At 43.5% G+C, this 279071-nt stretch overlaps 17 protein-coding genes and 1 long non-coding RNA gene across 39 annotated transcripts in view; 8 read left to right on the plus strand and 10 right to left on the minus strand.

Moving 5' to 3' along the window:
* Positions 1 to 417: 417 nt before the first annotated feature.
* Positions 418 to 5915, minus strand: HPD (4-hydroxyphenylpyruvate dioxygenase). Its single transcript, XM_085075508.1, has 14 exons — positions 5790 to 5915; positions 5544 to 5570; positions 4747 to 4809; positions 3906 to 4010; positions 3730 to 3772; positions 3556 to 3638; positions 3340 to 3429; positions 3140 to 3243; positions 2900 to 2977; positions 2575 to 2737; positions 2170 to 2241; positions 1387 to 1509; positions 1135 to 1251; positions 418 to 1037 (listed from the first exon to the last, which is right to left on the minus strand). The coding sequence occupies exons 1-14, from the start codon at positions 5790 to 5792 to the stop codon at positions 927 to 929; spliced, it is 1182 nt and encodes a 393-aa protein (XP_084931634.1). The 5' UTR covers positions 5793 to 5915; the 3' UTR covers positions 418 to 926.
* A 1024-nt stretch (positions 5916 to 6939) lies between these two features.
* Positions 6940 to 10682, plus strand: PSMD9 (proteasome 26S subunit, non-ATPase 9). Its single transcript, XM_085075512.1, has 6 exons — positions 6940 to 7102; positions 7177 to 7279; positions 8060 to 8253; positions 8716 to 8817; positions 9338 to 9426; positions 9733 to 10682. Exons 1-6 carry the CDS (start codon positions 6989 to 6991, stop codon positions 9758 to 9760), a joined length of 630 nt encoding a protein of 209 aa, XP_084931638.1. The 5' UTR covers positions 6940 to 6988; the 3' UTR covers positions 9761 to 10682.
* On the minus strand, positions 8814 to 29746 carry LOC146430157 (uncharacterized). Its single transcript, XR_014855276.1, has 3 exons — positions 29491 to 29746; positions 9112 to 9688; positions 8814 to 9080 (listed from the first exon to the last, which is right to left on the minus strand). It is a non-coding gene; the product is annotated as an uncharacterized LOC146430157 (long non-coding RNA).
* CFAP251 (cilia and flagella associated protein 251) lies at positions 11071 to 28499 on the plus strand. 2 transcript variants are annotated; one of them, XM_085075507.1, is made up of 23 exons: positions 11071 to 11159; positions 11728 to 11878; positions 12054 to 12129; positions 12283 to 12389; positions 12533 to 12673; positions 12838 to 12947; positions 13408 to 13516; positions 13947 to 14027; positions 14377 to 14454; positions 14933 to 14977; positions 15177 to 15394; positions 15910 to 16083; positions 17984 to 18231; positions 18326 to 18474; positions 19290 to 19466; positions 19733 to 19917; positions 20423 to 20537; positions 20719 to 20882; positions 23137 to 23227; positions 23430 to 23573; positions 25506 to 25734; positions 26890 to 26991; positions 27868 to 28499. In XM_085075507.1, exons 2-23 carry the CDS (start codon positions 11828 to 11830, stop codon positions 28017 to 28019), a joined length of 2946 nt encoding a protein of 981 aa, XP_084931633.1. In that variant the 5' UTR covers positions 11071 to 11159; positions 11728 to 11827; the 3' UTR covers positions 28020 to 28499. The 2 variants fall into 2 exon arrangements, with proteins under 2 accessions (XP_084931633.1, XP_084931632.1); XM_085075506.1 differs by having other exon boundaries at positions 11121 to 11159; positions 11655 to 11878.
* Positions 29747 to 29824: 78 nt separating the features above from the next.
* Positions 29825 to 48674, plus strand: BCL7A (BAF chromatin remodeling complex subunit BCL7A). 2 transcript variants are annotated; one of them, XM_085075514.1, is made up of 7 exons: positions 29826 to 30061; positions 34174 to 34282; positions 37849 to 37930; positions 40349 to 40445; positions 41476 to 41643; positions 44111 to 44232; positions 45063 to 48674. In XM_085075514.1, the coding sequence occupies exons 2-7, from the start codon at positions 34248 to 34250 to the stop codon at positions 45132 to 45134; spliced, it is 576 nt and encodes a 191-aa protein (XP_084931640.1). In that variant the 5' UTR covers positions 29826 to 30061; positions 34174 to 34247; the 3' UTR covers positions 45135 to 48674. The 2 variants fall into 2 exon arrangements, with proteins under 2 accessions (XP_084931639.1, XP_084931640.1); XM_085075513.1 differs by lacking the exon at positions 34174 to 34282 and having other exon boundaries at positions 29825 to 30061.
* A 3284-nt stretch (positions 48675 to 51958) lies between these two features.
* Positions 51959 to 94679, plus strand: MLXIP (MLX interacting protein). 4 transcript variants are annotated; one of them, XM_085075515.1, is made up of 17 exons: positions 51959 to 52362; positions 74417 to 74523; positions 74815 to 74900; positions 76145 to 76234; positions 76503 to 76544; positions 77357 to 77528; positions 78449 to 78538; positions 79133 to 79224; positions 79323 to 79986; positions 82764 to 82885; positions 83624 to 83810; positions 84580 to 84704; positions 87233 to 87331; positions 87796 to 87923; positions 88211 to 88334; positions 88957 to 89086; positions 89391 to 94679. In XM_085075515.1, exons 1-17 carry the CDS (start codon positions 51992 to 51994, stop codon positions 89510 to 89512), a joined length of 2751 nt encoding a protein of 916 aa, XP_084931641.1. In that variant the 5' UTR covers positions 51959 to 51991; the 3' UTR covers positions 89513 to 94679. The 4 variants fall into 4 exon arrangements, with proteins under 4 accessions (XP_084931641.1, XP_084931643.1, XP_084931642.1 ...); XM_085075518.1 differs by lacking the exon at positions 51959 to 52362 and adding an exon at positions 57737 to 58234; XM_085075517.1 differs by lacking the exons at positions 83624 to 83810; positions 84580 to 84704.
* Positions 94680 to 94997: 318 nt separating this feature from the next.
* Positions 94998 to 107874, plus strand: LRRC43 (leucine rich repeat containing 43). 2 transcript variants are annotated; one of them, XM_085075520.1, is made up of 14 exons: positions 94998 to 95074; positions 95161 to 95257; positions 98544 to 101071; positions 101387 to 101641; positions 101905 to 102015; positions 102148 to 102287; positions 102876 to 103114; positions 103345 to 103523; positions 103869 to 103992; positions 104178 to 104317; positions 104441 to 104530; positions 104782 to 104976; positions 105485 to 105536; positions 107652 to 107874. In XM_085075520.1, the coding sequence occupies exons 3-14, from the start codon at positions 100997 to 100999 to the stop codon at positions 107822 to 107824; spliced, it is 1773 nt and encodes a 590-aa protein (XP_084931646.1). In that variant the 5' UTR covers positions 94998 to 95074; positions 95161 to 95257; positions 98544 to 100996; the 3' UTR covers positions 107825 to 107874. The 2 variants fall into 2 exon arrangements, with proteins under 2 accessions (XP_084931646.1, XP_084931645.1); XM_085075519.1 differs by lacking the exons at positions 94998 to 95074; positions 95161 to 95257; positions 98544 to 101071 and adding an exon at positions 101091 to 101312.
* A 121-nt stretch (positions 107875 to 107995) lies between these two features.
* Positions 107996 to 109910, plus strand: B3GNT4 (UDP-GlcNAc:betaGal beta-1,3-N-acetylglucosaminyltransferase 4). Its single transcript, XM_085075521.1, has one exon. It carries the CDS (start codon positions 108344 to 108346, stop codon positions 109460 to 109462), a length of 1119 nt encoding a protein of 372 aa, XP_084931647.1. The 5' UTR covers positions 107996 to 108343; the 3' UTR covers positions 109463 to 109910.
* A 2733-nt stretch (positions 109911 to 112643) lies between these two features.
* DIABLO (diablo IAP-binding mitochondrial protein) lies at positions 112644 to 116513 on the minus strand. 2 transcript variants are annotated; one of them, XM_085075526.1, is made up of 6 exons: positions 116378 to 116513; positions 115655 to 115763; positions 115333 to 115461; positions 114365 to 114475; positions 114153 to 114249; positions 112644 to 113271 (listed from the first exon to the last, which is right to left on the minus strand). In XM_085075526.1, exons 1-6 carry the CDS (start codon positions 116422 to 116424, stop codon positions 113060 to 113062), a joined length of 705 nt encoding a protein of 234 aa, XP_084931652.1. In that variant the 5' UTR covers positions 116425 to 116513; the 3' UTR covers positions 112644 to 113059. The 2 variants fall into 2 exon arrangements, with proteins under 2 accessions (XP_084931652.1, XP_084931651.1); XM_085075525.1 differs by having other exon boundaries at positions 115333 to 115464.
* A 1254-nt stretch (positions 116514 to 117767) lies between these two features.
* On the minus strand, positions 117768 to 118099 carry LOC146430164 (uncharacterized). The gene has a single exon (XM_085075527.1). It carries the CDS (start codon positions 118097 to 118099, stop codon positions 117965 to 117967), a length of 135 nt encoding a protein of 44 aa, XP_084931653.1. The 3' UTR covers positions 117768 to 117964.
* Positions 118100 to 121168: 3069 nt separating this feature from the next.
* On the minus strand, positions 121169 to 127984 carry VPS33A (VPS33A core subunit of CORVET and HOPS complexes). The gene is made up of 13 exons (XM_085075524.1): positions 127851 to 127984; positions 127705 to 127770; positions 127498 to 127625; positions 126847 to 127036; positions 126303 to 126419; positions 126045 to 126219; positions 125375 to 125568; positions 124386 to 124512; positions 124151 to 124218; positions 123615 to 123752; positions 123347 to 123484; positions 123038 to 123206; positions 121169 to 122591 (listed from the first exon to the last, which is right to left on the minus strand). The coding sequence occupies exons 1-13, from the start codon at positions 127950 to 127952 to the stop codon at positions 122398 to 122400; spliced, it is 1806 nt and encodes a 601-aa protein (XP_084931650.1). The 5' UTR covers positions 127953 to 127984; the 3' UTR covers positions 121169 to 122397.
* Positions 127985 to 128520: 536 nt separating this feature from the next.
* CLIP1 (CAP-Gly domain containing linker protein 1) lies at positions 128521 to 190292 on the minus strand. 10 transcript variants are annotated; one of them, XM_085075523.1, is made up of 27 exons: positions 190144 to 190292; positions 179018 to 179213; positions 177967 to 178535; positions 165731 to 165855; positions 164498 to 164714; positions 161352 to 161549; positions 160913 to 161016; positions 160331 to 160391; positions 159255 to 159287; positions 155765 to 155869; positions 153475 to 154419; positions 152248 to 152364; positions 151259 to 151316; positions 150956 to 151039; positions 150171 to 150327; positions 149386 to 149551; positions 149083 to 149298; positions 145817 to 148051; positions 144513 to 144647; positions 143347 to 143453; positions 140482 to 140602; positions 136504 to 136556; positions 131724 to 131841; positions 131310 to 131460; positions 131135 to 131181; positions 130112 to 130236; positions 128521 to 129481 (listed from the first exon to the last, which is right to left on the minus strand). In XM_085075523.1, exons 2-27 carry the CDS (start codon positions 179109 to 179111, stop codon positions 129259 to 129261), a joined length of 6564 nt encoding a protein of 2187 aa, XP_084931649.1. In that variant the 5' UTR covers positions 179112 to 179213; positions 190144 to 190292; the 3' UTR covers positions 128521 to 129258. The 10 variants fall into 10 exon arrangements, 2 of the variants coding, with proteins under 2 accessions (XP_084931649.1, XP_084931648.1); XR_014855278.1 differs by lacking the exon at positions 128521 to 129481 and adding an exon at positions 134382 to 134402 and having other exon boundaries at positions 130359 to 131181; XR_014855279.1 differs by lacking the exons at positions 128521 to 129481; positions 190144 to 190292 and adding exons at positions 134382 to 134402; positions 189641 to 189874 and having other exon boundaries at positions 130359 to 131181.
* A 5687-nt stretch (positions 190293 to 195979) lies between these two features.
* Positions 195980 to 206812, minus strand: ZCCHC8 (zinc finger CCHC-type containing 8). Of its 3 annotated transcripts, none has more exons than XM_085075531.1 (14): positions 206614 to 206812; positions 205800 to 205840; positions 205077 to 205151; positions 204465 to 204570; positions 203722 to 203799; positions 203307 to 203410; positions 201986 to 202051; positions 200976 to 201036; positions 200720 to 200862; positions 199858 to 200000; positions 199046 to 199161; positions 198603 to 198686; positions 198027 to 198141; positions 195980 to 197489 (listed from the first exon to the last, which is right to left on the minus strand). In XM_085075531.1, exons 1-14 carry the CDS (start codon positions 206776 to 206778, stop codon positions 196687 to 196689), a joined length of 2100 nt encoding a protein of 699 aa, XP_084931657.1. In that variant the 5' UTR covers positions 206779 to 206812; the 3' UTR covers positions 195980 to 196686. The 3 variants fall into 3 exon arrangements, with proteins under 3 accessions (XP_084931657.1, XP_084931656.1, XP_084931655.1); XM_085075530.1 differs by having other exon boundaries at positions 200976 to 201039; XM_085075529.1 differs by lacking the exons at positions 205800 to 205840; positions 206614 to 206812 and adding an exon at positions 206176 to 206594.
* Positions 206813 to 207277: 465 nt separating this feature from the next.
* Positions 207278 to 220573, minus strand: RSRC2 (arginine and serine rich coiled-coil 2). Of its 3 annotated transcripts, none has more exons than XM_085075532.1 (10): positions 220436 to 220573; positions 218069 to 218225; positions 217481 to 217524; positions 214659 to 214849; positions 214066 to 214209; positions 210548 to 210670; positions 210373 to 210452; positions 209577 to 209809; positions 208239 to 208328; positions 207278 to 207930 (listed from the first exon to the last, which is right to left on the minus strand). In XM_085075532.1, exons 1-10 carry the CDS (start codon positions 220439 to 220441, stop codon positions 207751 to 207753), a joined length of 1248 nt encoding a protein of 415 aa, XP_084931658.1. In that variant the 5' UTR covers positions 220442 to 220573; the 3' UTR covers positions 207278 to 207750. The 3 variants fall into 3 exon arrangements, with proteins under 3 accessions (XP_084931658.1, XP_084931659.1, XP_084931660.1); XM_085075533.1 differs by having other exon boundaries at positions 214659 to 214871; XM_085075534.1 differs by lacking the exon at positions 220436 to 220573 and adding an exon at positions 216492 to 216569 and having other exon boundaries at positions 214659 to 214871; positions 218069 to 218167.
* Positions 220574 to 220743: 170 nt separating this feature from the next.
* On the plus strand, positions 220744 to 249467 carry KNTC1 (kinetochore associated 1). Its single transcript, XM_085075528.1, has 64 exons — positions 220744 to 220797; positions 221338 to 221469; positions 221552 to 221672; positions 222053 to 222168; positions 222485 to 222557; positions 223099 to 223176; positions 223308 to 223342; positions 223569 to 223679; positions 224128 to 224221; positions 224385 to 224437; positions 224686 to 224798; positions 225413 to 225467; positions 225811 to 225909; positions 226246 to 226289; positions 226392 to 226457; positions 226549 to 226624; positions 226776 to 226901; positions 226995 to 227084; positions 227645 to 227710; positions 228008 to 228069; positions 228479 to 228590; positions 229294 to 229437; positions 229663 to 229719; positions 229802 to 229903; positions 230140 to 230256; positions 230672 to 230815; positions 231074 to 231172; positions 231494 to 231597; positions 231715 to 231820; positions 232137 to 232271; positions 232696 to 232815; positions 233131 to 233200; positions 233278 to 233345; positions 233718 to 234010; positions 234214 to 234386; positions 234577 to 234674; positions 235491 to 235632; positions 236084 to 236140; positions 236689 to 236852; positions 237309 to 237416; positions 237817 to 237945; positions 238566 to 238682; positions 239056 to 239165; positions 239375 to 239585; positions 240214 to 240303; positions 240503 to 240674; positions 241069 to 241127; positions 241269 to 241485; positions 242084 to 242157; positions 242630 to 242840; positions 242948 to 243057; positions 243432 to 243481; positions 243844 to 243922; positions 244475 to 244593; positions 244729 to 244864; positions 245103 to 245198; positions 245866 to 245922; positions 246272 to 246326; positions 246406 to 246469; positions 247015 to 247144; positions 247828 to 247917; positions 248055 to 248200; positions 248512 to 248602; positions 248846 to 249467. The coding sequence occupies exons 2-64, from the start codon at positions 221344 to 221346 to the stop codon at positions 248891 to 248893; spliced, it is 6678 nt and encodes a 2225-aa protein (XP_084931654.1). The 5' UTR covers positions 220744 to 220797; positions 221338 to 221343; the 3' UTR covers positions 248894 to 249467.
* Positions 249468 to 250411: 944 nt separating this feature from the next.
* VPS29 (VPS29 retromer complex component) lies at positions 250412 to 253745 on the minus strand. The gene is made up of 4 exons (XM_085075535.1): positions 253437 to 253745; positions 251479 to 251670; positions 251069 to 251304; positions 250412 to 250773 (listed from the first exon to the last, which is right to left on the minus strand). Exons 1-4 carry the CDS (start codon positions 253479 to 253481, stop codon positions 250656 to 250658), a joined length of 591 nt encoding a protein of 196 aa, XP_084931661.1. The 5' UTR covers positions 253482 to 253745; the 3' UTR covers positions 250412 to 250655.
* Positions 253746 to 254680: 935 nt separating this feature from the next.
* Positions 254681 to 262070, plus strand: RAD9B (RAD9 checkpoint clamp component B). Of its 2 annotated transcripts, XM_085075536.1 has the most exons (11): positions 254681 to 254758; positions 255433 to 255503; positions 256322 to 256471; positions 256669 to 256783; positions 257415 to 257514; positions 257615 to 257721; positions 259588 to 259694; positions 260169 to 260233; positions 260769 to 260891; positions 261182 to 261434; positions 261559 to 262070. In XM_085075536.1, the coding sequence occupies exons 1-11, from the start codon at positions 254725 to 254727 to the stop codon at positions 261688 to 261690; spliced, it is 1257 nt and encodes a 418-aa protein (XP_084931662.1). In that variant the 5' UTR covers positions 254681 to 254724; the 3' UTR covers positions 261691 to 262070. The 2 variants fall into 2 exon arrangements, with proteins under 2 accessions (XP_084931662.1, XP_084931663.1); XM_085075537.1 differs by lacking the exon at positions 254681 to 254758 and having other exon boundaries at positions 255431 to 255501.
* Positions 262071 to 262389: 319 nt separating this feature from the next.
* PPTC7 (protein phosphatase targeting COQ7) overlaps positions 262390 to 279071 on the minus strand; it is a 21459-nt gene continuing 4777 nt past the window's right edge. Inside the window, exons 2-6 of the mRNA XM_085075539.1 lie at positions 273938 to 274117; positions 271029 to 271227; positions 268798 to 268921; positions 267018 to 267147; positions 262390 to 265742 (exon numbers count right to left, since the gene is read on the minus strand). Coding sequence (XP_084931665.1) covers positions 265684 to 265742; positions 267018 to 267147; positions 268798 to 268921; positions 271029 to 271227; positions 273938 to 274117 — 692 coding nt within the window. The 3' untranslated portion in view covers positions 262390 to 265683. The remainder of the gene's footprint in view (positions 265743 to 267017; positions 267148 to 268797; positions 268922 to 271028; positions 271228 to 273937; positions 274118 to 279071) is intronic.

Here is a 279071-nt window from a genome sequence, read left to right on the forward strand (position 1 = left end):
ATGGAACACAGGGGCTTTGGAGGGTGCCTGTGCAACACTGGGGAGAACCCAGGATGTCCTTCAGCAGCTGTGGGCTGAGGGTTGTGGATGGGGAAGTGCTGGACCTGCAGCCCCAGGGAACACAGGGACTCCCCAGGTACTCGAGCTGTGTCAGAAAAGGGATTTATTGTGTTGGGGAGGAATTCCCTGTGCAAAGGACAGTGACAACACCAGAGCAACACCCAGAGGGGACTTTGCACATGCAGCCAGGAAGGATCTGAGCCAAGGAATTACTGCCAATGCCAGCAATTACTTCTTGAAAAATGGGAGAAAGCCCAACCCATCATTAATTCAGGAATTTACAGGTACTGTAAATAGCACGGTGTTGCCTTGGAAAGGCTGAAATACGTAAATACTATTAATTCTCATTCCAGAGTGTTGGAGCTACCCTAAAACCGTGTTTATTCTCGGCAAATTCAAATTCAAGATTGAGTCTAAAAGCAATTAAACCAAAATCTTATGAAAGGAGATGCGCAGAGAGGCAAACGCCTCCATGCTTTCCCAGTTTCCCATGTAGCTAAATTTAAAACTTTGGATAGACTAAATTTGAGCACTCCCAGTTGTTTCTTCTGTCTTCCTCTGTAGCTGCGTGTCTTTGGCACATGCCTTAAATCTGCCCTTTGTTAAGAATTCTGTGGTTTGGATCAGATTAAGCTGCTTTTTGAGAGTGTTTTTTTATTTCCCACGCCCCACCTCCCAGGAAGTCACCAAAGGGCAGCCTGAGCTGGGCTGGGAGAGGTGTTGGGTCCTTTGACATGTCCAACTTGGCAGTGGCTTCCCTGGGTTTGTGGCACTCAGGTCTGGGCTATTTACCAAAACACGGGGTGTTTCCCAGTTCGTTTGGGAATCAGCTCCTTAGGGGCAAGGGTGGCACTTCCTGCCATCCTCTACATGTGCTTGGTCTCCCCATTGGGCTCCAGGATAGTCAGGTTTCCTCTGGCATCCTGATCCATTTCTATGGCTTCAAACAGAGACTTGAAGTTCCCAGCACCAAAGCCCTGTGGAGATGGCAACATTACAGACCAGGGGCTGGGGACAGGGTGGGGTGGCCCTGAGGGCTCACAGCCAGGATCAGCAGGAGATCCCCAAACCAACCTGGTGGTTGTGCCTCTGGATGACCTCCAGAAAGACCGTGGGTCTGTCTTGAACTGGTTTGGTGAAGATCTGGAGCAAGTAACCTTTTTCATCAAAATCCACCAGGATTTTCAGTTCCTGGAGAAAAGAAAGGGGTGACAGCTTGAAGACCCACAGAGGAGCAAGTGGGGCTCTCTGTGTCACTCACATCCCTGCAAAGCACTTTGGGAAGCTGGTCCAGCCCTGGGCAGAGCATTTCCTCCTCTGACTCACCGCCAGCTTGTCGATGTTCTCCTTCACTTTGATTTTGGCCGTTTTGAGCCTCTCCCGCAGCACCTGGTAGTAGCTGGAGGGCACATCCATGAACTGCATGCCTCGCTGCTTCAGGTTGGTGATCTGCAAGGCAGGGAGACCAAGCATGGCTCAGTTTGGGAGTGGTTTGTGGCAGGAGCATGTCCTGGGATGGGCAGTGTTGGGACACAGATGCTTTCCCATGGCATTGGCCAACCTCAGGCATGGGAGTCTGGCTCATCATGGCACTTTGGCACCAGGAGTGGCCTCCAAAATGGCCTCCCCAGGCACTGCAGAGAGCTGTGCAAGGACGCTTCATCCTGCTCTGACATAGATACCTCTGGAGGCCCCTTGGTCCAGAGAGGAGCCCAAACCTGGCTGCTCAGCAGCAGCTGGGCTCAACCCAGACCTGCCCCTGCCCTGGATGACTGTGGCTGTCAGGGCTCAGCCCACCAGGCCACCCCCCCAAGGACAGAGGTGCCACCAAGGGCCCTGCAAGACCCCAGCTGCTTTGGGCTGGAGGGACAGGCAGCTCACAGGTGCAGGCAGGTCCCTTTGCAGTGACTCCCTGGGCAGTTAATCCTGGTTGTAAAACAACCACGGCACAAAGCCCATTTGTTTTTTGTCCTTGTATCCTGACAGGGGTCATGGTCCGCTGTGCCCAGAGCTGGGGCAGGATGGGCTGGGGCAGGGGTTTCCTGGGCCAGGGGGCTCCCAGGGCAGGGGGTTCCTGAGCCAGAGGGTTCTCAGGGCTGCTGCACTCACCGCTGAGATGATGTCAGAGGTGTTCAATGCAATGTGCTGCACTCCAGCCCCTCCGTAGTAGTCGACATATTCCTACAGGGAAAAATGTCACCATGGTAGTGACAGTGTAGCTAACACGTGTAAAGGGATACGTGTGGATTTAAAAACATGAGGGCAAAATCAGCTCAGGGGCACCATGGAATGACAAAGAGACACTGTTGATGAGATTGGAGTAAACTGGCTCTGCCCAGCAGCTCCCCCAGAGTTTGGCAGACCCAAGCAGAGCCAGGATTGCTTTCTAGCAGCCGCTTTAGCACAGCAGGTCTGCTCTGGCTCCACATCACTGACCCTTGGTCACTTTTCCTTCACCAAGGCACCCCTGGAGGTGGAAGCAGACAGATATCTCCACCACCAGTGTCCACTCACCTGAATCTGGGACTTCTTCTTGCCAGGTGCTGGCTCGTTGATGGGCATCTTAATGGTCTCCTCGTAGTTGGTGACCACGATGGAGCGCAGGGCGCTGAACTCGGTGTGCAGCTGCTTGTCATCCACTGACCAGAAGCGATGGAAGAGCAGGTTCTTCTGGTACCTGCCCAGGCCAAAAGGGCACAATCAACCCCTTGCTCCATCCCCACAGTAATGAAGCCCTGCTCAGGCTTCATTAGCCCTAGTCACCCCCACTGGAAGTGGTGAGACCAGAAGAGCTGTGCTGCTGCTCCATCCCACCTCCCACCAGCTCTCTCACTCTTACCAGTCAGCCACTGGGACCATCTGGAGGTCAGGCTGATTCCCCACAACATGGTCAACAAAGCTGAGCTTGGTGCTTGGTCTGTGGGAGGAAGCCAAGGGGGTGTCTCAGCCAGGCTCAGGGGCACCCCACAGCTTGGGGGGCTCCAGGGCAAGGCAGTGGGGAGCTGTCCAGCTCCTCAGTGGGATATCCCACCAGGACACGTGGCAAAGAGCCAGGCAGGACCCTCTGGGAAGTACTCACAGCTTGGGCAGCAGGGGGTCCCTGAAGAGGGGCGGTTGGTACCCAGGGAGGAACAGGCCCTTGTAGTTGAGCTTTTCTATCAAGGTGTGGGTTGTGTCACCATACTGCAAGGGGAAAAGTGGTTATGTGATGACCTCATATTTTTGGGGACCTCCCAGGTGCAGCCAGCTCCACGGACCCCACCCTGCCCTGCCACTCACCGTCTGGATCACTGCAAACTTCACCTTCCCAAATTTGTCCTGCTCCACCCATGGCTCCTTCACCACCACTGCTCCACGCTCCTTGGCTTTCTGGGCAGGAGAGAGACCAGATCCTGCCACAGCTCCCGTGGGCTGGGGGGAGACAACCCCAGGCCCTGCCTGCCTCCCCTCACTGTTCTGAGGGGCTCTGTGGGAGGGGGTGGAGTGGCTACCTACCTGCACAATGAAGTCACAGTCCTCCACTTCGAAGGCGATGTCTTTTACCCCATCACCGTGCTTCACCAGGTGCTCCCCCATCTCTGCCCAGAGCAGGAACAACCACAGGCATCAGCAGAGCTGCTTTGCCCTGCTGTGGCCATTTCCCAATCCATCCCCCTCAATGCCACCTACCCTCATTCCCTGGGTTGAGAGCGGACGAGAAAACAAAGATGATCTGGCAAGGAAGAGGAGGAGAGGTGAAGATGGAGCCACAGGTTTTTGTGGTGGGTTTGGCAGCACCCACACATCTGACACCACCTCATCTTCCCCTGCCCTGGCAGTGGCACCTCTACCAGGGGCCACCTTACCTTGTCCTGCTTGACGACATGTGACACCACCTCCCTGCTGCCAGTCTCCAGGCCCCTGTACGCCAGCTCCTCAAACCCCAGCTTGTTGCAGTAGTAGGATGCAGCCTGTGGGCAGGAAAGAGTCCCTCTGGCTGAAGCTGTGATGCTGGTGGCCCACAGCCTGTGGAGAACAGCCACCTTGGCAGGTGCAAGTCACACTTGTCCTGTGTTTGTGTCTCTGTGTGTGTGTGTCTGTTTGTGTGTGTTTGGGCACAGACACTCTGCCTTCTCCAGCAGGCAAGAGGGAACAAGCAGAGGCAAGAAAGGGCTCAGATTGTGGAAGAAGCCCAAATTCAGTGGGAAGTGCTGCCTCTGGAACTTTCTGCAAGGGCCACCATGGAGCAGGAAACATTTCTGCCTGCCTCCTGTTCTGCAAGGTTGGGTGAAAAGCAGCTCGGGTGTGAAGCAGAAGGGTTTTTAACTCGCCCAGGACAAGGGATGGAGAGTAGCTGCCATGAGCCCATGCAGCTCTGCGGGCTGGTGGCCACGGCTGAGCCCGGCCACGTGTGCTGGCTCACATGTCCTGCACACGCCCCCAGCAGCCGCCCCTTGCCTTGCGCAAGGGTCACCAAGGCCATCGGCGCCAGGCCAGGGCTTTGGGACACCGCCACACCCCCGGCCCGAGGGGCTGCTGGGACGAGCCACCACCCCCCCGGCAGCCAATGCCCGCAGCGCCCAGCTTGTCCCGGTGTGGGAGGGATCCCCTGGCACTGCTGTCCTCTGGCACTGCTGTCCCCTGGCACGGCTGTCCCCTGGCATGGCTGTCCCCTGGCACACGTGCCTGGCGGCCGCAGCCTCTCACCTGCTTAGCATTGCCGACCCAGAAGGTGATGGAGTGGAAATGGATGAAGCGGCCTCGTTGGGGCTAAAAGGATGAGAAAATAGGGCTGAAAGCTGCTGCTGCTGCCTTTCCTGCGGCACTGCTCGGCTCCAGAGCAGGGGGAAGCAGCAGCCGTGACCCTGAAAATGCATCTCCTGCAAGTTCATCTGAATTAACTGGTGGAACAGCCCCCAAATGGCGATTTTCCAAAGTGCTTTACAGTCAAGTCCACAGGATCCTGCACTGCAGGTTGGAAGGCACAAAGCCCTGGCTTATGGTCACAGTTCACCCAGTGCTCGCCACAAGTGCTTGTCCCAGAGAGCTGCCCATCCACAAACCTTGCTGTGTTAAAGATTAATTCTCCCACATAAGCTCTTACACAACCACCAGGGCCAGGACAGATCCACCTTTGCTCTGTTCCCCACCACTGCCCAGCCTGGCGCAGGGCATCCAGCACTGGAAACTTTAAAGGTGAAAAAGGTGGCAAAAAGTGCAGCTTTTGGAAACAAATGTTGCATGGAATGAGGATTCTCCTTAAGGATTGGTTTGACTGAGAAATACCCATCATCTCCTGTTTGTCACTCTCCTCCCAAACCAGAAGAAACAAAAAAATTCTGATTATTAATACTAATTTACAACAAAGAGCTTGCGTGGCCCAGCCAGAGCAGTTTTACTTCTGATTTCACCAGCTAATCGAGGAATGGACATAATCTGCACTGACATGGCTGATGTTTCACACCAGAGAGAGGGGCAGGACAGGGACACCACTCGGCTCTTACCTTTTCTCCTTTGTCTGTGTAAGACGTCTGAAAGAGAATGAGAAAAGAGAGACATTAGCGGGACAGGCAGGTAGGGCAGTCCCCAGGGAGCTGCATCCAAAGGTCAGGCAGCGAGGAAGAGCTCTGCTGTGCCACTTCCAGCACAGTCACTGGAAAATCTGAATCAAGCAGAGCTTAAATCTCCCAAGGAGTCCCGTGCCGTGGAGCCCCGAATATTTAAATTACTTCCCATCTGCTGCCCCTCACCATTTTTGTGATCCAGCGATGTGACAAGAGGAAAGAGCGTGAGAACGGGAGGGTTTTTAATATAACGGCGGGACGGGGAGGCTCCTCCTCGGCCCCACCTTCTCCCACCACCAACCCAGGGATGTGTTTGGTTTGGGTGGGAGCAGCCCAAAGCGGGGGCGGTGGGTGGCTGTCACCGGGGCGTGTCAGGGGGTGCTTTGCAGCCCTGGCTGTGGCCCTGCAGGGTCAAACGCGGAGGGTGGTGAGGTGAGTGTGCAGGGGGTGAGTGCAGCACGTGAGGCTCTGCGGAGGGTTGGGACCGTGCTGACCCCACAGCCAAACCTCTGCCCCGCGCGTGGCAGGGTCACAGAGGGTGATGCAACCAGGGCAGCACATCCCCCGGCCCGCCCGCCGCCCCTGGGGACATTCACCCCTCGGTGGGAACGTGTCATCCTGGCCAGCGCTGAGCCGGGACAGCCTGCAGAGCTGGTGAGCCCAGCGCTGCAGGGACCCCCAAACGTGAGAGCAGCAAGAGAAAGGGGCAGCAGGTGGCCCTGCCAGGGGAGACACCAGTGCACAAACTCCAGCTGACTGGGAATGGTGGGAAGTCAGAGCCACCAGCAGGACCAGGGAGGATGAGCTCAGGGGGCTTGAATGGGTGCCAGTGGCACGGAGAACAGGGGTGGGGCTCTAGTGGTGGTGCTGTCCCCTGCTGCCACATACCCTGGGGGACATGAATTCCACGCATCACCCAGTAAGTGTGCTGGGGCACGGACTGGAGAGGGGCCAGCAGCAGGGACAGAACGTCATACCACCACAGCTGCGTCACCTAGTGATGGTGACACTGCTGTGCTAACACATGTCACCATCAGGGCTGTGTAGCCCAGTGATGGCGACACCGCTGTGCCACCGCATGTCACCACCAAAGCTGTTTCACTCACTGACGGTGACACTGTTGTGCCACCACATGTCACCATCACAGCCACCCCGTGGCACCACCACAGCAGTGTGACCCAGTGACACTGCTGCCACAGTAGCGTGCCGCAGTGGCACTGACGCCGCTGTTCCGCCCCGTTATCGCCACCGCCGTGTCACCCCGGTGTCACCCTCGGCAAGGTCCATCAAGCCCCCTGTTGTGACCACGCCCATTCCCACACTCCTGGGCGTGGTCACCGCTGGCCCCGCCCCGCGCCCTTCCCGGCTCCCGTCCGGCCGCGGCCATGGCGGAGCCCGGCGGGAGCAGCTCGGTCACCGTCAGCGATGTCCAGCAGCTGGTGCGGCGCAAGGATGAGATCGAGGCGCAGATCAAGGCCTGCTACGAGCTGCTGGAGGGGGTCAGTGCCCGGGCAGGGCCGGGGAGCGCCGTGCGGGCCTGGCCTCCTCCCAACCGCTGTCTCTTCTTTCACAGCAAAAGGGCGTCGGGATGCACGAGCCGCTGGTGGACGCCGAGGGTTTTCCCCGCTCAGACATCGACCTGTACCAAGTGCGCACCGCCCGGCACAACATCATCTGTGAGCGGGGAGCGGGAAGCGGGCGGGGGGCCTTTCCCGGGGCCGGGCCGGGCCCGCATTCCCCGGGATGAGCCAGCGAAACCGGGGCGTGCGGGAAACCCGGCCTGTGCTCGGGGTGGGTGGCTGCCGGCCTCTGCCCGGGGACAGACACCGCGGAACAGCGGTGACACCGCTTGGTTCTCTCAAATCCCTATCTCGTTCTTTGTAATTCCTCAAAACCGGAGCCCAGGGCTGTGCTGAGCTTGTTACCTAGTGGTTCCGCTCAGTGCTCGGAGCTGCCGCCTGGGCTGAGTCAGTAAAATGTTTTTGTCCACATGTTGCTGCTGTGGAGCCATTTGGGATCTGTGAAATACAACAAAGCTCTTCTGTGGTGTTTGTAGAATAAAATTTGGGTAGGAAACAGCTTGGCATTTGTTTCATCCCAGGCTTTCCCAGAGCACTGACTGTCAGGATGGGTTTTTTTCTTCATGCAGAACAGTAGGTGTCTTGATGGGAAGAAGACTTGAGCTGCTCACTGAGTTCTAGGGGATCATGGGCCTCCCAGCCCTGCTGCCTTTGCATGTTTACCAAAATTCGTAGGGTGGTTTTCTCTGTGTCTGACTTTTACTGATAAGCATCTGCCGGGCTGGCACCAGGCCCCAGCACATAGACCAGCAGAAGTTCTTGCTGAGATCAGAGACAGCCAGGGCACTGCTCTGCACTGCTCCAGAGGGGAGCAGGTGCTGAGAGCACTTTGGGGGAGCCCTCTCCAGCTCTCTGTGCTCATATTGTCACCCACAGGTTTGCAGAATGATCACAAGGCCCTGATGAAGGAGGTGGAGGAAGCTCTGCACAAGCTGCACGCCCGGGAGAAGGAGAAACACGCCAAGGATGAGGCAGAGGCCTTGGCCGAGGCCATGAGCCAGAACCAGAGCCTGCCCCAGCCCTTTGCCAAAGTGAATGCTGTGACCCCAGGCTCTCCTGCCAGTGTTTCGGTACGTTGGGGACAGCTCATGGGGAAGGCTTTGTCTGGAGCCAGACAGCTCTTGGCTTCCTCTGTCTCTTGTTAATGAGTGGGAATAAGCTGTGGGGTTTATTAGGGTGTCAGCTCCTCTCTTTTGTCACGCTGGGATGTCCTGTGAATGGGCTGGTCATTGTGCAGGGATGAGATGGGTGTTCTCTGAGCTGTATTGTGGCACCACACAGCTCCCACACCTCACTGACCATTCCAGCCTCAGTATTTCTTTTCCCATTAAACAGAACAGAGGAATGAGCACTTACCTCTCCCTATGGACATGGAGAGGCTGTAGTGATGTTCACTTCCCTAGGTGTGAGAAGTGTCAGAACAAATCTCTTTCCATGTGGCGGGGTGAAGGGTGATGCTCCTGTGTTATTACCTGTGATATTACCTGTCTTTGGAGAACGCAGATGCTCATCTCTCTTCTACCCCCATCCAGGGACTTCAAGTTGATGATGAGATTGTGGAATTTGGATCTGTCAATGTAAACAACTTCCAGAACCTGCAGAACATCGCCACGGTGGTGCAGCACAGCGAGGGGGTGAGCTCTCTTCTGCTGTGACTGCATTCTCTTGCCTGTCTCTGTTAGCCACAGCTTTTTCTATGGAACTTGGGTGTCTGGAATCATCATTTCCATGTCAGAAACAGCATCAAATTCAGTCTGTGCTGTTGGAGCCCTTTTCTCTCACAGCATCAAGCTATTTGTTCATGAATGGAAGAGCTGAGAGGTGTGTGCTCTTTGCTGTGAGCATCATGTTGGTTGTTCTCCCTGGGGACTCCCTGCAGCAGCACTGCTGTGCCATCCTTGTGGACTGGCCAGAGAAGCTGCCACAACCATTAAGTGCTTTGTGGTGGAAGTGAGGGATATCCTGGAGATGACTTCACACAAAACACTCTCTTCTTTCAGTTATAGCCACAGGAGTGGGAATGGACACTGCAGAACAGCTCCTTGGGCTTAATGTTCTTCTGGTGCTTCAGCAAAAGGAGGAAGAAGAGAGTTTACTTGGTGATGGAAAATATGAAATATTTTGGTTTATTTTTTATTTTTTCCTCTCTTTCAGAGACCCCTGAGTGTGACTGTGATCCGTGGTGGCAGAAGGGTGCACGTGGGACTGACTCCAAAGCGCTGGGCTGGGAAAGGCCTCCTGGGGTGAGCTGCTGTTTCACTTGCTGGAAGGGAAGAAGCTTTTACCAGCTCAGGGCATGTTTCCTGGGCAGGCCCAACCCTGGGCTGTGTCACTGTCCACTGTGACAGACCTCACTGGTGGCCACCAGGGAGCTGGAGGCTGTTGGTTTTGCACAGGGATACAGGGAGTTGAGTTCCATGAAATGTGAGCACAGGGACAGGCAGGTTTGTCTGGTGGAGGAGGGTTGTGGTGGGTCTGATCCATCCCATGTCAGATCTTCTGGACCTGTTTGAGAAAGGAAATTTAATATTCTACCTTTTTTTTTTCAGCTGCAATATAATTCCCTTACAAAGATGACCATGGCTTGGAGAACAATAAAGCTGAAGCTTGTGCCTGCTTTCTGGACTCTGATCTGGTTTGAAAACTTCCCTACATGTTGTTGCTGTGACCTCTGGTGCCTGAATGGTTCTGGCAGAGCAGGGCCTGCCTGCAGTTCAGAATTGCACTGGTTGTCAGGAGAATGTGCAGAGCTGCAAGATGTGGCTTCTCATCTCTTCCACCTTGTATCAGTTTAGAATAAGGCTCTAGAAAGACCCAAACCTCACTTGAAACAGGCTCCAAAGAGCTTGAAATGCTCTTATTTGGTGATAACAGAACATTCCTTTTTTCTCCCCATTAAAACTCCTCACTAAACATCATGTAATATATGCTAAAAAGTCCTAGAGCACTTTTTGATGCCTTTCATAGTAGATGACAGGCAAGAGGTATGCAAGTTTGATACTTCCATCTTCCCCACATTGCCACAACTTTTAAAGTCACTGAACATACTGAAAGAATTTTTGGAATGCCCAGATATTTTAAGACAATGAGGTAAGGAGTAGGGGTTATCATTCTACTTCGGATAATTTCTAGTAGTTCATGTAGTCATGATAAAAGCACTCCTAATCTGGCTTCTCTCTCTTTTTTCTTTTAATTTTTAAAAAATTTGTTTATTTGTGGGAGTTGGTTTTGGGGTGTTTTCCTGGTTCCAGCCAGGACAGGGTTTACCTTTTTCTGCCTCCCAGTCTTCTCTCCATCCTGCTGCAGGAGCAGTGGGGGGAGTGAGTGAGTGGCATGTGGTCTGGGGTGTTTTCAGTGGGAACAGTAAATTGGGGAATACCATTCCTAAACCACATAAACTGTTTGAGGGGATTCTGGGGATGACTGGTTTGTGTGAAGCTGATTTCTAGTTGAACTTCAAAATATTCTCCCAAAACAATAAAACCAAGTATTGCCTCTCTCTGTTCTCATAGAAGTCATTATTTGGGGCAGCCTCTCTGGGTCGGGGAGATAATGGGAGCTGATAACAAACCTTTCTGCTCCCAGCAGGGCGTGAGGCTCTTTCTGGGCAGAAGGAAAAGCAAATCGAGTTTAGAAATTATTAGTATTTGAGCTCAACCGCAAGGCTGAGGTCAACAGCTGGGAGCGCATGGAGCTGATTATCCGCAGGGGTAAAGTAAGAGCTTGGGAGTGGATCCGCTGTGCAAGTAAGAGCTTGGGATTCCTGGGAGTGGATCCGCTGTGCAAGTGCCATCCTGGCAGAGAGCTGGGGACCGTGGGGACGGCGCTGCCTCTCACCGGCAGCCGATGGGGATGAAGAGGGTTCCCTGCTCTCTCCCGGCGTTTCCCGGTGCAGTCGGTGGCGCAGCCGGTGTTGCCGGTGCGGCCGTTGCCTGGGAACGGCGGTCGCACAAGAGACGCGGGGGTCACTGTGTCGGTGAGCGGGGGGACCCCGGGAGAGTCTCCGGGGGGTTGTCTCGGCACAGTAGGAGGCACCGAAGCCTGGAGGGGGCTTGGGAACGGCTCGGTGTGAGCCCGGTGAGACCCGTGCGACCGCGGCCGTTCCCGAGCTCCCGTCTCGCCTGCCGGGGCCCAGGGAGGGTGTTTCCCAGGGCCTCTTTCCCCTTCCGTTAAAGTTTTCTGTGCACAAGGTGTTGGCTCAAATCCAGGCCCGTGAAGCCGGAGATGAACCAGCTGCCGCCCGGGAGCAGCTCTGTGCTTACAGGGACTGGGACAAAACCCCATCCAAAGGGAAATTTCCATGTCCGGCGCGGTGTGCGGCAGACAAGGGAGGGAGCCGGCGCTCGGCTGGAATAACCGCAGCTGTACTGGGTTTGCTTCTGCTCAGTGTGGGAGTGTCACTGGAGCCGAGAAGGGGCTCTGGGACACAGTTCCCAGCTTCACAGGTGCCCTTTCCTCCTGCTGTGCCCAGTTCCAGGTCGTTGTGCAGCCAGAGCTGGGAGGGTGTGTGTGGGGAAGTATTTCAGAGCCTCTCCACACCCCAGCTCCCTGGAAGGAGGGTGAAGGTGGATGGATGGTCCATGAGAAGTTACACAGGAGTGACTCACTGAGGGAAGAGCAGGACTAAGGAGAGAGCCCAAGGAGATGTCCCAGGACAGTCAGCCGGCTCAGGAGATGGATGTGCAGCCTGAGGAGGTGAGGGCTGTGCCATGGGAAGTCCTGCCTCAGACAGGGTCTGGGGCAGATCCTGATGGAAACAGAGCCCCTGGGATGTGAGACGTGCTGGGGTTCATTCCCAGTAGCCACAGGGCAGTCCCATCCAGACCAGACCAGGAACCAGCATCTACCATAACCTCTCTCCCTTTTCAAGGATCTCCTTGCTGCTGCCAGGAAGAAGGAAGGAGCATCAGAGGAGGGACCATTGTGTCCACCATCATCTCCTTTAGGTATGAGATCCCAGACACCCTGCCCAGCACCTGGGCTGGGAGCCAGGTCACCCTGGGGAAGGCACTGCTGGGACATTATGCCTGGAGGGCTCTGGGCCCCCTGAACCACCCCCAGCACTGAGTCCAAGGGAGCCATTTCCAGCCCTCTCTCAGGCTACAGGGAGAAGCACACACTGCATAAAGGCTTTGCCAGCTTGGTGTGGGCAGCCACACCAGGGATGCTGTTCCAGAAGAAGAGGGAGAGCAGCCTTCACCCCCTTGTGAGTACCAGTGAGCACAGTGCCACTGGGATGTGCCACATGGCACCTGGCACACCTGCCCTGCTCTTTTCCATCACACCACAGACCTTGTGTGGCTTTTTTGTCCTGGCTGCTGAGAGCCAGGAGCTGCCTCTTCCCTGCAGAACTTGTCCTGGGTGTTTGGCTACAACAGCAGCCTGGCTGTGCACAGCCTGATAGACGGGGAGGACCGGGTGCTCCTGTACGTCTCCTCCCACACAGTGGTCATCCACGATATCCTGAGGAGCAAGCAGTACCACCTGCAGGTCTGGCACACAGCTGAGCTTCTCCTGAACCCCCTCCCTCCATCTTTTTCTGGTGCCATGTGCTCAGGGGGCACCTACAACCAGGAGCAGCCCATACCAAATGTATGGACAGAACAGCCCCAGGTTTGCAGCCTCCAAGGCACTTTGCTGCTTCCCTCCCCCAGGGCCACACGAATGTCATCTCTTGCCTGTGTGTGAGTGAAGACAAACGCTGGGTTGCGACTGCTGACCAAGGGCCAGATGCTCTCATCATTGTGTGGGACTCCTACTCCGGGTAAGCTCCCAGGAGCCTCCTCTTTGGAAACCCCCTATGTGCAGTAAATCACTCAGGACTGGCTCCAGCCTCAGCTGAGAGTGAAATGGGAGAACACAGGGACAGGTTAAAAAGCAGCAAAGGAACTAAAACCAAACTGAGACCTTCATTGTATCACCCACACCCATGAGACACTGAGATGAGGCTGAGCTCCCCCAGACTAAATACATCACATCTCCATGCTGTAGGATCTTCTTAAAAGATCCCTGGTGATATGTTTCCCAGCACCATTTACTTGGAAGGAAGGGATGGAGGGGACACTGAGGATCAGCCTGCAGCAGCAATGGTGTTCGCAGCCTCCCTCCCTCCATCCCTCCTTCCACACAGAACAAGGTGGGTGGGTTGTGACACAGATTTTGCCAAATGGCTGCCTTGAACCCCCTGTGCTGCCAGGAGCACCCACGAGGTCTCTGCTCCATAGGGTTCCTGTGCGCACCATCTTCGAGAGTCATCCGGAGGACGGGGTCTGTGTCATTGACATTTCCCAGGATGCGAAGTATTTGGTGACCATTAGTGCTGGCACAGTGCAGGTGAAGAGAATATCTCCTCTTTCATAGCTTTCCAGGATAGAGACCTGGAAGTTATTTGCAGTGTAGCACAGGAGAGGTGGGAATTCAGATGGGGAGAGCAGGAGAGAGGGGGAGCAGGTTTGGAGAGTGATGGCTGGTTTTTGCTGAGCCATTAGAAGACAGACTTTGGTTTCATAAAAGTGAATGCTGCAGAGTTGAGAAAATGCATCTTCATTTGGGATAAAATCTTCTGACTTCATCACTTTCATCAAAGCAATTTCTAGCATTATTTCCTGAAATCAAGCTTTCTGCTGCTAGGCCATGCTGGGTTTTACTGTGCTCCAGTCTTTTAGGCCACACCATCCCCTGCAGTGGGTGGGGAATGGGTTTCACCTGGCCCCCAACCTCCCAGAAAGCCACAGGTGTTTCTTGGATTTTTCTTCTCTTCCAGAAAGTTTGTGTTTGGAGGTGGACTTGGCCCACAGAGAAACCACTGTGCAGCACAGAGCTGAGGCCTGAGTTTGGGTATCAGGTGAATGACCATGGCTGAGGGGGCAGACTGGGCTGGACTGGGCAGCTCCATCCCCACCTGCTCCCCCCTGGTACCCCCATGCCCCCATCCAGCACGGGGCTGCTGGTAGATGCCAGCTGGGGAGGGAAGGTAGGATCACACCCCATCTCTGGGGCATCCTGATGTAGCAGAGCATCCCAGAGGGTTATCCCTGTTCCTCTGATGCCTGACAGACAAGGGGTGTCCTCTCTTTTCAGTTCAGTGCAGCTGGTGAGGTGGTTTTGGATAAAAGCAGTTGTTTTGCATGGAAGAATAAGCAGAAAGCATTGCTCAGCTTGGCACTAATGCGACTCTCACCTTTGAATTTCAGGATTATGTAATTTTTAACCCTCAGAATCCCCATGAGTTTGTCAGCAACAGCAAAACCCAGGTGATATTTTACCTGTGGGTAAGTAGGGACATGGGAACTTGTGTTTCTGGTGCCAGAAAGGAGGTGGCGGGGGCTCTGGGGCTAGGTGTCTGTCCACAATTGGGGTCACAGTTTGCTTTGCAGATCTGTCCCTGCCCTCGTCCCCATCACCCTTCCCTGCTCCCTGCCCTTGCTGGATCCCAAAATGGCCTGGCCAGAGTTTCGCCCTCCCTCCACTCCCACTGGTCAATCCCAGCTGAGGCAGAGATGTTCTTCACCTCTCCCACTCCTGCTTTCCCATGGACCTTGTGTAATTCAGCAGCTTTTGGAAGAGAAGCAGGTGGAAGGAGGGGATGTTTTGTGCCCTCTGGAAGATCTTGCAGCCTTTCTGCCCCAGGAGCCCTGCTTTGTCACCACAGTGTGGGGGCAGTGCCCAGATGGTAGGGAGGGGACAAGCTGGCGCTGCAGAGCTCTGTTCCAAAATCATTGTCCTGGATGTTTTCTCTGCTTTCCCCAGGATGATTCTGGCTTGCAGTACGGAACACCATTCCTGAGCAACCAGGTGAGCACAGGGGGGCACAGCATGTCACCCTCTTTGGCTTTCCTCCTCTCTCTCCAAGCTTCTTCTCCTGGGGCTCTTGTCTCTTGTCCTGCCATGGGGCAGGGAGGGAATGTCATGAGGATCAAGCAGAAACCTTTCTGCTTGAGGAGGGTAGAGCCAGCTCTGGGATGAAAACACAGGCTGGCTGCTGTCTCCACAGACCTTCAAGTGCCTGGTGGGACAGTTCAGCCAGTCGGTTTTCCATTTTAACAACACCCAAGCTCTGACGGCCACCTCGGCCGGGAAGCTGGTGCTGTGGGACATGGACAATCCCCGCACTCTCCCTGAGGAACTGCCGGCCAAACCTCACGGAATAACAGTCTCCAAAGTGGTGTCAATGCAGGAGGAGAGTCTTACCGTGCTCCAGGTGGTGGAGAGGTAACAGGGCAGCCCTTTCAGTAGCTGTAGATATAGTCCTCGTGTACCTCATCGGTAGGAGTGGCAGAGATAATGTTGGAGTTTTAAGTCACTTGGCAGCATGAAAGGACCAGGGAAACTCATGCAGGAAAGAGGTGCTGCTTTATGAGTAATTTTCCTGCAATGGATTTTGCTGGGGGCGGAAATAAGGTTGGAAAGTCGTGGTGATGCGATGCCAGTTCTGCTGGGGTAGCTCAGACAGTGGCTCAGCCTCCTGGTCGCTACCGGCAGAGGGAGCAGACAGCCACCAAACGCCGCGACAGCCTTGGGGACACGGTAGGGACACGGCAGGGTCATAGCAGAGCCGCTGGTTTCTGTAGAGCCCTGGCTTTCTCCTGCACATCTGTGCAGGGCTCTGCTCATGTGCTTGTGCAGACAAATGGGGAGGAGATTTGCTTCTGCCCAAGCATACTCTCCGAGAAATATTTGGGAGTTGTCAGTCAGTGTGGTGGTTAATAACTTCCCCTTCCTTGCAGCTGTGTAGTCACAGGTGATGTGAAAGGGCAGGTTAAATTCTACGACGGGCAGCTGCGGATCCTCGCCATCTACAGCCACGAGAAAGTGGGTCCCATCCAGTCCATCTCCTTCTCCACAACCCTTCGTGATCCTCCCAATGACTCCCCAGAGAGCAGCCAGCCCTTCCTCACCAGGTGAGTGTCTCTTTACAAACACAGCTCTTTTCCTGTGTTTATCTTGCAGCTGAAAGCTGGGAAGATGGTCCATGAAAGCTTTGGAGGTGGTGAGAGCTGCTCCATGAGCTTCTGCCTGGTCTGGAGCAGGTTTCAACCCTGTGCCCAGGCTTCTGGGCAGGACAGGGAGGGACTGTGGGTGGGCTTCAGCACATCCCAAATTCTGAGCTCAAGGTGATGTCTAGGTGCAGACACAGCGTTAGTGCAGGCACAGTGATGATCAGCTTCTCTGTCACGTACCCAGTGCACCAGGCAGTGCTAATGCTGAGCCTCCAGCTCTCACTGGGCCCCTTAATCCCCTCCTTAAACCCCTCCCAGGCATGGCTATATCCAGTTGGATTTTATCATGGCTTGGCAAGCTAATCAGGGCCATGGCACCAGCGCAGGGTTGTACCACACCGACTGGTCACCAGCCCCTCTCTGTGGTATAGCCTGCCTGAGGATTTATGGGGAGTCTGCAGGCCAGATGAAGCTGTTGTGTGGCTCCATCCAGCCTGCAAACCATATGTCTGTCACTCCTGCTCAGGCTTTCCTGGCAACGTCTGTGCTTAGCCACACGTGTTTTCCAAAGAACCATGTGGGACAGATTCTTCTCCAGCCTGGAGCAGTGCCCAGGGGGGTGGTTTGGTTTCCCTGTTGGTCTCTGTTGTCTCATCCTTCTTCCTTGGTTACTGCTGCAGCTCCTGCCACTTGCAGCTGTTCTGGGCAGCACAAAAGGCAGAAAACCAAAGGGAATACCTGAACTCCCAGAGACTGGTGGGATTAGGAATGGCTGAAGAGCCCAGCTAAGGCATGCAAGAGGTGCAGAGTCCATCAGTGCCTGGGCCACATGTGCATAAACTGATGGCTGTGATGGAACAGCTGGCAAAGAGGCTGTGCTTCCCTGCTCAGGCAGCCATGTCTGTCTGTGCAGCTCCTAGACTCAGCCTGGAGAAGGCTCCAAGGAGACCTTATGGCACCTTCCAGTGCCTCAAGGGCTCTGAAACAGCTGGAGAGGGACTTTGGACAAGGGTATGGAGTGACAGGACAATAGAATGGCTTAAAATTGACAGAGGGCAGGGTTAGATGTGATATAGGAAGAAATTCCTCACTGTGAGGGTGGTGACATCCTGGCACAGGTTGCACAGAAAAGCTCTGGATGCCCCATCCCTGCAATTGCTCAAGACCAGGTTGGACAGGGCTTGGAGTAACTTGGTCTAGTGGAAAGTGTTGAAACAAAATGATCTTTAAGGTCCCTTCCTACCCAAACCAGTCTGGGATTTCTGTGTTATCCTCTGTTGCCCTTCTTACAAAATCCAGACTCTCAGTCCTCAGGCAGACTGAAAGTATACATGTTTGTGCTGTAATGTGAATAATTATCCAGCTGTCTGCTTCACACATAACCAGTCACATGGTAAGACCTCTGCGCTGTGCTGGTCAGCGTGGCCGAGTGAGCAGACAGGGGCTGAAACTGCCCTCTGCCCTTGGCCATGGCAGCATGGTCAACGTGGAGCCACTGACAGTGGTGGCATGGAGACAAGTGAAAAGACCATTCAGAGTATCTTCAATTGCTCATTTGTCCATCTCACGCACCAGTGACTTGCAAATGGCAGGAGCTCCCCAGATGTCATTCATCTTCTGGCTTGCCCAGCCAAGTAGAAAATGGAACTGGCTCCAATGTCTTCCCAGGGCCATTTCCCAGGTCATGAATACAAAGTGCCACTTGCCTTCCAGGTCAAGGAGTGTTTGCATATTGCATATCATGAAATATAAAAGATTGTCCAACTAACCTGCCAAAAGGAGACTGATGGGTACTATGGTTTGGAGGGACATGAGCCAGTTAGTCAGATTCATCAAATTCTGTTTCTCTCACACTAAACAGGAACTTCATCCTTTCAACCTCTGATGCAAACATGTTCCATGTTGCAACTGACAACACAATCTTAGAAAGAATCACAAAAGAGGCAAAGAAAGCTGTGCCTGCCATCGCCTGTCACCCAAAGGAGCCATATGTGGCTGCAGGGAGTCACTGTGGGCTGCTGAAGGTGTGGGACTACAAGGAGACCAAGTACCTCGTTAGCAGGATATTCACTGAGGCCGGCATCCAGTGCTTATCCTATGATCCTGAAGGTATCCCAGCCCTATGACTTCCCCATGTGCCAAGCACTGGCCTTCCTGGGAAGCGTGATGGTGTTGTGAGAGTTTTTTCTGGTCTGCTCTCCAGGTTATTCTCTGGCTGCTGGTTTTACTGATGGAAGCGTTTACATCCTTGATGCAATTTCCCTTCAGTCCATCTGTGACAAATTCCAGTTCTCGCAAGGTCCCGTGACTCACATCAGCTTCTCTCACGATTCCAAGTACCTCGCAACTGCTGTAAGCTTGTTTTTTCCGCTTGGTGATTTACGTGCGCTGCTCGTGGTGCAGCTTTTGGAGGGACTGGGAATTGCTGGCTATGTTGGGAGGCACAGAGTGAGCAGAGCAGAGGGCTGTCCCTCCCCTGGGGCTTGGTGACTCTGAAATGCAGAGTGAGCAGGGCAAAGGGCTGTTCCTCCCCTGGGGCTTCCTGACTCCGAAATGCTTTTCCTGGCTTGAAGAGTCATTCTGTAAAAACGTCACCAGTCACAGCGGCTCCACAGACCCGCTGCTGGCAGAGTCCCGTCCCTAACTTTAGTGACAAGTCTTAGCTCTGCATCCATCTGTAGAAGAGGCTGGAGCAGGGATTTCCTCCTGGCTGGTGCTCTGTGAGAGGGCTGCTCCCTCAATCCCAGGTCTCGATATAGAAGTGTTGAGGCAGCGTTGGAGCAGTTTGGCTCAGAGGTTGTAGCAACTGGTGATGATCTGTACAAGGAAAAAGATTTCCCTTTCCTGCACGTGTGCCAGGAAGCATCTTCCTTATGATTTCTGGGAAATCACAGAACTTGGTTTACTGCCTTTTTCTACATGAGCATGGCAGGGAATGGCTCAGATGCTCCAGCCAGCTTGAGGATTTCTGTGGTGCTGCTCTTGAGAGCAGCTGCCCAAATCTGTCACGCCCAGTGCTTTATCCTGGCTGTGACTAAACATCCTGGTGGGTCTCCAGAACTGTAAGGGCCAGGCTGAGCCTTGAGGGGACACACCAAGTAACCCACTGCCAGCCAGGGAATATGTGTGGGGACTGTGGCTCATTGACCTTTGTGCTGTTACTCCAGGATGAAAAATATTCAGTGACTGTTTACAAGAGTAGAGTTCTGCAGAATGGGAGCAGAAGCTGGGAACACCTGGCAGGGCTGGAGTCCCACTACAAACCCATCCGGAGCATCCTCTTTGGGGTCCAGTCAGACAGCAACGAGCCCAGGCTCCTGAGCCTCGGGGAGGACCGGCAGCTGGTGGGTTGATGCAAAAGTTTAAAGGACAGTGAAGATTTGTGGTTAAATGGGTGGGGCTGGGCAAGGGCATCAAAGGATATTTGGTTCCATGGCTCCCAACCCTCTCCCCACCAGCTCCATTGCTGGGGGTTGTTTCTCAGCCTGGTCTCAGGGCTGAGGCTCTCCTATTGTGGCTTCTCCAGGGGATGCAAATCCAGTGAATCCACAAGGTCCAGGGTGCTGGCAGACCTCAAGGGAGTTGCTGTGTTTCCTTGTATTCCCTCCAGGTTGAATATGACCTGAAGAGCAGCATCAAGGACCACTTGGTGGTCACACAGAGGAACAGGCTAGAGCAGGATGCAGTACCCCTGTGCTTGTCCTGGCACCCACAGCTCAGCACCGAGTCCTTCTTCCTCACTGCCAACAACTGCTACAAAATGAAGCTGTACAACACAACAACCAAAGTGTGCAGGTAGAGGATTGATTCAAGCCTGCCATTGCCTGGCAGCCTCCTCCTAACTCTGTGTTCTCCCTGGTCTAATGATCTCCATACTCCCACCTATGAGCATGTGATTGTTCATCTGTGATGCAGATCTTGGGATGGCTCTAGAGCCCTCAGGCCACTCCATCCTCATGCCCACTCTGCTGTTCACTAATGTGTCATTTAGTAAGGTTGTGGTTGCAGGTGGATCTTGCTCTGCTCAGCATGTTGGACTTGAGATGCAGCAGTCAGACATCAGATAAAAACACCAGAGTTCACATGAGCAAAGCATAATAATCCCTGAGCACTAAACTAATTTCTGAGCCCCAGTGTAGTCCCTTTTAGCCAGAGACCCTGTCCTCTCCTGTTCTCTCAGCCAATAGCACAAAGCCTCTGTACACCTCCCATATCTACCCATCCTTCCACACAACAGCTGTTCAGAAGGGAAAAATGTTTTGTGTGACCTAGAGTGGATAAACTTGTTGTTTGCCTTTAGAAAAACTCTTTGGGGACCAACCTATGGGTCCCCCTTGCAGAAGATACAAGTCCTCCCTAGGACAAGCTCTGCAGACCCCCAGCAATACTACCTGGTGTTCATTACAAAGGACAAGGTATGGAGCCCCAGCTGTACAAGAGCCCCCACTTGCAGAGCTGGTGGTCCCTTGGGAATTTCCTTGGAGATTAAACCATGTGTAGGCTGGTCCTGCCTGAGAGCTGAGTGAGCTGGGGAAGAGGATGTGGCACTGCCCCAGTGAGACCCCCAGCCTTCCCAGGCTCCATTTTCCCTTACAGGTGGGCTTGCAGAGTCTGCCTGTCGACGGCAACCCCCACAAGTCCTCAGCCTTCATTTGCCACCCGGATGGTGTCTCTGAGTTTGCCATCTCCCATGACGGGCGTTACATCTTTACAGCCGGGGGGGTTGACCGCACTTTTATGCAATGGAAGATCAACCTAATGTGAGTTATGGCAGGAAGGGGAAAGGAATCTTGTTACCACTTTCCACAGCTCCTTGGTCAACCCATTGGGCCCCAAGCCCAATGTGGGGTGGCAGCTGAAACAGGAGGGACACATTTTTGGGGAGGTTTTATTCCCATCTCTGTGATGTGGGAGGGATTAAGCCAGCAAACCTCACAGGGTGCCTATAAAATACTCAAATATGTACGGTGGAAATGGTGTCCCAATGGTAAGAAGGTGGGCAGAGGATTTTGTAGTCCTTGTGAGGGTCTGGCCAGTGTGACAAGAGATTGTCAGGGTTAGGCAGGGACCAGAGGAGCAGCACTGGCTGCAGGAGCACACGGGGCAGCTGCTGATACAAAAGTGTCTGCTTTCCAAATGGGATAGGAATTTGCTGGGAAATCCCCCCTGCATTGAAGACTGGATTTAGGACAAGCCACCTTAATCCTATAAAGCTTTGCTTACATGAATAAATGGGCTGCAATAAATGGGGTGGCTGGAAGAGTGGAGGCTACTTTAACAAACGAGGATCTCCAGGCTCTGGCCCAGAGCATCAGTGATGAATCCTGTCAGGTTCCTTACAGTTCCTCTGCAGGTTTTCCTCTGCCAGCTCCCTTGGCCATTGGTGCCAGACGTGCTCCCACATGGCAGGAGGGTAACACAGCAAGGGCAGGATAGATATTTTGGGGTTTTTGCACATCTATGACCAAAGCTCCTTGTTGGAATACATGTGTGGGGCAGAGGCTCTTCCCTCACAGCTGCAGGTGCCCAGTAGACACATTTATACATAGAAAGTGAGCAAGGCAGCTGTAAATGGCATGAAAACTGCCAGGCCAGCACGGAATCACTTCACACTCCAGGGGCTGGGAAGGGAGCTCAGTCCATGACAGTTAGGATAGTGTGGCATGGTCTCCCTCTGTCTGTGCTGTTTTGTTTGTTAAATCCTGAACAACACCCTCTTAGCACAGAGCACACATCCTGGTTTCTGGGAAATAACTCCATGGGAGCTGGCTTTTAGCCCTTGCTCCTATGTTTGCCTTTTGGTGTACACCTATGAAACACCACTGCCCCTTTCCTTCCTAGGACCAAGGCTTTGTGGTTAAGACATGTGCTGGTCCTGCATGGAACACTTTCTTCCAGGCACCATTCACTCTGAGGAAAGCCCAAGAGGTGCCAAGCCAGCTCACCTTCATGTGCCAGAACAAAGGAAACCTGGGTGGAAAAGCAATGGGTTTATTTATTTTCTTTTCCACTTTGTGTGGCTTAAACAGTCGGGGGTCAGGATAAGCGACATTTTAAGGAAGGCAATAGAATATAAATGATCCTTCTTTATAATGGTTGGCCAGAGTCCAGGCAACATTGAATTTCTATGTAATTTGTTTTTGGAGCGAAGTTCTTGATGAGCTAATTATCATTTTATTGCTGCTTCTGGCATCTTGTGCATCTCCACTGTGTTTAATACCCAAATAACTTAATTATGAAAAAAGCATGAAGCTTGCAAAAAAACCCCAGTGGAAGCAGCTCTACAGAGGTGTGTGTGAAAGCTGCAGCCTTGCTGCCAGGCGTGGGGTATTATGTGGCAGTGCTATGCCATGATTGCACTTCCAGGCTTGGTTTCTTTTTACATCTGCACAAGCCAAAGGGATTCTTTTGGCTCCAACTGCCTATGAAATTGAAACAAAGAGGTGGCTACTCAGGCGCTTTCAGTTTAATGCAAACTGCACCTGCGACTCCATCACCCGCCACGGTGGAGGAAGTCGGGTAATGGATTGCGCTGAGTTATTGGGGAAAAATGTGTTAGATCAAGGAACAGGGAGCTTAGGTTTGTGTGGTTTATTGCAAACACCAAGCCCCAGCTTTCTCTGCATGTTCAAAATGCTGATCTAGCTAATTCATCTCCCTCAATGTCTCTATAAGGAAGCAGAAAAGCCAAATGCCAGACACCAAGTTCAAGTCCATGGAAAAGCTCCTGGCTCCCAGCCCTGTACTCATTCCACTAAACAAGAGGACCATTCAGTAATAATTAATTCCCACACTGTGCTATTGTATGTAAAACCTGGGTATGAAATATGCTGTAGAAGTGCAGCTGAAGATAAAATAGCACAGGGTTCAAGGCAGTGCTTTTCTTTCTTGAATTCTGAGACCCAGGGATTTTATTTATTGAAAGTGTCTGTGAACAACGACTAGAAAGGGAGCCATGAAAGCTCTCCTCACATGAACCCTTCCTGTGCCTTCTTTTCTCTCCACTTCTGCCAGTGCCTTGGATGCTGCTGTTTTCCTGGGTGGGGAGGACTTGATCCCATTCTACAGTCTCCTGGATGGCGGCACAGAAGGCGAATTCTTCAGGGTAATTATGCTCACCGTGAATGCTGTCTGGCCACATCTGGTTGGAGTTTAATTTATACAAGCCTGACATTTCTTTATGTTTTGTCCAGCTCGCCTTTAACAGCAATCTCATTGACATGCCTGTTAGTAAACCCTAAAAGAAGCCTTATCTTCTGCGCCTGTTGGTAACTGAAATTTGCAGTGTTTGTTTGAATCCCTGGCAGGAACTGGAGAACTATTTTTACTATGTACAGCTGCACAGCCAAGGTTTCGATACACTGGAGAACAAACAGGTGTCAACACATATTCCCTTGGAGGAAATTCCTTCTGTGATGAGAGCAATAGGATTTTATCCATCAGAGGAAGAGGTTGGTCAGCTGTTTTTATTGTTGTTATTAAAAGAAGAAATAGCAAGAATGATTGCACTTCCCAAGTGTTCCAAGGACCAGATTCTGACCGTTGCTGTGCTGCGTGGCTCTGGGATATATTTCTTGGCTTTCAACGTATTTTATCTGGTCTGCATCAATATAGTAGTGGTCAGAATTTGGCAGCAAATTCCTCAAAAAGTTTCCTTGCTAGCAAGTTGGGCAACTGCAGGGGAAGGCTGAGCAAACCTGGAACCCGACAGCTCAGAGCTGTTCAGCAAGGCAACTTCAGGGTCAAAATTTTACAGCAGAGGGAACTGATTTAATAAGAGTGCTGCTTCTTGCCCTTTGTGTGGCTGTTTCTCCAAGGCAGCTTGCACTGTATACAAACCTCATTTGTAATGTGTAACCTGGCATGACTGAATCTGAAGCAAGGAGATTTGAATAACAGCCTCTATGCACCAGCTCTAGCCTGACACTGCACGAGGGGTTCTCCCAAGGGAAGCTGTGCATCACTGTACTCCCTCAGTCTTTCCGTGGGGGAGGTTCTGTTCATCTCTGCCGTGGCACAGGAACCCCACCAACTCCGCAAACTGAGCTGGGGCTGCTTTGCCCTGGTGTCAAGTTGAGGTGCTACCTCTTCATACTGTGTTAGATTTTTCCTTGGGTTATTACATCTTTGCCTCTTGGGGACACAGAGAACATATTCCCTTGGGAAATGTCTCTGGAAGAATAACTGATAATGCCCCACACTTCCCCAAATTAAAATATAAAAAGCATTTCAGGCATGGAAACGGAGGTGCTGAGCTGTTGTGAAACCAGGCAACCTATAATCAGTAGGACAGTAATGAATCCAGAAAGAAGGTTCATCTCTCTCTAGAGTGTTTTAATAAAAGAAAGGCAGGAGGGAGAAAAGACAGCTTGGGCTGACTAGCAAGGCTTTTGGGAATTGGTCTTTTTCTTTTGTAGTTCAGTGGGGTTGATATAAAACCTAATCCTGGATCAGCCAGAGCCGAGTGAAAAGGACTTTTCCTGCTTGGTGTGACATTCATCACAGAAAAAATATAAGGCTGAGATTTCCCTCTTCCCTGGGCTTCATTCAGTGGAAAAACTTGTGACACAAGGACAAAGGCCCAAAGCTGAATGCAAAGTCCTCCCCAGGGAGATCTTGCATCATCTTCCCTTCCTGGGGAGCAGCAGGCTTGGTACGTGTTGGCACGGGGAATTCTCCCAGTGTCTCTCTGCTGCCCGTGTATCTCCGAAGGGGCTGCGAGTACAATGAAGGCATGGAGCAGATGCTGCCTTTTGGACACACATCTGCACAGCTGCCAACTGGGCTGACTCACAGCACCAGACTTCAGGACAGCCACTGGTATCCAGCACAGCCAGTGCTTGACTGTCCAAAAGGAGAGTGAGGGATCCAGCAGTGCAGGCTGTCAGCCCCACAGAATGCATTTTGGATTTGGCTTGTGCAGAGGCAGACCCCAGACACGGGTCAGAGCAGGGGCAGATAAAATTTCTTATGCCAGCCAGGGTGTACAGCCTGGTTCTGTCTGGACCGTCATGTGTGTGCTCCCAGAGCAAGGATGGTGTGTTTACTGGTTTGTGGTTTGCCTGCCCACTGCCCCAGAGCAGACACAGCTGTGCCAAAGGTGCCGGTAACAGCTGCAGGTCACTGAGTGCCTGTCACGAGAGAGGAAATCCAAAATGACTGTGCAACCCCCGAATTTACTAATTATTGTCATGTCAGCAGGTGTGTGACTGTTGGCCATGCCCACCCTCTGCTGCTGAGTGCAGCTTCCTTCTGGGATGTGGTCATGGCACCTGTGGTACCAACACATCCGTGGTTAGGGGAGGCTGGCATTCATGGGATCAGAAACTGGCCCAATGCTCTTCAAAATAAAACGTAACCATCTGCCTTGTCTTAATCTTTAGATTGAAGAAATGATAAATGAAGTAAAATTCAGCAAGTATGCAGATACTGGAGAACTTGTGACAGAAATCAGTTTAGGGGATTTTATCAAACTTTATATAAATCATCGACCTGCACTTGGCTTGTCAATGCAAACCATACAACGAGCATTTCAGGTTCTTGGTTATGATAATGAGGAGGGAGACAAAGTTATTGACAGAGGAGACTTCCTGTCACTGCTTCAGTGCAAAGGTGAGCTATTTTGTTTCTAATATCAGCTTTACGCTAGCTAGTTCTGCCTGCAATTTCAGAACTTTTTCACTGCAGAAAAATTATTCTGGAATGATAGCCTGGTAACCACGGTAGGCATGAAGAGCCACCCGCCTTAAGATTTTAAATTGAATAATCATATGTCTTGTCCCAACTGTGCTTCTTTTACTGCTTTGGAAATCTCTGCTGCCCTGAGGTATCTTGGCTGTTAAATGATAAGTATGGATCTTGGCAAAATGTATCCTTATCCCAGGGTGCCCTTATGTGGACAGGCTCTGGAAAAGTAAAAGGGAGTCAAGAAAGGAGGGGGATGAAATTGATCAGTCCTGGGCTGAATCTGTGTAAAGGACTGAAAGAATGGGATGGTTTAGTTGAGCTGAATCAGGGAGAACACCATAAATGTGTGTGTTAATATGCTTGTGGCCAGAGCCATAGAGTGTTAATAACAAACTTCTGTTGTCTTACTTCTGGTGTAAAAGTGCAGCTGAGCATTAAAACAGGTAAAAGGAAATGCTGGTTTACTCAATGCATCACCTGGCAAGACTCCTTGCCACAATGATCCTTGGAAACCAAGGATTCAACCAGTGTGAGAAAGGTTAGCTATTTATACGGATGGTGTGAACATCCATAAATAGGTACATCAGATAGAACAGTTTCATAACAGATCTATAACCTCATGCTCCAGGGCATGAGCCAACCACTAACTGGGAACAAGTGCTATGTCCATGTTATTTCAAGATACTAAATCAAGACTTTTCTCCACCTTCCTCCTTCTCCTCTGTGTGAAAATGGCTACCTGGGCATGGTGTGTACCAGGAATTCTCCAGTGGGAATAGAAGCTCAAGCCCCTGCAACTGCAATGTAGCTTAAAGAGCTGTTTGCATCAGAATCTCTCCCTTTGAATGACATTTTTTCCCAAAATGCTATAGGGAAGAACAATTTTCCTTAGCATCAACATTTTCCTGTGTTGGCATCACATGTTTTGATTGGCAATGTGTGTATCTCTGTCTCAGAGAAGCTGGATCCTTTTTTGAACTGTCCTCTTTAGTTCATGCACTGTTTTAATTTTATTTGCTTTTAAATTTTTGTGCTCTTGACCCCATAACCCACAGGCTGGTGTTGCTCTGTTGTGTACAGGGGAGAAGATGACAGAGGACGAGCTGGCCAAGTGTCTGACCACCCTGCTGGGCACAAGACCCAGGGAAGGAGAATCTGAACCAGACACCTGGGATCCTACAGGTACAGGATAAGCATTCCACACAGCACAGAAGCAGGACTGTTTAAATTCCCAAATGGAATAATTAAAATTTCAAACCCATTTACCCTGTTAGGCTAGGAGCTGTCAAAACTGCTCAGATGGGATTGCAAAAATAGTCACAGAGCTACAGACTGTCCTTCATCCACGCAGCAATTGCAAGGGTGTAGCTAAAAATAAATGGACAATGAACTATAACTGGGACCTGACAAGATTCCATTGCTGTTTATCTGCTGGCTGGAACTGAAATTAGAAACACACAGGGAAATCCCAGTGCTAGTTTTACCCAGGCCGCAGTGCCCATTGTAACAGAGCTGTTGGTAACGACCGCATTTGTCTGCAATTTATGTCCCAGTCTGCACCAGTCTGGAACAGCAAATTATAGCATTGATTTCAGCCAAGTGGCTGTATTTAATTGCCCATTGTAATTGGAACTGCATTTTTGTACAATTCACATCCCAGTCCCCACCAGTTTGGAACAGCATCTGTTTAGGGTCACTGGCAATGGGCTGTATGCAGTGAAGGTGCTGCTCCCGAAGGGAACTGCCTGGTGCTGCAAAGCAACTTGGAAATCTCTGGATCCCTCAGGATCCTAAATCACATCAAATTGACCAAGAGTAAAAGTTGTCCCATGACTCCTCTGAGGCAGGGACCTGCTGCGAGGTGAGACACACAGATTTAACAGGTTTAATCCCTGATATAAACAAATAAAGTATCAAGCTAGTAAACAATCCCTTTGTCATGATCCCTTCGTACATCTTTAAAAACATTCCATTCACTTATTGCTGCTTATAAATTTTACTGGAAAGCCATTTTTACATTGCTTCTGTGTATTTTGTGTTGTTATTACTGCTCTCCAGGTGCAGCAGCTTTGATTGAAGAAAAAATTCCAGCAGAAATCACAGCAGAGATATTTGTTGCAAACATTCTTGGCTTACCTATTGCTGAACCAGAAAAAAAAGAACAGAAGGAAAGAGAAGAATCTTTGATCTACAAAGGCTTGGAATCATAGCTACCACAAGATTTTCTGTTTGTTCCTACCTTCCAGGATCCTCTCCTCAAATATCTTCAAAATTTATGGCTTGTGTTTATTACAAAGTAAAGGTCACATAGTTGTATTTCAGTCAAACTCTAGAACAAGTCCCCAGTTTGGCACATGCCACAGACCTGTAATTTCACACCTATGTAGGGAAACACTGTCTGGAAAGAATGAAGCAGGGGGTCACACCATCCTTGGCTGGAACCTTCCTAGATAGAAGTCATTTCAGGTGGGTTTATGCCAGATGCAGTCTATTTTCATTATGTTCAGACGCTATTCATTTGTGAAACCTGGCAGCTAAAAGAGCAATGTAAGAGTATCGTATTGATTAAATACACTGATAAATGCTTTGACAAGTTAGAATGGATTTGTAATTATAAATCAAATGGCCCTCGGTAAAGAAAGAAATGCTGTGGTATACATTAAAACCACGTTTCTCTTTTGGCCTTTAAACTGACTTTTTCTTTCTGAAAGTAGTAATTCCAATTAGCAGTGTAATACCAATGGGACGGCATCGCACTGTGTGTGTATAAACAGCATAATGAGACTGATACAAGTTGCTGTAGAAAGATCAGTGAAGTGCTGTTGAACAGCTTCCTTCTTTACATCATCCTCGGCATCAATTTGAATAATAATGTAGGCCCTTAAGAAGTGTTCCTTTCAGAAGCAATGTTTTTTAAACAGAGATCGCTGCTGTGTACTCAGAGCATCTGTGATTGTACAATTAGCACGAGCAGCAAGGTGTGCATTAGGGAGAAGTTAATGAAGGAGTCCAGCAGTACCACACCAGAGCTCGCAGGTCTGTGACAGATTTCCTGCAGAGCATCACCTCCCATGTAACTCATTTAAACTTTATGTTCGTGTACTTTCATAGATCTCTGTCAGAGCTGAGCCTCCACTGCTCAAAAGCAGCCCGGTTCCATGGATATTACTGGAATTATTTAAAACAGCTGAGAAACTTTATAACCACTGGAAAAAAAGTCAAAATCTGCTAATTATGGATTTATGCTTCCTGTTAACCAGGGGACTACATCACCCATCCCCGTGTTCAAGGTTTGTCACAGTTCAAGGGTGGGATGGGTGTCTGTCACTGCCCTGCACAAAAATAGGTATTATCTCTCTGTAAAGTGCTTTGAGGGTTTTAAAACTCCTGGATTTTAGGACTGGATTGTGCTTTGTGGTAAAATGTAATCGTGCCCTTGATGCTGCTACGCTGCGTTGGTTTATCACAGAATCACGAGAATCAGTTTGGTTGGAAAAGATCCCTCAGACCATCGAGTCCAACCCTTGGCCAGTCACCAGCTTGTCACCTCAACCATGGCACCAAGTGCCACATCCAGCCTTTCCCTAAACACCTCCAGGCTCCGTGATTACACCACCTCCCTGGGCAGCTCTAATCACCCTTTAGGAGCTTTTTAAACTTTTTAACTGTGGGGTAACTTACGGCCTGAGCACGGCGGAGGTGGGAAAAGAACGTTGACTTGAGGACTTATGCTCGCTCCAGCGAACACGGTGGGGGAAAAACAGCGCCGGGAATCCTGCAAGCCCTCAGGACTCTCCCCCGCGCGGGCTCCTTCCCGCCCGCCTCCTCCTCCGCCGGGGGCGGCTCGCTGTCCCCGCGGTGTCCCCGCGGTGTCCCCTCAGCCGCACGGAGCTCCGCTCCCCCGCGCACCCCCTCACGCCCCGGCCCCGCTTCCCGCCACCCGCCGTCCCCTCACGGCGGCCGCCCCTCCCCTCCCCGCGCGTGCGCGGAGCGCGGCCCCGCCGGGCGGGCGGGCGGAGCCGAGCGGAGCCGCCGAGCGCAGCCGCGCCGAGCCCCGCGCAGCCCCGGCATTGTGCGGGCGGCCGCCCCGACACACGGACCGAGCCGCCGGCCGCGCCGAGCGCCGCGTTCCCCCGCCGAGCCCGCCGCCCCCCAGCAGCATGTCGGGCCGGTCGGTGCGGGCCGAGACCCGGAGCCGGGCGAAGGATGATATCAAGCGGGTGATGGCGGCCATCGAGAAAGTGCGCAAATGGTGAGCGGGCCGCGCCGCGCCGGGACCCCGCGCCCGCGTCCCCCCGCGCCCCCCGCGCCCCGCGCCGGCCCCGAGCGGGTTCGGGGCTCGCCGGCGGCCGCGGGGGGCGGGGAGCCGGCGGCACCCAGCAGCCATTTCGCTCCGGCGAGTCACATGAAGGCGGCGGCGGCGTGTGAGGGCGAGAGGCGGCTCCATTGTGCGGCCGAGCCCCCTCCCCGCCGCCCCCCGCCGCTCCCCGCGCACCCCGGCCCGCCGCTCCTCGCCGTGTGTCCGGGGCAGGGCGCCTCGGGCATGGGCGGGCGCTGGGTCGGCCCGGGTGCTTCTCCCGCCGCCAGCCCTACAAAGGGCCCGAGGAGCGGAGCGGGCCCGGGGTGCCTCCGCCGCCCGCTCTTCTGGGTGGAAATAGCGCTCGGAGAAGTGTTCTGCAAAAAAAAAAGAAAACACGTTAAATGTATCCCTGTGAAGCTCTCGAGAGTTTTTTCTTTTTATTATTTTTGGTCGTTGCCTGTTTGTGTATGTATTTTACCTCTCCCAAGTTGCCGGGGTTTGCGCGTAAAAGCGCAGCAAAGCCGAGCGCGATCGTCTCCCACCGCCGCTCCGGGAAAGAGCGCGAAACTGCCCCTGGAACCTCTTTAAATCACAAAATCTAAGGTTATATCCCGTGTTGAAAGAGTCCCTTTCGTTAGGCCTTCAACGCGTTTTGGCATTTTCCCGCTTTTGTCCTTTTTTTTCTGCTTTTGTTAAGAAAACCCGCACGAGGTGTTTAAACAATACAGCAAAGCGTTCGCCGCCGTGCTCTGCATGGTCGGTCCGGGGATTTGGGATGGGATAAAGAGCAGTGTGACTCAGGAGTGAATCTTCCTTCCAGCAAGTTGGCTGACTGTTCAGCAGTCTCTGTGCATGTATCTGAAAATACTTTCTTTAAACATTTGGAATCCACGGGGAAATCCTTTGGGTTATTGTTATTGTTCATCACTCAGCTGTTTTGAACCTTGCGAAATCAAGGGGACACTTCTATTGCCCTCCTCACCTAATGCTTTCTTTTAGTTAGAAGAAGAGCAAAAAACAGAATTGAACGTGTTCGTTATTGGGGTGAAATGGATTGTTAAGTTTTAAATGGCCTTGAGCACATGAATGGGGCCGTTGGCGTGAGCCGGACAAAGAATCAGGACGTGTGTCCAGTAACGCTGGGCACGGGATGGGGATTTCAAAGAATCCAGCCATTGTGTGGGGAGCCGCAGCAGCCCCAGCACCACAGCCTGGGTGATTTCAGGAACTCTCTTCTACTCGGGTGTTGTTTTTAAGTGCAGTTCGCTGACTGCTGGGCCGGCTTTGGAGGGTCAGAACAATGTGCAGTGGTGTGACAGGACTTTTGTTGCAGCAGGAGCGTGGTTGGATGTGTGGGACTGTTCTGTCTCTAGGTATTTCATTCATGAGCGCAGCACGCTCTCTTTGAATCCTGGTTTGTGGAATTCAGAGAGGAGTAGAGACAGAAGCTTGGCCATTCAACAAAATACCTAATTTATTTATTTTTTTCTTGGCAAAGGCTCTCTGCCATCATGCCAGTTGCTATGGCTCTTTCTGTAAAACAGAAATCTTATGGTATAAATAGATTTTTCTACATTGTAACCTTCGTGAAAGACAGCTTGCTTTGAACTGTTCCTGTACAGTCATGCAGTGTTTCTGTTAATTGTTGTCAGAAGTATTGATACAACTTCTGTGTGCAACTCACAAGTATTTACATAAAGCAAATTTCTTATTTTTAAAGGAATCATAATTTGAAGGTGAATCTCAATAATTCCCGCCCCACACTTGCAGTCAAGTACAGCGGGAAATTAGCAAGAGAGATTTTGTGTTTTGTGGTTTCAGTGTTTTGAGAAGACTTGGCTTGTTAAATTGAACTTTCCACACTAGCAATTCTTGCATCTTCAGAAGAGCCACATCGGCAATTTCCAAGTGTGCAGTTTCATTTGCATAATAGGAGCAATTTGTTGCCATCCACAGCTCTTCTGTGGAAATGCAGCCACTGAAAATTAAAAAACCTCGCATCCAGCATTTCCTAGAACAGAGTTTTGTGAGACTTGTGTGCTCGGAGGAGTGCGTGGCAGGGATGGGCAGGGAGACAGACCAAGCTGTGAACTCATCCCAGCAGACAGTGGCTTTATCCAAGGCTTTATCTACCTGTGCAGGTGTGCAGCACCTTGCTGTGCTTGGCGTTCCTGAATTCCTGTGCTGCCACGTCTGTGAATGTGCCTGCTGGAAAGCAGCTTCCTTCAGGGCAGACTGTGTTCCTTAGAAAATCAGTGTTCTTGGACAGCCAGCCCTTGGATGCAGGTCTCCTGTCCTGTGTCCGTTCACAGGGCGCGTGGCGCTCCTGGTTATTGCTGGGACTTAATAGTAAACAGTGAAGTTGTTACATTTTTATCTTGAGGTTACTGTAACCTTATCTCCTTTGTTTAAATCATGCTCGTGAATGAGCATCTGTTTTGGAAAACACACAGCACGTGGCTTGCAGAATACATGGTTGCCTTGTGTTTGTGTGGCAGAAATGTTAAATTTCCACAGTAAGGGAACAGTTCTGCCTTTCTTAAATAGTACTTAAAATTCTTCTCTGTTTTTAAAAATTATCTGAGATCAGTTTGTCTCAGTGAATGGTACAGAATTGGTTTTTTTCTTTAAAGGTTGATGGGTACATGTAGATTCTAAGTGGACTCTCAAGAAGAAAGGGGCAAAAACTACTGTGCCCTCAACCAGCATTAGAAAAACACTGGAGAGCTCTTGGTTTTTGTCAAAGTCTGATTTATTAAATGAAGGAAAATGCACATGTTTACTGGGGGACAAAGAATAGGCAGGAGGTAAGCATAAGTGGTAGGATGCCTTGTGAGGCAGTGAAATAATTTGCATGGGTTTGTAGCCCTGCTGGACTTTGGGGCAGCTGTGCAAACCTGTAAGGATGGAGGTCTGGAATACCTGGTGGGGATAGGTAACCCTGGCTATAGAGAGTGCACCAGGAATCATGAAATCCCACTGCCTTGCCTTGTCTTTGAATTGCAGTATTCCTCAGAAGTCCCTTGACCTTTTTCTGACCCATCAAAGCCCTGATCTGGGGGTAGTGATAACACCTTGGGAAGAAGAGGTGAGCCTGGACAGCTGGTGAAAGTACTTGGAGAAAGCTGAGGGGAAAAGTCCCCATGGGCTGTATTAGCTGGTGCCATTGGCTGGGATTGTGAGCTGTGGCTATTTAGGATTTCTAGGCAATGCTGCTGTAGCTTTTCTGTTCACTGTCTCCATTCAGACTTGATAAAATGTTTTTGTGTGGTATGTAATGCTCTGAGATTGAGCTTCTGCAGGTTTTGCTGCTCGTGCCTCCTCCTTCAAATAGGCTTTTGCTCTGAAATGGAGTTATGGCATAGAACTCCTTAACATGATGTCTTTGGAAAAAGGCTGTTTGCTACTCCCAGATCACCTCCCTGCTTTAGCCTGGCTGTGTTGTCTGTGTTGGGTTTCCTGCTAAGATTGTAGTTCAAGTAGTGGCAGTGAAGTGAAATTACCTAGTGTATGTGCAGGAATGCACTGAAGTTCTGTGGTGGCCCAAACACACTGTTACCGTGCTTGAATTATGATAAATGTTTTGGTTTTTTTTTCTGGCTTGTGATTATTTCTTTCTGAGCCAGTATATGCTCTGTGACTTCAGTGGAAGCTGAAGTTAGAGTTTTGGCATGTGTAAGGCATAGTTCTTTCTACTGTGAGCAAGGTGCTTGTGGCCATGTGGAACCAAGCAGAACTTGCTTTAAACCTGTATGTGTTCCAGGGGACTCCCCACATGTGTTGGACTTAGATAAACTCAGAGAGAAGGTGTCTGTGACCACATGTCCTTGTGCAGTCACTCTACCTGGAATTTTATTGTATGTGCAGCCTGGTCAATAAACACCATGTGTGTTTGGGGCTCCTTCATGTTAGTCACTAGACAAACATCTACTCAGCAGTAGGTGTGCTTGGAAAAGCAAGCCTGCGCTTCAAAAAAATCATTTTTTGTGCATCTGACAGCACTTTTTGTGTATAATAATGGCATTTTCTTTCCCATCCCCTTTCTCCTTTGCTTGATCCCACAGGGAGGTCATAATTCTGTGATTTTCACCAAACTCTGTTGCAATGCAAGTGAGTGTGATGTGATAAATTCAGCATTATGACGTCACTTCGTGATCACCAGCAGAAGATGGGGTATGTGGGAGCAAATCCGTGTGTAAACGCAGATCACTGTGATGAATGGTAGTCATGGGAAAAGGCCAAACGAGAGGGAAAGCCTTTCCTTGAGTGATATATTGGCAGTAAAGGCTTTCTGTGTCTCTGCCATCAAATGTTTCTGGCACTCACTGCTGCTGCAGAAGCTGCCTTGACACTTTCTGTATAAGTGTAATATACACTGTCGTGTTTGCTCACCCGTATATTACGTTTATACGTGGAATCTGATGTTCATCTGTGGAGCTTTAGTGTTATTAAACAAAATACAAATATATTTAAGAGTCTTGGGTTATTTAGAATGGGGAATTGAGTATGTAACGATGTAAGTTCTGAGATATTAGTATGCCTCAGGCATAAGCACTGAAGTGTTGATACTAATGCTTACCCTTTGTACCCTTGGCTGTCCTTTAAATGCTGTGCAGATACAGTTCAGAATTTAAAAATGCTTTTACACAATTTCAAATAAATGTAAGGGTTTGTTTCTGTTGTACTGATTAGTTTCTGAATTTACTATAGCTAAAATATTGAAGATACTTTTCAGTGTGGAAAGAAAAAATATTACTGTATATATTTGAGTTTTGCCATTTTCTGTTGTTTCTCCTGAGTCATTCATGGAGGAACAGGAGAGCTTTGAAAACAGGCACAAATTTTTTTGTACAACTGTGGAGTTTATCAGGTAGACCTGGACATGTAAAGTTGATAATTACCACATATTTAGCCTGATAAAGTGTCAGTTGATGGTGTTCCATTGGCCATCTTTTCCAATCCAACAGTCAACACAGAGATCAACCTACAGAGAATAACAGAGGATGGTGCAATAACAGATATTGCCCAGTGATCATTTATCAAAGGTGGAACAGAGTGATGGGGGTGGAATTCCGGTCAAGATTTTGGGGTGGGTGGGTGCAGCAGACAGGAAAACAGGTGGAGAAACTACTTCAGGTTTCACAACAGACTGAGTACAAGAGTTCACTAATTCCTCATTCCTACTCTGGCATTGGATCAGTGAGGATATTCTGTGGTTTGTGCAGCATTTCCCAAACTTGCTGCCATGGGCAGCATCAGTAAATTGTCAATTCTCACAGAGTGAAAAGGAAAGTCCCTGGTCAGCAGGTTGGGATGATATCTTTGCACAAAAGATTAAAAAGTGAGTGTTCAGAGTAGGAGTGGGTTTCGGGTTTTCGTTTGCTTGTTTGGATTTTGGGTTTTGTTTTGAAATGGTAAGGCAGTAAGTATTACAGATAATATTCTAAGCTTAATTTGCAATAAATGTCTTAAATCTTGAAATTATTTTACCCTGTTGATCTTAAATGTCTGAAAGTCATTGCGTTTCTTTGTTAACAAATTTGTGTTTGTGCTGCCAATGCTTTTATTAAGTTTTAGAGGAGGTTGTCTTCTTTTTTTCTTATTAATACTCTCATGGTCTTAAACTGTCAATACTGTAAATACTTACACATGTAAAATATTTGCATAGTAGCACTGTGATGTTGGGTTTTCTCTTTAGCCATAAGTGTTTGCAGGACTGGGATGTTGGTGTACTTCCATCACAAAATATTCTTATTCCCATTGTTGTCTGAATTACTGTGTATTGAAATCAGTTAAAAAATCCCTGTAGCTGAGGGTTATCAAAACTTAAAGTGGTACGTAAGAAGCTCAGAAGAGTTAAAATGTCAGGGCTAACTTTAATACTAGAAGGAAAAAGTTACTAATATAGGTTTCCTCCTGTGTTCTACAGTCTGTCCAGTGAAGATGCTGTGTGAGGCTGCTTTGAGATGCTAACAGGTATCTTGAACTTTTGGTTTTCCAGTGCAGCATCTCTAAGTAATATTTTGCTCTAGGAAAAGACTAAAATCTTGATTTTTTTTAAAAAAGCATTTATCCACCTCTCCCCACACCCAAACAAAACCCCAGCTGGTTTTAGTTCCATAATTTCAAAGATTTTCCTAAGTAGAAATAAATCCAGTTTGTCTTGTATCCTTAAAAAACCCCAAATTATGCCATGATCATCTCTTCACAATTAAGTATGCTCTCATTATTGACATGCCCTCATCTCCACTGTCATTTTTATCGCATATAGAGCTCCAAATTAGAGTGAAATTGGATTTTGACATACTTTAGCCACCTAGTGTACCCAAGTGTCTATATCTAAACACATTGAGGGAAAGCTGCTCCACGAAGAGCAGTGGGAAAGAAATGAATCTGAAATAGTTTTTGACTTCAATTAAATTATCATTATGGACAGATCCAAAATGTATCAAATAGTCATATATAGTTAGTTTTGCTTTTATTCTTAATTAAACAGGAAAATGCCTCTTCTAAAGCGAAAAGACAAGATTGGCTTTAGTAGCTAAAACAAATAGTCAGGAGGATGTTTGTGACATTTGTACAGTGTGGCTGCTTTTGATTCTGGAGGCCTTTTCTAAAAATGAAGCTATCACATATATATAAATATATGTATTTGGAGTCACATCCAGCTTCTCCCATCCTGCAAAGAACATTTTTTATTCTTTTAGTCTATAACTGGATCCCAAATCTATTATTTAAATGTGTTTATGGAGGAAAAAAAAAAAAGCCTGAGATCTCATGCCAAATTAATTTCAGATGTTCCTGAATTATTTAATGGAATCGGTCTTTGTTGTTAACTTTTAATCGATCCATTTGCAGAGCTGCATTACAAGCCCAGGAACCAGCAGTGGTAATCTGTGACCTGAAAACTGATCACAGAAACGTGATGAAATTTCTCTGGCATTGTGGACCTTCTTTCAATACCCTGATGTGCAGAGCTCAAGGAATTCATCCCTCAGCGAAGCGTTCAGCATCCCTCTCCATCCCAGCTCTGTGACCCCCTAAGGCAGAGCTGCCCTGCAGCCACATTTCCGTCACAATTTGTCAGTGTCACCATTCACGGCTGGCAGGGTCTGCACACAGTGCCCCAGGTTGTGCTTTTCCCTCTCTGATAGCCTCAGCTTTGCCTTTCCCAAGAGCTGGGCTCTCCAGAGTCTGGATTCTGCACCACTGCAAATGTTGCTCCCATGAGGCTGTTGGTCCTATGGCTGGGATTGCAGAGCTGTCTGTCAGGGGTGTGGAGTGAACGTTAAATTGTCAGCAGCAAATTTCTGCCCCCAAATAAAACTCAGATGGTCAAAATGCATCTAGGTTTCTAATCCCATTAAACAGCTTCATGACAATCAAAACACACTGGTCTGTCTAAACCCTCTTCTGCTGTCTGGAAACTTAAGTGAAAATTGTAGGCATTAAATCTGCGTTTTCAATTGCTGTTCTTCTTAACTTTATCTTTAATCCAGATCTTATTACTGCTACTGCAGTTACTCACCCAGTCAAGTAACAGCCCTGAGAAATCTGGAGGTTAGCAGTGCTCTAACAAGTTGTGAAATGCAAAGAACAATTTGCACAATGCAGTGCTAAAGATGATGTAATAGAGATCATCCTACTTAATAGCCTGTTTAAATCCTTGACAACTTACAATAGTAGATCATTCTTGTCTGAATCCAAAGTTTAACTTCTCCTGCATTGTAATTTTATAGGGAGAAGAAGTGGGTGACAGTTGGTGACACATCCCTAAGGATTTACAAATGGGTACCAGTAACAGAGCCTAAAGTGGATGATGTAAGTATCCTGCAGTATCTTGTTTTTTCCAGATGTAGATGCTCCTGTTTAGGCAAAGTTGAAAGAAATATTCGTGATTTCCATTGAGCCTTTAAGCTAAGACTGGTGTGGGTCTTGCAAGCTCCAGGGAGATGTTGATCTCTACAGCAAGTGATGTTGATGGGTCAGTGTGTGACAGTCTCCTGGAGTCAGCTGGGATCAGTTCTCAGATAACTGTTAAACATGCAACTGAAACTGATTTTTGAAACCTTCCTCTAACTGTGCAGCAGGGAGAGGAAGTTAAAACATGGATTATTTTTCCCCTCCCTCTGCCTGATAATTGAAAGACAGTAGCTGGTTTGGAACAGGGCAGGAAACATTCTATGTGTGCATCACTACTGTTTTGCTCAAAAATAGGTGCAAAACACTGACGTGAGGGTAGGAATATCCTGTGGAACTGGGATCCCTCCTATTAAGATGTCCAGCTCAAGTAATACAGCAGCACACGCTTCTGTTGCCATGTGTGTTTTCTCTTGGTGAATGTTCTGTGTGTGCATCCTGTTTGTGCTCTTTGTGTGCCATGTTCATGAGTGAAGACCTATCTGGAAGAAAACTTCTCCATTAATAGATGTTCAAAATGGTGTTTTTTCAGATAAGACAGTGTCATGACCTTGTCTTACTCAGACTCCAAATTTAAGACCAATTTATTATTAGGGTTGTTTTAACTGAGTTTGTTCTTTCCTGTACTTTGTTGTCTCACAGATTTTGGGGACTGTCAGAGTTGTGGTCAACCTACTGGGTTCTTCCAGTGCTTGGGCAGCATGCTTTGTGAGGTTATCCCTTGAGAATTGGGGAACCTGTTCATTCTTGTTGTCAAATATTTGGTCTTGATTTTATTATTTATTGTACATAGGGGGAAAAGGGTGCTATCCATGTGAGAAAGAGTGCAAGGCTCAGGATATTTAGGGTCATGGCTTCTGGCAATTGTTTTCCTGCAGTTTAGCTGTGCCTGCAGGATGGGTGATGTTGGTCTTGGAAACAGAATTTCTAACTGAGCTTCTGCATGAATTTTCAAGGTCACTGCTACCCAAAGTCAGGTTCTCTATTATGAAGAATGGGTTTATATAATGGTCTCTATGTGCAGAGTTTAATTGTGTTTTCTGAGCCATCATCTTTAGGTTGAGGCTCCAGATTTGCTGAAATTGGGACACTTGTTTAAGACCAGTTACGTTGGTGTCCTACTGCCACATTCTTTTCATTTCAAGTAGAGGCTGTTGGCCAGGTACAGTTGTTGGAGGCTTGGTGTTGCAAGGTTTCTGTCCTATTGCTCTGGAACTTCTCAAAAATAACACAAGCACATGTATTTTAAAAATATATATCAGGTAGGGATAATTTCGGCTATTAAATTTTGTTGTGGACATCCTTTTATATCTGATTTCATCCTCTCTGAAGGACCAGGCAGTATATTTGCTTTTCACTAAAAAGGAGAATGGGACCTTTGCTATTTCAAATGGAAGTTGTCTTTGATTTTGGTGAACAGAAATGAACTTCCCCCTTCACGTGTTGTTCCTAAGACACTTTTAACATTTCTCTGCATGCAGTTAACTTGGCTCTTTTTCCTGCTGGTTCTGGAAGGCTGTTCTGGAACATCACTTCTCAGCTTAAATTGCTAGCAGTCATTTTCAACAGTTTTTTTTTGTGGCAGAAGTGTCCTTTTTACCTCTAAAAATAACAAAACCAAACCTGAGAGAGATTATGACCCCTCTGACCTTTCATTTTGCAAAGGTATAGAAGTCCATGTGCTCTCATGCATCAGTGAGTAAAATCTGGCTTCTCTGTAGTAAAAATACAATTTAGAAATAAGCTTAATAATCTGTTTAAAATAGAGAGACAAGTCCCTCCACATATCACTTGTTGAATTTCTTCTGCAGTCCTAGCCAGTATTTGATTGTGCTTCAGTTCCTTCCCTCGTTGGAGGTCAGTCTCCATCCGAAAGGATGGGCTGAGAGCATTCTTCCTGGAGTCAGGCTTTTAATTGTCTCCTCAGCAGGCAGGATCTCCAAAAGCAGTGCAGCTGCCTCTTTTTCCTGTGAGACTGATTACGTCACCTCCTAATTGCAAATGCTGCATCCCTGAGCAGCACAGATTCCAATCCACGTGATGGATGCCACGGTCCTTTCCTTTGTTTTAGTGCTTGTGGGTTGTGAGCAGGTTGGGACCTACAGCTGTCATGCTTGTGCTCTTTGGTTTAGGTCAATTTGAGTTTTCTTAATCCATATTTCAGATTTAATGAAGAGACGGCATTAGTTGTAGAGAAGGTCTCACTTGAAATTGTGAGCCATTCTTAGAGAAGTGCTGAGAGGAAGGGTTTTACACAGTAACGTGGATTTCTGTGCATGGCTGTGGTCTCATTTGTGTGTGGTGCCTTTTGTTTTGCAGAAAAATAAGAATAAGAAAAAGGGCAAAGATGAAAAATGTGGCTCTGAAGTGACCACTCCAGAGAACAGTTCCTCCCCAGGGATGATGGACATGCATGGTGAGTGGGAGAAGGTCAGACCCAATTCCCCTCTTACACTGCTGTGAGAGTGTGAACCAACACTGATCCAGTGTATGGACTTGAGTCAAAGTGAAAACAGCATCAGATACTGATTTGGTACCTTGGTTCTGTGGATATATTAACAGTTGTTTAAATGCCATTTATATTTGGTCTATGAGTGTGAGGAGAAAAAAATCCGTTAGTGGAGGTAAATATGAAAATAAAATTTAACATATTGATCATTCAAAGCACTGCACTCAGGTGAAGTAATAACTGTTAAATTTGCTGCTTGAAGAACCAAAAGACTCCCAAAGCCTCAGTGGTACCTACTATAATTCAGGCAGGTTTTGTACTTATTAACTCTCTAACTGATTAAGGTCAAGAGAATTCTGCAAGAGCCAGGAAAGCAAGCTCTGGTTCTGTGGTGCTTTCCTTCTACTGCAGCTTGATGAAATTAACTGCTCAAAAAAACTCATTTTTTGTTTGCCAGTCAGGCACTATGAGGTCAATTCTATTTTAATTTTTTTTTTTAAACATGAGTTTTGAGTGTTAGCCTGGTGTTTATTACAGAGGCAGCTTGCACAGCTCAGCTCTGCTTCAGGTTTTTACCTTCTGGGTGTTTGGATAACAATTATGGCTGAGAACGCAGCACTGTTCGAGCTGATAAGAGGATCACGTTTTAGTGGGTTGTAAATTTTCAATTTCAGTTTTATTTGCATTTGCGTTGCCTCATGGTTGGTTTTTGCAGTGCTGACAGCAAGTGTGGTCTTGCAGTTAGAGGAATGAGCAGGGTTTTAATGGGGTCTTTGTTTTAATGTGTAAAATTAGTTTGATTTTTAGAAACTGCTTGAAAACTCCTTAGGCTGGAGTGGAAAAAAGTTGGATGTGTAGTGTGAGTCTAAATGATTGGACTCAACCCCTAATGAGCTAAATTATATCATGTGTTACCAGGGAATAACATGGAATAATTAAGGGGTGCTTTGTACCTTGTCAAATCAAACTTTGTTGGTTTTCACTCCTCTGTTAACAGATGACAATAGCAACCAGAGTTCAATAGCTGATGCTTCTCCAATAAAACAGGAAAACAGCAGTAATTCCAGTCCAGCACCAGAGCAGAACTTGGCAACACAAGCAGACGGCACTGAAGTCAAGTCTGACGAAACTCAGGCAGAGGCAAAGGAGCAGCCTGGTTCAGAAGGTGAGCTGGGAACACCATTTGGAAGCCAAACAAAAAAAAAAGTTATCCTTTGGTGTGTCATTTATTTGCTTATCCACTTTAAGAACTGGAAGATAACAGTTTGAAAGAAATGGTTTCTGAATTCTCAGCATTTATGTGAAAATGGGACACAATTTCTCTGACCTACTGGTGATCTTTCATACAGCTGGAAAGGTCACACTGACATTCAGGGTCTTTTCAGAGACAAACAAACAAAATACTGGTTTATTGTTCTCAAATCTCAGCCTTGAAAGAAGAAATAATTTAAAATTGTCTTTGAAATGGCTGCTACTATGTAATCACACAAATCCTGGAAGGTATTATTTTGTGTAGATCTCTGGATGTTTGCCCTCTAGTGTGACAGTAAAATAGAGGTGGGATACTTTGAAATTATTTTTTAAGTTGTGTAAACTATAATGCAAGCTTTCTTTTCTCTTAACCCTGCTAGTTACTTATTCAGAAGTTACCTCTGAGTTCTGTCCTAATTTTCTAAAAGCATTACAAGATTCTATTGCAGTTGTGCACAGATTAAAAATACATGTGGGTTAAGAGATTGTTCTGAACCTCACTCTTTAAATAGTATTTTGGGTAATTGAAACATGCTCTGTATTTATATTCTTGGAAATATAACTTTCTTTGTCCTGTTATAACAGTTAAAAGATGTCCTTAACACCATTTTAATTATTTGGTCATGGAATTCTTACCATACCAAAGCAATTAAATTATGTGCTCCTGATTTAGTTCTTCACTCAGTAGATCCACTGACCAATTTAAATTTAGACCTTTTATCTTGGTAATGCCAGAGTGTTGCCATTGTTAACTGGGGTTAAAATTCAACATCCATCACCAAATTGGAATAAATCAGAACACCATTTCCTTCAAAGAAAATCTCCACTTGCATATTTGGCCACAGCAAACAGTAAGGATTTACTCCTAGGTCTAATATTGTCTGAACCTGCTTATGTGAAGCTGTTACATAGCATACATGTTCCCCTGGCTAAATTTAGGTCCAGGGAAAATCATACCAAGTCCCCTGGATTAGTTCCAGAGCCAGTTATTGTAAAATGAAAAGGAGATATAATGGCAAAAAAATCTGTTATTAATGCAGGTTTTTTTTCAGTTGGTTAAAGGCTGTCTTAAACAATTTATTAAACATTTATCTACCTTTCTATGATCAATCAGAGCCCTGCAATTGGGCCATTATTCAGCTGGACAGGGTTAATGACCTTGCATGTCTGTCTCATGTTACCCCACTCAAATCAGGGAGGTTCCTGTAAGCTAGGGGACTGTTTGGGTGGTCAGAAATGCTTAATGAGGGATTCTTGAATAAAACAGGTGGATTCAAAGCATTCTGCTGTGTGAACAAGACCTGCAGGCATTGTAATAGCTTGAGACGTACACAGCAAAAATCCAAACTCAGATTTCTTCGGACCCTTGGGACTTGTTTCTTTATCAGCATGAAGATGCTTTTCTGGTGAGACGTGGACAGGAAGAGGATTCTGCCCGAGTTTGCTGAATGTGATCTTTGAGATGCTCATCATGGGCGTCACTTTCTCTTGAATTCAGAAATGCTCGTGATGCTTTTTATACACTGCACCACAAAAATATCCATTACTCACTGGTTATGGCATCTTCATTAACCAAAGCTGTCCAGCAATTTGGTTTGATCTTGCATTTCTCTTCATCTGGAATAAATTCATATATTCTTTGGGTCAGGGATCTAGGAATACATTTTTATGTGCCCATGTCCCCTGTTTAACCAAATGGGTGCTTTAACCTTGAGTCTTCTGTAAGTCTTGTTTTGAGAGAGAGAAGGGTTTAAAAAAACAACCAACCAACGAAAAAAAAGCCAAAAACAGTCAAAGCTAGAGGCAAGTAACAGCTATACTAGGATGGAGGACTTCTTCACATCTATGCACCAGAATTAAAACTTCAGTGGTTAAGCTAGTTAGCTGAATTTCTAAATTGTATCTCAAATGTAGTAGTATCAAACGAAAAAAAGTGGATTTTAAATACACGCCTGAATTTCAATTCAGGTAACTTTATTCTTTCTGCTTAGCCACACGTTTTTACATACATTAGTTGCAGCAATTCAGCCCTTTTGCTTCTGGTTTTTGGGAGTTCCTTTGCAGTCAGCTTGTGTCCAGCTTGTTTGCTGAGGGCTCAGACATCCTGTGTGAGGCTGTGCAGGAGCTTGGCTCCCTCTAGGGTCTGATCCCAGGGTCTGTGCTCTGGCAGCAGGAAGGAGAAGCTCTGGCAGCAGCCAGATTTTGATCCTGGAGTTTGAGCTTAATTCATTATATTTATACCCTTGTTATGTGTGTTTTCATTAATGCTTACACCTGGGTGAAATGTATTTTCTGGGGATGTTGCTGATGGGAAGACATCCTGAAAAGCTCCTGCTGAAAGTTTTCATTTGTTTGTTTAAAATTCTTTCTTGACATTTCAGATACCTCTGATGAACAGAATTCACAGTCTTCAATGGAAAATTCCATGAATAGTTCAGAGAAAGCAGAAATTCAGTCCTCTGGAGAAAATGATTTAATTACAGAGGCATCTAAAAACTCTCAGGTAACTTTATGTGCAAAAGTCTGATTAAATGGATTTTGGAAAAGTTTATTTTTACTTAAAAGCAAATGTAAGGAGGACAGTTGTGTATTTCCATTTATGTCCAAAGTGAGGACAGTAAAGCAGCTGTAGAATATTAAATGTGCCTGTACCTGGTTTTGTGGTCCAGGTGACTGGCTGCTTCAATCTCACAGAATTGGAACAGTAAGACCAGATCAGTCTCATTGATTTCTCAGTTTCTTAAACCAGATCCTTTTTTTAAGGGAATATTAACATTTTTATATTAATAAATTGCTTGGACCAAACCTACTGGACAGGCCCCTTTGAGGACCATTCAGGTGTAAAACACCTTCTATAAAGGTAAATGCATATGGTAGTTAGGAGAGTTAATTTGTGGATGTTTGGATGTTTCTCACTGAAACACTGAAAAATTCTGGGTGGTTAGGAAGAAGAAATTATCCTTGCAGTTGTGCCCTTCTCAGGGCAGGACAAGTCCAGATCCTCAGGCAGAGCACTGCTTCTCCACTGGTTTTCCTGTGGTCCCTCAGCTTCAGTGCACCCTCCATCAAGGCTGTTCCTTGGAACATTCACTGTGGGTTTTAGCCTGGAACTAGAATTTTGTCCTTTGTAAATGACAAGTGCAAAGGTGTTGAGGTAAGATGTAAGTAGAGGAGTGATTTCAGGCAGCATTGGACATGTTATGGCATCCAGGGATGCTTTGGTGGGACACATCACACGCTGGGGAATTTGGTGGTGCTGTTTGTTTGATGTTGATGGTGACTGAACTTCAGTGCAATGATAACGTGGCTGTTTTTCTTTTCCCCCTCATTAAGGACTCTGAAGGAGTGCCACCTTCTAAAAAGATGAAAGTAGAGGCTTCCCAACAAAATGTTGAAGAGATTTAGACTATAGATTTTTCTGGTCAGTTTTTATGTAAGGTACATCAGTGGGCTTAATTATAGAACAACCTTACTTAAGCATCTTCTCTTGGATGAGGACAGAACTCCTAACTTTTCAAGTTACCAAGCAAAAATCCAAGAAAGCCTAACAAAGGTTTAACTTCTCAGACACTGAAAACTTTTTCCTGTGAAACAAACATTGAGAACTTTTAAGTTACTGTCTCTGAAATGGTTGGAGTAAACAACTCAGGAGGGGTCTACGCACTGTTTCAAAAATCAAAATTACAATTATGTTGCTGCTGTATTTTTTTTTTTCATTTCTCTATTTAACATTGTAAGATATTTAAGGATGGTACAGGTCAGGTATTAGCTTTCATGTGAAGTTCATTGTTCTGGCGTGATGTCTGCTTTTGTTTTGTGCCTTGTGTTCTGAAAACAGTGCTAATTTTTAAAAGTTGTTTTGCAACTGTCTCCTTTGCAAAGTGGCCTATGTTTGCATAATGCCATGTAGTAAGGCTTCTTTTTTTTCTTTTTCGTTTGGGGTTTTTGTTTCATTTTTAAGTTTTAAATCCCTGGTGCTTAAATTTTTAACTACAAATCAGGAAGCCATTTTCACTCTTGGAGTCCAAGGAGAAAAAGGAGCTTGATATTTTATTTTAGCAGCTATAGTGGAGATCTTTTATTGAATGCATGGCATTCGCAACTGTAAATTTGGTCTTCTAAATACTTAACTTCATCAGAAGTTAACATGATCTGTTTACCATTTATAGTCCAGATCTGAATAGATACTTTAACACAGGCACTTAAAATACTTACGTATTAGGTCCAGATCTCTGTACTGGGTACAACTTGCTTTACAGAAAAGTTCCACTATGTACATAAATAGGATCAAAGGGATTGATGCACAGTGAGTTTATTTTCAATTGGTCTTTTTTGATATCATGTTTTCACTGAACTGGATTTCATTGTACTGTTTCATTATGAGATGTTTACTTCTATGTTCCAGGAAAATACTGTATTGGGGGTGTGTTCCTTATTCTCTTTCAGCAAGTCTTGTAAATAAGCCTTGTTGTTTCTATAGTCCAGTTCCTAACACCAGTTAGGGATGTTCCTTCTCTTCCAATTACATTGAAGTGTGCTTATGCTAACTAAACTAACAGAAAGGCACAAGGTAGGTGCAGCTCCCCTCAAATTCCTGGCAAGCAGAAGTGTGGAAACATCTGCATCAGGTAACGAGGGTCTGGTCTTCCAGTGGGCTTTGTACTTCCAGGGAATAAACACCCAGAGTTGGTGGAACTGCTGATCTCCCACTTCCATGCACACACACATCCATCCATGTGTACATCCATGCTGCTGGATCAGGCCCTTAACTCTGTCTTCTCCTGGTGTGGGAGATGGAACTTGTACTTTAAAATACGATCTCACGGCTCTGGAAATGGTTGCGCGGAGTTTTTAAGCTGAAAAAACTGTAAATACTTTTTTAGATGAGGAAAAAAAAAGGAATTGCTTCCAGTTGATACATTTTTTTCATGAATTAGGTCTTTGTGAAGCTTATTTAGGTCTGAATTCTCCAATAGTGAAAATGGCTTGCACTTAGACTACTGCATTACGTTTGCAATTACCACTTTATTAGGAAAAATAATGAGGAATTGGGGGGAGGGAAAAGGGGAGGGAGGAGTGGGGAGCCAATACTGACCTTCCATAAGATGTTTGTAGGATTGAACCCCAAATAACCTATGACACTCAACTTTTCCTTTATGTTGAAATAAAACATTTTGGATTTTAACTGAATAAAATTTGATTGCAAATCATTCATGAAAACAGCGTGCTCCCTAATAAGATTTTGGGATTTCTGGTCTGATCATGAAGTCCATTAACATTCTGAAAATAAGGAAATGAGGAGCTAAAAACTGAATTTGCACAATATATGCAATGAAACGGTAGAATTCTCTCTTGAATTGTGTGTATGCCTAAACTGTGGATAACTGGTCCATGACGATTTGTATGTATAATACATTCAGATTTAAGTGATATTTTGTGAGAAGTTCTATTGATATATTAAATGGGCAAATCTAGAAAGATTCAAACTTTTAAATATTTTTGATTTACTAACTTTTCGTTATTCTTAGTGCTAAAACAAAACAAATTGATGCCACCTTTGACAAGTAGTCGTGTTTACTAATCCCTCTCTTCAGGTGCATCGCAGCAAGTTTTTAATTTTCATTTTGTAGACGTTTCCAAGGGAGTAAATAGACTTTTCATTTAGGAACTAATTCCTGTACTTTAGGAAGAAATAAAATATATAAATAGCACTAAAAATACCTCAAATTTTTCATTAGATAGAAGCATTTATTGGCATTATTGACATCAACAGGTTTAATTATAAACTTCCTTTTCTCTCCTGTGGCTTCTGCTCAGAACTGTTCATTGTTCTGTGGCTAACGAGACAAGGCATCATAACCATCTTCCTAGAGGCTTTATTTCTGAGGTAGGAATCCTTTATTTACAGCTTCTACAGAATACATTCAGATCTTTTATTTTAACCAGAGATTCTAGTGACAACAGACAACTGAACAAGCAGATAGATTTGGGTTCCTTAGACCTGTTATTGTCAGTCTCTGAGGGAAGAGACTTTGACATTATCTGGTATGAAGAAATCCAAAATAGTGTATAAGACTGTTATTAGTCTTTTTTTGAAGTGCCTGATAACATTTATGGGCCAACGGATGTGATTGAACACATTTTAATGCCAGAAAGTACAGATGGGACCAAACCAGAACATGGAATTCAAATCCACCAGAGGTTTGAAACCAGATCTAAATCCAGCTTTTTTTGGCTTGGACCTATCTCTACCCAAAACTTGTTTTATGAACTCACTGTAAAAGGGTTTATTGAAAGCATTGAGAGGTGGAGCAGGAGGAGAGATGTAATTTTTTTCAAGATGACTGAAAGTTCTCATACAGCTGATGTTTTAGAAATAGTGCAAATATCAAGAAGTGCTTCCTTGCTACAATGCTGAATGTTGGAGCTTCAGTTACAAATAAATAAATAAAAAAATTAACAAAAAAATATGAAAAAAATAATAAAAAGAAACTAGAAGCAAGCAAGTAACTTAGCTGAGTTTGTGGAACACGTGGGAAGGCCTTCCAGATAAACGATTTACTCAGCCAAACATTTTATAGCAGAACTATTCCTTGGAATTTTTATGCTTGGGAAAGTAGTTGTTAAACATTCCAAAAAGTGCTGGCACTTACAAAACAACAAAAAAAAAAATCAACAAGGCAGTATAAAATATTGGTTTTGGGTGGCTATCTTCATACATAAACATTGTCATGTTTTGGAATGTTCTTTATATCTAAGGGCCTGTTAGAAGGTGTAAAGAATTTTGTTTTCTTCAATACCTAATCGTTTTCCATCTTATGATTTGTGTGTGTGTGTGTTGTACAGCAGTATAATTTTTCACTTATTTATTCCATCGGTAGTTATGGTTTGTACAATGTACAATGGTTTCATTTCAAAAATAAAATAAAAAAATCACTACATGAATGCTGTGTGAATAATTTTTTATCAAGAAACTTAATCTCCGGGTTTTTTTTTTTTTATTTACAATAAATTTCTGTTTTTATAAATGGTGTTTTTAAATGTGCATTCTCTGGTGTTGTCTCGTTTGGTAACGTGTAAAATGATCCACCTTTGAGCAGTCCAAAGGTGTCTTGATAATTGTGTGGTGGGGCAGGGGCAGGTGGTAGTTGTAGGAACAACAAACAGATACGGCCACTGTAATTACAGCAATCTGCAGAATAATTTGGTAATTTAAGATAATTCAGGTACCAAATTCCTCGTTTCGTGTTCGGTTAACGTGTTGTGGTAACTTAAATTGGAGGGGGAAGGGAAGGCAGTGTGCAAACGTGCTTCAGTGTTGAAATGAGCTCGAGGCTGATGCTTGCAAGGGTAGAACTCCTCAAGAGTTTTGGAAAGATTCTTTACATTCAAGATGGCTATAAAGTGTCCAGCTTATTTTTAGTGTTCGGTGTGCTCTGTCCCCAGGTGGCCTGCAGTTCCTCAGGCAGCTGGACTGCTCTGCTGGTTCTGCCTCCCAGAGGGGTGAGCCTCAGCCTGCTCCCACCTTGCCTCTGTTGCCTCCCTCGCATTTTCTGGGGTGCTCGTAACATCCTCACCAAATAAATTCACTAACCTGCGAAGGAAACTATGTTTTAGTTCATTTTTTTCCTTCTCCAGATTAGTGAATTAAGCCAGGAGACGCGTATCAAGGGGTGGAGCTGGAGAGAGAGGAAAGGAGAGGTAGAAGCAAGGCTGTAACTCAAGATGGGTCCCAGAAGGAAAGAACTCTGAACAGGTAAGGCTTGTGCCAGGGAGTGACAACAGCAGCCTGGAGGGGACACGGCTGGAGGTTGTCCCTGGGGTTTCCTGGGAGCAGGAAGGGCAGGGCTGGGCTGGACTGCACTCAGCCCCAGCCCAGGCTGTGAGTAAGATTCCTTGAGCTCTTGCCCTCATTAATATGGGAATGCTTATCTTCCTGTCTGTATATTCAGGAGGATAATCTTGCCACTAAGTGGTGTGAAATACACTGTGGGCATTAAACAGCTTGGATGTCTCTGTTAAGTGTGTATTGCAGTTGAATTCCTCCTGTGCTAAAAGCCTGTTTCAAGGAATTGATGTTGTTCCTTGAAGGAAACATCTTCAGAAGCTGGTGGCCTGTGTTTCACCTTGCACTGTGGATTGATGAAAAACAGTAAGAAAAGACATACTCCAAAGATGCTGTGGCCTCTTAGTGTTTCGCTGTGCCTCCTGGAATTCTTTGTTGAGGAGGAGGAGAGGATTGCTGGCAATCTTGAGCTGTTGCTGATCACCTAGATGCTGATCTTAAAAAGGCAAACCAAGAGGTCTGTCTCTAAAATAAGTGGATTTCTTTTAAGGGATGCCCCTTGCATCTAGCAGAGGAAAAAACCCTGAACTTAATATTTAAGTTAATAGTTACAGCTTAAGGCTGCTGCCCCTTCTTTAAATGATGGTTGGCGTACTGCTAACTCTTCCTAGAAAATTACACTGCTACATAATGACTTTATTTTACCAAGTTTCCCCTTTTTTCCTACAGTAGGAAATGTGTGTGTCTTCCTTAGAGTTTAGTGAGGTCCATGTACAGGCTGTTGTCATGGAAGTACTTTATACAGTGCTGCTACTGATGTGATCTTTTTAGCTCAGGTTTAGTTCTTAACAATCTACATGGAAGACTTTTAATAGGTATTGTTAAGCTGTGAATGTGGTCTTGAAATGTTTTTATTTATTTTTTCTTTTTTTAAAGCAGATGTTAATATAAGGTAGCAATAACCAGCTTTGAAGCTAAATATGACTGGCCTTTTCTTCAGAATTTGAGTCATACCTGATGCTGACTAAGAGCTGAATGCTAGTTTTGGTTTTTAAAGATCTGAGAGCGCTCTCACGTGATGAGATCATTCCTTACTGTTGCTTTCATGTGTGGGGAAGTGTTTGACCTACCACTCCTCCCCTAACCACAGGGATCAGCCTTGATTCCATGCTAATGGGGAATGCCAGATCATTGCATGGGCGTAAGGGAGATATTGCAGGAATGCCTCTTCTTTCCTCACCCAAGACTTGCTCTCAGTCTTACATCTCCCTTGAACTTATTTCTGGTTTAACACACCAGAAAAAGCAGCATGTGGCTATTTAATATTTGGAGGCTTTTTCTCTCCTGAGGGTGACTATGTAGAAGAGCCTGTTTTTTTTAATTTAAAGTATGACATCCTAGACTTGAAATAATACAGGCAATTTGGTATAAATGCTTTGAAATATGCGTCCTAGGATCTGACTGCTCTCCTGGTCATGGAGGTTTGCACTGCAGGGCAAGTTTGAGATCTTTTCTCTTGACTTTGTGTACACATTCATACATGTATGGGGTTTTGTGCTGTAGGATGATGCTCTCTCCCCACACTAGCCCTATTGCCATGATTTTATGTTGACCTACAAGATCCATTGCTTCCTTTATGCTTTTGAGAAGGATTAAATCCGATCTTCACTTCCCCTGGAACAATTGTGGTTCCTTTTCATGAGCAGGTAATGGGTTAGGTGTGAGCTACCAGCCTGGCAGCAGGAGCTCTGTGTCCTGACCTCTCTGTGACTCTGCAGGTCTCCAGCTTCTCTGGCTGCCCTGGCTTCTGGAAAATAATAAGCAATTTAGTGTTTTAAAGACAGTTTAAATTAGTATTTCTAGCATGATTGCTCTCTCAACAATTGTGGGCTATCCTCTACACCTTGCATTCCTCACAGGCCCTTAAGTTTAGCAATGTTTTCCATAACTAGGGTTGGAAGGGATCTCTGGAGATCACTCAGTCCAGCCTTGCCAAGGCAGGGTCACCTGGTGACCCAGGAGGCACAGGAGCGAATCCAGGTGTGTTTGGAATGTCTCCGGAGAGGGACAATCCACAGCCTCCCTGGGCAGTTCCTAAACGTAAAAGGGTTCTTCCTTGTGCTGAGGCGAAACATTTACTGTTTCAGTTAGGTTTAAAAAAAAAAAAAATTAAATTGCCCTGCTGGATGGAAGTCCCCGCTGGATCATTTAAACCAGCTATCCCTCAGGAGGAGTGGGGATATTCCTGCGCAGGGCAGCAGCAATGCCTTCGCCGTTTTCCTTTGTTTTTGTGGTGATCCCGGTGGAAGCTCGGGCTGTCCCCCAGTCCCCCATCCCGCCCGTGTCGCGGCAGGGCCGGGCAGGGCAGGGCTGCTCGGTCCCTTTAAGCGCGGCGGGCGGCGCGGGGCGGAGCGGGCGGAGCGGGGCGGTGGCGGCGCAGAGCGGGCGCGGGCTCGGCCGCGGCGGCAGCGGGGCCATGGCCGCCGACGTGTTCATGCGGCCGGCGCGGCTGCTCGGGGCGGCGGGGCCACTGTCGCCCCGCACGGAGCCCGACGAGGACTCGTCGGACACGGACGACGGCGGAGCGTCGCCGGGCGGGGGGCGGCGGTGCGGGCCGCGGCGGGGGCAGCCCCCGGGCCCGCAGATCATCCACTCGGGGCACTTCATGGTCTCGTCCCCTCACAGCGAGCACCCGCCCAAGAAGGGCTACGACTTCGACACGGTCAACGAGCAGACCTGCCAGACCTACCAGTTCGGGGCGGCCCGCGGCGGCGGCGGCACCGGCGGCCGCCTCAGCATCGACGCTTCCCTCACGAAGCTCTTCGAGTGCATGTCCCTGGCCTACAGGTACCACAGCGGCGCCGGCAGCGAGTCCTGGCGGCGGGGAAAGCCCCGCCGGGCCGGGCCCGGGGCCGTGTGAGGGGCGGAGGCGCAGCCCAGCCGGGCCGGACTCGCCCCACACGGGGGTTCGGTGCCGCTGTTGTTTCCAGCGAGCTCGGGGATCCTGGCGGGCGCTTTCCCAGGCCTGAGGCCGTGGTGTGCGGTGACGGGGGGCTGTCGCTGTCCCCGAGCGGTGAGGGATGAGGCATGGGGTCCCGCTGGCCCGGCTGGCTCCCGGTGCCGCTGGAAGCCCTCAGCATCCCGCGGCCAGGCTGGCAGCGAGTGGAAACCTCTAGTGCTGAACACAAACCCTGAAAGGGCAAGTACCCCGCTCTTTGCCAATTTTCCTTTTCTCCTTCCCAAATTTTATTTTTGTAACCAAGTCGAGCTAGCGGGCTCTGGGGCTGTTTCCTTTGTTCCTATGGTGGCTGCAGCTGGCAGCAGCACTTCCTGGGTTTATCTGCACCTTCTGCTCAGGCTTCAGTCGTGCTTTCCATCTCTTAAATCAGGCGTTATATTCGCATTTATCCCCTTTGTCTGTCATCCAAAATGGAGGAAGAGCCGTGGAGTAGAAGTGTTTTGGAAAGATGTGTGTCTGCTCGAGTCTTTTGTTCCGTGTGGTACAGCAGAAACCGGATCCAATCTGATGTTCTCTGCTGAGCGTATTTTGGAAGTTGATTAAAAGGGTTGATGGAAAATGCCTCTTGGCATATCAACGGAAAGGTTTATTTTCATCTATAGGAACCATGTTAGCTTGCTAAAAGAAAAGTAACTTTGCCCACCCCAAATTCCTCTATTTAAGTGTTGCTCAATGAAGAGGAAACAGTAGAACTATCTGTTCTGTAAAATAGCGAGAAGATGTAAGTAATCTTAAAATTTTGATAATATTCGCAAAACACGTTATTAGTTATTGGCAAGAGACTGAAGCTCAGATAAGGTATGTGCAACAGTGGACATAAGTGCTTTGCACTTACAAAAGAAAGAAAAATGTTAGCCTAACTAAAAATTAATCAACCTGCCTTTATTATACAAACTGGAAGGAGCATGCAAAGGAAGCACAGGTATTATGAAGGACAGAACTGCATCTGCTCATCAGCCTCTGTCACCTTGGTTTTGTGCTCCCACTAGTGTGTCCTTGGGATTTTGAAACTGAGGATTACATGTAGTGCAAAGGAATAATTCTGTTACGTTTATAGACAATATGGAACTCTGATGTAGGTGAACAAATTGAGCACCAAATCTATTTTAGAAGAAATAATTTTATCCTGCTTGCTGGTGGTAGTGTGAGGCAAGGTGCAGAAAATATCTTCTTAGAGGCAGCCAAAGAAAAGCACATTCTTACTGCTTCTGTCCTTGGGTAGCTTAGGGTTTGCTGAGTTGCAGCCCTGAAGCATCCTGCCCAGAGTCAGCCTGCTTACTCAGCAGCTTTGGCATACAATTTTTAAATCTGCCGAACAAACCAACTGTAAATTTGGGTCTGAAAAGGATTAAAGTAACTCTGCAAAGTCTGATTTGGGGTGATGAATGTGGCTGTGAAATGAGAAGTGGTCTCCATGTAAAAAATGATTGAGCCTGTAGGTCTCTCTGTCCATATTCTCCTCAGGTTGGATTTGATCTTGGTTGGTTCATGGGGATGTTTTTGTGGCCTCAGTTGTACCTTTCTCATTATTGTCTGTCAGATCCAGCACTGACAAAACACACGGATTCTGTGTTAATATTTTCCATGCTGCCTTTGCTGGGTAGAAATTCGCTCTAGAAAAGAACTGGTGTGGAAACAAACACCAAAAACTGTAGCACAGAAAGGTGAAGATGTGTTGTTTTTGCTTCGTGGAGGGATGAGCTGCCTGCAGAGCTGGGTGATGCAGCCGTGTTAAACACAAACCCAAAGAAGCTGCTGTAACGAAGCTCTGTGTAATAATTATTTACATGTGACACTCATTGCTGGTATTTCACTGTTTAAAGGTCTACAGAGAAGCAGTAAAACGTGTGGTATCCATTAGCTTTGCCGATGGACTAGAAAGCAAAGTTTTTCTAGATTACCTGGGTCATTACCTGGGTCATTACCTCGGGTGGTTTGTTTGGAAGTGACCAAATTTATGCTGAATCACGGATTCATGGTGTAACCTGGACTCTTTTAATTGTGCTGTAAATTTTTTTGAGTTTGGCTTTGTGCTGTTACGGTCAAAGTTTTTATGATAAAAAAAAGTTGTTTCTGAACACCAGGGAAGTGATTCCCTCACGCCTTTGAGCAGTACAAACCGACGTGATTCTAATTTTCATCACAGCTGTTGCAGTCACGTATCCAGTTGCACAGCTTGAAAAGTCTCATTTTGGATGAGCCATTCCAGAGGGGAAAATATGCCTATAGCATATTCCCCTGTACAGTGAGCAGATTAAAACAATTTTTAAAATTAATAAGTGACTTATAAATACTGAGGTTTACAACAGGTGTCACGAGGGCTGTACTTTATCTAAATGTCACCTGTTTTTCTGATGAGATTGACTGTGGGAGCTGTACCACACTGATACAGGTAAAAGAACATTAGTTTTCTCCTTTTAGCCCCTTCATCTCAGCTCTTTAAGCCAATGTAACCTTGCAGACCTTGACATGTAGGTAGCTAGAATTGACCTGTTGCAGGCAGGCCACTTTAAAGCCAAAAAGATCTTTAAAAATGTGCTTCTCAGAATGAGAAAGACCTTTGATACTGCTCATTCTAATGAGAAACTGTGCTCCTGGTTACAGGACCTACAGTATGCAGAATTAAGTAAAATGTTATGTCATCTTGATATTTAATTTAGTAAAGCCCTCTAATAACTTCACCATTATCCAAATAATTACATTACCCAGAAATAACTTGCAAAGCTGAACTGTAGTCAGAAATGTTCCAACAACAGCATGTCATGAAGGTTTTTTTCCCCTTAGATTGGGACAGAAGAATTTTTTTCTCTTTGTTTTGGAGACTTCTTGTCTCCAACATAAGAATCATGTTCAGCTCCATGTAGAATGCAGGCTGAAGGCTTCTGTGAAGTGAAAAATTGTGCTTTACAAAAGGCCACTGTAAACCATTTATTGCCCTGACAGTCTGGAATATGGGACATTGGACTTGCCTGTGGAAAGCTCTGCTTTGGGAGCAATGATGCATCGTTTAAGGTTCAAAACCTGAAATAGGACCTTTTCATAACTGCTTGTGGAGCTCTGAAAAATGCATGTTGGGAATCAGTGACCTTGTGCTGGTTTATGTCTAGGGTAGAGAGCTAAATCCTGCTGAAATGACTAATGTTATTGCAGGGAGTAGGAAATACAGTGTATTAATCCTGGAATAAGTAGATTTAAGATGATTCTTTATTTTCTCTGGGTGTAAAATGGATAAGTGACAGTGCAGATTTCAGTGTATACATACCCTATAAAGAAATAAGAGGTTGATGAGGCTCTGAGACCTTGTGAATAATTAATTTTCTTTATGAAGGCTCACCTCTTGTGCAATACTGGGGAGACAATCCTGCAGTGGAGAGAATGAGCTGCTCAGATGTGTGTGATCACATATATTGTGTAAAGCACGAGTTTTATTGTAGGAATTATTAATGATACTGGTCATACTGAGTGATGTTTATGTCAGCCATTGCCCATCTTAGGTGTGGTAGGGTAGATGAAGATGACTATATGGGCTCATTTATTCTTAAATAGCCTCAGAGTTCTCTCACCTCCTAATAAGATCTTAAGGACCATGCCAGGTGTTGTACTTGAGGTAAGAGTGTTAACGTTGGCATGAGACACTTGTCTAAAACCCTCTGGATCCTGCTTGCTAAAGCTGCACAGAGCAGGAGAGTGGGTCTGGGAACTGGGACAAAGGCTGCCTTATGAACAGCTTGCCAGGTCATTTCTAGATTTCATCTCTCCTCTTTAGCAATATGACCCCTTCACTTCATGCAGATGTAAGCCAAAAATATTCCCTTCCTCAGTGAACTGACATTAGGGGTCAGCTTGTTTTCAGAGCGCCTTTGCCACACATTCTTTGTTAGTGCAGCATGTGTTTGGGGAAGTTCTCAGCAGTGCTGATGGCACATGGAGATTAAAAACTTCAGAATTCAGTTACATATTTCACATGCTGCTTGTAGAAACTACTCTGATAAAAACACCTGTATTCACCCTCTGAATTAAGCCAAACTTGAGCAGAGTTGCTGTTATAAGTATTTATTAACTGTATAAAGTGTCCCTTCAAAGCAAGGATATGTATTCAGGGTTCAGTATGAATCAGGACATTGGTACTGAGCCTCTTACCCTGCTTATGTCAAATGCTTGATATAGTCACAAGCTTTTAAGCTCTGTGTAAGATGCACTTTGAAATTCCACCTTGACAACCTTGAACCTCAGGACGGTTTGCAGGAAGATTGCTGAGCTGTTCTCCTTTCTGAGATGTATTTCTTTGCCAAAGTAAACATTTGGTAGTGGTAGTGTGAAAAGGACTTGGTTCAAGGTTTTGGTGTCTTCAGGGCTACAAATGACTGCAGGAAGAACAGACAAATTCTGTAGGCAGAGTTTTAGATACAGGGACAATTTTGTTTGTTCTGCTCCTGGCTGTTCTGGTGTCTCTGCAAAGTGGTTTCTGTGGACCTGATTGTGCAAGGTACTGCTATAGAAGTGTGGGGCACATTTTTAATTAAAAAAGCACATTGTTGTAATCTTTTGATTTGCTTAGTCTACATGTTTTCTTGTAGTTGTCATCTTGTGTTTTCACTCAGTAAACAGATGTTATTTTCTGGCTTAAGTACAACGTGGATTTCATAATCATAATTTTTGGTGGATTGCTGAAATAGAGAAGAGGGAGCTAATTTGTCCTCAGACTGCCAGTTCTCAAGAACTTCTGCGTGGTCTGAAAGAATTTGGCTGAACTTTGAGATCTAGCATTATTTTTAGTGAAGATTTTGTGCTGCATTGTTATGATGTGCTTTGAATGGCAACAGAAATTAATACATTGATTTCTAGTTCTCTCACCCTTACCCTTTTATTTCTTTCTGCCAAGTGGCAAGAGGAATCAAAGCCAAGAAACCCAAAATTCAGGTCTTGGCTTTACTCATGTTTTTCCACACACCCCTTTAGTAGGTCACTGAACCATTCTTGTCTGTTCCTTTCCCATGTGGGGGAAAAAAAAATTTCCATTCTTTTGGAAAGCAGAGTTGGTATTCAGTCACTTGAGCAGCTGCTTATCTGACTGTGTGTCCTTAAGCTATGATTAGTCTTAATCAAACAAAGGGGTATCTAGTGATGCTGCAAGCTGGGAAGGGGTGGGGAGGAATAAAAGGAGCTTTGTAGCCATTTTGCGCTGAAGGCTGGGCATTTCTGGGGTGTCAGAGGCATTTTGACAGGCTTGAAGTAGAGAGTGAGCTCTTTAAGTTGTTCCGGGTGGGTGGAATTTTTCCCCTAATAACAGCACTCAGACCTGTTGCAAAGCAGGAAGAGTTGAGAGGGCAAGGAATGAGGCTGGAAGCTCACTGAGGTGTGGAGGAAAATTAAGAGGATCTTTGAGGAATGCATCATGTGAATTAGAAGGGCCAAGATAAAGCCACGCAATGAAGTGGATGGTGTTGACAGAGGCCACAGGGATAGAAAGAGGAAAGAAAAAATAAGATACTGCTAAGTTCAAGTCAAACAAAGGATGTCTCAGCTGACTGTGTGGGTTTGAGCCTGGATTACAAACTCACTGAACCCGTGTGAGTGAGGAAACAGCAGGAGTGGATGGAATGACAGCAAGGAAAGGGAAGTCTCTAATGATGGTGGGGACTCTGGAGAAGAAAAGAGGTTGGAGTTGTACTTAGATGAGATCTGATAAAAAGGACAGAGGTGAATGATAATGATGAGCTGGGGACAAAAGAGAATGTTGGTGTAATGCTGTTCAGGGTAGGAGGAATCAGAATGAAAGGGAAGAATGTTTGGAAAGTAAGGGTAGATGGTTGAAGGTGTGGCTGGAGTCAGGGTAGTCCAGTGTTTATTCCCTGTGCTTTGATCTGTGATGGGAGAGTTAGATAGGAAGCACTCAATGAGGGTGTGCCTGATAAAGGAGAGAATGAGCTGGATGGATCCAGACATGGAAGTCATGGATGATGGAGCAATAAGATGGGGGCAGGAGAGCTGGGGTTCCTGGTTTGGCTCTTCTCATGCTGCCCTGCTGCCCTTTGCTGTTGGAGAGAAAGGGTTCTCTTTTTAAAACAGAACAACAAAAACAACAAAAAACCTTATCAGTTTAGAAACTTGGACCAGTTTGAGTTTAATCTGGTATTTTGTTTTTAATTAACGGACTACAGGCTATATGCTTGCAACTTCCTTTCTTTGTATGCAGAAATTAATTGCATTTACAGTTTCCCTCATCTGTCCTTTGATATCTTAAAATCACTGGCACAAACAGTTCTTTAAAGACAAAACTTCTAAGCTACTTCTGAGGAAAAAGACAAGCTTTTTAAACTCTTTGATGGCTATAGAAATATTTTACAGCTTTCATACAATTTTCCTTTCGCTCTGGGAAGGAAACCTTTAACATATCCATAAAACAATTATGAAGATGATTAGGAAAAGTACTTGTTTCAGTTGCCTCCAAAGAAAATAGAGTTGGTTCTTTGTGTTTCAGACAGTGATGGAAAAACCTGAATGTGATTGTTTTTGGTGCAAGCTAGAGTTACACTATTGTCACAGTTTCTGAAGCAGGAAGGTTTGAAAAATGGGCTTAGGAGAAGCAAGGTTCTTCAGAATTGCTTCTAATAGTTTTAGTACCAGAATAGAAATTCTGAACAGGGTCCTTTTCAAATAATTTTTTGTTTGTTTGCTCAAATGGGAATTGGAAAGTCGTTTTTGGTTGTTTGTTTTTGAACGTAAAACACACTGACTTGGTGTCATTCCTGATCTAATGAATGTAGCCATCCCTGGGTAAGTAAAGCAGCCATTGCCATCGGAAATGTTCCAGTATGTGTTTGCTTATTTACTTTGTGACACAAGCACAAAGCTCTTCACTAACCCTTGGTGTCTTGGCTGTTGATCTTAGATAAATCAGGTACTCCTTTTTCCTCCTTTTCCCCCTTCAGAAAATGACCAAAACAATCTCAGCACTTCAGAGCCTCAGATATGTGTGCTGGCCTTTTTGAAAGGGGGAAACAAAGGCGTGAAGTTTAGAAGTGAGCTGACATAGGAGTCTTAAAGAAAGCCCTATCAAAGATGACACTTTTGCTACAAACTTAATAAAGGAAAGAGGACAAAGGGAAGAAAGATTTAGGAGGGAATGAGGAAGAAGATGTGCAGCTTACTGATACCTCCCTTAGAAAAGGTATTGAACTGGTGAGGAACTCTAGAGATATAAACTGCAGGGTAATAAAACCAGCCCAGTAAATGAAGGGCAATCCTAATGCTTCTGGAAGGGAGTGCTCTGCCGAGTGCCCTTGGCATTCACTGAGCTGTCTGAGAAGCACCTGCTCCCTGCCCTGACTGTGGTTCTGAGAGGCATCATTGCTCTCATCGTGCAGTCCCCAAAAAACCTTTTATATCTGAAGGATCACTCTGGATTCCTGAGTGTGCCACCGATAGTGGCCTTTTGGAGAATCTGGAAAATCCTTTTGTTGTTCTGTCGGGCTTGGAAGTCTAAATGGTGTGAGCTTCTCTGAGCTGTCAGATGGTTAATAGCCATTGGAGGCATGACCCATTTCTGCAAGAGAGATTTGTTCAGAAGCTGAATGTGCCACTCCAGGCAGCAGGAGGACCCTGCCTGTTTGGGAACTCTACTCTGCAAGAAGCAGAAGTGTCGAGGGCCCCTGGTCTGTTTTCCTGCCTTGGCTTGATGCACTGCAGTTGCTGAGCTCCTCCTCCCTGTGTTAAATCTGCTGTTGGATTGAGCAGAAGTTTGCTTGAACTCGGTGGTGATAATGTTTATCTTCCTGTCATTCCCACACATGTGACAATCTCTTACAGGTCTCTTCCAGGCTTAATGCCTCTGAGGAGAAAATGTTAAGGAGAGCCTGGGTAATGACTTGACTATTCTGTCTGGTGTGAATGGCTGCAGGGGAATTGCTATTCCCTCTGTTAAGCAGATTTCACTTTGTGCCTTAAGGTATGGAAACTCTTGAGTGCTGCTTAAGAGCAACCTCAGCAGCAGGTACCTTTGTGAAAGACTAGTATTTTCAGTTTGCTGTCCAGCCTTGACATCTGATGGATAATAGAAAATGGGATTGGAAGGGACCATGGGAAGCCATCTAGGCCCAGGGAAAAGATTCCTTCCCTTGGTTGGTTATCCAGACCATGGCCACTTGTAAGGTATGCATAGGTACAGAGCCCACAGTGATAGGAGTGATTGTCAGGGCTGCTTTGTCACCTTTGAGACTCTAAAAGAAAAGGTGACATGCCAGATGGAAAGGGCTTGCAGGGCACTGCTTGGATTATCATGTAGCAGGGGATTAGCGACAGAATCTGATTCACTTCAATTAGTGATATGTCAGTGTGTTTTGGCCAGACCACTGCTGACCTGCAGATAACCCTTTGCCATGACACGGTCGGTGACGTACCGTGATGTGAGGAAAGGGTTCAGCTGTTTAAGTAGCTAAGCACACTGCTTAATGAATTGATCACTTTTCCTGAAAAGCACAGAAAAATGTTAATGACTTGTTAAATTTTAATGACTTGTTAGAGAGCTTTTTATCCTGGTTTTGTGTTTGCAGCACATTATCTACAGCAGTAATGCATGGTTAGAGACCTTTTCATCTCTCTACTTCTAGTTTAGCTGATAGTGTAGTGCAAGGAAGCAGTGGATACAGTCCTTTTTGCTATATTTGATGCCTTTTCTTATTTTATTTTTTTTATATGTGGTAATGTCTTCCCACATATTGAGATAAATGCTTCTCAAAAAAAATCATAGTGGGAGATTTCTGGATTTCCAGGGGTATCTTTACTGCTTGTTTATACCACACCAGAGCAAGCAGAGGATATCTTTACGGGTAGAATACTTATGTGGTGTTTGTGCTTCTGTTTCATTGCAGATGAACAATATTTCCCTATGCATTCTCCCAATGATTTGGGGTAGAAAGAACAGAATTTTGGGGGGACAGTTCAGAGCAGAAATAGGAGAGGTGAAGCTACTTTCAGCAGAAGGAGCAAGGAAGAATGGTTGAGAGATCTCCCTTAGTCTGTGAAAAGTCCTTATCAAAGTGCAGAGGTCTAATGCTTGTTACAGCTTTGTTTCTGCATGAGCTTGAAAGGGTTCCTTCCGTCTCAGAGATGAAGGGTGGTCTTGTCTTTGCTAATGTTGGGTGGGGTTTACTTGTACTAGGGCTGGCTTGTGAATAAGAAATAGAATTGAAGAGTGGAGCCTTAGAGGTGACTGAGGGGGTAAGGAGAAGATCTAGATAGCCTTGCTCTTGTGTAATAGGTTTGCCCTTCTTGAGAAAGAGGATTGCTGGTACTGGTTTTGGAAGTGAGGCTACATTGTTTGTAGTTGGGTCTTGCAAATCTGGGGGGAAGGAGGCAGCTTCCAAGTGTGACGTGGCCTGAACCCTCCATGTGGGGTGTGTGCTCCTCCCAGCTCTGTCCTGTGCTGCATCTGCCCTGGTGTTCTGAGAGAGTCCTGCTGATGTGGGTGCTCAGAGGTGTCTGTGTTGAGAGCTGGTGTGAACACCAGAGCCTTTAGTGCCATTAGAATCCCTGTGGTGAGTGCAGGACCACATCCTGCTGATGTGGGTGCTCAGAGGTGTCTGTGCTGAGAGCTGGTGTGAACACCAGAGCCTTTAGTGCCATTAGAATCCCTGTGGTGAGTGCAGGACCACATCCTGCTGATGTGGGTGCTCAGAGGTGTCTGTGTTGAGAGCTTGTGTGAACACCAGAGCCTTTAGTGCCATTAGAATCCCTGTGGTGAGTGCAGGACCATGGTCCTGTGTCCTGCCAGGCAGAGGGAGTGAAGGAAGAAAGGTGTGGAACTGTTTTGTCCTGTGGAACTGTTTTGTGCTGCATCTTGTACTGCTGTCTAGAACAGATCTGCCGAAGCACATGTAAGCAGGATGAGGCCTTTTTTTTTTTTTTTTTTTTGCTGATTACTCCAACAGCGGAGCCTGTCAGTCCTCAGAGAGCAGCAGGGCTGTTTTTCATGAGAGACATGTCTGCATAACAAGTTTCAAGCAAACATTGCAGAGGCACGAAGGAGGCTTTGCTTCTGGAATCTGTCAAGCTCATTGTTTTCAGAACTCTCTAGCATGCGATGTTTACTCGAAATCCTGGCCTCCTTTCCCTCGGTCGCTTTGTTTACTCTCCCTTCCCTCAAGGTCCCATAGTAACGGGTGCTCTGCCTGCAGCAGTTCAAGGACACAACAGCTGAAGTGACCTTGGCCAGCATGGCTGGGACACCTCTGGCCAGGCTGCAGCAACTCAGTGACTTCTGTATCCAGCAGCCAGACCCTTCCCCAGCTCAGGTGAGCTTATTGTCCAAAACAGTCTTCTTGTCCACATCGCCCCATCTGTGGCAGGGACTTGGTTGCCTTGGCACCAAAATTCTAATGTAGGGCAAAGGTCAGACTCTCTCCAGCCAGCCAGGGTGATGATACAGAGCCCAGGCCTGTGTGGTAGTGCTGGTGTATCTTTGGAGCAGCTGGAATGAAGTGACGCTGGGGTTTCACAATAGACCTAAAAATAACTCAGGCCCACAGCATTTAGTTACTATATGTTGATGTGAATGTGCTGTGAGCCATCAGAGGCTGTTCTGCTCAGTTCTTCTTGCGTCTTGCATGCAGATTTTAGGCTGCTCTTAAATCTGTACTATTCTGTTTATTCTCACTGTCCACACCATTCACAAAGACACTGAGACCAAACGGAGCAGGAATTGTGGAAGAGCTTCTCAGGTCTTTGTGATTTTTCTTTGAAGTCCATGACTGCTCTTGATTATCTTTTTGTCATGCAGACTTTGGCTTTTGGTGCTGTGATGTGACACTTGATTTAACCTGTGTTAGTTGTTGAAAGCCATTACTTTGCAGTGTGAGGTAGAAGTGATCAACAAGGTAAAAAAGGAAAGGCGTGCACATAAAAAAGGAAACTTAAAAAAAAAGATTAAGAGGAAATACCTGGGCTTGTGGGTCTGGCAGCTGTTAGAGAAGTAGTGCCAAACAGGAAGAGGGCAGTGGAAGATCTTGTTGCATTCCTGATCTGCCAGTCATTGGATATGGGTATTATCTGCTGCCACGTTTCCCAGAGCAAAGAATGATATTATTAGTTTTGTTCTTGGATGGTCAGTCTGCTCATCCTGATGAATTTCTGTGTGTTTATATGGAAGATGTAGTCCTGAGTAAGCTTAGCCATGGCTAGTCAAATTCTGTTTATAATATTTACAGTGAAAACTGTGCATCAGAACTCCCAGTATTTGAGTGAGAGGCAGCACAGCCAGGTCCTGGTCCTGCTAAGCTGTGTTGTGGATTCAGGAACGAGCTCTGAAACGTGCTTGTCTGCTAGCAGCACACAAAGGTCTGGATGTTACATGTCATGCTTCTCGTGTTAGTGTGTCCTGTACAGTGTCCAAAGAAGGTATAAATGTCTCCCTGTATAAACTCCTGCATATTGGTATCTGCACAGCTTAGTCCAGCTTTCTGTTTGCTTGGTAAACATCTGTCCCTGACAGGATGGCGGTTGAGGGAACTTGGGTGGAAAATGTGCTGGTGGTGTGCCAGATGTGGGAAAGCACAAAGCAGTGAAAGGAACAAACTACTTGCTTTTGCTCTTTAAAACAGCTTTTGAGAAAGAAAATTGAGTGCAGGGGTTGTAGAGGGAGGAACAGGTTTGCCACCTGGAAACACATACAAAAATTACTTTTCTGGGTTAAAGGATATGAAGCTTTTAGAAAAGAAGGACTAAGTCAAAAGATTTGGATAGGGTTGTGAAATACTTAGATCTGTTACAGAGCCAGAGAAGCTCTTCATGTGTTGTCAGCTTATTTCAAATGAACCTAGTGTTGGGGTGGAAGAGCTGACTCGATCAGGAATACAAATATCCTCAAGGAGGAAACTGCACTCACTTCAGGTATTAGCAACCATGTTTGACAACTAAAACAGAAAACAGAGATTGTGAAATAATTGCTTTGGGAAACCAAAGCAATCTGGCCAAAAGCTGTGGCATCCAAGTCATTGCAGTAGTCACCATAGTGTCTGTTCTTTACTAAAAATGTCATTATCCCTCCCTTTCCAAAGCAGAAACCTGCCAAATCAATATACGTGCTCAACTGGGGTTGAAGTGTCTATAAACAGCAAAAAGAGAAACGATGTAGTTCTTCCAGTTCGCTCTTAGGGAGTGAGTTAATATACTTGCTAATATAATTTTCCATTAGAGTTGAGTGGGGCTGGTTGTTGGGAGCTGGCAGGAACATCGTAGGGACAAACTCATCCTGTTCTGACCCTTCTCCATGCAGCTATTCAGCTGCTGGGACTGAGCACTGGGCAGGCTGGACCTGTGGCACCCTGGGTGGTTGTTCTTGCAGCTCTTGCTAAAGCAGGTGCCGAGTGCCTGAGTGAGCTACACAGTGTTTTAGTATCAGCTGGGAAAAAATTCCAGGCAGCAGTTGGTCTCTGGAAGCTGCAGATAAGACCAGAGTGAGTGGCTGTGGCTGCTCTCAGTGGTAGCAGCCTTGTTTTGTGCTGCTGCCTTCCTTCACAGGCTGCCTGAAGGAGCTGGGTATTCTGTGGTCTTGTGAAAGCACAGAGCCAGAATGTTTGTGACTGGAATGACACTGTGATCTGAGTCATTCCTCCTGTGAAGAGGGGTTATTTGCAATCAAACTTCATGGGAACCAGAGGCATTCCTCAGTCCTGGTCTGTCCCTCATGCTATGTGAAATACTTAATCCTTAATGGAAACCATGGGATTAGATTGCATTTGCTTACTTTATCAAGTCAGCAAATGTTACCGAAGAGCACAGTTTAGCTCTGCAAGTAGATGCATAGAATTCTGCAATAAAAGCTAATTCATTACTGTGTCTAATAAAATTTTGCTCTGTGAAGGCTGTTGTTTAGGAGCCCAGCATGGATCCCATCTGTTTTCAGTATCCAGTCGTACAAGTAGAACCCTCAAATCTCCAGTAAAAATCTTAGCCCAGCTTAAGGAGACTAAAACTTTTATTAGCAGTTTTTATTAGCACATTAGTAGGCTTGGTGTCTGAGCTTGGCATGTGGTGATTACAGACTGGGTGGATGTAGCAGGCTATTGGAAATGGGGAGACAAATCTTAGGAAATTAAGAGAGGTTGCTTCTCTCCATAGCAATAAACATGTGAAAAGTGTTATTTGCCTTTCACATGAACTTTCCCAAGGGACTGTTAAGTCCCCAGGACAGGACTCTACAGAGTGAAGGTTGAGGGTGTTTTTTCTGTGACTTTGGCACATAGGAAAAACACGGTTCAAAAAAAAGACTTGAGTGATGGTCATTTAGTGACTTTGTTGTTGTTTTGTTTGTAGTAAGATTCAGGAAAGTGCTGATGATGTCAAATGTTTTACAGGTGAAGTCACCAGTTGCTTCGGGACATAAACCATCTCAGTCTATTTGAAAGTCAGTGCAGCTGTGTCTTTTAACTGGTGTGCAGGTGAATAGCATGAGAATTTCTGAACCATTTTGCTGCTTGATATTTAATCATGGTGGTTACTGGGAGCAAAGGAATGACTTTAGAAGGATATAATGCAATAAAATAAGGTCTTTCTCTGACACTCACTGCATATAGTGAGGTTAAATATTGTTTTATGAAGTTAACTGCTATGAAGCATTCATCAGTGCCCTGTGCTGTGCATAGTTACCATAACCACCATCATTATAAAGTAACAGATCCAACAATTCAGCAGGACTGGAGCCACTAAGGACAGGGTTGATCTCTCCATCTGTGTGTGGGAACCTGGCACTGCCCAATCCTAGACAGGCAATGAGAGCCATCTGGGAAAAGTGTGGTGAGGATTATGTGGCATGAGCATTAGCTGCTTCCCTGCCAGCCCCATGTCCCAGTTAATTAAGGAAGGGTCACTCACACAGCCTGTTCTGCATTGCAGCAGACAAATCTTCACAGCTCCTGTTTGACTGGTGACTCAGAGGTGAAAGTTTGTTTTCCACTCCATGTTCTCTAAATGTTCACCCTTCCCAGGAGTCTATGGTCTTGGCTGGGTGGATCCTGGGGAGTTTCACTGCCCTGTTTGAGACATGGCTGCTCCCGTGGCAGGACCATGCACAGGACCTTGGGATGCTCACCATGAATTGAAGGGCTGGTTTTGGTGAAGCATTGCCAAAGCATTTGTTTGCACATGGATCCAACAAAGCTCTCAGTAGAGATTTTTCCCTTGAGTTGTGCATGACCTTTTAGAGGCTTCGTTTTTTTTTTTTTTTTTCTCTCCTCCACATTCCAGGCTGTTTTATGCTAATTCTGGAAAGAGTTTTCTCCCTACATCATCTTTCTATGGGATTTTGATTGATCTTTCAGTAGTTTCAGTAGTAACACAACGGTGCCTTTAGCCTCCCTCTGTCTCTTGTGTAGTTTCTGGTTCAGCTTTTATGTAAACTTTGAATAAACTGTGTGTGCTGTTGCAGTCTTGACTCTGTAATAACTGAATTTGGGAATCAGCCTGGTGTTTTTCAAGCTGCAGGGAGCTGGTTGCAGACAGCTGGGATGAAAGCTTTGTGTCACAAGGGGAGAGCTGGGGGAGCATCTCTGCTTTTGCAAACCCTTAAGGCGCTTTCAGAATAAGATCCCTGAAGTCTTGCAGTGTATTTATAGGCTTGTAATGTTGTTCAGAGAATGTTACAGTATCCTTTGCGGCAGAAGTGCTGGTTTCGGGTTTCTCGAGCATGGTAAACAGCTCTGGGCTTCGGTGGTATGTGTGCTGCTCAGAGAGCTGTGCTGATCTGCCACGCTGATAGGGTTTGTTTGGGTTTTGCAGAAGCTCCGTGTGTGGAAAATCTTTTAAGTCCCAGATCATCACATCTTGATCAGTTCATTAATCTAGGCTGGGGCCTTAATGTTCAAAAAGATTCTGTCACGTTTATAGCTCTCCATAGAAGAGGGTCCTCACCAACAACCATCCGTGTAAATGAAAGTGGAGGTGTACTGCAAAACCCTACCAGTTCCTGACCATCTGTATTGGAAAAGAGCTCTTTGTAGTGAATATTGTGATTCTGAGAAGTTTGATGAAAAGACAGTGGCAGAACTCAAGCCTTAGGAAGAAGTGGAAAATTAAGACACTGAAATAAATAGGATCACTTCCCTTTATATTGAAGCAGCTCTAAAAATGACACTTCTTTCCACCATGCATGAGAGCACAGGAAACACTACAGAAAGAAGGAAAAACTAATGTGTTGAAAAAGAAGGAAAACCAAATGCACTGATCTGATGTGAAATATGTAAATCTAGTTCTTGCTAAAGCTTACTCCTGCTGGTATCATTTCTAGTGTCAGGTGTGTGGCTGGGATATGCTTGGCTGGTGTTCTGTTCTTGCTTTGCCACTGATACACTTTGTGGCCATGGGCAGCTGCTCTACATCATGGCATTTCAGATTGGAGCAGTGAAAGGGGTGGGATTTGTCTCTGAGCATGGATCTCAGAGCACTATGTCACTTATGTGTGACAGCCTCTTTTTCTATGATAGGGTTTTTGGTAATTCTTTAAGATCCTGAGTTTTGACACTTGAAGTGTGTGGCGTTTTATAAAGTGTTAATATTTACAAAGTATGTGACTGTTGTAGAGGGGCAGAGTTAAGGACAGCAGGGATCAGGGAGAGGTTTTGGGAGGGTCAGCAGTGACAGAAGTGATGGTAAGGCCCATTTTCTCAGCCTTTTTGCTGACATACTAATGACATTACTGAAGAAGCTTTTTTCTTTCCTTGCTGTTCCAGTTCTGTACTAAAGTGAGCCACTGTTGGACAAATGTCTGAAAAGCAGGAACATTTCTAGAAATCTCCTTTGATTTCTGACTGGAAATGAGAAACTGTCTAAACATTCTGAGTTTCTAAATAGCAGCTGTCTAAAGGACACTATAGCCTTCAAGTCTCCTTGATATTTGTATGTTCTTTATGTTTGCCCAGTGCTCTTCTCACTCTTTCATAACCTGGATGAAACCTGCATCTGGTAAAGGCATTTCTCAGTGGTCCTTCCCAGCTGTGTGCAGCCTCCCCCTGCACACAGCTGACCCTGGCCATGTTGTGTTTGGCTAAACCTGCAGCACGAAACTCCTTTCCTTGGTTGACACAGTGGTGGTGGTATGAAAGGCTGTCAGGGTAGGTGTGATAATGCTCTCAAAATCTGAGTTTTTCACCTCTCCCTGAGGAGGCTGCCTTGGCACAACACCTGCCTGGTCATTCCTGAGTCCAGAGCAGACAAGATTATCAGAACAAGAGCCCAGGCACTGCAAACTTTAGTTTATGAAGATGAAGTTAAATTTCCAAGCTTAAAATAGCACTGAATTTATAATATAAATAAATCAAAGTTTCTTGTGGATTTGTTGGGGCAGGAGTATTTGCTTCTGGCATACAGCTGACCTTTTACTTGCCTGTTCCATTTCAGGAGGTGCATACCTGAGCCTGCCTGCGTGAAATCGGTTGAGATAACATGTTCCTTGGCAGGTGTTGCAATTCCAATTTGCCAGTGGCTAAACTTGATCTTTGTTTTTATTTTTCTAACACTTCTTAATAGATAACGTTCATGATGAAGGAAAAATATTTGTCTGGTGCAGAAACTCCATCTTCAAGATCGAAGTATTATTTTTGAAAAGGAGATTAATCAAACAGTGAGGGGACAACAGTGAGATTGTTCTAAAATGTTTGATTTACCTTCAGCACAAAGCTCCCTGCTGTCCTTTGTGGTTTGTGGGCAATAGAACATCCCTCCACAACCCTGAGCCTGCTACTGGTGGGAGGATTTCAGGTAAGGAGGATGAACCAGGTAACCAAGCAAATGACCTGCCCTAAATCTGGCTTTTAAAATGAGATCTGGCTGGGATTAGTATCCTCAGGCTCCAGCTGGGATTAACTTTGTAGGTAGGAATAGTAAGATGCTAAAATGTGGTCTCCTCGCCAGTCCTACACACATTCACGCCATGTAGAAATGTTTTGATTTCTCTTGCCTGCCCCTTTGCTCCAACACACAATGCATATAATCTGATTCTCTGAATGAACCTTTGTTTGGGGAAATACTGTTAGTTTTGGCTCTTGTAGAGCTGAGCTGACAGGCCCAACTCCCCAGCAAAACAGATTGGAGATTAAAAAACAAACTAAAACCACGCCTTCAAAAAAAAAAAGCTGGGGAGAAGCCAGGAACTTTTCTGTGTTGCTGAAAAAGCTAATCTATTTAGCTACTGTACTATCAAATCAGATTTTTGTCCTTCTTCTTAAATTAAGAGCCTCATTGCCATTACCTGTAATAAAAGTAAAATTCTTTCCCTACCTCAGAAAATTGCGTGATCATGTACAGGAAGGAACTGGGGGGAGGCACAGAGGAAGTAGGTTTTGAGGCTGGAGCTAATAAGGCAAAAACCAGTTGTTTTAGCAGAAGGGCAGTGGGAATCCATTACCTAAACAGGAAAATACAGGACATTTCTCTAGCTTGTTCCTGTCAACTGAATTGACAAAATTCAGATTTGAAAACAAAATAATCTGTTTATAACCATAGCACACTAGACTCCAGTGGTCTGTAGGGATGGTGATTCCTGCAGACATGCAGTAGCTGCTTTCCAGTCTGTCTGCTGGCCTTGCTGGGAATACATATTTGGGCAGCAGGACAGGCCTGTGGAATCTAAACCACAACACTTGGAGGTTTGTGTTTAAATTCCATGGACTATAGATCTTGGCCAGGTGCTCTGAATGCAAGAGGAAAAAATAACATCTCCTGAGTTAGGCAGCCAAATGTAGCCAGAGATTTTCCTTATCCCTGCATATCAAAACAAGTGAAAGATGAGAGGGTGGAAATGAGGGGTTTATGTGCAAAGCACAGTGGTATGTCAAAAAAAATCCATGTCCCACTTCTAGTGCTGTCACTCACACCCTTTGTAGTCATGGGCATGTAATTCACTCTTTCCTTATTTTAGGCAGGAGATCCTGCATTCCATCCTCACAGGGTATTTTAAAGGCTTCTTACTTTGTGCAGCATTTAGTTCACTGCAATCCCAAGATCACTTCCCAGCTGAAATTTCTGCTCAGCAACTTCTACACGTCACGGTGTGGAGAATGAACTTAAATTTTTTTAATGGGAAAAGGGGATTTTTCAGCCTGGTGTTTTACAGAAAAATCCTCCCTATTGCCTTCTATTAGAAAATTATTTAAACATGAGGCTGTGGTACTGTTGTGAGCATTTCTGAGGGAGATAAAAAATGGGGAACTGCAAGTTGAATCAGAAACAGCTGAATAAAGCATTTGAACTGTATAAAAGTCGTACGTTCTACCATATTATACCATATAGTTTCCATTTAATCAGCATGTATTCAAGCTGCCTGTTAAGTGGAGGATATATGGAATTTATCTTGCTATTTTACAGCCTGCTTCTCTGCCCCTTCAGTGCTCTTTGTAGAAATCAATTTCCTAAAATGCTGGTGTTTCTTAATGCTAATAAGTAATGAAAAATCCCCCAAATTCCTTCTGGGTTTGCATACAGATGAATGTCCCTTTCTGCTCAAATCCAGAGGGTGCTTGTGTCGTGTGGTTTTATGCTGACTGAAGTCCATCTTAAAATCCTCTGATTAAGGGAGGAGAACAGGGGATTCTTCTGTTGTGAGTCATCTCATCTCTTAACAGAGCTTGATCATGCTTCTACAGATGTCGGAAGGAGTTTCTCATTGAGCTTATTAATTGAATGTTGTTTCAGTGCTGGGGGGAGCTACTGGTTTAAATTGGGCAGCTGTGAAAGGCATCTCGTGTATCTGTTAAGAAAGAAGTTCATCCGTTTGCATTGTCTCTGGGTGAAAAGCATCCCTAAAATATCCTGCAAGATCGTTAACTGAGTGTTATTAACCTAGAACAAAATGATGAGATTCTCAGAGGCAAAACTTAGCATGTAAATGGATACTGTCAGGGTACTGTTAGAATATAAACCTTCTCCCTAACTACATTTCATTTGATTGAAGAAAAATATAGGAATCAAAGGTGTTGAAGGCAATCAGGTCACACACTCAGAGTGTGTGTCTGCTTCTCATACTTTGCTGCAAATTTTGTGATGTTTGAAGGTTTGTAATTGTTTTAAAACACAGCTGCTTTCACTAGAGTTTTAGAAATTGAGAGTTGTGTTAGTGTGACAGATAAGTACTGCTTTATCTGCCTGCATGGATCTCAGTTGCCTGAGGTAGTTCCTGAGCTGGGAAAAAGCGTGTAAAAAAACTTGGGAATGGACTCCAGCCTCTCTTGGTATATCCAGGACTCATGGGTGAAAGTTGCAGCAAAGGGAAGCAGCAGCCTCGGGTGCCTGCAGCCTCTCGTGTGACAGCCCTGCAACTCCTCCAAGGCACGTTGGGGCCACTTTGTCCAGGGGGATTTCCAGCTCTGTTGGCTGTTGAGCTGAAGCTCTTTTGGCTGGTTTGCTGTGATCATATCACTTGATGAGGACATTTGGACTCAGGAGGTGGAGATTTCTACATGGGAGACTGAGCTGAGCTGCTGGAATGCGTTGCCAGTTACCCGTCAGATAGTTTTCAGCTGCTTTGATTTGATCTGTGTGTGATAGTGAGGAGAATATGAAAGTCACCTATTCCTCCAGCATTGTTTACATGAGCTGATCTTCAGGCAGCAGCATTCCCTGCAGGATGCACCCTGGAGCTTGGCTCCCTGTGCTCCTCTGCTTGGGCACCCTCCGTGCAGCACCAGCATTCCCACATGCTGTGGGTGCAGCTGTCCTGCCTTGCACCATGCACTGGTGGGTCCAGTTCTTCCTGGGATGTACTCCTGCTCCCCTCTTTAGAAGCAGCATCCCTGCAGAGCTGCAGCAGCTGTTGGAGAGGGACTCAGGGCCACGTGTGTGCTTTTGGGTTGTGCTGCAGGTTCACTGGGACCATCCATCCACCTGTTGGGAAGTTGCTCCACATTTGCTGTAGGAGTTGGCATGGTCTTGCAGAACTGGCAGGAGCAGCAGCCAGATGGTCTCTCCAGTTGTTTGGGTTTTTTTCTTGTTGTTGTTATGCTGCTTTAAAATCTGAAGAGTGCTTTCAGTTAGGCAGCTGCTCTCAGTCGCAATGTTTTTCAAAGTAACTGACTTTCCATTGACTTTGGAATTTGGAATAGTGTCTAAATATTGTTGTCAGCTTCATGCTGATTCCTCTCCACTGAGGCTGAAGTTGTTTCACTTATGACCTCAAGCTGGACTTGTGTTTTGCTCCCATGGGAACTAAAAATAATAATTATTTTAAGAATAGGTTCTTAATCACTTCCTTCTTTTGATGTACTAGTCTTGTTTATCATTTTCTAAGAACATAATTGAAAATATTTTAAACTATTTGTGTTTTAATTCTAGTTTTAATTAGCTCTTTGAAGATGCAAGGAGTGTACCAGACTTGATTACAGTTCCTTTTAGTCTTTTTATAGAAAAGCATTTGCTCTTGTCATTCTGAGTGCAGATTATTGGAGTTTTGTTGCTTTGGCAAACTGTCGAGTCACACAGAGCTATGAAGAGATGCACATTAAGTTGACAGATTTCTTAGTCAAAGGCATGTGGTCACTTTGTCAGTGCTGGTGATGCATCAGCACATTAATCTCTTGTCTCCAAACTGTTAATGTACAGATGAGAAACAGGAAAAGATGTGCTTTAGTCTTGGTTTAGAAGGAAAGATAAGACAAGGTGTGCAGTGATTCCAAGGCAGAGCTGGATGTGCAGTGAACACTGAGGGTGCTGGGATAGTTTGCAGTGATGGGAGAAATATTAAATTAAAAATTAAATGGGTGGAGATCCACTGTCTGCACTGACACACGAGCTGGGTAACAGTGAGATTAAATACTTCATTTGGAGATCTTTCCATAAGCTAGAAGAGTCTTGCAATTTAGAAGTGGACTTTTGGGAGATGTATTTCAAAGAGTGGCATGTGGATGCAGTACTGGAAAGAAATAATCCAGATGGATTTCCTAAATGGCCGTGACCATTCAGAGTCTGATTGTACTGAGTGTCTTAGAGCCCAGTGACGGGAACAGCACAAATACATTAACAATTATTATTCTATTCCTTGCTAATAGTGGACATGGTTTGCTCTCACTCCCAGTCAACTAAAACCCCCCAAAACAAGAGGGAGAACCTGGGATAGGCACAATTCCTATGCTTTAATCTCTGGCTTGAAATTTACTGTGTTATGAATATGTCCTACTTCCTCTGCTCTGTCAGTAGTACGGATTAATGATTCATAGAGGTGTGTTTTGAGGGCTGGGTAGTTTGTGTTTATACAGTGCTTGCTGCTTCTTCTTTTTTGCTTCCATTTCCCTTCCACCTCCCAGGATCGTTCGTACATAAGCCATTTCTTTTTCCAGCCTTGCCTTTCCTCAGAGAAAAGTTATTTTTTCTAGCCTGTTGGTACTTCTTTGCTTTGATTACCAGCAGTGTAGAATTGGTGGGTTATGTTTTTTCTTGGGTCAGATTCTTCCTTTCCAGTGTTACCAGCCTGGAAAATCTAATGGAACTGTAGAAATGGACTTCAGAAAGTCCAAACCACAACTGTACGTGGCCAAACGTGCACAAGCCTCTTAATTTTGAGTAATCTCGATCCCAGTTGATGGAAGCAAATAGGTGGGGATTTGAAAAGGTGTGATACTGGCATAGAGAAAAGTGTGGGTGAAATGAATTTCATTCCTGCTGATATTTGTGAGACCAGTTGGGACAGTTCTTAGTTCTCATGGGTAAGAACATGGAAGAGTCTTGAAGACTGTGGCTCCTGGCTCAGTGAACCATGGACAGCAAAAGTTGTGACTGACCAAGTGTAGCTTGTTGATGTTTTGTCTGTTGATAGTTTGGCTGCTTTAGGGGGATGCTTTGCCTCCAAAGGAAGGGGGAGAGAAAAACTGGAAGCAGAATGATTTGTTGTCTGTTTTGTTGCAGCGGAAGGTTGGTTTCACCAAAATGGAAAAATTTTAAGGGATTGAAGCTTCAGTGGAGAGATAAAATCCGTCTCAATAACGCCATCTGGAGGGCCTGGTACATGCAGTGTAAGTACCGCGCTGGGGGCGGGTCTTTCCTGAGACGTCGGTGAGAGCAAGAGAATTTAGATTATTGTCTACTGAAAAGCTCAGGAATCTGCTCAAGGCGTGATGTTTCAGAGGCAGTGCCGTTGGATCAGGGCTTTCCTGGATGTGCTGAGTGCACAGTCCAAGAACTCCCTGTTTCCTGTTGGTCCTCAGGAAGGAATCCTGGCTATTTTCTCTGTCACACTTTGCCATGGAAGTGACAGAGCTCTCTGCAAGCCCTGCTCAGCCCTCACATTTTCGTTGTTGTTTCAGACCTGGAGAAGCGCAAGAACCCCGTGTGCCACTTTGTAACCCCACTGGATGGCTCTGTGGATGTTGACGAGCACCGTCGGCCAGAGGTTTGTGAAACCCCGGGAACAGCCCTGTGAGCTCTAGAGTTTGTAACAGGATTTTCTAGTCTGCTGGAAACAAGGGCAGCATAGCAAATCTGTGCTCTGTTTTTATTTGGAAGGAACCATTGAAAGCAGGCTGAACCTGGTTTTGTGAGTTCATCACGTTGAGGTGATTGAGGTGCAGCCAGAAGGACATTTGTTATCTGTGTAGTTTATGTTAATATTGTAGTTTAATGAATCATAAGTCGTAGAAGTGCTGTTTGAATAGTTAAGGTTTTGACAGCCACTGCTGTCTTCTGACTGGAAGTTGGTGGGAAATCAGAGTGATGACTGTTTTGAGGACTGAATCTAAGTGACCCTGGGAGAGTTTTCTGTATTTTATGTAATTGGCAAGGTGTAGTTTCAAGAGAACAAGCAATTTGTTTTTCTGTGTCAAGGTAACTTCACAGGCAGAGCAAATATAAGTTTGTGTACTTTCATTTTTGTGCTCCTGTAAACATAAATGAAAACTAACATCTGCCCTCTGGCTCCTTGCAGAAAACCAGTGAGGCCCTTGATGTGGCAATATGTGACTCTCTATACTGCATAACTCTAGAATAATTTATAACTCAAAGGAGTTCCAGATGAGTTTGTGGAACTGTCTCAGGTTTTTGAAAGAACAGTGTTGATGTTTGTGTTGAAAGTGACCCTCGAACACAAAGTTAAGGCTCTCATTAGTCTGCTCTCCCCAACTTACACACTGCTCTCTGTGATACATTGAAGACCCATATTGTCTGACCCTTTTGTTGCCATTGGTGTGTGGCCTGCAAGGTCCTCCCTGAGCTGGACATCAGATTTCTATTGCTTTGTGTCATTCATAGCAGCTTTTGCTTATGTGTGTGTCTGTGCATGTGAGCTTGTGAAATTCATAGGGTACTGTGTGCTTTATATTTCAGTAAATTAATTTTGAAGGGGTTTTTTTTGCCATTTCTTAACTACTGGTTATGGTTGAGCTGCTGTGGGAGATGCTGACAGTGCAGTCAGACATCATCTCATGTTTGGTTTTTGTGGGAGAGATGAAGTTAGTACTGTCAGATTTGCTCTGTGATAGCTAAGCTCTGGGACAGTGTGGGCTGCTGATACATGAGCTCAAACAGAATTAGCATGCTTTCTTTTGCATTTTTTATGCCTGAATATTTGCTTGGAAATGTATTGAATATTCAGCCCTTATGTGATTCCGTGTAATTCATGGTATGTGTTTGTGTTCTCAGGCCATTGCAACAGAAGGGAAATACTGGAAACGAAGAATTGAAATAGTCATCAGGGAATACCACAAGTGGAGAACATACTTCAAGAAAAGGGTCTGTTGGTTTACACTGTGAATGTAGTTTACTTGAGCTTGATCAGTATGTTGTTGCTTTTTGAGTTTTTCTATCACTTTTTCTGGCATGCAGGAGATGATAAGCTGGTACAGACATGCTCATCTGATTAGTTCCACTTAACTAAAAATTATTTTGCTGGGACTGATTGTGCATAATTGGGTCTTAAAAGTTTTTCAGAATCAGGTCTTCCACTGGCACATACAGGGCTGATTCTGACTTCACCATCTCTTTTGTTCTTATTTTGCAGTTACAGAAGCATAAAGATGAAGATCTTTCAAGTTTGGTCAGGGTAGGTAACACCTCTGAGAAGTGGCAGCATTTATGCTTGTAGAACCCACAGTAGATAACAAAGCTGTAACGTGCAGTAGCTTGCTTTGATTAAAATCTATAAAGACAAGCATCTTGCTTAAGCCTTAATTAAGGTTAGACACCATAATGTTCTGTGCCTTAGAGAGCAATGTCAGATTTGTAGCTTAAATTAACAGTGGTATCACCATTTAGTATGTCCTCTCAAACTATCAAACCTGCTTTGGGTATATGAACTGATGATCAGAAGCACTGTTCTGCTGGTTTTGCAAGGCAGTGCAGTTTAGCTCAGCCTGTAGTGAGGGATACATAAGCCAAGTATCATTATGTTGGATTTTTCATGAGCAAAAAGTGTCTTGTGCAAACTCAGAATACAATTACACTTCACTACAATTCAGAGTTTCAGATACATCTCACAAGACAGGAGTTGTTTGCTTTGCGTTCTTGCTATTCGTGTTATTTTTAATCTTTATTCAAACCTAGGGATTGTTAAACTAGGTGCAAAAATACTTGTGTAATCAATCACACAAGAAAGTGTTGTTATTTGTCTTATATTCTTCTAGTCAACATCTGGGTTTTGGGCAAAAACCTTTCCCAGAGTGTTGTGGTATTTCAGTGAGCTGAAGTTGTTGGTGTTTCAGAAGCACCACTGATCTGTTTCAGTCCATTTGATGGCTCTTCAAAGAGAGGTTCTTTCTTCAAAAATGTGAAAAATGAGGGCTGCTTTTAAAGATCTGCACCAGCCTGCTTTGGCCTTGTCCAGGCAGCCTGACCTCTCTTCCTTTCCTTTGACAGGATGATGATGTGGTTCTCTGGCAAAAAAGAAGGTATGGCAGAGAAACCCCTGTCCCTATGGAGGAAGGCAGCCTCTTGGATGCAGACATGCTCATGTCTGAGTTCACCGACACCCTGTTCTCCACACTGTCTTCGCATCAGCTGGTTTCCTGGCCAAATTCCAGGGACATAGGTATTTGTTGGCTGTAGCTATGTTGCAGTGAGAATCCCTGCGAAAACTCTGCTTTGTTGCTTTGCTGCTCTTGTGGTCTTGCCTAAGAAATCTATCTTGTATTTCTGATACAGATAAAAACAGGTCAGGGAATGTAGCTGTCTAATGATTCTATAGGTTATGGAATCCAAATTAACGATCCAAATTTAATTTCTATCTTAGCTTCTTATGTGCTGCTCCCAGCTCTGCTTCCTAACATTGCTCTGAATAAATCTGTAATGAGCAGTATTTACTTTATCAGTGGTAAAGGCATTGTGATTTATCTCAAAACATAGATGTGTGGGTATTTTTAAGGGAGTGCCTGTGTATTTTTGTTTGGTTTTATCCAGTAGAACCAGTGCAAGTTGCATCTGTACAAACAATCCTGTTGAGCTGTTCAGCTCTGTCTGCAGGCTCTGACTGATGGGACAGCATATGTCCACTGCTCACTGTCCTTGCTGCATGAATGCCTGAGCAACTCCAGAGCAGCCATGGTTTACATGAATTGTACTCAAGGCAAATGAAATGGGTGATGGTTTACTTTAAAATACTCTGCTACGAGCTGTGGTGGGTCAGGCTGTGCTTCCCAGCAAGGTTATGTGTGGTGCAGCAGGAGCAAGACAGGAGGTTTGGGAGCAGGAGGCATCCAAGCTTGGCAATCCCAGATGTCAGAGCCTTCAGGTTTTCACTTCTTCCATTTTAGTAGTTCAAAGTTTCATTCCCCAGTGGCTTTGATTTCTGGTCTGTGCTGTAGATCTGAAGAGAAGCAGATGCTCAGTTCATTTCAGCAGCAGTTTTTCTGTAATATCTTGGCCAAGCCTGGCTGTGGAGTGTTTTATTCCTGCTGATGTTATTATGTGAATGATGTGAAGCTAATCTAATCTGTCTCCTGACTTCTGCAGGACACTTAGGAAATGCTGACATGATTCAACCAGGGCTTATTCCTCTCCAGCCAAATTTTGATTTTATGGATACCTTTGAGCCTTTTCAGGGTAAGAATCATATATAGAGTTCACTAATTTCTTAAATAATTGCAGTGATTTATGAACTAAGCTTTAAAATAACTTTAAGTGTTACAGATATCTACGTTGTCCCCATTTCGCACTTCTTGGTGATGAAGACATTTAACATTTTGTTTGTCTTTGAATGTTTTATGGCACTGTCAAGAATTCCATATGACATTAAACTACTGCTGACAACTTGGATGCTTATGGTTCAATATGCTCATTGAAGTCAAGAGCCACATCTGTTTGCTGGCTCTGCATGCAGTCTCCTTCAGATAACTGAATTTTGTGGGGCTCACTGGGGATCAGCTCTTGGCCGGCTGTGTGTAGATTAACCTTAAACAGAGGACTGATTTTTGCATTGTCCCAGTTTGCATGAAAGTTGAAGAAGTCAGCCCTGAAGAGATCAGTTCCTCTGGAAGACAATTCATTGCTCAGTCAACAACAGTTGTATGAAGCAAAAATATAATGGTTTCATTATTTTCTAAATAATACTGATATTCCTGTGAATTTTAGGATCTAGCAATGCTGTACCTTGAGTATGAAAAGTAGAAAATTAATAGGTGACTTTTCGTGTTTCAGAACTATTCACACCCAGTCGCTCCAGTAATTACTTCCCTTCCGTGTCTGCTGTCAGCTCAGCTACCACAGACAGCAGCAGCCACTCTTCCCAGGTAAGACAGGTTTAAGACAGAAGGCTCTGACCTGAGTCTTGTCCTCTCAGGAGGAGCTCAGACACGTCTCAATCAGCAATATTTCTCTTGTCTCTCAGTCTCCTGTCCTGCAGTCGGGTTCATTGCCCAACACGCTTCCAGCTGGGAACATCAGCGATGGACTGATTCCTTCCTCAGTACCTGCTCCTGTCATTCCTGACGTTGTTGCTGACCAGTGTTCCAGCATGAGAAGTGGGGGATCTTTCATCCAGCCAGAAGAATTCCCTGCTGACTCGTCTCTCAGCGGGCCACAAACTTTTATGTCAGTGTTCCAGACGCCCCTGCCGCTGCTGCAACCCACGAGTGCACAGCACCAATCCCCTCTGCCCGCAGTGCCGCTGAGCTCCAGCCTGAGCCCTGCGCCCGCCGCCTTCGCTGCTCCAGAAACACCCAAGTTCGGCCTCTGTGAATCCACGGTCATCACTCACACTGCTTCTGCCACGCTGACCCACAACGCCCCTGCCACCACCTTCAGCCAGAGCCAGAGCCTGGTCCTGGCCACGCAGCAGCCGGCGGCAGGAGTGCCTTGTAACCTGGCCTTCCAGACTGCTGTTGTGCAGGGGCAGCCGCGGCCCCAGCTGCAGTCCCAGCTGACATTTGCACTCCCCAAACCTGTTCCTCTGGCCAGTGCTGGGACAAGGCCCAAACAGTCACAAAAAATAGTGCCTGCTCCGAAGCCTGAAACAGTGTCCTTATTGGTAAAGAATGCCTTCATCACCCCAGGTGAGGAGAACTGCGGGGGGATGTTGTTGTTTTCCAAGTGGGACTAGCAGGAGGAAAAGACCTTCCTCCTTTTTCTTGCTTTAATAAGTTAAAGTAGAGCTTCCGAGGGTGTCCACAGAACCCCTGAATCCACTGGCTGAGCGCAATGGCAGCACTGTTCAGAGTGCTGATGCTCTGGACTGAGTGGGATGTTCTGGACTGCTGCAAGGATTGGAAGCAGTTTGGCTGAGTGTGAAGAGCTGACCTGCAAAAGGAGGTCTCTCCCTGTAACATCTGTGATGGGCTGTGTAGCTCCATCAGCTCTGTGCTCCTGCCCCATAGAAACCTTGGATTTAGGTGTGATGCTGTTGTCATTAACTGCTCCTCAGAGCATTCATCAGAGCATTCATTCACAGTGAAGGAGGAGATGGTAGGGGACAGAGTGTTACCTTCCCTAGGAGATCTCCTGAGGGAGCTGGAGATCTTTGTCTCTAGCAGTCTAAAGACCCATGAAATGCTCAGAGTCAGGAGTTAGTTTCAGGTCAGGGTAGGAACACCTGGGATCTTCACACTGGGTGGGATTTGGAGCCATTGGCACTGTACAAGGCAGAGAATACCAAGATGAGGAGAATTTTGCCTGAGGTGTTTCTTGTGGGAAAGCTGAAAGCTAGAGCAGGACAGGCAGCACACTTTTCTTGGGATTATTGCACGCTGTTTTTAGACTTGTGCTGGCTGGGGGCCAAGTGACTTCAGCCACTTCAAATGTGCAACAATAATTCAAGAAAAAGCCTGCCTGGAGGAGTATTGTTAAACAGGCTTTACTAGGGAGTAGGTGTGTCTGCCAGGGCCTGATAGTGAGGTTACCCACCAAAAAAAAAGTCACTGTTCAGTAGAAGAACAGACCCAAGATCTCATTCTAGGATGTCAGTGGGATCAATTCGGTCCGTTTCTCACCCCGTAAAGATTATAGGCAACTCATTTTCAGAAAGCCTTTGCTCCCACTTTTCTCAGGGCTTCCTGGATTGTTCCTCACCCCATATATTGCTTCCCCAATGCTCCACCATTTACTTCTAGGCCATCACAACCAGTGCCTTTATTTCTCATCTAGATTAGTGGCATGTGTTTGGGGATCATGGTGTTCCTAAACTACAGGGACATCAAGCTCAGGGGACAAATCCAAGAATTTATGTAAACACTAGAGCTTTATTTTTGGCAATAGAATAAACATCAGTACTTGCAACTGAGGCATTTATGCCTGTAATTTGTGTTCAGGGCAAACAAATCATCTCTTGACTATAAAGCAAATTGCATTATATCTTGTGTTAGAATGGGATGTATAACATTTACTGCTCTGTGGTGTAAGGATTCAAAAATCTGTACAGATTGTCTCATCAGGTGCAGGACTTCACTGCTTCAGGATACCACCTTCAGGATAAATGTGCTGATTTTGAGAGGAAAGTCTGCAAAAGATGCATGTGTAGGACAGAAACATGAATCATGTAAAGCAACTTCTAAATATTGTTGCTGATTTTTACAGTTCCCCAAATGTGGAAGTCAGAAAGGCCAAGCCTGTGCAACAGTATTAATGCACTGGTAAGAGTAGGCTCTTGAGCTCAATAGAGATGTCATAAGTCCAGCTGAACATCAGTGAACAGTGGAAGGGTTGTGATTGCAGCTTTAGATGTGGGAATGCTCAAAGAATGAACTCCCTGTGTCAGTGACAGAGCTCTCCTCCAGACAGACCCACGCAAGGGCTGGCACAAGGTTTGTGCAATCCACAGGCCTCTCTGGTAGAGCCTGTGCAGAAACTCCCGTTGAGTCAAAACATAGTTGTCAGTCACAGGTGACACTGTCAGGGAGGGGACATTGGATAACCCTGCACTGTCTCCCTGTGCTGCTGTGTGTGTCCTTCAAAATGCTGATGCTGAACTGCAGAGGGGTGGCTCAGCAGGGACTGAGCTGTGCTGACACTTTTCCTGACTTTATTAGTGCAAAGGGGAGCTGAACTAAATGAGAGTGAAGGCAAATATGTTTGGTTCAGTTTTATCAAAACCCAGGCAGAAGCTGTGTCTTTGTCTGATTCTTCCCTTCATGACAGTATAGGATGGTCAGTCATGTTCTGTCTAGACTGGGCAAGAACCATGTCAGCATTAATGCTGTGTTAGTAACTGCATATCTGCATTGGTTAGATAGAGATCTTCACAGATTCATGTGGAGACATTTCCTGCTATTCAGAATTACCTCTAGCTGTCTAAGCACTGCAGAACTCCTGGTTCTGTAGCATATTTTCTGGAATTTTGATGCTGATTCCCAATCACATTTGGTTGTCTTAGAAGCTGGTTGAATGAAGTGCTGAGGGAAAGATTTAAGATATATGTATGAGGAAGCATGAAGTATTGAGTCATTGACCCTTCCTGGGTCAGCAGGGCAAGCCTGAGATCCTAAAGTGTGGGTGGAAGTAGAGAGCTGAAGATGATCCTCCACCTGTCAAACCCAGCTCTGACAGAATGAAGACACTTTGTATCTCCCTGAAATACTACATACCTCTGTAAATTCACCTTGAAACAATGACAGTGATGCTAGAAAACTCAGAAATAGCTGGAGTGTTGAAGTCCTTCGTACTGGATTAAGGGTGTTGAGATTATTGGGAAACTGGTGGGATTTTATACTGCAGTGAAATAATACCAACTAGATGCCCATTGATCCACCCCCCTGTTTAATGACAAGTTATTTAATACAAAATAACCTCCAGCTTTTTTTTTTCTCATTAACTATTCTAACTGAATTGTGTTCTTCAGCTGCCTTTCAGGGACAGTCCAGAGCTGTGATTGTAACTCCAGCACCTTTAAAAAGAGAGGGGATTTTGACGCCAGCCACGTCTCAGTCTAATGTTGCAATTGCACCAGCTGGAATTGTCAGAGTAAGGAGAAGAAAAAAAAATTATGTATTTGTTTTCTTGGCCTGTTATTTGCAAGTAGTGAGAGCCATAATGTGCTCTGGAGGGTAACGAGTACACTAAATCATCTGTTACCCAACGTATGCATTTGTGCCTTCAGCGTTATGTTTGCTTATTTTTAATTTACCACTTTATGGGCCTGGAAGCACTTTATAGTCTTAACAGACTCTGTCTCAGTCTGAAACAGTAAGATTCCAAGGAGGCCTGTATTCACAGTGCTTGGATGGGGATGGTTTGTGCTTTAACTGTGCAGGAGCTAGAAGGAGCCCAGAGAGCTCACCTTTCCACTGCTATATTGGAAAACATGCCTTGGCTATGTGAGTGGGTTTCCCCAATATGTTGTGTGCAGGAAGATGGAGAGATAGATTTTGGTATATTATGCTGTTGATGTGTTGTAATACTGCTTTAAGTTATGAAAGGATACTGGTCTACTGCCAGCAGCCTGACTTTGGTGCCTGCCAATTCCTTATATATTAGCCCTTGTTTCATGTCATCAGATTGTTAATCATGTATTAATTTGCTACTTCTAGTGAAAGGCAAGGTAACAAATCTCTCTCTCTCTCTTTCTCTTTCCTAATCTCTCTCTCCCCCCACTTTATCCTTTCTCTTATCCCTTCTCTCCCTCTCTCTTGCCCCCACACTGCCCCTTCTGCTCTTTCTTTCTCTCTGTTTTTCTCTGTGCTATTTCTGTGCTGTTCCCAGGCTCCCCGGGTGACGGAGTTCCATAGTAACATTCTGGTTGGTCCAGCACAGCAAGCACCAAGTAGTCAACAAAGCCAGTCCACAGTCTCACATCTCTTCCCTCCTAGTGTAGTCCAGGATGTGTTGGTGAAAGGAGAGCACATCCCTTCCCACAGTTGCAGTTCACAAGTTCCCTCACCTACACCTAGTAAGTTAGAAAGCTCTAAGCATTCTCTCCCCTGTGCATGGAAGTGTGTTTCTGTTGGTTAGGCAGGGTGTAAATGGGACTTGAGGATCTCTAGATAATTTTTGAAGGAAAAGCTTTTCAGACCCTTCTACCCCACAGCTTCAGTAGTATCCAGTAGTTTGCAACTTTTGTCTGAAATGACTCTGGAGTGTCCCCACAAACTGTGATTCTGTGCTTCCTGTAAGTGGCTCCTTTCTAAAAGGATGTGCTGTCGTAGTCACCAAGAAATGAAAGGCATCTGTGTAGGAAGTGCTGAATAGGTTTGTTGTTCAGTGTCATAACTCTGATTTTGACTGGAGGATCTCAGACACAATCTTTGTAGGTAAGTGCAAAGACTCCTTTTGCATGTGCATCGATGGAGCATCACCTGGGCTGGTGTTGGTGGTAAATGGCTTAAAAGTGTCACCATCATGTCCCAGGCCTTTAGAGTCAAATGGGGGAGTCCAGCAGGATGATGGAATTGCAGCCTGTGCATCCAACATGCCTCTGCTGAAATATGTGTGTGTGAAAGGACTATTACATCTTGCTATTCAGGATGTATGACACTTGTGACATATTCCAAGCTTTCCCAGCAGTCTTGATGTTTCCTAGCATATGGTTGCTGCATCAAACAGTGTGATTTGGTTGCCGACTGCATTTCAATTCAGTACTGAGTAGAAACTTCTCAGCAGTTACATTTGCTACAGAAAGTTTTTTTGTTAACGTGTCCTGTGTTTTTTCTTTTATGAAGGCCGAGACTGTCAGAATTCAGGCCAGGCTTCCCCCTGCACCTCTGAGCAGAGCCCCAGTCCACAGTCTCCTCAGAACAGCTGCTCAGGAAAACATGCCACTGACCCTACTATGGCTGCACTTAAGGTGTGTGTCCCTACTTTGAGGGGCTTTTCTTCTTTGCCTTCATAGCTGCTTTTCTGTCCTGATGTCTGAGCATGGACCAGAGAAAATTATACTTCAGGACAGCAGTGTATTTGTGTGTTGGGCTTAGCTTGCTGCTCCATTAATGCTTTTCTGTGCTATCCAAAATGTCAGACTTCAATAATCCGCTTTGCTTCTCAGGGATGTGTCACCAGAGGGGCCAGGCTTAGCTGTACCTCTGCAGGTCCTTATGGTCATGACAGCAGTTCCTGCTGTGGCTCACAGGAGTGTTGTGACAGGTGTCAGTTTACTTGGTCAAAGGTTTCAGGCTTAGTGTTCTAAACTGTGGCTTTTTGCCATTGTTCTGTTGGGGCTCTTCAGTCTGCAGGGCTCTGGCCATTGCTGGAGGGGAAGTTCTTGACCTGCTGAGTTACTTACATGTCTCCAGTGATGCTATGCTGCTCCACAGAGAAGCAGCTCCACAGACTCTACGAGTTACACCTGTAAAACCCTTGGAGAATTACTAGGGTAAGGACTCGGCGGTCTAGAGATAGCACCCGAGCGCTGGTTGTACCTCACACACAAGCTGACCTTGTCAGAACACTTTCTGTGGTGGTGTGAGAAACTTATCCACAAAACCCCAATCAGAACAATCAGCTGTAACCCTGTCATTCATTCTGTTGTGAAAGGGAGTGGTTCTTAACTGTTTTTCAAGTGCCAACCGCCTTCTGGCTTCTCTGCCTTTCTGTACCCTGTGAGTTGACAGCAGATTGATTATTCCCAGGGCAGAAATGTAAGTTTGACACCTGCAGCCTGTGACTACACTCAGTTCTAGATCTGTTGCAGTGGAGAATCAGAATGGCCCCTTGCTGACCATGCTGCAAGTTACTCATAAAATTTGGCAGAGATTTGCATGGCATGAATGCTCACAAGCTGTATATGCATCCTGTTCTGCTGCTAGAGAGTAGTCTAACAAAGAAACAAATTAGTAGGGCTGGCTGCTGGTGTGAAAGTAGTCACTAGATGGTGGAGCATTCTTAAAAGCAGGGATGCTGCAATGAAATAGGCTTCATAGCCATGTAAATACACCTGCTCTGACAGGGGTTGCTTTGGATGTATCCTGTTAGTAACTCTTTTCTAAAACAAAAGAGAAACAGTGATATTTGCCAGACTCTAGATGTATGTGCTTTTGTTCCTCTGCATTGTTAGATTAAATAGTTCTGTATTGCTAGGTAACGTGGCTATTTCAGTTTGGCAAAGCATAGAGGGCACTGGAGATCTCAGTTCTGCTCTTGAACCTGCATTTTCTGTGGTTTTGGGCAGCCACTTCACTGCTTTATTGTTTTCCTCCATTATATAGTGGGGTGATGGTGAGGGTGAGCTCCTGCCGGAAAGCCTCACTCTGCCAGGAATGTGTTCTCAAAGTACAAACCCTGTTAAAGAAGTTTCTTCACCCCAGGTTTCCTGCAGCAGACTCCCAGGAAAAAGCAGTAATTGAGTGGTGCAGCTATAGGAATTACTCAAGCTGGTGCTGCCAGAGAGGGACTCAGAACAAAGAAATCCCTGGGCTGTTACACATTTATGGCCTCTGCGCCTCCTTCTCTTGCCTGGCACACACCTCTTGGTGCAGTGGGGACTTTTGGTCTGGAGTCGTTCCTTCCTGGCTCCTTTCTCTGTGTCCCTGCTGGGGCTGTGGCACATGTAACCATCCCGGGAATGATCCCTTGCTGTTCCAGGCTCCAGCTGAGCTGGGCAGGAGCCACAGGGCGGCGGTGTGTCTCCAGCTTTGGAAAGGGATCTGCCAGCTGCTTCTTTGTCCTCAGTAGCTCAGAGACCTTGGAATAATCTGGCATTCTCAGTGCCCTAGCAGGAGCTAGAGCTCCTTTTATAGCTTGGAAAGTCTTTTCTTTCTAGGGACACCAACCTTGGGAGCTCCTGTCAGTGGTTTATATAACTCCCCAGCCCTGAGATCCAGGGGCTGCAGGATCCCCCTATGCCTAAAAAATCCTGCTGTTTGTTTTCTTTGTTACTAATTACAAGGTATTTCTACCCCAGCCTGGACCAGTTCTGGGTCTACTGATCTTTGTTCTTTGGTTAATATAAATCCTAAATATTTTACTACCTGATGACACAGCTGAAGCTTAGAAAGAGGTGTAGAGTGATCTTTTCTTTCTGCTAAAGCACTACACAGACAAATAGTATCTTTCAAACAACCTTCCTGTGCCTTGCTGGCAAGTAACAAATCATGTGCATACTGTACAAGTCTAGAACATCCAGGTAATTTAATATCTTTCAAATCTTCTCCTTACCATGCTGGCATGTGATGCTTAAAATAGTTTCAGATGTCAGAGGTAGCTTGGTCCACAAAAATACTGTCAATTCATTATTAAAAATCTGGAGAGTTGTTCCAGGGGAGACTGTGAATGCCAACAAGTAAAAAAAAATTACACTGAATTTGAATAGCTGAAATAGTCATAGCAGTAGAACAGTAAAGGAGAACAGCATAGACTGAGCTGATTTTATTTATGCAGAATCGAAGGATGAAGCATCTTTCGGAACAAAAACGAAGGTCTAATATCAAGATTGGTTTCAGTGCTCTGAACAGCTTGGTGTCAGCCAACTCCAAGTTGGTAAGTACCTCAGCAGCACTTACAGTTTAATGTGATATGCAAGAAAGAACCATTCTAAAAGTCTTTTTAATAAATTTAGTCAAACAGTGCTTCTACCAGCTCTATAAATCTGTCTGGAGAGGTAGCACATCCTTCAGTATTTAAGTAAGAACTGTAAATATTTTTTAAGAGGACAGATGATGAAATAAAACATTTTAAATTATTAAAATACTTTCAACAAAGTAGCAGAAATGTAATTTATGGAAGAAAACAACCACTGCAGCCACATGTCTCTGTACTGGAGTGCAGAGGAGTCAGAGAAAAGGCAGAGTTGAGTATTTGAAATGTTTTGCTCTTCCTGACCCAGTGCTTTTACACACAGTGAAGGCAAATTAAAAGGTGCTGAAGTGCAGGTGAGGAGGACAAACTCTTCATGAATCTCAGGTTGTTGCAGAAGGTGAGCTGTGTGTCTGTGTTTGGTCCAGATCAGCCATGCCATCACACTCCAGAAAACAGTGGAATACATCGGGAAGCTGCAACAGGAGAGGACGCAGATGCAGGAGGAAACCAGGCGCCTTCGGGAGGAGATCGAGGAGCTGAATGCCACCATCATGTGAGAATGGGGAGCTTTCAGGGATGGAGCAGGAGCTTCATTATGGCTTGGGTCAAACAGCAGGGAGGTTGTGCTCTGACACTGTGTGCTTTGCTGCATGTGTATAAACAGCATTGTTGGGAAGAGTTTGTATTCCTGGCTGAGCAGTTACACTCTGGGAGAATCATGCGCTGGGAAGCCTCTCGGCCAGAGATACTGGAAATACATGCTTTTCTCTTGCTGCAGTTTAGTCTGGAAGAGAAATGCATTCTCTTTGGTGGGATTCTGACCTCAAAACATCTTTTCAGCTCTTGCCAGCAGCAGCTCCCTGCTACTGGGGTTCCTGTAACGCGGCAAAGGTTTGACCACATGAGGAGGTTGTTTGATGAGTATGTGAGAAACAGGACCCTGCAGAACTGGAAGTTTTGGATTGTATCCTTTTTATATCAGCCTTCTGAACTTGGGCTTTGGTACTGGTACTTTTAGAGCCAAGAACTTGGGTTTCTGATGCTGTGACTTTAAGCCAAGTTACTTAAATAACAAATGTCCTCACTTTTCATCCACATCTCTGTGTGGATATGGATTCTTGCAGAACTTGTTCACCTCAAAGCATGGGAGGTAACTGGAAAGTAAAATGCAACACAGAGGCAAGGTTTTCTTGCTAGGTTATTGTACTGCAAGAAATCTTTAGTGGACTCTGCTGTAACTGCAGCTCTGGTTGTCTTTTGTGAAACCTATGTAGACAATAGCAAAGATTTCAGGGGAAAGAAAATTACTGAAACTTGAAAAACTTGCACATTCCCCTTTCCTTTTTTCCCCTTCAGGTCAGTGTGGAGGAATTTTGCAAAATATGATGACTATCACTAGGAGCTAAGGTTCAGTTTTTTCCTCTGTCTTAGTGTTACAGACTTGAAAAGACAATTTTTGAAATGTTCCCGTCCCTCTGGCAATTGAAGTCTTTTTAGAAATCCAGTGTTTTCTCTGCCATAGCCTTTCCCATAGAATGTTTTGAACTCCCCCTTTGTTGTCTCCCTTGACATTTGATGGTTTGCAGTTCAGCATTATTATTAAGCCATTGTTTGAGTCCTTCAATGAGATGGTTTCCACAACAAGCTTTAAGGATATGAATGAAACTGCACTGGCCTGGTTGGATCGGCACTGTTCTCTTCCTGTTCTGAGGCCAAGTAAGTGAAGTTCCATCCAGCAGCTCTTCCAGATAATAGAAAGTATAATATAATAATAATTTCCTAAAAGTCAGAGGATGACAAAGAAAGCACATGATGCCAAGTGCGACCTTCGCTTTCTTTTTGTTAGCTCAGTGAAAAAATCAGAGCCTCTTCTGACTGTGAAGACACTTGATCATGTGCTTAACACTGAAAAAAAAAATTGTTGAATATACCAGAATTTAAACAGTCTTAAACTGATCAGACAGATTCATGGCTTTTCCTGATGGCTTTTCCTGATGCTTTTGTGCCTTTTTTTTCACAGTGGTGCTCAACACCCTCCGGCACCTGAGCAAAACCACCTCGATCCTGTCAGACCCATCGCAGCTGCCGGAGCAAGCACGGGAGGCTGTGATGAAGCAGAGCAAGAGAGCTGGGGAGACCTAACAACCAAAGACACTGAGGTGCTTGCCCCAGGGGTGGAAAACCCTCCAGGCCCCGCCTGCCCAGGCTCCTCCAGTCGGTGCACTTTAGAAAGGATTCTCTCCATCACCCGAGACACTGTCAGGGCACCTGGCCCTGCTTTCACAAGAGGTGCAGGTGTGAGGCGGCGTTGTCAGAACGTTTGGGTTCCTCTCCAGTGCTGTGCTGTGCTCCGTCACGTGAGAAAAACCACCAAGCTCAGGTAAACTCAGCAGGTTTGAGCCCTGCAGGCAGCAATAGATCTCCATCAATGCATCTGTATGCAACTGAGAGATTTTTGTGAAACACCCTCAGTTCTCTGAAGTGTAAATCCTGTACACCGAGGAATGTGCTCTTCAAGGGGAAAAAAATACTTCTGATTTCGTGAAGCAAAATGTGCTTTTTATTTTGTTTTCTGGTATTCAGTTCCATTTGTTTTACTTGAATAGAGAAAATTGTTAAACAGGATCATATGAAAAACCAAAGGAGAAGAAAAATCCGTCAGTGATGTCAGCTTGTGGCGAAAATACTAGAATTAAAATCTCAGGCTGTGTTTTGTGTATTTTTATTTTAATGAGTGTATCATTGCATATGATCAGTTTCAAGACGTGCTTTATTTTCTAGTAAATAAAGGAGCTGATTTTTATTTTTTCTGATATAGCCATTGCAAGGGAGTAGCAGGCTGTGCAGTAAGTGCAAGAAGGCAGTTTTAGATTGTATAAATTCTGCAATTAGGATAAGTTATTAATTTTATACCAGTTTAATCAATGAACTATTTTCTTGCACTCTGCACAGCTCAGCTGCCATCCTCACAAAATGTGCACATGTGAAACACATCAATAAATAAATGTAGTAGCACTTCAGAGACAAGAATTGAGTTTGTAATGTTAAAGATTTTGGTTTTTTGTTATCTCAGAAGCTCTATCAAACCACACAGACTTGTAGTCAGTTCTTTGCTTCCTTGTCTTTTTTGCTTCTTCTTTTTGCCTTCTATCTGAAAAACCTGAAGGACTTTGCTAAGCCTGGTCTGTATAGGAAGGTTATCTTCAACATGAATTATAAAACATGTAAAAATACCTTTAAAACTCAAAATACTGCATGACTTTTTTAATGAGAGTCTCAGCATGTACTGTGCTCTGCCGCAGGTAAACTGAGTCCTGTTCCAGCACTGATTGTCCATCCTGAGACAGCACTGGGATGTTCATTCCAGCTGATTGTTCATAGTCTGGGGTGATCCTGTGACCCTTGTAATTCCACTCATGACTTGATCCTGCTTGTTCAGAGCTATGCAAATGGTGGGAACACTTCCCTTAAGCAGTTTTCTTCAGTCCCAAGAGCAGGCTGGAGGTGATGTGCAGCTTCTCACAGTGGGAAAATGAGGAGTGGTTGGAACACTTGGGGGTTGCACACACTGAAGAGGGCTCAGTAGGTTCTCCTTGGGGAAAGGAGCTTTCCTCAGCATTGTCCCCAATCTCCTCCACTTGGTGGGCCAAAGTTTGAAAGGAAACAATAGGCCTGGGGAGTAGCACTGAGCACAGGGGGTGGTTTTGTTCTTGTTTCTCCTTTGTCCTGAGTTTTTGCAGCTAATGACTTTCCTTGCAGAGTTCCTTCTCTGAGAGCAGCACTGTAGCAAGGAGAAGGCACAAAAGGTGAGCCTCAGGGCCTTCTCCCTACATGGAGGAACTGGGGCCTGAAGGAGGAGGCAGAATGGCACATTTTTACCAACACACCTTCCTCTAGTTGTGCAGACAGAGGGGGAGATGCTTTTCTCTCTTTTTTTTTTTTACAGTAGGTTTGACATATGATTTGAAGTTCGTGGCACATGTGTAAACCTGTGTCCCTGTGACAGAAGCAACAAAATTCCAAGTCTCAGCCAAGGAATGGTGTGCAAAGGTCATAATAATTAAATAGTGAGTAGATTTTCTGGAGGGATCTGTTTCTACGTCTTTGATAAAGTTGCAATCAATTAAGCAATACTCTTTTGGATACACCTGGGTAAAAAGTATTGAGTAAGTAAATCTTTTTTTTTAAATCAATGCTTTCAATGCTCCCTGGTTGTGAATTTGATGCTAGTAAAATCATTTTAGACTGTACTGAGCTCATGTCCTTTCCTCGGTGGGTTGATCTCACTGAGATGCACAGATGCCTGTTTATGTGTTAAAAACATGTCTGGGTTTCAAGCAAGAAAACAGTAGACATAGTGTCCAAGAACTGGTGTTTTTGCTGACCTTTTCAGATGAGCAGATCCTGTAATGCCTCCCCTGCAGTGTGATCTCCTGCTTGTCAGCATTGATGGTGTGTGATTTTTACCATTTCTGGTATCGATGACGTGGGACTTTGTCCCAACAAGCACAGTGCAGTACATATTTCAGGGCCCAGGGAAATCTGACGACTGAAATTAAACATCTCATATCTCGCTGAATGGATTGGAAGCTGAAAGCAATCTTAAAGAAATAGGAAGGGGTAATTTGACTGAACTGCCAAAAATTTTGTCCATTCACAGCTTTTATGCGGATGTGGATAGAAAACTCATTAATCTGATTGCACCATAAGCTGATTACAATTGGAGGGAAAGTGCTTATTTAACAAACTGTGGTGCAGAAACAAGCTCAAAGCACTATTAAAAAACTGTAAATCTTAGAGAGAAAAAAAATCAAGTATTGCTTACTTAGGCAAGAGTGTAGGAGGGAGGAAAGGAAAAATGAAAAGATACTTTCCACGTAGTGCAATTACCAGAAATGATGTGGCTGCTCCTTGAAGCAGTGATTCGATATGTTTTTGTCACCCTGTTACTGCAAATCAGAACTCTTTTCTTTTATCAGTCAGCCTTGTGAGGAGAGTGATTTCACTTCATTTGGAAACAAAGGAGGAAAAAAGCTGGTTTGTGTTTCACATCTGAACAGTAGAACCACTAAAGATCGGTATGGAAAGAGATGGACCATGTATGTATTAGTTCCTGCATAGTTTTTTACTTTGATTTATGTTAAAACACCTTAGGCTTTCTTACTCATTGAGGAGTTTAAATACTTTTTTCAAAGTTTGGTACCAATTTCTCCCCTAATTTAAGCACTCTGATTTCCTCAGTGTCACCAAAGTAAGCAAGCCAAACACACAGTGCCTATAGTCTGCACAGAATTACAGGTGCTGCACATCTGTCTGGTGCTAAACTTTTGGAGAACCCCCATGTAATTGAGTTCAAGTCAGATTCAGTTGAATCCAACACATTTCACTCAGTAAAGGAGTGGCTAAATAACTTATTTATAGCCTGTGATATGCACAAAGTCAAACTGGGATTGACTACTAGTACCTTCTGACCTCAAATTGTATTAATCAGTATATTGTAGATGGCCCCACTCTAACACAAGTTCTGGGCATTATCTGGTGTAGTTACTATCTTGTGTTGTAGTTATTTGCCTCCTTTTAGCAGGAGAAGTAAGGGATATGAAAGTCCAGGAGCAAACTAGAATTGAAGGAATTACTGAAGAGTGGGATCAGAGATGAGTGCTCACTTCACCATGACAGTCTGAGCTCTGCACAAAACCAAAGGATTCTTGGTTAATACCATTTGACCTGACTGGAATGTTCTTCCATGCTTTTCCAGGCCCCTGGGGAAGGCTTCCTTGAAGGGGGGCTTACCAGAATGTTTCCATCTGTGCCTTAGATCTTGGTGTCGTGGACACATTTGATTAATCATAAGTCATACACTGTTCCCCCTGAAATGATGCTCTGTGGAAAATTCAGCGAATGGAGGAAGTGGGGCTTCCCTGGCATTTTTGAAGATTTTATCTGTGTGGCATTACTGTGACCCTTTCAGACTGAGGTTGTGAGTAACTGTGGCTATGTATGGAGAAAATTGCATCTTTCCTGCTGAATCCACTGCCTGCCACTCCCCTGTGCACACAGGGACGTAACCTCTGCTGTGACAAACCCAGGAAACAGTCAAGGGCTTAAACCTCTAAATCTGAAATGGCTTGAAAAGACAAAGGGCTGTCAAATGTATTGGAAAACTGCATCCCTTTGTATCTTCAGGTTTTTTTACATTCCTTTGTGAGTGTGTGTGTTTTATGTTCACGTGTGGTAGAAATGACAGGGACAGGTAAATTTAGTTTTGCTTTTAAAGCCCAAAATTCCTGAAAAGCAGTGTGAGAACAGGAGAGGGAAGTTCACTGCAGAAACGTTCAGTAAGATAATGCTTTGGTAGTACAAATTATTTGAAGGCTATTTCACTTTCTCAGTTTCTGGAGTGGATAATTCTTGCCTTGATGTTGCCAACTAGAAGGTACTGCTGGAAATAGAATGGTTTTTTCACTGTTTTTACCTTTTTCTTTCTTCTTTTTTTTTTTTTTTTTGGTTCCTTTCCACCTTTATTGCATGGAAAACCACCATAAATCAAAAGGCTGATGACATCCAGTTTAGATTCTTTAGGGATTCAGTCATACCAGTCTGGAGGACTATGGACAACTGTTGATAACTTTTAGGAGATTTTTAAATTAGGTGAGATATCAGGAGTTTTCCTATTACTTCTCAATTTATACACCTGAGTTTCAGAGGAGATTACTTGTTTTGGGTTTTTTTTTTTTTTTTCTTTTATAGGATCCCAATATTTTTCCCACAACATCAGTTAAAGTTCAGTTTTCTTCTGTTTCATTCTTGGCTGGATTTTCTACTCATTTACTGTGTTAGAGCAGAAGTGGTAGAACCAAATTGTAGCTTTATCTGTAAAACTTGAGTTCTTCAGTTACAAAGAAGCACATCTTAGGTATATCATGGAATTAATTTCTAGCCATTGTCTGAATTTTTTATATCAGAACTTTTCCAACATGAATAAAGTTTTCAATCAAAAGATATCAATGTTTTAAGCCTTTTAACAATACAACGACTAAATAGTTCGTTTTCTTCTTCTAACCTTGTATTTAAATGTGTTTTAAGTGAATGGAATTCATTCTTGTTTAAAAAAAAAGGAAAAAAAAAAGCTTGAAGGTGTGAGGACTTCAGGTTGTGCTCTTGCTTTGCTTAGGTTTCCTGTTCTGTTGCATGACACAACTTCTGTTGTGCTGTTGATATGTAGCACTTTTCAGTAGGTCTGTTAAATTGTGCAATGCATTTTTTTATATTTACAACCAAAACAATAAAGGATATTTTTTGGAAGAAACTGGTTGTAATGCCTTTATTTTCTGACTGCAAGTGGGGAAATTGAAAGTAGAATTGTTCCTGGACGAAGGTCAGCACCTGGCATCCTTTTTCCATTTCTAAAAGGTGACAGGAGCTAATTTCTGTATGAACAGTGCTGGAGTTTTGTGGTTTTTGGGTTTTTTTTTTCATCTCTGCATTTACTTGTAACAGACAGTAATTCCCAGGTAGCCCTGGTGTTTCTCCAAGACTGGTAAAATTATTAAGCCTGTAGATGCTGGACCAATGCCTTGAGCCCTGATAGTCTTATTTTCTTGCAGGCTTGGATTTGAGTCTGACATTTGCCCGGACAGTGGACACTCTGCAGAGCAGCACTGAGATTGGATAACACAGTATTCCCATGGAATTGATGTCAGGGTTAGGCACTGAGCTGCTTAAGTCCTTTTACAAAATTAAATTAATAGATTTGCCTTTAATGACTGATTTTTGTTTTTCCCTGGTAGGACACTCCAGCTCTATGTGCTTCAGTTGTCACCTCACTGGCATTTTGGATTTTCTTGCCTAGTGGAAGCAGCATTGAGGCTCTAGCTGAAGTGAAAGGTAAAACAAGAGTGAAAAGAAGGATTTTATTTTAAAATCACCACACAACAGTTTGTGCTGGTTGATCTTATCCTTGTGATTGGTGCTTTTGACAGTATTTCTGATGAGAACTTCAAATGAGTCAGGCCTCTGGGAGGAAGCTGTGGCTGCAGAGCGCTGTTTCTGTAGTACTGATTTAGTGCTGATTTCAGAGAGGCTGCTGTAACTTCAGCAGAGGTGCCAAAAGAGTTTTTGAAGTGGCTTCTTTTTGTGGCTGGTTCTGCTAATCCTTGAACACTGCCAAAAGTGGACCTACACTTGCTCTGTGGAAATGATACCAAATGAAACCACTGTAAGGGAATTGGCCCTTCAGTGGGCAAACAGTTTAGGGCTCTCTTTATAGCTAAAAGAATGGCATGGAATGCTCACTAGATTTTTGTTTATTTATTTTAACATGTATTTGTCCTCAGGAGCTCATCTCTGCCTGTTCTCATCCCTGACGACTTTCTCCAGGAGGTGGGTGGACAATGAATGGTTATTTGGGTGTTGGGGAAATTCCCTACAAACACAGAAGAGCCCCAGCTGTCATTGAGAGATGTTTAACATGTTCTTGGAACAAGGTGTGTGTGTCACACAGCCAATGCCTTTCCACCATCAAATGGAAACAAATCCACAAAAGACGAAACTCATCCCATCCCTGAGTCCTGCTGCTGCCCTCCTGACACTCCTTTACAGAGCCCATCTGTGCCTCCTCCATCCAAATTCTTCATTCCTCATAGGCCTCGTAGAAAAGTTTGTTTTCAATCAGGATAAATGAGGAACTGTTTGTCAAGACATTATTCTGGTGACCAAATCATTATCACAACAGAGATGCACCTGGTGGCACAGGGCTGGAAAGGATTTATCTGAGCCTTGGTGACGTTGCACCAGGAAGGCCACAGGGCTGCAGGTGTTCTCTCACAGTCTAAGGCTGACACCTTGTCCTCTTGGGAGTTACTCTTTTTTCTCTTGGGAGTGACTGGTCTGAGTCTTCTCCCCCTGGGGAAGAACAGCTCTTCTTTTTCAGGTAGCTCTTGCCATGACGTGAGTTGGGACAGACCATCTGACTCACTTTAATACCTTTGCGCTGCTGAGAAGACATTTCCCTTTCTAAGAACACTTTTGTTGAGCTATTTATACCTTTAGAAGGTGAAAGAAAAGATGTGCATAGGAGAGGAAACCACAGGGAGCGGCCCTGTATAATCCTGTGGTTCAGCAGAGCTTAAGTGGTTTGTGTCAATCATTGGCACAAATGTGGTGATGCTGAAGTGGTGATATTTAAGCCCTCGGGATGTGGATATTTTCCTGCTCAGAGTGGTTTTCTGACCCACCTGAAAAGGTCAGGTAGGTGTTGCTTCGGCCTTGGGGATAAGCACAACCCCAGGCAGTGATTTTTTTTTTTTCCAACCACTCTTCTTTTTCTATTAAAAATGAAGGATGTGAGGTTAGAATTTCATCTTCTGTGTGTCACTACTCTGTGACATCTCCACAGTTGTGTCTGAAATTGGACCTATTTGGGAGGAATTCTTCCCCTGGCTCCAACAAGGAGCTTGGTCCCTCTGTTCCTCTTGGGAAACTTGATTATTTTCTGGAATCCCCCCTCAGACTTTTGGGGGACTGGCAGTAACTCAGTTGATATCAAACCCACTTTTCCTGGAGAAGTCTAAGCAGAACAGGGCCAGTGCAAAATATATTGTAAAAAAGAATGAGATAGTAAAAAGAGAATCCAGCAACATGTGTTTTATTTTATATTTTAATTAAGTTCCAGGTTCTATCCAAAGGTAACAATAGAAAATTAGTAAAACCATTCATCTACTAAGTAGCAAATATATCATTCTTCCCTTTCAGTATTAACATATAAGAGTTAAAAATATAAATAAATATATAAACTAATTGCTTAAATAGATTTATAAAAATAGATGTGTTGTATAAATTAATAAATAAAATTCACCAGGAGAGAGAAGTACAAAATCAGCTACTGACAATCAACTTTTGAGAAATAACTGCAAGATAAAAATATAAATAACATTCAAATTACTGAAATTATACTTTCCTGATTGCTTATTTATGTCAGGGTTGGTTCATTAAATCACCCTAATTCACGTTAGTTGATCCTTATTATATGCTGTTGCAAGTAAGATACTGTAAATAGTTTTATCATAAATACGATCAATAAGTTAAGACATTTATCCTTTAAATATTAAATTAAACTACATTATATAGTTATAGAGAATAACAAATACATTGTCAGTGTTGATCCTGGCATCAAGCTGATCCCATAACCCCTGACAGGTCACATTTAACCAGCTCTCCAGCATCTTAAAGTTATTTTTTCATCCTAGGCTATCAAGCTTTTGCTTCAGAGTACAGGCTATTTGTAATTTGCATGATCTTTTCATATTTCTTTAAAACTGCCCTGATGTAGTTAATTCTGTCTGCGTTGCCCATGTGCTGGGTCTGGGGTGGGTTGTCAGTCTTGCAGGTGTAAAAGTTTTCACCTTCACGCAGCGTTGTGTTCAGCTGGTTGCGGTTGGCTGTGATGACGTCTGTGGCGTTCTTGCTGCAGATGGTTACTATGTCGCTTTCCACGGTTTGCAGAATGTTGTAAATGTGCCTCAAAGCACAGCAATCTGCCTGGAAAGCTGGACATTCAGGTATTGTGTCAGCCAGGTTTCTGGCATCGGACTTAAGTGTCTCGTACTGACTGTGTAACGTTCCAGAGAGACAGTTTTCCTGTGGGGAAGGAAGAGAGAGAACTTGTTAATCCTTTGGTTTCCCTTTCTCATTTGTGTGCCCGTTTTGGGGGTTTTTAGCTGTGGTTCAGTTGTTGATCAGACTGAAGGGCAAAGCAATTCTTGCCATGTTTCCAGTGATCTGACTGAATTCCTGCAAGAAGATGCCCAATGGGATTCAGAGGCTAAGGAACACTGGGAGTCAAGAAGATTCCAGTGGGTAATGAGCAAAGGCGCCCAAACTTTCTGCAGCTAGCCTTGCTCCAACTCTGCCCTGAAATAATGCAATATAAATGCTTTTCTTCTTGCATGGAATACAGAGAAAAGCCTACTTTAGGTTCTAACGCAAATACTTCTTTTCTGATGGTCTTTCTAGTGTTCTATAATAATTCCAGAGATCTCTCCACAGACATAGACACAGCACATGGAAAATGGTGCACTTACATAGAAATAAAATAGTTCACGTGCTCGCACTCCTATCATTTTTGCTAACTCTGATATCTCGGTCGTGAAATGCTTCTGCCTGTGTCCTGCAGTCATTTTGCTTTCTGACATCTTTGTCGGTGCCATGGAGCCCAAAGGAACCAGTAAACAGAAGAGGAAGATTGCAAACCTGCTGATCTCTGCATTCAGATGAAGAGAGGAAACCAAAGGGAAAGAGAATACAATGGTTAGTTTCAATCTTGTGCACAATTTTTGGAAATCTTAATAGTTCTGTGCAGCGTGATAGATTTTTAAAGCATATAGGCATGAAGTGGCTGAGTCAGGGCAACCTTACAACCTGTAGCAAAGGTAAATCACACCCACCTGCTCTGCGTTCCATGGTGGGCTGGGACAGCAGTGTCTTGGCCAGGAGCTCGTGTTGGAGCTGGCTTTGGAGCTGCTGCCTGCCTGGGGTGCTGTGGATGGGGCTAGCCAGGCTGCATTTAAGTGCTGTGGAGTCCTGCGTCAGTGGCTCCCCCACAGTATTTTTTTTTTCTTTTTTGCCAGTGATAGTTTGGGGTTTTTTCTTTTTTGAAAGATTACATCGAAGTTGATTCAAATGCGTCTTCACTGATTGTGATCTGGGTGCAGTTTCAGGCTGACATAGAGGGTATCCTGTGTCATCTCTTTGACTAGGAGCTTGGGATGCTTGGCTTGGCCATCCCATCTAAATCCTTGGGCTCTCCAAAATGTAGGATTTAGGACATAAACTGTTAATTTCTTTACAAACATGGCTGGGGAGTGCCAGCACATTATTGCTGCCCAAAGTCATTGCTTCTCCTGCAGAGTCAGTGTAAGAATGGGCCAGTGCAGGAAATGAAAACGCCTTGTGTGCAAGGCAGGACAGGTCTCCAGTTCCATGTATAAATCCTTTTGCTGGATGCCTGGTAAAACCCTTTTCCCAAGGGATGCCCAGGATCCCACTTCCCCATCCCTGTCATCCATCTCTCCAACTCCCCTGAGGCTGTTTTCTGCTTCCAGTAACTAAATGCAGGAAATTCTCATACATGGTAAACCAGAGAAGAATTATCCCTAGGATTTACAAGTATGAGGCTGTGATCAGAAGAGCAGGACTCCTGATGGCTTAGGACAGAAAGGAAAGCAGAGGAAACCCCTATGGAAATACCTTTGTGACACATCCACACTTGTACTTCCCACCTCTGCAGTTACAGATGTGCCTGGAGGTAGTCACAGCTCAAAGGTGAGTGTGTGTCAAGTCACCAGAAAACCTTCAAGGGTCAACATCTTGGTGTCAAAACAATCAGTTCTGGCTTTTATGTGAAATTAATCCTCTCTGAAAAGAAAACGCTTGGTGTGTGAATAAACTCCTCTGGGACTGGTTCAAGGACTGTTCTCAGGACTGAACTGATTGCCAAGGCCTGACAATGGGAATGGATGTTTTCCCTGTAACCTGCTGCACTGGGGTCCCACCAGGCTGTAACTTCAGCCCTCAACTGTTTGCTTGAAGCCACAATAACAGAGTTTCACAAAATGACGCAAGTGGTGGGTATAGATGGCTCCTTTCAGGGAGGGCTTTTTGTTTGGAGGAACCAAACCTGCAGAGGTGCAGCTGGTCAGTGGCCCACAGGAAGATGTGTGGAAGGTGCATGAGCCTGTTCGTAAAAGATGTCATTGGGCACTGCCCAGTCCCCTTCCAGATCTCCCAGATGGACACAGGAGGAGGACTGGGATCTGATCTTCCTCCAAGAGCAGGAATATCTATGCAGCACTGAAGGTAATGGGGCCCAGGTATTTTAAATAGTGATGCAAATAAAAGAAGCGGGATTTTTACAGCTTTGCTTTTCCACAAAACAGTTCAACCACTGCTAACGTTCTTTCAAAGACTTTCAGAAGAGTTTACTTCATTTTCTCCTACGGACAGCAGTTTACCTGGTTATTCCACTCCAGGACATGCCATTATCTCATAGCCTGTGCATGCTCTGCACATCCTTTCCGGTCTATACAGGGCTGTGATAAGCTGCTGAGCTGATAAGGGAGCAGGTCAGCATCCGTCCCGTAAAACCCAACCTGAGAAGTTCAGCTTTCCACCACGTAACCATCAGACACCACAGAGCAACTGCAATTCATTTGGTGAAGTTCTGCTGACACACGCTGCTCTGTCAGCTCTCTAAAGTGGAATTTGTAGCCATTGCTTCAACACCTATCGCTGGAAAAAGGAAATTAATCTCTGCGTGTGGAGACCTGACACTGACCTGAGACAGAGCTGTGGCTTTTGTTCCTGGAGCTCACCTACTTTTTCCAAGTGTGGTAGATGGTATTTTCAGCCATGAGCTCGTTTTCTGATGGCCTTACATGGTTGTGTGGCAGTGCCCTCCACGTAAAATGGAGAGCTGGGCTTTCAGATCTGACTGAGACCCTGACTGCTTCTTCCCTGAAACCTGGGTGACACTCAGGACATAGATAAGGGAAATGGCAAATTCCATTATTCCATTCCACAGGTCCCCAGCCAGGGAGCAATGCTGATGCTGCACCCTGCAAATGCTGCATGAGGCCACCTGATGGGGAGCAGCCCCCAGAACCTGGGGAAGATCCAGAAAACCAGAGATTTACTCCCAGCCTGGTGAGAGTAAATCCCATACTCGGTGCTGTCCCATACTTGCTCCACACTCTGCTTGGAGTGTTTGGTTCCATGGCATCCACGTCAGCACCATCTCCTAGCAACAGGGACACAAACCACTGAGCCAGGGGATTCCTTGCCAGACCAGGGCTGGATGGCAGCACCCAGGAGCTTCTCAGCTGCTTTCCAGGAGCACCTGCAGCACCTGAGGCTGCAGGACTTCCCCTGCAGGCTCGGCAGCTGGGTAGGGGTTGGGAGGGCACAGCTGTGGGACATGGCACGGAGCTGCCACTGCCTCTCCTCTCTCCCTCTCTGCAGAGCAAATCCTGCCACAATGCCCGCACGAGGCCCCAGGCAGAGCCAGCAGGGCTGGAGGAGGCTGTGCCACCAGGAGAGGAGAGCCCTGAGGTGCTGCTGGAGCTGCTGAGAGACCAGCACAGCCCCTGGGCACTGCCCCCAGACTGCAGCCCCCACGACCAGGTCCTGAGGGAAGTGGCTGTGCTGGCACCTGAGCTCCTCCATGGCTCCAGAATCTTCCAGGCTTTCAAGTCCCTGCGGATGGTTGACAAGGGAGTAAGTGCAGCTGCTGGTGCCCATAAAGCTGTAGGCCAAGAAACCATGTCTTCCTGCTGTGAGGGGAAACATGCTGGGAAAAGGACACCTTCCCCATCCCAGGGTGTTCCCAGTTGCTGCAGCTGGGGAAAAGCTCCCCACAGCCTCGCCAGGATGTTGTGCTAATCTGTGTCACACGGATGTCACATGGATCAACATGACTCCATGTCACCCTGGCCACAAGGTGCCTCAGGGACACGTTGGCCAAACCCAGCTCTTTGCAGGTGGAGGAGCTGGATGAGGGTCTGCTGCAGTTCCAGCAGCTAGAGGAGCTCATCCTGAGTGCCAACTACATCAGCAGAGTAACCTCAGCCCACCTGCCCCGGACTCTGAAGGTGAGCCACTAGGGCCTTGTGCAGATGGAGCAGGAATTCCCATCTGGGAACACAGTGCATGCCAAACAGCTCGAAGGGGAGCCAGGAACAGCTCATTGCAAAGGGGTTTGTTGTTCTCTCTGTCCTGGGCAGGTTCTGGAGCTCGGCTTCAACACTGTGTGTGATCTGCAGGACCTGTGTGCTCAGCCACCCCCAGGGCTCCAGCACTTGGGGCTGGGGCACAACAGGCTGTGTGACTTTTCCCAGGAAAAGCACCTCACTGTGGATTTCTGGTAATTCTGCAGGGCTGGACGTGGGCTCCTGAAAGGGAAATGGGCAGATGGGAACAGGAGATATCAAGCCATCGAGGAGGCCCTTGTTGGGAAATTACAGCCCTTCAGAAGGATTGTTTCTTTGCTCTGTGTCCACTCTGTGCAGAGCACTCTGTCTCTGCTGTCTTCTGTCTCATGCTCAGAAGTTGTCTTGGTCCTTGGCAAGGTGTGGAATGGGGAGATCACCAGGGGAACTGCCTTGACACTCTGCCCACCACAGTTCCCTTTTCCCTGGGCAGCTTAATTTTTCCATGTCCTTCCCAAAGGCCCTGCTGGAAGTCTGAAAGGATCTGAAGCATAGTCTGCATCATTGAATGGTGCAGGGGGGTCATCAATGGGTACTAAGGAGATGTTTTTGTGTTGTGGGGTAGGCTGGCATGAGCTGTATGGCTCAGGAATTTGGAATTGGCCTCAAGATTGGATTCCTCAGTTCAACCCAGTTTGCACAGGGGAAACATGATTTTTGTTTCTGTTTTTGCCCCAGGGCAGTAGCTCTATCCTCATAGGGGTTGCTGCTATCTTACCTCCTTCCCTGGGTTCTCTCCTTAGGCCAAACCTTGTCTCCCTTGACCTGAGCTTTAACAGCCTCACAGATCTGCTGGGGCTGGTCTCCCAGCTGACCACCCTGCCGAACCTCCACATCCTGCTGCTCCAAGGGAACCCAATGACTCTCATCCCCACTTACAGAGGCTTCCTCGTGGACAGCCTGCCCAAGCTGTTCATCCTCGACGACACCCGCATATGCCCCGACGAGAGGCTGCAATTCCACAGTTTGGCAAAGCAGCCAGGTGAGCCCCAACCTTTGAGCCTGCCTGTGCTGACCCTGGGATTGAGGAGCAGGGTTTTCATCGTGGCTTTGGAGTGACCCCATGTGGCAGTGGTTTGTCACAGCGTTTGCACAGGGTGGCACCGAGGGGTTCCAGGAACACACAGGACCTGGAGGTTTCCGATTGCTCTGTTATTTCCTCACTCTGGAAGGAGCTGCAGCAGCTTCATGACGAGGTTGTCTTCCTTTCAGAGCTGGCCAGGAGTGAGGCACGAGTGGTTGTGAGCATTGGGGAGATGAAGGGACTCCCTGATCCTGAAGCTTTTCAGCAGCCAGAAGTTGGCCCCGAGGGCCCAACAATCACCTACAGCTACCGTGTGACCTACGAGTTTGCAGAGGGAGAGGAGCTCAAGGACGGGGACAGTCCTGAGGTTGGTGCTTGATTGTGCTTCTGGGAACAACCAGCATGGCAGGTCACAGCAGGGGGAGCTGCATGTCCAGGCTGTGGGGTGATGGACCTGGCATGGGCAGCAGCAGTGCTGAGGACAGAATTCCTATATGGCTGCATCCAGCAGGACAAGCCCCAGCTGCCCATGTTCCACATCCCTCTTGTGGAACCCAGAGCTCTGCACGTGGGAGTACACTCACAGCCCCGCTCCTGCTGACTGTGGCAGACCTTTTCCCTGATGCCCCTTCTCCCTTTAGGATTTTGGAGGCAGTTCTGCCGCAGAAACACAACCAGACATGCCCTTCCAAGAGATCCCTCTCTTTTCCAGGGAACAAAAAGCCACCAGAGTCCCACGGTGGCCGCTCTGGATGTGGACAGCTCTGTTCAGGACACAGGAGAAACAAGCAACCATCAGGAGCCTGCAGCCACAGAGGAGCCCGAAGTCCCCTCTGGTAATGAGGAACTATAGATCCATCTCTCAGGTTTATAGCTCTTCCTGGGATGTGGTGGCATCAGGATGTCCCTCGCAGTGACAGTTGAGACTGATGGATAATGACCTGGTACCAGCAGTGTCCTGGGGGTCCTTCTGTCCTGGGGAAAGAGAAGTCTCTTCTGAATTTGTTGTGTCTCTACACAGGAAAGGTGTTTGCCACCCCTGCAAAGCCCTGGGAAGACACCTTCAACTGGAGCTACATGAAGGAACACATTGCCAAGGACTTGCTGGGGCTGCGGTCCTACCTGGAGGCTGGAACAGTTGTCTCTGTTGTGGAGGAGAAGGTGAGGATGAGGCAGAGCTGGATAAAGGCAGAAGAGCTGCTGGGAGGCACAGCAGTGGCATCATGCTCCCTTTGAGAGGCAGACTGGGATGGCAGTTACCCTGTGCCTCCTCTCTCTGGGCAGGTGCTCACTTGGCCTGTGTATGCTGATCCAGAAGAAAATGCTGTCTCAAACAGGAAGGAAGGACAGGAACTGAAGAAGAACGGTGCCAAGGTTGGGTGCTATGAGAAAACAATGACCAGATTATACCTGAGTTGCAAAAAAGTGATGGGAGAACAAGGACCCTTCTCCTGGATCTGTTTGATGGGCAGAGTTGCCCCTCCATCACAGATCTTACCCAAAGTCCCCCCTTTCTAAGAGGGAAAACACACCTTGGCCTGGATGCAGTGGTGGGCAAGGGGCTGGGTTGGGGTTGCTTCTCTCTGATAAAGGGTCCCCAGCCCTCTGCTGTCCCTGTGTCCAAGGACAAGCAGAAAAAGAAGAAGCAGCAGCAGCCACAGCTGTGTGGATTCCGCAGTGACCCTCCCATTCGGAGAACTCTGGGTGCCACAAGGGTGACCTTGGACACCCTGCTGGACACCGAGAACGTGGTGGCAACTGTGTGTGATTTTGGGATCCTGATCCCTGAGAAACCACCAGAACCAATTCTGGAGGAGAAGGTAAGGAGCATGTCCCAGGGCAGGGCAGCAGGCTGGGGTTCAGGAAATGCCTTCACTGGCCTGGGCATCCATCCATCCATCCATCCATCCATCCATCCATCCATCCATCCATCTCACAGTTCTCCTCTCCACAAAATGGGACTGAAATAGCCCTGTCTAACCACCATCCATCACTGCTGGTGTGGTTATTGAAAGCCAGTATTAGCAAGCAGTGCTGCTACTTTTTCTGGGCCTAGGAAAATAGATGAGTTTATTTTTCCATTTGAGAATGTGAAAGCAGCCATGAGGTTCTCTCAGCATGGCAGCACATCCTAGCTGTACTAACACTTTCTATTTCCTGGATTCTCCTCTCTGAGCAGCCACTCTGCTGTGCTCCTGCTCCTCTTCACCTCTTTCCTCTGCCCCTGAAATCCTGGTGGCAGCACCCAGATGGTGACAGCTGTGACAGGACTGAATGAGGGCAGTGATTTTCAACACAACCTCACTGTGGAAACATCTCTTTCCACAGGAGGTGAAAAAAGGCAAAGGCAAGAGCAAAAAAGCCAAAGCAGAGAAAGGAGGTAGGTCAGGCCAGCCAGAAAACCGAGTTGCCTCCCAAAGGTGATAGAGGCTGGAGCTGGTGGGGCAGAGGGTGGGGTGTGTGTGTGAGAGCAAACAGGAGCAGGGCTCGGCCACCCTGCCAGCTCCAGGAGCAGGGACTTACTCACATCCTGAGCCTCGGGCTGTGAATACAGACAATTGTCTGCGGGGCTCTCAGGACAGACACAGCCAGGATTCTTTATGAGTCGGTGTCTGCATAAGCACTGAGGGGTGGGCTGCTGGCTGCCCTGGGAGACACTCACCTACAGCACCCTGTGCCAGGGGAGAAGCAAATTTTTCGGTGAGAAAACTGCTGCCCAATGTGTCGGCTGCCAAATGTGGGCGGTGGCGTGGGCGGGCAGCTGGGGGAGGCTGCCTGGGATGTAAAATGAGCTCCTCATTCACTGCCAACTCGCATCTCAAGGATTATTCTTCTCTCTGGTTTGGAGATGAGATGCACAGAGAACACCAGGTGCCCCAGCCAGCCCAGGGCAGGGCTGGGAAGAGATCCCAGTCTGCTGCCACCCACGAGGAGACCACTCCGACCCCGCCGGGTGTGTCCCCTGCCTCCCCAGTGCGGAGCTCAAGGCTGCTCAGCCAGCAGTGTTGCTTAATCTGCCAGACAAACCTCACCCTGCCTCTTGCAGGTTATTTTTCCAGCAATCTTGTTTTTGACTGCTAAAATAGCAGTGCAAGCACATCGGGAAGGTAACGCAAGAGCAGGAGGAAGTGGGAAGGAGTGGCCAGGCAACGCTGAAAAGCTGCTTGTGGGTCGAGGGAGGCATGGAGAGGGCCAGGTCTCCCAGCACTGCTCGGAGACACCACTGCTTGGAGCCTTGTTTCCCTGCTCTGGCATCAGATTTAAGAATGCAATTAAACCCCTTTCCCAAGAACTTTCCTGTGCCACATCACCCATGGCGAGGTCCCCATCTTTGGGGAGACTCTCAGAGCTCTGTAGTCCTGGGCTGTGTCTGCATTCAAGAAAGTCTGTGGCCACCCCCAATGACCTGAAAAGAAGAAAACTCCTTGAATTACTGTCCCACACAAGAAGATGTGCATTTGCAATCTGTGCTCAGCCTGTTGCTGAAGCAGGCAGCTGCTGTCAAACAGCTCAAATTCAGCAGTGGTTGTTTCTTCCTTCCTTTCCACCCTGGTGTGTGGTCAGTGCATGCAAGAGGTTTCCTTCAGCTTGAACTAGGGTGAAGATGCTGTTGTGTGCACAGAAGAGCTGCTGCTGCTGCAGGAACTCAGAGCAGTTAGAAATTCATTATTAATTTGGTGTCCCCATGAGCCTGTGCAGGTGGGGGTTGGCTGGGCTGCACCGTGAGGCCACTGAATGCATATTTCAAAGCGTGAGCGTAAAATTAACAGCACCTAAAAATGAGCTGTCCCCACAGCTCACCACACACAGTGTCCCATGGCTGTGACTCACAAGAACACCCCAGTTGTGGCTTGGGGAGCGCAGTGTCTGCACATCCTGCCTGCCCCATGAGTCACCAGATGCACTGGGGCTGTTTGACACTCGCTGGTCACTTGGGGACCTCTTCAGAGCTGTGACAGTGGCCATGCCCTGGGGGACAGGGAATGGCTCCCAGCCTTGTGTCCAGCAAGGCTGTGCAGGGACCGGCACTCTCACAGCCGGGAGCTGAGGCTGATTTGCATCCCTCAGTCAGCAAATGCACACAAATAATAAGTCCTCTCAGAGGAATTGGGATCTCTTCCAGACGGCTCAAAGAGGAAAGGCAGCGGGCTTTGTCACAAGTGAACCGTTTGCCCAGACATTGAAGGATGTCTTCAGAAGTAGTCTCACGTAGGTCTCATTTTACCGCACATTTGATTTTCCAGCATCCTTGAAATAATTTATTTCTGCATCTTCTTTTTTCCTAGAGCATTTTCACAATAAAAAGCAAGATTGCACCTAGGTCCACTGCCAGCCTAAATATGCTCCTTGGGTTTCTTACCCAAAGTCATATTCAAACAGATTTCCCTCAAGGCCCTGCAGTCAGTGCTGACACTGTGGGCAGTCCCCTTGCACACTGCTGCTTTTAGGATGATTTACTTGCTCAAGACACTGACAAATTTACTTCTTTCCCCAGAAAAAGATAAAAACAAAGACCCTGCTGAAGTGGAGGAAGTTCAGGAGCCCCAGCTGGTGCCGCTGACAGTTGAATTCCAGGTGCATCTGCTTCGGTGGCCCTTGGCAGACCGCAGGGCCACAGCTCCCCTCTCCCAGAGCCAGGAGAACGTGGCCATGGCAGAGGAGAAGTGATGCGTCCGTAGCAGAAGCGTGAGTGGGAAATAAACCGCACAGGAATGCTGCGTGGAGCCTGATTTAGCCGAATCGCCAGAGGTGGGAGATGTCCCGAGTCTCCCGGTGGTCTGGGGCTGGTGCTGAGCTTCTGCAGGAGCTGGAGCGGGCAGGGGCTGTGGGGTGGATGTGCCATGCCCGGGACACGCTGCCCCGGTGCCGCTGCCATCCTCCGCCCGCGGGCGGGGCGGGAGCTGCGGGGCGGGCCGGGGGCGGTGGCGGCAGCTCACGGTAAATCGGGAGGAGGCTACTCCGCAGAGCGGAGCGGTTTTGTTGTGCGAGGTCACCGTGGAGCGGCGGCTGCAGCCCGGTCTGCGCGCCCCGGCGGGGCTGGGGGCTCCGGACCGTGCTCACCGGCAGCACTGCATCCTGCGGAGAGCCGAGGGGAAACGCCGAGACGAGTCCCCGTCCCGCGTGGGAGGGAGGGAGCGGCTCGTCCTCATCTGCCCGCCCGGGGCTGGTCCTGCACCGGAGGCTGCCATGTATCCCAGGATTAGAAACCTCGTGCTTTACACCTTCTCAATCACGCTGCTGGCCTGGGTGTTTTACATGAAGAAAGAGGCGAAGTTGGCAGCATCGTCAGCAGAGCAGAAAGTGGATGTGGCAGATCGCAGACTGCAGCCTTCGGTTCTGGACAGCGCTGAGCACAGCAAGTGTTTGCCGAACCTGACCTTTGCCAATTCCTCTCTCGCCCTGCCGGAGCCTCACCGTGTGTTCTTAACCTACAAGCACTGCAGGAACTTCTCGGTCTTGCTGAGGCCTTCCAGGTGTAGCAAAGAGATGTTCCTCCTGCTGGCCATCAAGTCTTCTCCCATCAACGTGGACCGGCGGGTGGCCATCAGGAACACCTGGGGGAAGGAGGTGACCATTGGGGGCAGGCGCGTCAGGCTGGTGTTCCTCCTGGGGCGCTCCGAGGCCAAAATCCAGGTGCAGCCCCTGCACCAGCTGCTGGCTTACGAGAGCCAGGAGTTTGATGACATCTTGCAGTGGGATTTTGTTGACAACTTCTTCAACCTGACCCTCAAGGAGCTGCATTTCCTCCGCTGGTTCACAGAGGAGTGCCTGCACGCCAGGTTCGTGCTGAAGGGCGATGATGATGTGTTTGTCAACACTTACAACATCGTTGAGTTCCTCCGGGAGCTGGATCCTGAACAGGATCTCTTTGTTGGGGATGTGATTGCCAATGCCCGGCCCATCAGGAACACCAAGGTCAAATACTTTATTCCAGAGGCCATGTATGGAGCCACTTTCTATCCTCTCTATGCAGGAGGAGGTGGCTATGTGATGTCTAGGCAGACAGTGCGTCACCTCCAGAGCACCGCAGAGAACACAGAGCTCTTCCCCATAGATGATGTGTTTGTGGGAATGTGTCTGGCAAAGATGTCAGTGACCCCAGAAAACCACTCTGGCTTTAAGACTTTTGGGATCCAGAGGCCTTTCAATCCTTTTGATCCATGCCTGTACAAAGAGCTGATGGTTGTGCACAGACTGAACCCAACGGAGATGTGGATCATGTGGACGCTGGTGAAGGATGACAGCATTAGATGTGCAGTGTCAGTGACACACAGCTACAGGACGGGCTGGAAAAGGAGCTACTGATGAGCCCAGCAGGACTGTGGCTGGTGACAGGGTACTTAAACTAAAAATCTGGTCATGGTAGAAAAGTGTCCGTTACTAACAGACCGCACTGGAGCCGTCGTGGTTTGGTTTGCAGTGAGTCGTTTTCTGTCGGGGGTTACTTGAAGCAGTTGAATTGTCACGGGGTGGGGATTTGGCTGATGGCTGCGTGACACACAGCACAGGGGACTCGGCTCCTCCCAGCCAGACTGCAGCCAGGGGAAGTCACAAGTGCCACCTGCACTGGTGTCTGACCACTGGCCGAGGTCAGTCTCATGTGGGGCAGCCAGTGGTGACTAACAAGTGGCAGAGCATTAGAAATTTACTTGAAGGGGTAGAAGAAAGGCCAGTATGTCCTGCTGGGTTTGCTGTCCCAGGGCAGCAACCCCACAATTAGTACCAGACAGCAGGAGAAAGGCGTGGAGTGGGGGGGAAAAAAGCTTCAAAAATATATGGCCTTAAAACAGCAATGATGATGATCTGAAGGACTGGGCTGTGCCTCAAGCCCTTTGGCTTTTACAGAAGCTCGTTACTGGTTTACATGCACTGGAAACTTTTGCACAAACACTTTCTGATCTGGTTTGAGAGGAGCAATATGTCTTGAATTATCATGGTGGTAGGAAGAGAGGCTGTAGCTTCCCATGTTGTGTGGGAGGTGCTTGGGTTTTCGTTGTGGTTGTAATGTTGCATATAAATAAAATAGTTTTGAAAAGTATTCTCATGGGAATATTCTTAGGTCTCCTGAAAGCTAAGAGCCCTAAAAGCCAAGAAAGGCTGAGATCTGGTGCTGGGCATTTGTATTAAAGAGTATAATGTTATGTGGAAATGGATATTTGCCACTTCCTTTTCTGTGAGCAGCTGCTATTCTCTGCCCTGTCTGGGCAAGATGCATTGACACGAAAGTGATTAATCTGAACGTGCTGGAGTTGCTAATTTGAGAAAAGATCAAATACAGAACTAAGTTTTTGTGGTACTTTCATGAAGCTTATCAGTGTCAGGGTGTTCTGCTGGTAGAGCAGAAGCTGCTGTGCGTGAGCAGGAAGCAGCCTGGAAGCCTTAGGAAAAAAAAGAGCAAATGAGTGAAGAGGAAGTGTGTGATTAGAGAAACCAGAGTCCTTTGTGCTGTGCTGCTGTAATTGCTGTCTCTAGTGCCAGCTGCCCAGCATCCATCCCCCACCAGATGGGAGCTGGAGCTTTCAGGGGTGCCTGGAAAGTGCTGTCAGGAGGTTCTTGCTGGTCCTGCAGACAGGGACACGCTGAGAGCAGAGGTGTGGGAGCTCTTGGGGCTGCAGAGGTTGAAGGACTGCTGGCAGGATGTGCTCCCTTGGCCCTCTAGAGCACCCGGGGTAGCTCTGGCTGAGCCCCAGGGCTGACCCAGGCTCTTGGGGCAGAAGGTGCCACCTCACATGAGCTGTTTCTGTGCAAGGTGTGGGCAGGGGTTTGTCTCAAAGAATTGGTGGATGTCCATCCTCAGTGGGGTCTTGTGCAAGCTGCTGCTGTGTCTTCTGGCTGCAGCCCCAACAGGAATTAATTACCTGTACCTGAGAAATTTCCTGTGTGTAGTTTCAGATGTGTTGGCTTTGTAAACAAGGCTGTCAGCAGCAAACCCCAGGTTCTGGGCACAACTCTCTGGGCACTGCTGCTTGTCCTGGAGGGCAGACTGGACAGAGCGGGCACTGCAGTACCCTGTGAGCTGCTGTGCCAGCATTTTTGTGATCCACTCAATGATTCCCAATGCAAACTCAGGAGCACAGAGCATGATGTCATGTCTGTTGTGGGCTTAGGTGTATGGGCTAATCCCCAGCTGGCAGCTCACACTTCCTAACAAAGGTGAGGGACTCCCTTCTGCCCTGTTTTGGAGGTGATGAGGAGCCATTCATGCTCCTCACCCCCACTTTGACTTGACTGGACTGACTGGTTGGTTCCAGTCAAGGCAGGCTGGATGTGTGTAGGAAGAGCTCTTGGGAAGAAAGCACAGGATGTGCAGTGAAAGGAGAAGTGAGGTCACAGTAGAGCTGGGAGAAGGCCCTGAAAGGGGAAGAGGGACTTTCCTGGCTTTGCAGGCTCCTGGCAGTGCCATGCAAACATCTGAGTAGAGTTATCTTGTTTGTGCTCTCAGGTCAGGGGCTTGGCAGATGTTTTTCAACTGCACAAGGTACCAAATGAGAGCAGTTGTGGTTAGAGGTTGCCCTGAGGCTGCATTTGGCTCCTGAGGGCTTGGCTGTGCCACCACTCAAGTAACCCTCTCATCATAGTGGTTTTTTTTCCTAATGCTGCAGCCCAAAGCTGTGTTTGGCACAGCAGACACAGGCAGCTCCTTGCAAGCTGAATTCCAGGCTGTGCCATCCTCCTTGGATACAGCAGCACCCAGTGAGGAGCATGGAATGATGGTTTGTTAATTATTTTTTTACTACTTAATCTAGAAATTAATGGTGCTGTGCACCTGAGATTGCATTTGTTCCAAAGGCAGCCAAAATGAGACACAATTTATGCTGCAGGTAAGAAAATTCCTGGTCAGGCACGACCCAATTTAGTGACAGCAACTTTGACACAGATGCAGTGCATTAGATGTTAATTTGTAGTGAAAAACCTTTGATTAATGTGTTTTCTTACACAACCTGACAGATAGGGATTAACTGCTTCCAGTCATCAGTGATAAAGTTCTAATGGATGCTGTTCTACAAAGCAAATTTCACACCAGCTGTCAAGTGAGAAAATGAATGCAGTGAAAGACACCTGTGGTTTTGAAATGTGCAGTGAAACAGTAGGCTTGTAAAAAAAATAATTAAGATGACTTCCTGAAACTTGCACTGGAAAGCATTCAAATATGTAAAACTGTCTTTTGCTCACTGCTTTGTAAAACAGTACACAGCAGCTGCCAAAACAATTTCATTTATAACCACAGTATCTTGAAAATCAAACCTCCCCTTTGCTTCCTGGGGAACCTCCCCCAGAGGTGACTCTGGGTGAAGTTGCTGTGCTGAACAAAACTGCACCAAGAGCCTGGGTGACTCCATGGGAAAGTTCTCAGCTCTAAAGCAAACATTTCTCTTGACTGCAGCTCAGTGTAATTTGGTGCAGCTGCCAACTCAGAGGTTAAAAACTTTTATGTTCAAACAGAAAGCAAGGCTTAATCTCTTCCCCACATGGACACATTAAGAGCTGTTTTTGCACAGTTTAATAAAGGCATCTCCTCACAGACATCATTTACCTCACAAGTTAAAAACAAGGATCTTTAAATACACTTCTTTGGCTGATCCCTGATGAGCTCCCACAAACACACCAAAGGAGCAGCAGGACCCTCCCAGCAGAGACACAATTAACACCAAGCCATCCCTGATAACAGTCTTCACATTTGCATAGATAAACATTTAAATAAAGGAATCCAAAAGTATTACAAACAAGGTAAGTTACAAACAAAAGTGAGGCCTTCCAAATGCTTGATTTGTAAAGCAATCATTTTTGGGGGTGCAGGGAGGGGAAGTGGAATCACAGGCTTATTTCAGCAGTTTTACACTAGCCCACATTGAAAAGTTTGGGACTCTTCAATTATGATTGACCCTCAGACTTCAGTTCAGTTCAGTCCTCCCGAAGGTAAGGGTCATCAGCTGGATCTGCATTTCCTAGAACACCCTGTGGCAATGAGTCCTCTCCTTGGGCTTTTATGAGCTCCTCTGTCTGAGCTTCAGCCAGTTTGGTCTCTGCTTTCTGGGACAGCAGCCGCACCTCCTGCACCTGAGACTTCACCAGCTGGATGTGGCTGCGCGCTGTCACCGAGGCCTGGTCTGCACCTGGAGGGAGTGATGGACACACTGGGTTAGAGGAGCACTGGGCAAACCTTCAGCTAAGGAAATTGCTGGGATTATCATCAGATTTGCTGGCTTTTCATAGCTCTTGGGCTGTATTAATTTTCAATGCATTTACTGTTCATTTACCTCAGACCACTTGTCTGCTTTGAGATTTCACCGCTCCCTTCAATTCCCCCACCCCAGTGGGATACAGCTGGAGTTGGATAGGAGTGATCACCTTGTGCCAGTGGGTTTGAGAACTAAGACCAGCACAGCCCTTCAGTGCCAGAACCTTTCAGTTCTTGTCCCATCCTGGCATCGACAGCAGTGGGAATACCTGTGACACTGCTGAACTCCCATTCTCCTCCCACGTTCCTATAGATTCTGAGTTTTTTCCAGGCACTTACACAGTTAGGGTGTCTCTGTATATTCACTACTTTCCCTCCCTTCTCCACTCCATAACTTTGCCCATTTACCATAAACCAGCCCATTACTCAGCCTCAGAGCTATAAAATCTCTCCACGGACAGAAAACCAAAAATAATATATTTTCTTTTTTAATATAACCTGCTGGACCCCCAGACAGCCTTAATTCTGTGGCTCCCAGGACCGTGTTTGAGCCCTGCATTTAAAAATTACTGAACTCTACCCTCAAACATTTTTGGCTGTGGTTGGTCTTGACCTAAACCACATGGGAAGTTTCCAGGCCTAGTTCTGAGAAAGCACCTACAGACATGTAGCCAAAAAGGGAATATAAGTTCTCAGCACCTCTAAAAACCAGGCACCAGCTGTCAATTGTGGTGTTAACTGAATGCACACTGTGTGTGCAAACTGTGTTAAGAAAGGGAAAAGGGGCAGAGGCTCAGTGTTGCTGCTCATGCTCACCTGACTGATATGCAGCCTCTGCTGCCATCTCTGACAGCTGCAGTGCTGTCATCCAGCTGGATTCCAGCTTGAGGTATTCCTGCTGCTTGGCGGTCATCTAGGAGCAGGACAAAGAATTAACAAGGTGTAGCAGATCCAGGAGCTCTCCTGAGCTGTGGAGAATGGTGTGAGCAGGGCTTGAGGCAGATGGTGAGGGAGGTTTGTTTGCTTACATCCACTCTGGCTCCTATCACCACCTGCCAGACTGCATCCACCTCTTCCGAGTTCATTTTCCCAAGAAGATTGGAGTATTGCTTGTAGAGAGACACCAGGGTATAAACTGCCTGTAAAGGAATCATTTTGCAGTTACCATGACAAGCTGCACAGTTCTGGCATTGTCTCAGGGTTAACTGGTGCTAATTAGCAAAATTACTCTTCATACTTGTACTGACAAGGGTGTAAACTGGAATGCAAATACTTTACTCAAATTGGCACTTTATTTGTAAAATTAAAACTGTGTCTTGTTGTTTCAGACTTCAGTATGACTCACTCCATTCTTCTGATGGAACTCAGTTCATGGCCTTAGAAAGGCAGAGAAGGGGAATAAAATACCCAAGAACAGAGAACTCAATACACAGGTAATATAAATAACTTATTAATTTCTTCAGCTTCAGTTCTCAGTTTCGTGGTCATTTTGCCTTAAGTAAAAAGAGAGGCTTCCTACAAGACAAGACAAAGGAATAGATCCACACTGACAGAGACCAGGGTTAGATGAGATGTTAAGGAAAAATTCTTGACTGTGAGAGTGGAGAGGCCTTGGCACTCTTGGCTGACCAGAGAAGCTGTGCATTCCCCATCCCTGAAATTGTTCAAGGCCAGGTTGGATAGGGCTTGGAGCAACCTGGGATAGTGGAAGGTGCCCCTGCTCATGGAACTGGATGAGCTTTAAGTTCCTTCCAACACAAACCGTTCTGGGATTGTCCAATTTCAACCCCAAAGCAACAGTTTAACAAAGCTAAAAGTAACTTCCTCATTTGGTGCAGAACAGTGACCTCACAGCTCCCCACTCCTCACATCTCCAACCCCCCACACCTCTACTCTTAAATTAATTTAGCAAAAGCCCATTTTGAGCATGGTTTAAGAGCTACAGTTAGTGCCAGAGTAGCACTGGTTTGTGGCAGAGTGTGCTCCCTGAGCTCACCTTGGTGTACTCGGTGAGCGCGTCGATCAGCGCGTAGGTGGTCTGGGAGAGCAGCGTGGCTGTGCTGTCTGTCACCAGGGACACAGCTCTCCTGATCAGGGCATCGTTGCTGAGGGACCCCGAGCTCTGCTGCTGCAACACAAGACACCCATGTGACCTTCCCATCACCCTCCCTACAGATATAGTCAAACACAAAGGTTTGTGTTTGACACAAAAGCCTCCCTGCGAGGCTGCACAGCCAGAGCATGCAATCCCAGGGGGAGAAACAGGGAAAACAGGTGGGTTTGGGTGTAAAACCAACAAGGAAGGGGTGCTGAGGTACCTCCACCACGGGGACAGCACACAGAGCCACCCCAAACCCCACAGCCTGGCGCCACCGTCCACTGGCCAGCCCTCGCTGCCGGACACTGGCCAGGAGTGGGAAGCTGCGCCTGGAAAGGCAAGAGGCAAAGTTTAGCACCAGGAATATCCCCTGTGGGGGGTGGGAAATAGGGATCAAAGGGGAGGAGGACACCCAGAAGCTGCTGGAGGTGGACTTGTCGCTACCAGGCTTCTGTGATGCAGTGTCAGTGGATAAGTAAGTTTGTTTCCAATTTTGTATTATTGTTTAGTTTCACGTGCGAGAAAAGACAAGCACAGCAACTAGTACGTTATTAGTACTTTCAGAGAGAAAATGTACGTTATCTTGTACCTGCACACTGAAAAATAGGTTAAAAAACATGCTTAAGAGTGGCGTGTGAGAAATGTGACAGTTTTGTTACAATCCAGCGACAGTTGGGTCTCTGCGGCCAGTTTCATTTACAACTTATGTTGTACAAACACCCTGGGTTCAGGATCTATCAGGAAAATACTCAAGCAGAAAAACAAGCACAGAGCAACGAGAACTTTTCTTGCTATACAGCAATTTAATGAAAACAGACGGTCGGGTCTCCCTGTTTTACGCCGCGTACTCTTTAACCTAGATCCCGCGGGTGGGCAGCGCGGCGTGGGCAGCGCGGCGTGGGCAGACTGTCCCCCCGAGCCTCTCCCCCCGGCCCGCCGGTACCTGAGCACGGAGCAGCAGCTCCGCAGCCACCGCCCGCCCGCCGCCATCTTGGCCCGCCCGGCGCGCGGGAACGCGCGTCACCGCGACACACGGGTGACGATGGACATGGGCGGGGCCGCGCTCGGCGCATGCGCAAACCGCCAGCACAGGCGGAGTACCTGAGAGCAGTGACCGTATATAGTGTGGGAGGGGCTGCGCGGCGCATGCGCAGGGGGTGAGCACGTGCAGGGGCGTGAGGGCGCGAGCGGCGCGCGCGGGGCCGTGAGGGCGATGGCGGGAAACTGAGGCGGGCGGGACCGAGAGGTGTCCCCAGGGGTGTTCCCAGGGGTGTCCCCGCGTCCCCTCTGCCCTTAAGGCCCTGTGGAGCACAAATGGTGTCGGGAGGCACCCCCTCTGTGTTTCTCTGAGATGCCCGACATCGCAAGGGTCAGAAATAAGCTAGTTTGCACAGTTGATGGGAATGAGAAGGGGATTGGGAAACAGGGTCCTGTCTGATTGTTGCAAAATGTGGAATAATTCTCTTTAAGAGTCTGTTCGTTGGTGTTTGGTCTTTGTGGCTTTCAAGCCTAATTGAGAAGAAGATTTAATCCAGAAAACAGAAAGCAGACAGCAGGCTCTGAGTGATGTCCAGGTGTTGGAAAAACAGATCAGTTGTGGGTGGAATTGCCTTGTTAAGGTTTAGGGCTTGATGTGTTTCCATTATCTTAGATCTAGAGAAGGTTACCAAAGCTTGGGAAGAAGGATTTGGACACCAGGAATGCAGAATTTATAAGCCACAAGGACACCAGGCAGAACCCCAAAGGTAATGAGGAAACCAAAAAACCCAACTCAGCATCTGACTGGGTAGAAGGTAATGCTAGTGATAATCACCACCTTCTCCAGCAAAGGTTTCCTGTGCAATTCCACACAAAACGGCCTTGGATCAATTAAATCTATTATTTTTATTTACAGCAGAAATTCCTATTCTCTCTCTTCAGAGTCTCAGTTACTCAGCACAGGTTCCTTTACTGAGGCAGTGCTGCATCACAGGCACATCCTTAATTTCTTAAACACTTGTTGAAAAGCCTGGCACACCTGAGAGCATCAGGCAACATTCCTGTAGCTTAAAAAACTGTAGGGAGAGGGGAACCCTTGTGCTGATTTAAAATCTCTTTTTTCAGGACTTCTTATAAAAAATTACAAGTAATTTCTCTATATCTGCCTTCACACCCTTAATGAGGCAGAGCAGGACAAGGCAGGACTTGTTTATTGCGATGTTGGAATGGTGTTGCATCCCTGCTGTCAGGGTGGGAATCTCAGGAGAAAACTGCTGGGGGGATTTTAAATAGTTCAGGGGACAGAAACAAACGTCCAGGAGACACAAAGAATCTGCAAGAGCCACAGGGATCTGTAAAGTGCATGCACGTGGATACCTTTTAACCTTTATTGTTTTTACACAGGCAAATAAGACTGCGATGAGGCAGTAAGAGCGCAAAACTCCTGCAGGTTCAGCGCAGGGGGAAGAGACCTCCATCCCGTGTGCAGAGCTGCTCCGTGGGGCTGGCTGCCTCTGGAAAGCCCGTGGGAGCAGGAGCAGGAGCAGAGCCCTCATTTAAGCACCAGGAAATAGGTGGTCCAGCCGGCGAGCAGCAGCGCCCCGAGCAGCACGGTGTAGCTGAACAGCACGAAGGCCAGCAGCTCCCTCAGCACCTTGAGGAAGTGGATGGCGAAGGAGTCCTGCATGGCTCTCCCGGCTCTCCCTTTGGGGTTGGCTGCTCCCTGCACCTTCCCAGCCTGGAAGGAGAATGACAAGGTGAGTCTTTGCAGTAGTCTTTCTGCCCTGGGGAGAAATGGTGTGATCAGGAGGGTTGGTGACCACCTGGAAGGTCGTTAGTGACCAGTGTGGGCCTGTTTTGAGTCCTGCCGAGGTGTTGGAGGAGAGTTTGGGCTCTGATCAAAGTCTCCAGATCAGGACTGGTAAGGAAGCAAATGGAAATACAGACACGGGCGTGTGGGTGAGGCTGGGAGCCTTACAGAGTCCAGCTGGCTCCTGGAATCTCTCCCCTGGGGCAGTGGCTGAGCGTCCAGGAAGCGTCAGGATCAGAGCGGCCGCTGATGGTGCATTACCAACAGCGTGTTCTGATCAAAGTGGTCAATTCCTCCAAGGAAGCCACCATTAATATTTAATTATATAATTGCATCTAATGGAGGTACTGGCACAAACTGAGCCTTTTGTTTAAGAATGACGAAAACTGAGGCTTAAATACAAGGTTGCACAGGCAAATATTTATATCTCTCGTTAAAAATAACCGTTAAATGGGGGACGTGGGGCAAGATGCCTTAGAATTCATCTTCTAGCTGTATTTTGTAGTCATATATGTACATATTGCTTTAGAAGTGATTGTTCATTTGTTAGTTTAAATGAAATCTGAACTTTAGTGAAAAAGTCGCTGGTTTCTTAGATTTGAAGCTGTGAATACCCCCCTAAAAATTCTATTATCTCTTCAATTTACATGTTCTTTTAAATTTTGATCACAACTGTGCCTGATAAAAAATATCCATGCTCTTGGTCAAGCACATAAAGGGAGTTTAAAACCAGACTTAGGATAAAAACTAATTCAAAAGGATTATTTCTCTTCTAAACAGCCTAAAGGCAGCTAAACTAAACTGAATTCCCGTCCTGCCGCTTAGAATGTTTTTTAAAGAGCTCTTGTGATAAAGAATTCACTTTTTGGTGTTGTTAAAAGAGTTTAGTCATTCCATTCTAAGCTCAGGCACATGTATACAGTACAGGAATTACAGCATTTTTAAACCAGCTATGGTTTCCCCGTTGTTCATAGCGTTACAGTTTTCTGTCCATAGGCTGCGCGAGATTTCTGGTTATCTACAAAGACGCTGATAAAGAAATTAACTGCTTACCCAGGCAGATGATGGGCTCTACTTTGTCCAGTTCGTGTTTCTCCCTAGTTTTGTTCTGCAGCTGTCCCTTGAGTTTCTGTCTTGCAGGGGGTTGGTGCTGTAGGCTGATCCCGCTGTGATCCAGGAGCAGAGGGTGTGTGTGCAGCCCACACGAGGACTGAGCTCTAGGTGTGGTCAGCACCGGTTATGATCCGACAGCGCCGTGGTGCTCGGAGCAGCCAAACACTCCCCTTCCCCTGGGGGCTTTTGGCAACAGCGTTTCCAGAGCTCCAGTGCCAGGGCTTAGAGTCACCAGATCAAAACCTGCATTTGTTGAGATGTGGGGGTTTGCCCCTAAGAAAAGGTTGTGTCATCTTACACGTTTTATTCTGTTATCTTGAAAGGTGCAGTGCCTTTTGCTCCGTTCTCTGAGCACCCTGTGCTTTGGGAGCCACTCAGGGACGAAGATGCTCACACACAGCTGGGACTCATCCCCAGGGTGGGACTGTGCAGGCTGAGTCAGGATCTTTTACCACAAGTCAGCGAGGGCTGAAGGCAGCTTAATCCCTGCACTGTCCCCAGGTCACTGCTGTAGTGTCACCCTTGCCCTCCCTCCCAAGGAGTCATCCTGATCTTTTAGAGCATAAGTGTTGCAGCTCTTTTGCAAAGAGAGGAGGAGGGAGCCAGGCTCTATGTTTATTTTTTAGCAAAACTGCTTTATGATAATGTTGTGTGAAAAGTGAAAGCCTTTTCGGGCAGAGGTTGGGTAATGTTTTACCTTTTTTTTTGTAGTAATGCAGACAGCAGAAAGAAGGAAGATTATGTACTGCAAATCAAATCTCTTACCTACAAAGATATTATGATGTAGAAAATGGTCCCTTAATTTAATTAGGTTCTCTTGTTATCGAATTATTACCCGCATGGTCAGCAGAGCCTTGGACAAGCAGACCATAATCAGCTGCTCAGGAAGCCTGCTAAATAGTAATTGCTCCTCTAGGGAATGGATCAACGTCAGAATGGCTTTATTTTGTTGAGTAGTTCCAGGAAGAGGCTTTATCTAGGTGGAGTGGCTACATGGTTCTAGCTCAGTGCTGGTGCAGGCTGCAGTCTGCAAAAAAATAGGCAGCAGTGTTGGTGATAAATTAAGAGTTTACCTAGTGTCTGGTGTAAACTCTTAGAAAAAAATTTTTTGCCTGTCATGTTACTGACTTACTGGCCAAGGGAAAGGTGAGCTAGCCTGGGCAGCTTTGTGTGCTTCCCTTTATTCACCTCTGCTGTAGTTTCACACAGAAGGACCTTAGCTCACAAACCAGCCTGATCAGTACTTCCTTGGGATTAGTTCAATTGTTAAGACTGGGGAGGAAAAAAAAGAAAAAAGAGAAAGAAAAAAATATCTGGAAATTGTGATACTACAAAGACCCTCAAGGCCAACCCAAGGACACTCTACGGAGTGCACTGAGTCAGTTTCTTGTTCTTCTCTGCACAGTAACATGTAATTATTGATCCAAACCTAATTCAATTTTATTTTTAAATACTCTGAAATTAGCTATTTGGAGAGCAAGGCAATCCATGTTTGCTCTCTTTGCATCATTGAAGTTGCAGCATATTTTATATTTTAAAACTGTCTACAAGTTGCCTCCCCATCTGAAGTAGGGAACTGAAATTGTACTTTTCTTTAAAAGTCAAGAAATCCCACGAATATTTCTGATGTTGTGTGTGATGTGGCAGAACAGAATGAATTTTTGCATGAGCCCTAATTAAAAACCACCCAGATCTTAGAAAAATAGTTTCAACTTAAGTAATTCAGTTATTCACTTATCCTGGGCCAAGGAGACAAGGATACAGCTACCACAGTGCAGGGTTTTGTTTTATTTTTGTATTCCAGAGAGAGAGAGACTGTAAACACTTCCAAAAAAAGATTTAATACATATTTATTTTATTCTAATAAGCCAACTGGAGTTAAACAGACAGAGGGGCTCCGGGGAGGGTCTGACTTGGCAGAACTCAGAAAATAAAACAACAGACCAAAGCCCACAGTCACAACCGTGACAACCTGGAAAAATGGAGGGATTTAATGGGACATATTACACATGATAACTAATGCAGAAATGTTTGCTAAGAGAGTGATTGAGTGGAGTGGGCTTTTTTTTTTGTTGTCTTTATTTAAGAATGAACTGCAGTGTGTAAGAGTCCCCAGTGGGTGCTGTTAAGGCCTGTGAGGACACTGACAGTGCCCAGCAGCACCAAGGACCCCACTCTGCCTTCCCAGCCTCTGGAGCCAGCAGCTGCCTCTTGCACACCAAGGGCCCAGGCACTAAGCCCATGGAAAATTCCATTTTATAAGTTTCAGCTCTACAGCAGCTTGTGACTGCAAGTACCACAGTTTATAACCTGAACAGGGGGGTGAAAAAAGTGTCTGTTTTAAACCCACTGTTTACTGCTCTTGCTATTTTTGGCCCGAGTCCCACACAGGGAGTGTTTGTGTGTCTTCAACCATAAGCTCAGGACACACTGATGTAATTCATACTCTGGAGGAGCTTTCCAGAGTCAGGTGGGTGTACCTAGGACAAACAAGTCCCCTCACAGCAATCCTGTCAGGGGACAAGTGAAGTAAAATGCTCAAGGATGACAGGTGTAGCTGTGTACAGATCTCTGACTAACAAATCCCGTGCATCCATGGAATGTATTAGGCACCAGAGAGAGACAAACAGTCTGGGAATACTGGTATGAAGTCAGGAATAGAAAACATCCTGCTTCCTCAGCACCTTAGGAGGGTAAAAAGCAGTAATCACATCTCCAACCAAAGCAAAACTGAAAGAAAAAAAGCAGCCATTTGCCAAAGAGGAGAACCAGGGCCCATTCCCACTCCCCCAGCACTTGGTCACCAGGTCAGACCATAAGCAGAGGTCTCTCTCTTTCCCACTGTTTATCATTAGTGCCTTCCAACCCTGCTTGTCTACTTGGAAGTTCCACAGACAGCTGGAACACAAGTGCAGAAGGGATGAGGGTAACTGGATCACAGGCTGCTCTCGGGAGAGCTTCCCTCACTGCCATGTTTCTCTGACAGAGCAGCCATGCCAGACCAGCAGCTGACGTGCCTGTGTCACACAGGGCCTCTCACATGTACTGTCTCACCACACACCCTAGAACGGGGCAGGCTCCAGTTTTTCCATCAAGGATTTGATCCAGGTTGTTCCATTGATCAGTTTTGTAGTGGCAATGACGTACTCTGTGCCTCCATCCTCCATCTGGGACAGGAATCTCAGCGCGGCGATTTCTGCGTACGTGACTCCTCCCAGGAAGAACACCAGGGTGACTCTGTTCTCACCCTGCTGACCTGTGGGTTCACACAGAGTTCCAGGTTGGCTTGGTTTGATTTTTACAGCTCACCTGCATCAGCTGTCAGTCAAACTCAAATTACCTGATTTAGAGGAGAATCTTACTGTGTGGAATAGCAGGCTGGGACACAGAAATCCACACTGTGCTTCCAGCTCTGGAGTCACTACAGGATGTGCTTCTGTTTGCCCAGATTTAATGTGCAGAGAGTGATGCTGACCCTCTTTCACATAACAATACTTATTAAAATCAGAGTGTAAGTTTAGGGTTTATTTTAGTACTCTGATGAGAAGTTAAACAATTTGTCAAAGGAGGGCTAGGTTGATCTAAGGGACAGGGAGATGAGATAGAGGCCTGGACTCTACCCGCCCTGTTCAGTTCACCTCACTCCACCCTCAAGAGAACCACATTTCCCTGTAAACCACAGGAAAACAAAGCAAAACTTACGCTTTTTCTGCAGGCCTGTAGGTAGCTGCTGCCTCTCCTCAAAATGGGGTCCTGGCAGCATCTTCAAAACCTCCTCGATGCTGCGCCAGCCCGGCCGGGCCAGCAGCTGGGCCAGGCGCACGCTCAGCGGGGCATAGCCGCTGTACACATACGAGATGTCATTGGGGTTCTGGGGAGACAGACAGAGGGAGGGAACAGCAGCTCAGTGCTGCAAAACAGCCCCATGGAAATCAGTGGCATTAAAGGAAAAAGGTTTTCCTGCTGCACATAATTCTGTAGTTAGTGTTTGCTGCTGAGGCGCCAGTTTACCTGTTCGTTAACGTCGTCCATCCACAAGCGCAGCGTTTTCCTGATTGTTGGGTAGTTATTCCTGCCACCTGTCTGGGGCTTCAGGAGTCCAGCCTTTTCCAAGTTGTTTAAGGTCAATATATGTTCATAGCCGTATGTCTGCAATATGAAGAAATCACCTTTAATACCATGGCAGTAGCCCCTGACCAGTATTTAAAACAGAAAAAACCCCTGAGGATTTGATGTGGATTTTCTCAGGCATTTATTCATCTGAAAGTTAGAGTCTAACCTGGAGAATCTCTCTTTTGTAATGGTCCAGAACCTTCTGCTTCAGTCCACTATTGCACACAGATTGCAAGCAAACGAGACGCAGGATCTTGATTAATGGATGTTTTTGAGCTATGCAGTCTTCAATGTAATTGTTAACCTATTTAAATAAAATACAGAAGTGGTTATTAAAACAATTATTAAAGTGCCCTTAAGACCTGGAAAAAAAGATCTAGTTTGCCTCTATTGCCCAAACAGCAAGAAAGAAGAGCTCTCCAGGCAGCATGCCAGCTCCACGTTCAACAGCCAGACTTTGCCTGATGCACTGAAAAATTCTTATTAACCATCTTTGATGTTCCACTGATCCCTCAGAGCATGTGGTGCCCCAGGATACATCAAGCACCCCAGCCCTGCACCACAGGCACTGACAGGTAACTCAGAAATGCACACCACTGGACATCATCTGGATCAGGTATTTCCTCTCTCAAAAAAAAAACCCAAATGGAAAAAAAAGTTTTTTGAAGATGTAAGACTCACTAATTGTCATTATCTGCTTACCTTGTCTGTGTCTATTCCAGACATGAACTCTTGCTCCACGGTTAAATTATCAAAGAAATCTTCAGATGCTTTAGGAAGAGAAAGAAAATCAATACAACTGCAACTGACAGCTTATGTTTTACATTTAACATTTCAGCAGAGATGCACTCGATGGAGCAAAGCCAGTTTTTGCCAGGCTGAGTGCTGTCCATCAAGTTATCTGGCATCCTGCTGGATTTGAATTATTCCTACTCACTGGTGATGTCTTTGATGAGCTCTGCGATGGAGGTGTGGTTTGCCAGTGAGCTTCTTGCCGCCTGCATGTGAGGCAGCTGGGATACAAACTGCTTAATCTCTCCAACAGTCTTGGCGTGGTGCCTTTCCTGCAGAAATCCATCACTTGGGTTAGGCCTTGCTCACATTAGTAACACCAACTACATCATTTTATCATGAAAAACTGTTTTACTGCACTCCCTGTAGGAGAGTGCAGTAAACCCAGGGAGTTAGAGATATACAGCCTTTGAGACAAAGGGCTTTAGATGCTTACACTGAAGTCACAGCATTACCTGTAACAGCACTTGGATCATGGGAAGAGGCAGCACACAATACAACAGGATCATTACACTCTTATTTTTCCATTACCCCAGTGCTGTAAATCACTTTATCTACATTTGTCTGACTCCAGCCATCACTAGCTGCTCCTCAATTTCTGAACCAGGGAAAACTCCCTTTTTCACACAAAGAGGAATTACTTTGCTGGCTAAGATGGAGCTCTAGGCTAATGCTGTCAGAGATGGGAATATCTTCTCTTGGAGGTGGAGTGATAGGTGCTGAGGAATTGGGCTGGCAGGGTCTGTCATTCACTGTGCTTGGTGGCAACAATGTCCCAGATTTTGAGGCAGGAAGAAGCACCATGCAGAGTTCAGCTCCAGAGGCCTGCACTGTATTTAAGCTACTTGCCTCTTGCTGCAGCTTGGAATAAAAATAGTAATAATTTGACTCATGTGAAGGATTTAAATGGGCAAGTGCAGGCAGGAGAGTCATGATGCAGCCTGCAATTTAAGAAGTCCTCTGCTGCCAATATGCTGCTGTTTCATTATCACCTATTACTGCTGACAATTTCTTAAAATTCTCTTTTTTTAACAAGCAGTATGAATAATCCATCTTTACCACCTCCAACACAGACTGTGAATTAGCTGATGACATGAACCACCCAAGGGATGCACCACTGGACAAAGGCCTCACCTCAAAGGCTGCTGAGATGATCTTTGCTTTCTTGCTCAGCACTGAGCCCACAGCATTGAAGTTCTTGTCTCGGATTTCAGCATAAAGCTCTTCTGCAGAGTTCAGCTGGAGCTTCTTGGGTTCCGTGGGGAGATCTTTCCCACCCTCACCCTGCTTCTTCAGGGCAAACTTCTCAGGAGGGAGTTTCACATAAGCTACCAAATGCAGAGAAATAACCTTTATAAGGACAGGAACCTCGTCACCAGAAGTTAAGATTAGCAGGCTGTGGAAATGTGTCCCCTGAGCTGGAAACAGCTCTGAGCAGCAAAGCAAATATGAACAGTCAAACCACTCAGTGCTTGTGTGTTAATTAAGGAGAGTACTCAGCCAGGGACCTACACCAACATCAGAACCCAAGTGCCTGCTGCCCTGCTTCAGAGAGGTTTGAGGCAGCCCTGCAGCCAGTCCAGCAGGAGGGATTACAGACCGTAAATGCCAGTCTGGAGTTTTCTTACCCCATGAAGAGCAGGAGAGTGCTCTGAAAATGGCATTTCACTGTCCCTGTCCCCTCAGTGTGGCACATGATCCAGCCACGATGGAGGCTGAAGGCACACACTAACATTTCCACTCACACACTCCCCCAAGACCTTTCCCAGGGAAACCTGGGAAGCCCATTCCCTGCAGAACTCACTGTTCTGAATCCCATAGATCTCATCTATCAGCCCCTCGTACGTCAGCTGCGTGGCCAGCGGAGTCAGCAGGTCCACGTTGCGATCCAGCAACAGGAGAGTATCAAAGACAGGAAATATGGAATTCTGGCTCCCAGGGAACTCGCGCTTCATCCTGATCATCATGTTGGCCACATGCTGGAAGGAAATCACGTGGGTGCATTTAACCAAACACTCCTTAAGGCAGTTCCAAGGAACAAGATGCATTTTTTCAGCCTCACCCGAGCACAGTCGCCCTTCCCAAAAATCTGTGGGATGGTTCCGTAGAGAGCCTGCAGTGTCATCAGCCCCTTTGCTGCGTGGTACAGACTGGTCTGGTCGCTCTCCAGGTAACATTCCTAAAGAACAAGAGGGATTCTGATGGAAGATGTCAATGCAGGTGTTTCCACAGCAGAGCGATGTTCATGTGGACAGTTCAGAGGAGACACACAGGCTGGGGACAAACTATAGCTGTGGGCAAATAGGGACCTTATTATCTGTGCTATCACTACATTAAATAACTTTTTTGGTGACCAGACACTATAATATTTTTGGACTCCAGAACAAACCCAGTTTGATGGACAAAAAGAAAGTGACTGTTCCTTCAGTGTTTGGTGTGAAAACACACAGGGAAGTTCACATCTCAGAATCAAGCCATGTTTTCTCTGCAAGGCCTCTCCTTGCTGTACAGGTCACCTGCAAACCCTCTGGGAGCTGCTGCACCAACACCACCATCCAGCACAAAACCACAGTGCGTTTTTCCTCAAGGACAAGAGGAGTGCTCACCTTGAAGGCACTCTCGGACTCCATGGAGAGCAGATCTCCATCGAAGGGGATCAGGTCCAGGCTGTACTGCTCGCGGTGGATGAAGGAGCCCAGCACACCCTGCTCCTTCAGCCACTGCTCGCACAGGAGGCTGCGGCGTGGCACAAACAGGATGTGGAAATCCCTCTGCGGAGAGCGGCCTCTGTCTTCCCTGGAAAAGTCACAGCACACTGTCACTCAGTGCACATGGGAGCAGCACAGACCACGGGCAGGGGGCACTGGATTCACACAAAACAGGAACGCTGCACTGGGTTATTACTGCCAACTCCCAGCTCTGAGTGTCTGTGGCCAGCCTTGTCTGACACCAGGGCAAGGGGACAGGGTTACCCTGCAGTTCCCAAAAAGCACAACAACCCAAGCATGGATTGTTCTTCCTAAACAGAAGGAATGTACATCCTCACAGAGAGGAACACACCCTCTGCATCGCAGCCAAGGTGAAGCCCCCCTGGCCAGGCAGTCTCGCACTCCCACTCAAGCCCCAGAGTGGCTGTGCTGCAGTCTGGTATCTGCACATCGTTCCTGCTTCCAACACAGGTGTAACAAATCACGCGGTGATTCAGGCCACACCTGTCCCCTCCTCCCGGCCACCCTGCCCCGCCCTGCCCGCAGTACCTGAGCACGTTGTCCGTGATGATGTCCATCAGCTCCAGCTTGGGCCTGACGAAGAAGATGATGTTCTTGACGTCGGCGGGGGGCAGCCGGCCCGGCTTGAGCGTGAACATCTTCTCCACCTCATGCTCCTGCGTGGAGGCACGGCTGTCACCCGAGTGCGGCACCGCAGGGACCTGGCCGCCCTTCCCCGACCGCCGCGGCGCTTACCTTGAGCAGCGAGTACTGCGCGATGAGCCCGAAGGGGCCGGTCAGGTACTCGTCCCACACGATGGCCTGCGGGAAGGGACAGCGCCGTCAGCCCGGCCGCACGCTGTGCCCCGCGCTGTCCCCGCCCGTGTCCCCTGTGTCCCCACCTTGGAGCCCGCGCACTTGTCGAGGAACTCGCGCAGCTCCCGCCGCCCCGCCTCGCGCAGCGCCGTCAGGTTCACCCGGCCCGAGCTCAGGTGCGCCGCCATGCCTGCCCGCCTGACCGCGCACGTGACCGGGGCGGGGCCGCGCAGCCGCAGCGGGGCGCTCTGGCAGTGGGCGGGGCCGGGAGGTGACAGGGGACAGAGCCGGTCATGGCCGCGCCGGGAGCGCTGCTGTGCGCTCGTGTGTTCGTGGGTTGTCCATAAGGGAAAGGAGCTCAGCCTGCAGAAAAGGAGGCTCGGGGAGACCTTCTGGCTCTGCACAACTGACAGGAGGGGCAGGCGGGGGGGGTGGGCCGTGCTCCAGGGACAGGAAATGGCCTAAAGCTGCACCAGAAGGGCTTCAGGGGGGACAGCGGGAGGAATCTGCACTGAAAGGGTGGCTAAATGTTGGCCACGGAGGTGGTGGAGTCATTGTCCCTGCAGATACTTAAGGAGTGGCTGTGGCACTCAGCAGTGCCCTGGTCGCGTTGACAAGGTGGTGTCTGGTCACAGGTTGGACTTGGTGAGCTCAGAGCTCTGTCTCTTCCAGCCTAATGGATTCTGCAGCCTCTGGGCATGTCTGTCCCCACGTGGAATCCCTCACACACTGAATGGAAAGGTAGCCAAGAAAACGTTTTTTTTTCCAAAATATAACTTTATTTTATATATGCATATATACACACACACACCACACTCACTATATAGAAGCTGAAAGAACGCAAAACAGGGCTGGCCCACCAACTGTTCCAGGTGTGCACAGGTGTGCACAGCATACAGGTTTCCAAAAACCCCCAGCAGCTCCTTACCTGCGTCGTGTTTCCATGTTTCACACCAAACCACAACCCAGAGCTCACGGCACCGAGTGACATCGCAATCACAGGAGTAAATGAAAATAAAGATGAAATATTTCTCAACTCAGTCCAGTGTCAAAAAAAAAAGCTTAAAAATCTAAATGTACAAATTCAGCCTTAAAATGGTTTAGTGCAAATATGAAAATTAACAGCATATTTTTAAGGTATTTAAATAAGCTTTAATATAACTCTAGTGCTTCATTCCTGTACATGTTTTCCCATCAACAGATCCAACAGCACAGGGGAATCTCCTGTTAAAGGGCGGGACAAACCCAGAACCTGGGAAGAAACAGCATAAAGTCACTTGTTAAACCATTTATTTATCTCTCACTGAACTTTGTTAAAAAGGGACAGGGGGTATTTATTAGTGGAAGAGCAAAATATTTATGCTTGTAGGGATTCTGGAGCGGGCGGGCAGGGGGAGCGAGGGGTGGAGACCCGCCGTCCCTTGTCCTGACATTCAGCACGCACGGCTGCTGGTGGTGCAAAGGTCCGTGGTGGCACAGGGCTGTCCCCGGCCATCAGAAGGTCTCGTCGTCGTTGCAGTCGGCCGTCCAGTGCCCGAACACCTCGCAGGTGTCGCAGTAGGGTCGCTCCTCGCGCCGGCTGCCGTGGTGGGCTGAGTGCGGCGGCTCCTCCAGCGCCTGCGCCTGCGTCGGGCAGTCCTCGGTGTCGTGCAGGTCGAAGCAGCCGCAGATGTCGCAGAAGAGCCGGGGCTTCTTCTTGGACAGGCTCTCCTCCTCACTGCAAGGGCAGCACCAGCACAAGTCAGTGTCCTTGTCACAGGGAGCAAGGCCTGTGGCTTTGCACAGTGAGCTCGTGGTTACTGAGACTCAGGGAATGTCACAAAGCTCAACAAAGCATAGGATAAACCCCTTCACCACCACCTTGCAGTGCCTCAACAACCCCCTGCACTCTGTTGTTTACTAAATAAGCTGCTGCTTGTGCAAATACTTGCACAGAGACATTTAAAAGTAACATGTAAACTAGTTTCTCTTTTCTTTTGAGAGAGCTGAAGTAATGATGTTATCAGAGAGGTTTTAGTTCTGTTTCTCTGGATCTTCCCATCCCAGCACAGCTACGGCCTCGTGGGAGCAAAGACTCTTCTGCACTTGGAAAGGGCCAGATGCACCAAGTCTGACAACAGACATGTCATGATACATCAGTGTTTGTGACTGATAACTGCAGAGCACCATGTGCAGCACTGGAAACACCACAGTGTAAAGACAAGGCTGGATTCAACCACTAAACTCCAGGGAAAGCTCTGTCTGTCCCTCCTGGCAGCTGAGATCAGGCTGGAGCACTGTGCAGCTGCCAACCCGCTCTACCAACAGTTCCCAAAACAAGAGCTGAGGTTTCCTTTAGGATTTGTACCTGTCATAGTTATTTATCTCCTCTTCGTTGCCATTGAGGGCTGCTTCACACATTCTTTGTATCTTCAAGTTCAATTCTTCATTTCTCCTCTGCAGATCCACTATCACTGAATTCAGGAAGTCGATCTGGGAGAGTCAAGGACAAGGACAGTCAGAGGGACAGGGGGGATGGCACCTCTCCCAGCACTGCTGAACATAACTAAGGAACACTTGGCAAATTATCAGGGAAGGAAAGAAGTGGAACCAACCTCGCCCTGGTGGAAGGAAGGGTTGCCATCAGCAGGTCAATTCAGGGAGGCAGAAAACCAGAAAAAGATTGGTGGTTAGTGTATGTTCATGACAGTTCTGGTGGCTGCACAACTGGGAAGGATATTTTTTAATCACTGTGACTGACATTCATGATCTAACAAAGGCTTTATCATGAGCAGAAGGTGATTCTATTCTAACAATCTTTTCTAGGCATTTGCACTTCACATGGTCACTACGACTGTCCTACTCTGGACCACATCTTCCTGGCCCCAAGCTGTGCCAGCTGAGCACCTTCCTTCTCCACTGCTGCCAACCCTTGTTCTGAGTCCAGTCCTGCAGTTAGGAAGAACTGCAGAAGCTTAGAGGTACCCAGGAGCTCAGGGAGCCCATTGCTCTGAGATGGCAAGCACCAGATTCAGGTGGGGCACAGCTTTTCCTCATTCATGTCCAAGAAACCTTTGGAAAGAAGGCCAGGAAGCAGTGAGTGTGCTCTGCTGGGCTGTACCACACTGAGGTTGCAGAGCACAACTTGCCACCCTTGCTTCCTGCTTTGCTCCTCACATTCCAATAACCTGAACTGTTTCTCCAGTATCACTCATCACTTGATTCTCAGTATTTACTGTCACTGACATTTCCCTTCAGAATCTGAGGGCTACAAGATAAATCTTCTGGTTAAGATCATGATGGACAAAACCTGATAAGGACTTTCTTTGGAATATTTCTCTCTCCTACAGCCCCACTGCTGGTTTAGCACGCTCATGTGCACATCCAATACCTGCTTCTCTCTTGCAATTTCATCCTGAAGCAGAGTAGCAGCATCACCTTTAAAGAAAAAAAACCAAAAAAGGTACAATGTGGTAAGTTCAATGGCTCAGTCAGAAATAATGTCACAGTCTGTGGTCTAAACCTTCCAGCTGAGGGCACAGACACTGGAGTGGCTCTTGCTTTACCTGAGGGGCTCATTACAGGTAAAGGCTGCTCGTTGAGTTTTTGCTCCAAGTTCTTCACCTTCTCCTCAAGCTTCAGTTTGTCAGACTCCAGTGACTTCACCACTGACTGCAGGGTTTTTGCAGAAGCGTTTTCTCCGCGCAGCACTGTGATCTGGAAGAGTTGTTTGAGAACACTTGGACCTTCCAGCACTAAGTCAGAGCACCAAGGCCACAGCCCTCATGGCAAGGGCTGAAGAGCCACCAAAACCACATGCCAGGAGTCACCTGGCTCAGCACAGGTGTCTAAAGATTTGATGTTAAGGTTTAGCTATGCCACATGAAAGAACAATCATCATCCAGCTCCTCAGGAGACAGCACACAAACACTCTGGCTGCAACTTAATCAAAATTAGGAATCATCCCATTCCTCATTTACCTCATGTCTGAGTTTTTCCAGTTCCTCATCTTTTTGTGTGATCAAGGCACTAGTGACATTGATGGATTTCTGTAAAGATGCTCTCTCTTCATCAATTTCTTTCTGTAAAGTTGATTCTCTAAAAGAAAACCAAGTACAACCAGAAATCATCTAATGAATGGATAAATGTAGTGGCCTAAAGTAGTTTCATTTAATTTCAAGTATTAAACTACTGTAAGAAGTGGTTCTTAAAAAACAAATTACAATTTGCTACTTGACTAAGGTTTTATATATGTATAAACATTTCAGGTGTTACAACTGTGGAAACAAAGCAAAAACTTTACCTAGGTAGTACATGCCAGAATCTGCATAGCACCGAATCCATTTGAATTTAAAGGAGCAAGTTAACAGACTGGGGAGATACAGGATAAACAAACATGTTGCACAATGTTCCACAAAACCTAACTTGAGAGTTTTGTTACTTCTCGAAAATTATTAACAAGCAACAAAACAGGCATGCAAAGCTCATTGTACAAGTTGTCATGCAAAGCATGGATGAGGCTGGAAATATCAGCTGGTCCTCACTAATTTCAGTGACATCATCATTTCCTTCACATGGGGAAACCACATGGGATTTGTTTTACTTCACAGGAGAAGGGTTAAAAAGAAATCCTCCAAAGCAGGCACAACACCCTTCTGTGTACAAGTGTCCAGTTCTCCCAATCTTTTCTGTGGATCTAACAGAGATACAACTTCTGCCTACAGTTCCTGCCTTAAGGTATCATAGCTGTGCCACCCTCATACTCAGGTGCAAGTGCATCTTCCTGACAGGTCACACAACACACAAGAATTAACTGTCCTCTGATGGGGTGAGCATTGCTACAAAATTCCTTACAAGCTGAAAGGTTTTGGTTAAAAAAGAAAACAATGAAAGTGACTTCAAACTGTTTACTCTTCTCCAAGAGGAACAGGCTCTTCAGCATAGGCAGCAGTGCTGCTGTCAGCTCTGAGCTCCTGCAGGGGTGCTAAACTGCACTAAACTCTCCAGGACTGCTGAAGGATCAGGAGCAGAGCCCACCCACATGGGAGGATGCTCAGCGGATAGCTATCGAGCTCAAATGGAGAAGTTCCCATCTCTGGTATTTACAGTTAGTGAGAGCCACGATACCCAGACCATGAAACACAGTAAATCTCACCCACTCGAGAGAAATGGGCAACTCAACAATGAGAGCACAATCAATGCAATTCTTTCATTGTTCAGATTGTACTCAGGAATGGAAGCAGCAAGTGGAGAATCTGGGGTTTAGAAAAGCTGAGGCAGCTGCCAAAAAACCAAAATTTGATTTGGTTTTGGTGTATTTTTACAATGAGAGAATCAACGGAAGTGGAAACACAACAACTTGCAGACTGTGTGATTTTGCCTTCAAATACAAGTTTATAATCTCATTAATAACACCCAAAAGGGCACTGGCATGTAAAGACCCCCTGGCCAACCCCGAGTCAGCAAAGCACTCAAAGCTCCACAGCCATCTCCATGTTCCCCCACAGGATTCCCAATGCTCCAGCCTATCCTGTGGTTTTCAGTGCTTTGCTGAGTGGATCAAAGGCACGTGGTGGTGTGGGAAACTGTGTGCCACCAGTGCACAGGGTGCTGCTGACAGAGCAGAGCTCCAAATCCAGGATTTACTGGGAGGTAAACCCTGAGGACATCTGGGAAGCACATCTGGAAGTTGCTGCTCACAAGCTCTGCTGCACCCAAGACTTCTCCCAAGTGTCCCTGTGCTGTGCAGGCAGCTGGGGAAGGGCAGATGGAAATCCCAGTGACTCAGTCCATGCTCAAGAGCTTGTGATTCAGCCAATGTTTCCACTTGGTCAGATCTTCATTGAGAGATCAGGACCAAACAGATGCTTTTGGCACAAATGTGGTTAATTCGCCATTTGTTGGGCTCAGCTTCAACCACCACAACACTGAGGTGGTTGAAAAAGGCAAACAGGTAGTAAGGATAGAAATAAAATATTTACAGACTCAATACAGGAGCCTTGAATGCTAAAACACAAGGGGAGAGAACGGAGAGAAGAAAAGAGGAGAGAAAACAAGAGGGGAAGAAGGTTCCTGTGCTGTAGCTTTGGGTTTTCTTTCCCAGGACAGTCTCTCCAGGGGCTGCTCCAGTGGAAGACCCAAAAATGCTGGAACTGGAGAAGCTACAACTATAGAAGGTGCTGATCCCTAAGTGTGGATCACAGCTCACTTCCAGGCAGAGTCCCAGCTGCTGCTGGAAGTGGATGATGCTGGGAGCATTATGTGCAGTGAAGTCACACACAGTAACCTAAAGAGCAGGTGCTGAATGTGAAATAACTGCACTGAGAGAGCTTGCAAGGAAAATCTTGGGGAAACTATTTGTTTTAGTTGAAAAAAAAAATTGATTTGGTGAACTTCTTTACTGCCAATTCAAGTTCAAAACATCTGTTTACCAGCAGGGGGCAAATCAAAACAATAAAAATGACTTTTTCATTTAGATGCCATTTTAAAATTTCACTTTCTTGAGGAGGTTAAACCAGTTTCTGAGCACTGTGTGGAAGTCATGGGAGAAAAGGGTTTGTTTTGGTTTAACATTAAAAAAATAACCCAGATTCTTCCCTTACTACAAAAATAAGAAATTCTAAGAATGAAGCAAATACCTTAAAGTGCTACTGGGTAAGCTTTAAAAATGCAAGATAACAAGAACCACATGTTAGAAACATGGAATACAAATGCAAAATACTGTAAGGAAGAACAAAATTTGCACCAAGGGCCTTTTCTGTTTTGGTAAAAAATATATAGACTTTGTTTTTTCATTGTATATATATATATATATAGAGCTGAGTGTTTTACAAAACAAAAGCAAGACACCAAGGGACAAAGGCAGCCAAAATATGTACAACAACTTTACTAAAAAAAAAAATTAAATTATTTATTGTAACGTGGATAGACTTTCTTGAGTCTTACCATTAAAGACACACAGATATAGCAAGGGAAGCAAGGGCAGGAAAGGGAAGAGAGAGGAATGAAATGAGTATCGATAAATAGCGAAGCTCAAAGACAGTCAGACAGCAACCCACACTGAACCCAACGAGCTGAGCAACACAGAACCCCCCCTGATCCAGAAACACCACACTCCTGTCACTCCCAGCTGGACTATTTCATACAAGGGAATGCTAAAATAGAGGAAGAGAATTCCTGGGGGTGGAAGGAAGGTGAGAAAACCACCACCAGAGATTTGACCTAATTGAAACACAAAGATGGCTCTTGTTCAGCAGCTCGGATTCTTAAGGCAAAAGGAGGAAATCATCATCTTCCCATCACCACATTCTGTAGAATATGGGAATTTAGAGACTGTTTTCATTATTTTTACTTAATTAGCTCTCTATTCAGCCTAACTTTTTTTGTTAGCATTGATGCCATATGCTGGCATATTCTGAGCCCCAGTGCCTGCAGTTTGCCTCAGCAAGGCTGTTCCTAGTCCTCATTTTCCTCTTCTATTGCAGTTTATTCAACACTGCTGAGCAATGTCATTCACAAACTGGGGCATCTTGGTGTAACCGACTGAAGGTAAAGTCGTGGTGAAATTCCCTTTGCTGATTTCATAATTGTCTGGATTATTTCAGGCAGCTCACCCGGAGTAAAACAGGAGAAGGAAGATCAGAGCCACACACCTTCCTTTGTAGAACTTACAAAGAGTTTGTCTTTGAAAATGTTCTCAGTGAAACAGAACTGCTGGGAAGTACTGAATGACTTGGCCCCCACTCCTTCCTTTCCTCAAGTGACTTGCAGGACTTATGCTACTGAAAACACATTTTAAAACATGTTCAGTACCAGGCTGGTGATGCAGCTCAAGAGGTTGGTTAAAGCTGGAGGTTCAGCTGATCCAAGTCTGACATTCCCTGGGGAAGAGTTAGCTTGGGAAACACCCCATGTGCTTGCTGTCCTTTGGAACAGCAGGAGATACAACCACCCCTCCCAGAGAGCAGTGTTAGGGCACAAAGAAGGGAACAGGGACAATACCGAGTGGCCAAGGATGTGCATACAAACCCAAGTGCCACTCAGTGTTCTTTGTTGTGAGCATTATAAATTCAGGAAATTTCACAGGGGTTGGTTTGTTTTTCTTGGAACACCCGAGGTGTCATGGGGAGCTGTGTTGTTTTCTAAGGATTTATGTAACTGCTTTTGGAAAGCCCCCATTTCCCTCAAGGCACAGTGGCCAATCAGTTTCCCATGCACATACTGCAGACACTCAGTTTTGTGACTTGGGATCTTTCCCTGAGCTGCAGTTTACAAAGGGATGCCCCAGTCACCCAGGACAAATCTCCTGGCATTTACAAGCAGTGCTGAATGAACTGCAATAACCCACAAGGAACTCAACAGCCCAAAACCATGACAGCAGCAAGTCAGTGCTCAGTTACTGCTGCTTTTCTTCCCTGTTCCTCTAATAATCCTCCTCAGCATCACTGTATTCTCCATTATTTCTTAAGAGCTCGCCGGGTCAGATCTGTGCACACATATTTTATCAGACTGAGGGACAATCCAACATTCCAGAGCACACTAAAACCAAACATTCAACTGGTCACTGCAAATAAGAATTACCACAACGTGGGAGGTGTGGAACTAAAGCAAACGTGGACAGTTCCATCTCTACTCCAACGAGTGTAACAACTCAGCACTTTTAACCATGACACAACAGAAAAGAACAGCTCTTAGCAGTGTTTTTGTGTTACATTTCTGTAGGACTCTGGGGTTAAACACACTTCAGGAGGAACAACTTACCTCTTTTTCATCTCTAATAACTGGTTATTGAGTACTGATCTCTCCTCTTCCAGCTAAAACACAAGTACAGACTCCAGTTAATACACTAGAAATTGTTTCCTTAGTGTAACATATCAGTGCAACATTATCATCATAAAATAAAAGTGGGAGAGTGCTTTATAAACATTTCCATGTCCTGTGCACACAGCAGAGGTGTGAGACCAGTATTAAAGGATATTTCCAGGCCCCAAACACACCACAAACCCTTTGTGTGCTTTGCCATGACTTTTAGCCTAGCACTGGTGAATTGCTGTGCTGACCTGGATCATTGTACCACTGATCAGTGTTTGTTACTGCCCTGTTATTCAGAGATAAATTATTGATCCCAAAGCTGTTGGTCTGGTGTTTGTCACCACATCCTGGACCTGTAACTCAGCAAGGCCACTCTCAAGCACTTACAACCAGCAAGGTCTTCATCTGAAAATACTGTTGTTGGTTCTTGGGTCCAAAGTGGGTTAGGAAATGCAAAACAACAAAACTGCAAGGGCCACAACAGAAACACTGGGGTAACTGAGCTTCTGATAAGGTTAACAAATTAAGTATTTTTCATGCAAATTAATTATTTTTCACCATCTCCTCCTTCTTATTCAATGGCCAAAGGCAGCAAATACTGCTCTGAGAACTGTCTGTACCAGAACTCCCTGAGCACAGCCTCCAGTGGGATTTCACAAGCTTCCAGGGTTCATCCACAAGGTCAGGAACACATACATTTATAATGGGAACCTCAGAGCCCTGACAACAGCTCCTGCTCTTGACAGAGTGAATTCTTTCAGCACTCTGCAGATCCTGAGGTTCGGCACAGAAGGTGTTAAACAAGTTTCCTCGAGCAGGCAGGTTGTCTGCCAGCCCCCAGCTCTCAGCTAAATGCAGCTCACTGAGAGAAGCCATCTCCTCCACATTTCCTGACAAGTTACCTTCTCCTTCCCTGTGCTGCAGTGCTGGTAAACCTCCCAGCTTTGAGATTAATTAGGATCATTTTGTTGGGCTTCATCAGACAACTTTTATTGATATGAAAAATAGATACTAGAAGGGTGTAGAGAGATTTCTATAAATAATTCTTAAAGCAAATCAAGATGTGTCTCTCAAGGCAAGTGACCACTGTGGGAGAGCAGAGCAGCCACAGCACTATGGAGGTATGGCCAAGTTTTTCCTGCAGGTCAAACCCAGTCAAAACCCAAATTCAGCAGCAGCACCAGAGCACCCCCTGATTCCCAGAGTTTCTGTCCTATTTCCTGCCCAGAGGCAGCCTGTGTGAACTCCTGACATCTGCACAGACTGGTGACAAAAAGAAGAGAAATGTGAATCCCACGGAGCTTCAGCCACTTCTCCAGACCCCCATTCTGACACCTGGGTTCCAAGCCCCTCTCTTCCTGCAGACATCCAAAGTGAGGGGACACATCTCCTGTGCATCACACTTCCCAGCTGGCTTTTTGGATTCCTTGTCCTCTGCCAGCACTGGAATTTCTCTACAGTCACACTCGGCAGCCTCTGAGTAGACCTTGCACACTGTTAATAAAAGATGGGCCAGCTGAGCTGCTGGGTATTTCTACACCTTCTCCATGAACTTCAAATGCCTGGGCAGGTCTGAGGCTCCCAAAATGCCACAACAAATAATCTGAAGCCAGGAAAAGTTCCCCGAGCTCAGTATCTATCTGAATGTGACTCTTTAACTAATTACAATCAGCTAATTATTTATGGATCAATACAGAAAAGCTCCCTCTGCATCTTTGGTGTGAGACACTTTAACCTTTACATGTCCAGATAAATCATTCATGAACCAGGATTCATTAATTTTGCAAAGTGTGTCACAAGCAGCCACAGATTCTCTAACCCAATTGACAACACACTTGTTAGAATTTATGTGGTTACCATAACAACAGCTCAAAATTCCCAATCCCGTGTTTGCCCCCTCCTGATGCATTTAACAGGCACCTGCACAGACCCTCTGCAGCCTGAGGGTTCTGCTTTCCTCCCCACTGCCCAGAATTTTGGGAGCACAACATGCAGCTCCTGAGCAATCCTGCTGTGGACAACCCTTCACTGCCACCCTGGACATTCCTCCAAAATCTAGAGGAGGATTCTTCATGGTGACATTTTTCCTGCTTCCCACAGAGAGCCTGAACCCAGGGAGCCCACAGGCTGTGGCCACTGGTGCCTGAGCATGGTGTGACAGGAGAGTGGAGGTTTTGCGATACCAAAGGTCTGTCCCAGGCTTTTGGGAGGCCAAGCTGCTCACAAATCTTAAGGCACCACAGCCCAAATACTGCATTTGGGAACTGCAACAGGCAGCACTCCTGTATTGCTGAGATTCAGATTCCATCTTCCCTGCAGAAGGGGACACAGCACAACACAAAGGGCTGAAGAAGGCAAACAGATTGTGTATCCAAGCTCCAGCAGATCCTCCAGATCCTTGCTCTTGGAGCCATCTACTCACGGGCAGGACAGCCTGTGGAGCAACTGAGCTGACACTATTCCAGTTTCTGAAGTGATGGATTAGTCCCTGTGCTTCCCACACTCCAGCTGTCTGTCCTGGCAGTGAGAGAGGAATCCCTGCTGACAGATCCATAGCCAGCAGGATGCACACAGCAGGATTCCTTCCCGAGGTCAGCTGGAAACAAGGGAGGTCACAGGCTGAGCTGCAGTGACCACAGTCAATCCACAGCTCGGGGGCTGCAGGGTCTCTTCCCTCGGGGCCTTTCCTTGTGTCAAAATGCAGAAAGATTTGACCAAGTGCTGCCAAATCCTTTTGAAGTTACAACTCTGCCTGGAAATAACAGGTTGCCTCAAAGACTCTGAAATAATTTAGGAAACGCTGTGGGAGTGGGGAGCAGCTCCCACTGGCTGTTTGGGACGTGCTCTCCCCACTCTGCTCCTCAGATGGGGAATGAGTCAGTGCTGAGCCCACACGTCTGGGACTCTGCTTGTCACCTCCAAAGGCTCCTGAGGGTGAAGGAGCCTGAGCATTACTCCTGTCAGAAGCTGAAAGGATTTACAAACTGGCCAGAGCTGTAGTCACCCATCCTCTGTACTTCCAAATTGGACTCTTGGAGAAAAATCAGCCTCTTGGCTTTAAAAATATTAAGCCTGTTGCAGGGTGGGAGTCTGTGCTCTGTCACGGGGAACAGGATCCCCTGCTCTGCACAGGTGCTCTCTCAGAAAGGCAGGACACAAACCCCTGTCTCCCACATTCCTGTTTTTGGACCTTTTGGTTAATATCTTCCTGAGATTCCTTCACAGCATGCCTGTCACCAGAATGGCTCCACAAGAAATAAACCCACTACATTAGTGGCTGTAAATCTGTTTTATCTTTTGGCAAGCACCAGTGACACAAGCTGAGTAACTTGCCCATATTTCAGGATTCCAACAACATGTTCAGCTATAAGAGTAAAAAATAAAAGAATTCGATTTAAGAGAGTCTTTTTCTCCTTATAAAGTACCACCAGAAAAGCACTTTACAGGGGTTCTGTTCCCCAGGACCCACTGCCTGGCTGCAGCACAGTGTGAAGTTTGAGCAGACACATGCACAGCACAAGTCCAACCAAGTACTTTTACACAGTATTCTGAAATACATCTTAAATACTCTCAGTTTTCATTGGGAGAGCAGGAATAAGGAGAATTAAATTACTACATTTCCTTAGTACTGGTGGATGGACATTTCCACAGTTGTATAATGAAATAACTCCCGACAGAAATAGCAACTCTCTGTTAATACACTTGGCTAAAGCACGTTTAATTTATGCTCATTCCCAAGCCTTCCCAAGTATCCTTCCCGGGTTACGTAACCTTCTGTCAGCCTGCACTTCCAACCTCCCCGTGCAGGTGGCTTCCAAATTTATTTCCAAACGTTCCCAGCACCGCTCCTCCTTTCCAGCGCCAGGCTCCCCGGGGCAGCCCCGCAGCTCCGGCAGAGCCTCCACCCGCCCGCTGCGGCCGCTCTACCTTGTGGTGGCTCGACACCTCTTCCCTGCTCCTGCCCAGCTCCTCGGCCAGTTTCACGTTCTCCTCCTGCAGAGCCTCGAGCTGCTGGGACTTGTGAGCCGCTGCCAGCTTGAGCGCTTCGCTGCGAGCACACAGAGAGCATCGTTACCATAGGAACGGGAGAGGCGAGGGAAAACTGGGGGAGAGCTTCACAGCTTGGAAAAATACATCAGGGTCACGTGGCGGAGGGACCGGGAATAGCGGTGACAATCCTGGGGACACGGGGACAGGGTTAACCCTGCGGGTGCACAAAGCCTTGCCCTGCCAGCGGCTCAGGTGCTCGGGAATAACTGTGGGCTGCAAGGGTTTGGGAACGCAGGGCTTGACCAGAGGGTTGGCAGTGTTTGCAGCTTGGGCTTTTCACTGAAGGGAACTTTGCAGCCAGAGGTGAAACAGGAGAATTGCTTAGAAGCGTAAAAAGGAAAACTAGGAAAAAAAGGCAACAGGAAAAAACCCAGTTTAGAGCTCCACTGATTTAACTACTCCCTACAAGGTCTGAAATGCAAACATACCAGAAAGTGCAGGATTATCACAGGAAGCAAATAATCTATTCCATTATTTTAACAGACACTAAGCTGCAAATGAGATAAAACCAAAACTGGAGAGAAAAAGGCTTTGCAGCTTTCATCAGCCTATGTTGCTACTAATGAGTATGGTTTCCTTAAAATAAGTTTATTTGCAACGAATTTTTGAAAACATTTGCATGCTGGCTGTAACATGAGTGACTAATACAAAATCTTTAAGATTTGACATCTTTCAAAAAGCACAAAAGATGCCCTTAATTTCACTGAATAGTAATTTTTATTACTGTTTTGTTTTTTTTAAAAAAAGGAGTATCAGTACTCCTGTGTGCCAATACTACAGACTTAAATCCTGACTGGAATATTAAAAATACTTTTATAAGTGTGGGAAGTAGAACCCTTAAATCAGAAACTTACTCAAACACTTTGAAATACAAGGAACTGTTGTCTCTTACTGGGCACAAAAATTTAGACAAAAGTCTGATTTACTTTGAGTTCAGCATCTCATGGGACTGATTTTTCAACCATTTCTTCTACCTGGTCTCACCTTGGCTGATTCCCAACCCAATCCCCTGGGCTGAGCAAACTGCTCCCAGCTCTAACAGTGACTCCCCTCCCCCTGCTGAGTGGAACACACCTATTTTACCCAAATTTCCTCACTGAGGTGCAGCACTAACCCCTTCTCCTCTTTCTTTTGGCATTAAGGCTCAGATTGTTCCGGGCTTTATAAAAACCCAATACTGGGGTCAGTGTGCCCAAAAGGCTGCCGTGCTTGTGCCAAGGAATTGCAAAGGGATGGCCCTGGGAGCACCCAGTGGTACTGCAGCTTTCCCCCAGCCCAGCCCTGCAGGGAAGGCTCTTCCCAAAGGACATTCTGTCCCTGTCACATCCCCTGCCTCCAAAGGGAGGAAATTCCCTCTGCTCTCCTCAGCCAGGCCTCATCAGCTCAGCCCTGAGCTGTGCTTTCTGCCCACAGCCTGCTGACCAGGAACGCCTGTTACCAAGCTAATTCTCACTATAATTAAAACAGGGCAACACACAAAATAGCTGTGAGAACAAAGATCAATTAAAAACTAAATAAGCTTTCCCTTCTCCCCGAGGTCCCACAGCTCTGATAATCGAAGACCACATTCAGCAACAGTCTAAGAAATATCAGAATTAACCCCCTCAGAGTGATCAGGGTCCTGGGAACACCTTGTGGTACTGGAGATTTTCAAGGCAGCATCTTCTAGAAATAATTCCTGCCTTGCAAACCACAGCCCAGTATCTGCTGCCTTTCCATAACATCAGAGTCTGCTCATCCCTTGCTGTTCCAGCCTTAGAGCCACCAGCAGCCATTTACTCTGGCATTTCCCACGAGCACTGAGGCAGGAATTGTTCATGGAAAGAAATCCTGCCTTTCTCAAAGGGGTCTGTGCAAACACCCAGGTTTTCCAAAGCCACCAGAATTCTGTGTCCCTTGTGCCCTGGTGTCACTTCAGAGCTGTCACAAAATGACAAATGGAACTACAATAATAATAATTAGTCAAAGCTGCTCTTAAGCTGTCAGCGAGATTCCAGCTCTCACTCCATGAGCCAAGAAATTCCTCTTGGAGCACAGGTGGAAAGAGGATTGTGATTTAATGCCTGACACCTCTGAGAGCTGGGGATGTGCAGCCACTGCAGGGCAGCAATAACTGGCATTTTTATTCCCTGTGGCACAGCAAAAGCTTTGCTACAATGAGATTCCACAGGGCAACTTGTAATTTGTGTCCAACTTTACATATCGTGAGTCTGTAGTATGTAAAATGTTGTTTCTCCAATGAAGCAGCTCAAATAATGAACAATGAAGTTGAGTTTTCCTTACTATATGTAGGATTTGATTTGCACCAGTTAGGAAATAAATATACAGAAATAAACTTCATAAAGCCATCAATGAAAAATAAAAGCAGAATCAAATATTCTATGAACAAAGCTACTTAACACTCCAAGTGTACTTGTAATTAAATCAAACAGAATTCTCTTCTAATAAAGACTTTAATATCATCTCGTGCCCTCAGGTGGCAGAACCCTCGAGCAAACAAATTATTTCAAACTGTGCTCCAGGGATTTGCTTCAATTCCCTTCAGCCATCTAGTAGCAACATTCTGATGTCAAGTTTTGCACATGCCAAACTAGTATTTAATTTTGACCTAATATCTGCTTTATAAATGAGGATACCAGAAAGGTGCAGAAAGACAATTAAAAAAACCCAACAAACCAACAAAAAACAAGCCCAAAGGTAAATATACGCACAAAATGAACAGGTTATCACTGAAATACTTACAATTCTTTTTTAAGTTCTTCCACTTTCTTGTTCTCCAGATTTAGAAGCTCTTTTGATTTATTAAGTTCCTCTTCATTTTTCAGGTTGTTTTGTTTAAGCATGTCCAACTTAAAGAGGAAAAAAACCCTCATTACAGCAACGAAAGCACACAGTTCTCAGGAAACAATACTCAGCCAACTGTAGGCTTAAGCTTTTCCATTTCCCACCTTTAGCCCTTAAATTTATGCAGCCTGTCTGGACTGATGTGTTTGTCCAACAACAAATGTTACGAGACTTTCTGCATTCAAATAGAGCAGCACAAAGAATTCCAAGCCCACTGGAGAGCAGTTTCCAGGATTCTGGTGTCAACACCCCAAGGTAAAGCCACCTCTGCTCCATTAACTGCTGCAGCACTCAGAGCATTATTTTTTAAATGCAAAGCTTGTTGCTAAAATTAGCTGCTCCTTTGATCTTTCTTCCTCTAAGAGAACTCATAAATTCTGCTTTTCCATACCTTATTTTCAGAGTCAGTAGGGCTGAATGCTGTGCCTGCACCCCCAGGAAATGAATTCCTTGCAGAGATCTTGTTGCATGAGACACAGAGTGTTCATGAATTTCCTGAGCTTGTGTTCCCCACAGAAACACCACAGACCTGATTTGTTTGCATCCAGCCCCACAATATATTACATAACAGATAATCTGCAGCCATTCTCATGGCATTACAGGACCCTGTGGATTTTTTTAATCCAGAAAGGGAACCCCTCCCATCTGGACGTCACCACTTCTAATTCTCGAGCAGTCAGATCCCACTGGAAATCACCCCCATCCCAGCACTCAGGGCAGCCCAGCTGTTCACTCCCAGTGCTGTGGGAGCTGCAGAACATCAAAGGCTGAGGCTCTCCTCCCTTTCCTCAGACCCTGGAGCAGCACAGAGTGGTGGGAAGACACAGAGTGGAAACAGATCCCAACAGGAACTGCTGCACCTTGGACTGACACTGTGTGCAAAATACAATATAACCACAACCATAAAACCAAGTGCATTTTCCATCACTCTGTGCTCATCCAGTAATTTTTCACAGTGGGAAAATGACAGAATCCTCTCCTGCCTAATCCAATTCTCTATGATGCAACAGTTGCTCTCACAAATGAGGCAAAACTTTTCACAGGAGAGTATTTAATGTTATTACTTCATTCTGCAGCTTCTCGTTTGTCTGTCTCGAGTTCTCCAAAGAGGCCAAAGTTTCAGTCCTTTCTTTGTGAATGGCATCCTTCTCCTTGGTCACCTGCTCCACTGCCTGGAAAACATCTGCCAGTTTGGCCACCTGGATATAAAGGGAGGTGAGGGAAAAAACAGTTTTTATCAACAGGAATTCTGACAGCAAAAGATGAACCACAATACTTTATGCACAGCTCCATGGTTTGTCAGATTCTTCCCAGTTAAATAAGGACTTCAGCTGAGAATTTATTTGCATTTTGAAGCTGCATAAAGTATAAAATGATGTGGACAAGAGAAGATTCGATTCCATGCAGAAACAGATCATAACCCCATGCTTGTGTCACCACTGAGAAATCCCCTCTCTTTTAATTCCTGGATTTCTCATTACCACCACTGTGATTGCTCTTAGACCTCTCACCTCTTTAGATAGTAGTAATTCGACAAATATTCACTTCCAACAGCCTGGTATATTTTCAGAAAATACGGAATAACAAAACCTCCAAAATTTGGAAAACAATGGAATTGGAGATAAAGCCAATTATTGCATTATTTCAGTGTTGTTCATTATGGCCTCATAAAGGAACTACTTCACAAAGATATTAAAATACTTAGGCAGGTGTATCCTATAGGATAATTTGATTCCAATTTGCATTCAAAGTGATTTTCTGGCCTTGAAGCCACACAAGCTGAAATTCAAAGTACTTTATACAGAATTTGTTGGTGGTGAATACAAAACACTTCTGTGAATAAAAAGAACACCAGAATTGTGAATGTCTTTCCCAGTCTCTTACACTGCTTTTATCCAACTACATTTACAGGAGCAGCACATTCTTTTGTATTTTTTGGAGTAACTCAGATTTGTAGTTTGCTGCAATTGAACATAAAATTGCACAAAGATCCAATCTAAAACCTTATCTATTACTACTTTAGATTTTAAGCTGCAGAGTCCTTCACCAGAACTCTCAGTGTCTCCTACCAGATTCAGAGAACACAACTTCCTTTTATTCACAGTTTGTGTTGTTTTCCTGCAACATTCAGCGACAACAGAGGCTTTTGCAGTTAAAAAAAAATTTTTTTAAAAAAATAATGGAGTGTTTTTCAGACTCACAGTTGCAATTTGCAACAAACCTCAAGTACCATACTGGCAGAGCCCACAACTGCAGTGTGTTATGAAGTGCTGAGTATGCAGAGAAGTGCAGAGAGGAAATCAGGGGTTAGTGCTCAGGATTAGTAGAAACAGCCCCAGACTTGACTTTTAACTATGGATTTCAATACCTCTGGGTTTTGCACTACTGCTTGGGCCTGGAGAGTCTCAGTTTCTTTTACTTTCAAAACCAGATTGTTCATCTGTTCCTGCAGCATCTGATTTTGCCCCTGAGACTCCAGCAATTTGCCTGAGAGGTCACTATTAGCTTGTTCTAAAAGTTTAACCTCCTCACAGAGTTTGTAATAATCCTGGGAGAATTCCCCCTCCTCATTCACTGTTCCCTCCTTACTGCTGACCAGACTTCCCTGCTCAGCCCTCAGGCCTTCCAGATCCTGAATGAGCTCAATTCTCTCCTTTTCCATCAGCTCCATCTCGTCTTGAAGCATATCCATCTTCTTGGAGAGGGTTCCATGCATGCCCTGGAATTCTGCTGCTGACCTGGACAAGGTAGCAAAGTCACCCTGCATTTGCTTCAAGCGGGAATTCAGCTGCTCTTTCTCTGCACAGAGGGTTTCTTTCTCTCTCATTATTTCCACCAGTTTCATTTCAGTTTTTTCTTTCTCCTGAACTACAAGTTTTTTCTCAGCCAGAAATTCCTTATTTTTCTCTCTCAGCTCTTCTACCTCCTTCTCTAAGCAGCTGATGTTTCTTTGATGTTTCATACATTCCAACAGAAAAGAGTCCTTGTCCAGTTTTCGAGCTTCCTTTTCTACAGATAAGTTTTCTTTCACAACAGCAACCTCTCTGTTTAATTTCTGACACTTCTCCTGCAGCTCATCCCTCTCCCTGGTCAGCATTTCCCTGGCAAAGGAGCAGGTCCCCAAGGAAGATGACAGGACCTGCTTGGTGTGTGATGCAGCAGCCAGCTCATCTTCTAATGCTTTTTTAGCATCCTGGGCCTCCTTCAGAAGATTGGAAAGGTCACATTTACAGGCCATTAACTCTTGATTTTCTTCAGTCTTCTTACTTAGTTCTCCCTTCAGGGCTTCAATGGAATCTTGGAGTGTGGCATTGTCTTGAGCCAGAGCATTCTTGGATGAGAGGTCCAGCTCACGTTCTCTCTGCAGATCAGAAATTGCCTTTGCACAAGACTTGTTTGCATCAAGAAGCTCCAAGTATTTTGTCTCCAATTCTTTCTTCTCTTGGAGAAGAGCTTCATTGTGCTTCTCAAACTGCAACGACTTCTGGAGGACAGATTCCTTTTCCAAGGTCAGTTTGTTCATTTTCTCAGTACAGTCTCTCTCACAAAGCTCAGCATCTGCTGAGGCCTTCACAAGCTTCTCAGCAATTACCTTATTTTCATTGAGAAGCTGCTCCTTTTCAGCCAAAAGCTTTCGTTCTGATGAAGAAAGAGCCTCTTTCTCTCGCAGTAACTGATTACATTCCAAACTGAGTGTCTCTCTTGAGGCTTTCATTTCCTCCACAAGAGCAGTGAGACTCCCAAGGGAATTCTCCAGCTCCGTGGTGTCTTTCCTCATTTTGGCAATCTGTGTTTGCATCTCTTCCTCTCTCACCTTTAACGCTTGGTTTTCACTGAGTGCATTGTCTAAGCTCACTCGCAGCTCTTCTGTGCCTTCGAGGAGCAGATCCTTCTCTTCCTGCAGCCTCTGCAAGACCCTGCCCAGCTCCTTTTCCAGGGCTTCATGCCTCTCTTGAAGAGCCAAGAGCTCCTTCAGGGCTGAATCTCTCTCTGCAGCCAGGGCTGACACTTGTTGCTGGAGCTCTCTTTGGTCTCTGGCCAGGGCCTCACAAGAGCTTCCCAGCTTCTGGATAACATCGTCTTTGTCTTTAATAACTACATCCTTCTCTTCCAAAAGTCCCTTCTGATAATCCTCCAGCTCTTGCTGTTCTTTGACGTGTTTCTGACACTCTACATCCATGGCAGCTTTGCTGGCCTCAAGTTCCTCCAGCTGCTGGGACAAGGTTAACTGCATGGACTGGAGAGCCTCATTTTCCTGAACTGCCTTCAGCAGCTCTGCGTGCACTGCCTCGAGTTCAGAGAGTAATTTGCTTTTCTCAGAAATCAGTGCTCTCTTTTCTGTGCTCTCCTGCTGGCTTTTGGCCTCAGCTTTTTCCTTCTGCTTTAGGATTCTTTTATTTTCTGCCTGCAGTTCGTCATGGTCTTGTTGCATTAACAAAATCTTTGATTCCAGTTCTTTTAGTTTTGATAACAAGGGACCTCTCTCTAATTTTAAAGTATTCCCCTCCTGGGCCAAAGTCTCTTTTTCTGATATCAAAGCCCTCATCTTGTCTGACATTTGCTCGATTTCTTTTCTGGATGAGTCTAACACAGAGCTTAAGGACTAAGGAAATAAAGTTGGGGAGAAGGGAAAACAAAAATCAAGTCAAGCAGACAAATGAGAAATGTGCTTTAAGGGCAAATAGAGCAATTGTAATTTAAGTTTTAAAAGTGTATACACTGACACACAGTCCCTGTGTGAATTCAACTGCTGACAGCCACCCTTGTTACATTACAGAACACCCATGATCCACAAGAAAAGTTAATACCAGATAAATAATATTTTTTAAAAAATCATGGTTTAAAGGTTCCTCCATCCAAAATTCCACATAATTTATAAAACTGCTCTCAATAAACTGAATGACTGTAAATTATTCAAAAGAAGAACCACAGAATGATTTAATAAGACTCTAAATGAATTAAAATGCAAGGAGTTCTATTAAATACTGACTTCCAATTCTCAATTTCACCTTCCATAGATAATTCTCCTCATGATTCTATCAAAAATATATTGTCATAATCCCTTTAATTCAAAACACCACAGCAGTGGTGTCAATATTGTGTGTCAACTTATACACGAAATAATTTGCTAAATCATACAGCAAAGATTATAGCAAATAATTGATGAGGGATGAAAGCAAGCAGAAATGTCAAAGAAACAGGAGGAAAAAATAAAATTGCTAAAGTCCAGCTACACACTAAATAGCTGCAGATCATATTACAGAACAAAAGGTGTGTAGCACTTCTAAATGAAGTAGTTCCCAATGCATTTTAAAATCCAAGCATAAAAAAAACCAGGGAATGACATCTGGCTCCAACTGGTTGTGCTGAGCCAGGCAGTTCTGAATGTAAAATGTTAACTGATATTAAAAAACTGCACTTAATCAAATCTCGTGTAACTGAGGGAAGAAATAACAACCAATTTGTCCTGTGGGCTTCTCCTCCCTAACCCAAATCCACATACCCTGGAGAAGTTCAAAACAGAAACACTGCAAAAATCTTGCTATGAAAGGCTGAAGCAGAGAGAAAACAGCGAGTCCCTGAGACAGAAAATTTGAACTTTAAGTGACTTGCAGAGGGACAAAAGCTACTTACTTTGGCCTGCTCTGCTTGTTTCTGCAGCTCCTCAGCCTGTGCCTCCAGCTCGTTGTTTTTCCTCTGGGCACTTTTCAGTGCCTCTTCTGCATCCAGCAGGTTCTGCTTAAACCCTTGGATATCTGCATCATGTTTAGCCACCAGCTCAGAAGTTTCTTTTTCATACTGGGCCTGAAGATCTTTGTACTGATGCTGGCTGGTCTCGATCTGCTTTTTCTGGTGGAAGATAAAACAGTAAAACGCAGTTCAAGCAGCACTGGGATGGTATTTCTGCAGTTTTAGTGCTTTTAAAGTCGTTCTTACCATGTCTGTTAATTGATCCTGCAGGTTTTTCAGTTCTGCTTGATGAATCTTGAGAGTTTCCTGCTGACTCTGCTCAGCTTTCTGTGTTGTCTGCTCCACGTTTTTCTCCAGCTGAGCAGCCTTTTCATTTGCTTTTGTAAGCTCCAGTTGTATTTGCTCCAACTGCCTGGAAAGACCAAATGAAAGAACATCACTTTCTGCTGACAGCACCACAAGCACTGAGATAAAAGAGTCAAGATTGTGCTGGAGTTCTGTATTCTTACCAAGCATTTAGAAAGAGATTTAATTGTTTAACAGAGAGAGAGTGTTTTTCTAAATTCAATATACACAGGGAAGACCAAGTTACTTTGCCCCCAGTCTGGGGTTTTGTAAAGGTAAAGAACAACTGCTGTATATACATTTTTTACTTGGAACAAAACGCCACATTTTCTCTCACAAAAATGTGACCCAAGTCTTTTATATATCCAAAGAAACTAAGCTTGTCAGGTAATCATATAATGATGAAGTACAATCACAAAGCAGTCTGGATTATTCAAGAGGTCATTTACTCTGGGCAATGAGAAGCACATTACATAAGAATTTTGGAATTATCAATGTTGGATGCTCTTCAAATCACTCCCAGGAGACTGTTTTGATTTATTTAGTTTGCTAGAATAAGTTCACTTGTCATATCAATGTGACACTCAGGAGCATCTTGTTCAGATATTTACAGAAAAATAAAATGAGAAGCTGAGAGTGTAGGAGTGGAGATTTGATGTGACAGTGCTCTGACAGTGATGAAATACCTTTCTTTTATCCTCAGCTCATCGTTCATTCTTGTGAGCTGGGCAGAGCTGTCTCCTGATGACTTCATGATCTCTGCAATGTCATTTTCAAGTTTGGCTTTTGCTTCTGTCAGCTGCTGCTCCCTCTCTTCTCGCTCCCTCAGTTTCCTCTCCATCTCTGAGCAAAATAAAGGTCGTTAAGGTGTAAATTTAAGAGAGAATTTAAGGGAAGGCACAGAACACAGAGGATTGCAAAGAACTAGAAACAGCAATACTGATGCTACAGACCTCAGAAATTATCCCTTTAAAATGAGAAATGATGACTGATTGAACTGTAACTGCAGCAAAAGGTTAAGGACTCTTCAGAAACAGTGAAGAGCAGCTAGTCATGAAACCTTTGTCTCAGAAGTGATTCACTTCAGGCCATGAGAAGTTCTGCTGTCTCAGAGGGGAAGGAAGCAATGCAGGAAGAGACCTGCAGGTCTTGCAGGTGAAACCACTCAGGAGCTGTTCAGCAGAAAATGAACAATGAAGGCAACATGAAGATAAAGTGAAAAAATGCCTCAGGCCAGGGCAGGCACTGCCAGGGGCAAGGGCAGCCCTTGGGATCACTTCTCCAGTGCCAAAACGCCAGGCAAGGTTTGCTTCAGGGCACAAATCAAGCTTCACTTCCCTCTGCACTGGTTTTACATGGAGATGTTCAAGAAGAAAGGCACAGAGAAAACCTCCTGCAGGATACAGGAGCCACGCCAGAGCACACAGCTGGTGATGCATTTCCAAACCATTCCATTTCATCCCTTCCTTACCAGTCAAACTAGACTTGAGCTGCTCCAGTTCTGAAGACATGAGTGCAAACTGCTCTTCTTTTTGGTTCAGCTTTTTCACTGTTTCTAGGCAAGTAAAATTTGGGAAACAAAGTTAGCAACTATTTAAATGTAGACAATTCCACCTACTTGCAAGGTATGCTACCCTTCAGAGAGGCTGCAAGTAATCCTATCCTGAAACTGCTGTACCATCAGGTATGAGCTTGAAAGTGCTTAAAAACCCCATTTTGTTGGCATTTAATTTCTACAGCTTTTTAGTTCTCTGCTTATTTTAGCAGCACATACCTTGCATAGCTTGTTGAACATTCTCTGCTTCATCAGCTGCACCAGTAAACTTTTCTTTCTGAAAAATTGATAAAAACTTAAGGTAAGGTTTGGTAATAACAGCAAAATTCAACCACTGAATTTATGTTAGGTATTTTTCAAGTACAAAATAGAACAGTCTTTGCTCCTATCATAAAGAGATGTCAAGTTTTTGAATTACAGGACTGAATTACAGCTGTATTCAGCAACATACAGCAAGATCTTCCCTTGCCTTGGTTGCAAGTCCCTCAGCATTTAACGTAACTCCTCCATCAGCTGCCACAGATTCCAGGTAGGAAACAAGAATTTGGGGTCTCTGTCCCTGCTGCTCCCAGGCTGCACAGGGGACACCTAAACCCTGTGATTCATCTCCTACCAGTGTCTTCCAGCTTTGCCAGCAGGAATTGATGCCAGACAGTGAAGAAAAGGGAGGATTTTGAAGAAGACAAGTGAGGCTCTTCCACCAAGTTTGTGTATTTACTACTGGCCATGGAAAGACCAAAATTCCCACTGTTTTGTTACTAATGCCAGTGTAGTTCCTCAGGGAAACCCAACCCAACAACAGAATATTCGGAAATTTATTTAAATGAGAAATGTCTTGAAAATCCATTTGTAAGAAGTGTGTAGCAAGCATTAATTGGTACAACAGCTACAATAAAGGGCCATTAAGTGCTCCTTCATGAGCAGTCTAAATTTAAACTGCTGCTGCTTGTGATTTGGTTTAATTTTATCTGCAATCCATAAATAGATGAGTTCTATTTAGACAAAACACCTGATAACACAGGACTGAGGTGAAATGCTCTTTTTATTCTGAGACAGATCCCATTAGCCATGAACCCCTTTCCCTTCTTTCCAGGAGAAAAACAGCTTTGGAAGGCTTTGTTCAGAGTTGATCCACAGATTTCAATTACACTCTCACCATGAAAACCAAAATCCAAAGAGTAAAGTCAAAATTTTTGGGTATTACTCACCAAAACTTGAAGTTCCTTTTCCAAAGAATCTTTAACTTGATTTACTGCACTCAAGTTTTTCTCAAGGTCAAGAAGCTTTTGCTCTTTGCCCTGCAGTTCTTTGGCCAGATTACTGGCCTAACAAAGGTGATGAAATGGAGCAAAATAAAATGACAAACATGAATGAAAAATTGCGGAAATTAAAAGGTGAATCTGAAAAAAAATAACTGTAATATTAAAATCACTCTAGGATGAAAAATAAAAAAAATGAAGAAGAAACCATGATGTGTTAACTGAGTGAAGCTGATTTCCACTGATGACTACATACATCACAGCACTAATTACATCTTGGAACAGATTTGAAACCATTAAAATTTAGTTATTTTGGCATTAATGGTGAATACATTATTTAGTGGCAGACATTTTCGAGTACATTCAAAGCTCAAACAAATTCCAGCATTAGTTCAATCATCAGTTTTGGTTGTTTGATTTTTTTGGAACTGATTGATTTGTGCTTCAATTGGCTGATCAGATCAATACAAACACACAGGGAGGGAATCTTTCCAAGGGCTCTGTACCACACCCAGGGGTGGTGCAGAAATCCTGTGTGACCTCAAAAAGAGAGTCAAAGGTAGAAATTTGGTATCTTGGAACCATCTGTAAGGGGTTTAGGAAAGCTCTTTCCAGTTACTTTCCCACTACTCTTCACTACTATCAAATTTAAAGAGATTTTTCAACCAAACCTAAGGAAAATCCTGCATCACTTTGCAGTCTGTGGTTCCAAAGTGCTTCAAGAAAAGCCCCACCAGGATTTTTTGTGCTTTCTTTTGTTTTTAACAGCCCCTTCCATCACAGTCTTATCAGGGGAAAGGTAATGAAGGAAACATTTCCTTCAAGTCCCTTTGTCTACCCCCAAAGGTTAAAACCTTAGGATGTTTGGATTCTTCTCCCAAACAAGCCAACAAAGTCACTTTTCCATAACAGGCAGATTTCACCACAGACATGCCCAAATCTGCAGCAAGGAATGCAGAAGGAATTTTTTCCTTTTGCTTATTGGTGCAGGTGGAGCACCAGGAACCTGTTGAGACATGACCCAGTTAATGCTTCTCTGAACCTCCTCAGATGGTCCCAAGATACACACTCAGTAAAACTCGTTTTTTCTGTGATGTATTTTCCATAGCAGATTGAAACAGTACAAATGTAAAATAAAAGCGAAAGAAAACAAAAAGGATGGATGTTGATACAAACCTGGCTAATTCCATCAACCTTTTCAGTCTCTAAAGTCTGAATTTGTTTCTCAGCTGCCTCAAGCTGCTTGCTAAGTTTCTCGATTTCCAATTTACCTTCAGAATTGGCTTTCTCAAGTGCAGCAAGGTCCAAAAGCTTTTCTTCAGCAGCTTTGATCTGTGGTGTAAGACTATCAATAACTTTGGTTTGTTCATTGTACTTGGCTTGCAGTACCTCTAGCTCCTTTACCTTTATCTCAGCTTCCTGCAATTTGTTTAAAGTGTCTTCCATTTCTACTAGATGCTGATCTTCCACACTTTCCAGTTTGGTCTTCAGGCTTTCCAGGTTTTGCTCTTTCTCCTCTGTGACTGCCACCAGTTTGGCTTTCAGCGACTCGATCTCTTTCAAGTGATGAGATCTCTCATTCTCCTGCTTCAGTTTCAAATTTGACATTTCGTTCTCATAGTCTAACTTCATCTTCTCAATCTGTGTCTTCAACTCTGCAAATTCTGCCGTCTGAGCCCCAACACCTTTGCTGAAAGAAACTTTCAGCTCTTCCATTGCTTGCTGATGGGAGGCGATTGCAGATTCCAGCTTGGACTTCCACAGCTCTATCACATCGGAATTCTCCTTGTTGGCGTGGTCAAGCTTGCTTTTCAAGGATTCATTTTCTTTTGCCATCTTCTCATTTGAAGCTGAAAGGGACTTGATCTCTTTCTGCAAAGCCTCCTCGCTAAGGCCAAACTTCTCTTTCAGCGAATTCATCTCGTTCTGATGCTCTTTGCCAGCTGCTGCCATTTTTTCTTGCAGAGAACTGATTTCTTGCAGCAGGGAAAGAGAAGTGTCCACGTCGTCGATGTGTTTGCTGGAATCCAACCTCCCCCGGAGCTCAGCCACCTCCTTCACCCTCAGTGCCAGGTCCCTCTCCAGCTCCATGATGCGGGATTTTTCTGACACTGTGGCCACCTAGATCAACAGCATTTTAAGAAAAGAAGAAAGAATTTTAAAAGATGCATTTCATACAAAGACATTCAGGCCTTGCTGAAAAGCTTCCACCGAGCGTTGCAAATTGCTTCAAAAAGGGGAAAATGTCCACAAGCTGTATGACAAGCATCTTATATTGTCTATAAATGTAGAATTTAGTGAAATTCGTTCTTCTGGTATTATCTAGAAATAACTTGCTAAAAAAACTTACAAACCACCCTGATGGGTATTATCAGTGTTTAACAAAATGTTCCTCAGAACCATTTTAAAGCAGACTGGAAAAGAATGGAGAACCTTGAGGTCTTTCTTTGTTGAAATAATTCCTTCCAAATTCATCTCACACCAATACAAGACTGTCAGAGACAATGACAAACCCATTTTTAACCTATAAATCTTCTGAAATTCCTTCTATACCCTCTCTGTTCCCTCTGGAAAAGCGTCCTCACACTATCTGAGCTTTGCACTGACTGCTGGGAGCAGTCTGTGCTACAGCAAAGCTCCCAGGATTAATTCTAATTAGGAAGTTACTGTTTTGACCTCCTGGAAAAGATATTACTTACCTCTTTAAAAGTCCTTATTACACATTATATTGTTTGGTTTATATTAATCCTGGGTTTTTTTCAATTTCACTAAAATCTCCACATGTGAGCACGAATATATGTGTGTGTGCATATACATATTTATTCTTTAAGAATTGACATCTGCTGAACTTCTGACTTGGGACAAAGTATTACTAAAATTATTACTAAAAATATTACTTAAAATTATTATTTAGTATTACTAAATTAGAAAAATATTACTTTGTCAGTAATACTCTGACAGGCAACAGCATTATTAATTACTGGGATAGTCATTAAAAGATCATGTCATTGGTGGGAAAAAAGAGCTAAAAAGCCACTGCAAACCATGATTTAGCAAAGCAAGTAGTACAGCAGCTACTGAAGATCTCAGAAATCAAGCCCCAATTATTAAGTTTGTGTTAAAAGGACTGCAATGTTCAGTCTTCATTTTTTTGGGTTTAATGAACTCTGCTAGTTTTTAAAATGAGCTACTGAATGTTCCTTTATGTCAACTCATGGTCCCTCCTGCTACTTCTGGATCCAAGGATTACTTTGCAGTGTGAAGACATCTTACCTGAGTTCCTCAACGAGTCACACGTCCAGGCACACACACACCCCCCACGGGAGCTCACAATTAATGCTAATTAACATTGTTCCAGCTCTGGCTACGGCAGGAGCAAGGACCTGTTGTCACCCCCAGCATCGTGCCATCAGAAATCTTCCACAACACAGATCAGGCTCGTTATTCAAACAGGGAAAACCATTACCCTAGTGTCTTCTAACTCCCTCTGGAGTTTGTCAGCTTTGGTCTTTTCAAAGAGCAGGCTCTGTTCAAGCTCCTTAATGCGGGCATGCTCCAGTTTGGTCTGCGTCTGTTAGTGGAGAGGGAGAGGAAGAGAACACAACGGTGCCACCATCACATGCCAGCACAAGAGGAGGAGCCACATGCAGGCCGTGCTGCCAGAGCCTTCTAACAGGTGAGCAGAGAGGATGCAGGGGTGGGAAATGGACAGGGAAATGCTATGGATGAGGAAGATGGGCTGAAGGTGTGAATGGATGGGTATGTGGGAATGAAATAAAAGGTGTAAAATAAATGAATCGATAAATCAATCGCAAACGGAGGGATATGGACAAAAAAAGTTTCATGCAGCTGAGTAGAAGTTATTTATCAGTACATGAAGTTTTCAGCACGAATTAGAATAGTTATGTCAAATATATATATATATATGTGCATATATATCTCTAGCTGTTCTAACAGGATGGTAAGTCCCTTTCCTTGTCATCCCACTGACTTTTTCCTTTAATGTGTTTGCCTATTTTATAAATAATTTCCTTATTAACAAGGGGACAAAAATTCTCCACTGAAGTTCATGTGACAAATCAAAACTTTAACTTCCTTTTTTTGACAGTAGCTGTCTCTAAACCTCAGTCATAAAAATGCTTCTGGCCAAGACCTAGGAACATGAAGGTTCATTTGTCACTATGGTTTCAATTATTTGAACAGAAAGAGAATGGTTGTCTGTAACTCCAAAACCCTCCTCTTTTTTCCCTCTTCTCCTCTTTCAGGAAGGAAGCCAGCAACAAGATTCCTCAAAACCAGATAAAAAAGTGAATCAGCCTGGCTGCTCTGCAGTTACTGAAGTCTAAATATAATGAACAATATGCGGAAGAAAGAAAAAAGTAAAATCTTTGGAATTCTAAAAGGTTCCTAAAGAGAAGCAGGATGAATGTAAGTGAGCAGGTACCTCCTGACTTTAGCTTACAAACAGAATTTTTAGCAAGAACACAGAATATTTGGTATTCTGGCTTGATATCCAGCTACTCCCTGAGGCCTGCAAGAGAGCCTGAAGTTTGGGAGATGCAGGGAAAGTCCAGCAGGCAGTTCAAACCTGACTTGCACCTCTGAAGTAGGGAAGAGAAAAAAAATGAAAGAGAAATATAAAGATGGGGATGAGCCTCTTGTTTGCTTCTCCAAACACAGAATTCCTTCTGGCAGCAGCAAGTTATCTTCCTTCCCAAAAGCATCCAGACATCCAAGGGGGTTCGTTTTTTAAACAGTTGAAAATAGTTGGTTATGTTACTATGGAGTTCCTTGGTCCACAAACAGTAAAATCCACTCACACTTCAAAGTGGCTTCTTAGATTTGTTGATGTTTTGGAATTCCACAGCAGGTCTGTTTCTCTCTCAGTGGAAGATTTTCAGGGTATAAGGGGGAAAAATGCCCCCCAAGAACACAGATTACTCTTTTTGCTACCCACAACCTTTGAAAATGGAATTAAGTATTCTCAGAGAAATAACAATTATTAAATAAATGGCTACAGTTCAGTTTTCTCTCTGACACAGGTCAGTATTAGTTCTGATCCACTACCAAACTGTTAGCAAGTCTGAAAAACAATCTGCTTTAAAAACTGGAAATTCATACCTTACTTGCTCTAATGCACCAAGGGGATCTACTAAAAAACAAGAAATCCTAAACCTCATGGCTGTAGAATTCCTCTGGAATATGCAACCTTAAGTTTTTCTATGCTACATAAAACCCAAACCCTCTGATAATTTTATAGACATTGCTTTACTACTTCAATGATCAGACAGACCATCACTGATTACTGGGTTTTTTAAATCCCATCTCCTACATACTACAAAGAGAAATACGTTAAAATCTACCAAAATGGAAATAAAGATGAAAAAATAACACTCCAGAGATCTTTGTTTGACAGCTTTTCCCCCGTTTAGAGCGTAAGAGATTAAATCTGATCTCCAAGGGACAGGTTCCAGTTTCCCTGAGGTGAAAATCTCTGCAAAATTTTCAACTGCTCAAATTTCTCTCCTGATGATGTAGAGAGAAATTCTTACTGATTATGGTTCTCTTTGAGGAAACCCAGAGCAAAGAGAACAGAGAAGAGCAGAGTACCCCAAAAAAGAATTTGATTGTAAACTTTAACTTGGATGGAAAAGAAAAGCAGGAAAGACAAAACCAGCCAACAAAACCAAAGGAATCATCTTCTTCTCCAGACCTTCACTATTAGGGAAGTGGTATAGAAGTGGGATTTTTACTCTGCCTTGAACCTCAGAGAATTCCACCCAAACTTCAGAGGCCAGACTTCAGAGCCCTTTCCAGCACTTGCATGTTCTGCTCTTTCACTCCAGAATAAACTTCCTTGTGACATTCTCCATCAAACTGTGAGATTGTGCTGAGGCCATAAATCCAGACCATCAGTTCTAGGATGGGAGAAGACACCCTCCAGTCCCCTTGTGCTGGAGTAACAATCACAGGACAGCACTGGGATCAGGGAGCATCAGCCTGGAAACTCTCCTTTAGAGAGTGAAGATGTCCATTTATGATGGAAAAATTAGAACAGGGAAGTCAGGAGAAAAGATGGGATCGAAGAGGGAGTGCACAAAACTAGAGAAAGGAAGGGCACATGCAGATTTATTTCTAACAAAGCATCAGCCTGACAGGGAGACTGGAGGAGAATCAGATCCCTGAGGGAGCTCCACAAAGGGAATCCCTAAGGATTCACAGCAGAAAACCAGTTTTAGTCTTCAGAACTTCCTGTCTCAGCTGGGGCTGCAGCAGAGGAGGCAGCCTGGGATAAATTTACCTTTAAAATTCCACTATTCTGAGCTGGGGAAGCAAGAGGGCTTCTTAAACATCTTGCAAGGCCAGTTCTGTTATCAAGTAACACATTTTTCCTACGCGATTTGAAGAGGAGCTACATGAAGATACAGTAAAATCAGACAGCTTTGCAACAGTAATTGGTCAGATGGTTTTAATCACCCCTCCCCTTAGCATTTCATACCAAAAAAAGGAAACAAATAGGGAGAGATGAGGAACAGACAGATTTTTTTCCCTCAGAAAAACTGTCATCTATTGAACAGCAGCAGGAGCTCATAGGAGAGCAGGCAGGATTTTGTGAAGAAAACAGCTAAAATCCTACATTTAAATTAAGGCCACTTCAGGATGCTGGTCAGTCACTTTCTGCAAGCTCCTACACTCTTCAGTGAGTTGCAAAGGTTTTGACCCTGAAGAATTCTAATGACACACTGGCCCTGTCTGCAGTTAATGGGGATTACCACGTTTAGTCATTACACACATTCTTTCCAAGAAATGTTGTAATTGCTCTGAAAGCAACATGCACACAAATACCAGAGTCAATGTCTCAATAACAGATTATGCAGTTAGTGAATCAGTATAAGCATTTTCTGCACACAATCTGTTAACACGGGATGTCTCTGCACATTGAAGTGCCCTCTTACATTTTCTGGGTCTTCCGAAATCTGCCTCTTTCGCTATCAGTAAAATTAAAAAAACAAACAAACAAAAATGTTTCACCTGCAGACTCAGCACTACCATTGCAACACAAACAACAGGAGACATTTCATCAGTTTGAATTCAGTTTAAACCCCCAAGTTAAGCAGCTTGACAAACCAGAGTCTTTAGGATAGTTTGCCATGACTATTGACTGATTTAACAGAACATAAAAAATGAAAATATTTCCATGGACTAAACAATAAAAGGAGCATTCTATGAGGAGTCTAGATAGGTATCTTAAAATGAATGAAAGACTAAAATAAAAGGAATGTTATATGAAATGAGTATTTTTCATAAGGTAGCATTTAAATCACAAATACTTTACAGCAACACAGTTAATTAAGTTTGTACTTTATGCTGTGCAAGAAGTTCTAATATCTTTCTGATCAGACAACAGAGTAGGACAACTAAAAGTATCTTGCTTATTAATCAGCATTTTGGGATAAAATCTGGCAGTGTTCAAATACCTGAGAGCAATCCTTCCCTAAATGTTTTCTATACTGATTGTGTAATAACACACTGTGCTGTAGCCCAACATTACAACTATATAAACATAGAAAGATAGAAGTTACACACATGAATTGCTGCTTAGATTTTATGTGCAAACTCTCAGGACAAAACACTCTTCATTAATCAATATTCTCTAAGGGAAGCACAGGAATTACTTGAAAAATTGACCAGACAGGACTAATCTTCAATATTCATTTTCAAAGGCATAAATATTAACTTGCAATTTCATAACTTCAAAATTATTTTTTTCTTGGTGGTTAGTTTTAACAGCAAAGGTAGAATTTTCTATGAATTAATTTAATTTCTCTAAATAACTACAGCGATTTCACAGCACAGCCTTTGCTAAAGTGTGTAACTGAATTTGGGGTGCAGTCCTGCAGTTTTAGCTTACTCAAGGACTGCAGAATTGGGAATCACTTTCATGTGCTTGAACCAGGATTGCATCTTTTAATGACTCCTGCCTTTCTGTGCCCTCCTGAATATCCTGTTTACGAAGCTGGAGATATTTTACCTCTAGGTCTCCTTTGGTAATGGATTCCTCTTCCACACGGAACTGAAGGTCTTCAACTTTCCTGTGGGGACAACTCATTAAAATTCAGAAAACTTTGGAAGAAAATGCTTTCAAGCTCACTTTTCAGTGGAAATCAGAATGACAGTGACAATGTTCCCACTGTACCAGCAAACCGCCAGAAACATTAAAGAGAAATCTCTCACAGGAAGCATCAGAGGGAGGGAAGACTTCTGTCCTTAAAACACTACCACTAACAAAGCAAGGCATCAGTACTCCTGCAGCTCTAAATAGGGTATTTTGTATTAAAACCCTTTAAATCATCATTGATTTTCTCCTTTTTTCACTCTTCTGCATCATCTGAGGTGACCTAAATGAGCAGTTTGATCTGACATTCTATATATTCTTCCATTCATGTATGAAACAGTCAGAAATTCAGGACACATCCAAGGTATCCACAAGCTTTCGAGATGTCACATCCAAACTCCAGCACTTAGAAACGTGTTTGGAGTCAGGATGAACAAGATGCACAAGGGGAGCACAACAAGAACAGTAATTACATGAATGAGGACAGTTTTGGGTTACCTTTTCTCTTCCTCAAGCTGATTGAGGAGCTCCACTTTCTCCCTGTCAGCTGCCTCCACCATAGCTCGGAGCTGGTCCATTTTCGCCTCCATCTCCAGCACATGCTAATCAGGAGGAATAAAACCAAAATCTGCTAAGCTGGACAATACAATAAATTATGTGCCTGTACCTCAAAAATCACAATTTGGTGAAGTGATGGGCATGTTATCAAATATGTACATGATCAAAGACTGTAGTGAAGTTCAACAAAAATGAGTAAAATTAAGTATATCTGGTATCTCATCAAGCCAAAGATCCCACAAGGGAGATCTCACAGGTATGGATTATTTTACTTTTAGCACACCACCTCTTACTCCCAGCCCTTTTCAAGAGGAAAAGACAATTTTGGAGGTTAAGTCAGTTGTGTTGAAGTGTTTCAGAAGATCAATAACTCTCTTACCCGGTCGTGCCCATCGCGAACCAGAGCCAGCTCCTGCTCTATCTCCCCAACGTGACTCGTTGCTTTTGCAACTTCTGCCCTCTCCAGGTCCCTCTCTGCCAGGAGCTGCTCAATGTGCTGCTGCTTCTCCTTCAGGGCCTCCTGGAGGGCTGTGGTGCCCGAAATTTTTCTTGCATACCGGGAAGAGGTTTCTGTCAACTTCACAAAATAAACGTGTTAAAGATCATTCTGCACCAAGAAAACAGGGAGGGATCTCCAGACTCCACAAACGTGGGGTTAGTAAAGCAAATGCTTTCTGTGACCTACTGTACCTTCTCCTTTTACACTTACGTGACTTCATTTTCCAGAGTTTAACAGTGGCCAACACATGTGGTCAGAGCCCTGCAACAAGCCACAGCCAGGGGAGGAGGCTGGGGCATGAAGTGAAAATAAAAAGCCTCAGCTGAAGGTGTAGATTCACACAAAAGCTGGCTCAGGATGTTCCCAAGCATCTTTTTGCATTAAAAAAAGAAAGGCAGCTTTCTAGCAAGCCAAAACCATCGTGCCTCTAGTTACCAGGTCATTATCTTGGGTCACCAGCAACACTACAATGCTTCCAAATGCTCTGTGAAAAGCTTTGGGAACTCCAATCAGAATGTGGCACTTCTATCATGGCAAAACCAGCCAGCATGAGAATCATGTACCTTGATCTAAAGCCAGCCTTACAGCTAAAAACCTTGTGAAAAACAACTATTGGTATCTGATAAAATATCTGTTTATATCACTGGGAATTAAATTACTTCTGGAAAAACAAAATCTGAAATATTAAGCTTCAAGAATGCATAAGAAAATTAATCAGGAGAGTTTTAGCTAAAATGAAATCAGGTTTTCCTTGACCTTGCATCATCTCTGTCCCACTGAATGGAATCAGTACCAGGGAAAATTCAGCATGGCCCTGCAACCTACACCCTCACAAGGTCCTGAGGTAGAAGGGGAAGTAAATAATCTGAAATTATGAAGTAAAGTGAGCAACAGTTGTGAAAACAGCAAAAACTGAAGAAAAAATTAAATAAATCTAGCACTGTTCATAAAACCTGACTTTAACAGCTGAGAAATTTGCCTAAAAAAAACCAACAAAAAATCCCAAATCACAGACACTTGCTGTTCTATCCTTTAGCTCTCTTTAATCACCCAAATCCAGGAGCATGATCCTTCCAGAGATCAAAACATTGAATAGCTGCCACCAACAGCCTGGAAAGCTGGCACAGGGCAGCAGCCCCAGCTGAGAGCACAGCATGGGATTATTCTCCTGTCAGCACAGACACAGCTCCCCTTCACTCCCAGCACTGCTGCACAATCCCTGCCCCAGCTCCTCCCAGCTTGATCCCACCCCTGCACACTCTGCAATGCACGGCAAGTGCTGCATGAGTGACTGAAAAGGCACCAGATGGAATAAACCACCTTCACTGTGATGCTTATTTCAGACCTTCCCATTTTCCAGATAATTCCCATTCCAGAATATATTGCTTTCTAACAGTTCTAGGTCTTAAAAACACACTTCATTCCCAATTGCAAAACAAATCCGAAACACTTCAGAGAAACATCAGCTTGCTTCAGACTTGGAAATAAATACCAATTGCATCAGACAGCCCCTTAAATCATTAGATTAACTACTCTGACAGCTGCTTTTATTACATGGGAAAAAGAAAATACAAACAGCCCTGAACAAGTGAACAGTCAATGTGAGAGTCCAGCAATTAGTTTTAGCTTTTCTAGAAACTGAAGCACGAAAAGTCTGCTGTCTCAAAACTGATTACAGGAAATCTTGTTTCCCCAGCAGCTTAACTTTTAAAGAAAAAGTCTCAGAATTATTTGGACAATCCTTTTAACTTGGATGGCCACCAAATGTTGATGTTGCCTGAGAGAAAGAGCTGGAAGAAGGCTGGAATTTTAATCCCAGAAATAATGGATTACAGCAGCTTTGTATTTTATGGCCTAAATCATGCAAAATCCCTGGGACATAGCAAAATAAGCAAATACATTTTAGACATTCACAAGGTGTAGCTTAGGGGATCACAGCACATGGAATAAAGTGTTTGGCTCCACGTGTTAGTGCTGTGATCCCAAACTAGAGGGCACTCTGCAGCTGCAAGTGCAACTTCCAGAATGGATTAGGTAATGAAGTCCCACTGTTTGTGCCAAATAAAAATCCTTTTTGTGGTCAGGTATTAACCCTGGTGGCCTGACCGACTGCTGACCTCTGTAATCTGCTTCAGTTCTGTAGGACCAGGGTAAGTCACCTCTCTGGGCACCTGCTGGTCAGTGGGACAGTGGGACAGAAAACCTGCTCCACATCACTGGGAGTCACCTCTTCCTAATTAGATCTATCTATGGGCTTTGGTTTAAAAAAAAAATAAGGAAAAAACTCTAGAGTGGCTGTGGAAAAATCCAATTATTTTATGTTTTCAATTGCCATAAAATAGACTTCTCAAAATACAGCTTTTCCAGATTTCCATTTCACTGCTGCAACCCAAGATTAGGACATTTACGTAACAGAGCAACTTCAAAAGAATCCATAGTAAGTGTATTAGGTGGAATTAGTACTGTGTTAGAATTCACCTGAGCCACTGCACTTGGCAACACTCAGCCTTTATGAATTCATAGGATTAAAACCAAATCTAAAAGAAAAGAAAGAGGCTTCTTGTCAGCAGAGACTTGGAAATTGCTCCTGCTGCATTTCTCAGCTGACTCATCTCTTGAACAGCAAAAGGAAATTTTTACATTTTAGCCAATGTGAAGCTTCCTGATTAACAAAAGTGTGATCTCTGGAAGCTTCAGGGCACACCAGATCCTCAGACACAAACCTTACAGGACAGAGGCAGCGAGAATAAATTAAATGGAGATTGCAGCCAGAGAAATTCATCAGTGTCTTTAAGCCCCTTTCTTATTGCAATCACTCCGTTAGCCTGAATTAAATATTCAAATATTCAGCTGCTCTCCAGGGCTAGCTAAGATTTCCTTCCTTCTTGCATGCTTTGAATGAAGAAGAGCACCACGAAATGCTCTGCCCACGATCTGCTCAGGTCTGTATTTCTGCCCAGGTGGGCACCACACCGTGTGGGTTTGGGATCGGGAAGGGGAAGCATGCGATGGAAAAAGCAGCTTACTAGTCCTGAGCGGCTGGGCTTGCTGCTTACGGAGGAGGCAACGGAGCTGAGCGAGCTCAGCGAGGAGGCGCTGGGGCTTCTCTTGAGGGCTGTGGGCGTCGGCAGCACCTTGCGCACGGCGGGCTTGGCCTTGGCGGGGGTGGTGGAGGGGAAGCCGATCTTGGTCACCTTGTGCACCGGGGCGAACAGGCCGTACTTGGGCTGGCACTGGAAATACCTTCCGAGGGGAAAGCACACACAGGAGAGGAGAATTAACTTCACAGCCTGAGTTCACAAAGAATTCTAGAAGAGGAGTATAAAGGCATTAAAGGACAGGGGAGCGGCTGGTGGTGATTTCATCCACATTGGACTGCAATTTTATTGAACACTGGAAAAGGGACTTTGAGAGCTGAAACAACATCATTATATCAGACTTCAGAAATTCCTATAGCCCCTAGTTCTTAAAAAATTCCATTCAGATTCAGTTTTATATCCATGGCTTTCCCCTTCAATGCGTTCCTCTGAGCTGCCAACAGATGTGATGGCTGGGAGTTAAAAATAGAAATCAGATTTTAATTAAATCAAGTAGTTTTATATTTTATTACATCCATATAATTTATGCATATTTGATGATACAGAACATACAGAACATCCTTGGTTAAATATAGACAAAAGCCACTTCTAATTTTAAGTTGTGATCACCTAGGTAAAGGTGGGACAATCCTTGTAAAACCTCTTTTTAATGAGGTAAAAGAATCTTCCTTATGGCAAATAAGAATGAAGGTTGAATTGTGGTGTGAATTAAAGCTTTTTGATTGTGACTTATTGGAGGAAGCAACTACACTGCTCCCATCTCTACCAGGAGGCAACATTTGGTACAGGAGCTTGCAGCTCCTGGGATGATGGAAGATTTCCCTCAAGTACAACTATTGGATACCCAGAGATTTTCTTAACTGAGCATTCCTTCTAAGCTGAGAAATCAAACAGGCATTCAAAAGAAAGAAACTGTGTTTTCCATTACCAGTCTGTGAACAAAACTCACATGGGAGTAGAGATCAGCTCATCCCATTAACGTGAGAGAAGTGTTGGCATCAGAAAATTCAAACTATCGTACAACAACCCTCCCCACCACCAGCAGACAGGCAGGTTTAGAGTCTCCCTCCCTCTCCTGATTGAAAATTTCATGGAAGATATAAAAAACCAAAAGAGAACACAGAGAAAAATCTCATAAAGTAAATCTGGGGACAGACTGACCTCGTGCCAGCAACAGCTCCGTCATTTTTTCCCAGGGGTTCATCCAGTTCTACTCCACACCATTCTCCTTTAGCGAAGTCAGTTTCTCCCAAAAAACGTACAACTCCAGCTTTTGTTCCTCCAACCTAAAGCAGTAAGACACAGACTTGTATTTAATGTATTTCCAAAATAAAATACCAAATTCAGTGAAAAAGCTTTTGGCATAACCATGTTCACAAAGCACAGGAATGACATAACCAGTTCTTATTTCAAACTACATATTTTTTTGTGTATGAGTTTCTTTTAATGTTGAACAAATACTGACCTTCACAACCAAAAATATATTTAACAAGACACAGTATAACCAGTGTACTGAATGCAATAGATTTGTGCTGGAGTGTCACACAAATTTCTACCAGCAGATAAGGATTTCTAAGGTCTGTTTACTTCTTAATCTAATTCTGTGAGGAAAAATAAAAGAAAATGAAATGAGAAAAAAAATCCTTTCATATTTTCTCTGAGGAACAATTCAGATAAACTACATAGTACAGCACTCTTGTATTTATAAGAGCTGATATAAAGCATGATACAGAGCACTTGGCAAAACTGCAGATAAAAACAGCTATTTGAATCCTTGGGGAGGGGAGAATCATTTCATCTTTTCTTCACTTTCAAAAATTAAAAAACCCAACCCAAACACTCCTAAACGAAAGACTAGAAAGCAGCTGATTTCAAACTTTAAATATTAAATATTTACAGCCATTCCATTTACTTGCAATGTCTGTGAGCTACAGCTTTTCATAACACCCAGGGGATGGAAGAATTAAATTAAGTGGAGAAAGAAAAGGTGTTGTGTGGCTGACACTTGCCAGGAAGAGCCACAAGGCAGAACTGCAGGATTCCTGCAGTTTAGGAAGACAGTATGTTGTGCCCTAAATTTGTGAAAATCTGTTCAGCCTGAATCCAGCACGGTGAAAACAGGGATATGGTGATGAAAACCTCTTCAAGGGGTTCACAGAATTCCACATGGAAAACACACCAATGGTTTGAAAATGTCCACTTGGGTTTTCCAGCTTGTGTTATATAACCAGGAACATTCTGAGGCCTTGGCAGAGAGCTTGAATGAAACCTCCTATAAAATACTGTAATTTTCCTTTTTATAAACTAGAAGTTAGTATTTAATATAATTTTTACAGTAGATATTCTATTTCTTGGGGGATTTTCCCAGGATTACTAGAGAACAAAAAGCTCTTTGTGCTGTAAATTAAAGTGCACAATCACAGCACATGAGAGAATTCCCATTATTCCATTTGGGAAGTGGTCACTCAGGAGGTCACCTGTGGATAATCCAGGACTTTACACATCCACAGAGTCCCAAATCAGTGCCCAGGAATGCCACACACATTTGTGCTCCAGCTTCTGGCTCATCCACTCCCTGCCCATGGCAAATTGAAGCTTCAGCTGATGAGGAAAAATAATCCTAATCCACACAAACCTCAGAGAAACAGGGAGAAAAATGAACTTCTTTTGATATTATTCAAGTGAGAAACGTGGCAGAAGCACCTCTTGTCCACACTTAAGGTGGCAGCTCCTTCTCTCCCATTGGAAGCAACTCTGGAACAACAGCAGGTCACCTTCAGATCCTGCTTTAAGTGGCACTGTAGCAAATTATTACTCTCCATGGAATAAAAACACACAAAGTTTACAGTTATCATGACTCAGCCTAATATAGTAACTCGTAGAACCTTTGGTATTTGGTGTCCTTGGCACAGAACACACAAACAAGCACTAGGCTAGGACTGGCTTAGAAAAAAAAGAATTGTAACCACCCAAAGAGTTACACAGAACTGAGATCTCTGTGGCACAGTTGTGAAGAGGGAATATATAACTCTGATAAAGTACTTCCTGGGAAGAACTACCCCTTAAATTGAGGGATATGTTATTCACCCTCAGACATTATCTACTTTTTCTGGAGGATAAATAGCATTAACTGAAGTACAAACATAAAAATAAATTTTAACTGCACTATCAGTCCATACTGAGTCTTCCAAATTCTCCTTCTCCTTATTCCTTTTCTAGCAAGTTTGGTTAGGGTTTTCTGTCTGTTTGTGTTTGTCTTGCTCTGTTTGTTGGTTTTTCCTTTACAGATAAATTTGGAACATAGCTTTAGGTGAAAAGACTGGCTAGTTCTGATTAGAAGCTGTTTCCCTAGTCAATTTTGTACTGTTTTCTACCTGAAAAAAAACAAGAGCTAAATCAAAAGAGGTTCTACAAACCCATTTAAGAAATTAGACAGGAAAACTAGAACAATGGCCTAGATAAGGAGCATCCCTTCAAAGACAATAGTCAGGTTTGGGGTTGCACAGAGAGATTCCTCAAGCTCCTTTTCCAGAACCCTTGAACCAGGCAATGGAATTTTACTCCTATTTCGTGGCATGTATTTGTGGTGATTTTTTTAAACAAATACAAATTAATTACCTCAACACAGCCACCCACCACCTTTCCACAGGAGGGCAAGTGGGGTAAGTGAGGTAAGAGGTGTCTGAAGCACTGTGGTGGAATAGGATAACTCCATGCAAGGATTCCCAGGGACAGGAAAAACTGCTGCAATCTGTTCCCTCCAACTCCCACTGTAAATCAATCTCTGGAGAAGTAATGCTGGCTCCAGGATAACACAGATTAAACCTGGGTGCAGAATATCTATCCCTTTCTGTTTCATACCTTGGCGCTGCTCATCTTCCACGTTCAGGTAAAAAAATATAGAGTGTTTATTCTGAAGATCCTACATTCAAACAGCAAACTGGGAGACACAATCTGGAGGAATTTGGCAGTGCCCAGTGCCTCCTGGACCTGCTCCAGCCCCTGCAGTGCCAGTGACCCACAGCCTGGTGGGAGCCAGCAAATGCAGCAATTCAGATCCCACACCATATGGGGCTGCACAACACGAGATTCCCGGAGAAGCAGCAAAGTGACTCGCCTTGTAACCATGGTACCTGGGTTATTTTAAACAGGACTCAAGGAAGAGTGCCAAGGAATTTTTGCTTTTTTCCAAACCTAGTCCAGCTTCTTTGAACAAGCAGCTACCACATTTCTCTTTTTGCACATTCTGTGTGTCCTTACAAGTGCAGGAATCGCAGCACCCTATGGCAGTAATGTGCCTAGAGAATCATTTAAAGTCTATATGGACAGTTTTGCTGAATTTTAAGCAAAAGCCTTCTAACTTTCAGCTTTAAATACAGGCTAGCACTGCTCTATAAAGTCTGAGACTACTGAAGGCTTCCAATCGTTCACAGACATCTCTCAAACAGTGTATTTCTCTCCAGCTGCAATTAGTACCTGCAATGTGACAACTGCCTTGAGAAGAAAATAATAGTAATTTATTCCCCAAACCACAAAACTAGTTGCATTTGCCAGCAGATCTACTTCCCAGTAGATTTAAGGACTAAAATAAAAAAGGCCAGTTTCTAACAGAAACAGGGAAAAAATATTAAAAGGTTTCTAAAAGTTCTATGAAAAAATGGAGCACAACTACCACAAAGACAGTTTTCTATGACCTTTCATGCTAAGGCAGGTCACTAAATAATAGATAGAGAAAAGAACTGCCAGACCTTTTCTCAGTCAGTTCCCACACTCAATACAGTCAAGCTGTAAAACACAAAGCTGTAATACTCCAGAGAATCTAGGTTAGACTGCAGGTCATTATGAGGTGAAGAATTTTGCTTGGAACTCACTGGAGTTATGTCAAACACATGCAAAAAGAGATTAAATTCCATTTATCCAATTATACCTAAGCTTACATTAATTTGCTGCCAGGTAAAGTGAAATTGCAAAATGGGTTTGGAAACCTGAAGCAGTAAAAAAACTCCTGGTGAAAGGACATGGGGATGAACACGTCAGACCTTGTGAGAACCTTTGTGGAGCCACATTTCCAAAGATAAGGAGAAGTAGGAAACAAATAAATCAGTGTAATGCAGAGAAGAAGAAAGAGATGCTCTAAAAACTGAGTGTGATTGGAGCAGTGCTTGTGGAAAAGAGGACAGGCAGGGTCTGAAAACTGTCAGTGTAACAATATCACTTATTCAAACCTGCCCAGAGGAGGGAAAAGATGAATAACAACTGCTCTGTCTCCCCTTCTGCCCGAGCATGAACTTGTGGTGACTCCTGAAATATCACTTGGCTATTTCTGCATTTTCAGGACAATTCAGCATCACATTATGCAGCACTTGGAAAAGCAAAACCCATCCAGCCACACAGAGCCTTTGAAACACCTGCGATGCACTAATCAGGTTCTAATCAGAATCAGCTTCCTCTTGTTTCTCCAAATTTAGCAGAACTGTTTCCAGCTGGCAACAGAAATTGTGTTTAATTGATTTTTTCACCCCTTCAAGGCCAGAGGGAACAATGGGATCATCTCCTCTGGTTCTCATGGAACAGGTCTTTAAGTTTCACCCAATTCCATCAGTAATTAACCCTGTAACTGTACTGAGCTAATTTCTGTGGGGATGTTTTTGGAGCAGAGCTGATATCCATCAGGAAACACACTTCCACTGAAGTATTTTCATACTTAATCACTCCATTGTTCAAACATATTTAAATTTCAAATAAACCAAATTTGATTGTGGCCTCTGGCCACTGGCTCTCATTATGCTTTGTTTTGGAAGATTACACAGCTCTTCAGCATCCACTATGCAGGTATCCACCAGTTTTAAGCAAGACATGTCAATTTTTCCCTTTGAAAATTAACATCTTAAGTTCTTAAAATCTTTTCTTGCAAGATGCTTTCTCTTGCTCGAGTCATTTTCCAGCTGTATTCTGAATTCTTGCCAAATTTCAATGGGTTTTTCAAATAACTGAGGACATAAATATACAGTTCTTAAATCTGTCAATAAAGTCTACTGCTAATTTTGAGGTTAGACTGTTAGATAATATTAAAAATATTAATATAATAATAATCCCACCACATAACTCCATAATGGAGTTTTCTCCATTAAATCTATAGCTTCAGAGAAGGAAGCAAAACATATTTGATTAAACTGCCATGTTTTAATTCGTCAACATTTGCTTCCCCTGTCAGGTTTTGCCTGTCTTTTTTTCTGAGATTAGACAGATATTAAATACTTGTTTCAGACTATCTTATTTCCTTTTAAAAACACCTGCATAGAATCCAACAGTGGATCAAGGCACGACTGCAACAGTGCTAGAACATCTCCTAGACTTTAAACTGGACTCCCTAATTCAGATTTTTCAACCCAGCAATTCTGTGAATAGCAGGATTAACAATGGCAGTTTTCTTGTGTCTTTGGATATTATGGTTGAGTGACTTCACTATCTAAAAATGCAAGAGTGACTTCTGCTGTTCCCACTGATGGGAACAGGATTCACACAAGCCTTGATCATGTGGATTCTCTGATGTGCAAAGTTCTGTGAAGGCAAATTGCAGCTTTTCCAGAAGTGGTGGGCAGAGTTTCCACCTTCTGTTGGGCTGTTTCCATGGAATTTGGAAGAAGTGGCTTTGAAATCTCTCAATTTCTACCCAATTTGGTTGCAGTTGGCTTTGAAGTTCAAAAGCAAGGCCAAAGTGGGCAAAAAACCTCATGTACAGTAAGATACTCACACACTGTGCTATCACACAACCCTTCACTTCCAGAGAAAACAATTTAGTAACAAAAACTGTTGAGGTTCAATTCATTCAATCAACTCAAAGGAAACAAAAAAACCCAAAAACCATTACAGCAATTTCATACTACAAAAGCCACATGTGAATTCACCACCACAAAAAAAAAAAAAAAAGAGCAAAGACTAAATTAAGTAAATAAACTGTTCTTACTCCCATCCTGTGTTCAAATGACTGAGGACAATATGTTCCTGGATATTCCCCCTTGGGAAGGCAGGGAGAGGGGAAGGGAGCCAGGGAATCCACACACAAAAAATGAATTAACTACTACCAAAGCATGTGGGGACGTCACCAGTCTCTGCCTTTACATCCCAGTAACTCCCAAGCAATTTACAGTTAAATAAGGAGTTGCCAAAACAGAGTGACTCAGTTAGGCACGACTCATGCCTTGCTCTAAGATAAATTTAACACCTTAGTTGTGAGCAGATAGGTAACTGCTGTGTCCTGAAAAATGCTTAAAAGTAACATTAAAAGAAAGCTGAGATTGGCACAGGGAAAATCACCAGGATGATGAATTGCAGGCAAAGCCTTAGGATACCCTTTATCCCTCAGATATTTTCTCACACATGTATTTCATGCTGCAGCAGCCACTTAGCAAACTAATCTACATCATACATTACAGTATCCAAAATACGGTGGCTAAGCAGATATACATAAATATAAGAATTACTTTCATGCTTGACTTAACATGACAAAGCCATCAAAATACCTCACGGTCACCTCAGTTCAAGGATAAAGCAGAAGTGTGACTGAGCAGTTAGAACTGTCACATTTGATGGAGGAGGCTCGAGAGAAGAGCCCCAGGGGAGCAGAAAACAATCACACCTTCCCAACTTCCAAATTTTTCTTTCTTTTCCATCCTCATACGTATTATGCCAGGTATTTTTGCACTGTTTTAACTGTAACACCACCAATGAATATTTGTTTTCGTAACAGTTAAATATTATCATAGATTTTTAAACAGACTAAGCTCAGAAGTGCATTTTCTATTCAGAAAGTTGTAAATTCCAGAAAAAGGAAATCTTAAAAACGCTACAATTACAATGCTGAAGGGAGAAACTCCTCTCTACACGTGAAGTTTCTTTTTCCCTTCACTGCTTTTAAGAGCCCTGGAATGTAATCAGTTGACAGCCCTACGTCATGTTTACTTGCAGATAGGTTACATGGGTGGAAACAAATCTGACAATAATCTCCTATCAGCCCCTGCCTGTTCCAACACCAGAGACCTTGGGAAGAAACAACAAAGCAAAGAGTAACTTGCAGCCAGCTCTGTAAAACGGGGAATAAAGAGAAACTAGATGTCACTCATGCATAGAGAAGAACTTTGCAAAAAGGCCACATCAGCACATGCCTGTAAATTGAGTTTGCATCTTTTTGTGACCATATGGACACAGGCCGAGTTCCAGCTTTACAGCTCAGCCCCAGAAGCAGCAGATTTGGCAGACTGTGATGAAGCTGTAACTGGTTAAATGAATGAAAGCACTTTAATCCCTTGAGAAGGCTAAGGCCCCTTAGGTTGATAAGATTTTTATTTATTTATTTACAACACAGCATCTGGTCCCTTCAGGGAAGAGCCAACAACGCTGTCAAAACTGCTTCAACTTTTGGTACAGGCAACAGTTGTCACATAAAGCAGATTCCTCCCTTTTATTAACAAGTTGGCTTTGTTTTGGTTGGGTAGTTCAGGGAGTTTTGTTTGTTTGTTTTTAAAATCAGCTTTGCATTGGGCTCTTAAGAAACCCTAAGTGTGCAACACCAGGGCAAACAGGTTCTCTGGCCACAACTCAAACAGGAAACCCAGACTGGCTGAGCCTGAAAGTAATTTGCTTTCTGCATTGGTTCTCTGGTGTTCTTTCCCCATCTGGTTTAGCACCGAGCACAGCACTGCCACTGGTCCTTCTTTCACTGGGATTCTTATTCATACCAGGTTCAAATGCTGAAGCTGGAGCCTGATTTTCAAGAGGAAAATCAAGTGCAGCTCTGGCACTGTGTCATTAACCCCAGAAGGGCTGGACAAGGGCAGTGAAGGAAGCGCAGATTTCCACATCAATTTTCCTGTGTTACAGAATCCCCTAATACAAGATCAGGCTGTCCAGAGTTAATGTTCTCTCTCTAACTGTTAAATCACATCCAGATTCCAGAACATACATCATATGTTAAGAATGGAAATTACGCCTAATACGAAGCCATTGGAATTACTCTTTGCATTAACAACTTTTCTCGGCTTTAGCCCTATTTTCATCCAGTAAAAGATGAATCACTGCATCAAATGAAAAGCTGAATCGTGAATTACACATAATAAACCACAATTCTTTGAAATAGCTAACTTATCTACCTATATTTTCAATATTTCCACATACAATCAGAAGTTATTGTTGGTTTCTTGTTAGTGAAAGGAAAATTAAGCACAAGCTTGCTGAATATGGCTCAGATATACTGGGATTTGAGGGAGACATTTATCTCCAGAGACTCCCAAGATAGCAGAGCACAGGGTGCTGTTTCAATTAATCATCTTTGAGGAGTAAGCTACAGAAATCTAAAGGATCTCTCATTTTCCACTAGAACATCCATTTAGGGCTATAATACTTCAGTGAATACTTGTGTATTCACTCAGTTTGATTTGCTTTTGATTTGCTTTGACTCCTCTGGAAGCTCGAGAAAGAGAACTTCTAAGACAACAGGACAATGGGAATTCCTCCATGATTATTATATTTCCCTTACGGGCATTGATGTCTACCATGAGTTATTTTTCTGATGTTTACAACTCAATTTAATGGCCTGGAAATGTCTTCTTCAAATTGAGGGGAAAAACCAGGAAAGGTTGTAGCTGATTGTTGTAAGTATTTTTCTGCAGGCGCCCACAGCTGACATATCCAATACCTTGAAGCACTGTCTATTTTGATGGCAATGTCTTTTTAATATACAAGGTCTTTTGGGAAAAGAGGTTTTTCTGCCCCCTGAAAAAGCAAGGCTGCTTGTTTTGCCTCTTTTTATCTCTGTATCTATAACACTGTTCAGCACAACCTCACATGATATGCTCTAAGCAAGCCTGGTTTTGAGAATACACAGGTGATCACCTCACAGCTCTACTTAGTTTTTTTCAGTGGAATTTATTTTCTCTGGCATTTCTTTTTCTCTTTTGTTTTATTCCCTCTGGAAATTTTCTTTTTTTTTTTTTACTTCTGTGTAATTTCTTTTCTTTCACTCAGAATGAGTGTCCCAAACACTTAGTCTGTATGTAACCACTATTCTTCCTAATAGTACCTGAATTAAGGAAAGATCATGTAGGGTACCTGTCTTCATAATCAAATAAATCAGGGATACATTCACTGGAAGATTCCTTTATTACTAACTCTTCACATTTTGAAGATATCAGTTCTCCTGTAGAAGGTTGGGAGGACTCTAAAATGGGACCACACAGCATTTGGTAATTCTAACCTTAGGTGTACAAAAGACTGGTGAAACAACTAGAGATCAAAGGAGTAAGAAAATAAGCCTAAGGCATCTTTTCTATCCACACAAAACAATACAGGCCATGCACTGGAGCTTTAATCACGTCCTCAAGACTTCTTTGCACATAACAGCTTTTAATCCAACTACCTCATCCCAGCACCACTGGTTCAGTACAACTGAGGCAGCAGTTTGCTGTGACAATGCAGAAGAAAACATGAGGAGTGAGAGCTTCTTTTCCTGGAGAGGAGTAGTATTAACATCTCTGTAGGAACAGGAAAGTGTTCCAACAAAGCTGAGCTGCTGGGAAAGCATGAAACTGAACCCAACATTCCAGGTTCAAACTTGCGCCTAATTTGCATCTGTGTAACACAGAAAGTTGAGATGTAAATTAGTAAACACTAATAACTGTCAGAAAGGCCTCTTGTTCCTTGCTAACCTAGACAGGGCAGACAAAAACAGCCTTATGATTTTGCCTTTTTTGTTGAAGTTGTCCAAAACCAGCCAGTCACCAATAATAAAAAGAAACAAAGTAATTTAACTGATCCATTCAAGGTAACTCCCATTAAGGACATTTCAGAATCCAAGTAAGAGTGAAAAAAAAATGTAACAGATTGAAATACTTTGGTGTAATACTCCACACCCTGAGATCACACACTAAGATCAATAAAGTTGAGGCCATCTGATGTCCATTCTGGAATGTAATCTTGGCTGACAAGCTTTGCCTTACCCATCTATGAATCTGCCCTTTAGGACATCATTTTCCAATTAGCTGTTTTAATAGGACTCCCAAATGAGCTTTTGTCTATCACGAATTCATTGTTCTGAACTGCAGCTCTATGCTGCTGGAGGCTCCCTGTTTCCAAACTGGAATCCTCAGCAGTTGTTTACCCCACGTGTCTATAATCATCAAGAAACCTTTACAAAATGCTCCCAGCAGTTGGTCCAAGCTGCAAGAGCTGAGGGATATTGCAGCATTGAGCCCTGCAATGGTGTGGTCAGGCTGGGACACATCATGTGGCTGTGACACCACACTGTCACTTAGAGGGGAAATTCTGTGCTGAGGTGGGACTGACAACTTCCATCCAGACCCTCACCCTTTTGGGTAACATTACTGAAAAGGGGTTGTTGTGAGCATAAATAAAACCCAAAAGATGTGGAGCAGGCCAGGTGGATTTGTCCTCTGACGGAGGAGGAATGGCTGAGCAAGTGACACAAGTGACAGACAGGTCTTTCCCAACAACTGGTGCTGGCTGTAGGCTCTGAGGACAGTTCCCAGAATTACTCAGTGACATCTCAACTCTACAGTCCAGCGCTGAACAAGAGTTCAGTAGCAAGGAAAAAATATTAACACATGAATCAATTATTCAGCCAAGTTCAGGATTATTTAAACTAACCTGGCCATTTAAGATATTTACATCTGAATTATTACTAGACATGACATCACAGTCTGGGATCTACTAAAAACAATTAGCATGGGATCCCAAAAGATTAAAACCCACTAAACAAGGATCCTGTCCCTTTAACATTCATATTCCTGAGTGTCTTGTACTGGTACATAAATTATAGTTACACATCACCAACATACTGTGCTAGGAATTGCCCCAAAACCTCAAACTACAATTTGATGACTCAAGAGGAAGATTTAAAGCAAGCAGAGGTAGCAGAGAGGATGAAATACTAAGTTTAACTTGTCCTACTTAACAAACAGAATTTGGGACCTTATTATTAGCAAACTGTGGCACTTAGCATATGCTTCTTCTGCAATTTGCACTCATTAGATTCAGGGAAGGCAGACTGATGCCTTCACAGGCACTGGAAAATTCTCCCACCCACAGAGGACATCCCAGAAGGGCTCAGAAAGGTCCTTGAGGGAAAGGCAAACAAGTGGTTAAAGCCCTGATGTTGTCTGGAGGACACCAGGGCTCTAGTCTCTGACAGAAATAGCCAGGGATAAACGGCAAATCTTTGTTTCCATTGGCACATGTGTTTCCAAGAAAACACATCTCAGCCCAAATCCAGCTATCAGCCAACCCCTGCCCTCACTTCACCTTTGTCTCCTTCAACAAAACACAGGCCCTGTGTCTGAATCTCTCCTTAAACAAAAAGAGAAGTCAAATTCTTCCTTTGCAAATACAAAAAAGTAAATTAAAATACCTATCCACCTTCACTGCAGAATTATTATCTGCTGGGGCAATACAGGACAAACAGTAAAATCCAGGGGATTTTTTTTTTCCCATACAACATCCTTACTCTAACCCCAGAAATGCTTTCTATGCCAGAACACTCACACCTGCCTTTGCTTTTACCTAATGGAAATTCTAAAATTATATTATAAGTAAGAAAAGACTGTATCAAAATAAGAGTGAGACAAATCTTCAGCTTAATGATACACTTGAGTAAATCAAACCTAAAATCAGGTCTCTGTTACAGTGATCAGAGATCTGGTGGACATAGAAGGATCATTTCAGTTATAGATGAAGGCTACACAGATAGTCTTTAAATTAAGAATATAACATACACAACATACCACCACTTTTCTAATAATTATTTTTAAAAATGTTAAAACTAACAAAGCAACTCCCTTTTAAAAAGGTGAGATGATACACTGGCAGAAGCATTCAGGGGTCTGAATTTAGGAAGGGCAGCCAAGTAATGTGGCACCTGACCAAGAGCACACGTAATTCCTGACTGATCAGTGGCATTATGTGACTGCTTCTGTTCCTGCCTATCACCACCCAGGAACAATCAATTATTGAACTGGTTGCTTTCTAAAGACATGGCCCTGCACAGAGCAGAAGACCTGCATGGAAATTTCTCATGCTTGGTTTTTATTTAGCATGACTGGAGCTCTTGAAGATACAGAGAGATAAGCTACAAAATGCTGTTAAACACAATCTTTTGTTTTAAATAGTGGCAAAACAGAATAGATTAAAAACTGCCAAAATAACCATTTTATCTTGGGACTGCCAAGATCTTCCCACAGCATGCAAAGGCTTGTTTACAGAAGACACTAGATAAAAGAAAGCTAGAGCATAAACTGACATTATATTGGCCAAAGAAACAGCAGGAAAGTTTTGAGTATTAGCAGAAGCTTCAATTAATCAATCAAAAGCAGACAGGGAAACCTTACCAGAACTCGATCTCCAATTTTGAGCTCCCTTTCTCCTTTCTTTAACGATCCAGCTTCCGAGAGATTTGATATAGATTCACTGGCAGTTTTGGAAAGATTGCTAATCTGAGAAGGAGTTCCATGTTCCTTAGCAGCAAGGTGAGTTTTTTGTGGGATTCCTGAAGGAGGAAGTGCAGCAGTGGATGAGGACACTGCACTAGCAGCTGATGTGGATGTTGGTGACGTGGCTCTCGAAGCGTGAGCTGTCTGGGTACCGTTGGCTTCATCCTCTGTCACCACTTTCCTGGTCAGTTTGGATGGCCTTGTAAATATTCCTCTCAAGGGCTCACACTGGAAATAGCGAACTCCAGCTACAGAGCCATCGTTCTTCCCAATGGGTTCATCCAGGACAATCCCTGCCCACTGCCCCGGGGCAAACTGGGTTTCTCCGAGGAACTGGATGAAGCCAGGTTTGTTTCCATTGACCCAAACGCGCTCCCCGACTCTGAAATCATCCACAAACTCCTCGTGTGTATCTGCAGGGGCTGAGCTTGGGGTCTTCTCACTGGGAGCTGCTTTTTCTGCTGGAGCTGGAATCAAAGCACAATGAGAAAGAGTGGGAATCAAATACACCAATATCCCAAAGAGCATCATTACTTCCTTTCAATGTAACAAACATCTGGAAAAGCATTATTTCCGAAAGAAGATCACAACTCCTAATTTTCTTGTACAAACAATTAATCTCTGGAAAAAAAGAATTCAAAATCTAAGGACAGAGACACTGAATGCATTTAATGAAGGTTTTGGCAAAAACCTTGTAAAAATCACAGGTCTTACTTCAAAAGTTACCCAAGCATTTTTATCACAAAAAGATTCCTTTGAGGAAAATTTCTTGATCTCCAATTAGTAACCTTTAGATTTTTTTAAGTTGCACAGGTAATTTTTTAAAATCAGAAACACAAGCAAAAAATGCACTGGTGTATGGAGTAAAAAGAGTGTATACTACAGGATTCAAAGTACTTTTTGTTAGAAGATGAATAGGAGAATAATAAAGTATTTAACTATTCCTTACCAGCAGCAACAGGTGCAGGTGTTTTCAGCAATGTACCCCCGTGCTTGATGGTCTTTGAAGGAGCCTTAAGTCCACTTGGTTTTAACATACTCATCTTTTTGCAGTACCAGTGGTTATCCTCCTCGTCTGTGGCAACTATCTTTTCCCAAACATGGATAAAATATATTGTTCAAGCTTTTTCAACTCTGGAATAAACCTGTATATAAAAAGATCAGACACGAACAAAGATCAATGTTAACTCCTGCAGAAGGCATTTCTACATATACACAATCTGTGTATAAAATGGATTATAAAAGCTGCTTTACAGTAGCAACCAGAAGCATTTCCAACTCCCCATCTTCTGAATGCCATTTCCTATTAAAGCCTAAATCATCACAATAACTCACTTTGCTGGATGCTGCTGTATTTGTCTTGAGATTTAAACTAAAAGGCTATTTTAAGAAAGAAAAACAAAGCCCTTAACAGCATAGCTAACATTACACATAGATTTAACTGCTCCACACACACAACTGTTCTCAGTCACATTTTTCCAGCATTGCAATATCCCAGCAAAACCAACTTGAGATTAGAGAAATAACAGCAACAGAAATCAAGACAGCCAGGAATTTCAGGATAAAAGGAGTAAAGTTTCTAAGAGATTGGAACTGAAAAGCCCAAATTGTTTCAGAGTTACATGATGACAACTGAAAAGCAGAACCACCTCAGCTTTCTGTGACCTCAGATCACAAGATACGCTGGCTCGCAGTCCCCACCAGTGCCCCAGCTAAGAGGAGGGACTCTTCCCAACGTTGCTAGGATAGAACTTGGAAGCCAGCTAAAAGCTTTTCAGGGAACTATGTTTTGCCACAGGAGGCATCTTCTTTCTGATTACAAAAGCTTCAGAAAGGCTTTTTCATCTCTAATGAAAACTCCGTATTTTTTTACATCGAATACCAATTCAAAGCCGAACTTCAAGGCAACTGCTCTGCCCCATCTTCAAAGGAATAAACTATTCTGTGTGAAGACAGCTTGGCTTTGTGCTGACTTTCATATGAGGCACTGCCAGAACAGCTACAGCACTTAAACAGCAGCAGCACACACCTAAACAAAGACCTGAAGGGGAAAAGGAAATGGGCATGCAGTGAGTTTGCTCTGCTGTTTGCTCAGAACATGTCAAACAAGAACTACAAAGCAGCTTCTCAGTCCTGCCCTTTACTCAGCATTTCGGCACCTGTCAGGACAGAAAGTTGGGAAGCTGCAGCCTTCCCAAACCAGTGCCCAGGGGTGCAAACTGGGAGCTCAGCACCCAGTTAAAGGTAAAACCAACCTGGCAGGAGGAGAGACATCTCTGCTGCAGCAGGGAGAACTAAGGAGAAGAAACCAACCCTGTCTTTACCCAAGATTTATCCCCTCCTGTATTATGAATTATTAATCAGTGTTCCTAAAAAATCAATTCACTGCTTTGTGAACATAAAGACCAAAGTGAAACATTCCTCATGCTATTTCAAGACCTGCCACGCCAAATTCAAGGCATTTTCTAACTCTGCAATAATGCTATACATTAAAAAGCATGAATTACCACCTTGGATGTAATAGTGTTTGCCCACAATTTAAGTTCTGCTCCATTAAAATGATGAAGCAGTGCTGTGAGATTTCAGAACCTAATTTTCTAGTGCCAAAGACCAAATTGATGACAATTTGGTCCAAAATGAGTCTCCCTTAAGGAAGGTTTTTCCCTAAAGCCTGGAAGCTGGAGCTGTCCTACAGCAGTCTGCCCTTTTTTTCCATGCAATACCTCTTTTTTTGCCCCCAAAGACCATTCCAGCACCACCACAACTACATTGTGCAAGGACAGGTATATCAAGAGAAAGCACACACTAAACTACCACCCAAATAAGACTTTGCCAGTTTCAGTTAATTATTTATTAATAAATGGTTAACAAGCCTCTGCTCAACAGAAAGTTAGAATGTTCTACCACTGCATTTCTTGGCTCAGGGTACTCATTCATAGTTTAATCTTGCTCCCCACAGTCATGGGTTATATATTTGCTGTGTCATTTGCTTTTCTCCACACACAGGCCTTCAACTAGGACAGAAGCAACACAATCCCTCATGTCCTGGTTTTAGAGGTACTGAAATTGTAGTTTAATTCTACGAAATACACAAAATAAAGGCTAAAATTATAGGCAACACTTTTAGATAAATGACTGCCTCACTGCAATGGTTAAAATGCAACTTTTGGTCTCAGGGACAAAGCCTTCATAGTTGCATTGCCTAATGGAACTCATAAAACACATAAATTTGCATCAAGTGATTTTAAGCATTACACACTCCAACATATCCTAACAGGCTCCAGATGTCAATGATCTCATTTGAGTTCTCATAAAAGAGAGCAGCTCACTGCTTGTCTCAATTTGTTCTTTCCTTCCCTGAATCTGTCTCAGCTCTCCTGAAAAAGGATCCTAATAACCAAATAGCAAAAATGTAACTGTGTCCCAAAATATCCCATCAGGAACCTAAGGAAAGGTCCAGAAAGCCTCTGATAATATATTCCACTGAAATGTTCTACCAATAACAAAAATGAGCATAAAAAGATGTTTTAAGCACAGGCTTTACACTTGTGCCATTATTGGAAATATATGACTACATACAGTACAAAAATGCATTACATTTTCAAATTAATGACACTTTTTTGTGTGTGTTCTGACTACTAAAAATGTCTAATGCAGACAAGAATCCTTGCATTGAGCTTTTAGCTGATTAATAATATCCTTTTTCTTATTTACCTTTTACAGACCTCTAAGTATAATATGGATCAAGCAGCAAGTTGGGAGCCACTGGTTTAAGTAAATAAATCCTACTAATGTGATAATAGATATGAATTCTGTTGGCAAGCTGATATTAAAAATAAACAAATAAAATGTAGCCACATAACCCTGAATAATAAAGGCAGAATATTTTCCAACTGTCAAAAAAGGAATTCCTATAATAAAAAGAAAGCAGCTGTCCAATGTTTCTTTCAAGACTATTTCAGCCAAATGGGACTCCAACAAGAACTAAATTAAATAAGAACACAGGGAGAAAAGTCTCAGCTCACTCTACTTAACCCTGTAGACACGACAAGAATTTAGGAGTACCAGTGGGACCACAGAATATTTTATGTTGGAAAAGACCTCTAAGATAATTAAGTCCAGCTTTCCCTAGCTCTTCAAAACATTTCAAATAAAAAGATTAATATTTAACTTAGTTAACACCATTAACAGACTAAATACTGTAGGAAAATGCCTTGCAATGCTAATGCATTTCTAAGCTCAAAAAGAGACCATTTGATTTGTTAACTGCGCTGAGCATAGAGGAGCTTTGGAAAACACATACAAACATTCAGACTAACAGATAAAGAGTAAATATTCTAACAAGGGTTTGCAGAACAGATAACTGCTGAAAAACCTCACAGGGCCCTATAAGCAGAGACCATCACATGCAACCCCTGTGGTAGTCAATAATAGGGATCTAGAAAACAAATTCCCACACCATAAGAAAAAGGTAACGACCAAAATAAAGCCGAAAATCCTTCTGCAGAAAAGCTAAATGGAAAATATATTCCAAAGACCACCACAAGGCAGTAACTTCACCCTTCTGAGAGAAAAACAAACTCAACACAAGAAGCACTGGTTGAAATCGCTGCCTGAACAGCATTTCTTAAATACCTGTTTCATACTCATTGTTCAACTTGTTGCTGCCAAGCTTGAAGGAGTCCATGAATCATTCCTCAAATATCTGGAGTTTAAAGAAAGTAACCTGGAATTTTGAACCTGGAAAGATTTCCCCTCCAGTCCGAGTTACTCCAAGAGCTCTGACCCTACACAGTTATGAACACAACTCTTGAAATTACTGCAACCTTAAAACTAAAGCACATCAACATGTTCTGTATGATTCAAATATAATTCCTGCTACAACTCACAAAGCTGCATTTGTAGTCTCCTGGGCTGTTATTACACACCTGTAAAAAGTGACTATATATTTATTTATAAAAGGACCGAATGCTTTCAATTGACTTTATGTTTTTGAAATTCATACATGACTTAAAAATACAACCTCATTCTGGCTTTGAACAAAATCAATACCTTCTCCTTGCACTGCTGTTTGCTGCTTGCTGCCTCCTGGAGAATATTTCTCTGTGCACAAGAATGTGCCACATCAATGAGCCCAACTTCTGGAAGGTTCCAATGGGAATGAGCATAATTCATGCACAGCAGGTCCACAAACTGACCAGACTGGGACAAGCCCACCAGCATCCTTACAGGAACAATTCTGGATGAGGGGGCACAAGAGAAACTGAATCCTGGAACAAAAATCTTCCTAGTCCTCACTCCTCCTCTGCTGCATTCTGGGTCTATTGGAGATATTTCTTCCTGAGCAACCAGAAAGTCTGAATCACCCCTTTGCAAACGATGGATTACATTTACAATGAAATATTCCAGAGCACACAATATCCATTGTAAATGTCTCACTCAGCTTCAAAGTCAGAGCCACACAATTACAAGTTGCTAAACCAGAAGGATGGATTTGGAAGAGTTCATGCATTCACTTTACAGAGCTTCTCTGGAGTGATGCAGCACACTTGGTGCTCCTGGCCACTCACCACTTAAATACAATGATTTTTGAGCAATGAACTCACATCCAGGTCTCTCTGCATTGATCCACTGAAGCCAGACAGTGAAAAGGCAAATGAACTTCTCTCTGACCCTCACACTCCTGACTAACTGCAAATTCCATGTGTTTTGTGAGCTCTGATGCATTTATTGAATGGGCAGCAAGTTCAGACTGAAACACACCAGAAAGCACCGTAGGCATTTGTTAACAAAGCAAGGCAGAAACAGCAAATTACTGTGGCTCTGATGCAACACCCTCTTTGGTTTAAATTCACTGTTAAACCAAACTGAACATCTGAACATTGCTCAAGGATTTGACTGCACTGCTCAGTGATTAGAGTGGAATTAGAGGCATCTTCAGGTATCAGTAACATTGAAACTAATGTAATTTAAGAAAGAATTGATATATAAAACAGAAAACAAACAGAATTAAGAATTTAAGATTTCAATAGAGTAAGAGTTGGCATTTGGAAGTCAGTATTTGATTACTCATTCAACACAGCAATTAGGGAAAGGCAGCATTTAAAAACACAACTTCAGTTTCATTTTGTCTTCCAGAAACCATTGATTTTTATGTCAAGTAATGTGATGATCTGAATATAGCCTTCAGATACATCACTACTAGAGGACAACGTTTAATTCAATGTTTGTTATGCCAAGTGCCATGAAAACATATATATTTGGCTTACAATGCTCTGCTTAGTGCCAACATCTGGCTGGTATGTACCCATCCAACCAGTGTTTCACACCTCACCTTTAAAGGTAGAAAAAATTAGCATTTAAAACTCAGCTGATCAGGTAGAAAATAATAAAAGGAATCCAGACCTTTCCAGTTTGTTGTTTGCAGATACTGGAACAGGAAATTAAAATTTAGTGAGAAAATAAGCAAGAAGATCTCCTAACTTATCCAGGATCCTTATGACATTCTGCTTCTGCTCTCCAGTCCAATCCAACATAACCATCACAGGAATTCCAGAGGTAAACCCTTCACAAAGGCAAACACTCATTCTACAGGAACCTCAAAGCCACGATTTCTTATATTGTGTTTCTGCTATAAATATGAATTTTACAAGGGACAGACTCTGGAAGACATGCATCTCTACTTACTTTAACCAGGCATAATTATTAAATTAGCAAAACAAAAGTGATTCTTTCTCTTCTGGGGTGCCTTCACAGTTGCTACCAGGATAACTCCAGGAAATCACTGCTGCATGCAAGTTTTAGTAGGGCTTTAGTCTAACCCAAACACAGTTTGCTTTTGCTGCCATAATAACACAAGCCCAAAGCCTGCAGGAATTTGGGAAGTTTGCCCACAGGGATGACACAGCTCCTCTGACAGCGGCACTGATGTGATGAACTCAACCTGAAACGAAGAGTGGCAAAAACCAACAGAAACTGAAACAGAGCTATACTATCACTGGCAGAGGTCCTGAAAAACCTTCCAACTCTGTTTTCCAGGGCACTGGTTTAGATAAACATTCCTTAGTCTGAGGCAACCAGTGTGTTCAGTGAGACAGAACCACAGAGGGATCTCCAGAGCAGTCCCAGGGCTGTAACACGAACACTCTGCCCTGTCATCACTCATCCCACCATCAAACCATCACACCCAGGCTAAGGACATCCCCAGAAATAGCTCCTGGGTTTTCACTCTAAAGAGCAAATCCCTGTTTCCTTAAGATCCCAAAGATGCTCCTTCTGTCTTGTACGCTGAGATGGATTGGGGAAGAATGTTTGGGAATCAATCCCAAAGCCCTACAATGTTGTCACTCATTAAGGACATGGGAACCTACAGCTCAACCAGCAACTTTATATTTATTTCTTAACTGAAATCAATATCAGAAGTTGTATTTCTGTACCACAGAGATGACTGGAACTGTTCTCCACATAAATTCACAGATCTCAGGGTATTCAAAACCAAAGACTTTTAGATGATCTTGCAACATCAGCCAGGCTTGCACCAAATCTATATTTCTCCTTTGATTTTGAACCTGCTGGGTAATTTCAACTAAATAAAATAAAAGGCAGGAGATCTCTAATAAAAATAAATCATATTCCGACAAGTTTCACAGAAGCACGTGAGCCAGGAAGAGGAAGACTTGTGTTTAAGGAGTCTTGAGTTTCCCCCAGTACCTTTAGAACTGATTTCTGAAGCAAAGAATTTGCCATCAATACATTTGGTAGCAGCAGGTTATCAGTCTGGAGATCTTATAAAACTTGAATACATATAGTTAGGAAGGCAACCATTATGAGACCCAAATCCACTGAAAATTGGTTTTAGGGAATTACTGAGCTGTTAAATAAGACACATGGCTGTTCTTCTACCTTGGGAAGAGCAGGATATTTGCTGCAAATTGTATAAACAGGATTCTCCCAGAACATGCCTGGGAAAGGGAAAAGGCGGGGTAAATTCCTATAACTCAGAAACTGCACTAAGAAGAAGATGAATCAGATCAAAGATAGTAAGAGGCTTAGGACCTGAAACCATCAGTCAGATATTACAGCACTGCTATGAGGAAGGTAATTCATCAAAGATTCAGCTCCGCTTATGGATTTTAATTCTGCATCAAGGACACTTTAAGTCACCCTGTTTTATCATTCTAGAACTTGCTATGCTCATTCAGATTCCTAAATGCCTCAGGATCCTCAGTAAAGAAACACTGAAACACAGACTGTTGAATATGAAGCACAAATGAGAGAGGATGTCTGTAACACTAAAGATACTATTTTGGGCCAGCAATTTGTGAGTAATTTTTTCTTAACCTCTTGTTATTTCAAATAACCTGTTCAATCTTTTTAAAAAGATTCTGCCTATCTTTAATTAATCAGGAAGAGCTGATAATTGTTAATATGATGCAAACTCTTAACATTTCAAGTTGCCACCATGCACACAGATTATAAAAACATTGCTGCTCTGGTCTATTAAAAGATCAGAAAGCACATGATCCTCCCTCCTTAGCACATCACTCCCTACAGAAGGAGTCAAGGATTGAGGAGTAGAGAAAGTTTGCAACTAAGTAAATAATTGCCACCTCTTCCAGTAAGCCCATTATCATCACTTACTAATTTTCTTACATTTTTTCCAGGAAGTTCTCATCTTTCCCAAAAGACCTCAACTTCAGTAAGAAAAAGAAAAATTTGTTTGACTGTCCACACTGACTTCTGATGATAATAATGCACTTCTGCCATCCCGGTAATTGCATTCAGTCACAATAAAATGATGACTTTGGAATAGCAGAGCATCAAGTTTAAGTTATTTGATCTAAAATTTAAATTCTGAGTAGGAAAATACCATCTCCAAACAGCCTCAAACCCCAAAGCATTTAAAGACACAAAGGCTTCTCCCTAATACAATTACAACTGAAGCAGCTGAAACAAAGATGCTGCTTTTTATAGTGAGGATTTAATTTTGATAGACTTGGGTGCAACTGTAACTGTTTCACACTGGGTAAAAAACATCAAGTCAGCTGTCTCTTTTTAGCTCTCCATGTTCTTAGCCTTTGAAATTAGCACCATGACTGCTGCACGGCTGGCACAGAGCTCAGGACAAGTACAATTTCAGAACTTAGATAAATATTGCCGTGATTGAGTGGATGCTGCTGCCAAGCAGAGCAGCAGAATGAGAGCGTCAAATAAGCTAATTCTATACAATACTGAGTTTTTCTCTCTGCCATGCAATTTCCCCTCATAATAAGCCAAAAATATAGACAGTAAGATTATAAACATCAGGGGAAATGAATAGCTTTTAATGGTGGTTCTTCTGGAACCAGTAGAGTGAAGACATGCCTTATAAATTAAAAGAATGTATGGTACTATTCTTATGAGTTTGTACAAATAATTAAAAGATACTCCAACTGGAACAACTTAGGTGGGTGTTAAAGTACAAAACTGTACAGCCTTCCTAAGATACATCTTCTAAATCCTTCACAGCCTTTTGGGGGCCAGGAGGCAGTACAGATTTGTGGATATTTCTAAGGATAATTCACAGAGTGCAGCTTCACTGTGCAAAAATGAATGTGGAAGACAGACACCTGGACAAGCAGGAGGTGTTTAAATCACCAGGGAGCAGCTGACAGAGTTCTGCTGGTCAACACCAAAGAAATGGCTGCTCCAGCAGAAACTGGCATGGGGCTGAGGGCAGCTGAGATTACAGCTAATGCAGTATATAATTGCCTTTCATTAAATAACAAAACACCATCCATCTGAGGCATTTCCAAACACGCCGCTCCAATAAGGATTCCAGCGAGTTACTCTTTATACGTGCCAGCAGAGCCAGTAGTCCCTAAGGAATGCCAAAGGATTAAACAAGAGCTGCATTCATTCATGGTTGTCATGTTCAAACATTAGAAAACTTGCATTCAACATACAGAGTTAACATTTGACCCGAGTGTTTTAGAAAGAGAAAGAAAAGCAGCTCTGAAAAATCATATTGGCAAGGCAGAGCTCTCTATTTCTTTTTAAGGAGGATCTATTCTGAAATATTCTCAGTGCCTCCCAAGAAAAACTTTAGCAGGGCTAAAAGGATAAGGGGAGGAACACTAAAGGAATTATGCAATCTGCCCAAGCTGAGTAAATAAAGGCTGTCCTGGGTATGCACAGTCAGAAGATGGCAAACAGATACAACCTGTAAGTCAGACAGGAAATCTTCACGAGCTCTAGGAAGTGGTAGCAATCAGCACAGAGAGCACTGCTCCTTCCTACACTGTAATCACACGAGGAAAAGAGGCTGTTATTCCCTACAGAATACATCTGGAATGAGCACACAAGACAGCTGGTCTTCTGCCCTCACTAGAAAGCTGAGATCTTCTCTTTAAGGGAAACCATGCAAATTATATAAAACTCTTTTTTGCCAAATAAAATCTCCCCGTGATCCCTAAAGATACAGACATTTGAGGTCACATTTCCAAGCTTTTCTGCTTCAGCCAACTCATCCCTCTCCCTTCAATACACGCAAAGCTTCAGTGCACTCTAGCAGAGACAGAAAATCTCCCAGCACATATACAAGCACTGGGCAGGGAGAGAACTCTGAAAGCTTATCATTTTACACCAAGAACTAATAATCCTCAGCATGTAAATGAAGAAGTTTTGTACTTGAGCAGTTGAACTTTCCTTAGAATGGGACATGCTGCTGTGGGCTGGAGGGGAGTGTTTACTTTTCCTCCACAGTATCTACTTTGCAATCTTCCTACTGTTGCAGCAGGTGCACAAGGACACACACTCAGGAAAACCACTCTCTACCGCTGCTAGTTTCAACTTCACATTGCATTCAGAATGCATATTTCTGTTCTTTCAATAAAATACTTTGCAAAGCAGCCAGCATCAAGGCATTTTCTCTTTCGTACCTCTTTTTCTTTCTTCTTCCTACGTGTCAACACAAGTACCACATGTTTTAAAATCCTTCTGCTCAAAGATCTCAAAGCAACCTCTGAACTTCTATAAAACCCATTCAGCACAGTGGGTAAGTGGAGGGGTGGGGAAGAACAAGTCTTCATTTCACAGTCATATTTTTAATCATCAGCATATACAATCAGAGAGCCAGTTTTCCTCCCCATGCTCTGTTTTGGAAGATTCCTTTGGTGTCGGCTTCTGTTTGTTTATATTTTAAAAAAATTATTTAAAGCACGGAATCAGAACAAAGATGAAAGGGGAAAGTAACTGCTGATTTTTTTTATGCAGCAGGAGCCACATTACCCCGTCAGTAAGAGCAGCAATTACCCTGTGCCCCATGCCAGCTCTGGCACAGCAAAGGGAGCTCTGCATGGCCTGAGGTAGAGCAGTGTAGCGGGAGCAGGAGGGGCCTGGAGCAGCTCTGACACTGCCCAGAACATGGCAGCGAACTCTCCTCAGCCACCTGAGGGGATGCAGGAGCAGCTCACCTGCAAAGCAGGAGCTTTTAGAACCACACGAGCATGGGCAGCGGCCAGGGAAAAAACCCCAAAATGGCAAGGTAGATTATTAGTAAAATATCCGTATGCAAGTGCAGGTCAGCGCTTACCGAGGAATATAACGAATATCCAGCTCTCTTCCCTCAGAGCCACCCGTTCAAGCCACCGCTACCAGCACAGCGCCGCAGCTTCCCAGGACGAGCCTCGAGCAGAGGCTGCGATCCACCCCTCGTGTCCCTGCTCGGCACAGCCCCACGGGCTGAGGGGACGAGGCCGCCCCGCCGCTGCTCCGCGCCGTTCCGGTGTCCGCAGCGCCCCGTCCCGCCGGGCTCGGCCGGGCCGCTGCGGGGCGGCGCGGGCAGCACGTGTGGCGGCCGCTAACAGCCCTCAGCGCCGGGCCCGGCCCGCCGCCCCGCTGCCCCTCAGGGCCCCGCCGCTGCCCCTCACGGCCCCTCGCCCCCCGCGCCCTCAGACCCGCCCAGCGCGGCGCCCGGACGGGAAGCGCGGAGGCCCCGAGGCGGGAGGCGGCGGCCGCGGCTCCCCTCACCCTCAGGCGGCACCGCAGCCCCGCGCGCTCCCCTCAGGGCGGCTCCCCCCTGCCCCGCCGCCTCACCGGCTCCGCCGCCAGCACTGCTCCCGCCGCCTCCTCGGGCTGCTGCTCCCGCTCCCGTGGCTGCTCCCGCTCCCCTCTGCAGCGGCGCCGCCCCGGCTGGCAGGAGGCGGAGCGGGGCGGGCACAACGTCTGCGCCCGCCGGGGCGGGGACTGCACCAGCTCCAGCACCAGCAGCGGCACCGGCGGTGCCCCGAGCTCCCCGCGCCCCCTCCTCTCCCTTTGTCCGCCCCCCGCTTTGTTCGCCCCGCGGCAGCCGCAGCTCGGGGGAGGGAGCGGCTGTGCCCCGGCTCGGGGCGAGCTGGCCGCGCCCGGTGGTCCCGGAGCTGTCGCTGTCGCTGCGGCACAGCCCGGTGGGTGGGAGGGGGAGAGGGTGGGCATAGGCTGGGAGGTGTGAAGCACATCGCTCTGCTGGGTGAATAACTTCACTGTCTGCTGCTTCGCTCCATTTTCCTTTTGTCCTGATGCCCAGAAATTGATCATCCGGAAATTTATCATCGCGAAGTACTGAATATTTTTATTTTCGTTGTGTTTGGGAAGCGACACATTGGAAGCTGGCGTTATCCCGCTGCTAAAGTTTAAACAGCTGGAGCGGCAGCTCCAACGCCATCATCAACAATTTAATGCCGATTTTCAAGGCTGAATCAAACAGCTCTGCTCCACTTCTTCCCCTCTTATAAACAGGCAGCAGAGCTCAGCCAGAGCTGGCCCATCACTGCTGAATTCCTCACAAAGCAAACCTCGGTTTGCAATCTCATAGCTTGTTTGGTTTCTGCATGATGCCATTCGAACAAAAGGGTGATGAGAAAGCAGTTCCATTGCTGGGGACTGATTGCAATTTGTGTTTCATTTTGGCTTCGTTCTTTGGCATTAATCCAGCACGGTAAAGCACAAAATGGTGTGATGCACTGCCCCAAATAATAGGTTCCAACTATATCAGCGTTTAGCAATGTTTGTTAGAATTTCACTTCCCAAACGTTAAACAGAATCTCTTACCATGGCCATTAGATGGTGAAACAGATACTCGAATCCATGTGCAGCCACCCCTCTTTCTCCCTGCAAAATCTGATAAAAGTTTCGCTGAATAAGGACTTCAGGATTTAAACATTGGGTTGTATTTAGAAGTGCAAGGCCAGCAAAGGATTGCTTTTTTAAAAAAATGACCCTGCAGCCCCTAGCTATGCAAGTAATCCCTAACACAAAAATTTCAATTAGGGTAGAAACTGGAGAGTTGCACTAACTTTACAGAACACTTGCCCAAAATATCTGCTGGCTTGAGGGTACTGTGGTGAACCTTTGTGCTTCTTTCTGGTGTCGTAGATTTGAGCTTTCTGCATTGATCTGATGCTAACATAGAATGGGTTTTTCTCTAAGTGTATCCATCATTCTTCATCATTAATTTGATGTTTTGTCTCTCAGTTAATTTGCCACCATGCAAGTCCATCTCAAATTCTTGCAGTTCACGGCACAGCATTACAATTGTATAAGCAATATTAGACTGATGCATCTAGGACACAGCACAATAACTACAAGCTTGAGGATAGAAACCATGAGTTGCAACTTTGTGCTGTTTTTGTACAACTTGTGATAAAGTGGAAACAGGCAGTAACAGTGGGGAAATAATAGATAAAATATGGTTTAAATGTGTAAGTAGTTTGCTTTGTTCCCTTGCAAGGCTACGGTAAAAATACCCTGTACTAAGGCAAGAATTGAGAATGATGTCACAGATCAAGGGAATGTGCCACTGTTTTTCCAGTAATTTCCTACTGAACAGACTCAGCTTCAAGATCCTGTAGTCCTGTAAGAAAAAAAAAGAGAGTTTGTTAGCCATCCTTTGACCAGAATCAGCTTCATACCATGAAAAAGTTACTTTGGAGCAACTCTAACTTTAGTTCATCCCAACTGGAAATGGCTGACAGCCCCTGTGAACCAATCTGCACCAGTAGGGCACAGGCAATTTGGAGGAATCATCATAATAAAAGATCCTGGTACTGTAAATCACACTCCTGTAAAGGATTAGATATGATTGAAAGCCAGGATATCTCTGATTCCAGTCCTAGTGGCTCTGTTTTCTGATCTGCATCATCAGATCAGTCAACATATAATATATAGGCATTTTCATAACTCCGTGAGAACAGGAATTGCTGGATGCTCCAGGGAAATTCAGGATGCTGACACAACTACTGGCATCCTGGCCACAAGTATAAGGCTCACTTTAGAATTAAATTGTTCACTTCAATAATGTGGGAACACCAGCTGCAGTTGTTCATGCCATTTTTCAGATTTGTGAAGGTTCCAGGGTTATTGAAGCTTTCTAAAGAGCTAAAATGTCCTTTAAGAACTTGATGTAAGGATGTCCTGACTGAAGAGATCTATTTTTCTATTCAATGGGATGTATTCACCCACGTATGAAGATTTTTTTTTTCATCTGAATGATCTCTTCAATATGCACATCTGGCAATGCCTATACAGAACTGATGGTCACATCTGCTCCATTAAAAGCAGCTAATTGCCTTTTTTTTTTAATCTCAGAAGTGCTGCTTCAAAAATCCCAGCACTTGCAGCACTATTTTCTCTAGTTTCTTTTTTGTAAAGGCTGCAAGAAGTCTTTTCACTGCTAATGCACTTACTGGTTCCCTTCCCTAGGTCAGCCAGACTACCCAGCAGCAATAAAAACAAAAAGCTCTCCAAACTCATGTTCTTCAGTGAGCTACACAAGCTTTCATCCTATTTTACATTATTTGTTCTACCCAACATGGGTAGAACAACAGAGAACAGTATTTAAACAAATTGAAAAAGAATCCTTTTTGCATTCTGGTTTAAACAAGATACTTAAATTAACAGTAATGTTCATCTTGATGATGGGTGTTTCGTTTCCCTGATAACTGAGAAACTAGTCTATTAATAAAGATGCAAATCATTCTAGCACTTATGTAAATACCAATAAAAGCAGAATTCTCACCTACAGCGAAGCAGAGCAGAAGGATTTTGTTCCTATCGAGTGATGAATTCTAAAGAAAGGGTAAATAAATGTTTATTCAGTCACTGGTGACAACTAAACACATGTAAAAAATCTTATGTAACATCTCTGCTGCTTGTAGTTAACCGAAGTCTAGGAAGTGTCCAATTGCCACACAGTAATTACCACGTTATTAAACCCATCCTGTTTTCAAGCTACTCCAGGAATCACGACCAATCCCTCCCTCTGACTCATCCCCTCCCACCCCCCAAAATGGAGCTCTGACTTTACACTGGATTCTCAGAACAGCATCAATCTTCAGAGGCATTCACTTCCCAGGGGCAGCACAGCCATGGCATGGAATGAAGGTGCTACGGAGTTCCATGGCAACTACCAAGGCATTTGAAACGCTTTAATTATGTTGGAGCTTTTTCCTCCTCTTCGTTTTCCTTTTTTTTTTTTTTTTCCCCTCAGCTATGCTGCCTTACAGAGCTTGCAGTGAATTATTTTTAGCAGCTACCACGTCTTTTGGGTATCTTCTAGAATCTCAGCTATTTCTCTTTTCTTGACGTTTTGAGCGCTGTAAATTGGGTTAGAAAAATTGAGAGTCAGAAATTCAGATCGTTTTAAGACACAGCTTCCCACCTGACTGATAGCCAGAATATTTTGCACAGATTTGATTTTTCAGATGTCCACGAGCATTTAAAAATATTTTTGGTGTTTCAAGTGCTGTAAATAAACACGAGAACTGTGCCAACAGGAATCTGTGGGAAAATTTGAGTGATGCCTGCTCATGCTATACCCACCTCATTACAAATTTTATTACTCATTCATTTTAGTAAGCTCTAATCTAGGTTATGCCACACCCATCACCATGGGAATGGGACTTAAATGTACCCAAAATACTTCGCTATTCAGCTTTTCCTCAGGACTTAAGAGTGTGATCTGATTGCAGTTCCAGCATCCAAAACCCATTTGAGTAGTTACAGCTGACAGATTAAAAACCTCACTAATTACAAGCATCTTTAGTGCAACAATATATACATATATATAGCACTTGATAGAACAGTGAATTATAGATAGATAGCTAAGAGATCCAGATGAATGAATTCCTCATCATGAGAGAAACAGCAGAGATAACTCCCCATCCCTAATTAACTGTGTATCTTATAGCAGAGATAAATATAGGAGTTTTACTTACTGGTTCAATCTTCTCAGAGCACTATGCAATGCTGCCACCTCCACAGAAAGGACAATTCCAAAGATTGGAATTCAAAGTTTCAATTCCAATTTGTTTAAAAAAACAATTTAAAAGATGCCTCAGAGTGCCCAAAATTTTCTATGATTATCCTTATTTCAAATAAAATTACTAAAATTAAACCCAGAAATTAAACAGTTCATGCCTGCTTTTCTGAGATCAAAACATATAATAAAAATATTAGGGAAAAAAAAGCATTAAAGGAACATTTATAGAAATTTCCTTTGCAATTTGAAAGACAAAAGGATAACAAATGAAAGTATTTCAGTCACAACTGTTTTGCTTATCTGATGTGACCAGTTAATTAGGTGGAAGTGTGACTGAGGAAGGACAATACTGAGCACTAAATGGTTTTAAGTACATAAAGATGATTTTCATCTTGTGTGCTCTCCTGGCTTGCTCACAGAAACCACAACCACTCCTTTAGCTCAGGCTGCATGTCCTACTCAAGCAGCAGCATTTCCTAAGAGCCATTAAAAACAGATCTTGAAGGTGTGGTGAGAGAACTGCATGTTTCAAATATGAGCAGCCCAACACACCCAAAGGTGTGCACTGGGAATCATCACCTCCTGCCCTGCATCCCTTTATCATCCACGTGGGAATGATGCAGCACACAAAGTCTCCTGTAAACTGTCATTACTGCCTTTTAACTCCATGGAAGGAGGAGGAGGAGGAAAAAGTGCCAGAGATCCATATGCTTCCCAACAGAGCTTTCTGTAGAAGCTGGAAATAGCACATTAGTTGTCCACTGCTGTTATAAAAATACTATTTCTCCTATAAACTAGGAAGAAAAAAGCCACTCATTTTAGAATATATGATGAACATTTACCTTGACTTGCTTTCCAAGTGCAACCAAATAAACTGGTCTGGTAAAAGCTGCAAAAAGATTTTTCAGCCTCTCAGAACTCACACATAAAGGTGCTTTGGTTTTGCCTTCCTGTAGTTTTGGGGAAAAAAAAAAGATAAATAAATAAAGGCTTTAACTGCAAAAAGCCTGGGATTCTCATAGAAATTCAAATGCAGAGTGTACTAATACCATGTATTTTAAAGATCTTTGGGCAATATGCACTAACTGCAAAGCTGAGAATTTTAAGGAATTAAGTTCACTCCCTAATGTTATCTATGGAGATCTCCCTTCACAGGTTTTTTGCTCAATACTTGAAAATGCTTCGGGTTACTATGCATTCCACTTGGCTGAGAAGACTTTTCCTGCATTTATGGAAGGACAAATGCTTTACCAGCTCCAAGGAATATGTTACATCAATCTAGTGCTCCCTCTCCTGGCAACTGAACAATGAACAGTCACTTCAGCCACAGGTCCCTCCCAAGACAAGAAAGGAAAAAAAAGTGTTAGAACAATTAATCAGCAGTATTATAACATTTCTAAGCATTCAGAAATGGGCAGCTCTTCAGATTATGAAAACTGGCAAGGTTCTGTTTAAATAGCTAAGATAATTTTAACAGTTTCTGGATTAAGAAAACCTGAAGCCAACAGCTGTGGCCCTTCTAAAATATCTAACTATATTCATCCTCATTTTGCTCAGCTTGTTTTTCCAATTATCTTCAGCAGCTGATTTTCAAAAACCAGCATTTTGCTGCTTTAGGACTCCAATTAAAAACTCTTTAGCTAAAAGCTCATTTATTAAACCTCTGTGGACAACCACGAACATGTATGTACAGCAAGTTTACATGAAGGACAACGCTACAAAAGATACAGTGGCAATTAAAACAGACCCACATAAATAATTTATAAAAATACTTGAAATGGTGAAAATAGCACTGTAATCCCCAATTATTTTCCTCCAATTGCCAGGACTTTGATATGGGAACTCTTAACCTCAGACCTTTTTAAAAACATTCTGAATATATTAAACTTATCTACAGGATAATTAGCAAAATGTATAAAGTGTAGATTATTGTACAAAGGACAGATATCAAAAAAATCACCAATCCACCTGAAACATAAGGACAATATAAATCTTAGCCAAAATAATGAACACCAAACCACAAACTCTGCATTTTAGAGTCTCGAGTATTGGCAAATGAAATGCTCTTAACAAATCATCGGTCCTGTTATTCCTTAGTGGAATTTGGCAATTTGGGAAAATTCTACATTTTCTGGCTGCATTGGTGATCCTGGTCAAGATGGAAACCTGCACTGAACTCGATACCAAGGAAGAACAGGGCAGACCTGTATTTGTCAAGATTCTGTATAGATGAGGGCATCTTATAGATTCCAATCCTGTAAGATGAGGGAGGTTATCTGAGTTTGTAAAACTGATGGGGGGGGGAACAGAAGGGATTTGGACATAAGAAAACAAAAGAGCAGTTAAGATTTAAGTTTTTTCTTTTGCTGGTTTCTTGGGGAATTTTTTAACAGGCTTCTTATCCGTAGATAAACTCCCGTTGATTCTGCCATGTTTTCAAATTCAAACGGTGTGATGCCTGCAGCAAACTTGCTCATGTCAGGGACAAGTCCGGTTTTTTTCACAGAAGATCCAGTGCTTGTGGGCACTTTATTACCACCTGTGCTTTCCCCCTCATTAACCTCAGGGTTGGGAGCAGGCAGGGTGTCATCCAGCAGGTCTTCAGAAACTGCATTCTCAGGATTTTCCTTTAAGTCAAGCAAACTGTCTTCTGGATTCAGACTACTTATTGAATGTTCATTTTCTGGGATCTGCTCACTGATGTCAGAAAACTCTGTTTCCACTGAGATCACTTTCTCAGGCGACCTGACTTCTGCAACAAGATCTGCTTCATTCCTGGCTGGCGATGATGTAACGGAATTTCCAGTTAAAGGTGTGTCGGCAGGAATGTCAGAGTCACTGTTGGTGCTCTCTGCCTGCTCCAGAGCTGCCCAGATTAACCTCTGCTGCTCCTCCAGCTCTTCCAAGGTCAGAGTATCCTCATCCATGACTGAGTCCACTATTTTGGGCTTAGGACTATCACTGGAAGGTGGTGGAGTAGTCCTAGGGAGGGGAGAGCAGGTGGGTGTGGAAGGCTGAGGGGGTGTCAGTGGGGGTGTTCCTCGTGGCACAGGAGGAGGAGTGGACATTGCTGGAGAGCCAGGAGGCAGTGGAGGTTGGAACTGAAAATTGTTGGGAGTTTGAGATCTCTGTGACCCTTCCAGATCTAGAAAGAGATTAAAAGACACCTTTTAGAACCTGAAATCTGACCAGGACAAGATTCAAAGTGCCAGTGTTCTGATTTACTAACAGATTTACGTCTTCTCATCCTTGGTTTTCAGCTGAGACAGAACAAACTTTGGGAGGGTTTTCATATCCACCAAAACTATGGTTTTTGGGATTTTAACTCTGCCAGTCATTCAAGGGAAAAAAAAATTACTCTTGAATGTGTTAAGAACAAACTCACTCCACACTGAGACACTGAGATTCCTCATAGCAGATTCCAAAAGGAAAACCAGAATTTTCTCCAGCTATTCTAACACTTAAACAACACTGAGTCCTCCTTTGAGTTTGCCTCATTTTTCAGAAGCTGTAAATTTGCAAATTTATGTTATTTCATCCAAATATTTAGGGATTTGGGGGTCCTCTTAAGAGCAGTTTCTTGAGGATGCTCCTGAAGTAAACTGATCACATTTCAATTCAGAGCAAGTAATTTTGAAAATAAAAATTGAAACAAGGAAAAAAAAAAGCAGAATGATTATACCAGAGTCCAGGTCCATATCAGCTGCTGCTACCTCTGGACTGTCTTCTCTTGGTCGTTTGGAATGATGAGACTTTGACTGAGGTGCAGTCCTTTTGTTGCTGGATTTAGGGCTTGGCTGGAGAGAAATCATCCAGAAACCCAAACAGAATTAGTATTAAACTGTACAGAGTAACATTTCCAGCTGCAATTTTGTAACTATAGTATCATTTGGGCACCCAGTGTGTAAACAGACACTGACATCTGAGGGATGCCGTGGCTATGGCAACCAAGCTTCTCACAGATTAGGGGAGTCTGGAACTTCTAGGCTGTATAGATTCATAGCAAATTTCTTCTCAACTGTTTACAAATAATTGCCCAACTGGGATCTACTCATATTAACTGAAAAAATGGAATTCATTTTAAACATTAAGCCATTTTTTGCTGAAACAGTAAGACAGATCAGCTTTTCACCCTCACAAGTGTCACTAAGGAAGTCTTTCCCTTTGTGCAGGAGAAAGATAAAAGCAAGAGATCATCATGACCTACACTAACTACAAGACAACATTGTTTTTTTTAATAACAAGGAGATATATTCACCTCCTGAAAATTAGAAAGGTAGTGAGCAAAAACATCCTTCTGCTGAGATGGCTGCATGGGGATGGAACCAAACATCTGCCATTCCTACAGCAAAAAAGGAAAAAAAAAAAAGAGGAATAATACTGCATATGGTTGGTTAATAACAGAACTTTGGTTAATAATGCTGAGTGGAAAAATATCAAACTATCCTTCCAGGCTCCTGTTGGTCTCATAATGGCAATAATGCCCACAGAAGCACTGTCAGACCCTAGCACAATAATCCTGACAAGTATCAGTTAGATGGATGCCACACTAATTACAACCCCCAGCCCCACAGAAGGGTTTAAAAAGAAGAGACTGTTGAAAGAAAACTGTCAGATGCAAAATACAAAACATTAACTCTTTGCTAAAAGCAATTACTGTCACTCAAGGCATTATTTAGAAGGCAGAAAACAGCTACTCACATCTGGGATCCCACTGGGAGTGGATATATTAAAGCCTGGATAATTTACCAACTTGGACACATCGTAAGTGATACGTCTGGGTTGGGGGGAGCCCTCATCTTCTGCTTCACCACCACCTGTGTAATGGAATATAATTATTACTGATGTTAATTAAGAACACCACTGAAAAAAATCCACAGAATTTAAAAACAGGGATTTGGAATGTAAGAATTATAGAAGGTTTTGGAATCCACAGAGGAGTAACAGTAACCAAATCCATCAGATAGGTGCATGAAGCTCCCCCAGAAAGCAGCTGGGTACCCTACACAACTGCTCTTCATGTACCATTGTTACCCTTGGAATTTGGTATCAGGACTGTTCTGAGATGCAGCATAAATGCTGGTCATTAGCAAAAAGCTGGTAAATTACTTAAATTGGGTTCCAAGAAATGTGCTGTTTCTATGTTGGTGGTTTTGCTGCTGTGTAAGTCATTGAGCACTATGGCTTCTTTCATAAAAAAAAAATAGAAAACGGGAGAGGAAATTGGACAGTAAGAGATTTGCAAGTCTTACAGTTTCCCAGAACTCCAGGTTCCAACAGTGAAACCCCACTGACAGTTTCCATCTTTGCAATCCAATCATTATGGAACTTGTTTCATTATTATATCATAGCTGATAAAAAGAAGTATTTTCACAACAATAAAAATACTTGATTTGCACCTTTCTCCCTCTTTTTACAAAGGTTCACAAACCAGTTACTTTATTATCTCCTGAGCAGGGTGCAGCCAGTACACAACCTCATGTAAACCTGCATTCCAGCCCCACATTGCTCACCTTTTCCATCATACAGAGCCAGTCCTGAGTGCTCCATCTCTGCCTCCTTGAGCCAGCCCGGCGGGTAGCCCAGCTGCCGCATGCGGTAAATGAACGGCGGCAGGCTCTTGTCTGTCACACCAAGGGCATCCTGGAGGACCTCACTGAGGGCAGAAAACAAACAGAAAACAAAATGTCAGCCAGAAAAAGCCCTGATTGCTGACAAAAGGTTATTAACGCTTTGTGGAGCTTTCAGCTGTCAAGGTGGAATAGCTGAGTTTTAGCTCAAACCATGTTGCATTTCAAACTCTAGATCAAAACCTGCTCTGATATTAAATACAACTTTTTGCCTTTCTGATATGCTTAAACACTTTATTAGATTTCATTCTACACCAAGAATAACCTACTTGACCTGCTGCTTCTGACTCATGGCCTTGACTGCAGCTATCAACAGGAAGGGTGGACCTGAACACTGAATTTACTGGTGATTTTTTTGGAGACTGCCACACAATACTATCATTTCTTTGAACATTTTGAATAGAGAGGAAAGTTCAAAATTTGCAGACTTTTGGATACATTTTTAGTTTATTAGGAACATAATAAATGTACAATTTGAGAAGTCAAAGAGTAATATTCATTTCCCTGCATTAGGAAAAGGGCCCTGGGAAAGGGTAGGACTGCCAAGCTAGCAATGAGTTTTCATTCAAAAAGTATCTCTGCAATTTATTAAACAAAATCCTATTTAGCAAATTCAAACATAATACACCCATAGTTAGGAGCAGCAGATGGACTTAATAATCTCTGACAATTAACATCTGTCACTCCAAAAGTAGAAGAGATTCCAGGAAAGCAGTGTAACAGCAAAGGGAAAGAAAAGAGATACCTAATCACTCCTGGCTTAAATTTTCCAAACCTCTCTTCTACTTCTTCTGCATGGTAACGCTGCTGAAAAGTCTGATTGCTCGAATCACCACAAGCTTCCAAAAACTCCTTTCTCTTCTCATTTATACGAGCTGCATTTCGTGGCTTAAAGATAACACAATTGGGAAGTTTAGAGTTGGACAACTTACAATCTATGCACTCCTTCACCCAACATAAAGCTTGGAGAGCAGCAGTCTTTGGAATACTGGTGACTTTACCTTTGGACAGTCTTTCATTTGATGGTCTTCAGAACCACAATTGAAACAATGAGGTTTGGGCCTGCTTGAAAAATGCACAACAAATTAAACCTGAAAGCAACTCTGCAATGTTAAATACACTTAATTATTTTTGTTCTTGATAAGGTTTAGACTTCAGAATGACTAAAACAAAAGCACTGACTGCTGATGTCATGTGCTGTCTTTGCTTCCCTGAAACTTATGTCAATCCTTAAATAGAGGAACAGAGTATTGCTGTTCCTCTAGTTAAAGAACATCTCCTTCTCCCATGGTGCTAAGGAGAACATGGGAAATGAGGAAAGGGCAGGGGGAAATAGGAAATGGTATCATCAGAGGTCTGATCCTTTTCACAACACTGAGGATCAGTCACCAGTTTCTTTGGAAAAGTCCTGGCTCACAGTTTCAAGTAACACATAGTGTGAAACTGTGCACTGAAGACCTGGAATGGAGCTGCAGCTGGCTTCAACTTAAATCTTCCTTGTAAATTCTTCCTTGTAAATTCCGTGGCAGGAAACATTTGCAATATTACTGGGGTGAAAACACCAAGATGTCAGAGGAAGATTTATTTTCTGAACATTTTTACTGAATTAGGATGGGAACCAAATTTTTGTTTGTCTTTATTTCTGACCTCCCATAAAAACTGTATCATCAACTCTAAGATCAGTCTGTCTTAAAAATAAGTCAGACAGGAGCTGTTCTACAAAACAATAATGATGACAACACCACCAGTGCAAGGATGACAAACCAATCACTAAAAAGACAAGAAACAGAAGAACTAAGTAAAAAAATTCAGTAAGTTTTCACACATTGACTTTAGGCCCATTCTAAAGAAAGTCAATAAACAGAGACCTACTGACTGCAAAGCTCAGCTCTGGTCTATTTAATTTAAACTCATTGCTCAATTATGTCCAAGGGTTCATTAACTGGGCAATAGTCACAGAATATATCTGAACTTTTTAGCTCAAAACTTGATATTTAAGAATAATACAAACCTTTTGGGTTTTACTTGTATTTCTTGTCCATCTAGGGAGAGAATCTGGCTGAAAACTTGCTGATATCTTTAGATTTCAATAAGGAACTGCTACTGGATGAAGCAAAATTTCAATTTTGTTTTAAAATATCAGAGAAAACTTAATAGTGCTTTGAACAGAACACTGACTCATCTACATTAAGTTACAGATGGGTCCCTGATATGAAGTCCAGAGTATCAATTATAAAATTATATCTAGTATAAATTATTTGCTAAAATGAGCTTATGCTGTTTCCTCCTACAAACTTCTACCCAATATTTTATCAGAACTTGCTAAAACTACAACCCTCTTGTTTACAGGCAGAAATTTCACAGCAATCTTATTAAACCACATTCTGACAGAATTTCAAAATGACACATTCACTGAGTGCAGTACTTTGGTCATTTAGAAGCCAGTGCCTGATGAACCATTTCACTCAGAATCAGTTCAGCCACACTTAACTTGGCATTTTAGAAGAAATTCCCCTGTTAGGCATCTACTTCCTTCATCCAGAGGTTGGGAGATTGTAAATTTACAATTTTTGTGCAGATACAAGTGATTTTTTAACACTATGGCATGACTTTAATTACAAGCTTAAGAACTGGATGTTGCAGAAATGAACTGTGAAACTGGTTCTTGTCCTGAGTCTTTCCAGGACAGAATCAATACTGGAAAACTAGGGAGAAGACGTTACTTGAAAAATTTCTTGTCAAATTTCTTTCATCATGGAAGACTTCGATATTAAAAAACATTTCAGTATTTTTCAACTTTTTTCAACATTTCCCTCAATTCCACCTTTCAGACATTGGCTTTAATAAACAGTAAAGAACCAACTTTAAAATGGATGCATGCCAAGAGCATTCCAAAATTAAATATTAATTAGACTTTCCCTCTGGCTCCCACATTTGGAAAAAAGCATTTTACAGCACGTTTGAGTTTGCCAAACCCTTTTCTTCTCCCAGAGAGTGGATTTTATAGAAGGAGAATACTTATTCAATCTGCAACAAGCTGTCATTCCAAACCTGATTAGGGATTGGCCCAGGAAATTCCTAAATTCACAAGATATATTTATGGGGATAAGGCATTCACTCTTCCCAAGGATACCAATCAGCAATTATATCAAAATACTGATTTGTTTTGAGTAAAAAAGCCATTAATGACTCATTAAAGCATCCCATCTCTAATGACTTGGTTTTGATAGAAACACACAATCCACTGAAGAGAATTTGAGTTCAATTTACCCACTGGAATTCTTTGGATTTGACAAACGGAAAAAGGCAACGTGTTTTAGCAAACAGGATACTTAGGTATTTCCCATCCTTCTGTCAGCTGTGGATTCTCATTTAAAATAGGCTGTCCCAGTTTATCGAGACAAAAATTGGTAAAATACAGAACACTTCCTACAACCTGTAGAAAAAAAGTCAGAGAATTGTCAGAAATGTGTCAGTATTTAGGTGAGATTGGCAGCATTGCTATAAATTTACACTGCTTGAAATACTTCCAGGTTTTTTCCCCATTCTGTAAGAATTTACAAATAAAACAAGCCCACACTTGTACAAGTAAGGTTTTTTTGCACTGTTGTAGCCAAAACATGCTGAACTTAAATTTCATTTATCAGTGTAACAGCAGTTAACAGATCTTATTTTAATGGCAGTGTACATTGAAAGTGGAGAATGAGGAGTCAGACCTACCATGGAAGAGCACAGTCAAAAACTTACACTAAAAGCTTCTTTCACTTTTTTAGAAGAACTCGAGCTGGCTGCTTTACAGTCCTCTTCCAAAACAACACTGGAGGGCTGACAGGAAAAGCAAAAATGAAAATGATTAATTTAAATCCACAGAGCTCCTGAATTAGTGATGTAAAAGGCACAGAACAGGTTCAGATTCTGTCCTTTCACCAACAGTAGGATGGAGATGTCCACATTGATCATGAAGCTCTCCACAGTCCAAAGCATGGCACAGCTCCTTTCTGATGGTTTCTTTGATGAGAAATAAACTGTATAACACTTTCATTCTCATCAAAAAAGCTAAAGGAAAGGTGGAGAGAAATGTGCCATTCTGTCCTTTTACTCAAAGTGAATGTTGAGTAAGAATCAAAATTCTAAACTAGGAGAAGAAAGTGTAAATTTCCAGATCCTGTTGTTCATCTGTTTTCTTATATATACTCAGAGTTGGGCCAAATACTATCAGAAGAGAATATATTAAGGTCTCTTTTGAATTATTTAAACCAACTTATTTTCTTTCCATGAAATTTCACTAGGGACAATCTTCAAGAAGGATTTTCATGGGCAGAAAGGATCTTTTCTTCATCCTGGGCTCTATTTTTTGGAAAAAATGGTTATACAGAATTTGTTTGACAGCTACCTGATTTGATTTTTGTTACTATTTCACAGTGCAGTATTTCAATATTCCCATGACACAGATGAAGAAGCATCTCGTAACAATTTGAGTTTTAAAGTACCTGTGGCTTAGCATTCATGTGTGATTTTTCTTGCTCACTTTTCTTCTGTTCTTCATATTTTTGAACTAAACCATAAATAAAATCTTCAATTTCTTGATGATACCGCCTGGGACAGAATGAAGTACAGAGCGATGAAGACATGAGCAAGGCTCCAAAGACCAGATGTTTCTTTTTTTAAGCATTTATAATTTACTAAATAACTTAGAAAAGGGGAAATCCAACTATTTTTTGTCCCACTCTCAACCCCCCACCACCACAAATGCAATCTGACATTAGAGAGCACCTGAATGTGGGAAATAAAATCAAGTCAGAGGCAGGGAAAATTTATTTTCTTACATTTTACCCATAACATTCCTGAAATTCAAACTGCTCTTTAGAATCACTCCAAGTTCCTGGATATCAGCCTTCATTTCACGATAAAACCAGATACTGCTAATGAAAGCAACAGAACTCCTACCATACTGCCCATTATCCATTCTCCCCTTCAAGCTTCAATAGTTTATGTTATTAAATAAAATCTATATCCACCCTTTGGGCACAACGCTATTATATCCAAACAAACAAAAAAGCTCCCATTTCCTGTCAGGGTTGTTTTTTCTTGAAAATACTTACTTAGTAATGACATTGTTCATAAATAAAATCTGCAACAGAGGTCCATCAACTTTGGGGTTTTCCACTGAGATTCCACTAGAACAGCACAGAGACACAGACAATGGGTACAGCAAATATTGCCCACCAGTTTTATCCCAGCTGAGTCTGGACCCCACTGGGAGAGGAAGGTTTGGTCAATACAAAATCTGTACTTTAAAGAAGTTTCTATCCACTTAAACAGAAATTATCCTTTTGAGCAAAGCAGGTTGGTTAATGTGAGGAGGAAGGAGAACTAAACACCTCCACACTGCACAAATACTTATGTTCTGTATGAACAGAATGATTTTCATGTTCTTCCAACTGCAATAAACTTATAAAACTTTCTAACGAAGATTTATTCAAGTATTTGAATGTAATTTTTCCTCACTGCTCAACTTTACATTAAAATTGTTTCCCTGAAGACCAAGTGAATTTCATAAATTGACAGATATATACAAATAAAGTTACAACAATACCAACTAAGTTCCTGCTATTCAATTCAAAAAGACTTTCCAGGAACTGGAAAGGCATTTTAGAATTCCAATACCTGAGCAGGGACTGGGACATGGAAAGAAGGTTTATAGAGATGTGGCAGACTGTTATCTCAGGCAGCTTTTATCAGATAAACTATTTTTATATACAGGTATATATAAATACATTATCTTTATATAAACCATGCAGTGTTTGAAATCAGCATTAACATACCTAGGACGAGTCAGAATTCTCAGCTTCCTTTTAAGTTCCTGATGTTAACTTATTGTTAAGGAATATGATTTTTTTTTGTAGACACACACCCATACCCAAAGCAAACAAGAAAACACCGAGCAAGAATTTCACAGAATAAAAAACAGGGTTTCAGTCTTTCCCAGTCACTGCACAGGGGATTATTTACAAATCCACCTGTTGCTGAAGAAACACAATAAAATGGAAAAAAACTAAAGAAGAGGACTAGCTGTGACAATCCAAACAGCGCCACTCATTACATGCAATGATTGTATTTGTAGACTCGTTTTATTTTAAAAATATCTGCAAGCATCACCCAAAGAAATGTGAAAGAAAAGTAACAGCAGTACAAACGTACTTGTAAATGGGAAATAAGCTACAAAACACTTCAGACTCCGCTCTGCCGCAGCGGCAAACCCCAAAACCCTTCAGGGAACAATTCAACAATCTGAAGTTATTTGCAGCTACGTTAGAACGGATTGTCAAAGCGAACCCAGAGGTGTTTGGGTTCAGTGCCAACCGCTCCAACAGCCGCGCATCCCAGCGCGGAGCCTCCTCAGCCCAGAGGACCAAAGTTTCCATGGCAAACGCGCTCTGAGGCAGCCGGCAGCACCAGCTCGGCTCGCCTCCCGCCCAGCTCAGCCCTCCCGCCCCCCGGCGCAGCCCGAGGGCTCCTTCCCGCAGCAGAGCCGAGCCCCCCGCGAGGGTCGGCAGCGGCTGGCCCGGAAGGGAACCGGCAGCGGCGGCGCGCCCGCCTGCCCCCGCCCGCCGCCGGCCCTGCCTCTCCCGCCAGGATATTCTCCGCCCGCAACCGCTGCACCGTCTCGTCGCGGTCGCGCAGCCGCTCGTAGAGCTGCAGCAGCGGGTCCGGCTCGTCCAGGGCGGGCGGCGAGGGCGGCCCGGGCTCGCCCTCAAGCTGTCCGAAGAGCTCGCGGTCCCCGAAGTCCACCTCCGCCGCCATCTTGGGCCGCCACAGGAAGGGCGGGGCGGGGGGCAAAGGGCGGCGGGAAGCGTGGGTTGGCCCTCACGGCGCCCGCCGCGTACTACAACTCCCAGCATGAACCGGGGCGGCGAGCCGCAGAAACAAGTAGCGACTGCGCGCGATGCACGCTGGGAAGTGTAGGCGGCGAGGAGCCCGCGCTGCAAGAGCTTGTCGTCCGCACAATGGAGGACGCGCTCCTGTCTCCAGAACCAACAGCGCTCCCGGTTTGGAAGTTTTTCTTCCTCTTCTGAGAAGGGATGAGAGTAGGAGAGAGATGGGGCAGCAGCAGTGTGCAAGTCATGAGTATTTTAAATAGGGTGTATGCAATAAGGCCTTACACTGCAAATCTTATTTTAGGTAAACCCTACTTCTAGTTAAGCAAAGAAAAGACAAATTCTAAAGTTTTCCTTCTTAAGTTTTCCCTTCTCTTAACTAGCTTACTGGGAGTTTGGCCTAAAAGAAAAATTAGCGTAAGATCTTAGAGAAAAAAAATGTCTTTATTATTAACCAGGTTTTTTTGCACTGGATTATGTGCCTATTGGCCCAGACCGCTAAATAACATCTACACAACGTTTCTTTCATGTTTCAAGAATTGAAAATAACTGTACAAGGTTAAAGTACAAAAGTACACAAGACAGTGGACACGAAATATCCATGTATGAGTTCATCCCATCTGCTGCTTGGTTTGAAAAGTAGAACTTTAACTAAAAAATACTGCCCTCCTCTAGTTCTGTCAAGTTTAATGGAAGTGGGTATAACCTGATTACAACACTAACACCAGTATCACTAATCTGATATTTACAAAAAAAATTGTATTTTTCAATAAATTAAAGTCAATGCAACACCCATGCAAGCTAGAATGCTAGCTTTTTGGTGAACAAGGACCCAACATGTGAACAAGAACCTTCCACAGTCCCAAACTTCAAAACTGCCTTTTTGTTTTTTCCTTTTTCAAACTGCATCCATTCCTCGCATGGAAGATGTGAACCCCAATCCCATTCCTCTTTGCGTGTGAGTCTGTGATCTTGCCATTTCATACTGTGCATCCAGATTTCTGAACACCTCCTCCTGCTGCTTCAGTGTTTTGTAACTCTCCTCATCCACGGAGCTGCAGCCAGCTTCATCCTCGCTCTGGAAACAGAACACAAACATCAGCTCTAGGCAAGTGCAGTTCACAAATTCTTATAAGAATTCAAGCATTTGGGTTTATTGCGGCAAGAGTCTAATGCAGATTTTCTCTGTCAAGAAATACAAAAGCCTTGATCCAGCTGCTTTTTGAATTAAATTCAAATTTAAATGCTGCTTCTCAAGTTAAATACTTAAAAGCTCTTAACTACATCCAGTTAACTTAAAATCTTCACTGGTTAAGGTACACTAAAATAAAGAGAAATCACTATCCTGCAATTAATAAACTTAATTACATATTCAAAATCCTTTACCTTAATGCCCATCAGTTTTCTGAATTTGACATTTTGGTCCTTGTTTCCAAAATTTAGTTTTTCCCATATTTCTGCAGACTGTGATTTATCCTGTTCAAGTTAAAAAAAAAAAAAAAAAGATGTGTCACCTTTTTACGTAAGATTCCATTAATAGCACAATAGAGAAGCAAGCAGGGAAACAGTGCCAAAGATGAGCCCATTCTGTACCACAGCTGGAACTAAAAGGTTTCCAAGTCTGACATTCCTCCTGCACCATCCTCACAGGGAATGTGAGGGAAGCCTACCTAACCACAGTGTTCAGAACAGCTGTGTTCCTTCCTTGGGCAGCCTGTACTCATCCCCAAAGGTCTGAAAGCCTGGTCAGAATCCAGGCTTACAGTCAGTTATGGAAAAACATACTGGTTTATTGCAATTAATTGCAGCACAATTCAGGAACAACAGCTCAGAGAGCATTCAGGGTTCTCCTGCCCTTCCTTTTGTCTGCCACCATTGCCATGGGAACTGGTTTCAGTTTTTCTCATCGGATGGAACAGTCTGTGCAAAGGTAAGGGAGCTTGTTACATAACTGCTGCATGGTGAAAACAAGCCTAACCAACACTTCTATACCAGAGCAACAAAAGACAAAACTACAAATATTAACGTGGCCATTTTTCCACAGTATCAGCAGGCAAAAGTGCTACTCAAATCCAGCAACTCTCTGAAAAAGCAGCTCCGTTCCTTACTTCACTAATTGCAAAGGCATTTGACACAGTACAAAAGCCTGAAGGCTTGTTTGTATTTATGACTTTTGTTAGGGTTAATACTGCATTACTCTACTCCTGAAAAGCTACCAGCTAGGTTGACAGACTTATCTTTGAAATCTGCAATTAGAGAGGACACAACCACCAAACGAGAAATCTCCACAGTCCCAGAAAGCAGTGGTCAGTTACAGATTCCATACCTCAACCATCCCTTCCCCACAGGGGGAGCCCATCTGGATTTGATGTTTAGTTGCAAGTTCTAGGTAACAGAAGTAACACTGAGATCCAACTGTACCTCTGAAGCTTTACAACATTTAGGGCTTCCTCAAGTCTTCTGTCACAACCATTTGTCATTGAAGGACTAAACACTTTAGTCTTTTCACTCCTAAATCACAGAATATTCTGAGTTGGAAGGGACCCACAAGGATCATCAAAGTCCAGCTTCTGGTTTTACTAAAGTTTTACCTCAGGCTGAAATTAAAACTTGCTAACAGGTATGAAAATAATTATGTTGGAAGTAACATTAATCAGCATCCTTAAACTGAGTGCAAGACGTTTCCAAACAAGTTTATGAAGGTAAGAAAAAAGCCAACATTACCCCTTCCTTTTTGCCTTGCCAAAGCATCTTCCGCTTTTTCTCTTGCTCAGCAAATTTCATGGGGTTCACTGCTGCTGGGTTGTAATAGCTGGGCACAGCTATTCCAGTCTCTGCCAGAGCCTTGGCCTGGAGTGCTGCCATTTGAGCTGCCATGGCGATCTGAGGGGTCACTTGTGTCCCTGACGCCAGCAGAGCAGCGACGTTGATGACGGAGCCTCCTGTGGCTGCAGCCGCTGAGGAACAAAGGGAACTTGCTAGAAATACTTTGGAGAAAAACCCCAAACACACACACAAAACCCAACCACCAACCTGCCCCAGAACAAAACAAAAAAAACCCCAAACCCCTCAAACACTTCCCTTCAACAGAAGTAATCCCAAGTATAACTTGGAAATGCACAAATAAGAAATGCAAGATAGAATGCATGTGATTTGTCATTAAGGAAAATGTCTCCAGTAGTTTAGTAAACCAGAACCAGAAGTGAAACTAATGCACCTTGTGGTTCTAAGTTACCCCCAGAGCAAGTAACAGCCCAATGGCTATCACAAAATCATGTAAAAGCCTAACATGCAACATTTTTATTGTATACTCAGCAAACGATAAGAAATCCTAATGATTTTTGTTGGGGGTTTTATGTTTCTTTTTAATTTTTTTTAAACATTTCCTAGCTCTCTTAACAATTACATAAAGACAACCTGTCCATTTGTTGGACAGGACTGCAACACTCCTATAATGTAAGCCTACTCTATCTTCCAGTCACACTACTGTTCAGGAATTAATCTAATACAAATGGGCTACCTGCAGCCATTTCCTGTTGCTTCTGTTTTTCAACCATTTCTTTCTCTCTCTGTTCTTGCAGTTTCTTTGCTCTTTCCAGCCTAGAGGTACATGAAAAAAAAAAATTTAGACATGCCAAATCAACATCAGGAGTTTATTCATGCCACATATCATTAAAATCACCACAGTTTCTGACCTTCTGGCTAAGGCTTCCTGTGCATCCATAGCTGTGTTTCGTCCCCGGAAAGGTGGAGGGCTTGGACTCCGGCTGTGGCTCCTGCTGAACCTTCGCGGCTTTTCAATCCTTTTCTTTCGCTCTCTGTAACCAAATTTAACAGTTAAAACAATGAAGGCACACAGGCAGCTTAACATTTCATAAAGTGTTTGATCACAACACTTAATTTGCTTTATGATTCATTTGGAGCTCACAAGAAAAGCTTTCAGAGTTTATACTACTACAGCAGTGTAAAAGCCTTGTAACAACACAAAGCTAAAACTGAAGATTTCCAGCTGTAACAGAATGTGCAATTCTGGGTATTCATTTACCCTCTCATACTTAGTGTTTAGAACAAATAGATCTGCTCTAGAGATTCTAAATCCTAAGAAAAATCATCTAATTACTGGTAAAGTCAATTGCAAGAGAACTTGAATGAATCAAGCCAGAAGAATGCTTTAAAACCATAAGAGACCTCAAAGCACTGTAATTATGTTAATAAGCAGCATTTTGAAGAGGCCCAATTTAAGAAGTGGAATACTACTTCAGGAAATTACTACTACTCTCCCCTCTGTATATTCTTCCCTAAATCTGCTTTGAGGGAGTCTACTCTAAGCTGAACACATGATTTGTCTTGGGTTTCTCTTGGGAAGACTGTCCTGTGCAGAGAACTCTGAAGCATGAATTACCTGGAGCCTGACCATCTGAACAGGACAAGGTTAAAATGTATTTTTAAGCAAAATACCAAGATATTCAGTTCAATGCTTCTTTACTAACCTGCTCTCCACCTCCTTCCAAGCAGGAGTTTTTCTGAGGACATCTATATCTAATCCCATCTAAACAACAGCTACTCAAAGTATACATAAAAAGTACTATTAGCAGCAGTTCTCTGTGCCAGGATTGTCAATATCTACAGTACAACACAAAGGTTTATCCCAGTTTAAGCCTCTGACACTGGTGTTTCAAACAAAGAAGTCACAGATGGTGGAAAAGTGTTCAACAAAGCTTAATTTACAGGAGATATCACTCGCATTTTTCCCAGATTCGCCATAACCAGTAAGTTAAGATGCATAAAGGTGTTTTTGCAATTTTTTAACTTAAACATTATTATCAACCATTTGGGGTAACAGCTAACTGGGGATAATGGCTAACTTGACAACAGCCACTTTTCACGGCATTCAGATATTCTCTTTCTTCTGTTTGCAACCTGGGCAGCATCTACAAACATCATGAAATGCAGACTGAAGTTACAGAAAGATCCTTGTTTACATGACAAATCTGGTAGAATACAAAGGAGGCAAGACTTATCTTTTCAGAGAAGATGACAAGATGCAGATTCAGGCACTGGGAAGTGACAGATCTGCATTCCTGAGATAAGATGTAATGCATGTTTCAAAGATACCTTCATTTTTCCGGGGCTGACTACTGTTGTTTGGTCTTGTCTTTGGTCTGATGCTTTATTGCACTGGTAAACATCAAGGAAATAAATATTTGAGCTTTTGTATTGAAGTATTTCCATTTGAAACAAGCACCTGGTGTCATGTTTTCCATCTAGCATTTAATCAGAGCCATGCCACTAAAGAACTGCCAGGAGGTTCTACACACTCACAAAGATTGGTTTAAATGCCCGGATCTGATGACAGATCACCTGAAAATCTGAGCTTCAGATTATTCAAAGAACCATCAAGAGAAGGTCAAGCTCTGCTATTTACAAATGCTTCTGTCACAGCCTGCTCACTGTAAAATGATACTTCATGTCAGGAATCAAGGAATACTTTTCACAGTTGAGTTTGAACAGGGTAGGTTTCCACATCACATTTATCTAGCTAATACAAAGTTTTCCTTGAGGATTTGCCCCATAAGACACCTTCTCTTCCAGGCTTTGTCTGAGCCCAGAACTCGATGAAGTGTTCTAGCTCCAAATAAAAAAAACTTACGCCTCACTTACTTTCATTCTCTAGGATTTGCGACACAAAAACAGTACTTAGAAGAAAAGGATTCTTGCAGTATGTCCACCAGTATCCAACAAAGCCTGCTTCCAGTTTAAGAAATTCCTAAGCCATGACTATCCCTTACTTTTTCTTCCCACATCTGATGGTTCTGTTTCAGGCAATTTGAATTCCACTGCAGAAGCCAAAATCTATTCTGGGACATAAAGTTTTCATGGAGCCATTAAACACAATGTTCAAAGTGACTTTTAAAAAAATTAAGTGCACATTATCTACAGTAACTGGAAAAGATGGGAAGCTGAAGCCTCGCACAACATGCTGAAGGTGGCTTAAATATCATTAAATGCAAGTAAGGTGTACCAAGTGCAGACCCAGCTCTACTCACCCCAGCTCAAAGTTTGGTAGAAAGTGCACATCAAAAATGGGACACAAACCATGTAATTCAACTACTTCTTCAGAAAGATAAGTCTTCTTAACAGTTTCACAAGTGATGTTGTGGCATTACACAAGTGTGATTGTTAAGACTCCCATGATTCACTGTAATGTTGAGTAGCCATAACCAGTCATAAGGCAATTTAAAATAATCTGAATAATCTGGTGAAAACACTACTAAGAGAACTGGGACACTGGCAACACCTTCTTGGAGCTCTGCAGGGACACTGGTTTTCATTCAAACCACTTTCAACAAAACATCTCCAGCAGTCATTAAGTCGCATTTCAGCTTCACCATTGAGAAAATCCTACAGGGCATTAAGAATGCAAAGGTGACACAGAGACTCAGAACTTTACACCAAAATACTGATTGCATTATCACTACTGGAAAACACTAACTTCTATACAGTGACAAAAATGTCAACTCCAGTATATCCCAAGTGAGGGGTGGAATCTCAACTCTCTCAAACAGACCCAGACCAAGCCAGTATGTGTCTAGATCAAGTGCTTCTAGAATTTAAGGAAGAAATCAAAGCACACAGGGAGAAAAATGTGATAAATATTCTCAAGGTGAACTTAACAAAGAGAAGCTGGTAATCATGAATACTGAAGAGTGCATTCATACCAGAAATAATCCTTTTGAACCAAAATTCACCTTAACAACACACCAACTACCTCTCCAAAGGAAAATTAAGTTAACTTCATGGAGCTGATCAGTTAGCTTCTGATCAGCCAGCGATTCCCAGCTAAACTTTCCTTTTCTGATATGTACACAAACTGAAGGGATAAATACACCAGTATGCCAACCACACTACCATTGCATCAAGCACAAGAAAGGGTCATCTGTATCTCATTCTCCAGTTCTTCCCACTTAAACACTACTGCTAACAAGAAGTCACACTACAAAAAGCCAAGAGTTTGATCACTTTGACCATCTAGGACAAATGTTTCTGTAAGAGTAAGCAAACCACCCAGTCCTGAACCCACTCTCAGTACAGCTGAGAAATAGCCAAACACATTTAATTGCAGTGAACAGGCATTAACTGGAAAACCCTTCACATCAGCCCACCACAGAACATTCAGCCAAACATCACCAAGTATATGGAAAGTAACGCTTACCTGCTTCTGCTCCTAGTTCTGCTTTTACTTCTACTTCTATGTCTGTGTCTAGACCTTGATCTAGAGCGAGATCTGATCCGCCGCTTTCTTTCTCTGCTGCGAGATCGGGATTTTTTCCTGTCACGACTTCTGCTACGATGACGTCTGAAACACATGCCCCAAACTCTTATATATATTCTTGTGTTTAAATGCAGTTTGTACTTCAGGACTTGCACGTGGCTTTGTCACCACAGGCCAAAATGCATCAGGCAGGGTGGGGAGACTGCAAACTACACATGGAAATGCTCATGCCTACAGGCCGTCACTGACAATAGGGTACATTTAATATTCTGATCAATATTTTCTGTATCAATTATAAACGTGAGATACATCCTTATATAAAGTCTTAGAGGTATTTGTTACTTTTACTCAGAACCAATCTGCAAAAGAACTACCAGCAAATGCACTGCCCAATGAAAAGTGAAACATGCAATATAAACTGACGCTTTACACCAGGTCAGGAATGGAACTAAGCTGTTCTTCAGAAGTTTACAATAATTCCAAACATGGCTTTTGGAAATACACTCACAGAATAATCACATAGAACAACTTACCTTTCCCGAGACCTGGATCTTGAATGACTCCTCCCTCTGGATGACTTTCTGTCTTTGCGTTTATGTCTCTCCTCACCATTTTCAGATGAATTTAGGCTATCTCTTCCCTTATCAGAAGAATGCTCTTTGTCATTGTGGTCTTCAGATTTGTGCTTCTTGGAGGACTTCTCTTTGGATTCATGTCTTCTTGCCTGTTTTAAGAAGAAGTTGGTTCTTTCAGGAAAATAGTGCAACAAAGAGAGTTAGTATGGGTATCAGAAGATAAAAATGCTAAGTTGTGATGCAACATTAGTAACCTTAGGAGTGTGACTCAATCATGAGCCATGGCTGTTTTACCTAATGCCACCAACTACCCAAAGTTGCAAATGCACACTATCATTTTTCCCCCTTTTTCCCTCCTCCCACTGACTATGAAGGATTTTTAAGGTATCCATCAAGGTATCTTTACATTGCTTCCATGTAAGACTCACAGCATTGTAACAAAAAACCCTGTCATTTCCAGTTACTGTCTCCATTCCAAGCACATAAGTACCTATCTTAAAGAACCTGACAATTTATGAATATGCATATATATAAACACAGTTGCAGTGACTATTTAATATTTGCTTGAGCTTTCCATGTAGAAAGTTACTAAAATCCACACGTAGTTGCAGACACACTATTTTGCTTTTAAAACTAAAAAAAAAAAAATCTTCTAGTCATCACTGGGTAATTATTTTCTAGAGCAAAACTCTCTTCAGTCAGTAACTTCCAACAGTTTTTACAAAGCGAAGTGATAATTTACATGGCTGACATCCCAGTTTTAGTATTTCAAACTAACATGCATCACTCAGACTTCCCACAGTAGTTTTAAATTACAGATATGCTGCTCCACTATACCGCAATTCCTTCCTGCAGTGCCTCTTAAAAAAAAAAAAAAAAAGATTCCTTTTTATAGCTGCAATGCCAAAAATATTTAGCAAGGTCAGGCCTGATTTTTGCCAGTGCTTTCCTTAGAGACTAAGTCGTGACATCAACACCCTTTCTTAATATATCCATTGTGTTTTGAAATCTTTCTAGCACAAAAGCATAGCCCACTTAAGCCTTGCATTTAAAAAATGTTCTGCTCAAGTCACAAATTAAACATGATACATGCATTTTAGATAAACCCCAATTACTCAAAAGTTGTTTGTTTAGTTTTCTTGCTTATCTAAATCTGTTAACTACTCATAAAACCTTCTCCTCCATCAGAACTCTCAAGTAAGTCTGGAGATGATGCTGTAATTAGTCTATACCCACTTGTCCAAGCCTAACTCTTTATTAATATGTATCTATTTCTAAATATATTTATTATTGTTCTTCAAGTAAACAACAATATTATATAATTTTCCTGCTTTTATAGTACTTTATTTTTAATGCCTTTAATAATCAGTTGTTACATAAAACACATCTGAGGTTACCTGTACACTAATTTTAAATATATATTTCTATAAAGTAGTTGCTCTCATATACGTATTAAGAAGAATTACTGATATTCAGCATTTAGTCTACAGTCAGAGCTTAATCTTGCAAATGAATGACAACAGTACATCTACTGTGGGAGATCATTTCTCATCTGTTCACCCTGTGAAACTTAAAAGCTGCTAAATAAATTGTGTAAGATTAGATCCAACAGCCTGGCAATGCACTGGACAGGATTTTAAACACCTATTTTTTTATCACTAAAGAGAGTCTTAGAAATTTTTTTTAATCACATCTTTCAGACACACACTTAGTAATAAAACCACCATTATATCCCATAACGGATTTAAGATATTTTTAAGGGAAATATGAGTTTGAATGACTAATAGTTACCTTATCATGAAGTAGGCTTATAATTTTGCTATCTGAGTCTGCAGCGTCTTCAGTTCAGTCTCTTCGCGCATTAGCACGCTGAGTATGATTTATTATAGAAATGTTATCATGTGAGCTAAACAATATATTATTCAATTTCACAAAAACTTGCCTAGATTTTTCTTTCCTCCTTTTCTTTTTCTTTTTTTTTTTTTTAACAGAGCTTCCATTGGAATGGGGGAAGGAGAAGTTCCTGACCCAGGTTTGAAGTTAAAAAGTCCCTCATCTGTCCCAGCCTACTGCCCCACACGGCTTAAGCTTCTTTATGACTATTTCGATGCTCCTGGTTTGCTTGTTTCAGCTCTTCTCTGGTGTGTGAGCAGTTATTTTTAAGGCATTATTGATGCTGTCTCTTCTCACTCCCCTATATATATACACATACACACATTTAAGAGACAGGCCTCTGAAATTTTTGCTGCTACTGTCACATTTCCAGCTGACTCAGCTTGTTTGTCAAGCTATGACAGCCTTTACAATTAGAGGAAGCAATACACAGAGCTCAGTCTGGTAGGAAATTATTTTTAATACACCTAAGTAGACAGGTATGGATTATTCAAAGTCCTGAACAGTGGCCAGGAACAAAGCCACCCGAGGTTTTTGGATAATGGAAGCTCTGTGAAAGTGATCAAGAACACCATTCTACTTCTCCATATGAACTCTCTCTTTTGGCTGTTTTGACAAAAATTAAAAAAAAAAAAAAAGAAAAAAAAAAAGAAAGAAATTAAGTTACTAGTTTCTCAAAGCATTTTCTACAAAACTATTACCTTGTCAACATGATGGCTGCAATCATGCTTCACTATGAAAGGCTCTCCATATCCTTTTTTAAGCTTAAAGTTTTCAATTTCTTGTACTTACCATAAAGTCATTTACATAGGTTTACACATATGTGCATTACTACAAGATACTTTTAAAGATGTACAATTACCTAAACGCTACAAAGTGTTAATTACCTCTTTGCTTCTGCTCCGGCTTCTGTGTTTTCTTCCTTCAGTATCTGGGGAAGAAAACATTTACTGTCATTTACCAAGATAAAGAGAAGATCACCTGGCTATAATCTTCCTAGCTCCTTTCAGTTATTCCACCCCTTAAAGTCAAGATTTAGAAAACCAACAGCATTACTTGAGTATCTACTGCAGAAAGCAAACTCCAGCTGTTAGTCCCAGTTCTCCGCATTTATTTAAGCTCTGACACTGAAAAACTAACCACATCATACTCCAATCGTGTTCTTCTGCCAGGTAACCTTATTCTTGTTACAACTATGCAAAAGTATCCCAGTCTAAGCTTATCTAATCAAAATGAAACAAAACAGGACAGTTTCCTGTTTGGTGTGGTCTGACTGTGTCCCCCCTCCCCGAACCCCTCAACACTGACAAGACCTTTTTCCTCCACAGTTTCAATATTTAGGATACACCCCCAAAGTGAGTAGATCCATTTTTTCCCAATTCCCAAGTTACTAGAGCTAAGTCTGTGGTTTTTTTCCAAAATTGCTTCAAAGAGAATTACATTCTACTAGCGATTTGCTTCCATTGAGACCATACCTGACTTCCGTCTTCTTTCCCTTGACCGTGAGCGTGATCTTGAATAATGATGCTTTGATGTTCTGGGAGAACTGGAGGCATCTGATTGTTCCTTTTTCTTCTCTCTTTCTGGAGAGGATTTTTCTGGGACTACTCCATCTCGTTCTGTATCACTACCCTACACATGAGGACAGAATTTTTAAAAAACAGAAGCTTACAAGTGAAAGCCAAAAAACCCCCTATTTACCTCATATTTCCTCTGAAGGTACACCTATTTTTTTTTTTAAAAAGACAATGTTGTGTTCATCCCATGCATAGGCAATAGCTTTAAAGATTTCAGTGAACTCTGTAACTGCATGCAGATTGATTTTTCAAGATTTTAATAAAGAGAACAAATATAAAGTAACATTTTACTCTCTCACTACATTAAACTGTATTTTTTTCCATGTACTTCTGAGAGTATCAGTAACACTAAATTCTGATGCAGAATTTTCTCTAAACGGTGTTTGTAGGTCAATCACCTTTTAGCATTCCCATGACCAGGATGACTTAAGGTCAATGCTGCCCTAACAGATCCAAGCAACCTCAGAAATTTGGGCATTTTGGAGGCACAGCACAAAATCCCCAGAGTGTTTTGAAGAATGGAATGAACTTTGAAGAGAAATGCATTACTGTTAGCTAACTCTGGAATGTGTAAACACCTCAACAGTATCTCTGTGCAAAAATATTTATGTGAGAGCACATACAGGTCACTTACACCTGTATCAACAACATCACTTTTTTCTCAGATAATGAAAACCAGGATGTTCCCTCCATTCCTTCTAAGCCTTGATCTAGGAGGACTAAAACTGATTTTGTGCGATTAAGATACTTTGAGACTCAACCTGTGAGAGGTAAATGTGCTCTCATTAATGCTCTTACAGGTTCACTGGTCTTTCTTGTTCTGATCTCCTCAATGCTGGTCATAATCAAACTTTCTGAGCACCATGTGGCTGCACAAGATGTCACTTAGGACATCATCTGGCCCAGAAATTATCCTCAGAAAGACAATTTAGTGTTGCAGAGGACTTGAACTTGCAGCTGTCCACTAGCTGCCACTGGCAGAATGGTTTGCAAACTGAGCAAAACACGAGAGAACCTCTCAAATATTTATTTATATCCATTACTTTGGAAACAAAGCAGCTATTTTTTCTTAAGCCACAACAGATATTACATATTGTCATTAATATACTGTGTACTAATAGCAGACCTTCCTCAAGACATGCTACAGGTAAGTATTTGGACTTTTATTTCATCTAGTACTGCTTACATTTTGAAGTTACTTGAGAGTAACGAGAATACCAGCTAAGACTGTAAATTTGCTGGGATTTAAAACACTTTACCCAAGTGCAACTGAGCCCCCTGCCACATTTTCCAAGGCTACCGATCTCATCATTTACAGAAGTAAATAAATAAAGTCCTTTCACAGAAAAATATATTTTGCTGTTAACAGGGTAAGTTACATACCAAACACAAAATAAAAGTAATTTTAAAAGAATTAATTTCCTCCAGAAGTTTACAGTTCCTCTGTTCTGTTTCACCACTGGTTAAACTTTCCAGACAAGAACTTTTAACTACCAGATCAGACACCATAAAATGTTCAAAGTCAACTCTGAAAAGTTTTCTCACTCTCAAGCCCCGTTTGTTTGTTGGTTTTTGGGGTTTTATTGCACTCAAGACTGTCGAACAACTTCTGAAAAAATTAACCACATCAGGTTAACCCTCTGATAACTCTTCCTGATTCTTCAACCCAATTACGGGTTGAACGCCTTTATACGATATCAGATCACTAAATTCTTTCGGAAAAATAAAGCTACACTCTCAGACGCTGCCTGAACATGAAGGAGAGTGGTAACTACAGCAAAGGCGTTTCCCATCGATATTAACCATAAAAACCAGAATTAAAAGCACAAACGCCTGTGTCCAAACACAGAGAAAAATAACAGGGCGAGGAAAAACGGATAAACGAGAAATTAATACGGTACAGACAGCATATCGCTCCCCTCACAGAGAATCTTCACCCCACAGTCCCCACGAGAAACGCCCAGCTCGCCACAGCGCTTCTCCCCCAAGCCACGGAAGCACCAGGGCTCAACCCCAGGGAGTCTTCGCCTCTCTCCGAGCCCCGAGGAACGAAACAGAAACTTCTGGAGCCGAGGGCCGAAGCGGTGGGCGCAGCGCGGCCGCCCCTCCCCGAGCCCATCATGGCGCCGCAACCGAAGGCGCGGCGGGCGCCATTTTGTGTCTCCGCGCACACCGCTCCCCACCCGGCCCGACCCGCCTCCGCTCCCCCCTCAGCCCCTTCCCCGCCGCTCCCGCTCCAAACCCCGGCTCTAAACCGCCGCTCACCGCCATGACCGAGCGCCCGGGCCGCCGCCGCCGCCCCTCAGCAACGTCCTCGCAGCGCTCGACCTCCCTCGGCTGCGCGGCCACAGCGATCGCGCACGGCCCCGCCCGCCTCGCTGCGGTGCCCGGATGTGGCGCTGAGGGGGGAGCGCGGGGGAGCGCGGGGCATTGTGGGCCGGGGAGGCGCGCTCGCCTGCGAGGAGGTTTGGCAGCCGCCGCGACCCGTAGAGGCTGTGCCGGCTCCCGCCAAATTGAAACCGGGCGGCGGCTGAGGGGGCGCGGCAGGGGGAGCGGGGGCTCTGAGGGTGCGGGAGTGGCACCGGTGAGGGGATGATGGGGGCTCTGAGGGTGCGGGAGTGGCACCGGTGAGGGGATGATGGGGGCTCTGAGGGTGCGGGAGTGTCACCGTGAGGGGAGCGGGAGGACCCTGAGGGCACAGCAGTGTCGCCGGTGAGGGGATCATGAGGTTCCTGCGGGCACCGGTGTGTCGCTTCCTATGGGGAAGGGTCCCTGTGGAAATAGGGATGTCACCGGCCCCGGTGAGGGATGGCTGTCCCTGTGGGCATGGTTTGTCACCGCGGTGAGGGGCATGGCGGTCCCTGTGAGCAGGTGGTCGCTGTGGGCAGAGGTTTGTCACCAATAGGGCGGTGAGGGTCTCTGAGGGCAGGGGATCGGCGTGCCTGTGAGCAGTGAATTTAGTTGGCAATACCTGTTCTCCCCAAGCTGCCTTCAGCCGTGTCGGGATCCACACTACTCACACGCTGTTTACCATTATAATTCTTATTGTACAGCCCTTCCTCCTGCCACAGCGTCCCCATACAGTAACAAAACCTTAATTTATCTGTGACCCTGTAACTTTTTAGAGCTGTCTGCTCTACAGCGTGTCCCTGAAATGTTTATCCCAGGCAAAGATGTGGAATGACATCGAGCTCCTGCTCAACGAAGACTCCGGGCAGCTCCCTGTGGGTTTGGGACACGAGTGTGGCACCGCCTTGTACCAGGTGGATTCACTGCTGCAGATCACATCTTCAGAAAAGGTACAACCCATCAAACTCTGCTTTTATCTCTCTTAATAGTTACCTGGGCTTCTTTGTCATGTAACAGCCTTTCCCTTCCCAGGTCTCTGTGAACCCTCAGCTCCATGCACGCAGCTCCAGGGATGGCAGCATTGTGGTTGTGGACAGATCTGTGGCACTTCTGGACAGCACTGGGCTGTCTCTTCTGATGCACATTCAGTTTGGTGAGTTCATTCCTTTGGAATTCCGCTTTGCAAGTGAAAAATGGCTTTTAAAATATGTAGGTTTGTATAGGAAAACATAGCAGTAGTCTGACTAGGCTTTAAAGGGAAGTATTATAATAAGTACCTAAGTAGTAAAAAGGGATTTTGGATTTTGAACACAACTATTTCAGTACAATTTATTTAGAATCCTTCCTAACTTTTCACTGAAGTGGGAATAATGGATACCAAAACTACTCCCTGTATGCCCTTCTTGTGCTTCATTTAGTCAGAATAATTTATTTTGAAGAAATCTGGGACACTGCATTGTCCAATTCTCATGTGAATGTTTATTCATAAAAAGCAAATCTTAATATTTGACATTTTGCCATGGAACTTTTCAGATACTAACGTGGATGTAGTGGGTATGTGTCAAGAAAAACAATTTCTTGTGGTTGGTGAGAGAAGTGGCAGTTTACATCTTATCCACATTCCATCAAAACAAACCTTGCTAACGAAGGTACAGTAACTTTTCTATTTAATTCTGCTGAGAACATTTTGTTCTCAGACTTTCTTGGGGTTTTTTTAAATATTTCTTCCAAATACCAAAGTATAAACATCCTTGTGTTTTGACAACATATTCTAACCAAACAGATTAAAGGGACACTTCTGTTCCCATGAGTAATGAATACAGAAAATATATTTGGCAGTGGCATGCATAAACAAGAACCAGGCCTTCATGAAAGAAAAAAATTTCAATTTGAACTGATGATCAGTATTGCAATCTTTTAAAAATAAAATACAGAATATTAATCTTTATGCTGTTTCTATTTTAGATTTTGGTTGAACAATCTTCAAGTGAAAAGACTTACTTAGATCTCTTTATTGTAAAAGATAATACAGATGCAGGTAAGAACTGGATGATTTTTTGTTCCCCCTTGTCTGAATTTTTGTGATTTTGTTTCCCTTTAATATCTCTCAGGGAAAGAGATTACAAAATAAATAATACAGGAAAGCGTAAAGAGAAGTTCATTTTGTGTGCACAATGGGAAGCAAAGCTGTCTAAGATTCTTTATCTCATTAATGATTTTACAAATGCCATAGGAAACAAACATTCAAAACTCAATACCTCTTTCTTTTGAGACTCTGCTAAACATATTAAAATGCCTGAAAAGGAAGAATTCCTTCTCTCTTCTTCTATCAGACTTCAGATTTTAGTAGTTTTGCTCTATAAGCTCCCAGCCTTATTTTGTCATAATACAGCATATTGTTCTGCTCTTAGCTGGGGATGACAAAATTTTTGTTTAAAATAGTCTAAAATAGTCTAAGTGGTCAGATGACTTTTTCAGGTCAGTTATTTCACTGTCCTGTTTACAAGCAAAAGCAAGTATTGTCTTTCCTTACTCTTGACTACTTAAATTTGAAATATTTGTGTTGGGTTTTTTTTTAGGTGTTTATCACATGTTCATTCTCACAAGCAATGGATGCTTCTGCATTATGTGTGTCCCACTTGCTAAAACACAAGAAGGTAGGATAAGCTTGGGATTTCATTGGAACAGGGAGGCTTGTGTTTAAAAACTTCACTAAATGATGTTTAATGCCTTTTTTAAATTTTGAAAAAGTTTTAACGCTGATTTTTTTTTTTTTTTTAATATTTAGCAATTGAGAAGATGGATATGACTGCAGCAAAGCAAGTAAGAAACACCTGCAAACTGCTAATGTGTTAAAAGTGCAGAGTTTGTAACTAAACTTTGCTCTGTACATTCCATTGACTCTACCAGTTCATTATTCCACCTCATAGCTGTGATTGCTACTTTTTCTGCATGTTCAGAAATGAGCAAAGATTTTATCCACTGGTTGTCTAAACAACTCTTTTTCTTCCCTCTTTGTTGACGTTCCCTTCCTCTCCCACCCCACAAGTTACAAGGACAGATAAAGACAACTTTCATTGCCACGGGAGAGCATCACAGCCTTGGCTGTCAGGATTTTGTGATCAGCAGCACAGTGAACAAAATCCATTTGATAATCGGGGTAAGCACTATGAATGTGATCATAGCAATTTTTATGAGATCAGCAATGGCATTTTTTGATCTGCAACAAAATTTATCTCCAGCTGGTTGAAAAAGAGGCTGATCAGCTTTTTGCGCCAAGACTTTTTTGCCTTTCATTTCCTTCACTGCAAATTTAAACTTTTCATGTTCTATGAGAATGGAAAGTGGATATTTTGAAATGCTGTTTTTCAAAGAGCCAGAAACTGCTGGCTGTAACAATCACTGTAACAAAGGCCAGTCTTCAAAGGAGAAAGGAAAAAGGTTAAATTAAAAATAAAGAAATCAATGTATTTTTCTGAACATCAATAGAGGAATAAAGTTTCATTTGGTTTTGCAGCTTTCCACATTAAAGATTAATTGTAGAAGCAGCCATGTCAATGGTCAAATATCTCCTGTCTAACTCCATTTTCCTTTGCCTTTCCTCACAGGGGAAAGGTGATTATGTTCTCTCCAAGTGGGAGGTAGAACCTGCCAAAGGCCTGGTGTCTGCTCGAAGTTTTGCTGATTCAAGTCTGATCCAAGGTAAGAATGTTTTATCTTTTTATAGACAAGAGCAGATTTCATATTTAATTGCAGAATGTACTAATTTTTAGTTATTTCATTGTTTTTAATAAATGCGCGTGTACCCAACAGAACAGAATCTCAAGTAAAATAGGGAATTTATGTGAATGTTAATATTTTTTAGGTGCTGCAAAACTTCAAGTTCTTGATAATCAGCTGTTTGTTTTGGATACAGAGGTATGTGTGATGATTGGTGTTTAATCTTCACATTACAATCCAATTTATAAACATATTTTTTAAGGTTTAAAGAAAAGTTTCTGTAAAATAAAGACACTTATATTTACAGAGGATCTTAACCTTCCTGTGTTTGTTTTTTTTAAACTCTACTCCTATTCATTAAGCTCTGAAATATAATGTTTCACTCAAAAATTGTCTTTTATGAAGAAAATATGAAATTATATCTGATTTTTTTTTTTTTAATCTAGAATATCTTAAGCACATGGGACGTTTATTCTCTTACCCTGATTTGGGATTGGCCTTTAATACGTATTGAAGAATTTCTTCTCACTACTGAGTCAGATTCTTCTCAAGTCATGCAGTAAGTAAAGTTTTGCAGCACCAACCCTGAGAACTCAATAGTTGTCTGGTGCTGTTGCCTAGAGTCGGAAGAAGAACTTTCCAAACAATATTAGGATTGATAACATGAAGAACAATCTTTTAATGAAAGCTTTCAGGTGAATTAATTGTATCTATGTGCACATGCAGCATTGAATTTTCACAATTTTTATTAGTTTAACTAATTGGCACATCTAGCAAAGTCCATCCCATAGGAGAATGGTTGCCCTGGTAACCCAGCCTTGGATTTGCACCACTGAAGCCTCTCCAAGGGTTCTTAGCCCTCTATCTTGTTATGGCCATGAAGTATCTTATTATTTTGGCCCAGGTGCTGGTGCAAAACAGGATGTTCTTGTTAGAAATCCCTTTCCTTGAAAATAAGATTAAACAGAATGTGTGAGAAAGGCTACCTGCTGTTCTAAAGTGTGAGAAAGTGCTAGAAACTATACAGCTATATATTAAAATCTGCAAGGATTTTTAAATGGATGTGTTTTCATAGAATGCAAAATTTTATAAAACTCAGAAGCAAAAATATTTCACAGTTTTAACCTAAGATTCACACAGCAAATTTTGCTTTATCTCTTTCTTATTTATTAGGCAAGGGCTTGCCAATGTTAAACTGATTGTCATGACAATGCCAGATAACAAACAGGTATAATCTCCTTATCTGTGTTCTGTTCTTTAATTGTTGTGCAATTGCTCATAGGAAAAAAGGGGGACAGGGATATTTGTGGCACACAGAATTCTGAGGAGCTTAAAGTCCAAACAGAAAGATGACCATCTATATATCAGGATATAACAAGTGAGGGTAGTTGGGATTCTTGTGGTGGTGACCAGGGCAACCTGTCCCACTGCTTGGGGTTTTTATGGGTGGTTTGGGGTTTATTCCATAAGAATTCAGAAATTATTCTGCAAATATCACTCTCTCACCAATATAAGAGAAAAAAGTAATTCTGACTTATTTGTTTGTTTTCTCCATTTTTTTGATTTTGTAGATGAGAAGTCTAATGGTTTTTGCATTGCCCACTATGCAACAGCTCTATTCTCTGGAAGTGTCTCTCGTTTCTTCCCTTGTTCAAAGTGGGATTTGCACAGTAGGTTTACATGATTTTCTTTTTGTTCTTGGAAGAAATATAGTTGTCTTAATATGTATAAATATTAAAGAGGGTACTGTGTTATTCTTGTTAGGTTAGAACCAATTTCTGCTAGAAACTATGCAGGAACTCTACAAAGAAAGATTAAGCAAACTGAGCAGTTTCAACTTAGTCAGAGGTCTCTTGCACTATTTAATAGCATTGCCAGTTGTTCCTGCTGCTAATACAGCTGAAAACTGAGTGAAGCTTTAAGTACTCTTAGCACAGAAAAATGCTCTGGATTTATTTGGAATTTATTTCATTTCACCTAATGGTTTCTGTTATTGCACACTACAGGATACAATATACTTCTTGGAAGGAATTCATGGAAAACATCAGATGTAAGATAATACTTTGTTTGTAACTAGATCATTATTACATAAAAATGGCAGATTAGTTCCACATAGAGTTGATAAACTCACACAGTTCCCTCTCATCCTCAGGCCTGCTGAAGCCCCAGTTTCTATAGTTGTGATGAGAAGTTTAACTGAAGCCTTGCCAGAAAATAGGTATTGATTTCTGTGAAACCCCACTGTATTCTAATTTTTTAATATCTGATTTGGACTTATATTGAAGTAGTTTATTTTATTTCATCCCTAGACTAAGTCGTTTACTGCACAAACACAAATTCACTGAAGCAGAGAGTTTTGCTATTCAGTTTGGACTGGATGTTGAGGTGAGTTATTCATTCATGATAAACACATTTTAGATTAATCAGGATAACTGAAATTATGAGTAAGCATTAAAAATATTACAAATATTACCAAGACAGTGGAATGTTACCTTATAAAACAACTCACTATACTTGTATTATCTTCTTTAAACAGCTTGTATACAAAGTAAAAGCAAACACTATTTTGGAGAAACTGGCTTCAGCTTCTGTTGGGAGTTATGAGCAGGAAGCCTTGCTGGATCTTGGGAATGAAGCCAAAGAAAATTTGCAAAAAATTCAGGTTTGTTTTTATTTCTACCCTCTTTCTCTACTAAAGCAATTCAAAATGTAAAGGATATTGGAATTAATTTCAATTGTTTCCTTATGCAAACAGGACGACCAGTTTGTTGTGAATTACTGCCTAAATGCTCCGTGGCCACTGTATGAAACAACTCGAGAAATGCTGAATTATGCTAAAGTCAGAGTAAGGAATTTGTTTATTTCAATTTCTTCTGCCCTTCAACTTCTATTCCACCCTTCTGTACAGCTTGAGAGGGGAGAAAACCAGTTACAGTCAGCCAAAAAGGCAAAAGTAAAGTGTTATAAATCCTATGTAGCCAAACATGAAGAATCAGCAAGTCTTGTTCCAACCTCGTTTTTGGTATTGCTCAAGGGCAAAAAAGAGCTTACAGTTTTATTTTTGCACCAGAAAGCAGAGTTTAGTTTTGGGTAGCAGTTTTTTTAAGTACCTTTAAAATACTGGTTTTCAAACTAAAGCTCAAAGTAGGTCACCTTTTTTTTTTTAAATTATTTTAGTCTTTCCTGCCTTATCAAACAACTAGAAAGATACACATTATCTATCTGATCCTCCATCCGTGCAGAAATCCCACCAGATTAGACTTGGATCAGGTTAGATCCAAGCTAACATGGTGAAATCCCAGTTTACAGAAGTACTGACTATTTGCTCATATCTTTATTACATTCACAGTCCTGTCTAGCATGTTCTGAGTTGTCAGCCAAACCCTTTCATGTCCTTTTTTTCAGATCTTGAAGAAAGACTATAGAACCATTGCTCCACCATCTGATGGGGCTCCAGTATCCATAGCTGAGGTGAGGACAAATTTCTTGGATCTGCAGTATCATATAAACAATTGTAGAGTTTTACAAACTGTTACCGATGAACTTTTAAAAAAAATTATACTTTATAGTATAATAGATTGAATTTCAGATGCTCCATAAATTGAAGGGAGAACCTTTATTAAAGTTCTTTTAGGTATTTAATTTTGTTTCTTGTTTAGTCCTGTTGTAAACTGGCCTCTTCTGCCTTCAAGGAGAATCAGTGTTCTAATCATGTAATGTAACAATATGTTCAGCCAGATATTAACCTTAAATCTCATCTGCATTCAGGTATTGAGAGCTCAGGCAAGGCTCACAACATTCTATGAAGCTTTTGGACTAGAGAAATTCAGGTTTGTTTGTATTTGTTTAAGGTTTAAAATAAATTTAATTTTGATTGTTAAGCCTGTACCACTGAAATTTAGTTTTTTATTATGAATTCATTAAACTTCAAGCTGTTCCTTCTCTGCCTGAAATTTCCCATCCTGTGCTGTGGGGAAGGGAGAATGCAGAGAGGTTGAGTCATCCTATTTGTTGAAAACAAATTATCTGTTTACATGCACTTAAATAGTTTTTTTGGGGTTTTTTTGTTCAGTATGTCTAGAAGGGATTGTGATTTTATACAAATACAACGTAACAATCCCCTTGGTTCTTACAACATACAGCACTAGGTAGAAAAGATTTGATTCCTTTGATTTCCTTTTCCCCAATTCCTTTAATAATGACATTTAACAAATCTTCTCTTCCCCCTCTCACTTCTAGTGGTATTGCTTGGACAGAATTCCTGAATAACGAGGACATGTTCAAGATAATTGTTTTTCAGCTGGAAGAAGGAAATTTGTCTTGTGCACAGTACCTCTGGCTTAGACACCAGGTAAGGTGGCACAGACATCTCTGGTGTTTATGGAGGGGGTTAAATCAATTTTCCAGCCTCATTTCACAGGGGCTGTTACAAAATAGCTCCTCAGACAAGCAAAGGTCCATGGCAGAATCTCATCAATTATCACAATGATTACCTGTTCACCTGGATCCTTAGGAGGCTGAACTTCTTATTGATTTCGGAATAAACTGGTATTTCTGATGTCAGAATTCATCTTTCTAAGTCATGACAATTTGATTTATTCTGCAGTGCTTGTAATCTTCCGTTCACTTTCTTGCAAGCACAGCTCTCAGAACTTTCAAGTGGATGTTTGCTGCCAGCCTTAAAATCCTTTAAAAATAATCACACAGACTCCTTACTCTGAATGACACATTCAAGATAGTGGCTGTGTGCTGTTATTTTATTTTTAGTGCAGGACTTTGAGTTTCATGTCTGCTGTTTTCTTAATAAGACAGAACTATAGGACAAGTCTGAAATTAACAGAACAGTGTGATTTGTAAAGAAATTACTTCAATTAGGTCTTTTTTTAAGACCAAGCTCTAGTTTTACTGAATTTCTGCCTGTGTGAAATTTCTCTTTGTGAAATTTAATTTCTCTTTGTGAAATTTACTGGCCCTTCCTATTAGTGAAAGCTTTACAGAGTATCAGATAAACATATACTCCATGGATCTGTAATTGTCCTGGTTTAATATTTTAGGCTGATTTTGAAAGCAGCTTTGATGAGAACATGCTGAAGGATTTGCTCAATGCCATCCAATTCCCTGCTCCTTTGAAGGAATTGTGTGTGTGGCTTAAAAATTTTGTGATCCCCTTCTCAAGAAGAGTTGTGCCAGACGGACAGGTGAGACTGACTTAATGTGAATTGTAATTTTCTCAGACTAAGATGATTTTACAGTCTGACCTACAGACTTTATTTTTGGGGGTCAGGACCTTGTTCCTCTGTATTTGAAAGGGATTCTTTTCCCTAGTGTTTATATTTTAAATTATTTCTTTTTAAAGAAGTTTCCAATGGCAAATTTTGCTATGATAGATAGCATAACTCTACTTATAAATGTATTTTTTTCAGAAAATATTAGCAAAATGGCTGGAACAAGCTGCTCGAAACCTTGAACTAACTGACAAGGTAAGTCACACTGCAGAAGCTTTGCATATCTTGTATTTCTAGATGTATAATATAGTTTGCTAATATCAATTATTTTGGACAGGCAAACTGGCCTGAAAATGGACTCCGTGTGGCAGAGATTTTCTTTACCAGTAAAAATCAAGGTGAACATGGAGTGACAGCTTTTGGCAAGTGGACTCCTTTGGTAAGAAATGTAACAAATACAAGAATTAGCTACTAAAAAACTTCAAACAGATGCTCTGTGCTAGAGCTGGAATGGATGAGAGTTAGGTCACTGTTGGTTTTGGTGAAGATTGACTTAATTCCATGAAAGGAAAGAACCAAATCCCAATTTCCTTGTGTTACAAATTTTTCCAAATGTTGATGACAGCCTCTTACTGGACTTGTCTCCTAACATTTCACTTCTCAACACTGTTTCAGAGGTGTGGCGACTGTGAAGAGATACAGAGGTTAAAGAAGCTGGTAAAGGATTTACAAGAATTGATAAATCTGTACAGAAAATACAACTGCAGGCTGGCACTCTGTGATTTTGAAAAGGTAACTGCAGACACTTGAAAAAGTGCTTTTCAGTAGCATTCCCTGGGAAGGAGGGAGGGGGTGAGGGTAAAAATGGTGTTTTAAGGCTTATTTTACTTATCCTTCTCTGACTTTTTTGGTAACAAATTCAGTTTATATTTCTAAGTTGATCCTGTTTTGCCCTTGGAGTGTTTCCTTCTGGTCCTTCTCTTGACTCATGACCCCTTTATTTAATTTTTTTCCTCCTCTGCCCAGCATTTGGCCAGCATCAAACCACACCAAAGCGTTTATTTGAGCTAAAAAGGGATTCTTGCACTCGACATTATTCAGTTGATTTCAGTGGCCTCTGGATGTTGGATTATTTATTAGAGACATAAATGGCCTTGCAGTAACATGTGTGATGTTCTAACTTGTCCTTTTTCCACTTGCTGCCCAGGAAAATGCAACCACAATTGTGTTTCGCATGCTTGATAAGATTTTGGCACCAGAGCTTGTCCCATCAATTTTGGAGAAGTTTATAAAACCCTACCTGTGTGAACATAACTTACAAAAAGATGAGCTCCTTCTACAGTATGTAAAGGTATCCATGTTTTTTTCCTTTTGAAGAAAGCTATTTCAACATGAGTAAGCAGAAAACAAGTCTGATGAACATTTGAATTCACAACTGAATTCTAGGCCCAGCTTTTAGATTATCTCAATCCTGTCAATGAGCTTAATGATAATTACTATTTCAGCTATGAAACAATCCCTTAATGTCAAAAAAAATTTTACTTTTTTGTTCATATTATAAGACACTCCTGATTTCAAATGTCCTAATAATCTTTCTCAAAATACCCAGGATTTGCTAGAACGTTGTCGGACAAGATCTAGTTCAGTGTTTGAAACTGCCTGGGAAGCTAAGGCCATAGCTGTCATTGGCTGCATCTCTGACACAGATGTAAGTATATTTTATGAAAGGCATCAAGTGACTCCAACACATCTGTATTGAATCTGACTGAGGTCAAGCTCTTTCACTGCAATAAAACTGCCTTATCTCACCCTCTGGTTGTTCTCCATCTTATTCTCTCCCCCATCGTGGGTAGCTGACACCCAGCCAAGGTCAACCCGCTACACCATCAGTTCACACCAAAACATAATTTTTACATGTGTGGAGCGAGGAGAAAATTTATGTTGTCTTACTCTATTTTAGTCATCTCCCATGGGATGTTTTTGAGGATATAGTTGTAGTTTTGACGTCCTTGTTTTGTTCCTTTTGCAGCTGAAATTTGATGCAGTTCTGCAGATAATGCACGGAGCTCTGGTGCCATGGAGTGCAGCAGTGGAGCAGCTGGTCAGACAGCATCTGGAAATGAATCATGTCAAGTAAGAAGCATCCACAGTCTAACCTGGCTGGGGAAATATTGTGTATCTGTAGTAGTGTGATGATTAAATCACATAGCTGGAGGTAACAAAGGAATTGATGGTTGAATTTGCCTCCAGGGTGAAGTTACTGCAGGAGAGTTACCGACTGATGGAGATGAAGAAGCTTTTGAGAGCCTATGGGATAAGAGATACCAATCTTTTGAAGGACAAGCAGATGATAATGGTAAGTTATCAAGATTTCAGTGGGTTTTTTTTTAACATCTCTCCTTCATTAGGAGAAAACATGAGTATTTCTGGAGAAGTTCCTTGACATACTGAGGAACCAGAGGAATTTTCAGAGTTCCCAAGTTAATTCTGTCCCCAAGCCCTATTTTCTCCCAGTTACACTTCAGTCAAGTTTTCTCTACATAAAAGTTTTAAGCTTCCAGGTAACTTGCTTGGAACAATCTGAACAGTTCCATTGGTAGTGTGTATAAACTAATTCCTCTGATAACCTGTAGATCAACAAACTGAACTCCATTTCTGTTTTCTTCCTGCAGAGGCTTGTGAGATACATTCTTAAACAAGATACCCCTACTTGCTTGGAGGATGCCTTGAAAATTGTGGAAGCGTACATGTTGCCCACTGGAGAAGTTTACTTTCTGAGGATGATGGACCTGATTGACAAAGAAAGGGTAGGAAAATACTTTATATCAGTTGATCTTGGAATTTACTGATGCTGAGGCCTACTGACAAAACAGGGCAAGTTGTACTGCTTCCTGAAATCCTGTAAGCAGTAAACATATGTATACTTAATTAAAATCATTAATTCGACACCTAACTGCCTATGCTTAACATTGAAAATTAGTCATTTGTCAGAGTTTTATGCTTCATTTGTGACAGAATAGGATAAAAATTATGACCTACAATACACCAGACAAGTTTGGAATTGAAGTCTCTACATATTTTCATGTATTGTTTTTGCTTACCCTCTTGGCCATTGTGCAACCATTGCCCCAGAACAAGAATGTACACATAACTCAGCTTTTCCAAAAGCAAATGCCCTTTCCTTTTTATTATTTCTGTTTTAATTTTCTGTGTTTCTTTTTCTCCCTTCAGGGAGAGGAATCTCTGACTTTGTTAAAATCTCTGCCTCTTGCTAAAGCTGAGGAAGCTGCAGAGAGATTGACTCTGTGGGCAAGACTGGTGTTAAGGAACAAACCAGATGATCCTGAAGAGGTACAAAGAATTTTCACATCATCAAGGGTGCACACAAGTTATTCTGAAAAGGGAGAACTGTGGATATTTCCTGTGAGAACTAACAGACTGTGGAGTAAACACATATTACACTTATAAAATATTTACTGTTTCTATAAAGGATTAATATTTAAAATAACTTTCTGCTCGTCTGCTTTTCAACTTGTTGTACCTTAGACTTGGTAATCGTTGCTTAAGAAGTTTGTGGAACATTGCATTGTACTTCAAGAGCTGAAGCCCAAGTCTGTTCCTGGCAACATTTTAACAAAAAAATACAAATCTCTTCCTTTCCTGCAGCAAAAACCACAAATGTTCATGACTAAGACACTCGTGGAAGTCCTCAAATTCCTGTTCAGCAGTCAAAAAGGTAAGGTACAACTTCAACATCTTATATCTTGCTTGTATAAATGGAATCAAAAAGTAATTGTTTTTCTCTTCCAACAGATAATCCTGTGAAGAAATATGAATGGGAAGAAAACCTAAAGATGTTTGAAACCCTTGCTACCCTGCAGGTGGGTATTTTTATTGTTTTAAATTCCTTTTGATTTACTGTAGTTCTTCCAGTTGTTCATATCACGTGGATCATAATAAAAATTAATTGTATTTACAATCTATGTGTGAAGATTGCTTTTATCATTGACTTCAAATTCATTCTAAGGATAATCTAGAAATTTAAATAGTGCCTGGGGAAGTTCCCAATCAAAATTCTGTTGTCTGTTTAAACCAAAAATTAGGTACTCTCACTAAAGCCTTAATTGTTAATACTTGAAAGATTTCATAGAGTGCTGTAATAACCTATTAAAAATTCAGGATAGTAGGTAAAAAACAAAGGCAATTTAAAGGAAGTTACATGGATACAAGTCTACAACATTTTATTGTTGCAGGAATATTTTGGTATCTTTCTCTCAGATGAAGAATATAGGAACCCTTCAGTGATGTCTAAGCTTCTTGAGGATCACATAAGTGCTTATGAAAATGTCAGATCTGCATCCAAGACTAGAAATGTGCAAGCAATGAATTGTATTTCAGAAGGTGGCAAGCCCAAGAAACTTCCCACTAAATCAAGGTTGTACAGATTGGCTTTGCTCCTGCAAGTCTCAGAGCATGAACTGGCAGAGAAACTGGCCTTGAGAGCCCTGGATGATGGAAAAGTGGAAGTTGCTGTAAATATATGCAGGTAAAACTGCAGAGCTTTTCAAGATTGTCATTTTCAATGGCTTTTCTGAACTATTTCTGCTACTTTGCAGAATTAAGTAGATGCAGAGCAGAGGAAAGGGTTTTTTGTTTTAGTTAAATAATTCGAACAGAATGTGTGGCCTCAAGTAAAAGCCCTAAGAACTACTGGGTTTTTATTTTCAACACCCTTTTCTTTCTTAATAGGGAGCTTTATGAAAATGGCTGGAATGAAAACACAGGGAGGCTGCTGTTTTCAGTGTGTCAAAGGCTTTGTCATATGCTGGGAGGTGATATTCCAATGATCCCTCCTGCTGGGATGAATCTCCCAGCAGTGATCCATGAGCTGGCTGGCCAAGCAGCCTCACTGTGTAGTGCAGGTAATTAAACTGGTACCATTTACTTGTGTTTTTGTGGTGGGAGCCCAGCTTTCCAAACAGTGTTCAATACAATTGAAAACCAAGTGGATTTCTAGATCTGCATCTGTGAAAATAGGTGCTGCAAAATTGTTTCATTTTGACAGGACATGTGAACCTTCCATTCATGCTAATGATCTTGATATTTTAACAGATTTAGTGTTGGATTGTCTAGAGCTGTGTAAATACACTTCAATTGCCAAGGAAATTCATGGACAGTGCCAAATGGACAACTATGAATTTACAGCAGAGGTATTTTCTGTGCTGTTTTCTGTATGTATTATTTTCCCTCTTATTTCTCTAGCACTATTTAATCAAAAAGCCAACAACAACAACAAAAAAATCCACACAGAGCTCTGCAAATAAAAATTTCCTAGAATTTGTGTGTACTTCAGCTTAAATAATAAAATGATTCGAGTCCTAAAAGCAGTGCAGCTGTGGGACAAGCACAAGTAGCACTCTCCCACTTCTATTTCAGTATAATAAATCCTGCTGAAAATAGTGATTTTATCGAACAGCTTCTGCCAGGACTGGCAGAGAGCTGACTTGAAAGTATGGCAGTGAGGGTTTGATTTTTAAATGAATGTATTATGTGAAAGCTTTCCCAAGAGTTCTGTAAAACTTTAAGATGATCAAGTTCTTGAATGGCATCTTTGTTTTCTGTTTAGGTCAAGCAGTGCTTTAGGCTACTTGAAATAAATGGGGTCTTACAGCTGGAGTGGAGTAGAGCGAAGTGGCTGGGCTTGTTTATGCACAAAATGTTATTTTTCTAGAAAATGGTCCATTTGGAAAATGTTTACTTATAATATTTGGCCAAAAACATTTATGAAAGCTTCCATTAAATTAAATAAGGGTGCATTTTGTCTGTACAACTAAACAACTACAGCATGAAAGACAAATGTGGCCACTCGAGGCAGAAAATGTATTTCTTGCTACTGGCCATTTAACAGAAGTACTATTTTCAGATAGAACATTATGTTCTACTCCTGTATTCCAAAACAGAAACCTCTTGGTTTGCTAGACTTACTGCCTTTTATTGTGTATGTTTGTGATAATGTTCTGACTTAGACAACACCTTCTGGAGGAGATAAAGATCCTTATGAAGAGTGGACTTATGATGATTTCTTTAAAGAAGATGGAATAGTCCTTGATCCTCAGGCATCTCTTCCAGTTGCATATGAACTTACTTCTGCTCTTGTGCCTGTTTGTGGTAAGCTTGCTTTCCTGAATGTTGAGACAATGTTAAATCTGTATTTCTTACTGACTTTTATCTAAAAATATAAATAATTCAGCCTGTCTGTGGGAATTATCACTGCAGAAATCTCAGTTACACAAACTCATGGTAGAAATGCCCATTGCAGGTATGGAACAGAAAGATGACTTTGGGTTTGGATCTTATTTTCACAGATGAAGAGTTTAATGTTGACACTCATCCAAGGGATTTACATACAAAGTAGTTACTGAAAACTGTTGGATTCCTTTGTGAGTCTGAAAGATATTCCCTCCTAGAAAATAAATTCTGAGCAGGCACAGTTAAAAATAGCAAAAAAAGGCTCTTGGAGTTCACGTGTCTCTATTTGTCCTGTCCCTGTGGTATTTTTAGGGCTGTCCCAGACTTCCTGGTGTTGCTGAGTTCCTGATGTGCATTTTCTGTCTTTCAGAGGACAAGCTGTATCCCTTGGAGTCCAGAAGCCTGGCACATGGAACATTTATGGAAGGTATCACACACTGCTTGGGTGGGAAGGAACCTTAAAAATCATTAATTCCAACCCCTGCCATGGGCAGGGACATGAGGGCAGATCCACCACAATGGAAGTATAAACAGACCACTGGAAATCAGGTTTAAATTCACCTACACAAGCATGACTAACTCATAGGGGTTTTCAAAGGTGCCTAAATGTTCCACTTAAAGCCATATTTTAGGTTTGGTTCAGCACAGAATTCAGCAATTTGGGTGGTAATTCCTACCTTGGGATTTTTGAGCATGTCAAAGCCTGTACTTCAGGACAGAAGTTCTACCATTGTGACTGAGGCTCATCAAAGCCTGTCCAAGAAGACAACTTCTGGTCAAAAACTTGTGGGCTTTGAACTAAAATGGGAATCTGTATTACATTAAAAGCCCTGAGAATTTAAGGTTTCAAAGGGAACAAAGGCAGATCCTGCGTCATAAATGTAATGACATAAAAGAGAAACTGCTCTGATATTAATTCCAACAACAATATGCTTCATAATTATTTTCTGGGGTTGTTTTTGGAATATTTCACAGGACACAACTTTCTGCTGCCAGTTGGATCTCCCTTCTCTGCAGCAGTGCAGAACCTGCTGGAGTGCAGCCAGTTCCAGCTGGCCCTGCAGCTCACGGTCTGTGCCTTCGGCTCCTGCCTCCAGCATGGCATTTCAAACACCATGGACCTGGTGCTGAGTGAAAAGGTAGCTTTTAGCAAGTTTAGAGTGGCTCTCTAAGGATTTGGGAGGCATGGGAAAGGCTTTCAGCATGACCTTTGATCAGTTTGTGAAAGGAGCTGGTGGTTTCTTCCCTATTTGTCATGATCCTCTCTCTTTGCAAAGTGTGTTCAGAACTGAATTTTTATTCCTGGCCTTCCTGCAGAGACCAGAATTAGTGTTAATGATGGTTTACTCTATTCTTTCATGTTGTTTTGCCATTGTTCAGTGTGGGAAAAGTTGCAAGTAGAATGTTCAAGAAACATTCCTCAATTCAAAAGCGCTTGGAAACAGGAATCCTTTTTGTATCTAGAAAAAAATCTTTGTAAGGCCTTAAATAAATCTGAAAATACAATTACTACAGTACCTCCTGCTATGCTGTAAATGACAAGAAGTTGAAGGGTTAGAATTTATTTTTAATTATGTGGGTTTTTTTCATAACAGCTACAGGATAGTGATCTACTATTCACTGAAAACAGAAGCTTCCTCATAGCTATGAAAGAGAAGAGCAGTTCAGTAATTAGGACCTCTGCCCTGCACTTACTACACAAGGTAAGAATCCCTTTAGAATCACAAATTATGGTTATGGCCTTTATGATCTGTAGGTATTCTATATCTCATTTTAAAACCTAGATTTGTTTTAGATTGGTAGTTTTTCTAGGTGGGGTGGAGTTTTTCAAAAAGCTGTCTGCAAAACTGCAATTTGCCATCTTCTAAGGTAGTTTAGACTAAGGGAAGTTACTTTTAGACTAACTTCAGGTTATTCAGATTTTAAATTTTAAATCCTGAAATGCACTTTTATTCTTTTTTTTTTTTTGCCCTAAATTAAACATCCAATACATACCTAAATTATGTCTAAATTATTTTTCACGTGTTGCACTTGATACAAAGAGACCTATTGAATAAATTCAATAAATTCCTAAAGTTTATAACTTTTCTCCCCAAACCACAGGTGTTCAACTCTCGTGTCATCGATCAGAAGCTGGCCCTGGGATATTGCACCATTTTGCCCAAGGAAGAGATGTTCAATAAGCTGTGGGATATCATAAACAATTCATGGCAAAATTACAAAAAAGTTTTGGTAAATTCCCAAGGCTTTGTGTTTCTTCTGCAAATAGAGGATGTTAAAGAGATCCTTCATTTAGGGCACTGGGAGAGGAGCTGCCTCTGTCCCACAGTGGGAAGATGTGCCCAGGCAGTTGCTGTCAATATAAATGTGATTTTCAACCCATTCTTTAGGTTACCTCACCATGACTTATTCAAAAGCTTGAAATCATTTATTTCAGGCCCCATCATAATTTATATCTACATTATATTTTGGATAAGTTGTTCTCTGGCAATTCTCAAGAATGGAATGAGTGAATATATCTATTAAAATATGATGGAGAATGGGAAGTAAAGCATAAGGAAATGGGGAGAGAGAGTAATGTAAATCTTGAGAAAATGTCTAAGAAGTACGTTTTGTATCAATTTCTACAACATTAAGAAAATATTTTAGAGAAAGTAAATTTTAAAGTAGCTTAGAACTGCCAGCTCAGGAGGTGGTGTAACCCTGACACCTTCTCTGAGGTTTGTTTTCATTCTACACACTTGTGTGATCATTTATGAATTGTTTGCAGTTCCTCTAAGGATTTAGACTTCAGGATTCCAAATTTTCAGCTTATTTATTTGACTTGTATTCACTTCCCTTCTTCCTTCTAGGCAGTAGCTCTGGTGGGAGCAGAGCTTGCTGGCCAATATGGTGAAGCAGAAGAGAAGAGAAAATTCCAGGAATTGGTTATTGATGCAGAATGGGGTATCCAGCTTGGTAAATTTGGTGTAAGTTTTTATTTATTTACTTTAGGGTTTTATGAACTAATCAATAATACCTGTATAATCTGAGATGTGTGTGGGTTTTTAGACAGATTTCCCATTCAAATGTAAGCAAAGTTGGGATTTTGGTTTCGATTTTTCATTCCGCTTGTCTGCATAAATAAACATCAGAAACAAAAATGCAATAATTGAGGGAGCTACAAAAGAAAATTTCAATTCTTGGGTATTATTTGGCACAGGGGATAGTCAGCAAATACACTGCTTTTTCCTGCTCTGAAAGTGTCTGGATTGAAACAAAAAGAAGCAAAATCTTCACTGTATAAGGAATTAATCTTGATATTGTCTGATATTTAAAAGATGAATGTGTTTTTATCTGTAGATTTCTTTTGAGACTGTATTTAGACAGCCACCAATGAGGAAGAAAGAACTCATAAGAGTGTTGGTGCAAAACCCAGAAGTAGACACAAGTCTCATCCTGAATTACTGCAGGTACTGATTCTGTTAAATCTATTGCTGCTCTAATAACAACCATGGCCACCGAAATGTCTTTTGGTTTAAATAAATCCTAATTAATATCATACTTCTTAAAAGATGGTATTCACAATCCATACTGGCCTTGGATTAATTTATTCATAAGGAAAGAAGCACCTTGATGCCACCAAAGGTCACAGAGAAAATCATATTCTGTTCTTTCCTAGCACTTTCACGCTGGACAGTGATGCTGCACTGCAGCTTTGCATTGAAACCCTTCTGCTCCAGAATACAAACACAAATGATGTTGAGGATGACTCTGCAGAAAGCAGTGAGAGGCAACCTCATTGCACATTACTGGATAGAGCACTAAAAATAATTCCTCTGCTGAGCAGCACCAAAGCCTTGGTCACGAGCCTTAGTGGAATATTGTACAAGGTAAAAAAAAAAAATAAAATAAAGATAAAACAAAAAGACAACACACAAAAATCCCTGGAATCTACAGCTAGTAATGCTGCTTATGTCACTTGAATGACAGATTCATAATTCCACAGAAACTGAAAAGGTTATGTTTTTTCCAAATTTTCATAAAGCATGCAAATGTTAAGTTTCAGTTTTCTGGTTCTCTGCAAAAGAAATTACAGCAACAGATCTAATTTTCTTAAAAGAGAGGTAGAAGTCTTCCATCCCCACTTCCCATTAAAAACAACCAACCAGAAAATAATCAAAAAAGTATTTCTAAGTACACTGGAAAAGTTCTACAGTAATAATAGGTGGGGAGTAAAAATGGTATGTTGGGGGTGTTTTTGTTTGGTTGGGGTTTGATTTTATATTTTGGAGGGTTGGGGTTTTTGTGGGGTGGGTTTTTTTTTTTTTCTTTTCAGCACTTATTGTTTGGTCTTCCTGCAAAATTCTGATTACTTTTTTCAGATTTTGTTTTAGATAGTTATGCCATGATTCTTACATTGGCATAACACTGAAGAAACAGTAATTCATATTAACTCACTTGTATTTTTATAAGACAAATCATATAATATCTTATAAAATGGCTTGTTATTTTGAACAGCTGGATCCCTATGACTATGAAACTCTGGAAATTGTCCTGAGAGTGATACAAAGAGCTGATGAGAAGAACACCAGCATCCAGCTGAGCCAGGTGTGTCCAGATGTTTTACTTTGCTGATGGCATCTCTGTTCTGCTTTGTCTATTTACTGATGTAGCTATTCAGCACTGTTGAAATTATTTGAATTATTCCATGTGCACATCTTTCCCTCAGAAAATAGCCTTATAAATAAAGTGCTTTCTGGTAGTTTCTCAGCAATTTATACCTTCTTATTTCTCTTTTTTCCCCTAGGCTTTGAGCCTCCTCAAACATCTGGAATCTTATACAAGAATTTCCCCACCAGTAGACCTAGAACACCAATATGTTTTAGAGCAGATGATTCCCTTGTCTCCAGCTGCTCACACCAGGCTGCCCTTCCACCTGCTGTTCTTCAGAACTGCCCAGTGTTTCTGGAACATTATATGTAAGTTCAGGATTTTTTATGGCCATATATAAATATATCTCAAATTCCCTTTTTCTGCTATCTGTGACCTTTAAAGTGCTACAATGTAATTCTTTACTAATGCAGTTTTCATCCTAAGGACTTCTGAAAGCACTTGTACTCCCAAATTGCTGCCCAGAGGAGCTAAGATGATAAATACAATGCAGGGTTTGTCCTCAAATTCTTTCCTAGGGCCTCTAAAGTTTATCTACATCTCCCACTTCCCAGGCCAGTGGGGATAATTAAGATAATCTCCTTTGTCTCCCCATGGAGGTCTCCATCCACCAATAAGCTGAAAGTGCTTCATTTCACAGAGGAAGAGGAATTTCACAGTGGATTGTGATACTGTCACAAGCAAATCTCTTTTCCCTTGCAGCTGTAGAGCTCAGTGAAGAAACCTTCCCCACACTTCTGTTGATTTCCAAACTAATGAAGGTAAAGTAACATCTTGAAGGAATTCATTTAAATATTATTCCCCCGCACCCCATAAAGAGGAGCTTTCATCTTTCTTTTGCATGACATTGGCCTCACTGCAGAAGCTCTGACAACTCTTAATCTACTTTAACATCCTCCCAGGTTTCCCTGGATACCTTCCACATGTCTGCAGTTCGACATGTCTTTGAGAAAAAACTGAAACCAAAGATATTTGAAATGAGGAGCCGTGGCTGCACCTCCATCGTTAACAAGGAAACCATAAAAACTGTGCAGGCAGTTCAGTCCTATTTGCTGGCTATAGTCAATCCAGAGTGGGCTGTGGCCATGGCTCACAAGATTGCCCAGGAATTCCCCACAGGTGAGTTACAAATGGGATGGGTGAAGGGATGGGAGGAGAACAGGCTTGGGACAAGCAGAGCAAACATTTGTTCACTGATCTTGAATAACACCCAGCAAAGTTGGAGGATGAAAATGAATTTGTCTCTTGCATCTAGTTTTGAACAGTAGGTTAGAACAAAAGCCATTTGATATCACAGCATCACCATCAAATCCTTTTTTTCCCCTCTTTTATTGAATCATAGAAGGGCTTTAAGGTCCTTCCAGCCCAAACCAATCTTATTCCAACCTGGACATCTTCCATTATCTCAGGTTGCTCCAAGCCCCATCCAACCTGGCCCTCTTGTCTTGCTGAAAGTTTCTGCATGTTCAGAGCATCTTCAGACAAGTTTTCCACCAAGAGCCAATATTTCAGCCCCATTTGATTTACCTTCTGTGCTATTTGAATCCAAATAGATATTTTTTTTGCTCTTTAGACACAAGAGTTTTCCTAGGATTTTAAACAGCTCCTAAGTTTTTTTAAAAATTATTCAAAATAAAATGGATATAGTGTATACTGCAGGAATAATTAATGAAAACTTATTTACTTCTTTCCCTTCCTTTTTTTAATCTTTAAAAAGGTCCTGACCACGTCCAGGCTGTGAAATTCTGCCTCTATCTGGCTGAGAAGTGGCTAAAGAGTACTACACCTAAGGTAATGTAAACTGCCTGCCAGACTGTTGGGAAGTTATTACAAAAATTGCAAAATACTTCTGTTAGTATTTTGATTTTTGGTGTTTTGGACAGTGGTGTGTAAATTGTACCATAACCAACCCCAATATGGGAAATACTTCAGGGGAAATGATTCCCCCGAAGAATCCTCTCTTTCCTGTAATAGTTTCCTCTTCACACCCTGCAAAAATCAGGCTTAGTGTTCTTGGAGCTTGGACAAAAAATAAGCAATTTTAGGGAAGAATGATTTCCTCTTTCTCCTGTTGTGTGCATTTTTCTTGCTGCAGGAGAACGAGGTGGGATGTGTTCTGGCTTTGATCAATAGCATTATTAATTTTTGCTTAGAGTTCCAAGATTCCAGTCCCTGTCTTAGTCTATAAAAAGTTTAGGTGATTTTTCTTGTGCTTTTGCGTAACAGAGGCTTTTTTTCTGTAAAACTGTGGTGTTTTCTAAAGGATGAGTCCCATGAGAAAGCAGAAGTCCTCCAGAGGAAGTTACACATGCAGTACAAGAGAGCAGCAACAGAAAATGTGCTGATAACACATAACCTGAACACTGGGGAGCACCCAAAGTCCATTGGGAAACCAGCAAATCTGATTGTTTTACTGTATGAACACCCCAGCATAGACCAAAGATTCCAAAATCCAACTGGCAGAGATTACCCAGGTGAGTTTCCATAATCCAGGCTCAAAGGAGCAAAGAGAAACTCTTTAAAAAACCCCAAGCAAGTTAATGCTGGTTTGGAAATCCATTGTCTCCACTTCTTTCTGCAGATATCCATGCAGCAGCTAAGGAGATAGCTGAGATTAATGACTTGGATATGAACAAAATTTGTGACAAACTGCTGGCTAAGTGGCTGTGTCCAAGCACACCACCTTCAGAGGTAAGCCATCACTTTGGAGTTTGAAGGAAAATGAAAAAATATGGGTTTTTTCCCCCGACTTGTTAAAAAACTAAGGTTACTTTTTAACCAAGGTTAGTTCTGCACAAATTGCCTTTAGTACTCAAGAATCTGTTTAAGATTTTAATACCTTTCTAATATTGCACACTACTGTCTTTGGTGAGAAAGATTTGAAATGCTTTCCCTTCTCTCTGTAGAGATTAAAACCTTCCCTTTGGTGCTGTGTAGCCAGCCTAGAGGAGTAAAGCAGTTGTAAATATATCAGCCTCATCAAACACTGATTAAGCAGGGATGTGATCTGGCTATTTAACCAAACAATGTGGAAAACTCATCTAAATTTTCATTTCTCTTTAAAGAAAACCCAAGAAATCTTTGGAGATGTACAGGAGGATGAAGAACTCCGAAGGTATGTGTGTTGTCTTACCTATAGTGTGGTGAATTACTTCTAACTTGCCAGTTAAAAATGGCTTTTTCAAGAAACCTACCATTGTGTGTGATTCAGAGCTCACTGTTCTTATTTTTACTTTCTGGTGACATCACTTTTGAATCATCCAATATTTATTTATGTCACGAAATGCCATCGACAATAACTTGCAGATACAAGTGCTTACCACTAGCTTTTTGGAGGTTTTCCCCTCCTTTTTTTATATCCTTGGGATATCTTATCCTTGCTCTCTTTTCAACAGTGAAATATTTACATTTCAATGACTGTTGACATGTTGTATTTCAGTAGCTGTACTTGCATTAAAAACAAACCCATTTTTGCAGAGTTATCTACCTACTCCAGTCTCGCCCAATGGATTACAGTTCAAGAATGCTTTTGGCAATTGTAACATCTGACACATCTGTGAGTTGCTAAATTCTCATTCTAGCTTTTTACCTCTTCTTAAAATCAAATGTTGTCTGTTTGACTGCAAGAGCTTCAGCCTTTGGCCTTTGCCATCTGTGTTTTGGGTGGTTTGTAGATTTGCATGAGCTCTGTGGTTTTCCCCCTTCACCAACCTTTGGGTTAAAAATGTAGGTTTTAATTGAATTTTCCTATTAACGGTCAAAAACAGACCTTGAACTCTGGGTTTTCTAAACTTATTGTTGATATTATCTGAAACAACTTCATTAAACATTTTCTAGAATACGCCTTTAACTGATGTAAGACATTGGCTCACTTTGGGTGGAATTAAAGCAGAGTGGTAACATTGCTTCAGCAGAACCTTAACCTCCACTTTTCCGCACTTAATAATTATATTTGTGATATTATAGATCCCAGATATTCAAATATATCTTTCTTGCCTGCATTAATAGTCTTAAATCTACAAAACTAGAGGGTTATCTACATCTAGGATGATTTTTTCTAGTTGTTCAGCCAACTGTTGTGACTTTGCTCTGTGTTTCCCACCCTCAGCCCTTTGGTGACACTCAGCTGACATTTGCTCACAGGACCAGAGCATTCAGGTGTTTGCTCTACCTGGCAGATACCAACACTGTGGAATCTCTCTTCAAGAAACCCATTGAGAAAGTCAAGTAAGATGATTTTTTAGCATATTTTTGTTATTGAAGCACCAGAAGGTCACCTGTCAGTGTTGTCCTGAGCTTGAATATGTGAATTAAAATAGAGTCATGACCTAACTCCTGCTTTTGGGGGGTTTATTTTCACAGGTATTTTCTAAAGTGCTGCATTTATCTGGCAGAGTTTGAGATCCTGAATATTCCATATACTTATGAATCATTCCACAAGAGTCCTAAGGAAGGCATGATTAAAGGGCTGTGGAAGAACCACAGTAATGAACCCAGGGTAGGATTTCTAAATCCTTTGTAAATTTTGTTACACACTGTGTGAATTTCCACCTTTTCTAAACAGATGTTGCTTCAATCTGCTCTGGAAATGACAAATAAAAGCTTTACCCTTCCTACAATTAGAAAGTAAAATATCACATTTAGATGGTTTTGTAAAATAATTTTGAAAATAGCTTATAGAGGTTTGAAGATCATGAATTTATGTTAAAATCCAGCATGTCCTTGCTCTCCTTCAGGCTGTGAGACTGGTGACAGAGCTTAGTTTAGAGTACAAAGTGTATGATCCCCAGCTCTGGAATGGCCTTCTACAGAAACTCCTGGGCTTCAATATGGTAAGGAGTTGTTAAGGATAAAGTCCTGCAGCAAGGGGAGAAAAAGGAGAAACAGGGTTTATGCAGTGATTTCTGAAGAATGGGATAAATACAGAAGCTATAAACCACAGTTACTTTGGGCTCTGAGATACTGAACTGGTGAAGATTTGAGGAATTTATGTTTTGGCATTGAATTTTGAACTTGAATTGTTATACTTCTATTTTTAAAGCCTTTCAGAGTAACTCCTATGGTAATAAATCGAAAATTTTCTTCATATTATTGTAATTTTATACAATAATATGCACATTCTTGTGTGCAAATAGATACCAACTGTGCAAACACGTATTTACATGTGTGTACATGTATACATACAGAAAACATGACCCCTAAAATGTATTTATGATGCTAATCCTGATTGTTGCCATTCAGAATATTAATTTCCTGTGACTGTCAAACATTATGTAACGTTGCTACAGCCTGAGGAGGTAACAGATGTACCTGGCAGTGTGGTTGATAATTTAATTTACTAAACTACAAAGCATATTTCCATAGGTATCAAAGGAACACAGGTAGTTTAAGGAACTCTAAGTTTGCATCCTGCAGACAAAATTAATTAAATGCAGTTCTGTAGATTATTGCCAAATCTTCAGAAATACCAAAGTACTTGATTTTTATTTTTTTTTTCAGATTCAGTATCTAAGAAGAGTTTTGATGGCAATTACTGGGATTCCTTCATTATGGGAGGTAAGCAAGTATTGTCTGGCTTCTCATCTTTTTCTTCACTTAACAGGAGTTTAGAGTATTTGTGTGTCAACCATGAAAAGATTCTTTTAGAATTACTGTTGTTTTTATGAAATGCAATATGTCAGTAAACACTGGACAGAATAATTTTGCCATCAGTCAGAATTTGCCTAAACCTTAGACTCTGAGATAAGGAAAGCAGCATTAAGGAATAATTCATCCAGGATAAATAAAAAGGAATATTGACAGGCTTTTTCCAAGTGCAGTGGGTCAGGTTGGCTGTGCTTACAACACACTCAGTTACACCTGAATTTGGCTGTTACCTAAAAAAAAAAAACTTTGTTGCCAACAGATTCCCAGCTTCAGCCGAGCCTGGCGCAGCGCAGTTCTGTCCCCCTTCCTCACAGGTAGGGTTGCAACTCCCTGTCCTGCTCCTGGCGTAACTTGGTAGTAGATTTACTACATCTTGTTCTCTCTCTCTCTTAGCCTCATGTCCACCAAGTCCCAGGCAGCTGCAGGAGTGCTGTGAGTGCTTTGTGATTCTGCTCAAGTGAGTTCACAGTCCTGACCTAACGTTGTTCCTGAACATTCTGTACATACACCAGACTTGCATTGCCTTTAGGGTGTAAAAAGCACATCACTTCATTATTTTATTCACCACAATGCTCTAACTTGCTCAAAAGAACCACCAGAGCTCAGAGAGCCTGACTTGAACCAAATGTTTGTTAGGAAATAGAATAGGTTTGGGTTGGGAAAGACCTTAAAGATTATCTGCAAAGGAATCTCACCTTACTGTGCAAACATATCTGTACCAAAGCTCTGCTCTGGGCAGTTGGCCAACAATTCCCCTCAAAATACAACCATGGCTGCTTAGAAAGGGAAACTAGAGTTGTGATTTGGGGTTTTATTCAAGCTAGAAAATCCTCATGCAGTATTCAGTGAAACTTCAACTTGCTTGGCCATTTCTGAAATCAGTGTGGGGTAGAAATGTGTTGCTCTGCCTGACTTACAAATCTCAGGGCAGTTTTGCTGGCAGCACTGAGCCATGCAGTTAAACATATCACAGCTGAGAACTCTCCTCCTGCTCTCCTGAAGGTGTCCTGTCCTGGCTGACCTGGATATCATTGGAATTGCCAAACAATACACCCAGATGGACCTGCCAGCTTTTGCCCTGGGGTGCCTCTTGGTCATTCCTCACTCTGAGAAGCGAGAGCAGCAAATTCAGGTAAGTAAGTTTTGAGTCCTGTCTCTGCAAGGGAAATCTCTTTAAGCATGGCCTGCTCCCCAGAGACTGTCAAAGGTGGTAACTCAGAATTCCAGTTAACTTAAACACATCCCTGCTGACAGATGTTCAACATTTCCCACCCACAAAGGCTTCTAAAGGGGTCATGTGAACACTTCCTCTTCTTTTTTCTTTTAAAGCTTCAAGTCATCCCCAGTAGTTTTGTCATGTGACTTTGCCTTTGGAGAATTTGAGGATGTTGTATGCAATCCTACCCATAAAACACATGGGGAAAAAAATGGAAAAACTCTTAGCAGATTGTAAGAAAAGTACTGAGTCCTGCTTGAGAAGAGTGTAGAGTTGGCTGTTCCCATATTTGTAACAAGTAAACTGGGACCAGTAAAGGCACCATAAATTCTTAGGCTTTCAGTCATTAAAGTTCCACTCAGAAAGGCTTCCCCAAATCACAGCTTAAGTGTAAGACATTCAGCCTGCTGGCAATGAGTCAAAAAATTCTGTAACAGCTACAGCAAAACACCATTTGAGAGTTCAAAGCAACACTTTCAGTCCAACTACACAGGTCCTGGTTTGATAATTCTGTGTTTGTGCCTAGAATTTCAAAATATTCACTGTTCCTACTTTAATCAATCACAGAATAATAATGTTTTGTAACTTATTTTCACAAGGGTTTGTTATCAACCTGTAACAAAGAAACTGTGCTGCAACAAATAGATGAACACATGGACACTGGAGAACTGATAGCATTTGCTTCCCAGGTAAATAAATAAAATTCATTTCCCTTTGACTTCTCTATAGAGTCCAGGGTGAAAACTATGAGATCTTTCCATTCAAAAGTAAAATCTCTTCTGTTTAAAATATTAATACTTTGTGTTATTAAAACTCAACTCTACAGATCAGCTCTTTGGTTTTGGACAGTATCATCAATGAAAAGCTCTATGAACAGTTCCTGAAAACCAAATATTATCCACTGTTGAAGCAACACCTGATAAACACCCACAGAATAAAAGAGCTGGTGGATTATTTTGCCAAAAATAACTGGTAAGTTAATAAATGGTAAAAAAAGAGGTGTAACTGGTAGTAATTACCCTTGGTGTTGCAGGGCACTTTTACCACTTACCACAGACTCAGACTGGGACAGCAACCAGTAAACATTTAAATTCTAGAATATGTTGATTTTAATAGCAGCCCCAAGGGGAAAGCCAGGCTTGTTCTCTCCACTGGGAAATGACAGGGCAAGTCTGGCTTCATAGACATGGGCTCATCCTTTGTTTTTCTACTTGTATTGTCTAAATTGTTGGCTTTTTAGAGAGCTTGATTTGACAAAGTTGATCATCTTTTGCCTCTTACAGCCTTGGTGATGCAACAGCCCTGATTCAGGAGTATCAAGAGAAATGTGGAAATCCTTCTCCCGGGGACATCCCAGCATCTGATCTTCTGCAGGTAAAACAAACCACTTCTGCACCTCAGGCAGTATTTTCTCCTCTTTCTTTAACCATTTTCACTCCATTTTTTGCAAAAACATTTTAAGCCAATTTATTTTAGTAAGATAAATATAAAATAACCCCCACATTAATTCAAATAATTCATTTTACCTGAACCAAATGTGTCATGCTAAGCATCACATTTCCAAGTACCTTCACAGGTCTTCCTAAGCCCTATTAATATTGTTCTTTGACCTTCCAGATGTACCTGAATGGATCAGAGGGGTCTTGTGTCCTGGAACTGCCATAAATTAGGTCGAGATTTACCCTTTTCCCTCCTCCCTCTGCTGGCAGGAGGAGAGGCTGTGCATTCAGAACTCTTGTATCAGTCAAGAGAACATCAAACTAAAACCCCAAAGCTTTTACCAAGAGCGTCCACAACCTTTTCCACGTTTTTTCCAGCTGTTCTAGGCTGCTTCTCCTCCATTTTCCACCCCCATGAAAACAGTTTAGATTTACAACAAAAATTCCTGTTTGTAGTCAACAGCTCATACTCAGCACTTTACTTTGGGGAAGGAGTAAAGTTTATTTCCTTTGCTTCTGTATTTCTCCATGTTCAGGCCTGCTGTCAGGACCACTCTGAGATGTCATTCACAACAACATAACCTTGCCATCATTGTGATGATGGCAAGTTATAAAACTGCAGGGGATGTAGTTCATGTAAAATACTTTGTAGGCAAATTGTAACTTTAATCAATTTTGGCCTTACAGTCTAAAAAAAAAATTTATGTGTCAAGTTTAGCCTTACAGTAAAAATAAATAAACTCATGTAACAATTTTGGCCTTACAGAAGAAATAAATAAATAAATGAACTTGTGTATCAATTTTGGCCTTACAGAATAAACAAATAAATGAACTTGTGTATCAATTTTAGCCTTACACTATTCTACAAACCTCTCAATTATGAGTTTGTCAATAAATTGGTGTTCAGTCAATGAAATTCCTTTAATAATGTGTGCCAAGGTTTTCTTCTCAACTTTGCTCTGACTGCATGAAGTGCAATTAGCCAGAGGTTCCTGAGACACCAGCCTGCAATGTCTTTGTCCAGGGCAAAGCAGATTTATTTTGAATAGAAATAAGTTAATTAGTCAGATCATGACACAGAAATAAGGATTCCAGCTGATGGAAAAGTCATAATTCCAAGGAAACTGCCTCACCATTCTAAACATTCTGCTGTAGGAGACAAAAGATAAAACTGTTTTGTTGGAAAGTTACAGCAGTTGTGAGAATAGGAGCTGTTAAATACATTCAGTTTCCTGCAGCTGTGGGAACAGAGGAGCCACAAGGTGCAGTTGTCTTGAGCAACACATATTTATCTTCAGCAGCTTTGTGTCACGTAAAATGACATTACTGAGAGCCTCAGTGCATGGAGCAAAGTGCACATCCCTGGAGTGTCACATGTGAGCCACAAGTAAAGGAAACTCACTGGTGAGAGATTTAATGAGATCATCATTGGTGAAAGCACAAGGAGATTTGAGACTGCTTTGATCAGAGAAAGACTCGAGTTACACTTTCTACAGTGACATTGTGAGGTAATTGTAATACTTTCAGAGTCTATCAAGCCATTGTATTCCTTTAACTGAGCTAAGGATGTTAAATTGAGAAAATTAAATATAAACTGGATTCTGAAGCAAACCCAGCCTGGCCTCAGAGCCTCAATCTCTTTTTTAAGCATCCCTTAGAAGCTGAACACCAAACCACAGCCTCAGCCTTTGACAAACCACCACAACTGCTGCGTTCTTCCCCAACAACAGCTCACAAAGCTCCGTTTTTCTATGAAGTGGAGTTTATTACAACATTAAGGAACAGTATTTAGACAGTCATCTTAATGGAATATTTTACAAATCAATTCATACAGAGAAAAGCAAACACGAGGTTGTTTTTAAATTCATGACCAAGAAGTTACATTGTTAAGCTGTTAGCGACAGTGCAGGGCTGTAAACGAGCAATCAAGTTTTGGAACTTGCAGTTCAGAAGGAGATGGTAAAAATAGCAGACAAGCAAAAACATTTTTAGGATTTCTTGTACTCGATTCTTTCTACTTTCACATCATCTCCAATTAGTTGATAGACATATGTAACTACTGTAGAAGCCTGGATGTCCATCAGCACAAATGAAGGAATGATGTTGCTGGAAAGAGAGGAAAAAATTCATAGTGATTGCGTGTCCATAATCCCCTCAGCAGTGTTTTACCACTATTTAGCAGAAATCACTTTAAGAAAAATGGGTATTAATTCTTTAAGTACATGAGAGCTGAGGCTGTATTTTGTTTCACTCAAGATTGAGCAAATACAGCTGTGTAAATTATACAACTCCAACTATCCTCTCCCTGACATTTAAAATAGAAATATTAACCCTCAGGAGTTTGTAGCTCAGTTTTGTTACCCAAAAAAGTTCCCCCCAAAGGTTTCCCCTATTCACTTACTTCTCTAAGGCATGGTAGGCTCCTGTAGCTGATCCTGGGTTGATATAGAATTTGTTTTCGTGTTCAAACGCCTCAAATTTGTGTGTGTGTCCTGAAATGAGGATGTCCACATCAAACTGCCTCTGGAGCAGTGCCAGGCTGGCCATGTCACCCCAGGGAATCACCTGATGGCCATGAATCAACCCGATTTTGAACTGTCCAACAGTCACCACTTTCTGTTCGGGATAATTCAGGTTCTAAAAATTAAAAAAAAAAAAATAAAACAAATTTAGATTAAACAGATTTATATTTAAATCCAACCCTATGAAACACCAAGAAGGGGAGAGCTCAGAAATGAGAATATTTCACCACTTTTCAATGAACCCAAATGTCACCTTTATGTACAAAATACCCCAAAAAATGGACACTACCTCATCAAAGTCCCCTCTGACAACATGAACATCCCCAGCCAGGGTCTTGAGGTAGTCATAGGTGTCCTTGGTGCAGAGATTCCCTGTGCACAGGATGTGTTGGATCTTCCCAGGCACCAGCAGCTTTTTGAACTTGGCTGGGAGGCTGTTGCAGCGATGGGGGATGTGGAGATCTCCCAACACCAGCACCAACTTCAGGGGAGAGAGAGCATGACAGACACTCGTTAGGGCACAGGCAGCACTGCAGTGGCTTCTGCAGAGCCACAGCTTTGCATTTGGAGCTAAAAGCTGCTAAAATGAGGATGGAATGGTGATGGAGTATTGCTCTGGCCCAAGGAATATTGCTCTTTACCAGACCATGATCAGAGGGGGCCTAACAAACCCAAGTCTATAAAATAATTTTTATTTCATTGAGATAAATTTCACTGAAAGCCAACAGTGCAAGGTAAGGTAATACAACAATAATGTTTCAAGTATTTTACAGAAAATTGGGAGCTACCATAAACCATCCCACTCTTTTTTCTCTCTAGCATGTTTCAAGCACAGACCTGGTCAAACTTGCAGCTACTTCTCTTAAAAAAAAATATTCATCCAAGTTTCTTTCCCCTTATTAAAAAAAATTAAAATATTTTTAAAAAGCAGCAGATTTGCAACATGTGTTAATAGGTGATCAGGAGAGGAAGCATGTTCAGAGTCCTCATTGTAGAAACCACTGAACAACAGAATGAGGGCAAAAAATAACAACAAAAAACAAACAGGGCACTGCAGAGAAGCCAATCCAGGGCACTGCACAGCATGTTCTGTCACCATTTCTATACATTTATAGGTTCAATACAGCAGATGCCTGAATAAAAATGTAGCTGGGGCTTCAAAATTAAGGACTCAGACAATGCAAGGCCATAGCTGAATACCACAGGCTTTAAATCTGCAAATAAAGAAATAATGAGAGCAACACAGGATAAATGAATTGTGCAAAAAGGGCATGAGAAGCTTTATAAAGCAGGGAGGGGAGGTTATGGCACTGCACTGGGAATTCCCTGGATCTGGAAACACTCAGATAAACACTCAGATAAAACCCTGGTAACTTAAAGAATTGTTCTATATTAAAGAGATTTTATCTTCCATGTTTTTTTAAAAGTTCCTAAAATTACACCCTCGAATGTGTTTGTAAAGGACACAGCCCAGATTTATTTCTACAAACAAATATAACTATGGTTATATACCTATACACAAATATAACTAGGGTAGCAAATTGTATATTTAAAGACTTTTTTCATACATCTTTAGGCCATACAGTTACCTTCAGGCTAACAGTCCTCAAAAAGGCAGAGAGGACTTGGGTGGTATTTTTGATTGGTTTGGAGGATTTTTTTTAGATTAAGAACATCTCAGTGCCACCATCAAAGCCATCTGGAGACAGATGGTTGAAAGCATTGATAAAGCAATACCAAAGCATGAGCAATTGAAAACTAGACCAGGGGAGGAAAAAAAATACATTTTTGATGGTCTTTGAAGAGTAACAAGTGGGTAACAGTGATTTTGATTAAGAAGTGGCAATAGATAGATTGTCTCAATGCTGCCTAAGGATATAAATGTGCAATACCAGCTATGTATTTGATGTTTAATAAAATTATCCTGCCAATTACACAACCCACCGAGCCAGCAGCGTGTGCACTCAACACAGACAAACTGTCAGCCCCACATTTCCCCAAAAATCACATTTCTGCTCCCATTCCTTAAAGAAAAACCACAGTGACCAAACCAAACTAACAGCACTGCAGCGTGTTGAATCATCACAGCACAGAGCAGTGGCACAGAACGAGAAACCACCCGGATTTCAGCAGCAATTTGGGCGCGACGAGCAACACGGATTGACCAGCAGCCCCTCATTCACTGCCACAGGCAGCGAGCAGCACGCCCGAGCCCTTCCCCCCGGGGTTAGCCAAGGAGTGACTTACTCTGTGCCCAGCCTGAGAGCAATGCGGGAGTTGATTGCAGGGCATGAGAAACAGGGCGGAACATGATCAGTGTTAAACGAGAGGAAGCAACAGAAGAGAAAACACAGCCGGATGAATGGGAAAACAACAATTAATGAGTTGTCGGTGTTATGAGAGAAGCGGTAAATAAAATAATAAAAAAATTAATGCGATCACGGTGGGATTAACAGGAATGGCAAACGGGGCTCCCGCAGCGCCGGCCCGGCCCGCTCCCCAGGGCTGCCTCAGCTGGGTGTTTCCCTCCCGCCCGCTCTCCCCCGGCCCGGCCGGACCAGGCTGGGTCCCTGCGGTGTCCCGGGGTGTCCCTTCGGTGTCCCTGCGGGGTCCCGTTGGGGTTCCCGGCCGCCCCGCTCCGCTCTCACCATCGCGCCGCTCCGCTCGGCCTGCGGACCCGCCCGGCACCGCCCCGCTACGGCGGCCCAGCAGGGACTGAATGCCTCTGAACGCGTTCGTGCCTCCGCCCGCGCCCGCCGCGTTTTGACACACGTGAAATGAGATTTACCCGATGATGACACGTGAGAGAGAGACACAGGTGTGGATTATTTGATTCAGACTTTCTCAAGCCTGGGTGCTCCGTGGTGTCGCACAAAGCAAGCACCCCAACTATCAAAACTTTTAACTATTTATACATTTTAGGAAGCAAAGCAGTTATAGTGTTCATTGGCTGCAAGATACATAGTTCTCTTATTAATTAGTATTCTATTGGGAAATTATTCTCTCTCCTCCCACGCTCATCAGTGCCACGCTCAGCGCTGCTCTGGGATGCTTCCAGTCGGTGTCTCTGGGTTGGTGCTGCCGAGGGCAGCGCAGCGCAGCTCTGCTCTCTGGGAGCAGGGACAGGACCCACGGAAGGGCTGGAGATGGAATATCAAGGAAAGGTTCTTCCCCAGAGGGTGCTGGGCACTGCCCAGGCTCCCCAGGGAATGAATGGGCACAGCCTGAGGCTGCCAGAGCTCCAGGAACGTTTGGACAATGCTGCCAGGCACAGGGTGGGATTGCTGGGGGTCTATGCAGGGCCAGGGGTTGGATTGATGCTCCTTTCGGGTCCCTCCCACCTCGGGACAATGCACAATCCCATTAATTAATCGCACAATTCCCTAATTCCGCAATCCCCACTCGCGGTTCCACATCCGGGGCTCCGCGCGGCCCAAGCCCCGCCCCCTACCCAAGCCCCGCCCCCTACATAAGCCCCGCCCCTCCGCGGGGTTTCCCGCCCTCCGCGCCGTGAGGGCAGTGGGGCTGCAGCGCCATGCGGTGTGTGCTCGGCGGCGCGCAGCTCCGAGGTACCGCAGCGCGGGGAGCCCGAGGAGCCCAGCATCGCTGCGGGACACCGGCAACGCTGAGCTCCCGGCGGCGGGACGGGCCGGCGGCACTCCTGGCACCCGCCGATGCCCTCAGAGCGGGACGGGAGCCGCGGGACGGAGCGGGGATTCGCCTCTCCCTCAGCGCGGCGGGCCGGGCGGTGCTGCGGGATGTGCACAGCAGAGCCCTGGCTTTGGGGACTCCAGGTGGCGATGCCATGGCCTGGCTGTGTCTCCCCGTGTATCTCCAGAGGCACAGCTCTTTTCCATTCTGTGCAAAATGCTGCTCTGCCGCTGCCTGAGGCAAATCCCAGGGCTGTCCGCTGAGTTCCTTGGAGTTCCATCTCTCCCGTGCTTTGTCAGACTTTCCATCTGCTAAATGTCTTTTTAAACTCCGGCGGTGGAGTTTAGGCTGATGGAATTAATCTGTGCTAACATCAGATGCTGTAAAGGGTCACTGACATTCGAGGTACCTCAGCAGCTTTCCAGAACACCAAGGGTTTGGAAAAATCAGAATTTTAGTTGGAAAAAGCATTTTCCGCCATCAGTTTCATTTGAAAGAAATGTTTCTTCTTGAGTTATTCTGGAGGAGGTGCAGTATAACTTTTTAAATGTTAATTTAGAACGCATATTGCAGTGTTTTCTTTCCCTGACAGTGTTTGGAAGAGCAATTCATGCCATAGCCCGGATTAGTGATGAGTTTTGGTTTGACCCCGTAGAAAAAGGTGTAAGTGAATTTCATTTACTCTAATTTAACAATATTAGAAGCCCAGTATTTATGCTGTTGGTATTGGGTTTTCCCTCAGCTCCCTTCACTTTCAATATGGACAAATGCCATATTTTCTGTGATTGTAATTACACAGATTCCAGCATGGAAGGTTTCATTCCCACTCTGCCCTAAGATCCTTTGATTTTTTTGTTGTCCAGGACATCCTGATTAATGCCACGAGGTTCATTTCTGCTGCCATGGGTCAAAAGGTTTGAGTTTTGTACCCCACAGGAGCTGCCTCGAAAAACAACATGTTTTGTACTGTTGTGACTCAACAGGAAGAACACATCCATTAATGCCTCTGATTAATCAAACAACATTTCCAGCATGATTAGGGTTTTCTCTGGAGGTTTCTTAGTTAAAAGTGATCAACTCTCCTTGACTCACTAAGAGGATGGAAAATCACAAGTGGAGATAATTTGTTTTTATGCATGAAGAATTTTTGAGGTGTGAGTGGTGTCTTGGCTTGTTTGTTTGGATCATGTCCCTCCAATGCCTCAACCACAAGCTGAGCTCTGAGTGTTTGGGAAACTCAATTACTTTTATAAATAATATTAAAATCAATTTTAAAAATATATTTTTATAATTTTTTATAAATTTTGAGAGGTAAATGTCCAGGTTTGCTGGTAGTACTGAAGCCCAGAGGAGGCTTTTCTTAAAAAGTTCAACCTGAGATAGTTTTGAGTTAATTATTTTACTTCTCTCCCATCAGTGGTTGGATTCAATGCTATTGGAGGTCTTTTCCAACCCTAATGACTCTGTGATTCCATTTCCAGCTTGCCTTAAGATCAGTGAATTCCTCGAGGTCAGCATATGCATATGTGTTCTTCTCATCCATGTTTTTCCAACATTACTGCTGGACAGCTGTGACCCAACCGTGTCAGAAGGAAAAGCAATTATCCCTCCCCTGTAAATTGATAATTAAGGTACATTTTACTGAGTTGCTACACCCCTGGCCAGGATCAGCCTGGGCTCTCACAGTGTCCCCACAGCAGTTGAAGTGCAGGAGCTTGAGATAAACCAGAGGAAATTATATTTACAAACCCAGGGAAATTATATTTATTGCAAAGCTGCTCAGGGAGTAACCTCTGCACTGATTTACCTTTTTTTTTTGTTTTTGCAGTCAGTTCTCTCTGTGTTTAGATGTGTAAATGTGCTGGAAAGGAATGTAGAGAAATGCAGCATCTCCACCAGCCCTAACAACCACCACATAACCTTTCAGCTCCTCTGCAGGCATGGTAAGGCAACAGAAGTGACTTCACATTAAAGAAACATTTAAAATCATGGGGCAACACAACATTTAATGCCAATATCAACACAGGAGCAGCTCTCATCTTCAGCCCAGCAGGACTGGGAATGTTCATCAGCATCGATCTTTGCAAAATTCCTAAATAAACTGCATCTCCCCCCCAGAGCTGTGCTATGTTGGAGGCAGTGCTTTATGTTATCAATAATCCAGCTGCTGTTACTGATAATACATTGAATTAGGTCTGCAGCCAGCTGAGTTCCCTCAGCACATCCTTACCCAGACACACAGAGATCTGCAGGGTTTGTCTTTTGCATTCCACCATTTATGTTATTTTACCACTTAATTACTGAGGCCATTTCCCCCCTGCATGTGTTGCTGTTCATTTCTTTCTTGTGGATCCTTAAAAAACTCAAATGCTGTCGTGGCACATCTAATAGGATGGAGCAAGTCTAAGATGGCAAGTGAATTCTATTTCCTATTTGTGTTGAGTTATTTCCATATAGCTGGGCTAAGTCACTTGGTTACTTCCTCTATTGAACAATTAATACTTAAAAAAAAAAAGAAAAACAAACTAAAATTACAGCCCAGCACTGATTTTTGTTCGTTTCCTTTATACTCAGGTGTTGTAAAAACCTATAACCTGACATTTCAAGAGTGTGATCCCCTGCAGGCTGTTTTTGCAAAGCACATGTGTCCAAACATTCTTAAAGTCCACTCCAGGTAACAAACACAGAAATAATTGTTGAGTTTTACTTTCTAATGTAACAAATGCTCAATAGTCACAGATAGAATTATTTTAGTGCTGGATGACATTTTATAGGCTGCTGGCTGACGTGATGGTTCACTTTCCGACCAGTCAGGAAGAAATAACCTTGTCAGTTACTCCAATGAAAGTTTGTTTCAAGAGTTACACCGAGGAAGAAACTGGTAAGGAAATGCAAAATATGAACCAATACTTGGACTTCTAACACTTTTTTTGAGGTGAGCTCAAGGAATGATAACTGTCACGACATAAACGTGGGATGAATTTTATGGCTAAACGATATTTTTAACAACATTATAGAGAGAGATTTTTAAGTCATGCTGCCACCCTCTGGTTTTAATAAATTAAATAAATTTAAATAAATTGAAACATCTTCCTGGTGTCGGTGGCAGATCTCAGACTGAGCAGCCAATTGAAATAAATTATGCCACTTACTGTAGGCTTGAAAGAGGTAATTACTGCTCTGCAAGAGCAGAAGCCTGGCAACTGCCAGGAAAAAGGGGATAATTTTATGTTTTAAAAAGAACTATTTAAATCTGAATACCACAATTACAGAATTGATATCATTAGAGAGTATATTTTAGTCTGAGGACAGCACAGAGTGTCAGCAGGCCCTGCTCTGCCACTGCCAGGGTCACATCTCCAGGAGATGGAGAACAAGCTGTAGATTCTTGGGGTGTGACTGAAACTAATTTTGAAGATATAATTGTGGTTTTGAAGTAGAGGTTCTTGTGTGTCATATAATAAAGAGATGCTTTTCATACTTGTTATGACCAAAGCTGGGGATAATGAGCTGGGAAGAGCCTGGAGCACAGGGGTGGGAATTGGGCTGGGAACAGACTGAGGCAGGGCAGAGCAAGAAGGATCAAGTGGTGGAAACTGGCTGGAGTGAAACAGGGCAGAAATTACTAAAATATTACATTTTGAATGACACATTTGGTTACTTTAGAAACATTCACTCACCAGGACTATTTTAAGACAGAAAGTGAAAAAATGGTACAACTGTAAAGAGATACCAAAACCCACAGTGAGGGAGGGAGGAGGAGGAGGAATGAGAAGTGCTGTTTTCATGGTGAATCTCCTGCCTGCAGCTCCTCCTGTGTCCTTTAAACACCTCACCTGGCCGTGGCCTGGGGGGTTCCATGCTCAGATTTTGTTTCCAGAGACGAAAACCAAACCCTCTGCCCAGACCTGCTCATGTTTGCACACTCTGGGCTCAGCCTCAGCTCATGTAAGTGACAAACACCCCCTGCTGCAGCTGCAAGAACTTCCCTCAAGAGCCTGTTTGAACTCTCGGTGGGGCCCTGAAAGCTGAGATGAAACAAAGAGAAAGGGAAGCAGAGAAAGGGAAGAGTGGGAATAGATGGTAACACTTGTTTCCTTCCAAACCAGCCTGGCTTTGCTGGGGAGCAGCTGGGGCTGAGCTGCTCAAGCTGCTGTGGAATTTCTCTGAGCTCTCCAGGGTTACACATCAGGAAAGCAGCCTCTCACTTTCTCTTCACACACCTATTCATCTCATGGGAACGAGCAACAAGTGAATACCTGAAACTGAGGAGCTAATTTCCTGTTGCCACTTAAGTGTCAGGAAAAGATTGTAATTTAAAACAAAGAGCCTCAGTCCACCTCCATTGTGCTCTGATGATTTTCAGCAATTTTGATTAATCTGTTGAAGTCAGGTGGTGTTTTGGGCTTCCCATCCATGCAACAATAGGCAGCTGGGAATATTATTTGTGATGGATGCCTGTGGAAGAAGCAGATTTGCAAGAACAGAAGCAGGTATTGGGTTAGATCACACAGCAGAACATGGTTCTGTTAAAATCCATTTAAATCTACACAATGTGCTGTAAATAAACTGAGAATTTTACTTAATTATAATATACATATAAGCTAAACATTTATTACTGTTAACCACTTTATAAATAATTATTTGTTCCAACTATGCTGATGTAAAAATCTCAGGGTTATAATCAGTTTTGTTGAGCTCAAACTTCACTCCTGTGATTCCCTGACTTTGTTGTTATCTCAAACAGACTTTTCAAGGACAATGCTTACGGAGATACAGCTCAGCCCAGAGGAATTTGACTACTTTCAAGTTGGAGTAGATTCTGAAGTAACATTTTGCCTTAAAGAATTGAGGGTAAAGTAAGAATTTGTCTGGAAGGTAAACCATTTCCCATTAATTTGTCTGGCTGGACCAGGACAGCACAGGATGGTCCCTGTGGAATGGCCCTGGGCTGTGTCCCACCAACCCTCCTGACAGCAGCAGGATTTCACCACCTGGTTGAGGATTAGCTTTAAGCCCCAGGATCCTCAGAACACTGCAGAGCCCCTCAGAGCAGCCTTTGAAAGGCAAACAAAGCGTTTCTAAAACAGAAATGTGGTTTCTGTGCTGGGCAGACACAGCACAGCTGCCCTGGGGAAAGCAGCATGACCAGGGAAGTTCTCCATGCAGAACCTCCTCTGGCAAAGCTCAGGCAGGGAAGGACAGAAATGATTCTTAGAAGCAGCAGATTTTCCCAGTAGCTAGGAATAAGAACAGCAGCTGGGATAAACTTATATTGATATTAATTTAGGTTTATCCAAGCACTTAACCCCTAGCCTTTCTTTGCAGGGCCTGCTGGCATTTTCTGAAGCCACCAGTGTTCCTGTGTCCATCCACTTCGACAGATGTGGGAAGTACGTGTTGGAACTGCCCTGACTGAACCCCTGCAGTCACCCAGTGAATATTGAACTGCAGCAGTAGAGCAGATTTTCATTTCAAACCAAAAGCCATTTCTAACCTGCAGCCTGAAGCAGAGTTTGCAATTCCATAAAAAGCATTTACACGTGGGCATTGCCAAGGCAGCCATGCTGACTGATGAGCTCCCTGTGTATAAATTACACACCTGGACACCTGAGGCTCTCAGTTTCATGCATGCAATGATTTATTTAGCAGTCTAAAGAAACAATACATTTTCTGAATAAATGTAATTTTAACAATTCTATATTTAAAGCTATTATTTGACTCTGATATTGCACAGCACTTGCTGATTGGAGCAGTGAGATCTGTAACAGGAGCCCCTCTCTCATTCCTCAGCAGTAAATACCGGAGATTTTCAGAGTTTCAGAGGAGGCACTTTTTAATCCAAACCAGATAGAATTGCACAAACAGCATCACCTCCCACAGTATCTGTAATTCCCTGTGCTGTTTGGTCTCCATGTTTGTGTTTAGACCCATTGCTTTCAGCATTGAGGACCTGCTGCTGGAGGCCAGCTTTATCCTGGCTACCTTGTGTGAGGCTGAGAAGGAGGCAGCTTCCCCAGAGCCTGCCTGCTGCCCACAGCCCTGGGACAGGTAATGGGGGCTGAGGGGGCCTTTAGAGGGAGAAAACTCAGGTTTTCACAGGAAAACTGTGAACTAGAGGGGTTCAGGAATATGTCAGCAGCACAATAGCAATAAAGGGGTGCAAGAGAGAACACTCCATACAAAGTGCTGCTTTCCTCCACGAGGTCTGTCTGGGTGCAGCAGGAGGGAAGATGCTGAGAATCTACTCTAAAGCTGTCATCTTTTCACAGAGAAAATAAGGATATTCCGATAAAACACATAAAGCCAGCTACTAACCTGTCCTACTCTGTCCAATCCAGCTCAAAGACATCTATGGATCCAGTTGAACAGCCCTCCATGGATAGAGGCAGCAATGCAGAAACAGCTGCTTCCAGAAAGCCACAGCAGAATGGAAACACTGCAAGCATGGATTCAGCAGAACCCCCAAGTGCTCTGGCAAAACAGGAGGTAAGAAGTGTTCCCAGAGGCACGGAGAGGGATGTGCCAGGCAGAGCAGGAGCAGCCACGGCCGAGGCAGCAGGAGGAGAGGCCAAGGAGGCTCCTTATCAGAAGGTGAGTGACTCCCCATGGTATCAGCAGTGGAACCCAAGAAAGATCTTAAAGTAGCCTCACAAATAATTAATGCCCCAATTCTGTACCACAGAATTCTTACCTGTACAAACACTGCATTTTCCAGTTCCACTCCTTGTTCTTTGGAGCTGTCTCTTACAAGGGGAAGGAGGCCATTGGTGACACCTTCCAGAGCTTGGTGACAGCCAGTGACACCGAGGAGGATTTTGGCACCTTGCAGAGCTCCCAGGTGCTGTAGTGCAGGTGTTGGGGAGTGTCCAGGAGGGAAGGGAAGGGCAGTGCAGGCCCAGGGTTTGTCACTGGTGCTGTGACCCAGCAGCACAGAATGTTCTGGAACTGTTCTGCTCTCGCAATGGCGCGAATTTAGGTCACGACTGACTCAGTTGAGGTTTGTGTGTTCTGCTGGGGGTTCTGCTCTCAGAACACTCACTAGAGAGTCTCAGTTTGAATTCAAACTCTGTTACCACATCAGAAAAATGAAGCTGGTGTTCTAGTTAAGGGTTCTGGAAAAATAACCCATCCAACCCCTCAGCACAGCCCAACCCAGCCCAGCTCCAGAACTCAGGTTTTTACAGAAACTCTGCAGAACCAGCATTTAACTGAACCAAAGTTGTCACAGAATTGCATTTAAAAAAAAAATAAAGGTTTGTGTTTCAGACTTGCATTACTCTTTTCCTTCCTTGCGTCTCTTCCACAAGTCACGGGCAGTGCAGTATTTCCAAAGTCACACTGGAATAAAATACTGAAATTCCCAGTCAATTAAAGGATCATTATCTCTCTGCCAGGATGCTACAAAAGGGAATTGGGTGTCGCTCAGGTGTGGATTTGAGAACAGTGCAGGAAGGTCACAGTGACAGCTCAGAGCCCCTGTGCCACCAACCACATCCCCACACCAACAAACAGAGGGTTTGCAGGCAACTTGACTTTAAAAAGCACATTTTAGTATAAATACTATATTTATTAAATATCTTTACAATTTATTTAAATGTATTTACAGAACTATTCCTGCATAAGTTATACCTCAGACATGAAATTCACATAATTGCCTCTTAGGTAAGCATAGATGATAGTCTCATTTTAACAGCAACAAAAAAGCATCCTCAGATACAGACTCAGATTTGCTTCATTGTTTCAGCTATCTTTGTCAGAAACTACTGCATACAGTCAGGTTCTCCACACAGCAGCTGCTTTTCCCCTGGAGAAAGGATGTCCCTTACCAAGAGACAGACATTCCACCACTAAATCCTCCCATCCTTGCCAGACCTTCACCTCTCCCTTCTCCTCCACTCACTTGTCTGGTCCCAAATCTGGTTTTTGGTTTGGTTTTGTTTTCAGCCCGACCTTCTCCCGAAACCCAGAAAAGGACATTTAGGACTGTATGTCGCAGCTCTCCCAAAGATAGCCAGGAAAATAGCAAGGAACCACAGAGCTTTTCCAATTCTGTCTCACCCCAATCCTTACTGCTGCTGCAGCAATCCCAGGTTCCTGGGGGACAAAGCTCCTCCTGCTCCTCCAGATTGCTGCTCCCAACCCAGCAGCTCCCAAAACAAACCACAGCCCTCTGCAGCAGCTCCAAGCCAGCCCGTGCTCCGCTCGCTTCCAAGTCAGGAACACCTTCCTTGTACATTCCTCTCGTGAACATTCCCACTAACCTAAAACCCTAGCAAGTGTTACTGCTTCATGCATCGCTGGGAATTATTTTGATAGGATGGGCCCTGTCATTTCCTTCTCCAAAAATCTGTTGTGCGCAGACAGCGTAAGTTCATAGGAAAAAATCAGGTTTGATATGTTCAGAGTGCACGTCTTAAAAAAAACCCAAAACAATCAAGCATGTGATAAAAATATCAATTCTTTATAATACAGTATTGCTTTATAAACAGATGGAAAAGCTAAAAGCTTTACTGGTCTTTGGTGTGCCCGGTGAGGGAAAAACTCATGATTTGTAAATCAAAACCCAAATTTGTTCTTTATTAAAAAAAAAAAACCAACAAGTCATGGTGTGATATGAGGCAAACGGCTTTGTGGATACAGACAGGGAGTGCACCCGGCCCCGGAGGAGTGGGAATTCCAGAGCCTGGTGTCCCTCTGACCCTCACACATCCCCAGGGAAAGGTCTGGAAAGCCGGGAAGGGGGAATTCAAGGGCTGGGGACTGTGCTGAGAGCAGGCCAGGGAACAGCCCGGGGCCACGGGGGCATCGCCTGAAAGGAAGGGCAAAGGGAAAGAAGAATTGATCAAATCTGCTCTAATCCAGAAGCGTGCGAGTAAATACTGGATAAAATGTAAAGACACCCAGAGTCGGGAGAGAAAAGCCTCTCCCAAACAAGAAACAAAGCCCTGTTCTGCATGTGAATACATTCCTCCAAGACAGCCAGAGACAGCTTGTTCAGGTTAAAAACAACAAGGACTGACAGGTTGTGCAAAGTTCTCCACCACTCACTGTTCGTGTGTCGCAAAACTAATTAATTTTTCTTCATTAATATAATCCTCCCCATACCCTCACCAAAATCCTATTTTGGTCAAGTTAGGGTAGTTAAGGCATTTTGACAAGTAATTACAAGGTGATTTAAAGTAGATATCTAACATTATGCCAATTGAGGAATAGCAGATAAATTACTGAAGAGCTCCCAAATTAATCACTTATTATAAATGAAATGCCTGTTACAAGCATGATGCATTGAAATATAGTAAAATGACATGTACATGGTACATGTTAAATGACCTTAAATAAAAGCTTGACATAGTTACGCAAATATACAGTACAAGTCCACAAAAATTCTTTAAACAAGTTGAGGTAACCTCAAACTTAAACAGTTTTAATACAATAAACCAGGTAGTAAAAATCTCCTCTTGAGAGCAGGTAAGATTCCTTACTGACCAAGTTTAACTGCACTCACCTAAACAGCAACATTACCCGACTTTTTATATATAAAAACATGGCTTTAATTTATTTCTACATACTTCTCTACCAGCAAAAAAGTTAATGAAAAACTGACCAAAAATATATATATCTTTACAGCTCTCAGCTTTCATATGAGCCTCAGGAAAGGAAAAGGAAAGCTGGCTGGAAGAGGGGGGACAAACGTGAGCTACTGCCATCGAAAAGGAAATGTCATATTGCAAAGTGGCTGTTAGATAACTGTAAACATCATTAAGGATCATTGAAACCCCTAAACTTTAGTAAAAATGAAATGTTAAGTTTTGCTGATTATTCATTAAGTTTCCATTTTCGTACTCGCTGCTGCTGCTGCAGCAGAAGCAAAGAGGTGCCTGTTTGAGTCAGAAAGGATCAACTGGACTTAAACTGGTGCAGCATATCCTGTTCTACAAGCAAGAGTAGCAATTATTAACACAAATTATGTTTTATCAACGACAGAATTATCTACCCAAAGTGAAGATGCTCGGAGTTGAGGATGAGCTGTTCTTTGTGCAACCTCCCACCGTAGCATTTACCATCATCCCACGCTGAGATGGGTTCAAATGCTGAAAGACCTCAACTGTGGCCAGCTCGGCTGTTTGAGACTGAGCTAGAATTTTTGTTTTAAAAATAAAATAATAATTATCCACAGCCAAAACATCCAGAACCAGGCCCATTATGGACGAATGATCTGCAGAACTTTTAAGATCACAGTTAAGCACCTGAAATCACAAAACACATTTGCATCCATATAACTTGAACTAGGTTTGTTTGAAATCTCGTACTAGAAAAGGCTCCTAAGGCTGACACCATGGATGGCAAGAGCAGAATGTTTACAGCAGTTATAAATCTCCTGAAAACTGGAGCTCAGAAACACGAAACCTCGGCTATCACTGGAACAAGACTATGCTTTATGGAACTGGGTCTGTAACATACCCTCAACAACAGCGAACGTTCCTAGTAAATAGAGTAATATGCCCTCGTGCAGAGGTGTTACCTATTGATCTAGTTTGAAAGATGATCAACCAATTCTACTCCTCGGAAAGTCACATCTCCAACGCTGTGGGATGGATCCTCCCCCGTTCCGGACAAGGACTAAGCTCTCAAAGACAAGCTCCAAGCCTTGAGCTTCTTCATCTCTTGCTGGCAGACCAAGACCAGTGGACTACGAGTGGTTCTTAGCAAGGGCCTCAGCTGCATCTCGGGCCAGGCTGTGGGCTCAGGGCTGCTGCCTGGAGCAGCTGGGAAGGAAGGAACAATCCTGCCAGCAGGAAACCGGCCGGGGGCCCGGGGAGCTCGGGACAGCGCCAGGACCTCAGTCTGTGTACTCTGCTACGATGGAAAGAAGGACGGTGATGTCGTCTGGTTTCCCCCCTGCAATGGAAGCAAAAACCCACTTATTTCATCAGACCACAGATCTGTGACATTCCCCACAGAAAGCTCTTTTAGAAGTGGTTTAAGTGTGCAAACTCTGGTTTGTGTAGACATGAACTCTGCCTCCCCCAGCTCCTTTCCAAAACGAGGGGAGCAGTGGCATTTAACACAGTACAAAAACAATCTTCTTTTAAGCTCCAGTGAGATCAAACTATGAAAAGGAGGTCAGAACCTTGAACACGGTTGGTAGCTGGCAGAGCACAAAGCCTGTTTTCTAGCAGACTCTTTAATAAATGCACAAAACACCTGACACTGCTTTGTTACATGTAAACTGCCATGAAATTAGATCTCCTCAGGAATTTCCACTGTAAATCAAACACCTTTTTAGCATCTTCTCCAGCACTGTATTGCCTCAGGTTTTCCAAAAAGCTACTTAACATTTTTAATAGTTATTTTTCAATCCTCAACAGTCACAGCAACACACTCAAATCCTAGAGAAATGGCCCAGAAGAGAGATTTTGTTATGTGGGAAGTCAAACCAATCCCTTGGATTCCAGAGATCTGCAGCTTCACTGTTGAGTGACTGAGCCTGGAGCAACACAGAGCCCAAGTGTGAGAGCTGCTGTCTCTACCTGAGAAAAGGTGCTTAAGGTTCTTGCAAAAAATCCTGCTCTTCTGACACAGAGATGAGAACATCTTTACTGGTAGAATTGTATTTATTTATTTAAAAGTAAAAAATTATTAAAAGAAAGGTGTTTGCTCAGGCTCTGAGCTCTGCCAGGTGTTTTGCCAACACCTTTCTGAAGAACAGAAGAAGAACCAACAGAGATGGGAATGCCAATAATACAAGGGTGGCAAATTCCAACTAAAACACAAATCTCAAAACTACCAAAGAGTGGGCAGAACCTCAGCTGAAACACAGCAATAAGAGATCTTGAAAAAAAAGCAAACCAAACCCCAAACAAAAAGCTACCCTCACACAACACCACCCACACACCCGAATCCAAGCAACAAGTCAAGTACAGGAGTACTGGAGAACTCGTATCAGGCAGGATTCCTGGGGCAGGAATGCAGAGATTAGATTAAAAATAAAACAATCAGGGCACTGTGTTCTCCATGCTCCAGCTGCTTCCCCACAGGAGCTTGGTGCTCTCCTGCCAACCACATTTCCTACTGTTCTGTTTTCCTATTGGATTTTGGAACAACAGAACCTCACTTTGCTAAAGATCTCTCCAAGACAGCAGCAGTGGGAGGAGAGGGAGGAAAAGCTCTTACCTCTGACATTCAATCCGTTGTCACAGGCAAACTGTGCAAAGGGTGACATGTATGTGGGGTCATAGGCCAGCTCGTGGGCTTGCTCAGCAATGCTCCGTGCAGTCTGCTGGATACTCTCGTAGTTGGAGTTCTAAATTCATGAGAAAAAAAGTTTATTCTTATTCAGATGTCCACAGAAGTTGTGCTGATCCACGGCAGGTTTAGAGATCTCTCACTGCCAGGGCTCACTCTCAGGTCAGGGCATTAATTATCACCTTCCCTTGCAAACAGAGCTCTCCCCATCCTTTAGGCTTTGTAAATTGGGTTACAGCTGTGGATCTCCACAAGGGAAGGCCAGACCTCAACTCCCTACCAGCAGCTCAAGACTTGGGTTTGGAAGATTTCCAGAATTTAGAAACTTAGAAGAATAACACTCAAAATAGACTAAACCATGTCACCTAAAGGGAACAGGGCATTTGGCAGCTGTCCCTGAAGGGCACCCTGCAAGGCCCTTCTTCCCTCCCTCCCATGCAGGCTCTGTGAAGTATTTGTTTTATCTTGAGTGCAAGTCTTGCACCTCTGACCCTCTCACACTTGGGGAGAAGAGGCACTTTTAAGTCAGATGAGGAAAAAAATGCACTGAGAGGACACACACCTTCTCCAGGCTGCATTTTAAGGACATTTTTTCCCCCTGTTTCAGCAATTCTGCTGCTTTACTCCCAGGCTTTTCTCACTCAAGCCAACATGACAGACAAGTGCTGCTCTTTTTGTCTGTAACCATTTTTAAATGCCTTGTCATTTCAAGAGCCTTCCCCGCAGGTTTGGGAATTAGCAGGCATTTATGTGATTAACTTTTGGCTGAACCTCTCGGGGAACTCCAGTGCCTTTCCCAAACACGCCAAAAGGTGGAGCTCAGCTTTCTTCCACAAGGGAATTCCAGCTCCAGTGGTCAGCAAGGACAGCCTTACTCTGTGCACAGACAAGGCTGTGAGGTGGCTGCAGCCCCAGGGACACCACAGTGACCTCTGGAGCTGCAGGATAAGGAGGCCAAATTCTCTTAAAACCACACTGTAATTCTCTTATTTGCATTTCACAGCAAAATAGTTTCCCCAAGGACTTTATACATATTGATATCTCCTTAAGTATACTTTCCTTTCTGTAAGTAAATAGCCTGGAGCCAAATGTTTCACAGCCAAATTAAAATATTTTAATGTATTCTTACTATTTAAAATGAACATTTGTGGTCACTAATGTGCAAAAGTTGCCAAGAATTCTTTTTTTACAGAACATTGAAGATTTTCAAGTGTGTGACAATTCAGACAGTCCATACCATGACAGAATTAGTGGTTTATAAACATTCAGAGAAGCTGAAAATTATTTTAAGTGTAAGCTCACCCTGAAGTAACCCAGGAGAGGATTCTCTATTTCCCTGTGTATCATCTCCAACCTGCAGGTGCAGAATGTGAGCAGCTGGCCAAGGGCAGTGCCTGCTATTGAATATCTCCCCTTCCCTTCCCCCTCTCCCTCCCTCACCAGTTACTGACATGAAACCAGCTGCTCCTTGGGAAATTTATGCCCAACCTTCTGGGTTCAGCCTGGCTGCAGATCCAAGAGAAAGCCCTCTGGGGTCAATGTCCCTTGCCCTGCTCATATGGGGTATTATCTGAAAAGCCTTTCAATGATGCAGCACTTTGTGGTATGGTTTTTATATAAAACACAAAGGTTTCAGGCATTAAAGGTAGTAACTCTAAAGGTTTAGCCAGCACAAAAGATGGGAAAGATTGAGGATACACACACTCACCTTCAGCTTTTTCAACTCCTGCAGGATCATGTAGTCAGGCATGTTGTCAAACAGTCCGTCTGTGGCCGTCAGGATGATGTCCCCAAGCTGGACATCGAAGGACGTGCTGTCAGCAGCCTCAGGGCTGGGGAGGGGACAGAGGTTAAAGGAGTCCAGCCCTCACAAAGACACCTAACAACCTCAAACAGCACATCCACAGCTTCTGCATTCACTGCCTGTTGGGGGTTTTTTGCAAGAGAAAGAAATAATGGCTCACCGTGGAGCTTTAGCAGGAAAAGCTCCACCACAGGCACTGTGACTGCAAACAGGTCCTGTTCCAGCTCCTGCACCAAGGATTTGCAGTTAAAATTCCCACATGAACCATCCTGCAAACTAAGCTGCTTCAGGAGTGTGTCTCCATGGAAACCATTAAGCGGAATGGCAGCTCAGGGCTCCCTTCTGCTCATCTTAAAGATGTGAGAGAGCGATATTTGAAAGGACAATTCATAATGGGCCTGGCCCAAACACTTCAGGATTTTGAATCACTTTCTAAATTCAAAGGAATATGAAAGATGTCTGGAAATCACTACCAGGAGACCACAGCCTGTTGGAATGCTTGTGTGTAATACATTACACAACACCAGGAGGAGAAAACACCCAGTTTGGGCATGAATACTCCTGCAAAATCTGATTCTCAGAAGCAACATAACAAACCTTTTGTTTTTAAAGACTCTTCAGGGATCTGCAAAAAGGAGAAATTGCTGCAGCCCAGGCTGCTGGGCTCTGCCAAAACACAGAGGAGCTGCTCTGCTCAACTGATGTGTACCTTCAGGAAGGCTGATGGAGTTAAGCTTGCCTGCCTATGCCCATATATAGGCAAATTCATCACTGAACTGGGACAACAAATAAAAAAGGACAGGAGAAGCGTTTCGACAAGGAGCATGAGTACTAATTAACGTCAGGAACAGTGCAGGAACCAGCCAGAAAGCTGTAATCATGATTCAGAGCTGAAGTGTGGGAGCACATTTATCTTGTGCTTTCCTTATTATGGGATGACTCAGATTACTTGGCTTCCCTGACTTCCACTGGACATTATCAATTATCCTCTGCATTTTGTTTTTATTGTCTTCCTACAGATGACAAAGAATGTCAGAAAAACGAAGATTTTTACAGCTCTGGAATTTCAAACCATTAATTAATTTTAGTCTAACAAAGAGCTTGGAGTATTGAAGGGTTCTAATTTCTACCCTGGCTTCCTCTCAGCAGTTGCAGGATGGAGAAATAAAACCACACACACGAAAGGTCAGGCGTTTCAACAGCTTAACCAACACTTTCAAAAAGAGCTATTTTGGATTAAAGTCTCGACCTTTACTGCATCAGCCCTGATATTGCATAAAATCATTTAGGTTGGAAAGGACTCAAGCTCATTGAGTCCAAAATTTCAGCTGCCTACTGCATTCCCTGTATTCCATGGGCACTCTTTGAAGATCCTGTTACCACCTCCCCACATTCAGATGAGGGATATCACTTTAATCAGTGAGACATTTTTGAGAGCTGCCTTTTAACACATATTTGAAAGCTGTTTATTTTTGAATTTATTTCGTATTACTGGTGAGACTTCACAAAGTCAGGATGGATCAGCCTGACATTCCTAGGGGAAGACACAAGAACAAGCCTGCCTTTGAAACAACTCATTTCTGTGAACAGATTGTCCTTTCCTCATACTCTCATTCCCAGCTTGGTGTTCCGCCAAACAGTTTTTTTGCTGGTTTTGGTCAAATACAATATGCTGCTGGAAACAGCAAGTTGGAAACACAAGTTACAGTCACATGTCCCTGTGCTCTATTCTTCAAGCACTTGCAACCTCAGTGCCAAAATATCTAAATTAGCTACTCCAAACAGTCCCAAGGGAGCACAGACAGGGATTGGAACCAAAGCTGCTTCTAAGTCCAACCACTTGTCCACACACAGCTATAGTGGGTGATATCTTCCCATGGATCAGAACATGCCCATGGCTATGGGAATATGCCACCATAAACAGCCCAATAAATTCAGACTGTGCAAGAGGTACAAAGTTAAGTACAAGGTGAGAAATGTTCCCATTACTTGAAGAGGGAGGGTGGCAGACACAGGACCTGTCTGGACACGTGTTTAAAACCTGTGTGAGGAAGAGCCTCACAGCAGCAAAACTGCAACTTTTTGGAAACTGGTCACACACACTGATTAAAAATTACGGTTCCTCTCCCCCTTACCTGTCACTTAAGACAACTCCTTCTGCTTCTGGTGGAGCTATTGACAGTTGGAAGGGAGTGTTGAAGTAATGCTGCTGCTCATCGGATCGATGGACGACTTCTCCACCTCTGACTACCAAAAATCCAGAGTCTCCCAAGTTGGCTGTATGTAAACGATGACTTGATCTGTCCAGGACTACTATACAAGCTGTGCTGCTCCCTGAAAACAGAGTGACTGTGGTCAGCCTTACAGAAACTGATTTGATCAATAATTCAATTATTCAAACATTTATCAGAGTTTAAAGTCAGGAGAAATGGAAATACTCAACAATGCTGGAATTAATATAAAATAAAACTAATAAAATGCTAGAAATCTTTGCAATACAAACGATGATTTTTGTGTACAATTTACTCTTCCTGCTTTGATTTTGGTAAACACATTATGCTGACAAATACCTGTTTTGTTTGGCTTTATTTACAGTTTTCCATCCTAACATATGTCAGCACATTCTGCTATAGGACTGGATTTACAGAACTCACATAAAATACTGAAATTCCGAAATCATGGAGATAATAGAATTCTAGCAGCATCCATACAATGCTAGGAGCTCTCCACACAGTTTCACTCATCAGCTGTAAATAAACCACACCAAGTAAAGAACTGTTTGCAATGAAGTATTAGGTCCTGCTGCATTTCTCTGCTCAGAACATGAAATGCTTTTTCTCCCAGCCTGGCTCTGCAGAGCTTGCTTCAGGTTTAAAAAATAATAATCCTGTCACATCTTCAGGATACCAACTCCATGAGCTTAAGGAAAACATGTTTCAGAGACAAATAGTATTCCAAATTAAAGTAATAGCAGAAACATGATGTCAACTGTGCTTGGAACTATCCCAGCCATGCTTGAGGGCACTGAGGAATTCTCCATTCATTCACTGGGAAGGAGCCACCAACTGTGCTTGGTTGCAAGCCACAAAAATGCTGTATTGCAAAGAAACCCAAAGTCCTTCACAGCAAACAGCAATCGCGCAATTCTGCAAACAGGACAGGACAGCACAGCCACTGAAAGACCTTTCATCTCCAAGAGAGTGAAACACAGCTACAGCATTTCTTCTTGACTTCTGCCCCTTATCACCACCTTGTGAATGGTCTTCATCTTCTACCCTAATGGTCTTCCAGCAGGATTTTCCATGCACAGGTCCATGCTGGACAGACCACAAGCTTGCAGGGAGCAAAGCTTAGGATCAGGCTTGCTAGTGCAGAAGTCCAGCTGGCTCCAGGCATTGCCTGTTCCAGATATTTCCCTTTCTAATACAGAGAGTTCCCTGCAATGCACTTGCCCTGAATTTGTTCTCTAGTGAACACACAGGACCTTCTCCATCCTCCATGAATGTGAAGTCAAAGCAGTAACTCTGGAAAAATTTCTCATTTTTTATGTGACAGTGTCCAAAGTTATACAACATAACAGTCAATAAATAAATGGCACAGTTTCCTACTATTTCAGTTTTATTTTATAAAATTTGCTGGATTCAATCCTGGTGAACCAAGCATCCAGGCTTAAAGCACAACAGCAAGGAAAAGTTATTGCCTAATGAATCCTCCTTAATGAAGTCTTCTCCCTTCACTTTATTTCAAATAAACTCTAAATGCTCATTGCCGTGGTAATTCCAGGGGTTTACTCCTCCTTCTAAAAATACTGTTCTCAGTTAAAGGAGAAACACCAAGGATCATTAGTTTCAAATTCTAGCTCTATTAGCAGAGTGTAACCAGGAGGCCATGTGTGGAATGCAGATCTTGTGACTCAGCACACGCTGCTTTTCAGCACTGCAAAGGTCAAGCCCAGCAGAGCTGCTCCGTCTCCAAAGGCGCAGGGAGAACTCTCGCCAGTGCCCCACTTTGTAGCTCACTTACAGCTACATCTGCTTTGCACAAATAAGCACCATTCAACACACCAAATCCTAATGTAATTACTGACCACTGCTATTTTCGTGACACTTAAGGTCACTCCTGAGGTTCCAACCTATTCTTTAGGCGTATAATGCGAGAACATCTGTTCCCAGCTCAGCAGACAAGTTAAATTTAGCTCACACAGCACTGCTCTGGCACAGGAGCTTAAGGTCAGGTGAGCTGTGTGCATTTTGTGCAGGGCAAACATTTTCTTGGTGCAGAAAAGGTCTCATGTCCTTTAGAGAAGTGTCCCCGTGGTAGAGCTGTCAGCTGAGGCCAAATGTCACCTCTCTATCTGCTCCCAAACCCCAGGCAGCTGAATGCCCTGTGTCCCATCAAGGCTGACACAGAATATGTGAAGCATCTACTTCAGTTGGCTTTCAGAAAGATCTGTAATTAATCTCCTCACAAAGATTTATAAAAATAATACTACCAGAGGTCGTATGATATGAACTACTCAAGTCAACCAAGTGGGGTTTGAGTCCACTGGACATAAAAGGCAACGGGAGCAGAGTAAGGCCAGGAATGAGCAGAACTGCATCCAATTATCCTCAGAAAATATTTTTCCTTGCATAGCTGGAGCAGAAAGCCACAACCAGCCATGAAGAGTTTTCAGCAGAGAACAGTTATTTATACATACAAAATACAGAGTGAGCACATGTGCACAGCGTGTTCTGCTGCAGAACTCGCTCTGCAAACTCTGGTGAATTCACCCTTCCTACAGAAAGGCTGTTAGCTTTTTATTTTATACATAAATACACATCAGTACTCCCCACATTACTAAATTAAACAATTTTTTAAACATACGAGAGAAAATAAGGATGCCACCAAGGCAACTACATTTCTATGTTTTCGGTTAATTAAGAGAAGTTAACTGCCTGCTAATTTGCTACAGACAATGACAACAGATTCAAGCACCCTTCAGTAAGTCCATGTGTAGGTGACATATAACCCAGACTGAACTGACATATTTCTGGTGTCTTACCAAGCAAAGGTACTTTGTTCTGCAGCAGCTCACAATAGCCTGCGGTGAGAATTCCAACAGGATTGCTTGGAACAAACCGTCCTTCTTTTACTAAACGTTCACACGTTCGCATGAGAGTCCCTGAGAACTGAGAAGGGTCAACCCCGTAGTCTCTCCAGCCACCTACACCATCTGCCACCCCTGCAAGGAAACACAAAACCAGAGTTACATGGACAGAAATGGTTTTCAAAACAAGGGGTTTAATTATTTACATCATTTACGATATTTAGTAAGTAAAAGGTAGGACATGGCACCTGCTTGAAAAACATTTTTGTTTAACAAACAAATTTTGGAGTATTTTAAAGATAATTTCTGGTATCAGCTCCCAGACAAATCTCCAAATAGAATGTGAATTGCTGAAAAGAAGGTAAAAGTCTAATGCTGAGCATGAGGAGGCTGACTCCACTAGAGAACAAATAATGGGATGTTTGGGGGGAAGATAAGGATTCAATCCCATTAACCTCTCATCAGTCCATTAAAAGGGAAGAGGTTTTATTAATTTTATAAGTGAAGGTCAACATTTTAACTAGTACAGAAATGACAAAGAAGGTCTTCCCTGCTATTCAGCAGCACAGTTTTTTTTTCCTCAAGCCACCTGCTCATTTGAAGGACAATGATTTCTATTTGGTATTCTCAATTTCTGTAGGAAATAAACCTCCATTTTACAAGTGTTTTCCAAAATCCATGTGACCAACAAAATGCTGGGACCTACCCCCTTTCAAGGAGAGTTTGTTGCTTACAGCTTCAGCCAAGCAAAAGAATGAAAACTGACTATGATCCAGACAATTTTCAGTTATTCAAAATAACCTGGATATCACAAAATTATTTGGCAATATATGTATATTTGGCAATTTTGCCAAAACCTGGGAAGCTTTAAGCAGCTGCAGGGGAAAACAGTGACTGTGGTGATGGAAAGGGGATGGTCAGAGGGAGGTGAGCAGTAGCCACATATTCTGCTGGTCATTTGACCCAAGAACTTTGAACTTCCTCCAATTGCCTAAATTATAAAAGCAAAATACTGCTGAAGGTATTATTTGAGATTACAATGTTACTATGTGGAAATTTTTCCAAAAATCTTTTTGATCCTCAGCACGGGACCAACCATTTCAAGCACAGACTTCCAAAACAAACAAAAGCTGAAATACGTTCGTGATAAAAGCATAAAAAGTGAATTTCAGAGCTCAGATTGTGCTGAAGGACAGTCTCCTCAGGAAAAAAACCACTCTTATAAAAGGCATGAAAATGTGAGTGAGAAGATAAAACTCAATTTCCTCATCTCCAAATGCCCTTCACATGGGACATGGTCTGAAACTGAGACGGAAGGTTTAGAGCCGACCTTGGTGTGAACTATAATCTGACAGGAGGTTATAGCCAGATTCTGAACAGCCTATCAACATTAATCAGATTTCTCCCTAAAATAGTGCACAACCTTTTAGACACCTGCTTTGTCCCTCTGCTTTCTCAGAAGAATGTTAGAGGAATGCAGATCCCTGCATTCACCTCTTTGAGCAGTCCCTGGGAAGAAGTTCATGCAAAAACACCCAGCATTCTCAGAAATGCCTTTTCTGGATTCTTCAAGAACAGCTTAATCCTCTCTCTACAGGTCTCACAACCTCAGGTTAATGCTGGATTAACCCTATGCTTTCTGCTGCCACACAGACAAGTCTAGAACAAGAGATCATAAAGGAAAAGCTCTAGATCCAGACTGTGAAACAGAAACTCAGCTTCAGGTCACATGATGGTGCTTTATGTGAAGTTACCAGATAATTTTTTTCCCTTCCCTTTAAGATGAACATTGTCCAGATGTATTTCTGCACTGCTTCACCTACAACAGGGTTAATGGAATGAAAAGATGATGTTTGACAAATGCTGCCCAAAGCTCTTGGCTCCCAAGGTGGTTACAAAGAAAGCTCAGCAGAAGTTACAGAGTTCCCTGAAGCAATCCAGAAAACCCTTTTACATCAGTCTTAGGAAACACTGAAACATAAACACTGCAGCTTTAGCACAGAGTACCACAAAGCTACCACAGCAAGCACCTGAGAAGGTCAATTATCAAAACCTATTGACCTTTTAAAGGAAAAATGAGAGTATGCCATCTGACTTCCTTTGTTCATTTCTTACTCCAGGCAGGAAATGTGAAACCATAATCATGGCACAACCCTTCATACTCTACCCTGAGCCATGGAATGGCTTTGTCTGTCTGCCTTCCTGTCTGCTTTTTGCAAGCTATAAACAGTCTTAAGTAGGTTCTGCCAGTGCCTTCCAAAGCAATCACCCTCTGGACATGCACCAGCAGCTCCTCTGGCTTTGCTTGGTGCCACACTTGAGAGAAAAAACTGATTGCATATCACCAGGAAGCTCTGCTGTCTCCTGGCTCCATCCTGTAACCAAAGCCAATGGCATCATTGCAGGAGGCCCCAGAGGCTGCTTTCAGTGACACCTCCACAACCCCTCATCAGCTACCAACACTATTTCTTGGCCTTGCCACAAATGGAAAAGATTTGGGGCCAAGACCTTTAACCATCCCGTCCTACTTTCAATATGGTTTTAAAATAAATCCAGCATATTCACATTCTACTATTGCTTTAAACTGAACAGTTTCACGTGGGAGAGGAATATGTGGTTTTGAAACAGTTTGACTAAACTGCTACTGAAATAGATGAAATGCAAATGAGAATAAAGTTTAAGAAAACTTTGTGGTATTTGATATGCAGCAAACAAGGAGCAAAACTATTTCAAACTCCAGAAGTAGCAAAAACTAAAAACTCAGCTTTGATTAATACTGGGTTTTTCCTCTGACATCAAAAGAAAATTCAAAGGTATTGCTATTGGCAGGATCACTTCCATGGAATAATGCCAAGCTCTATTTATATATATATTACCTTTGCTTTCATCCAAGAAAAGAAAAGGTATATATTCAAAATAATTAGCTTTTCAACAAGGTTTTCTTTAAGCCACAAACCATTGTCTTCCAGTATTCACCATGTTACAAATCAGGAATCACAGGACATTTATGACAAACTGCATGGCTTAGAATTGCTGAAATTGAACTGTACACAAACCCTGGGGTATTTTTTCATTCAAGCCATTCAGTAAACAAGAAAATTTTGTAGAAAGAACATTTCAGTGGCTATTCCCTGTTCAAGTCCAGGCAGAAATTACACAAACATCCACGTGACAGTGCAATGCCTGCAGCCAGATGAACCACCACTGTAAATAAAGCAATTGAAAATTTCACAATAAATTACTTCAAAAGAATAAATATTTCTCAAGTATTTAACTATATTACAGAGACCTCTCAGAATCTGACAGCTAACACTCCACTACATTGCCTTGTGCTGGAAAATACACAAATATGCCTGCCAGATAAAATACTTGCTGCATGTGTCAGTCCAAAAATTGACTTTTTCCAACTCCTCAAAATTCAGAGTACCGAAATCTCTTGTAGAGAAACACCTGTCAGGAAGTTACAAGACAAAGCACAAGTGACTGATGCTGCACACTGAAACAGAGCCAGGGAAGATACTGGCAGTGAAACTTGTTTAAGCTGATTTCAAAATGCCAAAAGCACCTGGGATAAGATACCAGCTGAAATGCAAATGTGAAGTTGTTTTGCCTGCCAGCACATGAGTTCCCTGCAGAAGCCCAGGGAAAACCAGCCAGTGCTGAAAGCAGCAATATCTGCTTTTCACCACTCACTTGTGTGAGTGAGATGCAGGTGTTCTGCCTGGTTCAGAGCAAATATAAACTAAACAGCCTGAAAGTTCATAACAAACCTGTGATACTGATCAAACTGTGTTTAATATAAATAGTGTTAGGAGGGGCAGTTCTGGTGAGCTGGCAGATTAACCTGTCCACAGTCAGAGTTCAAAAGTACCACCCTGGCCCAAAAATCTCAAGAGCTGAATACTTTGAAATATTGCATCAGCCAAGAATAAAAATCACGCTCAGAAGCACCAGGCAGGCACAAGTGTGTCAGCAGGAACTGCTTTTGCATGCAACCACAATTAACTTTCTAAGGCACTCCACACACATCCTACTGAACTTTCAATTTCTTGAGATTCTTACCTGAAATAGCAATGAATCACTGGTAAAAGAACATCAAAAGGATGTATTTATAACTGAATTTTGCATCAAATATGAAGGCTAAAATGGTAAAAAAGTGCAGTGAGCTGCACAAGTTTGAAATATAGCACCTAGTATTTGTCAACATATCAGAACTGAGATAAACTGATAAGACTGCTTGTCTTATCAGTGGTAGGATAAATCACACACCTAGACAGGTTCTCCATCTAAAGCAAGTCCAATGCTCAAAGCCAGCACTGACCCTCAGCAGCTTCCCTGGATCTGTTAGAGCCAAAGGGTGTCTTATCCCCTCCCCAAGGTTTTGACAAAGAAATAACCCAGTTAAATACAAATCCCTGAAAGCAGATTGTGTTCGACTGCTAACAAGTTACAAAGGAAAAAGTTACTTATTCACACTGTTACAGTAAAACTTAAACTACCCTTGCATGAAACAGAAAGGTTCTGGAAGAGTAACTGGCTAAGTGACAACAAGGAGCAAAGAGGCAAAGTGAGCAATGATCTTGAACAACCAGCTGAAGGAGAAGCACAGAACTGGAAACATTCATTTTACTACATTTACTAAATTATGCATCCTCCCAGAAGAAAGCAACAGCTCCTTATATCTATTTCTCCCCTGGTCTAAAGCACACTTGTTCCTGAAGCAGATTTTTACCAGATGGATCTCTTCATTATTTTATTGAAGCCTGAGAAATCTCTCTGTGGATTTTGGGAGCTCCAGGAGAACACTAAACTATAATTTATTTCTGCAGGCTTTATAAAAAATTCCCTAGTTACAACTATGCAATTTCTCAAGGTGTTCAGCGACTGCAGAACTGATGAGAAAGGACAGGTACTGGGGACAAACACTGAAATAAATCCCTGCCAGCCTGACCCATCTCAGGCTCAGTATTCACAGCATGGATGAACCAGAGCAAAGTGCAGGAGATTTTTCCAACACTTCCTATGACAAGGGTATGATTAACCCTCAGCTCCTGCACTGCAGATTTGCTTATTTCCCTCTGATCTCTGA

The sequence above is a fragment of the Lichenostomus cassidix genome, chromosome 15, assembly GCF_008360975.1.
Source record: "Lichenostomus cassidix isolate B80296 chromosome 15, HeHo_3.0, whole genome shotgun sequence".
Classification (NCBI taxonomy): Eukaryota; Metazoa; Chordata; class Aves; order Passeriformes; family Meliphagidae; genus Lichenostomus; species Lichenostomus cassidix.

Coding starts and splice junctions, on each gene's coding strand:
- HPD (XM_085075508.1), bottom strand. Junction 3,639..3,729: donor TCTCAACCCAGGGAATGAGG/GTAGGTGGCATT, acceptor TGCTCTGGGCAG/AGATGGGGGAGCACCTGGTG. Junction 3,244..3,339: donor AGTTTGCAGTGATCCAGACG/GTGAGTGGCAGG, acceptor TTCCCCTTGCAG/TATGGTGACACAACCCACAC.
- PSMD9 (XM_085075512.1), top strand. CDS start 6,989: ATGGCGGAGCCCGGCGGGAGCAGCTCGGTCACCGTCAGCGATGTCCAG. Junction 7,103..7,176: donor GCTACGAGCTGCTGGAGGGG/GTCAGTGCCCGG, acceptor CTTCTTTCACAG/CAAAAGGGCGTCGGGATGCA. Junction 7,280..8,059: donor CGCCCGGCACAACATCATCT/GTGAGCGGGGAG, acceptor TGTCACCCACAG/GTTTGCAGAATGATCACAAG.
- CFAP251 (XM_085075507.1), top strand. CDS start 11,828: ATGTCCCAGGACAGTCAGCCGGCTCAGGAGATGGATGTGCAGCCTGAG. Junction 14,028..14,376: donor GGCCTGAGTTTGGGTATCAG/GTGAATGACCAT, acceptor TTTGAATTTCAG/GATTATGTAATTTTTAACCC. Junction 15,395..15,909: donor GTGCTCCAGGTGGTGGAGAG/GTAACAGGGCAG, acceptor CCTTCCTTGCAG/CTGTGTAGTCACAGGTGATG.
- BCL7A (XM_085075513.1), top strand. CDS start 29,970: ATGTCGGGCCGGTCGGTGCGGGCCGAGACCCGGAGCCGGGCGAAGGAT. Junction 40,446..41,475: donor AGGGATGATGGACATGCATG/GTGAGTGGGAGA, acceptor CTCTGTTAACAG/ATGACAATAGCAACCAGAGT. Junction 44,233..45,062: donor AGGCATCTAAAAACTCTCAG/GTAACTTTATGT, acceptor CCCCTCATTAAG/GACTCTGAAGGAGTGCCACC.
- MLXIP (XM_085075515.1), top strand. CDS start 51,992: ATGGCCGCCGACGTGTTCATGCGGCCGGCGCGGCTGCTCGGGGCGGCG. Junction 74,901..76,144: donor ACGAGCACCGTCGGCCAGAG/GTTTGTGAAACC, acceptor TTGTGTTCTCAG/GCCATTGCAACAGAAGGGAA. Junction 79,225..79,322: donor GCAGCAGCCACTCTTCCCAG/GTAAGACAGGTT, acceptor CTTGTCTCTCAG/TCTCCTGTCCTGCAGTCGGG.
- LRRC43 (XM_085075519.1), top strand. CDS start 101,223: ATGGCAGCACCCAGGAGCTTCTCAGCTGCTTTCCAGGAGCACCTGCAG. Junction 103,524..103,868: donor AGGACGGGGACAGTCCTGAG/GTTGGTGCTTGA, acceptor TCTCTTTTCCAG/GGAACAAAAAGCCACCAGAG. Junction 103,993..104,177: donor GGAGCCCGAAGTCCCCTCTG/GTAATGAGGAAC, acceptor GTCTCTACACAG/GAAAGGTGTTTGCCACCCCT.
- B3GNT4 (XM_085075521.1), top strand. CDS start 108,344: ATGTATCCCAGGATTAGAAACCTCGTGCTTTACACCTTCTCAATCACG.
- DIABLO (XM_085075525.1), bottom strand. CDS start 116,424: ATGGCGGCGGGCGGGCGGTGGCTGCGGAGCTGCTGCTCCGTGCTCAG. Junction 114,250..114,364: donor TGATAGGAGCCAGAGTGGAT/GTAAGCAAACAA, acceptor TCCTGCTCCTAG/ATGACCGCCAAGCAGCAGGA. Junction 113,272..114,152: donor AGAGGCTGCATATCAGTCAG/GTGAGCATGAGC, acceptor CACTCCCTCCAG/GTGCAGACCAGGCCTCGGTG.
- LOC146430164 (XM_085075527.1), bottom strand. CDS start 118,099: ATGCAGGACTCCTTCGCCATCCACTTCCTCAAGGTGCTGAGGGAGCTG.
- VPS33A (XM_085075524.1), bottom strand. CDS start 127,952: ATGGCGGCGCACCTGAGCTCGGGCCGGGTGAACCTGACGGCGCTGCGC. Junction 123,485..123,614: donor ACAAAAGAGAGATTCTCCAG/GTTAGACTCTAA, acceptor TTCATATTGCAG/ACATACGGCTATGAACATAT. Junction 122,592..123,037: donor TACAGGCCTGCAGAAAAAGC/GTAAGTTTTGCT, acceptor GTGAACCCACAG/GTCAGCAGGGTGAGAACAGA.
- CLIP1 (XM_085075523.1), bottom strand. CDS start 179,111: ATGAGTATGTTAAAACCAAGTGGACTTAAGGCTCCTTCAAAGACCATC. Junction 164,715..165,730: donor GGAGCTGTTGCTGGCACGAG/GTCAGTCTGTCC, acceptor TCCCCTCGGAAG/GTATTTCCAGTGCCAGCCCA. Junction 159,288..160,330: donor TTACCAAAGGAGACCTAGAG/GTAAAATATCTC, acceptor TTTTACTGATAG/CGAAAGAGGCAGATTTCGGA.
- ZCCHC8 (XM_085075529.1), bottom strand. CDS start 206,399: ATGGAAACTTTGGTCCTCTGGGCTGAGGAGGCTCCGCGCTGGGATGCG. Junction 200,863..200,975: donor AAATGAAAGACTGTCCAAAG/GTAAAGTCACCA, acceptor GTTATCTTTAAG/CCACGAAATGCAGCTCGTAT. Junction 198,142..198,602: donor ACCTTTCTAATTTTCAGGAG/GTGAATATATCT, acceptor ATTTCTCTCCAG/CCAAGCCCTAAATCCAGCAA.
- RSRC2 (XM_085075532.1), bottom strand. Junction 214,210..214,658: donor AGATCCAGGTCTCGGGAAAG/GTAAGTTGTTCT, acceptor CATGTGTTTCAG/ACGTCATCGTAGCAGAAGTC. Junction 209,810..210,372: donor GCAACAGGAAATGGCTGCAG/GTAGCCCATTTG, acceptor TTTGTTCCTCAG/CGGCTGCAGCCACAGGAGGC.
- KNTC1 (XM_085075528.1), top strand. CDS start 221,344: ATGTGGAATGACATCGAGCTCCTGCTCAACGAAGACTCCGGGCAGCTC. Junction 231,173..231,493: donor GCTGCATCTCTGACACAGAT/GTAAGTATATTT, acceptor TTCCTTTTGCAG/CTGAAATTTGATGCAGTTCT. Junction 245,923..246,271: donor GGATTCCTTCATTATGGGAG/GTAAGCAAGTAT, acceptor TGTTGCCAACAG/ATTCCCAGCTTCAGCCGAGC.
- VPS29 (XM_085075535.1), bottom strand. CDS start 253,481: ATGCCCTGCAATCAACTCCCGCATTGCTCTCAGGCTGGGCACAGA. Junction 251,305..251,478: donor TCAGAGGGGACTTTGATGAG/GTAGTGTCCATT, acceptor TTTAATTTTTAG/AACCTGAATTATCCCGAACA. Junction 250,774..251,068: donor GCCTACCATGCCTTAGAGAA/GTAAGTGAATAG, acceptor CTCTCTTTCCAG/CAACATCATTCCTTCATTTG.
- RAD9B (XM_085075536.1), top strand. CDS start 254,725: ATGCGGTGTGTGCTCGGCGGCGCGCAGCTCCGAG. Junction 259,695..260,168: donor TTTGCCTTAAAGAATTGAGG/GTAAAGTAAGAA, acceptor CTTTCTTTGCAG/GGCCTGCTGGCATTTTCTGA. Junction 260,892..261,181: donor TGCCCACAGCCCTGGGACAG/GTAATGGGGGCT, acceptor TGTCCAATCCAG/CTCAAAGACATCTATGGATC.